The sequence below is a fragment of the Drosophila tropicalis genome, unplaced genomic scaffold (assembly GCF_018151085.1).
Source record: "Drosophila tropicalis isolate 14030-0801.00 unplaced genomic scaffold, ASM1815108v1 contig_393, whole genome shotgun sequence".
In the NCBI taxonomy this organism is placed as follows: domain Eukaryota; kingdom Metazoa; phylum Arthropoda; class Insecta; order Diptera; family Drosophilidae; genus Drosophila; species Drosophila tropicalis.
The window spans coordinates 2,970,500-3,258,857 of NW_027172855.1; the positions used below are offsets into that span (position 1 = coordinate 2,970,500).

Sequence of the window (288,358 nt, forward strand, 5' to 3'; positions counted from 1 at the left end):
ATCCTCAATTTTATGTCCCAATATCAATGAATAGGTTTTGATGAACAAATTTCGTTACATATGAAAAAGGATTGTAAAATATATGAAAAGTTATGCTAAAATTTTCTGTTGGCAAATTGAAGTAAATATATATGTATATATGATGTAAATACATATGTGAAGCAGCCTTTTTAAACATATACATGTATGTACATTCAAGTCAGTATGAATGCATATTCTTTCATCCTCTATACAAATATCTTTCAGCTAATCGCTGGACTAAAAATTGTTCGCATTGCTAAATGAAAAGCAAATAAATACTAAAGCTTTATAAGAGCCGAGTTGGCCTAGTGTGGAATGTCCCATAAATCTGCTTAAATAAATTGCGCATACGCACTGTGTATATATGTTTATATATATACTTATGTATGTGTGTGCTGCCCGCAGAAGAACTAAATAAATATTTGTTGTAGCTGCTGCATTTTTGGGTTAAGTTGGGCTACAGTTGAGAACTTGCCTTGACATTTTTCACTAAACAAGTGAAGAAGCGGACGAGAAAGAGAATGAAAAGAGTGAAAGTGAAAGAGATAGCGACAAAAAGGGAGCATGCAAGTCATTCAACTCAATTTTATTTATTGTACAACTGCTATGTGCTTTGTTTGCTCTGCTGAGACAGCAAACGGCAGTAACAATAAAAAAAAACCAAACATGTACATATATATTAAAACCAAGGACCAGGACACATTCATCCATTTGATTAATAACAAACACTAAGCATACAAACATGACAAATAACAACAACTGCATATGGATGGTAAACTGAAAATGTGAAAAAAGACAACAACTATGACATAATGGCCTTTTATTCTTTTAAACCTACAAATAGTTGAACAAAGTTTTCGAAATTCATAGAAGAAGATAAGAACTGATGCTTTGCTGCAAGCTCTAAGCTGGAAATCGAAATGACTTTAACCTTTTTTATCGCTGGCTTTTTAACCCAATTTCGGGTACAAAATCACATTTTATGCATCTCCTTGTTTTTTAATTTCTTGAAATCTTCTTATTTATTTCTGTTTTAAAGTTGTGTCTTAAGTCCATTCGACAAACTAAGAGCAAAAAGTGTTCATATTTTTTAGGTTATTGTTTTAGCTCAAATATTCTTAATGTGGTCAGTCAAAACCTTTGTCTCGAATACATATTTCAGCAGTTAATTAGAGTTCACAATCAAATTGGCTTACATCTGTTTCAGATTAAGTTTTAAATATAAATTGAAAATATTGTCGTGTCATAAAATGCAGAAATGGCATTTCATTCAGCAAAAGTTTTGATACAATAATATTATATATATAAGATAAGAGCTAATAAAACAAATTTCAATTTTAGATTTTCATTTTTCTTAAGTGGCGATTCTCTCTCTCTAGTGACTTCCAGAAAAGAATAACTTAACATTTTATTTGTTATTTAAATATGAAAAATTCAAATTAAATTCGCCTTCAACGGGATAGGCGAATAAATGTAAAACAAATATCTGTGTTTTCGTACACTTTCTTGCAGTTGCTTTTAATGGGTTACCTTGGTTATGGAATTTAAATTTGAAATTTAATTGAAGTTTCTTTGTTGTTGCATTTTGCGTTGTAAAAAGTTAAATTAATTAATGACCTCGTTCACACTCGAATTGCGATTGCGCCGTGCACAATTTTAGCTTTACACATTCTCAGTCTATCTCTCTCTCTCACTCTCCCTATCTCTTTCTGTTCTTTTCTTTACTTTGCTTACAATTAGCAGCATCGATTGTTTAATGGCAGTTGATTGTAATAAGCCAAATTAGTTGCTGTGAGCAAAAAGTAAAGGAGACAGAAAGAACCGGTTATCGAGAGAGAGAGAAAGAGCCAGAGCGATACATAGGTAGGTAGTGAGGCAGAATGAGGGAAATTTGAATTCAAAATGCGAAATAAGTTCATTAGCTGAAAACGATGTTATAGAAGTGCCGTCCCCTGGTGGTCACACGTAGGTGTCAGTGTGTGTGCAGGATGAAATAAAGGATACTCCATATGGAATATACAATGTTTGGAAGGCTAGATGACTGTCGGCATCTTTAATTGGTCTTAATGCAACTTTTATGCTTATAAAATAGTTTTCTGTTTCAATGCCGGTTGAAACATTGTCATGGAAAAAGGGTTAAGTACAATTTAACAGGATTTTCCATTTCAATTGACCTGTTTTGCTCTATAACCTATTACAAGGCATAGTCATGCATTAAGACAATTACAATCTTTGTCGTTGAATTACTTGAATAGGACTTATATTATTGTGGGTGCTTCTCAAAGTTACTGAATATGTTTAGTTAGAATGTACCAAGTAAAGAAAAATTTAACTACTGTAAACTCTCTACTTTTTAAAGTAATTAATCCCTTGGGATTGATTTTATATTTCCGGATTTTATTTATTTTCAAATTAAGTGCACATGCGGTCTTATTCACTATATTCAAGAGAGTGTGCCCGTACCTCGCCTTAGCGTATTATACCCTTTTAGTGTGCCCAAATTCGGTTATCGGGGAAATTCACTGAGACGAGGAGCGGGCTTATTGAAAATATTCCTAATGTTTACACTACAAATGGGTCCCTTAAGGTCTAACATAAATAATTATGAAGTTTTGTGAGTTTTATGGTTTCTATGGTTTTTAAAAAAAAAAACTTCAAGCGTTTTTAGTTGAAATTCTGATAAAGCGAGGAAAAAACAGCGAACGGAAAAAATATGTATATTAAGTCAAGACAAGACAAGCGAGACATGATTTGGAAATATTAATTAGATGATCTGAAAAGCAAAAATCGGTAACAAATTCAATTAAATAAGGTGACTTTAACAGTAGGATGAAGGAAAGAATTCGACAGCATGTGTTTCAGACGTGAATAAATTTTGTTGCCTACTCTTTGGGGCTAATTTAGACATCCTTAAACAGCTTTAAAAAACTTATTTATGAAATTATCAATTCATACAAATCTTTTAACACCTAATCTATGAAATGGGTAAATCTTTACTTAGTTCTCCATATGGGAAACAAACATACTTAAGCCAAATTTACATATACACAATTCACAAGGGACTAATTCTATATATTTCTAATACTAGTCTTACTTTGAATAAATTCCTAAATTTTAAGCCCAAATCTGTGGCAAGCTGTGCCTTTCATTCAACTGCATCGACTTGTTGAAAATTTGATTTGTGAATTAGTTTGAAACGAATTTCGGACTCTATAAACTTTTACTTTGCAAAAGGAGTAACTTTTTTCTTCTCTTTCATGCCTCAACACTTTTTTCAAACAGGTCAAAGCTCTCGATATGGATATGGTGGGACCTTTTAGTTTAAAATTTATTGTTTCAATCGAACTCAACGACATATGCAACATTCCAGCCAACAGAACGAACACAAAAAAGAGATATAGTAATAGAAATTGAATTTCTATAAAACTTTCGACAGCATGCAAAAGACAAAGTTTGTCAAGGGCCACACACATACCCATATGAGGGTGCCACGCCCACTCCCATGTATATGCATATGTACATATATGCCCACCTTTCGACAGCAGCTGCTCGATGAGAGTGATATAGAAATGGAGTCAGTCAGCAAAAAGAGAGACAAAGAGGGGAAGAGTTGGCCAAAGAGTTAAGTAGCCAATCACCATGTCCTCTTCTGTCTTCACCTCATCCTTATGGACGTCGTCCTCGACATCTTTCGTTCCAGTCACTCAGCTCTTCTTCGTTTTTTTCTCGTCTTTTTTTTTTTTTGGCTTCTCTCATTGCTCCATAGAGAACGCTGTCAACACTTGGACTTCCGTCTACGGCTTCTATACTTTGCTACTGCTGATGCTGCTTTTGTGCTGTCAGCAAAATGTCACAGTATAGAGAATAGTTGGCCCACACCTCAATGCCACCTTTCAAATACTCCAGTATCCCCCTACTATCAACTACTAACCCTTCTCCTCTTACTTGGTCAGAGCATTATTTGCTTTTATTTTTGCAAGTCAATAGCTTTGGCTTTTAAATTTATCGACTGACGTTTGATGCGCTTCATTTAACTTGGAAACATTTTTCAACTCCCCAATTCAAACCAGCTCCGCATGCACCACATCTAACCCAACCCAACTGCAGTTATCCCCCTATCCACTGCATTTTCATTTTTTCTCTTTTCCCCATTTTTTTTTTTTTTTGGAGTGGAAAATTCGCTTCCTATTTTGAGTCTATGGCATGTTTAGTGTATGTGTGCTTTGTGTGTGTGTGACAGAAGTTAAGTGTCATTAAATTCTGCCGCATAGTTTCTATCAACTGAGATTCGTTTGGCAAATTTGCTATATTATATAAGACTTCAATGAATATAGTCAGTATAATTATCTCTTTTGGCTTTTAAAAATTTTGTATACTCTACGTTTTTTCTCTTGGTTGACGATTCCAGCTTAAGAAAAATGCTCCTTATATTCCATTTATTTTATTTAGGGATAAACGGAAACCTTTGAATTTTTATGTTATGTTATAGAGGAGGAAAGGATACTTCGAATTTTAAATTATTATTCAAGAACTAAAGCTGATGCGAACAAAGTTAGTGTTGTTAGGTTAGTTTGTCTATTTGCCAAATGTTACTTGTTCCACTTGAAACAAAGTTGCCATTCAAGATATCTATACTAAATTCTGAATTGGGTCTAGGCTACGTTTTGTAGAAAATTGTAGAAACTCAATTGGTTCCACTTGATGCTGGTGGTGTGTAGAAGTAGTTGTAGCAGTAGCAGTAGTAGTAGTAGTTGTTGTTGGTTACGGAAGGGCAATGGTGGAATCTGTCGGGTCCAGTCCGTAGTCATCCATTTGGTTAGAGGGCAGAGCACTTCAAAAATAGAGAGCTAGAGGGTAAAAAATTGTAACAACAATAAGCAAAATGCACTGAACTGCAAAACATACAACTTCACGGCTATTTTCTCTCTAGTTAGCTGCCATACATATATTTGTATACATACATATATGTATGTGTATAGACAAACCTATTTATTCTTTTTCCCTTAACATTTGTGCTTTGTCCAGTTGCATTGAATTGTAGCAAGGGGGCGTGGCTGCAACTCTCACTTAACCAACTAAATGGCTTTATATGTGTAGATAGTGCTATAAAAATGTACAAAAAATATACACAGAGCAATTGTAGTTTCTAGAAATCGATATATATATAAGGGGAAGGAGCTTGTGGAAATATAACTACACATTAGTTTCAGTCTCAAACTATTCTCTTCTCTCATTATGAGAGTGTAGACAAACTTCCACTTGTCAAGGAAAATTGCATATAAATTGCACTCATTGAAAAGAATTTACATAAAAATATTTTCCCGTTACAAAAAATTCATATTTCACAATTTCCTTTTGCCCCATCCTCTCTCACTCCGCTTTACTCCATTCACTATTTTTATACACCTGTCAGCAAATGAACAACAACAGCTTTTCAAATGACTTGGACAGGTACGCGCGTAGGTTTGGGTAGAGTATGAAAAGTTAGGGCACAACGTGACTTACGTTCTTTTTATTTTTCGGTTGGCATTTTTGATGAGCTGCAAGTTGCACGACTTCGAGTCGACTCACTAGGCTTGAGTGAAGTCCTGTTCTTCAGGACTTTATTAAAATTATATATTTGCATGTTTGCTGCAATTTGAAAGTCCCACGAAAGGCACAAGCAAACAAAAAACCAAACTCGGCAATTGCGTATGAATTTATAAATATGAAACGCAATTCCTGTCAACTAACTAGAAAGTAGAAACTAACATAATATAGATACGAAATGAGCAACAAAATTGTTAATATTTAAATTAAAAAAAAAATCAAATAGGATATTTTTCAAATAAGAAAAATTACTAAAATAAATGAAACAATAAACTTCTGTCATTTAAATTCAAAATGCTTTGACAGAGCTCAAACAAAAATGGTTTTAATTAGACAAGAGGAATGGAAAATTGTCGCTAATTATAAAGAAATGTGAGTTATCTTAATGATAATTTACACATAATCAAAATATAATCAGATACAAATTATAATTTACATTTCGAAATCAATTAACAATTATAATATCATGTTATCGTTTAGTTCTCTGTGTAAATTAACCCAATTTCCTAAACCTTTCACCCATTCGACTTTCAACGAGTCAGGTCATGTCTAGGAAGTTTTTGCTTCTTCTTTTTTCGGCTCTTGTGCCAACTGTCACACATCACGCCCAAATAAGCCGAGCATAAAATGCCAGCATTGATAGTCAGACAGACACAGGTAGCAGGCCAAGTGCAGATACTTTAGATACTGAGAGCTATAAATGCTGCACAGTATGACGACCAGGAACATAGATGCATACATCAAAAGTGTGTGTGTGTGTATCTGGGTGTTTGTGGTAAATTAAATTGAAAGGCAGGAAATGTGAGCATAATATTTGCGCCTTGTTAGTTTGTCACCGCTTCGCTGATTTTGAATGATGACGATAAGAGAGAAATGGAGGATGAGGGATACACACATAAGTACCATGTACCTATGTATGTATGTTTGTGTGCGAGGGGAAAATGTTTCACATTTAATGACATTTAACAGGCGAGGCTCATAATTAAAATTCTAAATCATTATACATGTGTTTATATGGGAATAAGTGAAAAAAGCAAACAGAATTTGCTCCAATTTTTTTTTGTTTTGACTCCCTCTCTCTCACTCTCTCTCTCTCTGAATTCGAAGCAGCCTCCCTGTTCGAACCAGTCATGGCTGTTCCCGCAAATGCCAGAATCACGCTTAAGCTCACGATTTATGTGAGATTCTTTAAGCGAAATCCAAGTCAATTAGTTTCCTAATTCGTTTTACGAAAAGGAATTTATCGATTTTATCTGCAGACGTGCAGAAAGTAGTTAAGAGCAGTTTCTTTGCCTTCTTCTCTTTCTCCTCCTCCGACTTTCCTTCTCATCGCTTTTTTCTCTTCATAGAGCTTCTCCTTACTTTCACTATATTTGTTTGTGTAAGTGTTGATAATGATGCTCAATGCGTATGTGTGTGGATTTTATATGTGTGTGTTTTATGCTTCTCTGTGGGAGCGTAAGCAATAAACAAGCCGCATTGTTCATACGCCATGTGAACCAGAGAAAAAAGCAAAACCAGAATTATATACATATACATATACATAGAAACGTATATTTGTTTGTATACATTTATAGCAGTGGCAAATTAAATTAGATTTCCAATTGTTTTACTATTCAATTTAAATGCTCAACTAACCAAATCAAATTAACCAAGCAACTGTGGAAAATACTTTTCAATGAGCAAGAACATTAAACTACTAAACATTTTCATTTAATAAAAAACTATGGGGCCTTAAATCAACCATATAATAAAGATGCATATATGAAAGTGTCAAAATATATCTAACAGTCAGAGGCAAACATATCGAGTCAAATTATATATTAAGATAACCACAATTTTGTTTTGTCACCTGTAATATTTTTGGTTATTTCCCGGATTTCAAAATTTTTATTAAGCTTTAAAAATATAATCCTTATAGCAGCCTTGTTTTGGACCACTCATTTCATTTCAGTTCAAGCATCAGTTATATACAACTTTAGTTTAGAGTTCATGGAGTTATTTGCTTTATGCATCCAAGCGTAAAATCTTTATCAGGCAGGAAAACTTTTTCAATAGCTCATTTTGGTTTATGCTCTGTGTTCAATATTTTATCTAAGGAAATGGGATGACAGATTTCGTAAGAATGAAGTTTAGTTTAACTTTGCTGAAAGATGCCAGATTGAATTTGATTTTGTTTTTTGCCCAAAAACTTTATTGAAATTTCTAAGTCCTAAGTTATTTCCAGGATCTCAAGAAGGCAGTCATGGGGCTGCAATCTGGCTATTGCAATTCCTTGCTCTTCTTAATTATTCACTCACCAGAGTGAGTTACATGGACGGACTCTTTCCATCAAATGACATCATACCCTGAACCTTCTCTCAATAAAATATAATAATTATAAAAACAAGAAATCTTTTTGCATTTTTTATCTTTCGAATACTGTGAAAAATTTGTATAAAAACTGGATTATTTTTGATGGACTTTTTGCCTGGTGTTAAGTTTTGTTTTTTATACCCTTGCAAAAAGGGTATATTAATTTTGGTCAGAAGTGTGCAACGCATAGAACGAAGCATCTCCGACCATACAAAGTATATATATTCTTGATCAGCACGACGAGACGAGTTCAACTAGCCATGTCCACGTCCGTCCGTCCGTCCGTCCGTCTAGATCAACGCAAACTCCTCCTAGACCGTAAGAGCTACAGAGCTGAAATTTTGCACGTAGGCTTGTATATACTGCAGGCGTTGTATATCTCGGATTCAGCCGGATCGGACCACTATATCATATAGCTCCCATACAAACGGCCAAGTCACGAACAGTGACTTTCTCAATAACTTCGTTATTTTCTGAGCTATTGTCGTGAAACTTAATATTAGAGAGTTTACTACGCCTATAAGCGACTATGCCAAATTTGATCAAGATCAGGTGACTATATCATATAGCTCCCATAGGAACGATTGGTCGAAAACAGTGACTTTTGTAAATAACTTCGTTACTTTTAACGCGATTGCTTTCAAATTAAACATTTCTTAATTTAATATATCTGTTAATGACTGTGCCGAATTTGATAAAGATCGGGTGACCATATCATATAGCTCCCATAGGAACGATCGGTGGGAAACAGTGACTTTGATCAATATCTTCGTTATTTCCTATGATTGTAGGCCTTTCTTTCTCAAGCTTAAGCCTTTTTAGATAAAACGTTCTTCCACATTGATGGCTAATAGGTAAGGATAGAGTTACCGAAAAAGTTGCAAGGGTATACAAACTTTGACGCGGTCGAAGTTAGCCCCGGCCCTCGTTTTTTTTAAGTCAGCTTTGGAGTTACAGTTTCAAAAAAAGGTTACTGTACATATTCATAAATACTGTGTATTGTAAAAACAAAAGCATACAACTAATTTATAATAAAATTAAAGTACCATTGTAATTATTATTGCCTCTATGTTCTATTCTAGTTGTGGAAATTTGTGTATAAAGTCCATTTATCATCATTGAAAAGATAAAAAATTTTTACAATATTTAAAATGGAATTTTCAGGCATTTGGCCATACATATGTACATACATTTTAGAGACCGAGGGAGGGAAGCAATAAGGGGGGTGAAAACTGGGAAAACATAAACAAAAGAGGCACAATGGAAATAATTTGCATAATTTCATTGCATAAATATTTCGACGGGGGCGGCATATAATGAGTCTAGACATTTGTTTCAATTTATGAAATTGTTATTTTATGCAATATGTTTGTGATTAGTTCACTTTTGCATAAATATGCATACATTTGGCACAACATAAAGAGAGAGAAATATGGATATAGATGTAGTCACGAGAAGAGACAGAGACAAAAAATAGATGCGGCGACATAAAGTTCACAGAAATGAAATGAAATAAAATGCAAAAACTTGAAGCAAATTACTTGATAGTAGGGAAAACCGAGAAAGGAAAAGGCGGAACTCGCCTCTCACAAACATTAAAAACTAATCAAACTTTTAAATACACTTCAACCGCAGTAGAGGCTTAAGTTGTACGAGATGGAGGCGTGGTGCAACAAAAAAAAAAAAAAAAAAAACCGCCTCTAACAATTCGACAGGCGTCTTAAGAAGCGTCGACTTTGATTTGTTACCCCACAGAATCTGGCGCTGTCTCTGTCTCTGACTCTGACTCTCAGTCTCTCTCAACTCTCGTCTCGACTTTGGCCGGACTTTTGCCTTGTTGTCAACGTCAACAGAAATTGATTGCTCACCAAAGAAGCTCAGAGAACTGCCCGACCACCCGACCCTCTCTGGCCCCTTAAAAAACACCCCCGCCTTTAGAGAAAACCCAAATGGGGTTTGCCTCTGTGGCATTTTCATTTCATTCAGTTGAGTTTACTTTGCGCACAAAAACTTTTTGCTGTGCTTTGCCCTCTCCAGCTATCTCTGTTGCCCTTCTCCTCCCCACCGTTCCCCGTTTTCTTTTCTCTGGTGAATTATCCTTAGCCAGCGGACCAAGGAAGAAGCAAGCCTACATCGGAACTTCCCATCTCAAGGCATCGACCCCCACCCGACTACTGCATCCGCCAAACTCGATGAAACTTTGACACAGTTTAGGAGCCAAAAGTTTAATGGAATTTGTCTATGCCTCTTGCCTCTTCGCCAATATAAATAAAACAGCATTCAACTTGTTTTTAAAGCAATTAAAAATTCTTTAAAACGGCCACAGAATTGAGTTCTTGCAACTGATCGACATGAAAAATATGCCAACAAGCCACTGCGAGGCATTCCAGGAAACGGACGGTCTTTGGCGGTGGAAGTGGCAAGGAAGTGCAATCCCCTTTGGTGAAAATGTAAACACAAGTGAAGTAATAGCTAAAGTTTTTAATTTTAAAATGATTTATATTTTATATTTACTTGGTTAACTTTAGTTGAACGTGGAAGCCGCAAGTTTGTGGCAAGAGGCAGGGTGGTCGGCATGAAGGAGGAAATCAACTTTGACGCTTCGAAGTTTCCATATACATAAGTACTTGCTGGTGTCTTGGCAAATTTCTTTTAGTTATTAAAGCCATATTGCAACCCAATAACAAAAAACAAAGAGTATGTAATTTTTAGCCCCATGATATAGTTTTTCATCAAAGCATATGTGCTACAACGATCATATTATCGAATAACTCAGACTAAAATGAAAGAACCAAAACATTGAAAGAGCTAAATAGTTCAATAAAAATCATCATCATTTTTAGAGTTAAAAAAACAATCTGCCAAAGTTTGTTAAAAAGTGAAAGTGAACTCTCTCTCTTTCCAAATAAATAAAATTACATGATATCACTCCATAATTTATTAATTGAACATGTCAGAGGAGAAGGCGATGAAAAGAAATTTACACTTTTGATATATATTTCAATAATTTTTGTTGTTTTCCAAAATTTTTAAAGAAAACAGAATTAGGCCAGGGTGGCATCGATTTTTTTAATAATTAAACAGTAAAAGTGATAACATTTCGTACGTGACGTTTTTTCAATTTTTTACCCTTTTTATAGAAACTACAACCAATTTAATGGCCAAAATGCTTTTCATTTCAATGTTAGATTTAATATTAAACATTATTTATCATAAAGATATGCAATATTAAATAAAAAATCTAAATGCTTTAATATTAAACATTATTTATCATAAAGATATGCAATATTAAATAACAAATCTAAATGCTTTTAATTTTTGTTTCATAATGATTCGGAAGAAATTTAAACAATTTATTCCATAATTAATTATGTCAGAATTTTCGTTGAAATTACATTCGTATTCGCTTCAGGGTTCATGTTATTATTTTGTCAAGATGTATTAACAATTATTATTTGAATTAGTTGCCCAAATTGTAAGATTAGTTGTCATAACATTGTAAAGATTGTTAATTCTTATGCACTTTTCCTTGCTAACAGTGCGAATAAAAACAAAATGTCTTCACAAATGTAATTCAGGTTGAACTCCTCTTTATGACTTTTCCTTATCATTAAAACAATTAGAACAGCCTTGAGGCTAGACCTCCTTCTTTGGGGGGTAGTGGCCAGACGAGCCTTCCTTGTTCTAATCTTAGATGTAATTTGCAGACGAAATAAAATGACACGCCAAGTTACGCCATGCAAGCAAAAAGTTATGGTTACATATGATTGAAGTTATTCAAATATCAAAATTAGGGTATACGGGTACTTTTGGTTGAGAAAATATTTTCAAATCAATCACGAATTTGAATGCTACTTAAAGTTTTTGTATTTAAAAGATGATGTAATTTTTTAATCGGTTGGTTGCCTTTCCATTATTACAAACTTTGTATACTTAATTAATTCATTCAAATCAAAAGAATGTGTTTGATTCTTTTAGAACAACTTAAATATATATTTTTAACTTTCTAACTAAAGCTTGAGATGTTTTCTTCAAACACATTTTAAAGTATTTCTACGGGATATTCTTTTGGTCGATTTAGGAAGCAGTGGAGTACAGGTTACGCTTTTGTTGCCTTTTTGTACTCTAATGCCATGCTTTATGATTATTGTTATTACACTCATGTGTAAGTATTTTCATTTTACTTGAAAGAGTGCCACCGCCACCGAGTTGCAAGCAATTTTTCAATTTTTTATGTATGCCAAAAGTCATAAATAAAATACAAAAATAACAAAAAAAAAAAAAACACAGCAAAATGAGGAAATGGAAAAGCCAGAGAAGAAAGAGGCGAGGTAAGGGTAATCAAAAAAAGTGCGTGCTAACTAAATTGTTATTGCTTTCAAATGTCACGTATCATTATCATAATTTTTTCGCTTGACATTTTTAAGTAGCTGCCATAAATGTTTATAACTTTTGCACACACACAGACAGACCCACACACACACACACACATACACACAGAAGTGGGTGGAAAGTGAGCGTTCTATTAACCCTGCCTTTGCCTTGGCATTGGCCTTGGGGCGGCCTCTTTATATTATTGGACCCCAGGGAGAGAAATGCGAACAACTCACAGAAAGCCCCCAAACCACTCAATCTACATGGACACCTCGGCATTCATATTCATAATTTATGAGTGCATTTTCGCTTTCTTTTTTATGAATGGAACGAAGGATAGGTACTGAGGTAGTGAAAGACCTTGTCGCTTTTTGTTAACTTGCAATTATGATTAAAACATTTTTAATAACAATCTGTTGACAGCCCGTGAGAGATGTGATACATTCACACACACTCACAGACAGGCACAACGAGAGTGGAACGATAATGTATTTCAACATTAATTTTAAAGATGCTCAAGACGCTCAACTCGGCAAATGTTGAGTTACCAGGATTTCAGAATATTCTTAGAGATGCATAATTTTTAGTGACAAATTATACTATACTTTAAGAGCTTCCAAGATCCCACTCATTTACGTTATGAGTGAGATATGAATCCGCAATGTCTTTGATTTTGAACCTTTCCTTTCTACGCAATCCTGTGAATACTTTTCACTTAATTGTATATTGGTATTTCGATCATGTTTATTGTATAAACAAAACAAAATTGGACACTAGGAAAAGCTTTGAGGTTTCATTTGACTTAAAATTAAGCTTAACTCCAGATCAAAGAACCTTTTTCATAAGATAATGGTGCGCTAAATTTGTGTGCATAGTCCAATGTTTCAGATCCGGTCTGGTTTAAGAGATATCGCACCAGTACAAATTCTCAAATGCGCTTTCTAGTCGTACTCTGGGATTTTTTAGAATCAATCGAAGCTAAAAAGTACAAGAAAGAATAACAACACCAGAAAGATAATTATCTCATCCAACAAAGACATTTTCCAGACTCTCCAAGTTTGGGTTCGCATTTTATAATATCGAGTATTATAAATCTTTTGAATTTTCAACCAAAAATTGCCCATCAAAAGTTTCTGCAAATTACTTTGTGTCATAAAATTAACCTTTTATAAAATTAACAAACAAAACAAAAAAAAAAATATAGAAAAATCACAACAAAAATAATGGGTAACTGTTCAGAGTGAACGAGAAAACAAACATAAACACAGTAGCTGCAGCAGAAGCAGCAGCACAACAAAAACCAGCAACAACAAAGCACACATCCTGTGTGTCAACTGAATAATTCGTTGCATGCACAAAAGGCATGCACTCACATCCGGTTTCCTGTCATTCTTTTTGCCCCATGCCGAGAGCAGAGAGAGAGAAAGAGAGAGATAGTTGGTGGTGGTTTTTGGAGAGGTGACTGGCCCGCCTGCAATTTATGTTGCTGCTGCTGCTGTTGTTGTTGCTGCTGTCTTTATGGTGTGTTTGGTATTTGTTGCAACTTTTGTTTTGAATTCCTGCGGCCTTGTCACACGGCTCCATGAGCTTGCAGTTAAATTTATGTTTTAACTCACATACACGCACACATTCACAACTCTTAACGAACAATGTGAAACAAAAACAACAGCAACAACAAAAGAACCAAGCATAAAAAAATAGTGTTGCCTACTCCAAGGGTTGCGGAAGGATTTGAGAATGGAATGGTATAGAAGGGTCACTCCCAGCCACGTCGCGTGGGATGGCTGATGGAATGCGCGTCGCCTCTTGTAAAGCAGCGTATAATCCACTGATTGCTCCCAAGGTTCAGCTTTCAACAATGAAGGACAACAACATGAAGGGAGGCAACCAACACAGGCAGAATTGGCTGCCGGAGCAGTCGGATCAACGGATATGTTGCTCAGTTCGCCATTGCATACAGTATCCTACTCCTAAGGCAGAGTATTGCAATATTACTATTCGATTCGACTGAAACTTGGTTCCGAAAGCAAAAAGAATCGATCTCTTATAGAATTTTAAGGATCAAACATTCTTTATATTATATAGAACTTCTGCTTGTTGTAAGTTGTTATGAAACAGGATTCATAATGTTAACCTATCATAATATAGGCATAATAAAGCAGCTTATGATTCATGCAAAAATCTTTAAATACATTTAAAGATTCCTACTGATTGTTAACACTCTAAACTGAGTAAAGTAAATAAACGATTTAAAATTATCTGATAATATCATATTGTAAGAGTATGCCCGATGCTATCATTGTAGTGTTACGTGAATCTCCTTCTTATGCAGACTGCAACCTGGGAGGCTTTTTGCATCCGCTGGCACTTGCCACTTGGCACCTGTACCTGATTTCAGTCACAGAACTCACCCTCTCTTCTCCCATTCATCTAACCATTTCGTATGTGTACACATTGAGTTGTCCCCAGCCTGCATTAATTTTGCATATGAATACGCTGTTTCTATGGACAACCACTGGATTTGTTGTCATAGTTGTTGTTGGTGTTGTTTTTGTAGCTGACCTTCTCTAACCCCCCAAAAACTCTTCCATCAACTCATCACCTCTTACCATTGCCGTGTACATGGTGTCATGTTTATTGCATGCAATAAATTTTCAAAAAACCATTGCAAAGGACCAGCCTCCCGGTGGACAGTTGCTGATTCCCTAATGCAAAAGACCAGAGGCAAAAGAAAAACATTGAGCGAAGAGACACAGGACAGAAAAGCGGCTAAAAATAGTTTGGAATGTGGGATAAAATCCAAGGTGTATAAGCTCAATTTTCGCATTAATTTTGTTTGAAGCTTGAGCTTCGGTCAATTAGCTGTTTTGCTGTCGGCTCATTAGCAACACGAGAACCTGGCAGAATCTGGTGCCATATCAGACACATCAAGCACACAGAGCATACAAAACTTTCACTTCTGCTCTACCAATCCAAAAAAAAGAGAATTTGAAAAGGACATTAGAAAGACTCCTAACCCAAGGCAGTTGCACATCAGTTTGTATATAGATATGAGTAAACTTAATTGAGAAGAGCCTACAAATTTACGGTTTTCTCAAAAATTTTTGACTTGTATTTTTCAAATTTTTTGAAAATGAGACTTTTTACCAATTTCTAACGCCGTTGTTGTATTGGTTTCCGCCGCCAGGTAAATGTGCTCCACCAAATCCTCCTTGATGTCCTCCGTTGTATCCACCAGGGCCGCCTCCGTAACCTCCCTGATTTCCGTGACCGTGTCCTCCTTGGCCTCCATATTCACCACCATATCCTCCATTACCACCGTATCCATGACCACCGCCAAATCCTCCTTGACCACCACCATAGCCTCCTGGGCCACCAAATCCTCCTTGACCACCATGTTCTCCTTGATGACCGTGGTGGTGATGACGCTCATGCGGGAATGCTGCCGCCAGGGCAATGAAGGCAACCAGAACAATCTAAATTAAATGAAATCAATGTACACTCTACTCAATAGGCACTGTCTGTCCACACTCACCAAGAATTTCATTTTGTCGTTTTTAGTTTGTAACTAAGGAATCAGACAACAATCCACGTCTTTTATACCCCACCAAAACGCACAAAACACTTGGCATAATCTAAGTAAGGGTTACTCAAGGTCAGACATATTCAAATCGTGTTTTGTTTTGTTTGAATATTTTTTTGTTTTTTGGGAAATTTGTAGTTGGTCATTTTGCAATTGATAAGCCAACGACAAATGTAACAAATGTTTTTAGAATATATTTTCGACATGTTTTTGGGACTTGTCTTATCTCTTGTACCAGGAAATAAAACCGAAATATTTGAACAAATAAATATTGTCCAAAAAGTAAATACCGAATATATTATATAACCACCTATCGTATTCAGAATAAGTTGTTTGTTAAAATTATTTCAAATCAAAAAATAATTAAATCCAAATTGATCTTGATGAAGTAAAATTTCTTTATTAACTTTTAAATGAGTTGGAAACAAAATTAGTAGTTATATTAATTAATGAAGAAACATTTTAGACTATTTTAAAAATATATTTTTTAGTGCATTTATTTATAATATATCAAAGCCCCTTGTAGTTTTTGCAGTAAAATTTTATTTCAGTCACGGAGAAAAATCCGGAGTCTTGCAAAAACGAAAGAAAGTTAAAACGGAAATTTATTTGTGTGGGTAAATAAGAGAACTGCAAATGCTTAAGTGGCATTTTCAAGTTTCCACACACACACACACTCTCACACACGCAAATATTTATACACACAATTCCTCCTCTGCATACCCTGCACTTAAAATGGGTATATTAAAGATGGTATTTCGGTATCGGCGAGTCAAAATTCAATAAATTTAGGAATTGTTCTTTTAAAATTGTAAAGGAATTTTTTTTTCATTATATAGTTTACAACATAAATTTAAATTATATGATGTTTTTAATAATAGAGGTAAAATTTGTAAAGGGTATCTTAAAGTCGACTCGATTGTCTTGAGGTATTATCAACACCTTGCAACGATGGGTCAAAAATGCAGCCAAGTGCAAAAGGCCAATTCGAACTGCATCTCCTTTGGTTTTCTTGTATCTGGATACTTCCGGTTCGTCACTCTTCCGCCACTTACACACACACAGAGAGAGTGAGAGAGGGACGCCCACTAATGGGGCGTGGCGTAGAAACAATGTGCAGTCATTGAGCGCAAATGTGCCAAATAATGACTTGCAGGAGAGAGTGCAATTTATATGATAAGCAACAAAAATAAATTGCAAGCAATTCATTTTACTTAAATGCTGCCAGCAACAATTCCAGGCGAATGCCTCGTTGCCATCGTTATATTCCATTCAAGCAGGTGTGTGTGCGTGTGTTCGTGTGGGTAACTCCTCTCAAGTTGTATATCATTTTAATTTTCATGCTACGCCAGCAACTCTACAGCCGATATATGTACCTTTTGTGCCCTCTAATGAGGCCAGCAGCAAATGGAAAGCAGCATAAAATTCACAATTGATGTGTAGAAAATTTGATAAGCAGAGCTCAAAAGAAATAATAATGACTGTGGAATCACTAAATACATTAGACTCCGTACCAAACATAGAGCTATATTTTCTGCGGATATGGGAGTGCTTAAATACTGTTATGAATTACACTTCCAAAAAAGTGTTTGGTTAACACTTTTTATAATTATTTTTCATAGCCAGAACTAGTTCATCTCGGACACACTTAGTAGTGTCATAAAGCCACTGGATTGGATTCAATGTTAAACTATCGCTAAACTGTGTATAATCGATAATTCCATGTTTGGCCACGATAGTTTTTATTATACCCTTACAAAAAGGGGTTATTAATTTTGGTCAGAAGTTTGCAGCGCATAGAAGGAAGCATATCCAACCATATAAACTATATACATATATTTTTGATCAACACCGCGAGACGAGTTCAAATAGCCATGTCCGTCCGTCTGTTGCACACTTCTGACCATAATTCATATGTCCTTTTTGTGAGGGTATAAAAGGGTTGCACATCCCCAGAAAAAGTTTTTTTCTTTTCCCTTTTTTTTTGTAAATTCCTTACAAAATATCTGTCAAAAACATTTTGAGAATAATTTTATGGGGGCAGTTCAGAGAGGTTATCGCAAACCTATCGATAATCATAGCTACTAAGCAAATACTTTTAGCCTCTAAGTTTATTTTAACGAAATTTTTCACTAGCATAATTATTTAAACATAAAGTTTATGCTGCATTTCATTTGCAGATAAAATTCTGAACTCAAAAATGAATTTTCATATATTTTTGGTGGAGCATTTTTAAATTTTCCGAACATCAGCGTACAACGAGAAACGAAAGGGTGCAATTGCAATTAAGTTGTCCGATTATTGGGTCAGATAGCAGTGACATTTAAGTATTGCGTTTTGCTGAAGGAATGGGGGAATTCATTTGGTGATAGGGAAGGGCCAGGGGAAGTTACATCCACCCAAAAAGGGCCACAACTTAATGGAAAGAGTAAGAGTACACATACTCTAGAAGTACATATGTACTTGACCCAAACACAGACGTTTGCTATCAGCTTAAAGCGGACAGTGAAACTAAAAAATAAGAAAAGAAAACCAATTAACAAAATTTAAATCAAATAAATTTCAAATGAGTTTTTGTCGACTTTTTAAACACACTGAAAAATTATTTTTTTCCAATGGAATGGAAAATTTATTTTCCACTAGAAACTAAAATAAGTCTAACAATATTTACTTAAATATAAATTATTTTATTGATAAATTTTGTTGTATTAAAAGTGTTTTAAATTTCTTATAACTCAAATGATTGTCATTCAATATTTGTAAAAGGAGTTCGTAATAATATTACATATTTTTCAATGCCTATTTATTGTCAATATGCCCAATTGATTGTAGATTAATAATAAACTAAATATTTTGATTGTTCGACATTGAGTTTTTTTTTTTTTCAAATATTCCTTGATAACGAGTGTTTTGTTTTCGCCTATATAAGTCGAGCGCGTGTATCATAGCTGAGTCAGAAATTCGAAAAACTGATTATAATGAATATCAAGAGCTGTGTAAGTGTTTGAAAAACAAACAAAACCATCATCAGGAGGTGAATCCCACAGATTCACTTTTTTATTTTTGTTTACTTGGCATTTTTAATCTTTCCTATTTTCTCTGTTTGTCTCCTCTCATAGTTGCTTTTCCTTGCTTTTTTGCTTGCCGGTACAGTGGGACAAGCAAAGCCCACCACTCCACTCCCACCATGCTCACCATGGTGTGCCGGTCAACCCCCACCACCTCCCGGATACGTCAACTAGATGCCTTCCCCTCAAAATACTCGACCATACTACAATATATTCTGTAATTATTTCATGCCATTTGCTAAAACAATTAAACTCACATAATGTATACAAATAATTTTCGCTTTTGGCATTTTCTGTCAAGGGGAAATTCCAACTGTGGGGCGAACTTTACTAATTAGTTTGCTTCCATATACATATGCTCAAAGAGCCAAGAAAATTTTATGACCACAAAGTTAACCCCAGTAAGAAGAAGGAGCGAAAAATGTGTCAGTTGAAAGCAAATTTGATTTTAATAATATTAGATATTAATTACTTAATAGCTAAAAAAAAAAAAACATGGAGATCAACTTAATTTACTCTCTATATATACAGAAATGAAAACTAGCAGGAATATAAGAGTAAGTCTTGCAGTTAGCAATCGAAACTAGAGCACGTTTGCCATATTTTGGACCTTGATCGGGGCTTGGCTGATAAGAGAAGAACAATCTACGATTTTGTCCCCCGGAGACTTACAACAACCTTCTAATAGGAATTTTAGAATTTGTTTATTTCAAATTGATAGTATTTATGAGATTTTTTTATTTGTTTTTCTAAATGCTTTCATTATGTTTTGTATGGGGATTGCGTTTCAAGTATTAATTCTAGTGATGTCCATGATGACCATGGCTCTTATGATGACCATGATTTCCATGGCTTCCATGATAACCATGATTGCCCTTGTAGCTTTGATGATGACCGGAATAGCTACCACCATGTCCATGGTGTCCATGTTGCTGTCTACCATAGCCGTTGGCTCTTCCTTGAGCAGCTCCACTGGTCAAGGCAAGAATAGATGCCATCAAGACGAATAGAACAAACTGTAATAAATTAAGAAATATTTTAAAAGTTTCTTCTTTACTTTATTTTTTTTTTTTTTTTTTTTTTGTAATTTTTTCTCTCAACATACCAAGACCTTCATTTCGTTGAATGGTTTTTCATATATGAACTTCGATTCCATAAGACTCAGCATATTTATAGCCGAAGAAAGACGAAAAGAGAAAAGCATACACACCTACACCGAAAAATGTAACAAAGAACGAAAATGTTCGCTGATAGCGTTCCATCAGGGGCAAAGGTTAGGCCACAGGCCCTTATAAGTAATGGTGGTGCGGCTTATCGCAAAAAGTACAGGCAAGCAATAAATTCTAGGCACTAATGCATCGAATGTTAAATACATACATACCTCTATGTGCATGCAATGATGTCTAATAAATGGTTTTTCCAATTACATATTCCAAGACATATGGTAAATGGACTTTTTGGTGGGTTTTCAAATTATTTCCTGCACTCTAAACTCAAAGTAAAAGATCTTTATTAATATTACTCCCAAAAGGACAGATTAGGCCACAAGAACTATATCGTTCTGCTTGGCATGGGTAGAGAAGATTTGAAATAGAAAAGATTAAATGTTTCTAAATCAAAAACACGTAATGATTTGACACAAATCTATTTTATCTATGTTTTGGTCGACCTGTTTTAAATTGTAAATAAAGAGGGCAACTATTTTGTTTAATTTGTATTTATTTAAATGTTCTAGTAGCGTCCACCATGACCGTGTCCGCCCTGACCGTGTCCGCCCTGACCGTGTCCGCTCTGACCGTGTCCGCCCTGGCCGAATCCTTGCTGACCGTGTCCACCCTGGCCGAATCCTTGCTGGCCGTGTCCACCCTGGCCGAATCCTTGCTGGCCGTGTCCACCCTGGCCAAATCCTTGCTGGCCATGTCCGCCCTGGCCAAGTCCTTGCTGGCCATGTCCGCCCTGGCCATAGCCGGCAGCCATTGCAATGGCAATTACAGCGAAGAATACAGCAATCTGAAATAATTTTTTAAATAACAATCGCAAAATATTAATAAATACAACTTACGAATAATTTCATGTTGATTGTAATGATTTTTTTTGAATGCAGAACGAGTTCTAACTGATCGCTGAGAGATGATGGGCTTTTTATAGCAAAATCGTACTTGACTCGAATTTAATAAACAATATTTTATTTCTTACTTATCTCTCAACTGTTTAGCTCAAGCTTAATTTATTTGTCGTAGTCCAATTCATTTGAATGAAATGACAAAAAACAAAAATTAATTTTTTTGATTAATCATTCTTAACCTTCAACTTGAACTGGAACTGTTCACTTTTGTTACTCTATTTTGTTTTTATTTCACTAAATATAACTAAGCGATAAGGCAAAATGAAAATTAATTTCATATAAACAAATTTTGTATAGCATATTTTTTGGCTGATCTTCCTAACTTTAACAGTAGTGGCCAAACGATTTGTCCCTAGTCTAATATACAAGTTTGTTGATCAACGTTGAAATGTCCTGTCATCCATAACTATAAATTAAATCTAAATGAGGGTGAAGGGTGACTGATTCGTAATAATCATTATATTGGGTCGACCTTATTTGATTGAGTCTTCTCATAATCCTAGATGACTAAGAAAAAATTGCTTCTTTCCCCCTCAAAGGTTTTAAGGATAAGCGAATTCTTAAAGGGATTATTACATACATTGGGGGGAAACAATAACCATTTCACAGACCTAGTTTAAATGAATCTACACAAATCGGTTGGTTTTTCAATCAATTTTTAGTGCCGACTAAACAATCCGTTCTTTTAGGTCAACAACTGTGTTCATTGCTTTCTCATTACTAAGTAAGGCACACACAAGTGATTACTTCTTAAGCGAATTTCTGACTGGGACTTATTTCTTTGAACTTTCGAATTGTTTACTTACTACTGATAAGATCTCAACGAGAAGCCAAATCTATTGCTTTATGCATGACGCCTCATTTAAAATTTCAGCTACTGCAAATAAAAGGCGCTGCAGATTGGTGTACAAAGATGTATTCGATTAGACATATTAGCAGTTTAGTTTGTAGAAGCTCAATGCAAAAGAACAAGCAAAACTTATTTGATTTTGAAATCATTTCCGTAGGATAAAACAAAAACAAGTAATCTAAATGACAACGTTGAATTTCAATTGTAAAGTTTTTAATGTAATGTAAAGTATGGAAATGTCAATGTTTCGGCTGCTACAATTCAGATGCTAGTTCATTAAAGTCTCCAAAAGGATTACATGAACAAATATATAAGCTTATCTCTGCCGTGCGGTTGAAATTGTTCTAGGCCCATTATGTTCATTTTGCTCTGTCCGCGGAGCAAGATTTCAACCCACAATTATTCTATGCGATAAACTGGCATATGCTTTAGTATAAGTACATTTGACGTACATACATAAATGTCTATGTAAATAAAGATCAGTAATCGACACACATGTCTTGCTCTGATGAAACACATAGCCATTGGTCAAACATGGAATAAACAATACGAAAATTTGACTAATCTTGCGCGTGATTTTTGAGTGCGTGGGGCAATTTAGAAGTGAAGGAATATTTCGAAAGATGATTACAATTTGTTGATAGCCACCCGCCTTTTGTCTGGCCTTTTGACTGGGGGTTAACCCAAAATGTCTGTGACGAAATGTAAGTCAAATCTCTGATAATTTATGGGTATAAAAGCGGTGTTCTGTTCCTCAAATTTTATGAGTCTGATTTTTTTTGTCAAGCAGTATAAGTCGGAATAGAAAATTTTTATTAAAAATGAAACTATTCGTAAGTTATCGCAAGATTTGCAAGGATAATGCAAACAAAAAATGGTTTTTATTGTCAAGATTTAATTACTAATTAATTTTTAATTTTTATATTAGATTGTTCTTGTTGCGCTATTCGCCATGGCCTTTGCTAACCCACAATGGGGCTTTGGCGACCCGACAACAACAACAACAACAACAAGAAGGAGGATTTGGTGGTTTCGGAGGACAACAACAACAAGAAGGAGGATTTGGTGGTTTCGGAGGACAACAACAACAAGAAGGAGGATTTGGTGGTTTCGGAGGACAACAACAACAACAAGATGGAGGATTTGGTGGTTTCGAACAACAACAACAAGGTGGTTTCGGAGGGGGCCAACAACAACAAGGTGGTTTCGGAGGGGGTTGGTAAAAAGTTGCCGAAAATAAAGAAAAATTAAATCTATTTATCGTCATAATTTTTTTATTAAATTATACTCTATCGATATTCAATCCACAAATCTGTCTTTACAAGCTTTCCAAAAGTTTTTTAGAACCTTTGGACACCAACACCGAACTTTTTACATTTAAGTATGCTTTAAAAGGTGTGGAGAAAAAAAAAACGAAATACATATATTCCATTCATACATAAAAATATTTCAAAAATTAAAATAATCTCGAATGAATAATCGATAAAGGATTCCATAAGCCAAACAGAAATATTTAAACAATATTTTCTAAAAGGAAATATACCAAAATACCGTTCTTAGTGGGTATCACAGTATCTCATAACAAAACTTTAAACTTTCGTTATTCCTGTCCATTTTTCATTTTCCAACTCCAAGATATGTCCATATATTCAGCTTATGCATTTAAAAACTCAAAGCGTTTAGAATGAATGTACAGTAAACCCATATTTAGATGTTAAGTATCTAAACATAATTTTTTCATTTTGCTGAAATATTCTTAAAATTTTTCATGGTCATAATCCATTTGTTAATCCTCTAAGATGAATTCTTAAAACTCATTTATTCAGGTACCACAATAGTGGGTAACTCAGGTAATAGTAATGAACACTTTTATTAACAACATCTGTCAGGAGCTACTTAAAGAATTGGTTTAGTTAACTACCTAAAACAGGTAAGCGAATGTTGGCTCATGCAGACATCATAGATCTTTGTGAGTATATAAGAACATGATTGGCTTTGAAATCCTCAGCAGTTGCCAAAATCAAGTGATCGATTGAAGACCGAGCAAGAAACAGATAACCAACAAACACAATATGAAATTGATGGTAAGTAAAAGAGAAATTTTAGAGTTTCAAAATTATTTTAAATATTTTGTTTTTATTAGATAATTTTCTTTGCGGTCTTTGCCATGACGCTTGCCAAGCCACAGTGGGGATTTGGAGGCTATGGCGGTGGATTTGGTCAGCAGCAACAGCAACAGGAAATGGGAGGAGGATTTGGCGGAGGATTTGACCAAATGCAACAGCAGCAGCAAGAATTTAGTGGTGGCTATGGCGGTGGCTTTGGCGGTCAACAACAGCAGCAACAGGAAGGATTCGGCGGTGGATTTGGTGGTGGCTTTGGCGGCGGTTATGGATGGTAGAGCATCTTCCTCCATTATTATAATGAACATTTTCAAAATCTCTGCCTTAGCTGATTAAATCTTAAACAATTGCAATCTAGAATAAAAGAAAATTTCTAAATTAATTAAACGTAGTTTCGTTGTACAAATAATTTAATGCGTAAATCTCAGTCAGAGATTGATGAAGACGCTTGTAGCGAAATTCCTTCATTTTGACTTGTCTAATTCCATGGCCATAATGTTAGTGGTAAATTGTGTAAGCTCATTGCTTGTAAGTGTGTGTGTGTGTTGGAACGGAACGACAATCTCATCGAAATAATTTCCACACAGCTGATGCGTTTGCATAAATCTTTTGATGCCAAGAAAGGAAACTCAACTGAGTTGAGTGAGCTAATTAAAATCGTTTTGCCACTTAAAATGTAAAAAAAAATGCTCAACAGCTTTGTGGCGGATTTACCCAATCTATGGTCTTCTATTTTGGCAACGAAATGGTAGGGAATCGTTGTTAATGTATTGCGATTTGTTTGTATCCTTTGTCTTGTTTGCGCCAGTGTCTAACGAACAACTCGGATGAGTGCAAAATATTTAACTATACAAATGAATTTTTGGCGCGTTAGTGAAAATTTAAAGCAGCTGAAATAGAAACCCAATTAAAATATGCAGTTAATTTAGAGTTTCAAACTCAACTAGATGCTGGTTAGTTAACACTGCGAGACCTTAACTGATCTTATAATAAGTTAAACTGTTGACCAGCCTTATTAAAACCGCGATAGCTAAAGGAAGCCAGTGTGCGATTAATTTCGGCTAAAAGTATGCTCTACCTATTTACATATGTGAATTCATACACACACATACACACACAAAGAGATAAAGCACTCACTGTCTTGGCTATAGAAAGCTTGAATTGTGTTTTAGAGAATTCTATAAAAGCATAGTGAGTCGGAGAAAAGAAAATTAGTAACTTAAAAACACTTTAAAAGGGCACACCACAATAAATAATTAAAATGAAGACTCTGGTAATTTAAAAATAAATAAGAAAAAAGTGTCCTCATTAATTAATACTAATATAAATGATAATACGACATGTGAATATATATTTTATACCGTTTGTAACAATGGTTTAATTTATAGATCATCTCCGTGGCCTTAATTGTGCTGGTAGCGGCTCGACCCCAGCCAAGCGGCAGCAATGAACAAGAAGCCAACAAAAGTAATGAGATCGGAAATGGTCTCCACAGTCAAAGCCAGTATCCTGGCCATGGTCCCAGCCAGGGACCCAGCCAATATCCCAGCCAATATCCCAGCCAATATCCTAGCCAATATCCTAGCCAATATCCTGGTCAATATCCCGGCCAACTACCCATCTATCCACCAATGAATGCCATCTACTATGGACCAGCTTACTATCCAACTCAACCAGCCAGGCATGGAATAGCCGCAGATGGCGAGGTCGATTGGATGAAGAGAATTGGTGCCGGCTTTAGTGGAGGACTTCAGACATTAGGTATGGGTCTTGCTTTCGATACCAAGGGCGGAGTAACTAGTGAGGGAAAGGTGGGAGGTAAAGTTGGATTTCAGAAATATTAAAGATTAATACGAGTTGGAGTGTAGGATTATAATGGATTTTAATAATTAAAGACAGAAAAGTGTTCCTCGAGAGGTACTTAAACAAGAACTAATAAAATTTGAAATATTTTACTCTTTCAAGAGACGATTCTCAGACTTTGTTATAATTTCTGATTACTTTGAATTTGACATTGAATTTCGTGACGAATGCAATGATAAGGCTTCCACACTAAGCGTTGATAAGAAACTGGGAATTTTTATAACAAATATAATATAATTATTACCTTCTAAAGTTCAACTTTTGCTCAAAATAATTGACAGTTCTTGAGCCGACTATTTACTACCCTCTCTAATTTTTCAATACAAGTACAATGCTTTGAGTCCCCCTTATAAAATGGTAAATAAAATACACTTTAAGTGGATTTTCACAATATAATTTATACGAATTTTGTCTCAAAAAAATTAACTTGAACCAAATATTAAAAAAAAAATAATTCTTTGGGTTTGACCATATAAGAATAAAACGCGTAACAAAGTCGGTCTGCGTGAGAGAGAATTATGCGAAATCCTTCTCTTTTTAATCGATATCCTCCTCCTTATTCTCATAGCGCTCATGGTGAGTAAATTTGTTTGCTTTTTCGTCTTTACTCTCGTCGATGGCGACACCTTCGATTTCTCGGACTTGATTGATTTTGGAAACCTTCCAGATTCTAGTCCAGGGCAAGGACATCAACGACATGGCCTTAGAAGGTGAATCATCCTGTTTATCCATATTGAAGGATGTCATTAAAGATTGCATTTTCGAGGGATCTTCGCCATAGAGTGACTCCTTAGTGTGAAATGGCTTCAACTCATCAGATCCCATCATAGAGAGCAATATATGCTCGGCAAATAGACCATGCTGTTGCTTTTGACTATTCATCTCATCGGAGTGTTGATTACGTTCTTTTTCTTTATTGATCCATTGGGTTAGCAAATAACGATCAGCATCAGGGCGACAAGGCGCTTCCGATGGAGTCTCTAAGATGGGTAATGCAAGTGCTGGAACAATTGGTCGCTCATCGCGATTGACTGGTCGATGAGCACTATAAGTTCGAGCCTCTAGGGCGGCGGCTATTGCCGAAAAATCGGTATTCATAAATTCCTCTTCAGTCATTTCCACAGTGGGAAGTAAGTCCGGACGATTACGGCTCAGTTCGTGAAGCTGTTGGACAATATTGGATTCAGAGTTAAAACGTCCGCGGCGACGTCTGCTGCGACTGCTCTGGTCATGCATATTCAAGAGATCCATGTCGGGTTCATGTCGCTGACGCTGTCGCTGCGGCTGTGGCTGTGGTTGTTGATATGGCTGCGACTGCTCCAGCTGCTCCTGATGATGATGATGATGTTCTTGTTGCCTGCGATGACGTCTCGAAGATCTTGCTATGGCCAAACGCAAAGGTGGAGTATTTGGATCCAATATATTTGCATGTTCTATGTGATTCAAGACAAGATGACGTGCTAGATTCCGTATGGCCACCAATTCGATGGATGGCAAGCCACAACATAAAGGGCACACCACATACTCGTTAGACGAACGATGCGTGGTGATAACGTGCTCGATCAATTGCTTTGCCGTGTGGCCCAAAACCCCGCAATATGGACAAGTATAGCAATTTGGCAAATGTATTAACTCCAGCAAATCTCCATTGATCATCACCTCGGGCTGCACTTCCCCATTCTCCATAATCAATTGCATCGGATGGTGTGCTCTATGATCCCGCGTTTCAATTTGCTGATCATAACAATCCCCACAGAGATCGTAATCCGAGCAGCGCAAACACTTAAAGCGCCTGCCATGGAAGTGCAGTCTTTGACAGCCATCACAACAGATATTCCGATGACCCGTTCCTGTAGTTGGCATTTCTCCCGATTTTCTTTGGTCTATCTTTTTTGTGTTAGTTAGTTAGTTGGTTAGTTATTACGTTTGGACTGAATAAAGTGTAGGAGGAGGACGAAATAACTTAGCACTAAACACAGGTCGAGAATACTAAGCAAAATGTTTTGAATTTGTATAAAAACAAAGGAAAAAATCCCACTACAACATAGATATAACTACTGACAGAATTTAAAAAGTGACAATAAACATAGTTTTCAAAATAAAAACAAAAAAAACTCTGTTACTTTCTAGACACTACTACTACTTTCTTTCTAACTCCGCGGCTTGAGGTGTATCTTGTATTTTGTTTTTTGCGCAAAAATTCATTAAAAATATTTTACAAAAAATTATATTTCATTGACTATAGTGAAAGAGTTTTTTTTATTTTTTCCAAATTTGTTCTTGCCGACATGCTGGGCTGATGTACTCGTTATCCTTTCTCGTTGTTCCCATATCATCATGTTTCTGTATGTGGGGCCATACACTTCGCCAAGGACCCACTCCAGTCGCACTGAATGAAATAGCAGCTCCTGTGTTAACTTGGGTGCTGGTAATTATTTTATGGAGTCAGGCGGACGGGTGGTAGTTTAAGTTGCTTCTTTGGCTTGGTCTGTGCGTGGCGAACTTATGTTTACCAAGTGCGAAAGTGGAAACGTGCTGCAAGCACCAAAAGGAATTTCTCTCTATTCTTTCCATTTGCCATGTTCTGTACGTTCTATAATAGGATTTGAATACAATAGCATTGTAATGAAATGTGCAGCAAACGATGGTCCGAGGACGTTGAAGTTTAGTGTTTGTGGTTTTCGATGACTCTGGGTCTGGATTCCAGGACTAGGACTAGGTACTAGTCCTCTACCCTATTGCCAAGAACAAGCCAAACAGCTGTTCTCGTTTTTATTTTTGTGTCTGGGCCGTGTAATTTGAGTTGGTAATTAAAAGTTAAGCAAAACGGCGAATGCTAAAAGGTAAAAGGTAGAACATACCAAACGAAGCTAGGTACATTAAATGACCGGAGCTTAACTCAATGTATGGTCGTTTGTATGTATTTCTGGCAGCTTAATCAATTCACGAGCTTTAGCAAAAGTCGTCTTAACTCTTGATTTTCTAACAATTTTTCAAGGAATGCTCATAACGGTATCAGTGGTAAATCTATCAATTGATTAGTAATCCAGAGGCCTTGTGGCTTGAGCTGCTGGACGAACAGCAATAAAACAATCAAGCTGTAAAGAAATAAATATTTTTTTTAAGTTTTGCGCCATTTATGGTCATCAAAGTTTATAATGTATTAGTTATTGAATCTGTTATGAAAAAGATTGAAAAAATGAATCAGAAACCGTTTGAGAAGATTTGGCTGGAAATAGGCATTTGAAAGGTCTGAACTAAGAACATCTTTGTGGAATATTATAATGACTGCTGCTTCATTACATTTGGATAACTTATTGGAAAATTTAGGTTTTTACAGGACTGTCGTGGTCTTAGAGTGAATCCAAAAGCAGAGCGGGGAAAATGGCATTCGTAAGTAACTACATATTTGTAAAAAAAAAAAACAAAATACCACAAAATTGTCCTCTATAGTCAGGTGATGGCGTTTATTTGTACCCTTCTTACCCTGGTACAAAATACACCTTATCCTTTTGTAGAATATGCATAACTCACACCAAACTTTCTCACCAAAACAAAAATAAAATTTAAACAAAACAAAATTAATTCCTTTGTATAAAGAGCAAAATTTATTTGCAAAGTCGAGATCGATTTGCCAATTTTGGGTTTTAGAGCAACAATTAGAATTAAAGTATAAACAAAATTTTGATATGTGCAAATGAAAATCAAGCAAAGCAAATTGTTGGCCAATCGCTTTTTGTTAGTTGCCTGTCTTTTATCACAGGTTGTACATGTTAAGGGGACGTGTGGTACATTAAGAAAGTGAAATGCTAGCCGACAGCTGGCAGACAGTTTTAAAACGTTTGACAAATAATTCATTTGCAAATGATTTGTCACATTTATTGCTGCTTTCAAAAAGGAATGTCTGTAAACGAGAAATAACAAATTGTTAGCATTCCGTTGTACATATATCAATTAATAAGAATCAATGTCATGGCAGAAATGTGGTTTTAGTTATACAATCAAAGGGCTTCAAACCGGAACTAAGTCTTAGACTGAAATGAGATAGGAAAAAGGAGCCAGTTTGTATCCTTAAACCAATTAATTGGCCTTGGCTTATAGTAATTCCATGTCTAAATCATAAAATGTTTGCTTAAGCCAATATACTCTGTTGCAAAAGAATAACAAAACATAAAGTCTGCATTTGGTTATTGCATTTGACTAATACCAAATGCCTCAGCAACTCATCATCAGGGCAAGGCAAAGAAAAGATATAAACTGAGCACACACACACACAGAGAGAGACACACACACATACATTACACAGACAAACATCAGTCTGCAAGATAATATCAAAAAGTTTCCTTTCAGATGCTTTTACTTGTCTTTCTTTCCTTATTTTTATGCCTTTTCCCTTAGCATATGCTTGTTTATGGCCTCTGCCAGTTTTTCCTCTCATACATTTTATTTTGTAAAGTTTATTTTTCTTACTTATTATTATTATTATTCTTTTGCCTTGTGTGTGGGTGTGTGTATGTGTGTGTGTTTGTATTTTTTGTGTGAATGTGTGGGTACTTATTTTTTCGTAATTAATTTCGTGCCTGGAAACATCTGCAGTTGGATTTTTACTGCATGCCAAATTACGCATACGCCCAGTGTAACACTGACTTGATGGGCTTTGGTTGTGTTAAAGTTCCCTGATTCTGCTGTTGCTGCTCCTTGTTTGGCATTGTAGCAAAATGCCAATTTGTTTAACAACAATTTAATGCTGTAAATAAATATTTGCTAGCTCTAGACAAGCCGCCATACAAACATCGACAGCCCAGACAGACATAGAAACCCTCAAGCATTGAGCAAAGAGTTTCAAAAGGGGATAGGGGGAGAGAGAGAGAGAGTGTGTTGTGCCTGGCACACAATTGACACAACAAATTCTTACAAATTTCATAGGCAAAAACGACTAAAAGGCAAAATGCACACGGCAAATGTAAGTTTGCAATGTGTAAGTGCGCAATGCGAATGGCTCCTCAACTTCCCAATGGCAACTCCAGGCAGCAACCATGACGATGAAAACCAAGTTTCACATGAGCAAGTTTCTGGTACTCTGCATATGAATGCCTCGGTAATATGCAATTGCCAAGGAACTGCTCTTAAAGCAGTTTCTCAGCTATATATTTGAAAGTTTTTAGCGATATAACTTCAAATGAACTGCAGATAATATGCAAGTTATAGCTAGTTTTGCTTCACTTAAGGAACTTTATCTTAAATCTCTGACTTTACAGTTTACACGCCAAAGAAACCTAAAATTATATATATGGAATAAGTAATGGAAATTTTTAGAAACTATTTTTCATTTTCTGAACCTTAAATGTGAGGTTCCAATTCAAGAAGGACTAGTCCCAACCCTTATTCATAAGAAACTTAAATCGAATTGAATTGAATTTGAAACACAATTATTTTTCTGAATATACCAATCCCATCAGTGACGGATCTAAATATACATATATAGGAAAAATAGGTAGTTTCAGGTAACTAAAAAGAATTTAAGATGCTTCATTACAAAACATACGAATGCTGTCTTTTAAAATTTAAGTTCCATGAATATTTTATTGAGTAACCATTTTTATAATGCATCGTGCATCATAGTTCCTCTTTCTAAAAAAAAAAATCTCTATTAATCTCTAGCACCTTCAGTAGGAATGATACTGAAGACTTCACACACATTAACAAATATTTTATTTAAAGCTCATTAAATAGTCTTTGGAGCTGAACCTCAACTTTTTGGTGAACACCTGCCTAACTCCAATTCAAATTTCTCTAGCAATTGCATTTGCCTATGGTGTGGCAGTGCCTCAAAGCGCGTTTTACACAAAGTAAACAACATGTGGTAAGAAGCTGGCAAAGCTCTTACCTTCTGATGCACTATCCTCTAGAGTTTGGCATCTTCCTTTTGCCAGCTGCTTAAGAAGCAAACTTTGTGGCGAAATTTTCAGCGCTTTTTTCTCCCTCAGTTTGAGGTCTGGGTCTGTGTCTAGCATTTAAGTTTTATGTTTGTGTGGCATAATCTGACGTCGAGACGATCAAAAATCACACGGAAATTTGTCAAACAGCTCTCACTAATCCACTCACATATTTCACACTTCCAATTTCCGTGAGGAAGCTTCAAACTTTTCTGTTGTTGTTATGCCATGTTGCACATGTCGTTTTCCATTTCAATTGTGTCACTTACATGTTGCGTTTCCCCAAAAGAAAAGAAAGTTGCACAATTCGTCAATGATTGGAGGCGAGCGCCCAGGCAATTTCACATTGGGCACGTATGCAAACTGTCGCCTGCAATTTTATCAGGCCGGGCCAAAAGCAGCAGGCGATACCAGAAACCAAGAGGGTCGTACTGAGATATACCTCAAACAAAAAACCCCCAAAAAAAAATACTAACAACCATGTAGAAACAGAAAACTGGTTTGTAAACTGACAAAATCAGCTACGTTTTGCTACTCCAGGCAAAATAGGAAGAAGGTGTGCTAGAATCTGAGGGATGAGGCACAATTTCCGTTGCAATAACAGCAAAAAAAAAAAAAAAAGAATCCCAAATCTATGCCTAACTACAAAGTAAGCAAAAATCAGCAATTTTTTTGTTTGCCAACAGATTGAACTGTTCCTCAGGCGAGTCGAAAAGAATTTTTAGCAATTTTCTCCTTGTCGAGTGATAATAGGAAAGAAATTTTGAGGATTTCGCATGACATTGCTAAAACTTGGCTTAAAAACTTTAATTTTTAACAGCCAATCGATCGATTAAAGTAGTCCAAAAGCAAAACGAATCAAAAACAAAAAACTAGACAAAAGGTGAATAAGAACGAGTTAAAAATTAAGATTTTTAATTTGTTTGAAATGTGACTTTTATGTCTAAAAACTAGTGATGAAAGTTAACTTTGTTTTATTTTATATTTTTAGTATTAAAAATTTAATTTTTTAGCTTATATTAAACAACCTACGATTAGAATAACTGGAATTAACTTATTATTAATTTGGAAACTCTTAAGTCAAAGATACAATACTTAATTTAATCAAAGAAAATTATTTTTAAATCAGCTAACAGTTTGTAACATATATAGCATACATTTTGGGGCCAATAATAACATTTGAGTATAATAAAACGTGTTCTTGTTCCTGTCCAATTTTTAACACATCAAAGAAAAAGTTCAATTAAATTAAGTAATTTAAATTCGTTATAGAATTAGCTAGTCCAAATAAAACAAAACTAAACAGATGTGAGTTTTCTTTTCGACAAGTTGTAAAATTATTCTCTTAATATGTTAATTAATTAAAAAGCTTAGTAATTTGTTTACTTCTGCTTCACATCGTGGGTATTTAATTCATTTTAATTGTTTATTGAAACAGCTTAATTCCTTGTATCTATGTAAATATTCTGGAATGTGTAAAAATTTTCATTCAAAATTCCTCAAAAGCAACAATTTCCCCATCTAAGTTTACGCAAAAAAAATGTCAAGAAAAAAAACGAACAAGGAAAAAAAAGTAGCCTTATAGAAAAATATGTATCACACGTTAGAAACGAGGTTTTTAGCAGCATTTGTGTGGCATTTAATTAAATGCATTTTTTATTTTTAACACATTTTATTTTTTTTGTTTTTGTGTTCCTTTTCTTTCCCGCTCTCTCAAATGTCACATAAAATATGCAGCCAAAACGAAACCAAAACGAAAAACAAAGAAAATTTAGAAGAAAAAAAATACCGAGAGAGCCAGTAGCGACAGTGCAAAAAGGTGTTAATGGTGACTATGAAATTCCATTTGCATACACGTAGAAAAAAATTTAAATACCATAAGCATGCTACATACAAAAAAACAAAACGAAAAGAAGTGAAAAGTGATAAATTTTAATGTAATTTTTTTTATTGTACTTTGTTGGCCCCGTTGCCAAGTAATGGTAATTAGGCGTGGAAAAATCCATTAGCTAGGGCACTGGGCAACCGAAATGGGGATTGCTAAACAGACGGCTAGTGCAATTAGAGCATAAGTGTATAACCAATCATCCGGTATGTTTTAGTGGGGCATTTAGTGACGCCTTACCAAACACCTTATGACAATGACTTCGAAAAAAATATGGACCAACAAACATAGGATATAGGAATAAACAGCCAGAAAAAAGACAATATTATAATCGAGCTTTTGTATATGCTCAACACTATAATCATCGATAATACGCCTTTTTGAACTGCGACCAAATGATATGTTTGCCAAGGCAATGGTAATTGATAGTTTACATAGAAAAACGCATGAACGTTCAAAACGATTCAAGGCATTGGGATTTGTGCTTGTCAACCAAGGTCCCACAATTGGTTTCACCATATACCAATTAATAAATATTTCTTGCAGACGATAACAAAAACGCTGACACCATGCAAACGGTGGTTCCCGCATACGGCCATGAGTGTAATAGGGCGAACGTAGAAAATTTGTAGTTCCGCCCTCTATCCAACGATTGACAACGAAAAATTGTTGCACATGCCGCTCCAGATCGACTATGGTCACCGAACGGCAATACCATGAGGGATAGCGGCCGTTGCGATCTATTCCGAATGCCAAACGAGTGGGTATAACTATGGGACCACGATCTAACGTTAGTTTAATTGTAGAATTACGTGTCAGTCGTGGACTCATTGGATCCTGCTGTATGTGATATGTCACCTGATCGCGTCCCACCGACTTGAAATATAGAATTACATTCGATGTGGTGCCAGCAAAAGTTTGACCGCCCGTTACAACCATAACGAGCAACTCTTCATTAAGTGTCAATTGTAGATTTTCCGTGATAACTTTTTCCTTCTGCACATTACATCGCAACATGCTGTGCCGTTGATAAGCTGATATGCCCCTCATGTAGGTAGCCAGGACTAAAAATAGTGTCACAAATAATATTAGAAATATCAAAAGCATATACCAATTGGGCTCTAGAATGGGCATCACTATAACATCTAGATGCCTTTGCGCAGCGATGGGAAATATGCGCGTCGATAGAGGTCCCAAAATATCGCAGGTACACTTTATCAACGTATCATCGAATTCGGTTAAACAATAATCTGTACTCCAGCCAGGATTAAGAGTCCTATTTTTCCAATAACTACATCGGTAAGTTTCCAATAGAATTGAATAGTTCAAGGGTATTAAACGTCTTTCTAATACACGTTTCTTTGTTTTCGATTGCTTGTCATAATGCCATCCGCTTTTAGTCTTTGTTAACGTACGATAATTAATACCACTAATCACGGACACAAAGGCCTGAGCTTGTTTTTTACAAAAATTCAACATCCATATACGTCTACCATTCATTTGAGGAGTTATTTCGCAAGCTTTTCGACGGATTTCTTTAAATTTTGGCTTATAATGCAAATTTAAAGCGATTTTCATTTTATCTGAGCAATTGATTATACGCACAGACAACAAGTTCCTCTTTTGCAAAGTGACTTTATAGTAATGTATATGAGAATCACTTGTCATACTGCCATTGATCATCCAATCAAAAAAATCGGAATCCTTGCTAACTTCGGATGTATTCATCGAAAAGACCAAAGGATTTTGGATCAAAAATTCCTCGCCGGATGGTACAAGTTTTGCCGGACTGAAAGCGTGTACGATAAGAACATGTGACACCGATGAAAAGGTCTCCGGATACCACCAATACATATTGTGATTCGTAGTTTGGGAAATGATTTGAAAGAGCAAAGTATTATGCTGTAAAGTATATTTGAGCTCATTCAAAAGATTCCTGGATAATGTAATTTGTTGTTCGGCAATCTCTATGGTTAGATCGGCAACACTTGAGTCTACCCCGGTTACATTTACCTGAAAAGATTATGTCGGATTTAGTGTCTCAATTTCTTGTATTTCAAAAATGCTTACCTGATAGGAAATGCCACCTTTATGTACACTGTATGTATCATCGTGCGGAAAGTGTCTTTTACTGGCCAAGAAACCCAAATAGTAAACACATTTATATAGATACCAAGTGCATTTTAGCCAATAATTGATACGCAATGCAGTTAATTGATCATATGGCAATGTATCTTCATGTATTCGCTTGTTAGTGAAGCAATGTTCTTCAACACGACACATGGCACGCGGATGCCGTTCCGAAGCAGTACTCAATACGGACAAGAAAAAGACATACATGGCGGTCATTGAACTATAACCATCTTGATGCAACCAATCTAAATCCACAATGGTTATCCTAAAAACTTCGCTTAGTTTGGCAAATACCGTGGCCATGAGAGCGGCTCCACGATAATTTACTGGTGTTAGATGGCTCAACATATTCATGGCCAATACAGTCAACTGCTCCAGCTGCACGCTGGTTATCAACTCCTCATTGACCAGGTAGGAATAGACCAATGTACCATCATACGATGACCGTATTTGCTTCGTAGATACCAGAGATCGCACAAATGCCCGATTCCATTGGCCCTGCGATAACATATCAGGCACATGGATCAAAAGACCCCTTAATTGGCGATCAGTCATTAACCTCTCATTGCCTCTAAACATACTGATGGGTAGGACATTCAAAGGTTGCACATGAACATCCACATGAAATTCATTGCACATATCCAGGGCATCACATATCGAGATATATAGAGCGTTGGTGGCAGGCAAAGGCAGTTGATACCGCTCATAGGGTACATTTGAATCAATCACTCCCATATCAATCATATATCTATACAGCAGAGGTGGATAATCCGTCTGATAGCCCCTGCAATCGATTGTAAAGATTGTTTTTGCTTCAACACCTATTTCTGGAAAAATCGTACACTGTCCGTCCTTTGGCCCAGTATTCTGTTTTAAAATTCGCTCTGTTTCACTCACCAAGCCATTTGGTTGAAACATTTTCAAGTTAATGGCCAAATAATCCACATCATGGAACACCACCAAATGATTTAGTTTTGATAACAGCTTGTGCTCTTCTCCTCCAATAGACACCCACCATTCAAATCGTGGCATAAATCCCCGACAATCGTAACACATTGCCTTTAAATTAATACTATTATTCCGGGCAAACAGTCCCAACTCACAATTGCGACAGCAATGAATGTGAGGAGTAAAAGTTTCATAATCAACACCTCGAACCGACTGTTGCGTTGTGTTTCGGACACTTCCATCCAAGGCGGATGTCATGGTTAGCTTGTAGTCATATTGCGATCCAATTTGTAATTTTCTGGCTGGAATGGTTAGAATGGCATCTATGAGGAAAGAAAATGAGATTTGATAAGCATTTTCAATTTTCGTATTGATTAAAATTTGTAAGAAATGTAGAATTTCCCTTTACAATTAATTATCGTCTGTCTATATCATATTATAACACAAAGGCATATTTTTAGAGAATCGCTATACACATTTTATTATAGGTATATTTGTATTAACGTACTCACTGTTTGACATTTTATGATGGCAAAATGGATTTTTGGGATCATCGACACTCTCACAATCCCATTCCAATTGTCCAGCTATTCCTGAATTTTCAGGTTTAGAAAGATCTCTACTTAATGAACCATTCAGCACAATTTCACCATGAACATTAACCAAGCGTTTCTTGTTGCCCACAATAATTGGTTCAACCAAAGGTGGAAGATAACGCAGATAGCACTGTAAAATTAGATGGATTTACATAAAGAGACAATTTAAATGATCAACTAACTAACTCACACGAGCACCAATAAGTGAACCAAGTATATGAGTGTGAACCTGAAGCACTAAATCTCGATTGGTCTTTGTGTGATGAATGAAATGCAATTTATATGGCAACAGTTTCAATACAAGATTCTTTGTTTTACTCACACGACCTAGCAGATCTGTAAGATAAGTAAGTAATTGCCTAAACAAGTAATTAGTAAAAACTCACTTTTGTTTGTTATATCATAGATACTCCAATTGACAAAAGGATAGCCAAGATCCGTGCATTTTGAAGTGACTTCAGCCATAAAGGCCAGATGACTGCGAGGTGCGATTTCCACTGGTCTCTCGGGATCCCCGCAAAAGCGTAAACTCATTTTGGGTTCACAGGTCATGGTACGAGTTAAGCGTACTAGCACTTCACCATCACATTTGGGTGCCAACAATTGATCTCTATGTTGAGAACATGTCAACATGACAGTAACCACACGAGTTTTTGTATTAAAATATGTAGCATAGGTCTGATAGAAATAACATTTTGTATACGGAACACTTGGCACTCTTATGCCATTTCTACGCAATAGAGAATCCAATTTTTGTGTATATCGCCAACCATTTGCTTTAACATTGGGATTAGTCACTTTAACATCTATCAGATAATCTCTCGTATTAACAGTGATATTTAGAATGAAAGAATTATTACCCAAATGGGGCATGGTTAGAAAAATCAGAGAACGTTGACCATATGTTGCATACGGATTAAAAAACATATGAATTTGTAGAGGATACTCTTCTTCTATGTCTTCGTTAAACCAAGTAGAAATATTTCTCTTACTTAAACGTTGAGTTTTTCGTTTGGTTCTATAGTGATATCTTCGGCTATTCAGCATTTGAAATTTACTTGAGTAATAGGTATCCTCATTGATGTGTTTCGTTGTTTGATTCGGATAATTTTCAGCATAGATGGGATTACATAAATCTGCCTCGTTCTCTTTATATTCAGTATTTACATTTCTTCGGGTTCTGAGTAGCGTTGACTTTAATGGCAAACATTCCATAGTTAACATTGCGTTTGTCATCATGAGGTAAGCGAGTAATTGCATAACTTAAATACTCTCCTCTGATATTATATTGGATAATTTCCATCTCAGTTTTTTTTTTTGTCGACCTCTTTTTTCAATTACTTATTTTTTTGACTCAAGAAGCAATGATAAACTGGTGATTGCGGTTGACAGGCAACATGACATTTTACCGCACAACATTTTTTTCACATGTCTTTTTCTGATTTTTTTTTTTTTTTTCCAACCCCTGTCTACCACCTTACATAATTGTTTTAAATTAATTGCAATTTGTTTGTGTATATGTGTGTGTGTGTGTGCAAAAAGCATTAAGTGCACTTCAAATATTCGAAAAAAGCACAGCTGGTAATTTATTGACCGCAAGACAACAACAAACATGGCACAAAAGGCGACAGAACAAGAGCAACTTCAATTCCATTTTCATATAAATCAAATGAAATTAACTCAAATGCCATACGAAGAGCGTACAACGAGTGAGTGAGGGTAAATGAAGGTGGTGATACATTTTTATATACCACAAAACAATCATGGTTTATTTACTCTAAACTCTTGGACATCTAGTTAGGTGTAGGGATTGCATGCATTTCCTCACCATGACGACAATTTCTTAAATTGTTTGAACAAATGAGTAGAAGATATAAAAAAAAAAAAAAAAAAAACAAAAAAACGGTGGAAAACCATTTACAGACGAGTGCACGTCCTGCCAAAAGAATGAAAAAGAACTTGAAATCTTCTTCCAAGTATACCGAAGTTGACATACCCTTCTCATATAAATGAAAACATTTTGGTGCCTAACTCTCAATATATTGGCCTGATCTAGTAAGAACTCTTTGACCAACGATCTAGTAAGAACTCCTTGACCAACGATTCTATTTGATCTTTTAAGCCAGTTGTCATTATTCCTTCGTAAAGGAAGTATGCCCGAAACTTAGACAACAAAAAGAAAATGAGGAAAAGCAGAAAGTAAAAGAAAAGCAAAATCAGAAATAAAGAAAAAAAAAGTAGCATAACATTTTACGATTTAGCATGTGTGGACCGACTAAGAGACTAAGAACGTATCCTAGGGACCAGCGTCAAGTTCAGCACTTTGGCGCTCTTCAAGTGCTTTTCATTTTCCGAGCACGTCGCCGCATCATAAAACAAAAAACGCATGAAGCGCAACGAAGGGGCGGGTAGTCTAAGAGGGGGGCAGGCACAACCGTTTCGCACGTTTAGCATATATATTTTCACACTTGCAATCATACTTTAAGCAAAAAATACAAAAATAAAGAATGAGAAGAACAAAAAACTCCTCTCGAAAATTAAGAATAAGGTTCAAGCACACACACTACTTAGAGATGGCAACACATTTTGGAAAAGACTCTCTTGAAAATGAAAAGAAACTCGTGATATACTATGTATCAATGAAATTTGTATGCTGCCTACGATTAAAAATCTTATAAATTAGTAGATTTATTGACTTCAAGTCGGCTAAACCCCAGTTTTGATTCACTTCAAGAAAAGTCGAAATCTAAAAACTTGTGAGTAAAACTGATGATATATTTAAAAAACCTGAAAACTCTATCCTGAAAAGTGTAACATTAAAGATTTAAGTACACCGATGAATAAAAATCTACAGGACGATACGTTTTGAAATTTTGTATTTCTTTAGTATACAGTAATTAACTAATTCCGGTTTCGAGTGAGATTTGATTGATATACCTACTAATATTATTTGTTAGCTGGAAATCCTCGGAAAAATACGCAAATCCATTTATGAAGCTTTCTCACATCTTAGAAAACAAGCTCAGACAGACATCGATTTGATGTATAATCTGCCTCCATATTTTGACTTGATACGCAAGGACTTTTTTTAACTCCCTCTAAAGAGGAGTGTAATAGTGTATTAATCATTAGAATTATAAATAGCAGCCCTCGTACCAACTTATCTGGTTGTGCTGATGAAAAATATATACATACTTGAATATATATCCTTCTAAGGGTTACTTACAAGGCTTCTAAGACCTTTCGTGCATCATTTTTGTCATCTATTTCTACAACAACTACAAATTTGTTGAGATAAGTCATTTCTGTTACCTATTCTAAAAATTCTTCGTTTCAAAAAATCGAATCCAATCCATTTATTAAAATCGTGTCACGCCAGTTGCTGTTGTCTCTAAAAACTCTAAAAATGCCATTCAAAAGGAAGAGAGAGAAAGATACACATGACACGATGATAACAAGTGGGAGGAAAACATGGGTGGCCAGGCCGTGCCATGGTCTCTATATCTTTCAGTTTCACTCACAGCCAAAAGTCAGGTCATAAAAGTGCGTCGGGATTGTCGCCAAACTTTTGCTTTCTTTGCACAACTTTTTGCCTCACTCTATGTCGTTTTTTGTCTTCATCTTTTTTTGGTTTTTTGTATTTTTTTTTTTCTTTGATAATAATTTCTCTATGTAGGATTTTACTTTGTTGCTGCGGCCAAAAGGAATTTATCTTTTATCTTTGCTCGGTGTGCGCGTCTGCGGCTTTCGCTGTGACTTTAATTAAAAAGTCATAGACCCCTTTTTGGAAACGAGGTGGCAGGTGGTTGGGAGGTAGAGGTGGAGGGGTACACATCACATCATCGTTATAAGTAATTACAGAAAAGTGACAAAATTTCATAAATAATTTCAACATATAAATGAATATTAATGTTGTCAGACAGAATGTCTCGTAGTCAGTTTAATAGATGTCAGAGTCTGTCTGACATTATTAACTCAATCGACTTAACACTTTTAGTTGGATTTTTGGTTTTTTTTGTTATTTTTGGATGACATTAAAAGGATTTTTGGCGCGACACTAATGACAGATAATGTTTTCGTATATAAAATATTCCAAAATGTGAAATAGTTTGAGCATAAAGTTCAAAAGTTCAAAGCGCTTTTGCTCATGATGATGATGACGATAATGATCATCAAAATGATGATGATTGTGCGGAGGAAGCATCGAATGCTTAATGGATTTGAAAGCAGCGTGAAACCATTTTGCCCCTTCCTTGGCAAGACCAACCCAAACCCTTTTTTCATACCCATCCATCACTTGGCACATTGAAAACTTTCAGCTGACGCTTCTAAGAGAATAGCTTGGAATTGGGTTTTGGTATAAAGGAGGGGGTGGGCTGGATGATGAGAATGGTGTTGAGGTTTGAATTGGGGTTTTGGCTTGATTCGGTGGTTACATCTGTTTTGGCAATGCTAGCAACTTTGCATGCGGTTTGTCTTCTGGTCAAATGCAACTTCTCTTGCCCTTTTGCCTCAACTAATGAATTGCAGTTTGCCTGCAATTGCTGCACTTGATTTGCGGTACGACTTAATGGTTAACAATTATCTGGTGACAGTTTTAAAGGGCCGTTGGCAAAAACCTTCCTCAAATTGGACCGTTGGACTAATTTGAAATTTGTGTCAGAGTTTGCGAACAACATGTTACAGTGACCCAAGAAAACTGGCAGAATGAATTTCCCCCTTCTGTGAGTGGGTCATGAAATAGTGATTGACATTTGATATTTACATTCTAATTGCTAGTGAAATATTAATGCAAATGTACTTCCTTACACAAACTTGTTTAATTTATTTTTTCGACTCCAAGTAGTTAATTTTTTTAAATACTTATTTTGTATGTAGATTAAAAGTTATTCTACCGGCTCAAAAATTCCATAGTACACTTAGAAAATTATAAGATTTTGATAATATTTTAAATGGTCGATTGCTTCCTTTAGAATCACGATCTAGATTAGCCACTGCTTAAGTAAAAGCTTATAAGTAGCAAGCCTTAGTTCTACCGTTTAGTATTAATGTTTTGTTTATAACCAGTATGATTAACTTGTAGAAGTTAAGTGATCACAAACTGATTCATGAGACATGGCATCATGTAGATAAAAAGATTCTGATCTCCTTTTTGGAATGGCAATAGGAATTTGATCCGTAACACAATCCAATCTAAAACCTGATCCAGTTACTTTTCTGAATGTAAGCCAGAATTAATGGGTTTAAAGGAAGTTTAAACATTTAGAAAAGAATTTCATTGTTTGGTTAAATCAATGTAAGCCCAAATACTTTCTTCAATTAGTCATTAACCGATTATAAAAGAAACATTTATTCACTCCATTTGCAATTGAGTCACATTATTTCCTGCACAAAAAGAAAATATTAAATTTGCAAGTTAAACAATTTAATGCACAAGCAATGCATTTTATTTGTTTATTGTTTCCATAATAAATATGCCCAAAGCATGCTCTAGCCGGTCCCAAAATGAATTTACGACTCTCTGTGAGACACTGCAAACTCAATAAAAAAGAATATGACTGTAAATTGTGAATTCTATGTAGCAAGCAGATCGCATGCATAAAACCATCGCCAACGGAAAATGACTAGGTAAGAGTTGCCCCAAAACACTCGAAAGCCCTCGCCCTCCCCCTTACTCCTACACTCACTTTCTGACTCACTCACTCATTCGTACAGTGGGTCTCTGGCTCTGTCACACCAATGGTATGCACCGCTCCTTGAGGACAAGAAGGACATTTCTAGTGGGAATCACGTAACGAAGTGCATTGTTAAAATATAATAAAATCGCAATTTTGCGTTCATGTTGCAATGTGGCGTCATATCCTTTTTCCTTTAATTTTTCACGAATTCGCCATTTCGTAGTTCCGAAACCGAATCCCAGTTTTTCTGCGGATAGTGGTAAGAAGTGAATCAGAGAGTGGAATGGATGGATGGATGGATGGGGTTGGGGGGTATACCAACAAGAACATTGCTGCTGCCTGCGTTTTCTATGCACACTCCATAGATTTTAATGCAATTTTCCAAGGGGTTTTTATATGTTTTTATTTCGCTGGCTGTTGTCATTGTCGCCAGCTGCCAAAGTCTTTGTTCTTGCCGAGAAAGAGTTGGGGGAGAAGCAGCATGGAGTCTATGGCAGGGGAAGATGTGAGAGTGTTGAGTCCATCCTGTTGGTTGGTTTGGTTTGGTTTTGGCTGTTTGGACAATGTATCCGTTGGCCAGTATAGTTTCTCAGTCGCGCCATATTTCTGCACTCAATTGTCCTTCAGCGCAGTGTTTGCGGTCTTTTCCCCACAACATCATCCCATCCACTCAATTTCTCTATCGTTTTCGCCTTTGCTCATTCTCACTCGCTCTCTCTCTCTCACACTCTCTCTCACTCTTTTTCTCTTTCGTTCTGTGTCTATTTCCTTAGTTGTAAAATATAATGCCTTTGTTTGTTCGCGCAATAAAAAATGATTACTTTAATTTCCGTGCCACATAAAAAAGGAGCCCTGTCTAAACATGAGAAATCGCTGTCATTTGCGTTTGCCCTTTGCTTTTGTTAGCCCTTTTTCTATGACTTAGAGTTTTAGCCTAGATTGGACCAGAATTCGGCCTCGTAGGTATTCCCTTAAAGTATCGACTAATTGAATTAGTTAAAATTTTAGACAAAAGAAAAATATTTAATCATCAATCATTGGCCTCGTCTTAGACTGCTCAATTTATCAATTAAACTTAATTGAAATTTTATTATCATTAACCTTTTCGTTACCCTATAACAAATTGCAAGGTACTTGCAAGATTATAATTGATATCTTATATATTGACAATGTTGGATAAAATTAGAATAAGGATTTGATACATTTCAAAGCTTTTTATCTATCAAAGTAGCTACAATTTTTCATGAAAACTTACAAGGCGAACTTAAAACAAAATGTAAAAATTTCAATAGGACACACTAAATAACCACAAAGATATTCAATATATAGAATTATCGTATATTGTGAGGTATTGTCAAGTCGGTCCACTTTTCGCTAAAAAAAAAAAAAAAAACAACGTCAAACAAAAAAGAAACCTTTCTCTGGTTCAGCCATTAATTAGCAAACGCCTCGAAATTGCTCATTTCTTTAGATTTTTGGTCTAATTGCCCTTGTCAATGAAAATTTCTCTCCTTATTTATGTTAATTCTTTTCAATTTTTTTTTGGGTTTTATTTTTATTTTTCATTGAGCTTTGCGCTCAATTGCTTTTGTAATCAATCAAAGTCACATAGCATAAAAAGATATGGTTGAGATATTAGACGAGGTTCAAAGGCAAAACGAATAAAGAAGAAACCAACCACTAACAACTCCAAAACCAAGTATAGCTTCTCGTGTGTGTGTGTGTGTGTGTATGTTCGAAGCTTCTGGTGTTTGACGTGACACTTGAGCGACACTTGAAAGTCTTGATAATTGATATTGTGTGGCAATGAAGGCGGTTATGGGCGTGTCAGTTGGACGGGTGCAGGATAACATATCCTTGCATTGACGATTGCAAGTAAAATTGCATGCAAAATTGCATGCTCTATATATCCACATAGATTCTTTTTATCTAACAGATAAGAATTTTATATATAAAATCTGAGTTCTGGTATTCAATTCGATAAATAGGTTACTTAAATCTTGGAATTTAAAAATTTTACAAGTTCGCGCAAATAAGTAGGCTATATAAAAAGTGTATTTTTTGGGTTATGGTATGTTGGCATGTCGAAAAGCTTCCATTTCTTAAATATTGTAGGAATTTGTTTTATTTAATATATATATTTATAGTATTTTAGATTATTTTAACGTAAAACTATTTATTTGATTATTTTAATTAAGTTTAGTTAGAAAGTAGTTGTCTTTACTGCTTTGCGTCGTTTCGTCTTTTGTCTTTATTGTGCAACCGCTCTCGCTCGTAACTTCGGTTCGACTGCCACGTCTTTCACTCAGTTCGTCCCGCTTAAAAAAGTTGCAGATCAGGAAAACCTATAATCAACTTTAACTTTACTCTAGCCCTGGCTTTGGGGTCAACACAAAATTTGAATATTTGTATGTTATTTTTGGGGACGTTTGGCCCCTAATTGTGCCTAATAGATGATATTTTACTTTTCGTGGATCATTAGTTTTTGGGTAGTTCGACTTTATTAGCCTTCGGTTTGAATAATTCTAAAATTTGATTTAGGCTCCCGTTTTGGTCTTGTCTTGCTATATATATACTCTGACGTTTACATTCCATTGAACGAAAACAGGCCAATACGAATTTGAATTTAGCCGTTCAAATCAATTTTTTTCTTAATTTTAAAACTTTTAGTTAGTTTTGTTAGCTTTTTGCATCAAATTCAAACAAAATTGTCATAATACAAAAATATAACATTCAAAATTGTGATGGAAATATTTTATATGTGTACAAGGAAAATTACGGATTGGTTAGGATGGATTATTTCAACTTGTCGAATCTTACTATTGTTTAGTTGTATCAATTGTGGTAGTAAGTAGTACTCACTTAATTAATACATGTCAGTATTCCTTTTTCTTGTCTATGACCTTTTTGTTTGATTGTTAAATCTATATTTGTCTTAACCTTTTGGCATTATATTTTGCTCTTTTGTAATTCTTTTTGTTTTTGCAGTCTGTTTTGTGTCAAACCGCATTGGGCTTGGGGTTGGGGTTTTGGCAGAAACTCAAGTTCGAGAATGAGAACCCATGTCTCCAAAGGGTCTCAGCACAGTTTCGCGTTGAGCTGCTAAGCGAAAAGTTTATGCACCAAATTGTTTTCACCTGCTGTCCCAAATTTATAACGCCTGAGCCTTTATTTTTATTTGTATAATCCTTTCGGTTATGCCCTTGTCATACCCATTCTCCCGACCCCCTCTTACCCATCTCCATAACACCATCTTTGCACCGTAACCCGTAGCCCGCAACTTTTGCACATGACAGAAACCAGAATTGGTATTTCCACCATGGCACATGGATTAAGTGAAAGACAAAAACCGTAGGCGAATTGCAAAAATTTTCCCCTCTGCACAGTGGGTCAGTTTTTTCCTTTTACTTATTTTTATGGCCTCATCTTTAACTTTGCATAATGTTTTCGGTTTTTCTTTCTTTTTCTTTTTTGGGGGAAAATTTTTATGCGAACATGACTCTCACACTCTCGACCGTCTCGGCATAATGGCCAGCGCACTTGTTGTTTAATGTGTCCGCAAGCTATGAGTTTGCGATCCTTCTTGATGAGTCGGCACAGCGAAAATTTTTCAATGGCTTCCGCTCATTAAACGACCAGAAATTATATTAAATTTACTGCATAAAAAAGTTGTAAATATTTTTATGCCTGCATTAATATGCAACGCCAACCACTGTGGCCAATGGCATGAAATGCCATCTAGCTACCTCCTACTGAATGCTGGATGCTGGCGGTTGCGGGAGTTCTGGCTGTCGCTGCTAATACCACCGCTAATAAAATCTTACTGCCGCAGCACCGTCAGATCCATGAAACACAGCTGTGTGCAGTCATTTTTACTGCTGCAGTGGCCAGGCCCACAATTTTGTTGGTCATAGAAATGAAGACGATGGCAAAAGGTCAACTCGAATAGCACTGTCTTAGTCCTTACATAAGCGCTGCGAACTACAGTTCAAAAAGAGGACCAAAACTCAACTTTACACAAAGCTTAATTTATTTTTTTTACAATTTTATTTAGCTTTGTAATAGTAATTCCACCAAGAGTTAGAAGTAACTGAAAAAGAATTGATTTACAAGAGTAATAAATGATCTTTTTAGATATCAATTATGAGCATCTATTGACTCTACTACTCTTTCCATGACATTTACTTAACCTTGTTTTTCCCACTACATTTTTGGAAATGCTATTGTAATGGTTGTCTGTAAAGGATAAAAATGTAATAAAACTGTTTATTTTAATTTATTTATTTAAACTAACCATAACCTTATAGTTAAGGAAATTTACAGGGCTCTGGACATCACTTTTATCAGTAATATCAGCAGCGACAAACAACTTTAATTTAAAAGAGAAAAAATAATTAACTTCCTTTTGGTACTTCCGATAAAATAAATCAATATATGCAGATTCAAAACTCACAACAGAAATATCGGTTGGTAAATGGTTATACTAATATTGCTCTTCTCTCAAATATATTCCCAAATAGTTTATAGCAAGTTTATGTATTCGTTGGAAAGCATTAACTTCTCTCGACTATTATTCTTGAGGGCTCCACGAAATGTGAGCATGGCTTGAAATACAAGAGTAATGATGAAAATTTGCACAGCCTTGCTAACTAAGGCAGTAAGAAATTTCTGCCATAAACGACCTATAATAGCTTCTATAATATTTATCAAAAGGCGTAGAGCAAGTATGCTTGCATGAATTATAATCCAGGGTTTCATATATGATGGAGAGACCTTTGAGATGATATTAATGGAATATGTCTGATTTTTTCATTAACTTTGAAACTTACATATATCACTGCATAGAGCAGCAAACCCCAACAATAAGTGGCGGTAAAACGAGCTATGACCGCCAGACGTATCAGAACATATTGAGGTAGAGCATGGAACTTACTATTATACCAAGAGCCTGATGTTTTTGTGCTGTTTATATATATTTGGTATAAAAATGCACAAATACTTTGTAACTAGAATTAAAGAGATATATAAATAGATGGTTTATAATAATACAACTCGGCATTACCGTTCCATAGAGACTGAAAACCAACAATACCCAATAGTATACGGGATAGCAGGTTTCCTTACAGTTCATGCAATTGATCGCTTTTCGTCTGATCGATCGCCAACGTGAAGATTCCATAAAATTAAAGTAATCATCTTGTTTTCTACACGAATCAGCCACTATATCAAACGAATCGCCGAGCATACAAAATAGCTGTTCAAATGGTATTAAACGTACCATAATCAATGTTTTTGTTGTGTTTCTCTTTTTTCCTCAAATGAAGCCAATATTAGTAAAATGAAAATTTTGCATCAGTATGAACTGACTGTTAATTGAAATCTGAATGGAAATAGGAACAAAAATCTTATGAATTTTTGAAGTGTAAATCAAATGTGAACTGCTAAGCAGATGTTATAAGATTGAAGATAGATAATAAATGGCTTAAGATTTTGAGGTATTTTTAAGTTTTCTTTTCATTATCTACAAATAGATTTAATATGTTAATTATACAAACTATCTATCTCTTTCACTGCAAATCGAATTCAGGGCTACCTAAAGATAATGCGCTGTTTTGAAGTGTAAATCAAAGAGACTATAAGTTGAAAGTGAATTGCTAAGCAGATGTTTTAAGATTGAAGATAGATAATAAATGGCTTAAGATTTCGAGGTATTTCCAAGTTTTCTTTTCATTATCTACAATTTGATTTAATATGTTAATTAAACAAACTATCAATATCTTCAACTGAAAATCATATTCAGGGCAAACAATTTTGATTTTTCTTACTAGTTGTTTCTTTAAAAAAGTATTATGTATATACCTTGTACCAACCACATCTTAGCATATGATGGTAAAAACATTTTGAAATTCTCTTGGAAAGAGTTTAGCCGAAATCATTTCAGTTCAGGCTTCAGTACTGCCAAGGGTCAGCAGATTGAACCTGCCACTCCAGACTAGACACGGATTTATGCCATGTATCCTACATTTAAACGACCGTAGATCAGTCCGTTTGGTCCAGCCTACAGCCAGCTGATTCATAAACGATCCAATCATTCTTTGGGAAACTTTATCAACAATCTGAGTATCGCGGTTGGATTCCAAACTTTCTCACTATAGATACATACATATAGGCTAGGATTTTAACTATTAAACCAGGCAACCTAAAGATAATGCGCTGTTAGGCCAAAAAAGAGATTCAAATTTTGACAGAAAACTATTTGGTTTTTGCTGTAGCTGTTTGGACTTGATCTGAACATTCTATGCAACCAAATTACCAAATTACTCATATGAAGTATCCATGTTTTAACAGTGAAGGATAAAGAGTATTGTCGAGTCTCTCATACTTGTGTAAATAAATTTATAGCGTTGCTGTTTCAGTCCAAACGATACAACTATTTATCCAACCAATGGGATAGCCAATGTTTAACTTCTTTTTAATACTTCGACCTTTACGCTTATAAGATATACCACACAGTCCAGTCTTAACTGATGCAAAATCGGAACGATCTGAGGGCATTTCCATAGAAAAGGGAATAGTTCAGAAAATGGAAAGGCCAAATGGTTAGTCCTCGGTTCTGAAGGTCATTAGCAGGCAAGCATAAAAATAAAAAGTCCTTACTTTATGAATTTGTTCTGCTATTGCTTAGAGGCATCTGGCTAATATGTACCATATACTTACACGTACTATCGTTTCTATCATCAACAGCCATCATCATGTTGTCTCTGGGTTCTGTTGATATGTCATTTAATTTAAATACAAATTAAAAGATTATGATGCCACACCGATGTTGTCGTTAAAGCGTTTAGCATTTTACATTTAATGCAACTTTATGACAGACACTTGCCCAGGGGCCGAAGATTGACCCACTCGCCCTCACACACACACATTTTCTACCATAATTTGCCACGCCTTTTCAAGTGCCTGTGTCACATTTTTACCTGGAATTCGTTTTCTTTCTGTTTTCTTTGGTTTTTCCTTTCACTAATTTGCCCGCAATTTACATAAAGTTCTTAGCCAAAGTAATTTTTGCTTTTCTCCTTTTTTTTTTTTTTGCTCTTTGCATATATTTGGAGGGTAAACTTTGCGCAGTTTTCTTTGTTGGGTTGGGCGGTGGAGGGTTTTTTTTTTTTGCTACCTAACTTGATTAAATTAGAGAGAGCGAGTAAGGGGCAACTTAATGATAGGCAGCTGCATTTTAGTGCCTGTCCGGTAGAATATTAGTTAAGTCCCTTCATTTCATGCTGTGGGTAGTTGTTTTTAACCATTGTGACAGTTGTATGACTTGGCATTTATAGTTTTTGAGTTGTAATTTTAGAGATTTATTTATGCATGAAATGCAAACAAAATCTGAATAATTACCAACAAAAGCCCAACTGACTGGCAGCCGCCTAGCTAGCTGACTGGCTGACTGACTGACAGGCCAAACAAAAGGCTAGAGACTCTTCCCTCAGAATCAAACAAATAAACCAAAATCAACCAACCAATTCCCCTCGACTCCCATTCGGATGTAAGGAAGAGCGGGAGCTGTCAGAGAATATCTCATATATAATCATTTTACCATACAGATAAATACAACTGTAAAATTGTATACATATATTAGATAGTATGTATGTACATACAAATGCCAAAACAAGACATCTCCCTTCTCATCTTGTCAGACATTCTCGAATAACAATGTAGTAAAAATAATATGCAAAGATGGTTTCAGTGTAACATGATGGACGGATTGGAAGTACAATCAACAAAGACAAACCCAAAACGCATTATCCTTTAAAATGTCTGCAAGGTTTGAAAACAAAATATTGCACAATAAATTAAGCAATTTGATATCATATACTAAATATGAATATGTAAGTCTGGCAAATATTTTATTCATCTCTTTTAATGATGGAGTTGAAAGCATTGTTAGACTTTTGAATGCCATTCGCTTGATTATTGTTAAACATCTATGGCTTATAAGCATTTATAATAACATATTTGATAATCGGAATTGCATTCTTTTAACACATGCTTAAATCATTCTTTGGAATGTTGCAGTCGGGAAAGTCGTTAATGAGAGAAGAGAAGAGAGAGAGAAAGATGTGACAGATATACCAACTTAGTTAACCAGAAACTTGATTCAGAATCATGATCTTCTTTTGGCTATAGGTGGGAACTGATCTATCGATAATTTGGGATAATCGATATTTACAGATCGTCAATAAATAACTTAAGCTGTTAGTCATTCAAATGACTTTAACCGCTTTCAGCATGAACATCTTTGGAAGCCTTATCCAGTATCTTTCCTATGAAATAAAAATGGAAGTTAAGAGAATAATTCTTTCTTTTTTTAAACCAATAAGAAGACATTAGGCATTTAAAATTTAAATTTAAATATAAATTTCGAGTCTGAAAAAATTGGCTTGAGTTAAATGGCAAATCTAGGGAAATTTTGACCTTTAATGTATTAATAGACTGGATATGTATTTATATCCTAAGCTTTGAAACTTAAAAACTATCTACAAATAATGTTTTTTCCAAGATCCAAAGAACATCCTAAAACATCCAGCTATAAAGTAAATGTGGGTGTCGATTTTCCCATAATTTTGGTAAGGGAAAAGCAAGCAAATCTTTGAATGAAAATTATTTGGCTACTTGCAAGACCAATTCGTAAATATATTTCTCTTTTTATTCGAGTTCATGGCCATGGCCAATTGTAATGGGAAAAGTTGATGCCGAAAATCGCTGAACTCTAATGAGTTGCTATCGCTAATATCACAGAGAGTAAGAGATAGTGGGATTGGGATTTGATAGCACCCTTCTACAATTCCCATCAAAGTCGTTAAGCAGCAAACCCTTTTGGCTTCTTTCCACGCATTTTGGTTTGTCTTCTAATGACTTCATCTCTCTGTGTATACCGTGGTTGAGAGACAATTTCACATCGGCCTTATAGCCATTGTGGTGGTGTTTGACACAACACAAACAACAACAACTACAACAATACCAACAACCACTGAATGAGAGACAGGAGAGGGAGCGAGAAACACTCGTAACTACAAACAACTTTTTAATTGCAATTAAATACGTAACAAGTTTTTAGTTGTAAGTGCGAGGACCCAAACTTGGCTTTGGCTTAGGATTTGGATTTAGCTTTCAAGTGAGTTTTCGCAGTGGCCATTGTTGGTTCATGCTGCTGCTGCTGCTGCTGCTGTTATTATTGTTGGATTTCTCTTATCTTTACCCAGCTATCTGAGGAATATATGAAATAGTCATTGTGTGTTTGAGTGCGTGGTGTGTGTGTGTGTGTGTGGGTGTATTGCAAAATTGAGTTGTTCGCTTTGGGGTTTTAATTGTTAATTGTTTGCTCAACGGGCAACGTTTTGATGTCGCTGATGACAGTCGAATGATGCAGGAGTTGGCAACGAAGTTGGTGGGTGGAGTGAACTCTCGGGGATTATTCAAGCATCGTTGATAGCAAAAGACATAGCAATAAAGGGGGAACGACTAAAAAGATACATTTTAAATTGTAACATCATTGGGATTAGATTTCCCTTCCGCTTTCATTTCAAAAAGAAAAGTTAAACAGATGGTGGCTTTTTATTTAAGCTGGTTAACTGAAGCAAATACATGAGATTAGGTTGCTTCAATATTATCTTAAAATTATATTATTGCAAGAATTTCAAAATATATTTAGCTAATAAATACATAATAGTCAGTTTCAGATATGTATAAATTTAAGCAAATTCTCTTCCTTTTTCGATCTATATTGCATCTATTAAGAAATTAGTCTCAACAAAAACTGAAGGTAAGATAAGGTAACATGATAAAATGTTAAAAATGTGAAGTTGTCATCAATAAAAAGAAGGCCGGCATTTTACTTTCACTCGAGGTCGGCACGACCTCTTTCTCTAAAGACCAAATCTTATTTAAGTCGTTTAAATTTCAAATAAATTGCATTCAGCTGGTTGAACAAGAAAAACCAATAGACCACATCTGAAATTTTGTTTTTCTCCAAGTTCACGAATTATTTTAATTTTTTTTTTTAATAAAAGCTTGAAAAGTTTTTAGTGCTAATGAATAAACCATAAAGAAAAGTCCATTACTTAAAAAAATATCCAAAGTTAAATCTTCTACTATAATTATTGACAATTTAGTTCTGCTTACACGAGTGGAACTTTTTAACCGACAAAATATGAAATGACTCTAATATATCCAGTTCCCATATTAACATTAATTTTCAAATATTCTTTCAACATAAATTGCTAATGAATTTTGTTTGTTTTGAATTGTTGCAATCGTTTCATACTTGCACATTTGATAGAACAAACTTTGATGCAGATTTATCATCATCTTAAATTATCCAAGTTCCAGTGTTAATTACCAAGGTTAATTACTTAATTTTGCTTAATATATGTACATAAGTATGTCTGTAAACGATTTTTTTATGGCAACACTCAAGAGCAACATACATTATCCCAAACGAACGTGTACATAGAGACAAAGGGAACATTCATTTCTTTATTTCCTGGAGTATTACATTTTTTACGACTAGATTTATGGTCATGAGTTAGTTTACTTGCAAACCCAATTTTCCATCATGCGACTCATCTGAAGAACCCAAAGCCCTCTTGCTGCTGTTGTTGTCCGCCAAAGCCACCGCCTTGCTGTTCTTGTTGTTGTCCCTCAAAGAACTCCACGCTGCCGCCAAAAGGACCACGAAAGATAACGCCTTCCTCCTGTTGCTGCTGCTGTTGGCCACCACCATTTTGTTGTTGTTGCTGTTGGAATCCACCTTCTAGTTCACGAACGACTCCACCAAATAGTCCAAATTGAGCCATTGCCAGGGACAATGAGGCCACAAAAATAACTACAATTGTCTATACAACGAAAAGAAATAAGTAAGGCCAAATAATTTCACAAGTCTCTTTTAAATTACCAGAAATTTCATTTTGCGAACTGCTCGACACGAGTTGAAATCTTTAACTATTTGGCTTTCAGATTGTTGTCTTGGCTATTTATTCGAATTTCATTTGAATACTCAAAACTGGTTGCTCACACCTTTTGCCAGCGGCGCCAGTGACTTCCCCCTCTGATGGGGGATTTTGTTTTTTAAATTTAGTCTCTGCTAATGATTTTGTCGCTCTTTGTCACGCCCCCTTTTGCTACTGCTAATCAAAATAAGAAAATAATACATCATATTAATTGAATTTTTTCCATGAGTCATGAGTGAGCCTAGGTAATGTTTGTCCAAGTAAATCACAATTAATGCAATTGTTTATTTATTTGATTTTTGCGAATTTGTAGTTGCTAGAGAACTTCCGCAAAATTGTTGACCGGGCACGTGCTTGAAAGCTTCGTTGACCTCTAAAACCATTTACATACATATTAATATGGTAGATGTTTTGTTTTCTGAGCTCTTAGATTCGATTTCTGTTGAAAAATATGTTCAAACCAGTTTTCAAAGAATATGGGGAAAACTGTTAATTGATTAACATAATAGAATATATTGCAGAAAGAAGAATTATTTTGAATTGGAAAACCAAAAAGTAAACACATATGTAGATAACCGGATTAAGTTTAATAATTTCTTACAAAAAGCGAAATATTCTTAGTCTTTTTACAGAAGTTTGCTTTGCAAAATTGTGATATTATTAGAGGCAAATAATTCGTCCACCTTCTTCTTTTTTAACACTTTTTTAACTTAAATGTTGCTAAGAATAGAATTCTAAAAATAACAAATAAATATCAAGAACTTTCGGTTTTGCGTCTTTACTAAGAAGCGGTAACCAAACTAATTTTTTAAGTATTTCTTTAATTGTAATAGAAAATTAAATCTAATAACTATGTGTAGCGAAAAGGCTTTCAGGCTAGTTACAAAATATTATGTCGAATTTATTTTTTTAAAAAAATAGCACAAAAATCATATCAACTACCAAATAAACCATTAAGAAAAATTCTTTATTTGCAGAACTAAAAAAGTGTGAACTTTTTATACCCTTGCAAAAAGGGTATATTAATTTTGGTCAGAAGTGTGCAACGCATAGAACAAAGCATCTCCAACCATACAAAGTATATATATTCTTGATCAGCACGACGAGACGAGTTCAACTAGCCATGTCCGTCCGTCTGGATCAACGCAAACTCCTCCTAGACCGTAAGAGCTAAAATTTTGCACGTATATTGTATATACTGCAGGGGTTGTATATCTCGGATTCAGCCGGATCGGACCACTATATCATATAGCTCCCATACAAACCCCAAAGTCACGAACAGTGACTTTTCTCAATAACTTCGTTATTTTCTGTGCCATTTTCGTGAAACTTAATATTAGAAAGTTTATTACGCTTATAAACGACTGTGCCAAATTTGATCAAGATCGGATGACTATATCATATAGCTCCCATAGGAACGATCGTTCGAAAACTGTGATTTTTGTAAATAACTTCGTTACTTTTAACGCGATTGCTTTCAAATTAAACATTTGTTAGTTTAGTATATCTGTTAATGACTGTGCCGAATTTGATAAAGATCAGCTGACTACATCAATAGCTCCCATAGGAACGATCGGTGGAAAACAGTGACTTTGATCAATATCTTCGGTATTTCCTATGATTGTAGGCGATTCTTTCGCAAACATAAACCTATTTGGATAAAACGTTCTTCCACATTGATGGCTAATAGGTAAGGAAAGAGTTAAAAGTTAGCCCCGGCCCTCTGGTTTTTTTAGTCTTTGTTTTGAACCAGAGTTCGTCAGCTATTATTTAATCCTTACTCTTTTGTATTTCCCAAAACCTAGAAATTCCAAAGACTTACAGGCAATATTTTATAGATTGGTATTTAAATTTCTTCAGACATTTTTTGAATTCGTTGTCAACTGTCTGTTTTTGTGTCGGTTGGTCCCAATTCTCAAAACGAATATAAGCCGTTTGAAATTGGAATTGAGGGCATTAACAAACTGTATAATAATTTCAATTTAAAAGTGTTAACATTTATTAATTAAATGTTAAATTCAGACTTTACTTAATATTTAGTAGGACTTAAATCAATATTGAGCATTTTTTTGAATAGTTTTTTATCCATAGTATTCCTGTTGCTGTTGTTGCTCGAAGCCACCAAAGCCGCCAAAACCACCGCCAAATTGTTGTTGTTGTTGTTCCCCAAAGCCACCAAAGCCGCCAAATCCTCCCTGTTGTTGTTGTTGTTGTTGCTCACCGAAGCCACCACCAAATCCACCAAAGCCAAATTGGGCTGAAGCCAAGGCAAACAGGGCAACGAATACAACCAACTGAGGATCACATATAGAAAAGGATACTCGATTAATCCCTGATAGTAATCCGTGACGAAAGTTTTTAACTTACCAGGAATTTCATTTTGAAAGATGTTAACGATTTCGAGACACTCAAGCTACTGAGCCCTTCTATCGGATGCTGCTGTATTTATACAAATAACCGATTTTGGGGGTTCTTTACCTTTTGGCTAAACTAGTCTGCCCCAGACATGGCTGCAGACACAGGGGCTTCCCAAGCGATATATCGTCACTGAAATTTCAAAACCAGTTTGCCAATGTTTTGATATTGATTTCTTTTCTCTTGTTTTTGCGTTTGAACAGGCGCTTGGTGCGTGATAACGACTGGACAGATGTTATATCTAAAGTACAGAATAAACATCAACATGTGGCTAATCAAGACTCGAATGTTTTAATTAAATATTTATGTTAATAATAAATAAACATATAAATCTATGCATTGGCTTAACCTATTTCATAATTATTGCAAATTTAAGAGATATTTTTAAAGTTTTAAATGGGCGATTTCATAACCCAATACGTCACTTAATGGAATAAACCCAAAACCAAGAAGTTAACCATTGAAAACAATTGAGATTTCATTTTTTTTGTTTTTTTTTTTGTTATTATTAAAACCGGTTTTGTCCTGGTCAGCATTGATTGTGCTTCTTTAAAGCTATTTCACCATATCCAAAAGTTATCTTTATATTTGATACTTGTTTTTCATATTATCTAATATTATTCCAGTTTAACCTGGCTTTCTTTAAGTTAGTCAAACAGTCTGATGACGATTCTATCTTTCTTTATGACAGTGTTAATTAACTGATACACTTATGTATACATGAACTGTGGTAACCTTTCATCTTCTCTAGTATTTGTAGCCTTTGAATTCAAAAATTTGTTCATTGATTTCTAAAATGAATGCAAAATTATTTGCTTTTATAACTGTTTCTGTCATTAATTAGCATATTTTATTTAAAATATCTTTAAAATAAGAGCCTTAATCTTATCCAGGATAAAATTTATGACGCAAAATATAATGTTTTTCTTGAAATTGAATTAGTTTTCGTCCTGCTTGAATTTAAACATACTTTAGGGTCTTAATTTTAGTTTTAATTTTCAACTAGTTTTAGTCTTGAGAAAAATTTGAAAAAACTTGAAACTTTAAAATGAAGTAAAATTTTAATTTTAGTTTTTCCTTTAAGAAGTAAGTTTTATTTATATATAAATGATCTCTTACAACTGTGTATGACTATAATATGTTGCCTTTTGAGATTTCTAATCATTGCTATATGATTTTTGTATTCTTCGATATCTAAAAACATATATTAGCATTTATTCAAATATAAATGTATATTGATTTCCTCATTTGACACGTCTTTGATTTGATTATCTCATAGTCAGGGAAAAAAGGGCATGTAAATGAATTCAAATGAAACGTTTCGGATTTAGTATAAGTTGTTTACGTTTTATAAACAGAAATACGATTGGCATAATCAAAATCAAAAACCCTCTAAACACATATGTATAAACTTTTGTGGGTTCAAGGGGGTGTGTGTGTGTGTGTTAGTGTCAATACATATGTATATAAGATTGAGAGGGCGATCTAAGCCAAACAAATTGAAAGGGGGACTCACCTGTAGTTGGCGCTTTTATTTTTTTTTTTTTTTTTGCGACTTTCTCTCTCGCTCTTGGAAAATGTCAAGTTTTTTTTTGTAATGCCATTCAACTGAAATTGCATTCTTGAGGGAATCGAGCTTTATATATTTTCTTTTAAATTGACTTAAGTGCTCAGAGCGACTTAAATTGTTTCACTGTTTGAATTTTTGGACATGGCTCTTTTGAAGACTTTTTAACTTTTAGCTAAAAGAAGAAATCCACAACTTGAAACGTAATAACAGACTGGGCATTGGCCACAGAAAAAATGCCAGCAATTTGAACAGCTTGAGTAAAATGCCTAATAGTACTTTACTTCCAACAAATTGTAGAGTCAAAGCCAGAGGGGGTATGAGGTGGAGAAAACGAAACACCAAAAATTTTTTTCTATCGTCGCGTGCCATAAAATTCAACACTTTTCGATTCTTTGATGGTTGGGCATCACGACATCCTGCATTCAAGTGTAGGAAGCCATGCATTCAAATTTGTTCAAATTCATTTCAATTACCGTCAATTTTCAATAATTTTGCTTAAATTATATTCCATTTGACTTATGCTTTAAAAGTCTTAAAGAAAAACACAACAAAATCACAAAAAGTTCAAACTTTTATAGTGAGGTTAGAAAGTTGAAAGTATATTTTTGATTTTCATATGGGAATTATAAAATCAAAATAAATGATTAATCAATTATATGTTATCGGAAGAAGAAACCTTCCTGCTGTTGTTGTTGCTGTTCGAAACCGCCACCGAAACCTCCACCAAAGCCCTCTTGTTGTTGCTGTTGTTGCTGCTCAAAGCCGCCACCAAAGCCACCAAAACCGCCTCCACCGAATCCCTCTTGTTGCTGCTGCTGTTGCTGATCACCGCCAAAGCCACCAAAACCAAACTGGGCTGAAGCCAAGGTGATCCAAGCCAAAAGGACAATCAACTAACCGAAAAACAAAAATTTTTAAATTAAGAATTACTCGAAACTTTGGCAACTAAAATAAAATAATACCAAAAACTTCATCATAGATTCGTATTTCAATCTGTGCGTTGTTAAATCGCGATGAGAACTATGTTCGGGTGATTTTAGAAGCAGCATATTTATATCATTTGAAAATTGAAATCTTCACAAACGTTTGTACCAGATAATCGTTTTCCCAATGCAATTGAAACCTGTTTTCTGTGATTTTTTTTAACCAACTTGTTTACGCAATCAACCATTTCAAGTGTAGATTATATTTGCTAATTAATAGCTACTATATTCCACAAGTCATAGAACATCTATTGAAAGAATCATCTAAACAAAAAATGACAAAAATATAAACTGCAAATCGTGTAAAGCACTTATAACTTAGAATTCTAAGAATTTTGGATCAGATAGGATGTCATTACACCGCTGGGCTGATCGTTAGAAAATTTGTTGGAAAATAGACGCAAGGAAACTTTGTATGTATCTTTGTATGTGAGTAACATATGACAATTAAAAAATTAAATGTCCTTTTCTGAAAGCCTTGGCACAGCCATTCATTGGCACAAGAAAGTTTTACACTTTTCGTTTGTAATTTACTGAAAATTAGAAAGTAAATGTATTCTCTTTGATAAGATCTTGGGGAAAAGATAATAAATTTCACATAAGCTTTTATAGTCAAATTGACTTAACCTTTTGATACCAGGACTCCTACACATACACGGAACACAGAGTCATCCCACAGCCAACTGACACACCTCAAACTTTTCTCATTATATAAGCATACACAGAAACGCACAACTTCCTTCCTACGTTTCCTTTGCTGCTTTCCAGCCAACACTCATTCTGGTGATGGTGGCGGCCCACAATGCCTCTGGAACGCATCGGCGCGCTACCCAATGACTTCCGTCATCATCATCACCACCACCGACACCGACACACTCGACGTGTAAATTTGCATTTGCTTCTAATTACGAGAAAAGGAAGGTATGTATGTATGAACAAAATGGCAATGAAGATGGCGATAATGATGATGACGATGATGGCCTAGGCCAAGATGCCCGCATCTGCATCTCTGCAACATCTGGAAAAGCACTTGCGGCAATTGCAATTTAGAATTTCAATTATATTTATACATACACCCACATATAGTTTTTTTTTTCTCCAGTTTTTTTTTATGCCATATGAGGGTACCGAAACACTTGAAACTACAAATCAAGTGCCACGCACGCAAATTTCCTTTAATTAAAACTAAACTTTTAAGAGTTCATAGCCAGTTTCTTGAGTCGCACTTGTGCATCTGCATTTTGCAATTGCCGCAGCCAAGGCGAGATCTCATCTTCGTTTCCGAGAATGCTGGCAAACAACAACAAAATGAAATACTTTACTAAAAATTTCTAATGCACAAAAACTTTGCCCTCAAGTGTATGAATGTGTACAAAATACAATTAGAAATGTATAAGAGGTTTGAGAAATTTAGCTAAAAAGATTAACAAGATAAATCGATTGCTATATGAAGTTGAACTAAAGTTGCAGAAAGCACAATCAAAATCATTTCGTTTAGTCTTGTTATCATATTCAATAATGTTTTAGACTTGGCTAAGAGAAATTATAAATAAGTCACTAACTAATCCAGACAGGACAATTTTAATTTTAGGTAATATAAAACTCTTTTCTCAGAAGTGGGACATTTTAAGGCGCAATCTATCACTTAGCTGGGGTAGTAATTCCTTTCCCAATTAGCACTAAAAAAGCTGTCCATTATTGAGATACTTTGATACTTTTTTAAAAATGTTTGTTTATATTAAAAAATATATCAAATTTTATAATTGAACATCTTAAGCCCCACGAACTTATTACTACTTGTCACTTTGGGCCCAAAGGATAAGTATATAAGTGATATAAATCAGAACCCTGCTTTAATGCTTTAGAAATCCAGTAACTCATATTTTATTTTTAAAAATATTAATATTACAGAAGAAGAATGTGAAATGGGAAGGCTTAAGATGTTTTTCTGTTAATAAATGTTATTATTTTATTGAATGTATGCTCAACTAAAGTTGTTAATATGTTTCGAATCAGATTTATCTAATTGTAAGTAAGGCCCTATCATGCTGTAAGGCAACACCTCAATTACGTATACGCAATGTCGATGGTAAGGGCCAAAATAGTCCAAATTGTTTTCACTTTTTTAACTAGTTGTTCCCGTCATGCTACACCTATGTAAATAGGATTTTCCTAAATTTTTTCAGCTGTTATATGTTGAAGTTTAAGTTTAGTTCTTATTTCATTTTATCCGCTCACTTCCTATAAAGGGTCGCAATATTTCCAGTTAAGACATTTTAACTAAGACCTTTATCAATAAATAATTGGATAATAAGTTTTAAACTAGCAAATACCACATTAAATTCAAAAACTAAAATATCTAGCCAACATCAGTTAATAGTATGGAAAAATATTCTTCGTTTTCATTCGCGAAGTCGGCTGTCGGAAGTGCACTTGAAAAAACTTTCAGTGGAAAAGTTTCTTGGCCCGAGCTAATATTAAAACATATTTGCACAAAAATATGCAGGATGCAAAAGTTGCATAGGAAAAACGACGGGAAATATACGAAGGGGGTGAATATGCATATGGATATTGATGGAGGTAGTGGAGGGCGTTCGTTGAATCTGGCCTGGCATGGAACAAGAGATGGCAGTCAATTGCTCATCGAGTTGGCTCAAAAACAAAAAATGGTAAGAGCTTCAAGAATACTAAGCCAAAGACAGGAAAACAGCGACGCAAAGTTTAGACCTAAGAGCAGACTTGGATTTTGTTATATTTCTTTTTCTCTACCTAACGCCTTTTTCTTACCTCTTTCGTTTCAATTTTTTAGTTGGTTTAGTTTCAAGTTTTAGTTTACGTGATACCGTGGATTTCAAGCTGTGAGCACTTCCCCATCTAGTTCATACATATATATTAGGTATATGTACACTCATACGATAAGTTTGCTTGCGGCTTAAGCATGTGAAATTCATAAGGGCGGCATACAGGATGGAAAGCTACGACCACCCAGCCATCCACCCATTCCGCACAATGCTCTTGCAAAAAGCTAAAATACTGCTTGGCTAATGCATTTACCCACCTAATAACCCCACGAAATGAAATGAAGAAGGAGAGGTTTCGAGGAAAAGTTACTAGCTAAAAAGTTTAAAATTAAATGTAGCGGGATTTCCTACTCAGCTCAGCACGAGGGAAGTAAAGAGTTGAGTGAAAATTTTTGATTTGTTGTTTTTAGTAAAAACTCTTAGGTGAGAGGTTTATTAGAATGAAGTTGACATTAAGTTGCCTAACGCAAGCGAAAGTTATCGGCACACACACATACATACACAAATTTTGTAGATATTTCCATAGGTATACATATATTTAACTATTAGAATATTTTCAACTAAGAAAGGTTAAAATATTACCACTTACAACTGTTGGGGTTAGACTAACAAACTGACGAAATGTATTGCATTTCTCTTTCAAACTTCAGCTTCAGATAAAAAGGTTTAAGATGTATTCAAAAATATTTCTATCTTTTCTTATATTGTTTGGATATCCTACTAGTTCCAATGTAACTAGGAAAAATTCAGTTTTTGTGATTCTGGATCTCTTAATGGATTAAGTGGTGAGTTATATAAATTAGCTTAACAACGGAACTTTCCTTATTAGCTATAACTATTGAATCGACAAATGTATTTACCACACTTTTGGCCGATCCTTTGACTGTAACCAGGCTACTTTCACACACCATTGTTATCCTTTAATTATTGTTATCCTTGTCCAGACGATCACTTGCATTGTATTCTGACTTTGCGCCCCTCGAGCGATTGAATGAAGTACCCCTTGCTGGATTGACTGGGAGATTACAACATCCGACAACATTCGTGTAAAAAAGGCGACCACGACCTATCCTATTTTCTAAAGGGAAAATTGTTTTTCAATTATTGGTTCACAAAAGTTAAGCCTAATCAACCTTCTTAGCAACTAGATGAGCTGTGGTTATGATAAATATTACTTCTATTAGAGATTTGCTTTTAATTTCTATTAGACAGTAATTTTCTTTGATATAGTTTCTAATGCTTCATTTGGTATTCATATTTACTTTGACCATAAATGACATATATACACATAAACAAGAAGAGTACTTATGTATATGGCAAATGTCTGCCTCATTCCATTGGCCAGCATTCTTTATGCACTTCATTCACGCCAAATTAATTACCACAAAGCTATTAATCAACAAAAGGCGAGATAAACGGCAGATAAAATACGCGTGGGCGACAGAGTGGAGTGGCATGGGAATGGATAGATGGGAGTGGAGTGTATTCAAGTGGAGGAGTAAGCCAACCAAACAAAAAACTCAAACCCAAACCAAAACCCCAATCCCGGAAAGTTAATTTAGTGTATTAAAAGTAGCCACACAGCAATAAGTTGTAATGGGCACATTGTGATAGAAATCAGTTTTTTCGGTGGACTTGGGCAAGAAATGGAGTAGAGTGAAGTGGAGCGGGGTGGGACTATAGTCTATGCTCGACTCCTTCAAGCGTGAAATGTTCGAAATGAAAATGGAATTACCATTACGAATCCTTTTCCATTTCGACTTTTAACTGATGGGCAACAAGTTGGAAACAAATGAATTAGATAGCAAAGGACAGAGAAAAAGTAATTAAAATCATTCAAAAGAGTTGTCCTTCTTGGACAACGTGGGTACTGAGACCTGATGCTGCTGGAATGGTTGCTAGAGGAAAGTTTTCCATATTTCAACTTGGCCGAGATTTTGCAACATTATTTCATTCATGGCCTTTTGGGTGTTGTTGTCAACGCTGGCTTATAAACGACATCACACTCGAGCGAATTAATAGGTATCCCACCCCAGACAAACCTACTATCCCCCTCTCACACTTTGCCGACACTTCAGTCATAGCTAACATCTCCCTTGATATCTCATTAGATGATTTTCTTCTATCACTTTTGATGATGGGCTCCAAGTGGCGCCAAAGACAACCGCAAGTAAATGAGTTTTGATATTGACATGAATTATGCGCCTCACTTGGCCCCACAAATAGGGGCGCAACGCCCACGTGTTTGATATGACTGAAAGACTGAACGACTGTGACTGACTACGTTTCAATGAATGAGTTTTGTGTGCTTCGTAAATTAAGTTCTCAATTTTAATGGGCATTTTTGTAAGGCCAAAACTTGTGGTTTCCTTTCATAGAGCAGAAGGAGGAGTAAACGTTTTAAGCTCATCTGTTTGATGCTCTAATGAATATGCAGATCAATATGATAAAAAGGAATATGAATAATATTTATACGTATTTTAAACCTTTGTAATATATCAAGGTATGTCCATTGATAAGTTAAGGAAATATTTAAAGCATAAAACATGAGATTGGAGTTTTTTCTAAAATGAAAATGTAAAGACGTATGTATATATAGGCCGTGGCGGATCCATCTCATAGTTTTAATATCATTTTGTCGGTCATTTTGGAGGAGAAGTGGTAAGTTTTACCAGCTTCAGAGATAGAATTTCACTTTTAGGAGACGAAATTTCTCTCATTCAATGGGCCGCAGATTATATTTTATAGATTACGAGATTAAAAACCATGTAAATGACTTTCTTTACTTCTTAAAAATTAGTTTAATGTTTCAGGAATCATTTCCTAAGTTAGAATACTGGATTTAAATAGGTAAATTGTCTACAAACGATTTACTTTTACAGAAAATGTAATCTTTTAAGCCAGTATTACCTTTATAGGTATATTCTTTTAAATTTTTTTGAAACACTTTCATATTTATTTATTAATTGAAGCTGAACATAAAGATACCTTCATTAATTATATAATTAAAATATTCAAGTATTGTGTGGTTAAAGAAATTTTTTTTTTAAAATAGCCTTTAAAGAATTGTCTTTTGTCGACCTCAAAGATTACCAAGCAATTTCATTCAATACAATTTTAAAATTAAATTCGTTAGGGCAATTTTTAAGAGTTTTCTTCATTATCTACATGAGTTTTACACACTTGAAAGCTTTATGAAGTCGAAAAGCTTTCTAATAGCTTAGCCATCTGTTGTCAGGAGGCTAAACTATTTCAAAAGAAAAATGAACACTAGCTAAGCAGCGCCACTGAGCACAATGCTATACCCTTACTATAGATATATTGACTTGATCAAGATGTTTGAAATGAAGAAGGAACCATTAATAAAGTCATTGGCTCCTCATTAACTAGTAATAAATTAAACAATCTACAAAAATTAAGAAGGTAATAATCTTCACTATTGTTAATGTTTTGTGCAAAACTTTAACATTTTTATTTAGTTCATTTAATTTCAATTTAAATTCACTTCTTTGTACCAATTTTTTATGTATGCAAGTAATCAGTTTCACATACATATTTGAAAATATTCATAATGGATTCTGTAACGTTCTACTTCAACATACAAATTTTCCTATAAAAATTGTACCAACTATCTTTTTAGGTAGCTTAAAAAATTTTCTTTAGAACTTAATTCTTAAAGTACTAAATTCTTAAAAGTAGAATAGTTAAATGATTTAAAGATATCCAGATGAATTCAAAAAAGAAATAAGCCAACAAATACATATATTTCCAAATTGCACAATATTCCATCATTAATGTTTGTAAAAATACTATTGAAAAATGATATTCAGTTCAAATAAGGACAAAAAAGGATACTTTAAGGATTCAAGGTTTACAGAACAGATTAGCAATAAGCACATAGTTGGAATCGCCTTTAAATTCACCACATTATCAATTACATAAAAGTTTTTTTTTCATTCTAATCTTAATGTCGGAATCAACATAAGAAATAAAATAAAATATATCAGCTATATATACAAGATATTATACATACTATGAATATCAGTTGGGAATTGTATAAATTTGTTTTTGTCAGCCAATAATATCGATACTCTTGCTGCATTTCCATTTGACTAACATTTGCAAGTTAAAGAAAAACCACAAAATGTTGTCTTAGTTTACTCCTTCTCTCTCTCTCTCTCACCCTCTCTACATTTCGCTCTTAGTGAATGTATGCAAATTCCATGGTCAAGTGATCAAGTGGTTCACTATGCCAGGTTCCTACAATACCCATGCCGATGCCATTGATGATGATGATGATGATGTTGATGACGATGGGAGAGCCTAACTAACTATGTTCATGCACCTGCCCCCTACATTTCACCCAGTGCCGTGTGCTGTTTCTGTCCACTGCGGGAAAATCGTTTGCATGACTGAAGCTATAGGTAATTGAAGTGCTCCAATTTAGCTCTTCCTCTTCGATGAATCTATATTCGATTTCGAGGATCGGACACGTACTCACGCACCCCATCAACTGGTCATGCAAATCGTCGCCGTTGCGCCTCTTGACTCTCAGCTCACCAGCTCCGACTCCAACTCAAACACCATCTCCATCTATGGCTCTGTCTCTGACTCTAACTTTGCTCCTGCTTCAATTTGCAGCCAAGCATGATCCGATGATGATGGCTTTGATGATGATCTTCGCTTGGCTACCAATTGAAGTTTTTCTTGGGCGCCACTTGCTGCTGGTGCTGGTGCCGCAGCCGCTGCCGCTGCTGGGCGTCGCAACGCGTTGGTCTTGGGCAACTTTCGCGGGAATCTTATTTTTTTCTGTTATTTTCTTCTGTTTTGGTTTTTTTTTTATTTTGTGACCTTAATCGATTGTCATTTAGTTAAAGATTTTTCCACTTGGCCAATCGAAGGTTCTCTCTCACTCCCAACTTGAAAATGCATTTCTTTCGACTTTCGACTAGAAAAGCTGCCAAGTCATTGCTAAAGCCCCCTAAGATCAACACGATGACGTTGGAGAATAATGTCTCAGAAATGCAGAAATGATTGATGTCGCCCTTTTTCTATATTTCCCCCCTTAAAACCCTTCACTTACCCAAGAAATTCCTTGTCAATTGGGTCAAATATTGAGGAAAAAGTTCTTTCTTGTTGCAACTTAAAAGAAAATGTGTCAAGTTTAGGCGCCTGCGGCTTTATTTAAACTATTCTCTAAACATACCTACTACTACAATTTTTTTTTTTCGCATGCAAATTAAAATTAATACGACGTAGTAACTTAGGCAACCAGTTTTATATCTTTTTTTTATATTTTGCAGTTTTTCCTGACAGAAAACGCATACGATAAGATGGGACGACCATCCAGCAGATCAGCATCATTTACACTTGTTCTGAACTCAAGATTTGGTGGTGTTTAGTTAGTTGGTTCCAGGCGAGGGATTAACTTCCATTTGGTGGTTTTAATATGAAGTCTCGATCGGAAAACTGGGACATGAACATGGTCCATTTTCCGCTGTCGTTTGGTGTCACTTTGGGGAGAGACCAACACGTTGTGATGGACATTAAGAAATGGGTCGTGGGAATAGATTTATTAATTAATAATTTAAAGTTCATAATAATAATGAAAAAATCTTTTTTTTAAATAATTAAATTTATATGATAAGCAATAGTAATAATTATTAAATATTTATTTTCCGCTTAAGAAGACAAATTAATATTGAAGATCATAACAACAAATTGAAATTCTTAATTTCTACCTCTTGTCTATGAATCAGTAATGAGGTTATTCTATACAGATAATTTTTGTAATCTATTATCATTTACTGCTTCAAAATGAAATGGCGAATGATTTAGTTAGAGCGCTTGTCCAGCATTTTAAAGACTTGAGCGCTGAACTTGCTCTGTGCCTGTGTGATTAGACTAGTTTCGTTTTTCTATTTTAATTTTTATGTTGTGTTTAAATATTTTTCTCGTGCCACACCTATGGGGGAATATGAATCTGGTAAGCATCAGCAGCAGCACAGAATGCTCTTGTGCACTTGTTCCTAGTTGAGGTAAAAGCAGCTGGAAGCCAAATTTAACGATGACATAAATACTAAAGATAACGTACATACATACATACATACAGTAGAGAGTTTGAATCTAGGCAAGGCAATGTTTGGGTTAAGCCAAGATATTTTATAAGAATCCACACATGTTGCTACAATTTTTCCTGTAGGCTCATTATTTTGCAAAAATGTCTACTTTCGATGGGATCAGATGGCAAATTACTATAATGGCTATATGCAACCAAAAACCGTTAAAGCTTAATAACATTTTAAATAATCTCAATAGGCTCTAATACAAGGCAAAAGATTCAATTACTTTATTAATTGGCCGTTTATTATGCCTAATTGGTAATTGGAGAAATAAATTTTAACATCTTTTTGAAAGGTTTTTTAAGTGCCTACAATTTGAGTAAAACGATTGCCATCCATGGCTTAAAGGGGGGAAAAAGTAGTCTAAACTAAAAGTAATGTAAGGCTAAAATGATGTGGCCATAAAAGTGTTTTATTATCACCATTCGAACCGTAACAAAAGTGCAACAGAAAACAGATACTGCATATAGAAATCTTTCCTGAATAGGTTTAAAGACTTGAATAATAATCATAAACTTTATATTTCATTTAAAGTTTATATTTATTTTCATCAATAAAAATAAAGAAAAAAAAACCCTTTTAAGTAGCTTCTTACCGCACAGAAATATTAAAAATTAAATCACATTTTTTATATAGTTAAGTAAATCGATTAATTTTTAATTAGAGTACCAGCCTGATTCTACCTTTTTTATAAATAAATGTTGATTCGACTTTAATTTTAATTGTTTTATAGTATTCTAAAACTTTTTTTAAGATCTTCACATACATAGCCAAGTTTTAATAGGGACCACAACCTGGCCTTGTTTAGTAAGTAAGCTCTTAGGCTATAAGATCAAATACTTTATAATAATTAACTTTTATAATTAAAACGAAAATGTAAGACGAAATGTAAGACTTAAGACTTTTGAAAGTTTTCCATTGAATTATCTTAATATGGTAAACTCATTATGACCACTTTTAATGTTCTTCTTATAGTCTCTCTATGCTCCGCCTGATTGCCCTCGTATGCATATGCTCGTATAACTTGAATTTATTTTTATTGCAGAAATAAAACTCAATTTCAATTTAGTTTGCTCCCTGCACCGATCCTATAGTTTGTACACCTTCTCACTTCTTGGGTCAATTGGTTGTCATAAATCTTCATAGAACTTTGTTGACTGGCGGCGACAATGCGAAAAATTGAAAACGAAATGATATGAGAAGATATATTTTTTTCTTTCATTACAATTTGTATGAATTTCAAATTATAGAAATGGCAATAAATCAAATTCTCGTTAACCGTATGAGACGGGCAAATTTGCTAAACAAAAAAATAAATTGTTTTTCCTTTTTAAATTAGAAACGAGGAGCAAGGCGAATGAAAACCAAACGAAAATGAATCTCAGTTTATTGTAATGAAATTTAAAAATGCAATTTTTCTCAGAATTCTCAATTGTCAGATGATAAAGTACAAATCTGACAGACTGGTTAGCTCTTTGGTTGGCTGATTAATGCAGTCGAACAAGATAATGACAACGCAAAACAATCCACCCAAAAGCCACCCCAGTGGATACCCATCCACTTGCCCACGCTGTGGCAAGTTCCCGTTTGCCACAGCCGGTTGCATGCAACCGTTGATTAAAACGGACAAACTCCAAACTTAATTCTAAGGCATTTTCACTGAAAATTGTTAAATATAATTTCCACAGAAAATTCTTTTTGCCATCTTGCAATTACTTATACGTTTCTCCTTTTCTCTTTCTCTCTCTCTCTCTGTCAGTTTTTTTTCTTTTTCCGTTTGTTGTTGTTGTTGCATCCAACTATATGCACTTCATGCGCGACTTCATTTAACTGTGGTTTGCATGATTATTGCTCCAGTTACCACCGCAGCCGATAAGAAAAAAAACTTTTTTTTCAAGTCGACCGAGTTCTTCTTTTTGCTCTTGTTGAACAAACTGCCATAACTTAACTAATAACTAATTATATACTAGTACCAGTAACTCATGAGATGCATGTGTAGTACAAACTAAGTTTAAATGTGTTTTTTTTTATTTTGCCATAAATTTGACAGTTCTAAACTGTTTTCACTTTGATAGGTCTCAAACTAATTAGCTGAAATCAGGTCACGAGCTGTGACAAATGCAGTATTGTAAAATACCCTAACATTAAAAATATTTCTAGAAAAGAACTCAATATTCCAGCCCTCTTGCCGCTTCCAGTTCTTTTATGCTCATTATCACATTAAACAACACTGAAAATGTAAGTGAAATTTCGCATGAATTTTCACAGTAAACAACACTGAAAGAGTTCAGTTCAGGTTTTTATAATCAAGTAGGCTGGGTAATTCTGTTAAATGTAACTACATAAATTTATCAACTCAATTTCATCAGTTGGTAAAAGTTACTTCGAGAACACACACAGTTCCTACTCTCGGAAAAATGTGAAAAATAAAAAAAAATGCTGTGCTTATTCCAATTGATTTTTTTTCCATAATTTTACAGTGTTGTATATAAAATAATTTTAAGGTACTTAAAAATAAAAAGGTAAAACTTCTTGTAATGCAACTGTACATTTCTTATATTTTTCAGAGACGTTTCCTTTTTAGATGGTATTCTTGGATTTTTACTTCATTTTCCTTTGGTCAAACTTTTGAACCAATTCCCTTAAGGTAACTTGTTCATACCATCAATAAAAATGCTTTTGTTTTAGTCTTTTAGTCTTTTTAGACCGAGACGTTTTCGATTTCGCTGTGCTTTTGGGTGAAACATATTCCATATTCTACGATTTCTCAACCTGCACTCAGTGCTCAAACTGTTTTCCTTAATCTTCAACCGAACTTTATATTATGGAAATCAATTATTTTCATCATGACTCAACTTTAGAAATGTGAGTTAACAAGTAACTACGTAAGTTTGAATACTTTTTTACAAAGGATGTGCTTTCAGATCTGAATGGATGTCCTTACTCGTCATACAGGCAACTGTTGAGTCAACATCACGGGCAGAAGGACCATGAAACGGATATATCAATTGTATTTTCCTTAATTTTATATATTTCTTTTAAAATTGAAGCTTTTCTGAAAAAAAGTTTGTCAAGAGACCTTCGACGATTTGGTCCAATTGTTGCGGTGTATTATGGAAATCAATTATTTTCTTCATGACTCAACTTTAGAAATGTGAGTTAACAAGTAACTACGTAAGTTTGAATACTTTTTTACAAAGGATGCGCTTTTCAGATCTGAATGGATCTCCTTACTCGGCATACAGGCAACTGTTGAGCCAACATCACGGGCAGAAGGACCATGAAACGGATATATCAATTGTATTTTCCTTAATTTTATATATTTCTTTTAAAATTGAAGCTTTGCTAAAAAAGGTTTGTCAAGAGACCTTCGACAATTTGGTCCAATTGTTGCGGTGTATTATGGAAATCAATTATTTTCTTCATGACTCAACTTTAGAAATGTGAGTTAACAAGTAACTACGTAAGTTTGAATACTTTTTTACAAAGGATGCGCTTTTCAGATCTGAATGGATCTCCTTACTCGGCATACAGGCAACTGTTGAGTCAACATCACGGGCAGAAGGACCATGAAACGGATATATCAATTGTATTTTCCTTAATTTTATATATTTCTTTGAAAATTGAAGCTTTGCTAAAAAAAAGTTTGTCAAGAGACTTCCACTATCCTGCTGGCAATGTCAGACCTTCTAAGATTTGTACCAATTGTTGCGGTGTATTATGGAAATCAATTATTTTCTTCATGACTCAACTTTAGAAATGTGAGTTAACAAGTAACTACGTAAGTTTGAATACTTTTTTCCAAAGGATGCGCTTTTCAGATCTGAATGGATCTCCTTACTCGGCATACAGGCAACTGTTGAGTCAACATCACGGGCAGAAGGACCATGAAACGGATATATCAATTGTATTTTCCTTAATTTTATATATTTCTTTGAAAATTGAAGCTTTGCTAAAAAAAAGTTTGTCAAGAGACGTCCACTATCCTGCTGGCAATGTCGGACCTTCTAAGATTTGTACCAATTGTTGCGGTGTATTATGGAAATCAATTATTTTCTTCATGACTCAACTTTAGAAATGTGAGTTAACAAGTAACTACGTAAGTTTGAATACTTTTTTCCAAAGGATGCGCTTTTCAGATCTGAATGGATCTCCTTACTCGGCATACAGGCAGCTGTTGAGTCAACATCACGGGCAGAAGGACCATGAAACGGATATATCAATTGTATTTTCCTTAATTTTATATATTTCTTTTAAAATTGAAGCTTTGCTAAAAAAGGTTTGTCAAGAGACCTTCGACAATTTGGTCCAATTGTTGCGGTGTATTATGGAAATCAATTATTTTCTTCATGACTCAACTTTAGAAATGTGAGTTAACAAGTAACTACGTAAGTTTGAATACTTTTTTCCAAAGGATGCGCTTTTCAGATCTGAATGGATCTCCTTACTCGGCATACAGGCAGCTGTTGAGTCAACATCACGGGCAGAAGGACCATGAAACGGATATATCAATTGTATTTTCCTTAATTTTATATATTTCTTTTAAAATTGAAGCTTTGCTAAAAAAGGTTTGTCAAGAGACCTTCGACAATTTGGTCCAATTGTTGCGGTGTATTATGGAAATCAATTATTTTCTTCATGACTCAACTTTAGAAATGTGAGTTAACAAGTAACTACGTAAGTTTGAATACTTTTTTCCAAAGGATGCGCTTTTCAGATCTGAATGAATGTCCTTACTCGGCATACAGGCAACTGTTGAGCCAACATCACGGGCAGAAGGACCATGAAACGGATATATCAATTGTATTTTCCTTAATTTTATATATTTCTTTTAAAATTGAAGCTTTGCTAAAAAAGGTTTGTCAAGAGACCTTCGACAATTTGGTCCAATTGTTGCGGTGTATTATGGAAATCAATTATTTTCTTCATGACTCAACTTTAGAAATGTGAGTTAACAAGTAACTACGTAAGTTTGAATACTTTTTTCCAAAGGATGCGCTTTTCAGATCTGAATGGATCTCCTTACTCGGCATACAGGCAACTGTTGAGTCAACATCACGGGCAGAAGGACCATGAAACGGATATATCAATTGTATTTTCCTTAATTTTATATATTTCTTTGAAAATTGAAGCTTTGCTAAAAAAAAGTTTGTCAAGAGACGTCCACTATCCTGCTGGCAATGTCAGACCTTCTAAGATTTGTACCAATTGTTGCGGTGTATTATGGAATTCAATTATTTTCTTCATGACTCAACTTTAGAAATGTGAGTTAACAAGTAACTACGTAAGTTTGAATACTTTTTTACAAAGGATGTGCTTTTCAGATCCGAATGAATGTCCTTACTCGGCATACAGGCAGCTGTTGAGTCAACATCACGGGCAGAAGGACCATGAAACGGATATATCAATTGTATTTTCCTTAATTTTATATATTTCTTTTAAAATTGAAGCTTTGCTAAAAAAAAGTTTGTCAAGAGACGTCCACTATCCTGCTGGCTCTGTCAGACCTTCGACGATTTGGTCCAATTGTTGCGGTGTATTATGGAATTCAATTATTTTCTTCATGACTCAACTTTAGAAATGTGAGGTAACAAGTAACTACGTAAGTTTGAATACTTTTTTACAAAGGATGCGCTTTTCAGATCTGAATAAATCTCCTTACTCGGCATACAGGCAACTGTTGAGTCAACATCACGGGCAGAAGGACCATGAAACGGATATATCAATTGTATTTTCCTTAATTTTATATATTTCTTTGAAAATTGAAGCTTTGCTAAAAAAAAGTTTGTCAAGAGACGTCCACTATCCTGCTGGCAATGTCAGACCTTCTAAGATTTGTACCAATTGTTGCGGTGTATTATGGAAATCAATTATTTTCTTCATGACTCAACTTTAGAAATGTGAGTTAACAAGTAACTACGTAAGTTTGAATACTTTTTTCCAAAGGATGCGCTTTTCAGATCTGAATGGATCTCCTTATTCGGCATACAGGCAACTGTTGAGTCAACATCACGGGCAGAAGGACCATGAAACGGATATATCAATTGTATTTTCCTTAATTTTATATATTTCTTTGAAAATTGAAGCTTTGCTAAAAAAGGTTTGTCAAGAGACCTTCGACAATTTGGTCCAATTGTTGCGGTGTATTATGGAAATCAATTATTTTCTTCATGACTCAACTTTAGAAATGTGAGTTAACAAGTAACTACGTAAGTTTGAATACTTTTTTACAAAGGATGTGCTTTTCAGATCCGAATGAATGTCCTTACTCGGCATACAGGCAACTGTTGAGCCAACATCACGGGCAGAAGGACCATGAAACGGATATATCAATTGTATTTTCCTTAATTTTATATATTTCTTTTAAAATTGAAGCTTTGCTAAAAAAAGGTTTGTCAAGAGACCTTCGACAATTTGGTCCAATTGTTGCGGTGTATTATGGAAATCAATTATTTTCTTCATGACTCAACTTTAGAAATGTGAGTTAACAAGTAACTACGTAAGTTTGAATACTTTTTTCCAAAGGATGCGCTTTTCAGATCTGAATGGATCTCCTTACTCGGCATACAGGCAACTGTTGAGTCAACATCACGGGCAGAAGGACCATGAAACGGATATATCAATTGTATTTTCCTTAATTTTATATATTTCTTTGAAAATTGAAGCTTTGCTAAAAAAAGTTTGTCAAGAGACGTCCACTATCCTGCTGGCAATGTCAGACCTTCTAAGATTTGTACCAATTGTTGCGGTGTATTATGGAATTCAATTATTTTCTTCATGACTCAACTTTAGAAATGTGAGTTAACAAGTAACTACGTAAGTTTGAATACTTTTTTACAAAGGATGTGCTTTTCAGATCCGAATGAATGTCCTTACTCGGCATACAGGCAGCTGTTGAGTCAACATCACGGGCAGAAGGACCATGAAACGGATATATCAATTGTATTTTCCTTAATTTTATATATTTCTTTTAAAATTGAAGCTTTGCTAAAAAAAAGTTTGTCAAGAGACGTCCACTATCCTGCTGGCTCTGTCAGACCTTCGACGATTTGGTCCAATTGTTGCGGTGTATTATGGAATTCAATTATTTTCTTCATGACTCAACTTTAGAAATGTGAGGTAACAAGTAACTACGTAAGTTTGAATACTTTTTTTACAAAGGATGCGCTTTTCAGATCTGAATGGATCTCCTTACTCGGCATACAGGCAACTGTTGAGTCAACATCACGGGCAGAAGGACCATGAAACGGATATATCAATTGTATTTTCCTTAATTTTATATATTTCTTTGAAAATTGAAGCTTTGCTAAAAAAAAGTTTGTCAAGAGACGTCCACTATCCTGCTGGCAATGTCAGACCTTCTAAGATTTGTACCAATTGTTGCGGTGTATTATGGAAATCAATTATTTTCTTCATGACTCAACTTTAGAAATGTGAGTTAACAAGTAACTACGTAAGTTTGAATACTTTTTTCCAAAGGATGCGCTTTTCAGATCTGAATGGATCTCCTTATTCGGCATACAGGCAACTGTTGAGTCAACATCACGGGCAGAAGGACCATGAAACGGATATATCAATTGTATTTTCCTTAATTTTATATATTTCTTTGAAAATTGAAGCTTTGCTAAAAAAAAGTTTGTCAAGAGACGTCCACTATCCTGCTGGCAATGTCAGACCTTCTAAGATTTGTACCAATTGTTGCGGTGTATTATGGAATTCAATTATTTTCTTCATGACTCAACTTTAGAAATGTGAGTTAACAAGTAACTACGTAAGTTTGAATACTTTTTTACAAAGGATGCGCTTTTCAGATCTGAATTTATGTCCTTACTCGGCATACAGGCAGCTGTTGAGTCAACATCACGGGCAGAAGGACCATGAAACGGATATATCAATTGTATTTTCCTTAATTTTATATATTTCTTTGAAAATTGAAGCTTTGCTAAAAATAAGTTTGTCAAGAGACGTCCACTATCCTGCTGGCAATGTCAGACCTTCTAAGATTTGTACCAATTGTTGCGGTGTATTATGGAAATCAATTATTTTCTTCATGACTCAACTTTAGAAATGTGAGTTAACAAGTAACTACGTAAGTTTGAATACTTTTTTACAAAGGATGTGCTTTTCAGATCCGAATGAATGTCCTTACTCGGCATACAGGCAACTGTTGAGCCAACATCACGGGCAGAAGGACCATGAAACGGATATATCAATTGTATTTTCCTTAATTTTATATATTTCTTTTAAAATTGAAGCTTTGCTAAAAAAGGTTTGTCAAGAGACCTTCGACAATTTGGTCCAATTGTTGCGGTGTATTATGGAAATCAATTATTTTCTTCATGACTCAACTTTAGAAATGTGAGTTAACAAGTAACTACGTAAGTTTGAATACTTTTTTCCAAAGGATGCGCTTTTCAGATCTGAATGGATCTCCTTACTCGGCATACAGGCAACTGTTGAGTCAACATCACGGGCAGAAGGACCATGAAACGGATATATCAATTGTATTTTCCTTAATTTTATATATTTCTTTGAAAATTGAAGCTTTGCTAAAAAAAGTTTGTCAAGAGACGTCCACTATCCTGCTGGCAATGTCAGACCTTCTAAGATTTGTACCAATTGTTGCGGTGTATTATGGAATTCAATTATTTTCTTCATGACTCAACTTTAGAAATGTGAGTTAACAAGTAACTACGTAAGTTTGAATACTTTTTTACAAAGGATGTGCTTTTCAGATCCGAATGAATGTCCTTACTCGGCATACAGGCAGCTGTTGAGTCAACATCACGGGCAGAAGGACCATGAAACGGATATATCAATTGTATTTTCCTTAATTTTATATATTTCTTTTAAAATTGAAGCTTTGCTAAAAAAAAGTTTGTCAAGAGACGTCCACTATCCTGCTGGCTCTGTCAGACCTTCGACGATTTGGTCCAATTGTTGCGGTGTATTATGGAATTCAATTATTTTCTTCATGACTCAACTTTAGAAATGTGAGGTAACAAGTAACTACGTAAGTTTGAATACTTTTTTACAAAGGATGCGCTTTTCAGATCTGAATGGATCTCCTTACTCGGCATACAGGCAACTGTTGAGTCAACATCACGGGCAGAAGGACCATGAAACGGATATATCATTGTATTTTCCTTAATTTTATATATTTCTTTGAAAATTGAAGCTTTGCTAAAAAAAAGTTTGTCAAGAGACGTCCACTATCCTGCTGGCAATGTCAGACCTTCTAAGATTTGTACCAATTGTTGCGGTGTATTATGGAAATCAATTATTTTCTTCATGACTCAACTTTAGAAATGTGAGTTAACAAGTAACTACGTAAGTTTGAATACTTTTTTCCAAAGGATGCGCTTTTCAGATCTGAATGGATCTCCTTACTCGGCATACAGGCAACTGTTGAGTCAACATCACGGGCAGAAGGACCATGAAACGGATATATCAATTGTATTTTCCTTAATTTTATATATTTCTTTGAAAATTGAAGCTTTGCTAAAAAAAGTTTGTCAAGAGACGTCCACTATCCTGCTGGCAATGTCAGACCTTCTAAGATTTGTACCAATTGTTGCGGTGTATTATGGAAATCAATTATTTTCTTCATGACTCAACTTTAGAAATGTGAGTTAACAAGTAACTACGTAAGTTTGAATACTTTTTTCCAAAGGATGCGCTTTTCAGATCTGAATGGATCTCCTTACTCGGCATACAGGCAACTGTTGAGTCAACATCACGGGCAGAAGGACCATGAAACGGATATATCAATTGTATTTTCCTTAATTTTATATATTTCTTTGAAAATTGAAGCTTTGCTAAAAAAAAGTTTGTCAAGAGACTTCCACTATCCTGCTGGCAATGTCAGACCTTCTAAGATTTGTACCAATTGTTGCGGTGTATTATGGAAATCAATTATTTTCTTCATGACTCAACTTTAGAAATGTGAGTTAACAAGTAACTACGTAAGTTTGAATACTTTTTTCCAAAGGATGCGCTTTTCAGATCTGAATGGATCTCCTTATTCGGCATACAGGCAACTGTTGAGTCAACATCACGGGCAGAAGGACCATGAAACGGATATATCAATTGTATTTTCCTTAATTTTATATATTTCTTTGAAAATTGAAGCTTTGCTAAAAAAAAGTTTGTCAAGAGACGTCCACTATCCTGCTGGCAATGTCAGACCTTCTAAGATTTGTACCAATTGTTGCGGTGTATTATGGAAATCAATTATTTTCTTCATGACTCAACTTTAGAAATGTGAGTTAACAAGTAACTACGTAAGTTTGAATACTTTTTTCCAAAGGATGCGCTTTTCAGATCTGAATGGATCTCCTTACTCGGCATACAGGCAACTGTTGAGTCAACATCACGGGCAGAAGGACCATGAAACGGATATATCAATTGTATTTTCCTTAATTTTATATATTTCTTTGAAAATTGAAGCTTTGCTAAAAAAAGTTTGTCAAGAGACTTCCACTATCCTGCTGGCAATGTCAGACCTTCTAAGATTTGTACCAATTGTTGCGGTGTATTATGGAAATCAATTATTTTCTTCATGACTCAACTTTAGAAATGTGAGTTAACAAGTAACTACGTAAGTTTGAATACTTTTTTCCAAAGGATGCGCTTTTCAGATCTGAATGGATCTCCTTACTCGGCATACAGGCAACTGTTGAGTCAACATCACGGGCAGAAGGACCATGAAACGGATATATCAATTGTATTTTCCTTAATTTTATATATTTCTTTTAAAATTGAAGCTTTGCTAAAAAAAAGTTTGTCAAGAGACGTCCACTATCCTGCTGGCTATGTCAGACCTTTAACGATTTGGTCCAATTGTTGCGGTGTACGTTTTAGTTTCCTTTGTAGTGGCAAGTCATGGAGGCGATGTCTGTCTTTGCATTTGTCACTAATTGTAATTCCTTTCTTTTCCAAATGTGTAAATAAATAATTTAATTAAATTTTTTTGTTTTGTTTGCGAAATCATGGACTCGTTGCTTCTATAAGGAAATCAATTAAATATCTGACTTAATTACAATCTGCAAGGAATACCAAAGGACAATAGGATTTCAATTCGCTTTCTCACTCCTAATCCATCCTTCATAATGGATTTTAGAAAATGCAGCTAATAACAATAAAACAAATTAACATTTTGAAGCAAAATTTCAATTTTTTTTTTTTAATTTCGTTAACAAAAATTGTCCAAAAAACAATTTGTTTGTTTGCGCAAAAACCTTATCCAGCAATTAAAGTTAATGACAGCGATGTTTTAATGTGAGTCACTGTTTGAGTTAAAGCGTTTCCCAGCATTAGGAAAAATTGTTGTTAAAAATGAAAGTAATTGTTGACCAATGCATTTGGACAAAACGAATTTACAACATTTTTTTTTGCTTTGCTTTGCTTCTTTATCAAATGGATGATTGGATTGGCTGTTGCAATGGTCAGTGCATTTCTTCACTTCATTTTTTTTCTCGTTGTCGAGACAGAGACTACTCAAAATGAAAATTAATTAAACACATAAATAACATGAAAGTGGCTTGATCAACTGTGACACATTGCTCAAAAAGCGACAACAAAAAATCCTTAAGCGGGGCTTAATGAGTCGACTTCTTAATACCCTAGATGAAATAGAAAAACTCGAGCTCAAAACTGAACTAGTGTTTAGACCTTTTCGTTTATAGCCAGACAGAGTTAAGCTCTCATTTTAAGAGTCTTCGGGAAACTATTTAATCCATTCACACCAAAGACTGTGATCAGTTTTAGAGTTAAAAATCACAGACAGGGCACAGCCGGGCAAGGGAAATGAAGCTAATCCATTTACGAAACAAAATTTGGTTTTAGCCAATTCTTTTCACCAGCTTTGCCTACTTGTTCGTGGTTATCGATAGACACATATATTATTGAAGTATCGAAGAAAAATCATCACTAACTCGATTGTTAAACGAATGTGGTGTACAATTTTTTAAGCATTTAAACATTTTATCGATAATTTCTGCTAATTTCTGCAAGTCAGCAGGTTTGAGATGAAAGTTGCAATGTCCAAATAATACTTTTCAACTCATGTCAAATATTGGCGAAATGACAATTGACTTGCACTGCATATTGATGACAATAACATAGCCCCTCCCCAGAAATCTAGGGTATCAAGAGAAGAAAAACGTCAACAAATTGGAGCGGGACCAAGCCCACAAACAACAACTTACAAGACCAAAAAAGAAGAGAAAAAAAAACCCAAAGAGAGAAAAAAACAAATGCAATTAAAAAAATCGAAATGGAAAAACAATAAAATAACAGAAAAATGTGCAACGGGCGGCGACGTTCCAAAACAGAAACAAAATGCATGTAAAAGCGGGACAAAACAGACAAAAAACAAGAGAGAGGGAGCCAATGGAGAGAGTGAGAGGGGGACGAACAAATATTTTACAACACTTTCGCTCGTTAGAAGCGGGCGGTAAAGCTGCATCATCGACAGTGCTGCACGAAAGTCTCTGGTCTCTTGACTTGGTCTTTGTCGTTCGTCTCCATCTCCATCCCCATCCCAATCTTCTCGTATATGCACTCATTGGCGCTTTAATTGCCCGGTGAAAATGTGCACCAGCGGCAGCAATAATGCGCTTTTGCCTCGCTCTACTCTAATTACCCTCGAGATGGAGTCGATGATGTTACCACTGTCGCTGCTGCTGATGTTTGCCTGATCCCTTTTGATTGGGAAAGATGCCGCCATCTCCACCACCGCCGCAGCGTGCGCAGTGATGAACAAGTGAAATTTTCAAGTGAAATTAATCAAACATTTGTTTTCGGCTTAAGGTTGCAATTAGTTTTTATGAAGAAGATTACTTTGAAAAAAGAAGAAGAAACTCTTTAATTTACAATCTCTGTTATTAGAGAATTCACATCTTTAGTCATAAAGCATATGTATATACAATAGACACCTACAATTAAATCTCTACTTGATGTGGTTTTTGTTTTTTTAGTTGTTCGAACAATGGAAGTAAATTGCAAGATGAATGTTTTCAATGTACATATTATGACAAACATATCTTTCAACATATGAAATCCATGAATATGACAATCGTTATCAACAAAATTAACATTAAATCATCTTCATTTTTAAACAGTTTAAATCTTAAGTCTTTAAGTCTTATTCCTTTTCTATATTGAACGGTTTGTTAAACTGATTTCGTAGAAGCCTTTGAGTAAGAATGAGATCTCCTTTTCTCCCCAATGAAGCAATAATTGAAAAAGTATCCAAGGATAACGGAAAGATTAAGGATTAATGAATAATTTTTATACCCACATACATATGTATCTATATTCCAACAATTATGTGTGCATACAGAATCACTTATCTTAAGTTATTAAGTATAAATCTAAAAAATCAAAAGATTTTTTGCCCTACATAAGTAAAGGAGTTATTCTTGCTATGATCTATTAGTTTGGTAACATTTATTATGTCATAAAAAGATAATTCCTATAAAAACTGAACGGCTTACATGATACCTAAACTCTAACCTAATGAAACATCAGCAATAAGTAGATTTTATAAAAGTAAATTGAACTGGGATCAACTATTTATGTATTGAGAGACTGACCTCACAAAATAACCTTTAAAAAAAACTTCGTTTAAGTCAAAGAAAATTCGAAATATTAAAGTAAACTACGACTAAGTGGTAGGTATAATAAATACAAAAGGATACTTTAGTATCCCATATCAGAGAAAACTGGTCTTAATTCAAAGTAATTCTCGAAATAATCAAATAACAATCAAAAGATTTAGCACATCATTAGCTTCTGTAATTCAATAGATTAGCACATCAATAGTTTCAGCTAATCTATACAAATTGATAGATATATTTATACTTTTTTTATAATGAGTAAAGATATAATATTTACCACATTGTTCAAAATATCTTTAGCAGCATTTGGTTCATTGCACTTTACAATGTTCATATTGATTTCGATTATTTGATATTCATATTTAAACACCTCAACCCACAGTCTGCCATTGCCACTGCCATTCCCCTCCTGCTTGGATCGCAGCGACACCATTAAGAACTATAAATATCCAACAATATTCACATAAAAATTATTCACATAAACAAATAGAAATCTCTGCAATAGACAAGCCAAAGTCTTGTCTTATGGACTGCATAGAATTAAAAACCAATGAAGAAAAAATAAAAGGAAAAATTTGAATGCACGTGTGTTAATCATAAATTTTAAACATGTTTCAAATGCAGCCCGACAGACGACTCCGACTCCGAGACCGACACCGACACCGACACCGACACCAACTCCGAGTCCGTCCCCCATACCATCCAACTTGGTCTCTGTCAACGGCGTCGGCGTCCAAAAAAGCAAACGCAGGCAGGCAATAATAAACGCATGAAAATATGCCCGGGGCGTGCGCCAAGCGATTTCACCTTATAGATATACATATGTATGTACTTATATACATACATACATATACATATATATTAATGTGTCTGATGATGAGAGGAGAAGAAGTTAGAGGGCGGTCGTAGGCAGGAGGCATGTATGAATCGGGGGCTGGCCACAACCATGTCGACTTGTCACTTTTTTTGCATAAACGCACCCAATTTTCAATGCGTACAAGCTGCAAAAGACTATGTTTTTTTTTGGCCACATGCCAGTGCGTAGACGGGCCGAGATACATAGAGAGGGATAGAGAAAGAAACATGAAGATAGTTAGAGAGATAGAGAGAAAGAGAGAGAGAGAGAGAGAGAGAGAGAGTAAGAGACAGAGCTGCAGAGCCGCTCCCCAAAAGCCTGAACCGTGGGCGCAGTCATCCAAGAGTCTATTAACATAGAGGCAAAAAAAATACAAAAAAAAAAAAAGAGTGCCTCACTTTTTTGCTGTTATCTTTTCGTTTTTCGTTTTGTTTCTACCTTAATGCTCTTGTAATAGGCCTACAAATTGCCATTGTTGGCCGAGGTCTTTGAGCCTGGCTTGTAGTCGAATCGCCAAAGTTCGTGCTGTGAATTGGCAATTTGATGCCAACAGTGGCAGCTAACCAAGAAGTCTTTCGAAATTGATCGATGAGATAGAGATGATGGCAATGGCGATGAATCTGAAGCTTAAATCAAGATATTGTCAATTCGATGGATATAAGAAACGTTACAATTGAATTTATATACCCAAATATATAATTTGATTCGTTTACACAATCAATTTATAGATTGTTCTTTTATTTATTGTGTTACCGAACTGCACTAAAAAAATGAAGAAGAACCGAAAACAATCATTTAAAGTAAGCTAACAAATAAAGAGAAATACCAGAAGAGAAATGAAATAGCCTTTTCTTACTTTAATTTAGTCTACCAGCTAAAAAATTAACAGCTCACAACTTTTTTGGAGCTACTAACAAATTAAACAAAAAATTAAATTCGAATTAAGACATCTGATAGCTATATAAAACTGGAGCCCTGTGACAGCCGAGATATCTGTTCTCGGTGTTTACTTAGATGGACTAATAAAATTATTTTGTTGCTACTTCATCCGTGTTGATTTGGAAAGTAATCTATCTTTCGAGTCATTGCTTGGTAATCAAGGCAGTTTGAATGTTGACTATAGCAAAAAGATAAACATATACAAAGGATTCTAGGTAAGAAAGCCCTTGAGGTAAATATTTAATGTGTATATTTTTCCCCTTTTGTTTAGGTGATTTCCGATTCCAGAAGGTTTTCGTCTTTAATCCAGTCAACAATGGTACAAAGGCGTTATCATTAATATCTAGAATCTGTGTCCGAACTTGGAGTTTCCCGGGTCTTTGTTTATATGTGGATGAGATGGCTACATCTCCATGGAGTATGGTATCGACTGGTACCCTTCTTTGGAAGTGGAAATAAGTTTGTTCTTTGGCATTTTGTCATAAACAAAATATAATAGATTACGTGGCTAGGTTGGCTTTGCTTCGGATGTCGAAATGTTGAAGAGAAGAGAATTAAAAGAGTTCTTACATTAAGTATTTTAAGATCAATAAACGAACGTTAAAGTTGGATGCCTATATTCCTCAAATAGAATATTTGGTCAATTGGATGGTTTATATCTTTTTAAGCCTTGCGGTACAAATTGAAATTAACATTTGCAGCTGAAATAATGGAAACGATATCGTTGATTTATATCGGTTTTCATCAACATGCCATTTGGATATCGCGCAGAAACAAAAGGATATTAGTATTCGTTGTCAATATTGAGACTTAAGCAATATTAACTAGTCCCAACTACTCTACTACTACTACTCTAGTAGTCTCTTGCAGTATCGTTGAAACTGTCTAAATGAATATTAATATAAATTTTCATTTCAATGGGAATCAAATTTCTACTAAAGAAAACCCCATGATGAACCATTGAAAATTAGAGATGGAAATCTAAGCTTATTCATAATAAAATTTTGAGATTATGTTTTAAAAAGAAAATAGGCATAGATTAACATATCATTATGGATGTTTATCAGCTTATCTCAGCCTCCCTAAAGATCGATAAATATCAAATTAGAATAACACATTCCCAGCCATCTAAGCTGTTTGGGTGCAGTTTACAACTTTATATGCTGATTTCAACGCATTTATGGAATATGAGTGGAGTGATGAAAACGTGTATGCATTTCAGGGTGTGACCATTTACGACCATTTGCTGACAAGTGTCGACAGCACAACAGCATAAAGCTAATCTACATACATAGACTTAAGATCAGATGGTGGAAGGAAAACCTTTAGTTGTTTGGTTGTCTCGAAGCGTGGCTAATTGAGGAAAGTGTTCCAACACATCAAATGTCCAAAACTCCAGACGTCATCACTATCCGAAAATTTCACCAAACACATGTCCATCAAGAAAGCCCCCCTCATAGAAAAGAAACCAATTTCTTTAGTTCACTTGGTGTTTTTGCAGTTGTCTGTTATGACAAGTTGCGGCCGTTTCGCTGTCAAAAGGAAATCACTGACGAAAATAAACTGAAGCTCATGCAAATATGGCGGGGGAAAACTTTAAAAAGATATAAAGAAAACAAAATATGGATTCCATATGTGTGCCAGCAACAATTCAAATTTTGATTAAATTATAGCAAAAGTTGGGGTCGAGTTTTTTTCTTCACTTTTCTTTTTCTTTTTTTTTCAATGAGGGGCTGGCATTTTTTGGCGTATGGCAGGCGGTCGGCCGGACTTCCACCAGAGGCACAAAACCAAAAAAAAAAAAAAAAAAAAAAAGAGTCAGCCACAAATGTCAGAGTCGGAGAGACAGAGGCTACTGCTACTTACTACAGTTTACTTCACTCCTACTCGTTCAATGTGCTTGCACAGTGGGCTGATGTAACTAAAACTGATACGAAACTAGCATTTTTTCAGATAAGGCACTAAGTTCTTTATCCTTCCTTATTCTGGAAACTATCATTCTTTTTGATCTATTACTTTGCTCATCTACTAGAACTTTCCTATCTTATTATAAGCAAATGATAGTTCGAAATTGGTGTTGAATAATTCACAAGAAGGCTATATTTGGCAATCAGTGTTGGTAAAAGTTAAGTGCTTCAACATATAAGGTGAAATATTTTTAAATAAATTTCAATATTTCTTCAAAAATCTTTAACCACTGTTGGGCAATGCGGAATTGCCTTCTGCATTTTGTGTATAATATTTGCCACCTCATTCAGTCAGTCAGGCATTCAGTCAGCCCGTCATTCATTTCATTCATTCATTTCGCACGTCTTCGACTAGAGAAGAGTGTTGCGGGAGAGAGAAAGAGAAAGACCATGCATTCATCATTATTCGTATATTCATATTCATGAAGTGTTCTGATTCGATTGTCGTGTGAAATTGGCCTGCCGTTTATTTGTTTGATCAACCTGGGACAAGTGAAATGGTCACGGTTTTGGTTTTGGCTTCGACTTCAATTTTCGATTTTGGCTCATTGTTGTTTTCTCTTGGCCATGGACATTTGTGGCACATTCAAGTCCATCAATCAATGCCAAAAGACCCGGGCGCAAGTTTTTCTTCTCAATGTGTTGCAGCTGCAAAAGCAATTAGAATAATTAAAATCAAATCGTGTATGCCGATACCTATATACATACATATGTACATATATTTCTCCATATATATGGTATGACTTTGCATTCAATCCAAGCCAGGACAAGGTCATTTTATGTGTTGTCTTTACAAGTTCGTGTTAATTAATGTCTAGGGTAAAGACTCGTAAAAGAATCTCAATGCCTCCTAACGCCAAAGTCGAAGAAGTACACTAAATAGTTAACTATGGATGTATGTATGTATGTGCATACATATAAAGATTTAGTAACTTTTGTTGTTTTATGTTACTGCTGCTTACTTTGAACTTGACGTTGTGCGGTGACTGTGGATTTCGGTTTTAGGTCTGCCGTTTGGGGTCTGAGGTTTGGGGGTCTCTTGGGTCTCAGTCTGATGGGGTTCAAGCAGCACGCGATTAAGTCGTAATTTGTAAAGCGTTTTAAAGTGATACTCTTGTCGACATGATGAGGTGTTTGTTTGGGTCAAGTTGATGACGATGACAATGATGATGGCGATAATGATAAACTTAATAATGATCATGATGATTATAGAGTTTCGAGTGGGGGGAAATAGAAGCAACGATTTTCCATCATTTGTTTTCGATTTCTTTGCTCTAAAAATGATTTCTATTTGTGGTTTTCCCATTGAGCGAGATTAACTAGAAACTTAAAGTGGAGAAAGTTTGTTTTTTCTTATCAACATCGATATATTCATAGAAACAAAAGGAATTTCAATGATAACTTCAGCCTTAGTTTGTGTTCCTTTTATTGTATCATCCTTCCTGATATAATTTTCCGTTTCGCCTTCATTTTTATTCCTTTTTGTTTTCTTTTATCTTAGTTCGTGCTCTCCATTTTCATTAGATCAATTTTATCCTTATTTTATTATCCTTTCTTTCTATACTTGAAGTTTTCTCCAAATTTATAGCATTCGTTCTTACTTAATCAACGACTTGATTTGTTGTCAGATCAACGGAATTTATGGTATTTGTCACAAAAACATATAGAAATGACACCCTCTTACAATTCTGAGCACAAGGCGTTTAAGTAATTCCCATAAACTATGAAGAAGGACCATCAAACAAGTGCACAAACATCTCTGGGGCCTTGAGGGTGTGTGACCAATGTTAACATTGGATCACGCTTTATTTTCCTTTCTGTTGCCCTGCTTTGCAGATCATTCAGGTTAATAAGTATCTCGTCTAGCCAAAATGCAAATCGTGCCTGAACTTGAGGCGCAGACAGCCAACGAGAAAAAAAACAAAAACGGCAACAAAGAAACAAGCAAAAAATTTTCCAGCGTGGGCTTGCCACATCGAACAGCGAAATTATCCACACTTTGCGCCCTTTTGACAGCCAAAAAGAGTCGAAATTTCGAAAAGCAAAAATCCCAACTCAATCTTATGGATAATTTCTAGTTTAGAGGCGAGGCCTAAATGCTGATACATATTAAATTCATTGCAGCTGCAAACACTTTCACTTCTCTATGCTAATTTTCTCATAGTCAGAAAGAGAAAAATATGGAAAATGATTTCGAAAATTTCATGATTTTCCAATGATCCTTTCATTGGCTAGGTGGATGGAGTACAATGACTTCTTGAGTTGATGCTTGGTGTATTCGATTTGATTTTTAGGGCTGGTTGATTAATTTATTTTTAATTTTAGTGCCAAGCTAAAAATGAAGAAGCCAATCAAAATGAATATTTATCTTGTTTAACGGAAATAGCTCAAAGCGTCGGCATTTCCATGGCTTAAATGTGCCTTCCATTCCATTCGGTGCACTGAGTTAGAAGGCATTAGAAATTCTATAAATATACAAATTCTTGGACAGACAGTGATTTATGTACAAACTCTGCCATCCCACTAATGCTAATCGAAACAGACACAAAAGAACATCCAAAAGCATAACCGAATATTATATGCTCTTGGCCAAAAGTAAAACTCTTAAATCAATTAGATAAAACAATTTCGTATTGCTTTAGATAAACTTATGTTTTAAAACTTTCAGTTGTTCAATTTCAAAATGTTTATTAGTTTTTGGAAGCAAATACAAAATTTTTATACATTTTTTAAATCTTAAATTTATAAAATTAATATATCAAACCTATTTGATTCTAGCAAACTTCACTACAAATGTATAGAACTTTTATAAAAGGGCATAAAAAATAACATAATAATAAAGATAAGTTATGAATGGATCAAATGAAGGCTTGTGAAGATTCATTTATGGTTGATTTATGATGAATAAAATTTTATGACATTTTTTTCGTTGGTTTTTTGTTTTTTTTGTTTTGTTAACTCTATTTCATGAGTGTTTTAAGCGATTCGATTTACTTTTCCTACGTCTAGATTGGCTTAGTTCGAATGCATGTGAATTAGATGACGGAAACCACCTGCAAACCATTTTCTTGCAGGCAAACGAAAAATGCCGCAAATCGACAACTGACAACGGCCTATGGCCAGCTGTATTACTTGGTCAGTGGAGGGAGGGGGTCTTAGCCACAATTGGCGGCAATTCGCCAACCTCACGCCAAGGCCCAGGGTGTGTGGAGAGTGTGGCATTATGTATGTATGTATAAGTTGCCGCCGCTGCGTCCATAGACCTTTTGTGAAAGTGAAATTTTTCTGTTTGGTTTCAGCCAAGTTTGTGTATGTGGCAACAGCGCCTGCCACTTTGTTTTCCTGCACTTTTTTTTAACTAGCCAGTTTTACGAACATTTTCATAAAACTGATACCCTTGCCATCTAGCAGAGAGTATGCCAAAGATTTGCATTAAATATATTTATATTTTAATTTTCACTAATACATAATATGATTATGAATTGAAATGGTATTTATAGCACGATTATAAGCAACTGAATGTAATTCGATTCATCGTTCAAATGATAAAATATTCTTGGCATATGCTTTACCTTGATTAAACAGGTGTTCATGTGCTCAGAAACTAATATATATATAAGTAATTTCTAGTATTTTAGTCACAAAGTCTATAGTTTGTAACAAAACTATTAATTTTTTTAACTTATTTTATAAAAGTAACTCAACATCTTTATATTAATAAGAAACTTCAATTTTTTAACATTCTTTAAAATTAAAAGTAATATGAAAAGTTTAAAGAACTCTTCGATCCTATCTTATTATATGTTTAGAGCCAATTTCTAAGTCTCAGTCTATAAAGTTTTCCGTTGTTAGAGTATTTAGCAGTACATATACCTTGAAGTAATTCACTTTTCCTTTTCATTGCTGGTTGCTTTTTTTTTTTTGTACCTTTTTCTTTGGCAGTTTTGATAATTGACTCTAAGCGCGTGAATAATAACAAACAACAACTGCAACAGCGACGTCAACAACGTCAGCAACGGCAACAACAGAGACCAACAAACAGGCACCCAGCTAGGAAATCGCGTTTCATTAACATGAAAAAAGAAAAACTGAAAACCGAAAACTGAAAATTGAAAATGGAAAGGGGAAAAGGAGGTGTTTTGGTCAGTAAAAAGTATGGTCAAGTTTTTGTGATGACGAAAGTGTCTATACTCTGTCTAAGACGCTGTCTATTCATTCATAACAAAAGAGGAAGAGATATGCTCAAGTATCTATCACATATTTTCAAAAGATAATAAGTTGAGAACATTTTAAAGCGTAAAAAAACTACAAAAAACAAAACAATTCAAAAGTTTTTAGATTTCAGTTAATAGATTTTCTTCCTTGATGCTTATATACCCATTTTATGATAAAGTGTATAAGAGGCGGACATTTGACGAGCGGCAACGTTGCGTATACTTGTTTCTCTATACAATTTATCCATTTAATATTTTATTTCTTATTTTTTTGTGTACATTTTTTGATATAATACTTTTTGGTTTCGGCTTGATTTTAGGTTGTTTTCGTTAGTTTTTTTTTTTTTTTTTGTTTATGTATTTTTGGGAAAGTAAGTCGAAGGAAAGAAAATCTTTTCGAGTTCGCGACAACAACATAATTTACCGTTAACTCTTCATCACCAACACAACGCAACTTGGCACGCAAAGTCAAAGTCGTTGTCGTTGGTGTTGTTGTCGTAGTCGTCGCCCAGTCTGGTCCAGAGATTTTCCTAGTTTTTCATTTTGTGTGTTTGGCCAAGTTTTTTTTGTTTCTTTGTGGTTTTGTACGTATTTTTGGTTATTTGGCGTGTCTTATGATTTATTTGACATGACAGCCAAATGAACAGAGATTTATTTTGCCAGCTAGCATTTTTAATGAATTTATTTTTTAGTCTTCCATTTTTTTTTTTTTTGTTTAATTTAAACTACAAAAAAAAAAAGGAAAAATAAAGTTATATACTTATATGAATATATGTATATCTCAAGTGCGGGGGATACAAGCGACATATAGACAAACAGATTCAGACACGCAATTGCCGCCCAGTTGCCCAGTTCGAATCAAGCTAGACGATGTCATGTGGGTTGATTGTGGTGCTGCTGGTGCTGGTGGTGCAGCTCCAATTTGTGCACCTGCTGGTACAAGTAATGCAACATATAGAAAAATCAATTATAAGTCGCTCAAGCAATTTTAAATCAAAATCCAATGGACATTTGTATGTGCATACAATACAAATATAAAGGAGTATAACAAAAATAGTTCTTTGGGGATTAACGAAAATTGTATGCTCTTTAGTTAGGATTATCAGCTAAGAGAAATTTGTGTAAAGAAAATTTACTTAAATTAGACAGATTTCAAAGAAATTTTCCCTAAGTATCGGCATTTGATAATTAAAGTGGCTTAAAAGGCTTATCAAGCATCTAAGAAAGATTACCCATGAGTAACATAGAAAAAAAAAAAAAGAAAATTTGTCCTTTTTCAATTAAGTTAAAAGTTTTTTTTACCTTTTTACATTCTTTAATAGACAAAAAAACACATTCTAATTAGATTAAGGGAGTTGAAATTTCGGACTTCAAAAATTTCACATATATATCACTTGCTTTACTTATAATTCCCAACTAGTTTGCGCATTGAAAGTTTGGTTTTGCTGTTACAATTTTATAGTTCTTTAGCCAAGGCTGCTGATGTTGGATCTTTTTGGTTTTTCGTATAGCTTTACAAACAATCTGCTCACCTGTTTAAGTGTTTAGAATTTTAAGGAACAGCTTTCTTTTGAATCGGGTATAATTGATTTCTTGGTTTTCAATCTGTAGCCAACAATACTTCAGAGTTACCTAACTGATGCCATAGGATTTCATACTGGCTGTGAAAATTTCAGAAAAGATTTTCTTAAACTTTCGTCAAAATTGAATGCTGATTTGTGGAGTTGATTAAAATATAGTCAATACTAAACAAGATCATCAAATATCGGTGTGCGCATACATAACTTGCATCATAATCACCTACCATACGAGATGATCAATTCTATATGCCCCAGGGTTTTATTTGATTATAATTTCAGTTTTTTTGTTGTTGTTTTTTTCATTATTTTTATTTGCAATGCGCATTTAGCAAGGGCAAGCAAATATTAATTTCACTTTTGACTGCACTTGACCCACTCTCTTTTTAACTTAATGCGAAGTGCGTCGTCGTCGTGGTCGTCGTCAGCATTTTCCTCATTCTCATATGCAAAAGTTTCTTCTGCAGTGGTTTTATTTTTGTTTTACTTTGTTTTTGTTTTTTTCTTTTTCTACCATCTTCTTCATTTATTTCGAAGATAAATCATATAATAAACAGAACACAGCAGGATATCGGGGGCCCCCGATATTCATGACTGGCTTGACGAAGACTTAGTTGAAGACTCCACTCTGTTTGCTGAGTCACGGATGCGAGGTGTATTTTTTGTTTTTTGGTTGTTGTTGTTGGTTTTGCATTAAACAAATTGAAAGCCACCATAAAATTGCACAAGAAATGGCAATGACAACAGCAACAACAAATCGATAAATGCAACGCTGTAAAACAAATTAAATTATGCTCTTGAGGATTACCCACAAGGCGAAACTGAAAGGTAAAGTAAAAGTCTAGGCCATAAAAATCCATTTGATATGCGTACTTAATTGAATTTTTATTGAGTTAACGTTAAGGAAAGAAAAAAAAACAACTGCATTTTGTCCACATTACCCCATGGGATAACTACATACATATATGTATATGCATATATTCCCCACTCACCAAAGTCCCCCCCCTCTTAGACCCATTTTCCATTAGACTCCACCAGAGCTTGCACAAAACCAGCTTCAATCTATGCATATGCAATTACCAATCTCTTGAGTTTTGGTCACCCATTTATGTACTCTTTGTGGTAAGGGTATAACTATAATTTTCCAGACGATTGCAATGTCTTAAAGTAGGTTGTTAGGTTCATATCAATCATTACTATATTGGTATAAATTCTTTAGACATCCCGTTTCATAGAGCCAACCTTATCAGCCTTTTCAAACGATGTTCACCAGAATGAAAACAAAAAGTCAGAATGTAAAAAGGAGTTAAAAGTTACTTCCCAATCAGTTACTTCAGAATCTTTTAACTATATAATAAACTTATAGAACTTAAACCATAGGACCTATAATGTTAACTCCATTATAAACTATATATTTTTTTTTTTTTACTTTTAAACCATCTTATTTATCGCTTTGATTTGAAATTCCGTCACATTGTATAACTTGCGAACATTTTATACTTTATAGAAGAAGAGGAAGAAATGTTGCAAATAGGAATTAGATAATGGATTTGAAATTAGAGTTAACCAGACATACAAATAATATTCAAAATACGTTTGTCAGATCAATATCTTACAATAATAATGCCAATTTTGAGTTTGCCTGTGATTTAATTCTTTAAAAGGAACCAGAATTTTTATTACTATATGTGTAATTGAACCTCACCCATCGCCTGCAAAACAAGGATTACGAAAATCACCCTAAAAAATAATGCAGAAATGCTTTAAACATAGATCAATCAATAATAATCAATAGAGTATTCAAACTTCGTTATGTATACAAAGACTCTTTGTTTTTACATAAGCAAAATGTGCAACATACACTCAAAAATTTGAATACAATTAGCAGTTATGATTTTTTTTTTTTTTTTTTTTGTTTTTGTATCCTATAAGCAAGACAACAATTTGTTGTTATTGTTGTTGTTAATGCTGTTATGAGGCAATGGCCTTTTGGACACGTGTGGGTCGATGGTTACCTTCATGTCTCGAAGAGTCATTTTCGATTGCAAAACAAGTGGCAAAAAGGGCAAGAAAAATGCATTTGGTTGCAACCAAATAGGTGACCAATTACCACAAAAAGGAGAGAAAATGATATGCTGGTCTCCCTCTCTCTCTCTGTCTCTTTCTCTCTCTTTTTATGAAGCTAACCAAAAGGAAATTCCCATCAAATGCAATTTGATGTCTTAAAATCGTGGCAATTGCAAACCAAACCCAAATTAAATTGAACTAAAAGTAAGTAGGATTTAACAATATTTCTTATAATTTGTAATCTGAGTGGGAGGGGTAGTTAGTTATCCTAGATCTTATTTACTCTTAGCCAAATTAGAATCTTTCCAGTAATGAAATACTTCAAATTAATCACTCGAAGGAGTCATAAGCAGCTCATGTAGAAAAGTTGTGGCTAGGGCACCTGATAATTTTTAGGCATATAAAAAAAAAATGTATTAAGCTTGATGTAACAAAATTCAAAACAAAGCTGTTACCATATGTTAATTCAATTTCAAGCCTTCATGAAAACTAGTTAATAGCCTGAGTTACCCCACTTAAATTTTATACCAAAAATTCATTCAAATTTTTTCTGGGCTAAATGAAGAAATTCCGAATGGAACCAAATAGCATTTTGAGGGTAAATTACCAAGAAAGGAGCAAAACAAATAAAATCGAAACAACAACAACAATATTTACAATAACAAAAAGTATCTAGGGAAATAGGTTTTTGGTGTATTGTTGTCTAGCCATTATGTTGAATTCATTTGTGTTCCGAGCGTGACTCGATTGACATTTGAATGAGAGTGCAAAATGTGCAAAACGAGTGGCGGCTACCAAGAGATCTTCCTCGCCCCTTCACCTCTCTTAATTCACATACCACAAAAAAGCAAAAAAAAAAAAAAAAACAACAAAATCAATATGCGGTAATGCATTTTTTTCTGCTATGCAGGTAAAAAAAAAAAAAACCAAAAAAGAAGTCATTATCATGAGACCAAAAAAAAAAGTCAACTGTTTTTTTTTTTTTTTTTTGGCAATTGCACAAGTCAAGTAGTTGGAGTTAATTACCAGCAAATGCCAGGCACAAAACTAATACTGGTAATGCAGAAGACCTGGTCAATGAACTGTCAAACGATGATGATTATGATGAGCCTGTTAGTGGTTTTTCCTCATTTGAGTGCTCTCTGTCTTATCAGCATATAGGGACAAGACAAGCAAACTTCATTAAGAGACGATGCGGTGCATTGTGGACTGAGTCAGTGTAAAAGATGAAATCGTAATTCGACTTCATTTAAAACGCATTAACACAAACAACATATGATGAAAGAACTGTGAAATATTTTTCCCATTTCAACGAAGTCTAAATACTCTAGGAAATAAATTGAATATTAAAATATTGCAAAAGTTTAACCTTTATAAAATATTTAACTAATTTTAGTTTTATCGATCATACATATCTTACACAATATAAGAAATTATCTTGAAGAATCCCTAGGGAAGACTCATCAAATAATTCTTAGATAATTTTGCCCAAGTGATGCTCAAAGATGTGTACTCAAGAAAGTCCTAAAAATCCTTTTCCTTAAAGAATCCTCATTGAAGTTTTCTCAAGGCAAGTATTAAGAAATATTTCGAGAATTGTTCTTAAGGAATCCTCAGATGAACTTTTCCCTTCATCAGACAGCAAAACACTTGTAAGGAATTCTCAGAGAAGTGTCCTCATTATAAAGATTTCGATATAAAACTTCTGGAAATCAATCTCAAGCAAAGGCTTAAACAATTTAAGACTAGAATATACAAAAACTCTGTAGACAATCTACATATTTGTAAGAATCGAAAAGTTTCATATATTCAAGAGGTATACATAGTTGTCAATGTGTTGCTTTGACACACATAGTAATATTTATAGATACATACATACATATAAGGAACGTAGTAAAGTGTTAATACCCTTTGGCCTTATGAAGTACTCATAAAACTTTTGTTCTCAAGTTGCCTACGGGGCCAGCGCCAGGCATTTGTCTTTGTGCCTTTTGTTGCGGTCCTACTTGGGAGCCCCACCCAAAAAAAAAAAAAAAAATAACCAACCAACCAGTCAAAATATTTGATCGAGTGTTGGCTTGGTCTCTCTGGCTTCTGATGTGGCAAAGTCCCCAATCTCCCTTTTGGCCGCTGCCAGGTGCCTTCCTCATTCTCATCCTCCAGTTGTCAGAACCTCGACAAGCGCAATTAATCAATTTTTGTTCTACTCTCATTTGGTGATGTTGTTGTTGTTGTTGTTGTTACTGCTGCTGTTGGTCTTCGCCACACACAAGGTGTCGGCTGAAAGGGTTGGGGCTTGGGTTAGGGTTTCGATCTCAGGTTCATCTTCAGCATCATCATCATCGTCTTCATCATCATCTAGCTCTGCATCTGACCCTTTTGTACATGTGTTCTGCCTCATTTGGGGCTTACTACGCACTTAAAAATTTGTTGTCCGAGGTTACTAATGAAGCGTGCAGTTAATTGTTATTGTTATTCTTGTAAACAAATTGTTTTTCTCGTCAGAAACCGGCCTTTGATTTTTCCACCCGTCATAAACATTTTTCATCTTGATTTTTGTTTTTGTTTCGAAAGTGGAAGTCAAAGAACTCATCAATCTGAAAAACCAAAAAAAAAAAAAAATCGAAGGGCATTAAATTCATTAATGAAATAAATCACGGAAAAGTTTTCAATTAAAATGAAATAGTTGGAAAATTTAGTTTCTTTTATATCCTTTTTGACTCTCTTAATTATGTCTTACCATTTACTATTTGGAAATTAACATATTTTTATTCCAAAAGGTTCAAACGCTTCCTTAACGAGTGTTAATTTCACTTATAATATAGAATCTCAATTAATATTCAACAAAACAAATTTAAAATAAATCTTAAAGACCCTTTTCTTTGAATCAAATGTATACATATGTAACCCAAATCCCCAAACAATCAATTGTTTATATTGCTTTGGAATTTGTTGGATATTCCATGTGCAATTTTATACCCTTAATAGTGGCTTTATTTGTTTATACCAATTTCTAACATTTTTTCTTACTAACTGCATTAAAAATTGTTCAATTCTTCGATTACAAAGTGATTATGTCGAAAAAGAAACTCAAGTTTGTCTTATTAGGTAAGAGATAATGACAAAGAAGTTTTTCTAGTTAATACATTTTATTTACATTTTACTTAACTCTAAAAGTTATTAAGTTACTTTTTAATACATTTTACTTAACTCTAAAAGTTATTAAGTTACTATTTAATACATTTTACTTAACTCTAAAAGATATATCAGTGTTAGTCTTACAATTAGTCAGTCATTAGTTGTTTTGATTGAAAAGGGAATAATTCAGATTCTTACTTTATTTAAAATAACAAACTTATAGTTTCGATTAAAGTAGTTTAAATCGCTTTGATGTACTTAAAACGTCAACTTTAATTTTCCAAGATACAATCCTGTAGGATTGTATGGCATAAATTTCCAATCAGAATGTATATTTTAAACGTTTTGAACAATAAGATTCTGATTGGGATAACATAACTCTGTATGAAGGCAAAAATACAAAAGGCTGCTTAGTTAAAAGGTGTTTCCGAAATCTAGAAAATTTATTAGCAATTTTTCTTTTAGTTTTTGAATTAGTTTTGAAATTTCTTGTAGGTTTTTTTTTTTTAAACAAATCATTTTGTACTTAAAAGTGCAATTCAAGTATGTATCTCGAATTGGGTCAGTAAAATTCTATGGTAAACTCGTAAATTTTGAATTCCTTTACTTGTTACCTTTCAAGAATTCATTTAATTAATATTTTCATTCTATTCTAGTATTTGGCGTATCTTTTGAATTTTACCCTTTTGTCTTCTTTTATATAATTTGTCCTCTAATAACTTTATATAAAGCTGGAATTTGTTTTCTTACTTCTTAAATTTCTATGCTCGTTATTTGAAATAATTTGGCGCTCTGTTATTTGATAGGTAATGATCATTAGAAGATAACATAATAATGATCATCGGTATGAGTTGTGGTTCGATGTTGCGTCGGGTGTTCCGATGTGCTTCGGGTTTTGACGGCGAAGAGAGCGCCCCGAGCGAATTGAAGAGAGCCACGGCGATGTGAGAAAAAACATATGGTTCGCCGCGGCTATTTTTAAAGCGAAGCGGCAAAATTTTAAGGCGAGATGGTGAAAAGTGAAGGCGAATAGTCCATATTTTACGGCTCGGGCGAATTCGGCATTTTGGTTGTTGTTGCATTTGAGTGAAGAAAGAGCGCGGCGAGCGAATTGATTTGAATTGAAGAGAGCCGCGGCGAACTGTTTGGGTGTTCGCCTCATCGGTTGCTTCTTTTGCTTTGTTTTTGTTTGTTTGTTTTTGCACGTCGATTTGAACGGACGGTTCGCGGTCGATTCACCTGAGACGCGGCGATTTGTTTTCACGAAACCATAAGAAACGAAGAAGAAGTAAAAGAAAGAAACACCGAAACAAAATACTTTAGCTTTTTGTTGTTGTTTTGAGAAGAATTCCAAGTGCAAAGCAAAATTGAATAATAATTTCTCAACGTATTTGTGCGTGAGTGTGCGTGTGTGTGTGTTTCTGTGTATGTGAATGTGTGTTAGCCTGTGTTTGGCCCCAAAAGAGAAAAAAATTAAATAATTGAAGCTGATAAAAGAGCAATCAGAGCCAAAGGAATACAGTTAAGAAGAAAAGCAAAAAATAAAGTGCGTGCGCGCGTGAGCGAGAGAGAGAGAGCGCCCTTTTTGCCGGCCGTAAATATGTGTGGGCGCTGACACGCCCCCTGGAAAGCCCTGCAACTAGAGAGAAATAACTACTAAAGAGGAAAAATCACAAATAAATATATTTTTTTGGCCATGTCTAAGCCAAGTTTAGGCGCGTGATTTATCACTCTCTTTCATCTTCCTCTATCTATCTTTCTATCTCTCTTTCTGCCTATCTCTATATATCTCTCTCTCTCTGTGTATTTGCCCCGGGAAAATTTGAAAATTTTGCAATTTTCCTTGTGTACAAGCAAAATAAATAATAATGTCAACCTCGACCATAACAACAACAACTACAGCAACAAATGTGTCAGCCGCTGCCGCTGCCACCGCTGCTGCAGTAGCCGCTGCCGCTGCGGCTGTTGCCGCCGCTGCACCTGGTGGACGTTCCGCCGATTGCCGTAAATTCTCACCAAATATTTTCAACAAGAGCAAATGCAGCCATTGCTTCCGTCAACGGGAGGAGCATTCAGCCGCCGCCTTGGAATGCAATAGGGTAAGTACTCCCCCACCGACCCACTTCCGCTCTAACCACCTCAAATTTAGGGCCATTTAGGGGGAAAATTTATGTTGATGTTTGCTGCCAGTTTCTACATTTTACTATATAGACTTTGATTCACATAAAATTAAAGTTTCTTATTCTCATATTGTGTGGGTGTAACTGAGTGTGTGTGTGTGTTGGAAGTGAAAAATGTTTTAATTAATCTTTAGAGGAAAACACTAAATTTTGTCTTTTATATATCGATCTAACAAAAACAATGAACTTCAACAGAAAAGTCATAAATTAATGAAATTGATGGGCCCAAAAATATCTAAAACGAAATTGATCGTTATTTGACATTTGTAGCATAAAATTGAAATTTTTCACTTCTTATGAAGTTCTTTTCGCCAAAATACTCAATGGTAAAATTTGTTTCGCAAAAGCTTTGATATAGAAAATAATTGACTGTAAATTTCAACTTACTCTAATTTTATAATATTATATCATTTCTTGTTGTATTTTATTGTAATCGCAAAGGAAGGACAAAGTTGTAATCCGTTTTGAAAGATTCCATTATTCCATAAATAAATTTTGAAATTAGTTTTGACCCATTTTTGGGCACGGAAGTAGCTTCGTTTAAATTATTTGTTTATCTTTATAAAAAAAAAATTGCTTGCGGTTTTTTTTTACAAATTGTTTGTTAATGTAAGTAAATCAGTTTTATATCGATTTTGAAATTTCTACTAAAATTTAAGTATTTCTTTTTTTCAATGCGATTCTAGCGGACAAATTTATTTAAAAAGGAAAGTTATTAAGTTATTTTCGATTCCAACAAATTTCAAGAAATATAAATAAAGTAGTTTTTTATCATTTATATGTAATCTCACCTAAATACTTAGACAATAATCAAACTTTGCGATTTTGGATAATACACATTTTTTTTAAACCAACTTTTTCCTTTTCATGTTCAGTATTTGCAAGGTCCAATAAATATCTTATGATAAAATGATGGAAGAAACTATTTTTTATCCAATATTTTATGATATTTAGAAAACACCAAAGTTAATATGTGATCATGACCAGCTAAATCCTTAATTCTTTTTCAATTCTTATAAAAACGAGGAAATTGGTGTTAAGATTTGGCAAGTTCAATAGGTAAAAACGATAAATAGTTGTGGATAAATTACACCTGATTTGAATGTTAGGATTTCTGCCACCACAAACCACTGTGCACCGTGTATAATTTTACTTTTTAAATAATTTATTGATTCGAATAGAATGGAAAACCTCTTTATTAGTAACTATAAAATTAAAAGCTATTGAGTTCGAAGTCAAAATTTAAATTTAACTGCACTTAGAGCTTTAGTTATGCTTGTTAAACTAAAAGTCAGTACACTTACTTTTCGTAACAATTAATATTGCAGTCGGTGCATAGGTAAAATAGATCACAAACAGAGAAAGGGAAAGAGAATTTTTATTATGCACCTTTCTCCTGCTTAAATTAAAAAACAATTATAAGGACTTACAAATTTTGATTACTACTAAATTGAATATGTATTTAATTTGGGAAAGTCTATTGTCTAAGTCCAAGTAAGAGGAGAAATTAAACTACAATCGTTTCACACATTTCAATGAAAGGATTTTAATTTGAAAATTGAATAGGTTTCAAGTAAATGGCAAAAAGACCAGAAATGAAAGGAAATTTTTATGTTTTTAGTCGGTCTTTTATATTCTTCTCGATCTATTTTATTATTTTTTTTTTTATTTACTATTGAGTTACTTTCCAGCTCCAGCTAAAAGAAAGATTTATTTGGCCTTCCCAAAAGAAACGATATATTTTAAGCATTTTATTTTCATTTGATAAGGTTTTATGAGTACTTAGGACTGTTTTTGTTAGATGATCCACATAAGCATTAACTCCTCCTACCCCTTCTTTTCTTTATTCTCACTTTCACTTGCAGTCCATTTTGTTTCTTATTACTTGATCCTGCTTTTACACTTGATCGTAAATTATGTTTTATGGTTCCTGCCCATATCCAGTGATTTGAATATCTTTAAGCTGATTTAATCTTGATTTCAACTTATCGTTAAATTGTGTCCATTTTTATTGTTATTATCATTTCATTTTGATATTAAACATAAACTGATTTACATACACGAAAGAAACTTGGCTAGAAAATTTCCTCAACTCACATTTTTCAGACTCTTTTCTTTTGAACATGTCTCGAAAAGTTTTTTATTACGACCATTTTATGTTTATTATAAATACAAATTCCAACATTAAAAGAAGAAGAAGAAGAAAAAACGCCTTGAAATAGATATAATAATAAAAGACCTGCCTTTTGGGTCTCTTTGGGTCTCTTTGTCGTAAAATTTTGTGTGTGTGTGTGTGTGTGTTGAATTTTGACCCCAAATGATTTTCACTTTTTTTGATGTTCTCAATCGGTTTTGATATGGAGAGGGTTTTGTTTTGTTATTTTAATTAGTCAATGGCATTTCGGTTGATTCTTAAAGACAAGAAGCGAGAAAGCGAGAGTTTTTCCAGAGATTTTGATTAAATGAAAGTTCTTTGATTGGACGACTATTAATCTCAAAATTGATTGAGGCGGCTTCATTATGAATGATTGATGTGCTAATGAGGAGAACTTCTTCTAGTTTTAACTTGTTGGTGCAAAAAAATATATATCTATGAGATACATTTGCATTTTGCCTCTCTTTCCCTCTCAGACAATAATTATTACATTTTTGTTTTTGTGTCATTTATTTTTAAACAGCCTGACCCTAATAATTTTTGGTTTTGTTTATACTCTCTCTCTCAATCTCTTTTCTAAAAATATGTATCTCAAATGCCTGCAAAAATTCATTTTAATTGATGTCGAAAATTTACATATACATACATACATATTTTTTTTTTTTTTCTAATTGAATGCTGCCCAAAGGCAAAGAATATTTCAAGTTTTTGCTGTTGAATCGTGACTGATCCAACAATATGACCCCCAGAAATTGACACACAAAGCGGCACAGAAGGCGCCGCAAAAGTTTTGCAAAGGAAGTCACAGACCTCCAAAAAAAATTGCCCTCGAGGCCAGTGAGCCAGCCGCCTCGACACTTGACAGCCGTGAAAAAATAATAAATTAAAAAACACTTGCGATTTGTATGCAAAACTCTCTGAACTACTTTATCTATTTTGTTGTTGTTGTTGTTAGCTTAGGTGTTTTTATTTTCCATGTGTGTTTCCTAATTTATAAATAACTTACAATATTGAATTACATGCGTGTTGGAGCAGAAATACAGAGTGGGAATGAGAGAAAGAGGGTGAGAGAGAGACAGAGGGGGGCAGGGAAAGAAGAAACAACAAACTACACACAACATCAACTTGTAGTTGAGTTAAGTGTGAAAGTCATTTGAGTCAACATCAAGTGGCTAGAACAACTGTGTCAATACGTCTACAAAGAGACAGCAAGTCTTTCGGGTGTGGAGCGGAGAGTGGAAGAAGACACCCAAAGACGTGGTGAAAGCCATACAAATAGAGTTTATACACCCCCAAAACCAAAATAGACAAATAGACCTACTAACAGAACTTTGTCTCTCTCTCTCTGTCTTTCTCAATAACAAGATTTCAATTTGTGATAAGTATAGAAAAATGATCAACAAGATTGATCACTACTTAATTTCAACATTTAAATCAATATGTTAGACTTTAATTAAGACGAAAGTGGAAAAGGAACAGGCTGAAAATAACTAAAACAAGCAAAAAAGTGCTTGAAATTTGCCTTAACTTGGAAAAGTATAGATGATTCTTACCAACTCTTCATGTTGGTCCTTTTAGGTGCTGCATTTTATTCATGTTAATATGTTAATTCTTATAGCAAAGACTTTGACGAATTAAACTCGAATCGAATTCATTAAGCTGCCATATCGATTAAATCCATTGCCTGACTCTTATCTACAATATTGTGGGACAAGGCATGGATAAGTTTATTTCAGAATCATGCCATGGAGTTTAAGCATGTTTCCAACATCCGGATAATGACAATGAACGGTTTGATCTGATCCTTGATGATACCATAAAGGGCCAAACAAGAATAGTAAAAATATTCAAAGTATTATCAGGAACACTTTACTCAGATGAAAGTTTAAAAGTTTCATACTTTACGCAAAAACATGAACTAAATTTATAATATCACAATTTGTTTTGGCTTCATTTAGTTGTAAGTTCAATTTAAACAGCGAACGACTAAGAGTTTGGTAGGATTTCCTAGTAAATATCCTGGTTATACGATTAAACAGGAAGCTATGAAATAATTTGGTCTTCTCTATGCCTCTTTCATTCTTATTTGGTGCTTGTTAGTTTGCCTGATTTCAGGCCACCGTGTTGTAGGTTCCTTTTTTGTAAAAATAGAACTCTAGTTCTTGGCTTCCGCTCCCTCACTTTGCTCTCACTGTGCGGCAATTAGAAGGCAAAAATGGGAAAGAAAAAAAAAAATGGGGAACATCTCGTCGCCTCTTCTGCGGTTACTCACCCAAAAGAGACCGAACCCCTCTTCATTGCCTGCTGCCTTTCCACTAAGCGTTTGTTCTAAATTTAGCAACACTTTTGCTTTTGCTTTGCTTTTGTGTTGTTTAACTTGTTGTTGGTTTTGGTTTTTTTTGTTGTTGCTGTCTGTTTTCTGTTTACCCCTCGTCTAGGGCATAATTGTTGCATTGTCTTTATGCATCTTGAAGGCTAATGAAGCCTGCAAATTGTGGCCCTAACACGGATCTCGGATTACTCCCATCGAGGCGGGAAACAGAAGAAGAACAGAAAACTGAGAGGACTAACCAACCCAGAGATGGGAATAGGAAGAGAAGGTGATGGGACCACCTTTGAAGTTGGCGATGTCAATGGCAATGAAAATTCTGAGAAAAAATTATGAATTCTACTTTCTGATTGCAATGACAATGACGATGATGATGAGCCAAGATGATGGCAAATGTTGACAGTTAGGTCAGGTCAAAAGGGCTTCTATTTCAAAAGATCTTTCAAGACGGCAAAAAAAAAAAAAACCAAAAAGGTCAACACACAAATAATCTCATCTTGTGGCAAAGGATGGCGCGTGACTGGGCACCCTACTAAGACTGAAGACGCCAAAACGAAGAATCTATGACAAACTTTGTAAGTAACTTCGACTATTTGTCTGGGCTGAAGTATTTATCCCAGAACAAATACAGTGGAACAAATACAAAAGGAACATTTAGTTTAGGATTACTAACACAAATTTTGCAGAAATTTGCTTCATTTGATCATAACTTTTCACATTCAATTTGGTTTGGTTGCCTTCTAAGAATAATTCTTGTAGATTAATGGATGGAACAAAATTATCCTTTAAAGCTTAAAAGTGTTCTCAATAAATAACAGATTAATAGAAAAATATTTAAAATTTATAAAAAATATGCATGAATGAATTTGCAATTACTTATCATTCTACATGTCAAAGGAATTTGTCTCGGAGTCGGAAGAAAGAATATGTCTGAAATTCGATTCTGATTATCTTATTGTTAGTCAAAAATGCTTAAATGAATTTATAAAAGAATTAACACTGAAACACTTTATCCTTTTTTATTTTTATTTTCTTAAATTGATTTGTTTTTTTTAATGTTTTTTTGCCACTGTTAAGGCAACATTGTTGCTGTTGTTGGTGTCATTCATGGCCTGGTTGACGATGCCCCCGTTGTTGTTGTTGTTGTGTATTTGGTCGTTCTTTCGGTTGGTTGGTAGGTTGCTTCGTTGTCTAGTTGTGTTCCCTATCCCACCAAAAAGATCTCAATTGGTCCCCGGGGTGTTATTGAGCTATTGGGCAGCATGCCAGAGTTAAGGCCAAAGCCAGAGACACAGACAGAGCTGGAACCCCAGACAGTTGTAGAGTCTCCACTGGAGACTCCACTTTGACTATCCCCCCGCCTCCTCTTCTATTGCCCTTTATAGTGTTGGGGCCTGGGCCACAAATTGCTGTTGTTGTTGTTGTTGTTGCTGTTGTTTGTCAGAGTAAGAAGTACATACACATAATAAATATTACTTTTGCACACCTATCCTGGTTCTGTTCTGTTGTTGCTGCTTCCATCATTCTCATCCTCCATCCCTGCGACGTGCTCAAGTGGCCAACACAACGTTGATTGATTGTTTGGCTTAGAAATTGTTGTTCTCTGTTGTGTGTAGTGGGCGTGGCTAAAGTTCCTTGTGTAGATATTTGCATTTTTCTAGGTTAATTAGTTGTCGCTCTTTGCGCAGGTCATTGAACTTTACCGAGTCACCTGTGTCATCATCGTACATCTGTACATATTTGCACCCTTTTGTCGATTTTGGGGTCATTTCCATCTTTATACACATGTATACTTCGTTCTATCTGAATCTGTGATAGGGTAAAAATGCATTGTTAAACACCAAGGTAACAGCTCATAAAAGTTTTCAGATACCAAGCATAAAGGTAAACAATTGTGCAAGTGTGAAAACAAAAGAAAACTAACTAAAGACTTGATAAATATGCCTACCAAAAGATAACCAAAGAGAAAAAGATAGAGAAAAACTCGTCGTCGTATCTCATAGATACACACACACGGTTGCAAAGTCTCGTCAGATACTTTTGCTATGTTTGTTTGTTGCGCATTCTAAGCGAAGCGTCGATGAGATAAGAAATTTTCTCTGATATTCCACACTTGACTTTTATTCGAGGTAATGGGCGAGAAAGGTAATAGAAAAAGCAGGCTAAGAATTGTCTTAAATGGTCGTCTCATGACATGGCCGAATTGAATTTAAATTGATATTGAATAATCAATCCTAAATAAGTTTCTTCTGTTTTCTTGATAAGCAAATGAATGAGCTTCAAATGACATTAAAGTTTTCTTTGCTCATGTTCTGTTCGATAAACTCTTTTAGATAATTTTCAAAAACTATCTGATAGTTTTTCATTATTTATTTTTATGGTTTTTCATGTAGAGTATTTTGTGGCTCCTGCGAGGAGAATATAAACAAAAATCTATCCCAAAACACTTCTCACTATTTCTCTGAAGCATATCAAATCTTAACTTGATTTTGATAGTAAGCAAATATACTTTTTGATAAAGGAAACCTCCACTGGTCTTACATTTAAGAAGAAAAGGGTAGCAAAATAACATTTTGTAGTTACATGTATAGATTTTCTACGATCAGAAAACTAATTCATAAAGATACTGTCCGTGGCATACTATGTATTATGAAGTAAAGTAAACAAGTCCGTGGTATAATAAGTTTTAAGATTTTATAATACAAGCACACCTAAAATTATACAAAAATTTTATTTTTCAATTAGTTTCTTTATCTATCAGCTTTCAATCTTATCTATCGTTTTAATCGGATCATTCGCCTTAAAACGGCTCAGATTGGAGTGAAAACTAATTTCTTTATTTTAAATCTTTAACCATGGAAAGAAAGTACAATTTTTATTCATGATTCTTGGGGAAAAAGTCTTTATTAATTGCTGTTCTTTTGTCTCCCATTATGTTCTTTTTTTTTTTTTTTTTGCTTGTTATTATAACCTTCTTTTGTTACTTTATAACTAAAGTTGTTATTATGTACTCTGTACTAATTAGTAATGATTGTTTTTCGTAGCTTTAATGCAGTGTTAATTTCACTTTTATTTCTGATCTGAACCTAGATTGACAACATCTCTTGTATAGTTGGTCATCTTATTCTTTTTGTTGCTAGAGTATATAATAAGTGGGATATTATCCATAGATTAGCGTATGCAATATTCGTTTAATACACTTTGTTTTGGCGCATTATTCGAGCCGTTGTCTTTTTTGTTTTGTTGTGCGCTTATCTCTAACTGTGTTGCAGTTGTTGTTGTAGTTTGCTCTTGTAGTCGTCTCATGTTGTATCTGGCGGCTATCTTTTGGCCTGGGCCTGCAATTAGCAAAAGAAGTCTCCGGTGCCTCTCTGCCTCACTTTTTGCATTTTTCTTTTGGCGTGTCACAATTATCAGCACGAACTTCTCTGTCACTCAAACATGGCCAAGACGAAACACGGGCAGACTCGACGAAGCGAAGACAATAGCCAGAAGAGAATTGGCCAGAGAGCGAGAGATACATCTATATACATATAGAAGATACTTCCCTTCATTCACTCTCTAACCTTATCGCGATACACAAACAACAAATCATCAATCATTCCGCAGCAGCAGCACGAGCAGCAGAGGCAGCAACAAAACCAAATCAACTTCTTAACGCCAACAGCTTCATCTGTTTTGCTGCTTCTGCTGCCACTATTACTAAGCTTTGGCTATTAGATTTCTTCAAGGCAAAGTCAAGAAGACGAAGACTAACAATGCGGCTAGATCAGCTCAGAGAAGACCTCAAATACGAATACAAACACAAATACCAACTGAAACTCGAAGTTTAGTTCATAAACTGCCAACGACATCTTCCGCTGGCTGAGCTTTGGCATCGGCAGGCACATCTTTTACCTGTATGTGTACCTGTACCCTTACTTATTCCATCTGCTTTGCTATGCCTTAATTAAGTTTGGTTTTATAGTTGATTTTTTCCATCTCTCTCGTTGGTTTTGTCCACCCTGGAGGCAGGCAGTGGGTTATGATTAGAAAAGTTTGCCTAAAATCTATCAATCGAAATGGGAAATATTTCCCTTATTGATTGTCATTCTATTCAGAAGGCTATCGATTACTTTTATATAAAAAATCGTTCTCTAATAACTTTCAATATTTTTCTAATAATTTGACCAGCTATCCTGCTAACGATTTCTCACTCTAAAGAACTTACAAACGGCTGCTATTTGCTCCACTGTGCATACACAGGAACCTTTACTAGCTCAAATTGAAAGCTAATTCAGCTCAGTAGCTAAAGCAGTTGCAGTCGCTGACTCCGTCCATCCGCCTCTTGGCAATGCCAAGCTATGGCAATCCAAGCCATTGCCAACATCCTCAAGCACTTGTTGCTTAACTGCAACGATTTTGCCACTTCATACATCAACCAACATCATCAAGAACGACAAACGCGGACAGCGGGACTGACTTGGGCCCAAGGGAGCCAAGTTGGAAACAAAAAAAAAAAGGGGAGATCAAATGGAATGAAGAGAAAAATCATTGTCTTTCTACCTTCCCCCTTCACAGAGAGCTCTCTGTGACATTTTGCTGCATAATTGAATTCTTATTCTTATTTCTAGCAACGTTGAGAGTTAAACTTCTTTAAATGCCGCTGCGAAAGAGCCAAGTTATGGCATCTTTACACCTGCCTTGCGCTGACTTGGCTTAAACCAACCAAGCAACCAACAATCAAAGAAACAAACAAACAAACATTAGATGGCCCAAGCGATTAAAATACTCAAGTAGAAAGAACATAAAAACTAGCTTGACTTTTATAATGTGTTGACTAGTTGCTAGAAGGGCATCTTGATTTCAAAGTGCTTTTAATAATTATGATTCTCACCTAGAGTGCAGAGAGAGAGAGAGAGAAAGTACAGATCTCTGTGTATATAGCAATTTAAACTTGTGGGGAGACACGGTTGTGAATTATTTAGCTAAATATTTATTGGTTCAAATTAAATTGAAAAAAAAAAAGAAACCGAAACGAAACGCCACTTCAGCTCCAACAATTAGCCATCAAATGTTAATTTCCTGTTTGAGTGAGAAATATTTTGAATATTGTTTTTTGTTGTTGAATTTTATAGACACTGCCAATTGTTAAACATATGATGATGACCTCGAAACATGTTTAACCACAAACTAAACTTAGGTGGAGAATGTAGCAAATTTCTTATCACCTGATTCCAGTGATTCGAAAAGTTTTAGTTAATGATCTTTCATTCCTACTGTAGATTGCAAAAAGGTTAAGTCGTATTTCTCAATGGTTTCAATTAGTTCCACTCACAGTTCAAATACTTTTTGAGAAGGATTGTTTTTTTTTTTTCGATACTTTAATTGCTTAGACAGACACGTGTCATTAGGAGAATTCTTTAAAGTTTAGAATCATTTTCATCTTGTTTAGCCAGCCAAATGTGTGTGTTGTTAAAATTTATGACTTTTGGGTTTCAGACGGGGCAAACCTTAAGCGATATGTAAATTTGTTCGTCAATACTTTTTATGCTTGTTGTTTGTGTTGTTGTTGCGGGTTCGGTCAAGGTGATCAAGCAAATCTTCAAGACTTTTTGTCTGTGCTGTATTCTCAGGTGAGACAGGTGAGGTAAGATTTTGTTTGACTTGCAGAGGAGGCGCGGTCGATCGGTCGGTGCCTAAGCTTTAACACTTTCAGGTAGAGAAGAAGAAGTTTTCAATTCTCTCCTTGTATCTCTCGGTCTCTCTCTCTCTGTCTCGGTCTCTATCTAACTATCTGACAGATAAATCATCTAAAAACTTTAAGCCGTTGCCTGTGGCCTGTTGTTGTTGCTTTGTGTTTTATTTTTTTGGCAGCTTAGAATTTAAAATGCGTAAAAATGTGTTTTTTTTCTTGGAAATGATTTGTTTGTTGTTGTTGTTGCTGTTGTTGTTGGTGTTCTTGGTTCGAAAACAATAGAGAACGAAGATTTCGTTTAACTGATTGTGGGACGGGACGACATTCCATTTGATTTTTTTAAAAAACACAAACAAAACCAACAAACAAACCAAAAACGAACGAAAAAAATCGTATACAAAATTTTGCCAATTACAAATCCAAAAATAGACAAAATGAACAAAATGAAAACTTTGCGAGCACAGACATAAATGACGATGAAGGCAATGCCTTTTTATTTATAACCAATAATTTAACAACAACAGCAACAACAACAACAACTACTACAACACATGCTAAATTATGTAGGTGGACATGATAATTTCGTTTTGCAGACACCCCAACTATAACCAGAGGGAAGTTTCCCCATCACTTCACCTCCTTCAACATCTCTTTCTCTCTCTCTCTCTCTTTTGCACTCCCTCTTAAGGAGTTTCAGGCCGCGCCCAAAAAATGAAAAAAAAAACCTATGAACAGCTTAAATTCTGATTTAAAACCAATTTTCTATACCCTTTTAAAATGAAGCTTAAGTTGAAATTTTGGTTCTTAAATATTGCCTCCGACTGAGATATTTGGCTCTGGAGAGTATTGAAACAGGATCGGAATCAGCAGACAGCAAAGACAGCCTTCATCATCCTACAATTTCGAAGCTCCAAGAGTTTAAGTTTCATGATCCAGACTCATAATGCTAAGGATTGATAATATATACCCTAATAAAGTTAGGGTAAACAAATGGCAAACACCGCCGCCGTTGCCCTCAAGCGTATTTCATTTAAATAAAATAAATTTGTTGTCTTGCTGGCCAAAAAAAAAAAAACTAAGAGAAAAAAAAAACTTGAGAAAAAAATACTCAGGCTGCAATTACTGTAAATTTGTAGCGGCTTTTGATGCAAATAGCTAAGAGGGGAGTCGGAGTCGGATTTGCTTTAGGTTGGTTTAGGGGCAAATTCAGGAATGCAGGCGGTAAATTGAGGCTGCCAACTGGGTGCAAAATGTGTTTCGACTGCAGCTCTGGCAGTGTTGTGAAATCCATTTCAAATGAGTGTAAATAAATTGATGCCCAACGAGTGGTAAATAGGAGATAGTAGACAGTTAATTTAAGTTAATCCGACCCAAACGAATCACAAAATCATTTCAAGACAGTTACCCGAAATAAAATCTTAGAATAGAATAGGAAATTTTTTAAGAAACATTTTAAACTCAAATTCGAACAGTTTAAATAGAAAAAACAATGTATATGGAAAGTCAAAGGAAATTTCGTGTATCTATTCTAATGAAACGTTTACTCTATTTGAATAATGAATGCAATCCAACTTACTTACTAATCCATTACTAATATCAAAGGTTTGATGAAGCATAAAACAAGAAAATTCAACTTCAAGATCAAATATTTAATAATTTTGAGAAATGCATAAACGTGATACAAAAATATCTACTTATCTCTTTTGGATATTTGTCTATTTATGACTTTTATAATTTCTGATAAGTATTTTGCAGACTTAACTCTTAACTGGGTTAGTTAAGTATCAAGTAAAGAATTCCCATGAAGTACTGATACGAATTATGTATTGCATTTTCTTTATTTAATAATCATTTCAATTCCGCATGCTGTGACGGGTGGGTGTAACGACCCCCGGTGACTTCCCCCATTTGACTTTGCTTCTCCCCCCTCTGGCCCCCGCCAAATTTTTCAGCTAAATGACAATGTTTATGTTTGTCTACGATTTGTTTGCCTCACCGAAAAGACAAACACAGTAAGTACGTGGGTGGTTGTTGTTGTTGTTGCTGCTGCTGCTGCTGTCGATTGCAGCGACAAAATAACTTGGTCTGGGCGAGCTTCATTCTCGCATTTCATATACACACTAGACACACACACACAGGGTGTATTAGTGTGTGTGTGTGTTACTCTGTGTTATGCGTGTTATGCAGCTCATGAAATATTTAGGTGTTTGCCATATTTGAGCACGTCTTGCATAATTTGTAGACTTACGTTTTGTTCGTTTGTCCTTTTTTAATACCCTGTAATCGTATGCTAAACAGGGAGTAGATATATGAAGGAAATCAGATTCGAATTCAAAGCATTATAATCTATCTGGTTTAAAAGTTAACTCAGATCTCTGAATATGGAAAGATTTGATCATTTTTGTCGGCCTGTTTAATAAAACAATGGATCACAAATAGAAAATTAGTAATTAAGTTACACGAATATAATGAATACATATTCTACTTTCTATAGAATACTTCTATTCTACATACATATATACGTATTCTACATCTTGTTAGATATATTACATATAGGAATAGCATTTCGAAATCGTAAAGATTACTTTTTGGTTTGGGCAGAAGAATAAAAAGGAATATACATATTTTTCTTAGCATTTGTAAGCAAAATAAATTTATAGCGATAATCCCATAAATCTATCAGTGCTTTATATTGGCTAGACAATGTAGGTCAATAGTTAAAGAATGCGACAACAGATTGAAGATGAGTTTCAAGATAATATGAAACACAAGCTTAGCCATAAAATACATATATTATCAATCCCCAGATGAAAGCCAAAGGTTTTAAATGTTTACAAAACCTGTATAAACCATGTTTGGCATGTCCTTTAAAGTCAATAAAAGTCCTTACCAAATTGGATTCAAATCTCTTAAAATCTTCAACTTCTTATAGGGTAAATTTAGTGCGGCTATGTGGCCCAAATACAACAATATTTTTCTTTAGCTTGTTTGTACTTTTTTTTTAATTAAAGATATTTTAGATATATTTCTTGTTTAACCATATTTGGACCTCCCAGCGCATAGAAGCTCAAGGGAGAGTGAGAGGTTGAAAATGAAGGAAAAGACATGAAAAGCAAACCACAGACAATGTTGACTTGCAAATTGTTGGCCCTAATTTGTGTTGTATTTGAGTTGGTGTTGTTTTTTTTTTTGTTGTTCGTTTCTTTGCTTTTTAGCCATTTATCATTCATGTTCGAGGGTCTCCATTAATAGGCAATTTTGTGTGGAAATTTTAATAAGCATCTTTTTGAAAGTGTTGGACCAAAAAAAAATAACGTTGAGCAAATATTTAGCCCAAAACGTTTTATGCACAATTATGAGTCACTTATTTTTGCTCTTTGAAGATAAGAACCGATGGTAAACTGATGATGAGTTTCTTTTAGTATATGGTGATTAGTCCGTTTTTTTTGCGTGTCTCTTTGTTTTTTTTTTTCTTCTACCTTCTGGCTGTTCGAACACGTACTACAAAACGTTTTCACAACTACCGATTACTAATTTATATGTTTTCCCTCTCTTTTCTTTTCGTTACAGGTACGTTTTGAAAGTAACACGATCTTTTAATCTAAAAACAAAGTAATAAACACTTAGTCGTAAGTGTTACCAACTGGTACGAAGTGAAATTTTCAATTGGAATTAATTATTTTCCCCTGGCTTTAAGATCTAAATGGCATTTCGATGAAATGACACTGAGTCAATGACTTTTATTAAGGGCTACAAAAAACTAGAAATTTAAACGGGAAGAAGAATGTCTCATCTGATATCTGGAGTAATGATAAGTTGTTAATTTCACTAACATTAGGAGAATAAACCCATTTTGAGGCAAACACCAAATATTGCTTAATACTTAGAAAAAACGAACTGAAGAATTATACCATCCATGATACCATGATAGACCTATTTCAAATAAGTTATCATCTATTGTTTATATCTGATGCTGCTCTGCATGTGTTAATACCAATCCCAATTTAGAAAGCATGAAACATACTTATATTAATCCACAATTAAAAGTAAACAATCCATGTTAAATTTATGTAAGTAAGTCTAATGCTAACTAAACTGAAAGAGTAATCTATCTTTTCTAAAGGTCAAATAGGGTTTTTGGTCCGGAATTTTCCTATCTCCATTTCCAAATCTCCTTTGAGAATCCAGAACTTTACACCTTCAAAACCCATTCTTGAAAAAAATTGAGTTTTATAGGTATCGTTGAGGTTTAGTTTGTTTTTAAATAATAGAGTAAACTCTAAACTGAGAAAAAGATGAGGAAAAACAACATTTTATATGGACTCCCCATGACTTTCCTTAATCATTTTGAGCCTGTTTTGTTGGTTAAATTATATAAAATTTTTATTATTTTGAACACAACACTTAACTTCTTTCAATATGCATTTTCTTCAACATTCAACTAATATCAACAGAAGAAGCTAAAGATTATTTATGAAGAGTTTTTTCCTTGTACGCTTTTATTTATAAATTTAAATTTCAACCTGATCTCAACATGTTTTTCTTCCTCATGACAATCCATTGATTTATTATTATTATTTTCTTTCAATTGGCTAATTTGTTTTTATATTTATGAAATGTTTAAAACATAAGCCAATAAATTTCCATATTTGTTTATTTTAGCAATAAAGCAAATTTAAAAACAACAAACTACAGTCATAAAAATTAATTAAAGTCATTCTTATTGTTACAAATTGATTTATTTATTTCTTTTTTCTTCCACATTTGTATTCCGTTTATGTGACAATAAAGAGAATTTACAAATTGCCATTTACTTTAATTAAACAACTTAAGACGAGAGCTTTAAATAAAATATAAAAAAACCCAAAAAAAAGTATGCGATGACCAAACTTGGAGTCATTCAAGTCTTGATGAACAGAATTTCACGTTCTTTTGCAAAATGTTTATATTTTCGCCGCGTTATCAGTTATTAACCCACTTCCGCAATAAGCCAAAAACCCAAAAAAAAAAAAAAAGAGAAATTAATTTTGCAAAGGCAAAAAAAAAAAACTTTAAAAAAAGCTGTGGTTAAATAGAAAAACAAAACAAAAAACAATTTACAGAACCTAGAAAAAATCTAATAAATCATCATAGCGAATTGGGCTAATGTTTCGCTTCATCAACGGTTTTGTTTGTGTGTGAAAGTTGGTTAGATTCTTCCTCATCATGATCATCATCATCATTATCATTATTATTATCTTCACACTTTTCACACAAATTAAGTAATTTTCATTTAATTAATCAAATTATTTTGCATTTAACATGAATTTCTCGCCATCAATAACAAGAAAAAATATAAAACCCCGATTGAGGTTGAACTCGCATCGAATTGTAAGAAAGACCAGAGGGCCGGGGCTAACTTCGACCGCGTCAAAGTTTGTATACCCTTGCAACTTTTTTGGTAACTCTTTCCTTACCTATTAGCCATCAATGTGGAAGAACGTTTTATCTAAAATGGCTTATATTTGCGAAAGAATGGCCTACAATCATAGGAAATAACGAAGATATAGATCAAAGTCACTGTTTTCCACCGATCGTTCCTATGGGAACTATATGATATAGTCACCCGATCTTTATCAAATTCGACACAGTCATTAACAGATATATTAAATTAAGAAATGTTTAATTTGAAAACAATCACGGTAAAAGTAACGAAGTTATTTACAAAAGTCACTGTTTTCGCCCGATCGTTCCTATGGGAGCTATATGATATAGTCACCCGATCTTGATCAAATTTGGCACAGCCATTAACAGATATACTAAACTAACAAATGTTTAATTTGAAAGCAATCGCGGTAAAAGTAACGAAGTTATTTACAAAAGTCACTGTTTTCGACCGATCGTTCCTATGGGAGCTATATGATATAGTCATCCGATCTTGATCAAATTTGGCACAGTCGTTTATAAGCGTAATAAACTCTCTAATATTAAGTTTCACGATAATAACATAGAAAATAACGAAGTTATTGAGAAAAGTCACTGTTCGTGACTTTGGGGTTTGTATGGGAGCTATATGATATAGTGGTCCGATCCGGCTGAATCCGAGATATACAACGCCTGCAGTATATACAAGCCTACGTGCAAAATTTCAGCTCTGTAGCTCTTACGGTCTAGGAGGAGTTTGCGTTGATCCAGACGGACGGACGGACGGACGGACATGGCTAGTTGAACTCGTCTCGTCGTGCTGATCAAGAATATATATACTTTGTATGGTCGGAGATGCTTCGTTCTATGCGTTGCACACTTCTGACCAAAATTAATATACCCTTTTTGCAAGGGTATAAAAATCAAATAGATTTTTGAGTTGGGCCCAGCCCAATGATTTTGACTTGATTGGGTACTCATATTCGATACAATTTCATTGCGTTTTCATTCATTTTCATTTGAGTTGACAAATGTGGCAGTCAACATGAGTTTATAGTGGCTCTAAGAGGCTGTGTGTGTGTTTGTGTGTGGCCTACTTTATGGCCATTCAATTCGTTTAGATTATGTCCCACTGGAAAGGGATGGGGAAAAAGTGTTCAACTACTAACAAGATGTAAAAATGTGTGGCACAGAGCAAACTGTGCGAGTCTTGAATGTAAATACCCTAACTTTTCGAACATTAATTGTTGTTAAATAGCTTAGGAGTGTTTAGAGAGTGTGTTATTATAATTATCAAACTTAGTTGTTTCTACATTTTTAATATATTAACTGCTTTGGTTTTGTTTACGTTTCTAAAATCTTATTCATTTTGTAATATCAATTATCTGTAGCTAGATCAGAAAGTAAAATTATATCCTTTACGATTTCATGGTTCTTAAACCCACAAAGATCGGTACGAAAATAATTGTAGCCCAGAAAGAAACTCAATCCAAAACCTTAAAAGCTTTTGTTTCACAAAAATTTTTGTTAATCCATTTTTGTTTTCACTATCAGCTTTAGAACTACCAATCAATAAATTTCTTAGACTTTTATACGTTTTTTTTTTGCTAATTTGTTTTAAAGAGCTTAAAATTTACATCAAACTTTAAAAAGTTGATCACAACATACAATTTTCTATGCCATTCTTATTAGACTAGCAGGATTCTTACCTGTTTACCCTTTAAGCTGAATATGTTTTAAGCTAAACAGAACTAGTTCTATTTTTATAAAATTAGCTTGGAAACTTCTAAATAGTAAATATAAAGATAAAGAAAGAATGATAGGATTGAGATATATTAGAAAACTATGTTGAAATTAGTTTTTAAATATTTGTAACAATTTTTAGTTTTTTTTTCTCGTTTAGTGTCAACATTGAATCCGTTTTACTAAGTTCAATACTAGTTAGATGATTCAATATTTTGAATATTATCTTTTAAGACTTTAATAAAAATTATATAATTATTTTTCATTTGATTTTGACACATTTTCGTAATTGATTCGCTCTTTATTATCGACAAAAAATTCACTTGAACTAAATAATCGTAATAATCGTTTGAAGTGTATTTTGAATTGGTTTTTTTTTTTTTTTGTTTTTTGTTTTTTTATATATGCATTTGGTAATTTGAACTTTTTAAAAATCAATTCTCATTGTTTTTCTGCCTTCGAATTGAAGTCGCAATCGTTTTCTGTTAGTGGTTGTTGTTGTTGTTGGTGATGGTGGAAACGACAGTGTTTGGTGAACCACTGTTGACAAGGTCTAGGTGCAGCCCGGCTGTCATTTAGATGGAGAGTTGGACAATTGATTTGAATATGATTTTTCGTTTTTTTTTTTTTGATTTGAATTTTTGTTGTTTGCTGTCATTTGAATTTCTTACACGCGCCAAGCGAAATGTCATTGAGTGCCTAACCAGAGAGTTAGCCCCCAACCACGAACAGAGATTGGTTCATGGCGTAATCTTTTTTCCACAAGCCACCGGAATAAATGTGTGGTAAATGTTGTGCAAAAGCAAGGTAATCGAATTCTGGGTGACTGTATTTCTCTGTCTCTCGGAATCTCTAAATTGTGTGTTTAGTGTGAGCACCAAAAGAAGAAGAAGAAGAAGAAGAAAAAGTGCTTCCGCACTTAAAATAGAAAGTACTTGGAGAAAAGAGATGAGGTAAATACCATGCGGTGAAAGAACAAACGCACTCAGTGAGCTACCAACTTCCGTTGACTCATTGTGGAAGACCTTTATCTCATGTTTACAATGTACTCAAACTCATACAACTTCTTTTCGTTCCCCCCTCCTTTGGCGCTCCTCAAACATATATCAATAACCAATCTTGAAATTAAAGGAAATAAAATGTTTATATGTAAGAGAAGAAAACAATTTGCACCGGCGCGTAAATTATTTTGATTTGAATTGTAAAGATTACAGAGAGTTGTGAGGAGGAGAACGAGAGGTAGGAAGGTGAAGCTTGGAGGGGAAAGCAGGTAATAGAGTGGGGCACGAGATTCCTTTACCCCAGGTACCGTTTCTTGGCGCCCTTTTTGTGGGCAATTTTCGCCAAAGTCTCTTCAGCAGCCGCAGCAGCATCTTCTTCATCATGATCATCATTGTTTTCCTCGTCTTCGTCTTGGTCGTGGTCGTCATCATGATCTTGGATCGGAATCGACATCCACATCCACAATGATGTCGATGCCGGTGCCAAGATGGTGTGAGTGAAGTAATCGCCAGTTTTGAGGCAAAGCCTCTTCTTGGCCTCAAATGTTTGTTCTCATGTTTTGTTCTCTCTCTGTCTTTCTCTCTTTCTCTGTCCCTGTCCCTGTCTCTGGGGTCTGGGGTATGGGATGGCTCTTCTTCAGGTTGTTGAACTTGCCTCACTGCGACTTGATTTCAATTTTTTTTTTTCTTCTTCATCTTCTTTCTTGTTGCTGTTGTTGTTCTTCCCTCAATCAGTTGGGTTCCCTCCGAGAGAGTTCCCTATTATAGAAAATTATATTATTATTATGTGTAGGTACTCCACTTTGGCTCTAGTTGATTCTTTCTTTATATTATTTTTACTGTTATTACATCTACATACATACATCAATTGTGTGTGGTGTGTTTGTGTCTGTGTTTTCTTATGCAAATTTCATAACTCTCAAAGAAAAAAAATATGAAGAAAACATCAGCTGGAAATCTGGTTCTTCTCCTTTGGGGCATATTTAAAATTATTGTTTCATGTTCGATCACCAAAAAACTGGAAGCAAAATGTTTTTTGGCAAATTCTTCAGAAATTGCTGTTGATAAAAACCAGAAGATCATTTTGTTGTTCTTTTAAATGAGTTTTTTTAGTTGTTTCAAAGAAACATTTAAGGAAGGGTTTTTTTCCATCATTTTATTCTTTGCACGCAAAGTGTGAAATTTTACAACAAAAAAGGTTAAAGAAATGTAAATTTGAAAAAAATTAAGATCTTCCTTGGAAGATCTTGATGTTCCAAGGTAAAAGTTCTACCGATTAACAGGTTAAGGTGGGTTCTTGATAAGAAGAATATTGACGATGGATTTTGCTAATAATTTGTAATTTGTTTCATTAGAAATTAATAAAAAATTTGTGTTCCATGATTTTGAACTGCAAAATTTGTTTCTATAACCAATTGAATAAACTTCGTTCTCAAAATTGATTGTTTTGAGGTTCATTTATATCAGCATAGCGATAGATAAGAGGAAAGGGGTGAGATATCCAGATAAACTTAAGAAAAAAGAAGCAGAATTGTAATATAATTAATCACAATGTTTTGACTAAATTAAAACCAACTTTTGATACCCTAAATCGATCAATTGGAAAGATAAACGATAACTTATGCTGTAGGAAAGTACTTTGCTTTTACTAAAGAAATTTCAAAATATTAAAATAAATATAGAGAGGTTAAAGCTTAGCTTATTATCATTTTGAACGTTTGGATTTTCTTCTGTCTTATTCGAAAATTGGTATCCTGATTTCCTCCCAAGTCTCTAAGTGATCAGTGGAACTCCCAATTAGAGGACTTTTTTATTACTGAAAACGTTCTTTTCTTCAAGCAGTTAATTGTTCTTAGAATGTTTAAAGCCAAGAGTGGTCAAAAATGTTATTGAAAAGATCCATCCTCAAGAATAGTTAAAAGAATTAAATAGAAACTACTTTTCCTAACTTTTGTAAGAATCCCTTAAAAATGTTTTTCAATTGTTTCGCCTAGTATCTTCTTTAGCTTATCAACTGTTCAATTAGCATTATGCCCCTCTACATAAGAACGACATCCATTAAAAGTGAACCATAAAAAAAAAGAAACCAAATTAATTCAATTGAAATTAAATAGACAGCGACCAGACCAGGCCATCTATATACATATGTACATATGTATCTCCTCTTCCAGATGTGCTCTGTGTGTGCTTTGTTTTGTGTTGTCTATAATTGAACGACATTCAGAGACATGTCTTATCAGCTGGAGAGCCCCTCCAGTTCGCCGTTGATGATGCTCTCGAATGACCTTTCCAGACATTAAAATAATTATCAACTGTTTTTCATGTTGTTGCTGTTCTTTTTTGTTTTTTTGTTGCCATAATAAACTAGAAATGCTTGAAATGCTGTTTGGCGTCGTTGTGCTGGGAGGGGGCGATTCTCTTTTTTTGTTTTTATTTTTTTTGGGTCAATAAAAAATGCTTTGCTAGTTGACCTTTTTTTGTTTGTTGCTGTTGTTTTTGGCTTGGGGAGGGCTTGAACCTGGCCAGAGCGGCGCTAACAGGTTTTCTGGTGTCTGAAACATGTGAAGCAATTAATTTTTTTTTTTTTTGTTTTGGTGGAGGAAAATGATTTTCTTTTGAAAACCTGTAGGGAAAAGTGTGCTTTACTTTTGAAGATATGCCGCTAAAGAGATGAAATTAAAGAATTAATCTCCTTAACCAGACAAAATTCATGGTAAGAGCCACATCCAAATGAAGAGTTTAGACCTAATTATGGAAAGATGGGATCTTTATCTACTTTTTGTTAATATCCTATTTTGGTTTCTTTCTTCATAGAATTACATTCTCAATTATAGTAAGTTGTTAAATTCTCTTGAGTTTTGATAACCTTTTGAGATGCTTATGATAATAAATTTTAAATATTCAAATCAAAAATAGTAAAAATGAGAAATAACTAACAAATGCTCAAAAATTCTCTAGTCTCCAATTAGTTTAATTAGTTATTAGGAGGACATTTTGTAAAAACAAATAAATGACATTTTTATGGCATAGATTTCTTTATGGAAACATAACATAAACCTTTTTGGACTTTTATGACCCCACAGTGATGTTAACCCTTTCCCCTTGTGGCCGAGTGCCATGCCAAAACTCTAATCAATACATCAAAATTTACAACAAGCTGCTGGCTTGATCTCTCCCTTCTCTCCTCCGCCTTCTTCTCTCGTTCATGACTAACTCGAGTTGACTCCAGCCAGCTGGTCACTGGTCAACCAATTGACACAACAAAACGACGAAACATTTCAACACAATTGAACGGAGGAGAAAAAAAAACACATACAAAAACAACACGCCAATCCAAACCCAAACCCAAACCCGAATCCAAAATCCATGGTTCCCACAGTGCGCCAAACACATGCCAGACAGAGGGGACAGACACTTATGACATTTTGCTTTTTAGCAATAAATAATTTATGCATTTTGCATTTTTTTTTTCTCTCCCCTCTCTCTCTCTCTATATGTCTCTCTTTTTATATATTTTATACAATAAAAAATTTTTAAAGAAAAAAAACCAAATTGTATGTATGAAAATTTTTCTGCAACGCGAAAGAAATTAACAGCAATTGACGGTTGCAATTTGATTTATTGGCTTTGTCTTGGGCAAAAAGAAAAACCTGGCAAATGTGTATCCCAGTGTGAGTGAGAAATGATTTATTGCCACGATTCGTAAAACGTGTCGAAATCTAAGAGAAAAACCATAGGGTGCAGGAAAGGGTGGGTAGGCAAAGGCCACCAACTAACCAACCGACAATTCGACCAACCTACCGACACGTGGTCCAAATGATGGTAGTAGCCACGGCAATTCAACAAACTCATTTCCCCCTCCCTCAGTACCCCATTTTTATTCTTTTACGAAAACGAAATAAAAACATTTAACTGTAAAACTCATTGAGAACGCACCGCACCGCATAGCATGGCTCAAACAGTTCGCCAAGCACTTCAATTCTCAATTCTCTCAGCGCCTCGACTCGACTTGACTGTGGCCCGTTTTGGCCGCTTTGACAGTTAGCCAGACAAAGTGGCAAAGAAAGCGTAAGAACTCTTCAATGGAACCAAAACGAAACCAAAGAAACACTAGATGAAACTAGACAAAAAGAACTTCAATTACAGTCCCAACTGTGCTTCTCCCTCTCTGTTTCTCTCTACTTCTCTGTCTTGTGTTTGCTTTTGTATTTGATTTTATTCTTTTTAGTGTTTCTTGCCTTTTGAGACGCAAAAAATATGGCAAAAATATTTTCACATTAAATTAAATTAAAATTCGAGACAGTTAAATTAAATTTTAGCCATCAGTATAACGGCGAGGAGATACACTACTTGACAAAAACGTGAATTCATGTAACTTTTTGTGCTGAAATAATCAACTTTCAGCTCTAGTAGTTCCTTTTAGATTTAGTCCTACTTTGATTCGAAGAGCTCCCTGACTTATCTACCCTAATACTAGTTGGGAGCGAAAACGTCAACAGTAAACTGAACTTCAAGGAAATTGAATCTCATTTAAAAATAATAATCATTATACGATTAACTAACAAGTAGATAAAGAAGAAATTGTTTAGTATGTCAAAATAGGAAAAGAAATAGCATTTGTATGACAGAATCTGAAAATCGGACACTAGAAAAACTGATGAAAAACTAACTTTTCATAGTTTCTGCCTTTCAAAAGAAGATATCTGACATCTATTAATCAGGTTTTGATTTTTTTGATATTTTGCTACAATATAAACATTTAGGAATCTGATTTGTTCAAAAGTTCTTATCCCTCAAGTCCTATACTTTCTTCTTAAAGAGATGAAAATCCTTCAAATCAGAATATCCAAAAATGAGCTCTCCTGTATTCTAAAAGTTCTTCTTGAATCTAGTTCATATTATTTATAACATCATCAATGGAGAAATGACCCATTGAAAGTTTATGATGATGATGACAACAAGCAAAATACACACACACACACAAATCTCACACACATACAAAGTAAAGTCGAATAAAGAAATTTAAAATGAACAAAAAGTCATTACAAATAAAAAGGCAGAGACGACGCAGCAGCAGACAACGCACTCGAGGCAAAGCCAATAACAATGCATTTGATTGAATAATGAAGCCAAAGTAATGGGCCAAAGCCAAACAAATCAACAAACAAACAAGCCCCGATTCCGACGCCGATTCCTATTCCAATTCGAATCGAATACCAATACCAATTTCAATTCCAATTGCGAGACAAAACGCATTTGAAAGCGCAGCGAAAAGGCGGCAAAAAAAAAAAGAAGGCAAAATGTTAAACAAATACAAAAAAAAAAAAAGGCAATACGAAGCAAACGAAACTGAAACGGAAAATAAAGTAGTTACAATTTCGAGGAAATTACATAACATTAGGGGCATTCAGTCAGGCAGGCAGGCACACTATGTGCTGGGCACAGCACAAAAAAGTCATCGTGCGATTTAATGAAGTGGAAAATAAACATAATCATATAATCTATGAACAAAATACTGGAAGTTTTAGTTGCCCCTTGAAGGCGTCGCCTAGCAAAGCGGAAAATGAAATTAACTCAAAAGATTTGCCGACAACAACAACCAACAGCAACGACGACGACAATTTTCCAACATTGCATAATTTTTCTTACCTTTTTGTTTTTAGTAATAGTGGTAGTAGTAGTGGTAGTTGGCTTTTGTTTTCCTTATTTGTCATTAAGTTGATTTTTCCCTTTGTTGTTTGTGCTATGTGGTCACTGCCCCCGCTTCAGTAGCCAACTGGAGTTCACTTCACCTTCCAGAGTTTTGCCATTTGCTCGCTCTGTTCGTTGTTCTGGCAAATTAGCTAACAAATTGCCAATGTTACACTTGTTAACTCGTTTCGATCTGCTGAATGAGAAAGTGAAAACTTAAACCCAAGTGCGTTTGTTTGTCTCAAGTTTTTGAATGCAAAATTAACTCAAGGTGTTGAAACCTAACATTTAACAGGCAAATTATCTGCCTACTGGTTTCATAGAGTCTCTTGCGTTGTTTTTTTTCCGGATTGCGTAAATAATTTATTTGTAGTTGAAATAACTAAGCATTAACTTTAATTAAACAAAGAATTTTAAGTGGCAAATATATAAGAAGCCAGTAAAAAATGAAATTTATAAATATTAGTTTAATGGAAACTTTTTTAATTGACTCTGTATTCGATGCTTTAAAAAGAAGGAACGAAATTTGTCGTCCTTTTCGTTCCTAGTTAAAAGTTGGCTTAATGAGTTTTCGATTCGTTTAACCATAATTCACAACTAGTTTAGGCATTGAAAAAAAAGATGCCCTAGACAGAAAGGCTTTAGACTTGTCTGAATTCAGAAGAAATTTAAGTGCCTAGCTTTTGTAGTACATAATTTTGGTTTGGTGTTAAGATCAAAGAATGTATTGTATGGGTTTATCCTAAAACTCTAGTGATAGGATTCGTCCTCAAGCTGTTAAAGCACTTATTTTCGAACAAGTTTTCCTTCACTTTTTCAATCATCTTTTGATGGAGGCTCGTTTTATGTTTCTGTATAATCTTTTCAATTTGAATATCAACTAAGCCGATTTCTGCTCCAATTTCCAAAAGTGAGTTCATGATCTTTTTGTGTTTGAAAAACGAAAGAAAGAAAAAACTGTGTCAGGGCGGGCATAATGAGTGCGTGGTTTGCTCTGCCCCCCGAAAAAAAAACAAGAGGAGAGAAAAAAAACCGCCCGTTGACTATTGACATAATTGCTCCACAGGCTTGAGAGATGTAGCCCTGACCCATTTTTGTTGGAGAGGAAGAACACCCACTGATTTTTCCATTTTGTGGTGGTGTTAACAATGCCGCTGCAATGCTTTTGAAGTTGATCTGTTTCTTCGGCTTTTACTTTTTTGATCCCGATCTCTAATAGGTTTACCTTTCTGGTAATTAGCTTTTCATACCTTTCGCCCCACGATCGAATGGACTGCACTTTCACATATGCACATACAATGCCAATGCAATGCAAATGGAATGAATTATTGTCTCACCTGCAATAATAAATAATCGTAAGTAGGCAGTTTGGAGAGTAAGACAGGTAAAACCAAATTGTACCGAAAAAACATTCACCATTGTGTTGAGCATAAAATTCCCATATTTGGTCAGGGTAAACGCCGTTAGACATGCAAATTGCTTCTTGTTTTGTATTTGTTTTGTATTTGTGCAAAAAAAATTTGGATACAATAAAATGCGTAATTATCCAAATACAACTTACTATACATATGAACATGTATTTTTGTTGTACTAGGGCCCATTTAGCCACCTCAAACCTCAGAAACCGCAATGAGCAAACATTTTGCAGTGATTCCATTAAATTATATGTGTACCCCTGATCTTTGTTGTATGTACCTACTTATCAATCATCCTCTCTGGCCCCCATGTGTTTGTAATTGCCAACCTCTAAAGTTTGATCCACACACATACATACAAACATACACAAAGATGGTTTATAATCGAGGTAGCAAATGGTATTTATTGCATTGCAAAAGGGGCGCTTATAATTATGGCAAAATAGCATGGAAACGGATAAAACGATTTAAAGACAGAAACGAATAGCTTATACTCTTCATTGACTTGTTTTAATCAATGCTAAATGGGTATGGATACGATTCTAATGCCACACTAATCCTGGCTTAATTAAGGAATGCTATTTGACGACTTTTTGATAATATTTTGCATTTGTTCATCAGATTATTAAATATCCAAATCAAGCGAATGCTTTGGGTAAAATCTCTTCTCTCAATATACATTCGATTTCCCTTGATTATGGCTTACATTTGCCTTTGGATCTGCACTCAAATTGAGATGATTACAATACACTTCCAGTCGATATAATTCGATACAATTTTCGAATGCTTCAATACACCTGACTGACAGACTGGACTGACCCAACTGACAAAAGCGAACGAAAAACCGGCTGATGACGAGTTTGAGCCCGGATGAGTGAGTCGCTGTGATCATTATCAGTGTTTGGGGGGAGATCGACAAGCATTTGTGGTGGGCTGAAGAGGAGACTGGGGAAGAGATCTGCGTATACAAAATTATAGCATTGAACAAATACGCAAAAAGCACAAAAATAATAATAATAACAATCAAAAGTTGAAAACCAAAAAAACAAAAAGCAGGTAAAGTGATGATCAGCGAACTGAATTTGATTTTTTTTCTCTCTCTCTCTCTGTCTGTCTGTCTTTTTTGCTTTCATTGTGGTTTATTTAAACTATAACTGTAACACATACACAGCCCACAAGAAAAAAAAAAAACTTCACATTGTTTATTATTTTTACACAAATTACTTAATTTTTCCACCTGAAATTGGAAAGAAAGACAGTTTAAGTTTGATTTTGATTTTGAAATTGAAATTGAAACAACTTTCACTTCACTTTTCTACACTGCGCGGTCTATGCTGCACGTTCCAACACAACAAAAAAGAAATATATATAACTGACAAAAACCAAAGAAAGAAGAAAATATAAAAAAAAAGGAAGGAAAAGTTCGAAAAATCGAAGAAACCTCGAAGCGAATTAATTAATTACGAATGCATAGAGTCCAACTAGCCAACATGGAACCAAACCAGCAGGTGAATGCCTATAAAAATCAAATTTAAATTAATTGAAATTTTATCTACGCCCAAAAGAAAAACCTGTAGCGATCGCACTAAAGACTTACCGCGTCTCAGGCCTAGCCATCGAGCCCAAACCCGAGCCCGAGCCCGAGCCCTCCGTCTCAACGTTGTAAAAATATTTTAATTAGAAATTATGCAAATGACGTTTTATGGCTAGAGCTTAGGTCGGTAGTTCGTATGTTGGTTTGTTCATTCGTTCATTTTGTTATTTAGTTAGTTAGTTAGCTAGCTTCGAGTTTCCGAGACTACGACAGTGTTACGCCACTCCACGCCCCCCCGAGTTCAGCCGACGAGGGCCTCAACCTCACTTGTCTGTTGGTTGACTGTTGTAAAGTGTAGAATTTATAGTTATTATTTTTACTAAATCTTTGAAATGTTTTTTAGCATTTTTCTTTTACAAATATGCAGGTCACACTAAATATAATGTTTTGTAAAATAAAATGCTTTTTTTATTAATTTTTTTAAATTCTCTATCTTTTTTCAGGTAAGTTACCAGTATTCAACCATAGACTAGAAAATGGTGGGAACTACATCAAGTATTGCACAGCTAAGTACTAGTTACATAAGTCAAGTGTGGTAAAGTTGGTTTGTCTTAAATAAGCAGCCACACTATTAAATCCAAGAATAGTGTGGCTGCATATTTTTACAATTGACAATTTTTTAAAACCTCACATTGTTATTTATAAGTTTTGTAAATTTCAGTTGTATTTTGTCATATTGAAGGGTATTAAGTGTATATTAAGTTTTTAGACAGTCAGTTTGATTGATATTGACATATTTTTCTTAAGAGTAAAACATCCGTTATGTACTCTAACTAGTTCTGTCGATTAAGAGTTTAATTAGCATCTTCAACAAGCCCATTCAAAACATAATTTAAATGCAGTACTGTCTTCTTTATTTTGATTCATGTTATGCAAACTTTTATATGTAATTAAAAGTAAAACTTAATTGAATCCGTCAGAATGTACACAAAAACAAATTTAATAGGTATTACGTTAGAGTAATCAAAGGTTAAGCAGAAGACGACATTAAACAGTTCATAAACTGTTTAAGCTACAAATTTTTTTATTTGTTTTTGTGTTGTGTAATTTTTAATTAATCACTAAATGACAAGCGTCATGTAAGGTTGTTTTTATCATTGCTTTTAATTACGCTCAATATTAACAAACTAGAATGTAGTTTAGTATACATTAGTTTCCAAATAGAAAGGTGAATTATAATGGAAGTAATTTTCATTAAAATTTAAACAAAATTGTAATAGCCTAAAAGCCTTTGAGCCTCCAGAAAGCGGACATTTTTTAAGGATTAAACATCAAAAAAGTCAAAGTCAATTTTGAATAAATAAGCCTAGTCCAAGTTTCATTAAAGACTTAATATAGAACAGAATTATAAACAGATAAACAGAAATAGACTTTAAAGATATTTTTTTATTTTTTTACGAATTGCACGCCCAACCCTCGTTAAAATAGGGCTCCCTTTGCTTGAACATTGCCTCAATTCAACTCTGTAGACAAGCTGTCTGAAATTTTTGTCATATTAGCCTGTTGAAAAGAGTTTGGGTTTTAGCGACGAGGCATGCCGGGAAATTGCCTTTGGAGTTCACATAATGCATACCTACACACACACACACACACACACACTTAACACACATATGTGCACCTGAATGATATCTAAGATACTAAAGATCAAGTTGCGCTGACGACGCGTCGTTGCCATGCATTATGTAACAAAAGCAGCGGCTGCAAAAAAAAAGCAGAAATATAAAATAAAATCACAACAACAATGCTAAAGCTCTTGACACACTGGTAAACAAAAATTTTCTCACATTAAGGAGTCTATGAGAAAAAGAGTCACACATTATCTGTATGGAAAAATCAATAAATCAAAGTTTCTGAACAAAAGCCTTCGCTGCGACTTGTCGTTTAGCGTTTTTGGCCTAATCTGTCAGCCAAAATCTAGCCACACAAAACAAAATTCACCGTATTTCGCCATGAAAAATCGCACAGAAGATATCATTGAATCGCAAGTGAAATGTCAAATATGCAAACCGTTTCGAAAATCCAAAACCAACCTGAAGCAGCAGCAAATGAGACAAGACAAGCAGAAGTAGAAAAAAAAGTGCATTTTGCCACTGTAAAATGCTTGTAAAATTTGATTGTTTCGTTTTTTTTTTCTTTTGTAGTTGCTGTTGCTGTTGTTTTGCTTTCCACCATTTACATTGTTTTTGAATTGTATAATAACAACAATTACAAGTAACAATTTAAAGTACAAGCAAAAACAAAAAAAAAAAGGTAGCAAAAAATTGCAGCCACCACAACAATTTCGCTCTGGAGGTTGTCGCTTGTTATTAGCCTCAACAACTAAATGTTCATACCCAGAGATTCGACCTCACTTGACTCTTTTTTCACATTGAAAACTGTTCAAAGTTGCTGCAACATCAGCAGCCACCGCACCACCACCAGCACCACAAGAAAAAAAACAACCAACTTAATAAATTTAAAAGAAAGCCCCACATGCAGCAAATATTTACAAAATGCTGGACGGCGATATTTTTTCTCCTTCTGCTTTTTATACCCTTGCCATGAGCCAAAGGGTCGATGCATTTTGGCCAAGCGGAGACTCAGGCATAAAACTCAACAAAAAATGAGACTTGGATGCTTCCAAACTTTGACCAATAGTTCAATTTTGTTTAAAAAACAAGTATAAACAAGTTAAAAACAATAAGGCCAAGCCAAGAATTTATAAAATTGAACTATATTCTAATTAATTATGTATTAACTAATTAGGTGTTTAGTAATGATCATTGTAATGAGGCTTCAGAACTAATTTCGGTTGTAATGAGTTCTAGGTTGGCAAACTATATGTAAATTGGATTATACATATGATAACATTATCTATCATTAGCTAGATATTTATAAATAAACTTAGGGTATAGAAAGTACGACTAGTATGAAACAGAAATTGCCTGATTGGTTGTGGCCCTCTCCTTTTTGTTGCAATTGGCTTATTGTGTAATCCAGATGAACTTTTGGCGATAACCAAATGCATCTGCAACCCACCAAAAGAAGGGGGAACCTGAAATATATTTAGTTTTTGCCCTCTTCATTCGAACACAGGGTTGTAATCAATGGGTGAGAGAGTAAGATTGTGGGTTGCCTTTTTTCCATGAAGGAAGATGTGCAGATTGCCTACATGTGTCTACATAAGCATGTGTGTGATCTTTGACACAACATTTTTTTGGCTTCTTTTTGGTTGAACATAAAAATTATATAACACACTTGAGTTATCCCAATCGGTTCCCAACATAATACCAAAATCCATTCAAGCAATTAGATTGCACAAACGATTGAAGATTTATATAGATAAAGTTTTTCATTTAAAGACTAAAAGTGAGAAAAATATGAAAAAATCTGCCAAAAAACTTTCAAGCAATCGAACCACCAAAATAAATTCCAATTACTCAATATCATTTGATTAATTCTCGTTTGAAATAGATCTTCTCTATTAACACTCAAAACAAATTGAATGGTGATTAAATTAATTGCATTGATTTTGGTGTAATTTACTAGAATTAATCCAAAATTGAAGTTGAAAAATTGAGCATCGAAAACATACAAAATAAACCTATTGGAAAATTGATGATGAGTCAAATTGTAATATATTGAAAATCAATTGAGAAATTAACAAATTAAGTTTCTAATTAATGAAGATTAATTTGAATTCAGTTCTTGCCTTTTTTTTTGGGGTTAATTAGCTGGCATCTGTTGGCATTTCACTTTACAGAATCTGTGCCAAGAAAAAACACAAAATTTACATTGATGTTAATTATTTTGGCAGTTGGCGGCAAAATGTTTATTTTTATGTTCCCCTTCCACACTTCATTGCCTCGAGTTTTGTTGTACTCGGAAATCAGTGCAAAATGCATATTAAAATGTCATTCTCTTGCCTGGCAGCAAATGATGACGACAACGACAACGACGCTGATGATGATGATGTGGACGACAGGTTCACAAAAAAAAAGGAATCTCAGACAAAGTTGCACAAAAAATATATAAATTTGCTTGTTATTGCAATGGCCAACTTCATTTTTTGCCAAATTGCCAAATTTGGCCATAAACGCAAAGAGGCAGGCGAACCTCAAGAGAAGAAATAAAGGAGAACAAATAAATAAACAAATGCAGTGCTGACTGGAAAACAAAACACAACAGAAATAACTGTTGGCGCAGCAAAAAAAAAAAATACAAAAATACAATAAAAGAAAAAAATTTTGTTTTTATTTTTATTTGATGCAAGATATCAAGTTTGAGTCGAGAAATATAAAAAAGAAACAAAAAATCCCTTGCCACCTCCAGCTTTAGCATTACAACTTTGTGGTTCTCCTTCTCCAGTTGCTCCTACTCAGTTGCCTGTTGTTGTTGTAGTTGTTGTTGTTGGAGCTGACAGTGGTCGAGCCAGTGGCCCATTGTCGAGTTGTCTGTCCAATTAACCCTTATGCCAAACGGGTCATATTCAGGCCAACAGAGCCTTTTCTGGTCTCTTCAATATCATAAACTTTCGTTTATTCGATTAGCATCTTAGTCTTAAAACTAACGAGGTTTCCTTTATACAATTTTACAGCATATGAAAGTGTCAAAAGTTGCGAATGAACTCAAACATTTCCAGTTGCCTTATATCGAAAGGTTCAGCAATATACAATAGAAACATCTTAAGTGTGTTCTGTTTGTTTTATTTTAAAGTCGCTTTCTAAATAAAATTTAAGTCTGTTAAGATTGTTGAAGCGTTCTTAACCTTTCTGCCCACTATGCAGAAACGAAAAACGTTAATAATGATGTCAAGCCAACTAAAAATTGAATATCTTATTGTTGGTAGAAGAGAACCAGATTTAGTCCATACTCTAATTGCTCCAAGGTTCACTGTTCAAAGTAGATTGTTATATTATTAAGAGTTTAATAAATATTGTTCAATTGGAATATTAATATTATTTGCCTAGCCTAGGGTTAACCCATTTTCTGTTACCCTGTTCTGGTATAGTTGTAGTCAAACACACCGACAATGTCGTAACTTGGCGCTAACTTAAGCAGCTATAAGAGGCTTCTATTTCTTCTCCTTCTATCTCCCTTCTACCAGCTCTCCGTTTCAATCCATGGCCAATGGCGGTTCCAGTTTCAAGTTGAGACTCTCATCAATTGACAGGCAACCGCTAGACTCTCGACATTGATATGATTAGTGATTTTTAATTTAACGCTTCGAGAGCAGACACAGAGCCAAATTCTAGACAGAAACAGAATACAGATTTCAGCATTTCCGCATATTTAAAAAGAGACAGAGAGAGACAGGGAGAAAGATATCTTCAACACCAACAAAAAAAGAAAGAAAAAAATTCAACCCAAGTCAGTTGCATCTTTAAGACGCCGCTGTTTCTTCTGCTCCTACGGACGATGGGGCCAACCTGAATCGCAATTTGTCAGCTTTTAGTAATAACTTTGGACATTTACCGTAAGCGACAGCCAACGATCGCGATAAGTTTGAACCTGTTGTTGCTGTTAAGAGGTAAAAGATAAACCAGCAGATAGCCCACAATCCATAAGATACGTTTTTCTCTCTTGTAGGTCCCTGAAGGGGAAAGAAAAGGGGAGCAGATGGTGAGGGAGGTAGCGACGTGGACTGCGCCTAATTGATTTTCACATGCAACGTGACGCCGCGACGTCTTTAGCACACTTTTTGCCTCATTTCTTCTTCGCTTTTTATGTGGCATAATTATTGTCATTCATAAATTGAAAGCCTCGTTATCTATAAAACGAGTGCAAATAATTTGCCAACCGAGATTTATCGTTCAACGGTTGTTTCGTCTTCACGGATTTTTGTTTTTGGCGTTTAGCTCTTTGACAAATTGCTTGAAGCATGAAATAACAAAACTAAACTCAAACCAAAAACTCCACCCAATGCGATATGTTTGATAATTGAATAAAATTGCAATTCATTTTGGCTTTTCGTGCAACAGAAATTTGCCAAGGTATGAATATTTTTTAGGGCCCAAAGGCAAAAACAACTTACACACCTAGCCAAGTAGATGGAATTTATAATAAAACAAGCGGGAAAATGGCTAAGAAAAAAAGTTGTGTAACCAGAAAGAGTTACTCCTTCGAATATTTCCATCCAAGTCTAAGCATAAATTGCATAATTCTAAAGATAAACAGATTTATGGGAATTAAATATGAGCCCATTAAATATTGGATAACATTTCAATACTGAATAAAGATATCTAGACATTTTGTTTTGGGTTAAAGCAATTTAACCATTCATTTATTCTTATTTGCTTTAAAAGTTCAAATAGGAAATGTCTCAGGAATCAAAAATTGTTTCGGTTTTTACTTTAAGTCTATCTATGTCTCAGTTTGTATTAGTATATAGTACAAGTATTACGGCTTAAGTAGGTCTGCACTAAACCACCAGCACCCTAATGAGTAATAGGTGACAATATTTTATCTCCTAACCTTCTTCTTAATAATAATAGCAATTCAGTTCATATACATTTTTTAATTTATTTTTTTAAGAACTTTCGATATCCAAAATTTTTTATTTTTTTTCCAAAATTTGTCTACTAGGATCTTACATTGTACTATTCTTTTTATTACTCCATTTTATTCATCTTCATTTGTAACAAAAATTGGCAAAAAAGTTAAGTAAACACAGAAATTCACATTAGAATAGTTGTAGGGTAAAAATAATAGAAAATAGTTTAAAAAGTTCAAAGAATAAATAACATTAATTAAGTAAAATGAAAAAAAATTTTAGAAATGAAAACAAATTCTTCTTATTTTTCGTCTTTTTTCCCTTTTTTTTATCTTGCAACATCCCAAGTCTTATATTGTTGTTGTTGTTGCAAGTGTTATGAAATTTTCACTTTATTGCGTCTAAGTAAAGTCTGGACAACACGCCCACCTTTTGGTTTTGGGGTTCCAGCCAGTTGTTGTTGGTTTTTGTTTTTGGCTTTTGTTTATTTCGTTGCAACTGTCAGTTTTAGCCGTCGTCTCCAAACGATTTTGACAACTAGCCAAAAACAAAAAGATGCCAAGCAACAAGACTGCCCTCCTCCAACTCCTCCTCCTTCTTCTTTTGTTTTCTACTCCATCACAAACAAATGCTGCTGCATCTCCCTTTCTTTAGTGGTGTGTGTGTGTGTGTGTTTCTTTGGTCTGTCCATCTGTCTGATCTGTCTGTCTGCCTGTCAAGACCAAGAGAAGACAGTTCGTCTGCAAAAAAGACGACGACGTCGTGGTCGTAGTAGACAGAGAAGGAGTAGAAAAGTGCATTATGGCAAATGCAGACACAGACGATGCGTCATCGGATTTTTTTCTGTATTGTCTTACCCTAACTTTTCGCTGCAATTGCGCTGATCGGGCACTTCACACTCACCATCAGTCAGACCAAGAGCGGGCTACCATGCATCAAGTTGATCATAAATTATTTGCTTGTTGTTCGCTTTATTTGTTGTTTTTTTTTTTTTCATTTTGGCTTAAGTATTATATTATTGTCCCCCGTCTGCGATTTTTATAATGTTGACCCCGCGGTTCAGTTGAAAACAACAGAAAAGCAACAAACAAAGAGCAAGAAAAAAAAAGGAAAATGAATTGCCATATGTCGCTTGGCAAACTTGAAATTTTTTTCACATTTTGTTGCCTTCAACTCCAAAAAAAAAAAAAAAAAAAACGCAGCAAACCTCCGCCCAGAGGGGCTCGATCTTGGTCGCCAAAACTCTGTTTGTCTGTCTGTCTGTCTGTCTGTGTGTGTGTTAAAGTTCAAATGTGGGGAACCCGCGTCACATGCGTCGATTGGGTCCCCATATCCCATATAGTTTATGTACGAGTATGTACTTATGTGCCATACTTCGTGTGGAGCTATCTCAATCTGTCTTATAGTTTCCAATGTGTGGTTAAGGGACGGACTTTTACTTTTGTTTGTCCAAATGTTATAAATTATATGGCACCGTTCATAAAATTGTTGGTCGGATGGGGGAATTAAGTGCATTTTTATTGCTCTTTGACTTGACTTCCAATATACTTACATATATGTATGCATATTTCATTCCCCGGCTTATTGTTGCAAATATTTTGCAGCAGTCTTTGTTTGCTGTGCGTCACTCAAATTGTTCTCCCTTTTCGTTGACCCAAAAAAGACTTAAAAAAAACATTATAGTTTGGTGAAGATTTTAAATGAAAAAACTAGAATTCAATCAAATATAGTTAGAATCGCTTATGGTGTAGTACGATTTCTTCGAATAAACTTCTATTATTGATTCTGAGCTGAAATTATTTTAGAAGGATTTCAGTTAAATGTTTCTAAATATTTACAGATTTCAAAAGTTTTACTTAAAAGTAGCTAGAAAAATTGAAAAGTAATAAAATACCAACTTCACTGAAATCAAGTACAAGTTTATCGATTAATTTAAAGACCGTAATGAAGAAATGATATGTTTAAAATAATTTGGAAAGAGACGAAATATAAAGAAAGAATGATATTTTAGCTAAGAACTATGAAGTTTCAGTAAATGTTCAATTTTATTCAAATTCAATAATAAATTATACAAAAAAGTATGAAATAAAAATCTTAAACTAGATTTTACCCAGTCTACATAATTAAAATTAAAGTGAACATCATAACATTTATCAAAGGGAAATTATAAAATTCAATGAAATTTTATTGCTTGTAAAGATCAACAGTTTTCCATAATAAAAACTTCACAAAGCGACACGAATTTCCAAGAAACTGCAATCAAATTGTGGCTGGGAGGGGGATTCCCCTTGATTTTTCAATGATATAATAAACATTTAACAATCTATAAAACAACAACAACTTCAATAAATTTGAATTCATAGAAAAAAGCTCTGTTGAAATTACAAAAGTATGTAAAACAAATACGAAATTGAGAACAATTCTGTATGAATAAATTTCAAAATTGCCTACATCAGTTTTTTTTTTATGGACTTTTTTCACCTGGAAAAGCTAGGTCATCAGATATAGGACAGATCAATGCACACACATGCGATACTATTAAATTATCCATATGGTGGGTGCCTCGCCCTTAAACGCCTCCACCTCCCCTTTCTCCCTCCTGTATGCCCTTCATTTTACAGTGGTTTTCACCAGAATTCTTCTTTGTTCAATGGAAACAATGCTTTGAACTGTTTACGACGAGTAAAAACTCGTAAAGTGGGGAATGTCTCTTTTTTTAAGGGGGAGGGGGAATGGGAGTAGGTGGAGGCGTGTTGTGTCGTGTGGACAAATGTTTTTTGTTTCGAATCCCAAAAAAAAAAAAAAACACTCACAAACACACAACCAACCAACTGGGTCAGAGTCACACCAAAAACAAAAATACATATACTGAAAAATAAATCCCAGAAAAACTTTCTCGTTTGTGGGCTAAAGCATTCCAGAGTCTCAAACTCTATGTGTGTGTTAGAGTGTGCGTTTTTGGCGAGTGAGCAGGAAGTTAAAAACCAGAGTTAAAATCAGAATCGTAGCTAAAACAGAGCCAAGATCAGTAAGAAAGAACTTTATCAAAAACAGAATTGCCTGCGTAGTAGTCGTCGTAGTGATCACGACTAACCGACAAACTAAGCAAACGGACGAAACGACTTGTCAATCAAACGATTGACTTTTGCACAAAATCCGCAGACAATCTCGATGCCTTGATCATCATGATGATGATCATGATGATGATACTATCTAAGCTAAAGGAGTCGCAACTAAAACAGTTCCAGAGTGCCATCATCATCATCTGGACTGTGGAGAGCCGAGCCTGATTGTGGCATTTCTCCACTACTACTCTTCTTGGCCTTAAGCGAAAAAAATTATTCCTTTGCCTAATTTGGTTTAAATGGAAATTCCGCACACCATATTGTACCCAAAGAGTGGAGGACGAGGGCGCGGACAAGTATCAAGAACTGAGAACAGAGGACTTTAAATGGACTCCAAATGCCAAAGCTGAAGAAGGCTGCCTACAAGAATGAGAATTGAGCAGGCGAAGACTTTCGTTCATTTCGTTTTGGCCAGTTCGTGTCTTGTTCTAAGTGAACTATTTTTGGTATGCCTGTGTCTCTCCTGAATTTAGGGCTGTGTCTTTGAAATGGATGCCAGAAAGAATGGTATTGGCATGTTCACTCTTACCCCTTCCCGGAGCACACACAATCCAATCAAAGCGAAATGATTTACCATCACGATAAAGAGATTAGAACCAAAACAAAACAAAACAAAAAAACCTAAAGTTGCCAATTCCAAAGTTTATTTTGGGATAGAAAATGAAAATCAATTTGATTTTCCTTATAGTGATTGTTGAAAAACGATATGGAAAGTGACTAACGAATACAATAAACTGCTTTCAGTTTTTTTCTTTTTAATGAGGTCGGGCTCCATGCATGAACATTTTCTCAAACTTAATAGAACTTGAGAACTTTGATTAAAAAAGGAAATTAAAGGAAAACCAGTTGTTTTCTTTGTTTAATTTTTAATTAAAAAATATTGAAAATTGAAATGATATCACCCTGTTCCACATATTGCTCGGCATTAATTCTTTTCACTTCTCACTTTCAATGGCTTTTGTTTTGTCTGTTCACAATGTTATCCTATTGTTCAGTTTTTGGCCTCATTTATGGCCCCCAAAAACAATTTACACTAGCAGCAATAGCAACAAAAGAGAGTGAAATAAAAATCAAAAAAAAAGAAAAATTTTTGTTTTTTTTAAATGTGCATTCCAAAAATGTCCGATAATAATTTTTCTCGCTTTTTGATTAATTTCCAAAGTGTGAAAATGGAAAGTGTGAAAGTTGCCGCCTGTTTGGCGACTAATTAGTTTTGATATATAGAACTTGAAATTCATCTAATTAACAGATTTTCACCTCTGTCGGTCGGTCTCCCCAGATGCCAAAATCGGCCAAAGAGATATCCATATATATACAATTAGTTGATTAGTAGGAGACCAAAGTCATAAATATATTTACGTCAAGTGTAAACTTGTTTAGTTACAGCTAAAAAGAAAAGTTGGAGAAAAAGACACAAAGTGAGAGAGGGAAATGGGATTTGGAAGTTGTAGGGCCTCTTGCCAAGACAAAAAGGCAGTTAAAATCGTTGGTTTTCCATGAAGTGTCAAAGAAAAATTTGAGAATGGTATCCATATAACTCTTAGAGATCCATGATTATATTCATCAACTTTGTATATACTAACATTTGGCATGTACCGAAAAATGTTCTTACAAAATATTCAAGTTTTGCTTGCCTACACTTTACATACCTAATTTGTCTTTTAAATTCGTTCCACGTCCATTTTGATTCACAGTTTGTATCTAGGTTTTTCTTGTTATCAAGCCCACTGTGGTTCATCCTCGCCCCCGAAAAAACCAAACCCATGGTAACCAACAATTCTAACGTGCAAGTTGTTTTTCTTTTCTTTTCAAATGCCACGCAAGAATATTTTTTTTTTTTTTGCCAAGACTTGATGAACAGGCAGCACCAGCAGCAGCAACTTTTCTGCTTACTGGCAATAGCAAAAACACAACAACAACTGCAACAGCAACAACTTTTGACCTAAATTTCAACTTAAATGCATTTTAAATTCATTGAATCGATCTACGGCAGCAGCAGCAGCAGCAATAGCAAAAAGCACTAGCTTTTAGATTTTTTCCTCTTCTCTCTTCCTTTACTCTTATACAATTTAAAATTGAAAACACAGAGAGAAAAAAAAATTAAACAGAAATTAATTACTAAAGTTCTATGAGTCGATTGGATGCCCTTACTCAATTGATAAGTTAGTTCAGATAGTTATAGAGATATCAGAGAGTTATTTTTATATCCATGATAAGGACACAGTGGAACGTCATCGGATTAGAAATACAACAAATTCATTCGCAATATTGTAAATCTTAAGCTTAAATCTTTAAGAAAATTGCGTTTATTTGCCCAATGAATGATTATAATGAAGTTTTGCTAAGATCAACGTCAACTTATAGATTAGATATGCAACAAACAAGTATATTCAGTTTAAAAGAGACATGAACTCAATGGAAAACGCATTCCAAAAGTTGGATTTTTAATTAAAATAATGCCTCAGATTGTCACTTTTATTAAAAATAATTAAAATATATCTTAATTATATCTTCATTTGCTAAATTTCTAATTTTTTTCTGAATCAAACCTGTTCCTTCTGATTTAAATTGAGGTCTTGAGTATAAAGATTTGAAAATTTGGAAAATTATTTGTATTATTTTTTTAAAACTAAGAGTTTTATTTCATCGTGACATTCTTAACTATATTTCTTTTATCTTTCAACATTGTTGCTTAATCATTATTTACTTAGAGTGTATACGACTAACTATAGTTCAAGAAAAACAAAAATTATACAACTGGCGACGTTGGTGTTTGACTTCAAAGTGGTTGTTGTTGCTATTGGTGTCTTGGTGTTGTTGGCAATGCCGTCACCAAAAACAATACAAAAGAAAACCATAGAGAGACCAAACGTCAGCAGCATCTCGTAGTAGTCGTAGTCGTCATAGTCATCAGAGACTGAGTTTTTGTTGCCTTGTTATTTAGTCGGGGGTTGCTGCTGCTGCTGCTTCTGCCTTCTATCAAAGTTGTTGCTGCTGTTGCTGTTGCTGTTGTTGTCGTCGTCGTTGCCGCTGCAGCTCACACAAATTGAGCAATTCCAGTCAACAACTCCTACTTCTAGTTGAAAAGTAGCCAAGTTGTTTTTACAATCTAAAGAGAAAAACATTTAATAGAAGAAAAAAAAAACAACAACATCAACGGCAACTAACCAGCCAGGTAAACAACAGCAGCAGCAGCAGCAACAACAACGACAGCAAACCATTAGGCAATATCAAATACGGTCATAAGTCTTGGTAGCAGGTTCTTTGCTCGGTTTGGTAATTTATACTTGAAAATTTTCTTCGTCTAGCAAGCGATAAGTAGCACGCTACTTGGCCAGCTAGCTGGCAGTGTGTAACCTACAATATTGGTAATACTTTTTTTTTTGGCACTGCAAGTGTTTTTACAAGTGTGGAACATTGGAAAGGAACACGATGATAAAGAAACAAAAATGGAAAAATCACAACTTTACACCATTTTAATGATGTAGAAATTGACTTATTTTATGATTTTTATATTGTTCCATTCCACAATTCTCTTAAGTTATTACTTAATATACATTGTTCTATGACTCTTGTATAATACCTTTATTGTCTTCTATTCTTGTTTGAAATTCTTTTTAAAAACGGTAGAACTTTGGATGGTCATAAATAGTCTTAAAAGTATTGACCCAAAACCATCTTGCACTTTATAGAAAAGAGGCCACTTATGTAAAATTTTCATACATAAATTGATCTATATTGAAATCCATTGGTAATATAAATATTTGTATTAGTAATATTCCAATTCCGTTATTCCATACCCATTTTTTATGGGTCTTTTAATATGGACCCTACCACTTCCAGTTATTTGTGGACTATGCACCTTTGTCTCTGACGTTGATGATGAATTTGAGTTGCTTTGACATTTGCCCAATTGTCGTTGGCATCTCCATGGCATTGCGCATTGCCATGACCATTGACAGTGCCAGTGGCGAACTGGTTTCTCATCAAAATCTTCATCATCATTGTGGTCGTCATCATCATCATCAGCATAAAAATAAATTTCAATATTGTACCATTTAACGGTTCTACTCGTTGAGGGTTCCCCTCGCCAAAACCCCCAAACACACAAGGAAGGTCTTTGGAACGACGGGACTGTGGAGACTCTACTCCTGCCTCCTGGGCTGTGCTATCTGGAGGCTCCTCCTGTCTTACACTCATCACACATTCTTTTTGGACTTTGGCTGGCATATCAAATACAGAAATCAACTGTCAATGCTGTATGTCAATGACGGAAGTCACATGCGAAAATTTGTTGTTCTGCTGCTCTTGTATGGTTCGTTCTATACGATTCTTCGATATTTTTCCTTCTCTTTTTTTGTTGTACCGTTGTCAGTGAAGTTTGAAATTGTTTTGGCGCGCGCAAACTTCATGCTAGCGGTACTTTGTCTCTAATCTTTATTGCCTTGAAGATTTGAAAATTAGTATGTGGTCGTAAATAACAGCGAAAGTATGAGACTATAAGGCGAAGCCTGCTCTGCTAAGACCCCCAAAACCCACGTTTTAAGTTTATACGATATTTTCCATCTCTCTGTCTCGCCCCATCTCTCTCTGTTTGCGTGTGTGTGCGTTTTCAGTTTACTTCTGTTGCATTTGACACCCAAATGTCTTGGGGTTTATGTAACTGGCTGTTGGGTTTATTGCTCTAGGTTTTAAAATGTCATTAAAAACCAAAGTCTAAAATGCAGCAATAGTTTCATTTCGCTTTATTTCATTTCACTTGTCCCACTGACATACTAACTGCCTTAACAAACAATGGTATGGCCAAAACTATAACACACAAACACACCTACTTAACTACCCCCATCTCGTATAGATATTAAAGTTCACAACTATAAAGGGAAGTATCTCAAAGATTCAAAGAACTTGAAATACTCTTCATCTGATTGAAATTCATAAAAGTAGTTGAAATGATTGAATTGTTTTTATATTTTATCTTAATAATAATTCCATGTCTTCTTAGACAACATTTTTGGTAGTCCATTTTCATAAAGTGCAAGAAGAAATTTTCCAATTTTGTTTGTGCAAAGGGAAAAACCAACTTTCTTTGTGTCCATAACTAAACTGTTGGCAAGTGTCTAAGTTGTTAGACATATCGGGAGTCATGTCCAACCTCATTACATGTGCCATATACCCCATTCGGAAAGACAATGCACAACCATAGCCAAGTACCTACTAACCATTACGAGAATAAAAGATGTGTCTCCTGGTTTATGTTGTTGTAGTCCGGCATGACCACATTATGTTAAAGAGCAGTTAAATAGCATGGCAAGTGAGCTTATGCTTCACTCTTCAGTTACTTTTTTTGTTTTTAGCTATTTTTCCCCTCATAGCCGCCCACTTTCGGGTTAATGTGTGTTAACGTGTTTACGTGCCTGGCACTTGTGAAATTATTTTAAGCAATTATGTGACAACGATCATCATCAACATCAGCATCGTTCACAGTGATCATTGCCATCATTATCATTATAGTGAAAATGGCAAAAAGGAAGTGCATATTTCTATCTTGCTTGCACTCACTTTGTTTGTCTCTCACTCTAACGCCGACGCCAGCTTTGGCCCAGTTTTTTGTCGATTCTTGTTAATTGAGCAACCATCAAACGGAGATTTTCTAGTGAATGAAATGTGAAACCATAAATAGAAACAAAACATGGTAACCATCTGGTCTTGGTTTTCATTCATAAAACTTATTATCAAAATGGTCTGAGAGGGGCATGCAGGCGGGGAGGGTGGGAGAAATTGACGGCTGAATGGAATACATATCAACTTTCAATGGGTTCGAGAGAGAGACTCTCCAATTTTGTAATTACAACAACAGACGCCAAATCCGGATCGGCCCCCAAAACCATATTTGTTAGACCTTTTTCGTCGTTTGTGTGTTGTGTGCACTTACCACAAATACAGTCATTTGTGCTAGTTTTTCAATGCACACACACACACACACAACTCATGGGGGGCGGTTGGTGGGGTAGGAAGTGGTGTAGAAAAAAACAACAAATAAACAAAAACAACTAATTTTCTTTAACATTTTTCGTCTGTTTTCTTTATCTATTTGCAGGTAAGCAGCACACACTCAACACAATCTGCGATAATGCCATTCATATTCCTAATCTATGTCGGTCAAAAAAAAAAAAAACATACCAAAAAAAAGTGAAGAAATGCGTAAGCTTTAGATATTAAAAAACTTATACTAAAAACAAAGATAAAACATGTATCTCAAAGTAAAGGAAAACATGTATCTCAAAGTATTCAAGCGAAGGTCATTTTGATAAAGGTTATGTAACAAAAGGGTATAAAAATGCAAATGTGTAAAAAAATTAAAGTTTTAAAGAACATTAATTAGTGACCAAAATCTGTAGTTTAAGAATGTAGATAAAATTTGCCTATGTCTTAAAAGTTAAAGTAATATTGGTGATTAAAAAAAAGAAACGGAGTAAAATAGATCAAATTCATTTCACAAAAATGAAAGCAAGAAGAACGTCATGTATAGTTCAGCTCCTTTGTAGTATTAATCAAGTTTTAGAGTGCTTTTATATTAGTTTTGATAACTTAGAAGAAAAACCACAAATAAATTTACTTGAATAGCTACGAACCAAGGTGAACTTTCCAAATGGACTATTTTACGAACTACCTAACAAATATCCTTTGAAAATATTTCTAAGAAATAACTATAGAATCATGGAACAAAATCAGGCAATGATAATAAGACATAAACGGCCTTTGTGTTGGTCTTGGAAAATGTTTTTGTACTTTAAACTTATCCTGTTTACTTCAGGTTTTCCTTGCTTGTAACAAATACGTGTTTGTATTGGAAAAGTATCCCTTTTCTTTCAGGTTTTGTTTAATATCCGAGCAACTGAAAGTGAAGGCAATGGTTTTCTATATTGTATTTCACTCCATAACTATGGTGCAAAATAAAGCATAAACCTGTTTGACAGTTTTTATGGCGGTAATTAGAAATCATTTATGAGCGTTTTGTATCTCCTGCAGAAGAAGAGTATTATAAAATAGACATAGGCATACAACCCAAAGTCTTTGTTAAAAGTCAATGTGTCTCTAGGGAGTTTGCTTTATGAAAAGAAGACCTTACATTTCAGAGATTTTTTTTCTTTTTGACTTAATTTCTATCAATAAATGTTATTTCTTTACTATCAACTTTCTATTGACCATTGAATTGCAATCGTAATCAATTGATGCTAATCCTAGAAAACGATCAATAAAAGTTGATGTCAAATGCAATGTTAGAGAACAGCTTTTTAAATCGCCTGAATAGAAGAAAAACTCGTAGCTAAACTTTATGATCACATAACTTAACATTTGCTTATCTAATCTGCCCAAGTGCAATCAAAACTAACCAAAAAGAGAGAGAGAAAGAAAGATGGAAATGTAGGCATGCAGCTGTGTGCCTGGCTGCCTTTATGCCATATTTCACTTTTCACCTTTTTTTTTTTTTTGTTGCTGTTGTTGTAGTTTTCTGTTATGTTTTTCCTCTATGAAAATGCGCCAAAATCGAACGCAAATTGCCAGTCCCAAACAGCCGCAACACATATATGAAAATTCCATTTAAATTGTATGGAGAGTAATATTTTTTCTTTTAGTTTTCATCTTAGCCGCCCCAAACACACAAACAACTTCTTCGATATTTCTTCGAGTGTGTGTTTGTCTACAATGTTAAATGTCAAACATTTCTAATTGGACAAAATCAAAAAAACTACCAACTAACTCTACAAAAGCAGCAGCCATAGCAGAGTTAAGGAAAATTTAAGATCTACTCGATCATGACGTGGCCCCATCAAGTTCACTTTCACTTAGTGTCAACAGAGAGCCTGACGATGACAATCATCGATCTTCATCGGCGCAATCGTTGTTTCTATCAATAAATGTTATTTCTTTACTATCAACTTTCTATTGACCATTGAATTGCAATCGTAATCATACATGGCCCCATCAAGTTCACTTTCACTTAGTGTCAACAGAGAGCCTGACGATGACAATCATCGATCTTCATCGGCGCAATCGTTGTTGTTGCCTCGTTGTTTCCCCCGTCCCATTCGTCCGATCTGTTGGCTGACTCCCCTTTAATCCATTCATCGATTGCCACGAAAATTTATGTGCAAAAAGCACAAAACTTGACTTGGGGCCTGTCGAAGGTTCGTTGCCATTTGACGGCGGCAACGGCAACAGCAGCGGCGATCGACCATCAGCGATTGTACCGCAAAACGCTTTTCCTCCTTTACTACACACACATACCACGTTTTGTATATACAGTGAAACCTCGATATAACGAATCTGAGGGGGATCGCAAAATTATTCGTTATATCTATTGATTCGCTATAGGTACTGAAATGTAAAACCTTAGTCCTTTCAAGGGACTTAACAAAAAATTCGTTATATTGGGTTTTTCGTTATAACGAAGTTCGTTATATCGAGGTTTCACTGTACTTACATTTTGTATTTTTTAAATTAAAAACGAAAGTAGCTGTGAGTAGAGTAGAGTCTGTATATATGTACGTCCAGCCAACCAACGAACCATCCATCTATCCATATGTCCATCGCACTGCGAAAATTTATGCAGTCGCGCAATTATTATTTTTACCTTTTTTTTTGGTTGTTGGTATTTTGTCTTCCTTTTGTGTGTTGTTATTGTTGTTATTATTTGAGTTTTCTCGCCTTATTAGAGCATAGATGTATGTATGTATGACTAACAATGATGTCAAGGTTGCTAAAGGGTTTTAACACCACTTTAAACCATTCTCCAACCTCCCACAATTTGTAATTCATGACTAATTTTATAGTTTTTAATTTTCCTGAGTATTTCTCGGTCGACCTTTTGCGAATGTTACTTCTTTGTTGTGTTGTTTGTTGTGGTCTTTGCTCCATCTTGTTAAGTTACTCAATTGTGATCAGAGAGTTGTTAACCTTTTTTTTCTGTCTTCGATCCCGACTTTCGCATAAGGTCCCCCGAAGCGTTGACATTTAATGATGAATTTGACACACAAGGGCACGACAACAAATCGACTCCTCTCCTTGGTCTGTCTTGGAGGCTTTCCGTCTATCCGTTGTCTGCCTTGAATTGGGTATTTTAGGTTTTTTTTGCGCTTTTTGACAGATGATTAATTTGAGTATAGCGAAAAGACAATCATCTGGGGTGGTCCTGCGGTGTTCCTTGTTTTTGCTTTAGTCGCTCATAAATAATGATAATTTTTGTATGATCGTTTACATGAGAAATGGTCACACTAGAGTTGGGTTCAAAAAATTGTAAATAAAACTTGATTTGATCCAAAAAAAAAAAACAAAACTGAAAGTCTCTTTCCATCTACAAACGATGAACAAAAGAGGAACCGCAAAACCAAATTACAACTCAAAATTACAACTTAAAATGCAACAATTAACGCAGAGTTTTTTTCTTTCATCTTTTTTTTTTCATTATTGTCGAAAAACCTCAAGATTACTTTCAGTACAACTAATTAAAATTTCACGTATACAATGAAAAAAAATAAAACCCTTTAGTCATCTTGAAGGCGGCCACACACAAAGGAGTTGAGGCCTGGTGAATGAAAATGCGTTTGCAATCGCTTACAATAGAAAAACTTGTCAGAAATTGATTTTCAAATGAAAAACGCACAGCGCCAAGACAATGATAAAAAAAATTTAAAAAAATAAGGGGCAGGGGAACTGAAGCAGAAAACAATGCTTGGTTTTTAAGACAACAACATTTCACTTTCAATGGAGTTTGGAGGCACGCCTGGGGGAACTTTTATTGGTAGCTTCATCATCTCTTGACTTCTGCGTGGAGTTTTTGCTTGGTTTTTGTTCGTTTTTTGCCTCTTCATTTGAAAGTCTTGGCAGCATTTGAAATCGATGTGTGTATGTCTGAACGTATGGTTGGAAAAATCGTGCACATGAATTTCAGTTAAGTAAAAGTAAAAATCACCTCGCCGGTTACTTTGGCTTCACATGTTGTCTCTGGAAGAGAGCCGCTGCCGCCACATGGCACCACCGCAGCACCGCACCGCCGCACCACATCGTATCGCATATGTTTGCATTTTATTTTTATTGCCGCACATGAGCTTGCAGCAAACTTTACTTCTTGTAGGTTTTTTTCTCCTTTATTTTTTGGCGATAGACATCGCACTTGTGTCGTGCAACGCGACTCCATCCGACAGCCCATCGGGTATTACAATTCATTTAGAAATGCATTTAAAAATACATAGAGTAAAATAAACTTTGGCGAACCACCGACGAGTGACTTGCAATGAAGTGGTGCGGGGCGAACGAGGCAAAGAAATGTGCAAAATGAAAGCGAAAAGAATTCGAAAATGAGATGGAAAGTTTTTTTGCTATACAAAGTTTGATCAAGCAATCAGTAGAGTGTGACCAGAGACATAAAACTAAACTATTCGATTAATTTGTGTAAAATTTTTGAGAGATTTCGGTCACTCCAATTGCTTTGAAACTAGTGAACTTTTAATTACCGGAAATACTTTTAAGGCAATCGGTTTTGACAATTTTTTCAACTTTTAATTCGGTACTAAAAAATAACTGCAATTAATATGATTTAAAATATTATTAAACTACTTTTGATTAAAAGATAAAAAAAACTAACCGTTAAAACAATTATAGAATTTTGTGTCTCTTGAAAGTATAAACAAATTTTAATTAGATAAATTGCATATATTTTTAAATACTTGTAATGCTTATTAATTTATTCTTTACTTAATTAGTCTGAAACCCAATCTTGTTTTTGTTCTTTTGAGACTCTTTATCACTGATTCGTTAAATACTAAAATAAATTTTACTTTACCTTTTAAACTAATGTCAATAAATGGGCATAACAAACATTAAAGAATGTAATGCATTATAAAACAACTAACTTTAGTTTGTCTCTATCATTTTAGTTTTTTTTTTTTTTCTTAGCTTCGTTTATTTGTGAGAGAGATTAATTTCTAGTAAACTAAACTAAAAAAAGAACTCGGTTCTCTTGGCATAATAGTAATTAATCAATGAAATGAGGTGACTACAAATCGTTAAGTCACACTAAAATACTTACTTTTAGCCTTTGTTTTGTTAGAGCTTTGTGGCTTTGATTGGTCATTCTCTGAGTGTTAAGGCATTGTAGGAGATTGTTTGTATATGGAGGCTTATTTATCGAAAACTTGATTGGTTAATCACCCTCTAAAGACATTGACAAATAGTTAATAGCTATCAACTGATTCAAACAGACTTATTTTCAGACATTCAGTTAGTCTTAATAGCTAAAACTAAAGCCAAGTTCGAAAAACTTTTCAATTACGTAACAAGAAACCTTTTAACTACGGCCTAAATAACCGTAGAAATGTAAATCATAATAACACGAAAACCTTCCTAAACAAATTCCTTAAGTACATATATGTATCTTAAAATTTTCGTAGCCAACTCAAACGAAAGAGTTAAAAAGTTTAAACACTTTTGGAATCTATTCAAACTAAGTTTCGGTGGGATAAGAATAGAAACTGTATTGAATCTATGATTCCAAATTTATGTTGTTTCAATCTATAATTATCATTCATTAGGTTGGTTACTATTGCTTTTTATTTACTTACGAACAGGTGATTCTCCCGCAGTTTGGGAGTCAGTCAATGAAAGTGAAAATGTGTTAAGCCCATAAAAAATAAATATTTTTCAGTATCTCTTCTCTTCATTCCAAGTATTACACAATGGTATTGGGTGCCCAACCCATCGAAGTCAATATTATGTTATGTTAATAACTCCTCTACAGATGATGATGATGATGATGATGAAGATCATTATGAAACAATAACAAGATTCCAAAACTTTCGTTGAATAAAAAAAGAAAGAAAAACAAAAAGTGGAAACCGTGCTGGGTGGAAAGACATGGAGAGGGGAGAGATTGGGAGGAGTAAACAAAATTCTTGGCATGCAACACAGAACTGGTCAATATTTCGATCGCTTGCGGCAGAGACAACCCGGACAGATACAAACAGACTCATTGTCAGACATGCAGTCTTTCTCCCCATCTCACTCTCTCTCTCTCTCTCTCTATCTGTCTCTGTTTGGCGCTGCATCATTGGATCCGCTCTGTTTTTTTGGTTTGTGTTTTTGTTTTTTTTCGTAAATGGAGCTTGAAGCGCGACCGCACCGCGGGCGACGAACTGAACTGAACTGCACTGAACTGAACCAGCAACCACAAAACGCCATTCGCGACATTCGCTTTCATTTACTCCCCTCCCGCTCTAGCCCCAGCTCCGCCCCCCCACCTTCTCTGCGCTGGTCAGTCACACTTGCATCTTTTCGTTCCGTGCCGTGCCATTGCCTGCGATGCACTTGCTGTTGTTGCCACACGCTGCTCACCTTTTCCGTCTCCTCTCGCTGTGCCATCCATTCCCGTCGCGTCTTCCACGCCGCTCTTTTGGTTTGTTGCACTTGCACTGCAGCGGTTCGCTTTCGATTTCTTTTGTACTTTCGATTTTCTATACCCTTGAAAAATAATAAAACGTTGTAAAGGTATCTTCAGCTGGCCAAAAGAGACGAAATATGTGTTTTTTAATTATTTTAAAGGTTAATAAAACAAAAAAGTATATAGAAAATAGATAAAGAAAGCTTAATATATTGAATTGTTACAACCTTTTCATTATTTTGGAAGGAATCTAATGAAGTTCTTTCCTTCTGTTCGTAAATTCTGACAATATTGTTTCATTATCTATAAACCATCTGATCAGTTAATCAAATTAAGATTCTTTGGGATTCTAAAGGAGTTTTACCTCATTTAAAGATTACAAAATCTTCTTAAAGTTTAATAGGAAGATTCCAGAGTATTAGCAACAGTTTTGTGACTTCTGGAAGTCTTTACTTTACTTGACCTACCTGATCACTTACCACCACTTAGTCATCTACATATAGATCTTATTTTTATTTCCTGCTAGATGTTGTCAAAAGGTATCCACAATTCGTGATTTTGTTAAATTTTACTTTTCATGGTGTCCCCGCTTCTTTTTTTCCTTCTGTTTACCCGCTGAGCTGATGCTGCGGCTGTTGCATCCACAACCTTCGTCGTTGCTTATAAATTACCAGAGGCAGATCGTTGTCTCTCTCTCTTGCTGCCTTTTACCCTTTCGATGCCCAATCGGTCTATGGATTGGGAACGACCTCGGAACAACAACAAAAATCTTCGACCATCCATCGCGCGACATTGCAGTCAGTCACTCACTCAACCTGTCTGTCTGTCTGTCTCTCTGTTTATGCTGTGTGAGACCAACCACTTTCTTCTTCTTGCTACCGCCACCCCTCATCTTGCGAAGGAGGGAGCTGGGATGAAACTTTAATAAGCGTGCGAAACTTATTAATCATATTTCATGTCTGTGCGTTTCCACTTACCAGATGTGTGGTATTTATGAATGAGGCAAAGATTAGCCTTCATATGGGCTTAATCGCCCGCCTAAAATCACAAAATACATCTACCATGGTCCATGGCCCTTCGTTTAAGCCGCGGACTGCCACTCAGACGGTGAGCGAAAAAGAGAGCCAAGGCACTTTCATTTTCGACGTCATGGTCAACGGAAGAAAGTTGTTCTCACACATTAATTATACGATTTTTGTGTATGTAGTTGTAGTTTTTCGATTTTCATATATGCTTTTTGCCACACACACACATGCGGTGTAAAATATATATACTCGTTTATATGTACACATATTTCAATTGTTGCACTCAATCATTTTGGACACATCTCCCCCTCCTTCTCTGTCTCTCTCTCTCACTCAATCTCAATATCTTTCCTGGCCTGGCCTGGCCCACTTATGCCAAAAGGTTACAATTTGATGGTTCAATTATTGGAATTGATAGCCTGCAATTTACATGAAGGGCCGCCGAAAGCAAGATCACAGTTATGCAAAAGGCAACTCTAAAAAAACAAAATAAAGACCACATCCTTCAACTTCGAAATGTTGGTATTTTTGGAAACTCCAATTTCGCGGGAATGGCACTGACTTAAATTCCATCTGCTTAACAATTTCTTGAGAATTGTTTTGGAAAACCTTCAATTAGCATTTTTTTTCAACCGGAATTCCAAAAAATTCCCCTTCTTGCTTATTGATAAACCACAGATATACATACATAAGAATAACAAAACGACAAAATATTTAATATTCCAACAACTTGTTGAGCTCTGCTGAAGCACATTCGAATGATAGTGGTCAAGTAAGTCGAAATGGTTATATAATGCAAATATCGATATGACGGAATAATATCACAGATGAATGCTGAAATATGTAGAATATTCATACTCATGGGAATTAATACTTAATCTTAAAAAAAAATTGGCATTCTAAATATCTTAATTTCAATTAAATAATTGAAGGTGCTTAGACACAAAAAGAAAGGGAATTAGAACTCGTTTTTATTTCTAATTTATTAATTTATTTTTGAATTTGAAGAAATCATTTTCTATAAGACTGTCAGAAATTTTAGTTGACTTTAACATCTGGATTAAATTTCAAATAAAAAGTATTATGAATTACAAAGAGGAAAATATAAATAAAATGGTTAAAAAAAGGTTATAGTATTTATAAATAAAGTAAGTAATTAATAAGTAATTGGGACTTATAGACTTGAAATGTTGTCGTAAGCAATATATATTTGTTTACGTGTCTATTTGGATATAAATTTAATTAAATTCTAGTCAAAGTTAGAAAAATGTCGCTTACAATTGTGATAGATATAATAATGATAATAATAATTATAAATAAGTAAATTTGATATTAAATTTAATTCAGTTTACAACTAAAGCATTGACTTGAGAGCAGATTGTAAGTAAAATGATAATTGATCTAAATATTAATAGGAAAATTGGGATTACTTGAATTTTTAATAGAAATTTAAAAACAAAGTCGTCAAACACAAGAAGATTTGGGAAAAAGACAAAAATATAAGTAAACTCAATTAAGTAGATTCATCTAAAAATAAAAGATAAACCAACATTTTGATAAACAAAACCATAAGTCTAATATTTAAGAATAAAACAAATAAATTTAAGCAAATAACAAAAATAGGCCCAAATCAAACCCCAGAAAATGTTACAACCGAAACATTATTCACATTCATTTTCATTTCCTGGCAATTGAGTAAACTTTGGTTAATCAATTTCGGTTTTTTGGTTGGAAATAGTTTTTGCGCTCTAGCAGAATGCTTCATCATTATATGTGATCGAACTTAGTTAGTTGTTTCGTCTAATTGAGGATGCGGGTTTTGTTATACTGGATAGCTAGCTAGCTTATTAAGCCGCTCAGATATTGCGTCTCAAGTGGCAACAACAGCAGCAGCAGCAGCAGCCCCGATGTTGGCTAAAACCAAACAGAAATTGAGTTAAAAGCCCAGGAGATTCAGCTGCAAACAACTTTCCACTCCAAACTAAAGACGGCGACAAGTTTTATTGTGTGTGTGTGTATGTGTGTTTATTTCTTTTTCCTACTTTGACTTTGACTTGGACATGGTCCACGTGTGCGTGTGTCTCCATCTCCATCTCTTTCTCTATCTCACTCTTTTAAATTGTTTATTTGTCAATCGGTTTTTAGCTTATTAGCCATCGCCACAGCTTTAAGAAGACGAAAACTAATAATAAAAGCAAGAAAGAGAGGAAAATACAACAACAGCAAATACAAATGCAAGGCAAAAAAAAAGTGAAATTTTCCTCTTGAAGACGGCGATTTATGAGCAAAGATCGTGGAAAACGTGACTTTTTGATTTGACATTTCACAGTATAAAGTCATAAGTATGCGAAGTCGTTATCAAATTAAATCGAAAACAAGTTGGTGGCAATTTAAATTCATTTGGCTGGTCTAAAGCAAAAGGCTCGGCTTTGGTCTAAGAGTCTTGGTTTTAGTCTCAGTTGCAGTCTCTCAGGCATTCATCTGGGATGTCTTGAATGTCATCTCGAATGTGGCTAAATGTCAAAATGCATCATCATCATCTTCTAATAATTGAGTCATTTTTTTTAATCATCTCTGTCTCTCTCTATAATTCTATTACTAACCGAATGCAATTCTCTATTCATATCTTGCACGCTTGCGCAATAGTCCATGTCTATGGCAGAACCAGTAAGTATATAAAAAAAAGCATCTATATTGAGGATAAGTATGAGTTATAAGTCGCATTCACACAGACACACTCACACACACACACACACAACTGATATACTCGTATGTATTTGTATCTATAGAAATTGTTTCTTCTGTCTGTCATACATAATTGCGTTTGCATGACTTCATTTCGAGTGTATTGGTGTCCATTAAGTAGCTAATGTCATAACTAGTTGTCTCATTTCAGACTCTGGACTTTTGTTTCTTTTCAACTTTTTTAAGAATTATTTAAAGACATTAACATTCCTTTGATTTCCAGAGGAATTGTACATATATGGGAAGCTCAACTCAAACGCTGCTTGAATTTGGTTTAGCTTTATCCAAAAGTTTTTATATTAACAACTGAGGATCTTTTTCATCTCATTATTTAAAAAAACCAACAGAATCTGTTGTTGAACAGGTTAAAGCTGAATCCAAGAATACCTAAAGACTGAATTCTAAATTCTGACTCAGTTTTGGACTATAGTCTGCTATTTGGTTTATGGACGATCCTGTGAAATTTAGTTGAAGTTTTTGGTCTCAATATGAACTAAGATTTTAAATATTTAATTTAACTTTCATTTAGCTCACAACTTGTTTCACTTTTCGAGGCTATAATCAATCTAAAATAATATTATTTATCAAAGTAAGACCATAACTGTTATAAGTTTTATTTATCAAATTGAATAGTTTTTAAAGTTACAACATCTCACTAACTAAAGCCAATCCAAGCACTTCGACTTAGGATCTAGAGCCATTATCCATTATAAATTATAGTACTATGATGTCTAGTTGAAAAGTTCGACTTAGTTTTGTTGGCTGCAATTAGGAATACATTAGGAATACATTTCATATATGCTTACAGTTGCTTTCTGTATTTGAGTTACGATTATTTCTAGATTGGATTCTGTTTATCAGATTTCGGTCTTTGTTTCAATTCAATTCAATTTGGGATTCAATTTTCCCAAAATGTGATAAAAGAAGTTTATGAAGTTAGGCAATCAGATCTAAAATCGTTTAATCATTTCCTATAACTCTTGTTGTGTTTCTTTTATGATCGCAATCTGGTTCATGCCGTTTAGACTTTTTTTATTTTTCAATTTTCAATTCTTTTGATTTGTTTTGTCATCAGCATGCATACTCATTTTTTATTCAGTCATTTTTTTTTTTTGTATTTTGCTGTCGCTGATCCGCTTCGATCTGCCCACATTATAGCAAAAGCACTTGGCTTCATTAGCCAACGGGTGGGACCCCTCCCAAGTGCTGCTGCTACGGCTACCACGCCCACTGTTGCCGCCACCGCCGCCTCACTCAAAATTCTGCACGCGGCCTTCTCCCTGCTTCATTTGTGTGTCAGCAGCGACATGCGCGATGCATAAATTTCCAGCATGTGCTATTTGTTGTTGTTGTTGTTAGTAATACACTAACTCGAAAAATAGGCACTATGAGTTTTAATTTAGTTTAAATTTTAGATGCAAAAGTTTAAGTTTATGAAATATCTTTGAATTGTTCCATTTGAAAATCTGTTCAAAACGATTTCATTGCATTTTTATTGTATATTATATCCTTTTAGTTCGAGTATTATCTGATATTATCTTTAGAGTTCTTATATTTTGCATAAAACTTTGATAAATGTTGTTATAATGTTTTTTAAATAACGTTTTAAAGTTTTAGTATTTGCCTGTTTATGAAAGGGACTTCTTATGCTAATCCAATAATTCCTAAGATAGTTTACATAAGAATTCCAAAATTATGAATCGAGAATCTATATTCTATATCCTTAGGTGTGTTTTTTCTATTATAAGTTTAGTTATCGATTATTTGTGATACAATGTATCTAATTGAAAATAACGAGTTAACGACTTCATTTTTAAGATTCTTATATCCTTTGTGAAGTTATTTGAATAAAATAAACAAAAACTTCCTTTTATTATTACATTAACCTATTTCATTAAATATCATGGCTTAATATCTTTTAATTTTCAAATAGTAGGATTTATAATAAAATTTTGTTAATAACTTGTGTACTATTTAAATAAACATAAATCGGCAACTTTTCGATTGATTAATTGTTATTTATTGTAGGGTAACCATTACCATTCACCCCTCAATTGGTTATTGGGTACTTCCACATTTTAAAAACCAAGCATAGAGAATGATTTTCGTTTAGGTAAGGTATAGGGACCTTCAGTTCTAGAGTGTTTTCGTTAGCAATTTGTAGAGCATCTAATGAGTGTTATGTTAACTTTAGATTTGACTTGATTAATTCAATCATTGTGGGGAGGTAGGTTTTGTTGGCCTATGAGTGTGACTGTCTGTCTGTATGGTAAGTCTTAAAACGAAAACAGTTCGCACAATTTGGAAGACAATTGTGACTCATTTAGTCACGATTTTTGTTGTTTTCGTTCCGTTACTGTTTCTGTTTCTGTGTTTGGGTTTCTGTTTGCTGAAATCACACAATGGCATTGATAATTTCTGTGTGCCTGAGTGTATGTACATACATATATCTATGTGTGAGGCAACAAAGTCCCATAAAGTCAGGCTTAAGCTGCATGGTGGATGGAGTATTACGAGTGGCCAGGGGCCAAGACACAGCACGAAAGAAACAGAAATAGCCCTTGGCTTCTTGAGGCTCATACAATTCTCATTAGACTCGGGTCCACACACACGTTGAGCACAGTTTAAATGTGACAAAAGTAGATCGCGTTCAGGTTGATCGTGTGGCAAGTTTTTAGAAGGTGCCAAGAAATACCAAACTACCTACAAAACGTTGGCCCATTGAAATTTATGTTAAAAACGTGTCCGAGTGACTAAAACCTGATGAAAGCCTGACAGCAATGCCTGGCTACTGTATAGTTGCAACTGCAACTGCAACTTGCAACAGTCTGTTAATCTTTTCTTACTCTCTATCTCTCTCTCACTCTAACACTTGCACTCTGTCTCTTTTCCCCGCATCTATCTCTGTCTTACTTTCTGTTTAGTTCAATTTGAATACAAACGTGCGATTTTTCACATAAATCAATGTTAATGGCGCATTTAAACGACCCGCCGCCACTGCCAACAACAACAACAACAACAAACAACAACAGCAACACCAACAATAAGAAAATCCACAAAAAAAAAATAAAAAAAAAAAAAAATAACACAAACGAGATAAATAAAATTAGCCAACGTAATTGCAAACGAGACAGCATAGTGCAACACGGGAGACTCTAAAACAGAGCAGCTGAATTTCAATTTTTTCGGGGGAGTAAATGGAGTCAGAGGAAAGCAAAAAAATATAGACGAAGCATTTGGAGTTGGCTTTTGCTTTTGCGGCATGTTGTTGTAGTTGAGCTTGGCTAGCAGCTCACCGGGAACTACCGTGTTACACATTTCGTTTTTGGCATTTGAATTTGAAGTTTCCATGGTGTCAGCTTACAAGACATGATCGGGGGTCGAATCCCAGTTGGCCCAGTTGGTTTGGGTGACAAAACTTTATTGTAAACGGCGGGCCTAATTGTTTGCTCTATGAAAACTCATAAAGTGTAGCAAAATACAAAGTGACAGAAATGTCTAAACACGATCATGATCATAATGGCCAAAATGTATACCTAACGAGAAACTACTAGGAATAGTTATTTCTATTCCCTTAAAGGAGATTCAATTGATAGTCTCAACCACAAAGAATTCAACAAAGGAATAACCAGACAAAGTACTTAGATATTGATTTTCTTAACTAGTCTTCTGATGAATATGACTCTAATGGAAGTTCCCAAAATTAATATTAATCATGACACAGTCTCAGAGCAGTTCTTTTGCAACAACCTGATGTAGAAACCACAGACTTAGAACCAAAATACATAAAAGGGTGTAAACTTGTATAATGAGGAATTAATCAGCACTAAAGTTATTAAGGATACAAATTTTGTTCTTTAGAAAGTCCTTAAAGTAAGTACTTGAAGTTAAGAACTGCCATTTCCAAATTGATTATTCACAGCCATTGCCAACTATTGACACAGATTTCATTTATTTTCTATAAATTTTTAATTTCTTTAATAAATTTGCATGTCGTTTTCATGCATTTGGAGTTGTTGATGTTAAACATTGGTTATTTAAAATCGTTCTGAAGAGTTCTAGTCAAAAGGGCCTTAAATGAGGTTAATCTATCCAATTAATATCACATTAGTTTAAGAACTTGGCTAGAAAATAATGTTTTTATTTTGGCTATAAAATGAATTAGTCTTAAAGCAGTTCAATTTTTGAAACGCTGTTGATGTTATATTTCGATGCTTTAGAGAATTTGTTTAAATAGAAATATAAAACGATTTGGTTTAGAAACATTCTCATTCTCGAATGCATTGCTCATTATGGCTAAACAACAAGTTTACTATTTTTATGTAAAATTTTACATTTTAAATTCAAACTGATTACTGATGACGGTCTATAAGGAATCTCTATCTCAGAGTGATTTAGTGATTTGTGAATTTCAATAAATTTAATCGCAGTTCAGTTGGGTTCAATTTGGTTGTTGCATTGTCTTGGAATCACCACCCACTCACCCACCCTCCCTACCCGAAACTATGGTGCGACTAACGACCAAATCCACTTTAAGTCAAACAAACTCAATTGTTGTGGTTGACTTTTCGAAGGTGTGCAAAAGGCCAACAATTCCCTGAACCAGCCCCAAATACACTCCCGCACTCCAGCACTCTCCGCATTTATTCCAATTATTGTTGTTGTTGTTTTTTTTTTTTTTTTTGCGGTTTGTTTTTTTTGTCTTGCTTGTACTTGTAATTTATTTTATTTGCTTTTACCCAAAAATAGAAGCAGAAAAAAGGCAAAAAAAATACCGCGCCGACAGTTAAATTGGCTCATGTCATTAACATTAGTCATGGCTTAGAGGGAATGGATAGCCGAAAAAAAAAAAAACAAAAAATCAACCGAAAGAGCCAAGCAAATTTGTGACACGTGCCCCATACCCACTCACACACACACATGCACAACCAATTTGGTTAAAACACTAGGAAAAATTCTGCGATAAGTAAACCGTGATAAAAACCAAACACAAAAGGGAGCTAAGAAATATTGACATTTTTAATTAAAAATACATTTAAATTTTTTGTTTATTATTTTTTTTATTTTTTTGCTGTGGCTGAGGCGATAAGCCAAATGTGATAACAATTTTGGTTTGCTTTCGGCAAAAGTTTTTTTTTTGTTATTAATGAATAGGCAAAGTATAGATATTAGTAATATTTACATAAGACTGTCATAAATCGGTTCGAATTATGCAATTTATTGCTTATTTTTTTGTCAATTAGCATGCAAACATTTCATCATATTTCGTTTCTTAGTTAACCAAATTAGCGCATCTCTTATTTCTCTGCATAATATTAATAATAATTTCTCTTGTGTCACTTTTTTCACAGGCATCGCGAAAGGTCTCCAAATGCGGATATTTGTTTGTGGCACCCGATTGGGACTTCAGTAATCCATTATATAGAACAAAGGTAAGCGGAAATTCATCGATATTTGGAGTCAATATAAAGTGAAAATTGATGAGTTGATAGTATTTTTTTTAAGTTGATCATTTATTTAATAAATTTCTTGGCAAATGTGATAGGTCGTGAAGTAAGCGAATTCCAAATGGTTTGTAATCAACCAAAATTTTACTTTGACCAAACTCGAATGGCTCAATGTTTATATTTATTTCTTAAACGTAATTGAGATTATATATTTTTAGATGTCTTAATGACAATTATTTGTGATAACTTCTCCCAGAAATCACTGAAAATTGTTGAGTCTTTATGATCTTTTTTGGCGTCACAAATAACTTTCGACCAAAAAACAAAACAGCATCTAAAAATCATCCAATAAAACTTGTTTTTTTTTAGTAAACGAAAGTAAAAAGGTTTAGGTTAGATACTATTATATTCAATATGTATTGTTTAACATTTAATGGTAAGCGTATTTAATAGTAAAAGCAACGGGTTTAGGTTAGTTTTCATTGTCAAACATTGCTAACAACTTTAATAACAATTTAATGTTATTTGGTATAGAAATCCTCACTAAGTTAGTATTACTCACATATTTGATTATAGTCAAATCGCAAATAATCCATCAACATTAATTAAAAGAGACAGTTTGAGCCTTTGACATATTAAAACGATTTTGTTTTGCTTTTGTTTTACTCTTAATGATTAAATACCTTGCCATGTTGCCATCAATCCATTAAATGCAATTTTATTCAAAAACACAAATTCGTATTTTTCGTAAATTTTTACATATATTTTCAAAGTGGACATAATTTCTTAACAAAAAAGACACTAAAGACAATTACTTTCGGGTTGTTATAGATCATAATATATAATAAAACTAATAGTAACTCCTACTGCAGACAGAAATTTCCAATTGATTCACTTGTTATTACAATAAACTGCTAAACTTGTTTAGGCGCCATTTTAAAATATTATTATATATTATAGTATTTAAGTCATCCAAAAAGTTCTACTTGATATTCGCAGACATTTCAACTTAATTTAATGTAATCAACAATTCCCTCCTCTCTTGTTTTACCAGTCTGTGCAATTCTTCTTAACTTAAACTTGATTGATTCCTACTAACTAGTTGAAATAAATGTTGCACAAGGTAGATAACCTTTTGCAAGGATACACAAATAATACATAAGTATAGATAAGCGAGATCAATTTAGTCATTACATTCAGCATATTCAGTGTTTGCAAATGAAATGGCCTGGAGCTTATACTAGTTTAGATTCTCTTCCCCAACTCTTATTTTCCAAGTCAACTAGTTCTGTTTGGTCATTTTAAGCCATTACACTTAGCGAACCAGTATGGGGAAGTAAGACAGAGACACACTACGAAAAAAAAAAAAAACGATAAAGGAGTCGGTTAAAGAAATCACACCTTGAATGCATTAAGGCTAACCAAATTTTCTATGGCCACTTTCTACCAAAAAGGAAAAAAACCCAAAAAAAAAAAAAAAAAACAGCCTATCGTACAAGTAAATCCCATAAAGCAAATTGGTCGTCATGTCTACCCCGAAGACAAAATACCAAAAAAAAAAAAAAATAATAAAAAAAAAAACCAAAAAAAACGCAAAACGACAAAAAACACTTGAGCAAATATTTGACAGCCTCTTTTCAGTTTTGTAGCAGCAGCCGATTTGTTGCTTGGCTGGCAAAGAAAGTGCCACTGAGGCCCGATAATAACGACGACGACGATGATGATGATGATGCTGATGATGATGGTGACGACGGTATGGCACCAGCACCAGCACCAACTCTAGCTGTAGCTCCAGCTCTAGCCCCATCCATTGGTAGTACTAGTTGAACCATGTCCAGGCAACGCCTCTTCCTTCACTCTCTCGTGGCGATTTGTATCTCGACCAATTAGCGAATGACGTAGAGACGTGGCGACAGCGCATCGTTAAAACCGCAGCTAGCATTCGCGCGACATATGCAAATGGCAACAAAACAGTTACCACTGTACCACTGTACATAAAGGGAGGAACGGAACGGAACGGAACGGAGAACGGAGAAAGACATTTAGTTTTGGAAGGAAGCAATCCGGGTACGGGCCAAAGAAATGGCTCCGACTGAAGTTTGAGCGACGTCCATAAGGGGGAAACAGCAATAGCAACGACGACGACGTCGACGATGATAATAATAAAAGTGTGCGCATGCTCACAGCGCACTTCCTTGTTAACAACATAAATTTACGTATGTTTTTTAATGGATGGACAGGTATTTAATTAACATTCGTTGCTTAGATGGTAGTTAGTTGTTGTTGTTGTTGTTGTTGTTGTGGACAGCAACTAACCACCATTAACCGGATGTGCTGTGCTAGCTAGCTGACTAAAAACAAAAGCAAAACCAACTAAAAAGAAATAATAATAATCGTAAATTGAGGGCGGGGCACAACAAAAAAACCAAAAAACAGTCAAGTAACGATATGTATGTACTTTTTTTTTTTTTATGTGAAAATTTTCTATTTTAATAGTCTTTCACATAAAAATAGAATTAACTATCAATTGCATACACTTGGCATACAATATTGCAGAAAGGTTCTTGGTGTTTATGTTTGAGGCTTTACACTCTTCGGAGACAATAAAACAAACAGTCACAGAGTCAATAAAAGATAACCCAAAGGAAATGAATGGCATTTCAACTGTCTTGGCACCACATAAAATAACAATAAATTAATAACAGTCAAGTTTTTGAGGATTACAATAATTTAATCTTGCTAAAGCTACGAATTATAAAGACAAATCTATTGATAGCTTAAGCATGCCATTCGCTTTCGTTTTTGAAAGGACTCAATGGTTCAGGAGAATACGAATAGATCCAATAAATATCCAATTGAGGTTAATTGGGTTGAACTTCTTAAAACTGAGGTTGCTCGACTGACAACATTTAGGGCCCTCTCGAACTGACAGATTTTCATAGACATTTGCCTTTAATTCAGCCATTTCATAGCTGCGTTGGTCACTTTGGCGGGCGAAAGTTATTGGTTATTGTTTAAAGACAACATGTACATATGAATTCGGCCTAAAAGTTATTAGATATCACTACTAGACCTCTTGCCACCTAGGTTCCCTATCCAATCCTGTATACGTCTCTGGTCTACATTAATATTGTCCTCTTTTCGTTATATAATTATTCTTATCCTTGAGTACTACAAATCGTTGAAATAACTGCAAGAGGATTGATTGTTTATTGGTTTCCTGATATTCTTTAGGACTTCTTCATAGATATACTATTCTTTGATCCAAAAATTTTAAATTTATATATATATAAAATTTTAAATTTATAGGCCTCATACCTCAGGTTGGATTAAACTTAATTGAAAGCGTTTTTCCTTGTCCTTTTTATTCTACACATTTTTGGATACTTAGTTGGTAGCAATTGAAAGATATTTGCATATTAAAACTGCTACTTGCAGCTTTGTTTAAGTGAATTGAGTTTGTGAATGGTACCCCTTCTGCTACCCCCTCGTGTTTTAGGCTTCATTAGAAAGTGGTAAGTCAGTCAGTCCATTAACTAACTCACACAATTCCCTTCCTAGCCGCCAGCAGCAAACAAATTTTGCTTTGGGCTTTGGGTTACCTAGTAAATAAAAGAAAAAAGTAATGCGGGATTTCTTTCGCTTCGTTTTTGGTCCCTTTTTTGTTTTTTGCCCCACACAACTTGAGCAATTATGTGCACTGGCAACTCAACACGTTCCCTCTGGGCTCCCTTCCGCCACCGCCTCGTCGTAGTCTTCCTTCCTTCTCATCATCATCATCAGCTAGCTGCAGGTGCAGCCAATTTGTTATTGTCTATTGAGCTCTCCCCATATATATAAATACCTACATATATCTTCTCGCTGTCCATTATTCTACTTCCTCTGTTTTTTGTGTCTTTCGTTTGGCAGTTATTAGGATTTCATTTGCTTTTTTCTACTGGCCATGCACCTGAATATAATTGAATGCTGCTGAACACTTTGCCCCTGAAGACTTCATGCCTCACGTGCCTTGGAGGTGTTTGTTAGCTCCATATTTCCATGATATTTGGGTTAAGTTTTGAATATGCAAATCTTTGTGGGTGGTTGGTGAATGGACAACAACAGCAAACGGGTTCACAAATCAATCAACTTAATCGATCTTAGCGTGAAAAAGTGTCAATTCTTGGAATATATAAATCAATAGTTTTGTAAAGATAAATTTCAGTCACTAATATATACAATATTCTCTCTCCTCAAACTTAGTCATAGCCAGCAGAAACCTTCCGCGAATACTAATGAGCTCTATTCTTGCCACTTAATTAATTGGCGATCACCACAAAGAAATTTCGAAGGGAATTATATTAAATGAAATAAATGGAAAACGACTTTGATTATGTAATTTATACTAAACGAAATTTATAACTATTTCGAAAACCGTTTAACAACTTAAAAATTTGTTTCGCTTTTAGTCCAAGTTAATATATATAAAACTTGCTCTTTAAAATGAACCAATCACAAATGGAAATTGGCTTACAGTCTCTGGTCCATAACCCTTAAGATAAATTGACAGTTAAGCGAAATATCCCCCGCAGAGAAAAGTTTTTGATTCTGCATGAAATCTGAATGTTGAAACCCTTTTTAGCATAATTTCTGATAATTTCCTTTGACAAGTTAAATGCTGCAATTTGGCAACGATAATTTATCATATAACTTAATATTGATTACGATTATGAAAGGGCATATATATATATATATATACCTACATATAAACGCTCATCAGAAAGAGGATAAAAGGTAGGGGAAACTGCTCTTCAGCAGCAGCAGCATTCGCGCTAGGAAACGGCAATAAACTTACGACTTGAAATTATGCAGATTTTTATCGCCTCGCCAACTTTTCTGCATACAAAGTGCATAATTTTCAAAAAGAAAAACCTGCTCAAAGACATAGGACAGACAGTCCGTTGGACAGACAAACACGTGGTTGAGCAGCAGCCGATAAGCCTGGACCAGAGGGAGGACTCACGGGAAACGAGATGACTTGGACATGGGTTTAACAAAGCGGGATGAAGGGAACGACAATGACGACTTTTGCGTGAGTTGGAATTGAGTTTTGCCTTGAATTGCTGTTGCCAGTTCAATGTACCTGCCCCAAAAACGGAAGTGTTTTCAAGCTAGGCTCCTTCAAGTTTTTAGCGTGCACTGGTTTCAACATCATCGCAACTTCCACTCCACTCCACTCGCCTCGACTTTGCCTCTGATAATGAAATTGATAATCATAATCATCGTCATCAGCTTGTGGCCACCATTCAGAAATGTTGTTGATTGACAAGTAGCAAAAGTCTAGAGGCCATTTTCTGCACCACAAAAACAAAGTGGGCCACAGTGGAATGAAAGATTTTGCATAATGGCGTTGAGTAGTTTACTCAAAAATTTATAAATAATTTGATAATAAATTAATTAACTAAGGCTTATTTGGAAATCCACCAGACAAATTAGTGAAAAAGCTTGAAAATCCAAGAAGATGCATTTGTATAGAGTTGGTTATTAATTATAAATTTCTTAATCAAAATATTAAATATATTTGTAACTATTTTTTATGAACTCTCGAAATTAATAATTTAAAACAACTTTTAACTGCTCAACTAAAATTAAGAGTCCTTAAACTTTCGAAACCAATAATTTTAATTGTAATTCCTTTTTTGGAGTTGATTAAAAACTCCTCAATTTTTTTTCCTTATTACAACAATAAAAGCAATACTTTCACTTGCCTAAAAAAGTAGATAGTAATTTGCTTTTTATGTATATTTTGTACCACTGTATGCCACAATAATTAAACCAGGAAGCGTTCCACAGGTCGTTTCCCCCCGTTTCTATGTTGAGTTGGTCTCCAATCTCCACCCTAAATGGCAGCCTGCAGCTGTGCTGAGATCTTGAAAAATATTTATTAAAAATTATGCACGCATTAGTTGGCCCTGGCTCTCCTTCGATAAAGCTGCCCCTCTGACTCCCCCCTGACTTGCCCACCTAGCAAACCGTTTCCATTAAGGAAGTGTTTTCGCGGTGGGCGAATTACACGAAATGTTGCATATTAATTTTCCTCTTCTCTTGACTCTCTAGCTAGCGGTAATAGCTACGATTTGCGGTATGGCTTAGTTTATGGTCTTTTGATAGCCACAGAATCCGCTATAAAAGATATTTGATGATAGCTTCCCGCCCAGCCACACCCCTGGCCACACTCCATTCCATTCCTCTATTCAATAAAGAGGGAACCAAATTGAGTTTTGGTTAGACACAACGCCTACAGTCCACACTCTGTTAGTTGTTTGTTGTTTCATAGTAATTTCCTCAACGAAATAAAAACTAATTACCAATCGTTTGGAAAATTAGAATATGAAATCGCCATCTATACTAAAAAACAAAAAAGCAAAAACAAACAAATTCATTAGTTGCAATAAACTTGAAGATGTGAAATGAAAACGGAAGAAGAATTCATTCAATAGACTCGTGGGCTTGAAGCTTAGAACATTAAAAAAAACAACAACAAAAAGAACAGAGTGTGGGTGGAAAATGTTTATAATCGTGAATAACGGATGCAATTAACCTGATACAAATGCGAGGGAGGTGTTGAAATTTATTAAAAAATAGATCAATACTGTCACGATATTAAAAAAAATTTCTCGAAATGTGCTAGGAAAATGATTTGTAAGACAAACATTAAAAAATCAATAAAACTTTCAAAAAGCAAATCCTATAATCGGATTTATAATTTCATTGATTTTTTTATGTCATTGATGACAAGACAAATAGGTTTATTGGCTCTTAATAAAGAGCGATCGAAAGTAAAAATCTGTTCTTAAATAAATCTGAGAATAGAAAGAGATTTGAAATGGGCAAATGTCGAAATATCGAAAAAATTTGTGGAAAAAACATATTTAAAAATAATAGTTAATTAAACAAAACCCACTTTACGATAAATTGAATATATATTAATTAATGTTTAGCAGAATACATTATGAATAATGTATTTTCTAAAAGAGCTTTAAATGCTTTTCAAATCCCACAAAACCTGTTTATATTTAATTATAATATTGGCTATAAAGCTAACTAATGTATCCATTGTTCATGATCGATTGCAGAAAAAAGGAAGAAAAAGTAAAACAAAACAACTTTAAAATAATGTATTCTTTTTTGAATTCCCGAATAGTAACATTTAATAACAATTATAACAACCATATAAGTTTATTGAGTCAGGTTAAGATCAAGAAATTTTGGATAAGATGTTTAGTTAGGATTGCTTGAACAAATACTTTAAATGCCGTTGGGTTGAATGTTAATTAATTTTATTGTTCCGAATTTAGGAATTGTATTTTGTTTTTTACACAAGTGTTAAAAATGCAGTTCGATTTTGTGTGTGTGTGTGTTGTGAGTTGGCTATTGAGCGAGTAGCGATTGTTAGCCACATACCAAACAAGTGGGTTAAGCACATGCAAATGCAAATTTGCACATTGATTACTTGCCAGCTTGAATGAATGAACGATGCGGAATGGAATGACTAACTGAATGAATGAAAAACTGACTGAAAAGACAGACAAACAGCTGCAAGTAAGCCCCCGCCACTAATAAATAGCAATTAGAATAACATGCCAATAAATCTCAGAGTCAAGCTTACTTCTTAGCCATAAACTGCCAATTGGAAGCGAAGCGATTGCCGTCACTGAATATGACCTTGGCTGGATTGTGTGTGAATCGTCTAACTCCACCTCCACCTTAGTCTTGGTCTGTTGTCAGTTTTATTCATTCATAAATATTGTATAAATACGAGTACAAAATGCAACACCTCTAAATTTAAATGCTAATTTTTATATATAATACATACATATTTGTATGTATGTATATCTCAACTCGATTCTTCTCTTTCATTCCGCGACTGTCTTGTTGAAGTCTGAAGAAGTGTTGCATTTGTAAATGTCATACGTGGGTTGGCCCCAACTAACTCTGGATCTTGGCTGTGGTCCTAAGTTGTATTAATTAATAGCTCGCTTTTGGTTTGCTTCAATCCTAGCTGTAAAATCTGAGGACCACCAACGCCAAGTTTGAGCTTCTCTTTTTTGTTTTCTTGCAAAAGCATCCTGTCACTCATTCAAAGTCTTATTCTTCCTCACATTGTTCATAGTCATATTTCAAAATGACAACGATGCGCATCCAGTTTTTTTTCTTCTTTTCTGTGTTTTTTGCTATCTGTCAATGGAGCAACCATTACATAAAACTGTGCGAGACTGTTAGACCCAGAGCTCAATGGAAGTCAGTTGGAAAAAAAAAAAACATCTATGTACGTCTAACGGACAATGACGTTGACTTCGAGATCACATATTAGGTTTCCACGCCGTCATTGTCATTGTGAGCACTTGGGTAAGAGAGAGAGCGAGGGAGATGAAAGATGGAATTGTGTTGCATTGACGAACTGTCTGAGGGTGAGACAGATAGATATAGACAATCGGGGTTATGTATGTCTATGTCCAACTGCGGTTACAGCCTCTATAATTAGTATGCCATCAACAAATACCCCGCAAAACAATAAACCTGAAAGATCCAGAATGAAACTCAGCATATAGACATTTCTTTCTATGCAAATCCAGCCATAGATAACTAAAACTTTATGGATAGAAAGCTATAACACACCTTTAAAAAAAAGGACTTTTTGTGTATCATGATATTCAAAGTAAAACCAACCAAAAGATTTGAAAAAATTTCTGGCATTTAGAAAGTGTATCACACAGAGAAGATTATATTTTAAGCAAATTCATAAATTTTATAAAAAATTTATTGATAATTTAAGGCTATTTTCTATTCATTTCGTAAATCTTGTTCGTTCTATTCGATTTGGTTTTTTCATTTAACATTATAGCCAAAAACTACTGTCAATTAAAATCAATGTTTATTGCATACAAAATTATAACTTTTTCATAATTTGCTTGATTTATCAATCACTTGTGCGTCATAAATTGCTAAACAATATTGATAAATCGCTTTTTAGTTTGGCAACTTTAGAGGCAGAGCTATAATTATTTTTTATATTAGTGATTTTCCCATTTGCCAATTAATCCAAATTGTCTATTATAGTTGAATTTAGTAACAATATTTTTTGTAAGGAAAAAAATAAGGAAGTTAATTGAACAGAGCGTTTCCTTATAACAAAATAATTTGCTAAAATTGGTAAACAAGAAAATTATTTTTTATGAGATATTTTGTTTGGAATATGAAATTCTAAATAGACATATTATAAATAAATTGATTCAATGTAGCATTAGTCAATTTATTTTCATACCAGCTGCAGTTTCTCCTAAGGACTTGGTCACTTTGGTATAGGGTACATTTTTTCAAAATAAGCTACTTACTTTATAAGAAACTCTTCTTTTAAACAGAAGATAATACCAATCTGGAAAAACTTATAAAATGTAGTTTTAAGTTAATTATCTTTCATCATCTCTGTGATATTGTTGCTAGAACAAAAGGAAACACAAAATATATATGGATTGAACAAAATGAAACAAAATACGAAGAGCTTTACGTGATTTTTAGCTATCAGTTAAAACTAAATTATCACTCTATTAGTAGAGAGTTCTGATCTTTAGTTTATCTTCTGCTTAAGAATTTTGACAATATATTTATTCAGAAATTTATGACACTGTTTTATTTAAAATATGCCACTAAAAAGATCGATAAGACTTATGTTTCAACTATTTTGTATAGGGGAAGATTAAAGAATTTTCTGGAAAAGGAAAGACCATATCAGGGGAATAGATCGCAATAAACACCGAAAAGGGTTTTGAGATAAATTTACAAAACAATTTACAAACAATTTTTAAAATGCATTCACTGACATATGACATATGTATTTCACTTTGTAATATTTATTTTCCAGGGTATTTTACCATCCATAATCTCACAACTTTTCATAATGTTATTACTTAACACACAGTCTCTCAAAGTGTTATAGATCTGGGAGTGTTATGATGAGATAAATAGAGAGAGAGAGAGAGACAGGGGGGAATATATCATATGTACATATTTCTTTTTTTGTTATTATGTTTAGTTTTGTGTTTCTGTTTTTGTTGCATTTTGTTTTTGTCATCTGGTTCGCCCATTGTCTCTCTCGGAAACTGAACAATATGGTGTGTGCGAATGGGTGTGTGTGAGTGTGTGCAATGTGCAGTATGTGCAACTCACATAGACCATAAAGTTTTTCATCATACACACAATAACGGTAACGGCTTTTCTTTCTCTCATTTTGAGATTTTTCGCAAAATTACCAGGGAGACATTTGATGTTTGATTTCCGCGTAATTACCTTTTGGTTTGTTGCTTTTGTGAAATTAGAGATTTTTCACACTAATTACATCCGAGAGAGATAGATGGAGAGATAGAGATAGAGAGGGAAAGAGAAACAAACGCCTACTGACTAGAGATGTGGCAATTGTTTGTGTTTTTTCTATTTTAGCATACATCGCATTAGTTGCAATTAATAAGCAGCCCCCTCCAACCCTTCTGTTGTGACAGAGAATGAACTATCCATAAAAAGTGAACGATTTCCGTTCGCGCCCGTCATTTGACACGTTTAAACGAAATGAAAATGATTGACGACTTGACTTGAATGCTCTGCTCTGGTCTGGTCTGTTGGACCACGGGAAGGCTAAGTTGTCTCTCTCTTTCTTTCTCTCTCTCCCTGTGTGTGTGTGTATTTCGCAATGGGCGCCTTCTCATTGCAAATTGCCAACTAAAGCCCACTGACAACTTAATAGGCAACTTTATTAACTTTTTATGACGACAAGCAAACGGGGCACAACAACACTTAAAGCAACAAGTGTGCTCTGGCTCTTTGAGAGGAAGTTGCATTCACTTTAACAAAAACAAAAAATCAATCGACGAATATTGAAAATGAGAGCTGCAAGCTGTTTGGTAAATGACTAAATCAATAATTGACTTCCTGCGGTCTCCACTTGTGGTCTCAGTCTCAGTCTCAGTCTTAGTGTCTTTGGCAATCTAATCGCATTGATCATTATGACATTGATTAGTTTTTAGTTTGTCAATTCTTAATACACTTTTATGATTAAATAATAATAACTAAACTAGTTCTAGGTGCTTAAGCTAATTTTTGTGCACAAATTGAAACCAGCTCATTGAACTAGTTTCCTAATTGCCCGGTTAACTAGTTTCCACTACATTTATTTTTTATTATCTCGACTGAGACGAACTAGTTCATGATTTTTTATAAGCCAAGTACGACTTTCAAAACTATAAAAGTCCAACGAAATTCGTAACGGGACATTGAAAATTCAACTCGAAGCTCTTAAAAATCAAATATAAAATATAGGTACATTCATTTTCCAGTAATTCATATTTTAAATCTAAATCAGCGAACAATCGTTAAAAAAAAACCATTAGAAAGTTATATATCAACTTCAAGGTTCTTAAAACTTGTATGTACTTTCAAAATTCATTTCAAGTTTCAGCTTTCGAAGGGTTTTTAATTTATCGATTTTGAATATAATCAAAATTTTTGAAAATTAATTGTAAAACTAGTTAGAATCAGTCTAGAAGTTTCTAAAACTTAAGATATTAAAGTAAACGGATTGTAGGAAAAGTCCTCCAATTAGAGGACAGACCATAGAATCAGGAAACTGGAATGTTTTTACTACTACTAATGACGCTAGTTACTACAATTTAGATTCATTTTAGCAACTAGAGAAATATATAGATATGGGAAAGTTCTTTTAATGGTGAATCCGTTGATTTTCTCTATATGGAATCCTTTTTGAATCTTAAACTAAATGACTGAATAAACTGTTCAATTATAGCCTTCTCGTTTCTTAGTTAGGGTACCAGTTATTCGATGGCAACTTCTCTAGTTTATGACTTTTTGTATTCTTTTTTATTTTTGATTAACCAAAAACAACAACAAGAAATTTCTCAATAGACATTTTACACTGTCTCGATGAGTTTGTTGACAAGCTAAAACTGAAAAAGACAACGCCCCCACAAAATGTCCAAACTATCTACTCATCTCCCGAAAAAAAACAAAATAACATGAAACAAAAAAGAAAATATCAAAGAAGTTAAATTCGGCTATGCCGAAGTTTATATACCCTTGCAGTCCTTGACAATAATAATTTCACATGTTCAAAATTTCTTTTCTGCAACTCAATTCATTAATATACAAACAAAACAATTTTACTCTTCATACTATGTACAATTTGTTCTTCTTCTTCCCTCATTCCCTAAGCAAAGCAACGCACGCATACACATACAGTTTATGTAGCGTTGCGTCTGTGTGTGTATGCATGTGCTCTGTTAACAGATGGTGACGTAGTAGGCAGCAAGCAGAGCTGCCGGCAGCGATTGAACCGATTTATATAGACTGTAACTTGTGTTCTATTTATCCGATCAGGGTCAAATTTTGGGATCTGAGATTTTATATCAAATTCTATTATATTGGTAAATTTCATGGGGATACTCCAATTTTTGCAAAAATTTTTGTTCCAGAGCTATATGATATAGTAGTCCGATCCCAAAGATTTTCATACTTTATCTCACCCGGGTAAAAAAAGCTCCCAAAAAAAATTTCATCCCGATAGCTCTTAAGATGGCTGAGTAAAACGCGTACGCACCGACGGACAGACGGACAGACGGACATGGCTATATCGACTTAGCTTCTCATGCTGATCAAGAATATATATACTTTATGGGGTCGGAAACGTCTCCTTCTGTGCGTTACAAACATCTGACCAATTTTATAATACCCTCTGCAAGGGTATAAAAAAATAACAACACAAGCTCAATTTATGAGGCAAAGTTGTGGGCATACATCATCATGTGTGTGAGTGTGTGTGTGTGTGTGTGTTGTCTGTGCGTTTGTCTAAAAGGGCGCTCCGTCTTATCGGCTGGATGCAAACGAGAAGCTGTCCGTATTATAAATGATGGGATGCCGCTGCCTTCGTCTTCTTCTATGAACGTCTGCTTGAAGATTTTCATGTGTCTTAGCTTAGCGCCACATGGCTCTGGCACACGGCAAAAGATCTAAGACACAAACACATAGGATCAGTCCAAACACAAAGAGTGGGGGCGGCAAAGAGAGAGAGAGAGAGTGAGAGGGAGGGAGGGATACCATATCCGTCTGTCTAAATGTTGGTAGTGAGCCCACGCAGCAGCAGCAAGTAGAGAGAAGTGAGACGGGTGAGATGGGAGTTAGAAGAAGCTAACCTGCTGCATCATTTTTCACTCGAAGATTGCATAATGATTGACAATTCATTATGGCCAAAAGGTTTTTGGGATACTTCACAGAGAAAGAGAGCTTAAAAGTCTGGCTTTTAATGGCTTGCAAGATTAGTTGGTCCCACCATAAGGAAGTGTTCTTTAGTTTCTATTTTTCTTCTCACCTCCCTAATATATATGTACATATGTAACATTAAGTCTATTGAAAGTAAATTATTAATGTATTTATTTTTTGATTGTTTCTTCTTTTCATTGCAGGTGAGTGAATATCCCCTAGAGAATAGATTTACTTGTTCGTGTATTTTTGTAAGTATCAAAGTAGAAATCTCGTCTCCAAGGTCAATTGTTTGTGTCTAATTGAAAAACAAAAGCACCTTCCCCACCCTTCCGCTCCCAAGCCAAAGGTGTGACCGCAAAATATCATGAACTTTCGAAAACAATAGAGTTGGCATCGAGTACCGAGTAGTAGTGAAACCATCGATTGCACAACTTTGTCGGCCATTTTTCGCACACCTGTTTCGTTGAGCTGACTTTGCTCTCAGCCAGCCTCTCTGCCTTAGCCTCTCAGTCTCAGCTTCAGCTTTAGCTTTGTCTAATTGAAGCAATTAGTTGGCCCATTATGGCGGTTTTTTTTTTTTTTTTTTCTATTTTTTGTCTTATACATTTTCAATTTTATGTATTTTTTTTCTTCGATTTTCGTTTTTTTTTTTTTACCAATTCAATTAGTTTGTATGCTGCGATGGGGGGGACTATCGTAATTAGCTGCGAATTGGGTTCGAGGAACGTCGACCAGCTGTCTCTAGGGGCTATGACAAGACACACAACAAACACACACACACACCATATAGAAACTACATAATACTTGACACAAAAGACAATTGACCTTCGTTAGCGAAAAGTTCATTTGCGTCAATTTATTATTGCATATTATTCGATACTTTGGACCATGATAGATGGATAGGAACTTGCGCAATTTTTCGGCTAAGCTCATGTTCAACGGGGTATTGATTAAAGTATTTGATTAATCATAATAATGTTAATTAAGGGAAATCCAAGAAGCTTCGGTGAAATAACTAAATATGTATTCTTGAAAAAAAATACCAAGGCAAGGCATCATGGTTGTCTGTTTGGATGATGTTTTATACTAATATTATTGGTTGACTTATTCAGTTGTGCCTCTGTACACTCTTATCATAAAGAACTAGTTCCTTTTCGATCTTTAAGTAAAATTATTCTATTTGCTTATCTGCAAATTCAAAAATCGTTTAAACCATTTCCTTAAATTTTATGTAGAACGGTCTTTAAGTAGTTCAGTATGTTGAAAAGTCCGTTACTATTGGTTCTTTTAAGAAATAAATGACTTTTAAGAACTAATTCGTTCTAATCACTAAAAGTCAATAATTACGTTATAATTGGCATGAAAGAACTAGATTTTTTATAAATAGAGCTTTTAGGCTTATTAGAAGGTTTTCTTTCTAATCCTTTAAGGTTTATTTACATCCTCGCCTCAGTCGCATTTCAATCAGGAACTTTTTCTTTCTTGTTCCAATAAACTAAATAACTAGAACATCTTTAGGTTTGTTAGCAGTTGTATTAAACTCCAAATTTAAAGAGCAAGAATTGTCAATATCAAAAGGCATGATTGTGTAGAACTACCTTTACGATGTGCCATTGATGAGCTTTAGTTTCTATACAATGCGGACTTATGAACCTTGCATACATAATTGGCATTTATGTATTCAAATGAAACTCTTGTAAAAATCATAAATCAAAATCTCTCAAGAAGAAGAAGACCTTCAACATTTTGCATAATGATCGACTCTATCTTGGCTTCATAATCGTGTGAACCTCTTCAAAGACATTGTCGATGCACAATGCGAATGCATAGGTATCCCCTTGTACCTACTACATATATATTTTTATTACGACCTTATCTTAACAAGTTGTTTTGGTGTTTCTCATTTTCGACCATGGCCACAAATCAATTGGTTGTGAAGCCTGTCAAGCCAACAAAATGTTTTTCATACAGAAGCCCTGAAAATTGCCTTACTTTTTCGAAGGGGGTGAAGTGGGGAATAACTGACAGATATGTGTATAAATATATGCTTTATATAAATTTCAATTTAGTGGCAAGTCATTTTTGCTGCAAAAATCTGTGTAATAAGTTCAATGAACGAAAATAACAACAAGAAAAGGAAAACAATCAACGTCAATCAAATGGGCAAGCGATTTACAATCCTCCCCTCGCTCTCTGCTCCATTCTGTCATATGCATTTTTATGAGTCTTGCAACAAAAATCGCCTTTAAGTTTGTTCACCCAAAAAAATAAAAAGAAATACGAGGAATGGGGCGCCATTTCCAAATAAATATATATATCGTTGTGTTGTTTCTTTTTCGTTTTTTGACTGCAACCTGCTTGGGTAATATCATATTTTAGCATTTTACGCTGCGGCAAGCAAAACTTGTTGAAAATTCCACTCACACACACACAGACACACATACAAAGCAGATACTGGCCAAAAAGCTCTAATAACTAATGGCCAAAAGCGGGATCGAAGCGGTGCCGTGAGGTGAGGCGAGGCGGGTTTGGTGTATGGTGGAGTTTGGAGCTGGCCGCAGTTGTCGGCTTTGGCGCAATTTGAGACTCGATTTCTTGCACCTAAGATTCAAGTCTCGGACTAACAGCATTTTCCATTGGGGGCAGACAACAGGAAGGAAGAGGCAGGGGGGATAGAGAGGAGAGCGACGCAACGACCTTAAAGCCTGTTGTTGTCCATGATGCGGCTGAGGCTGCTGCTAGTGTCCATGCTCCATTGTCTCTATGGATCTCTTCACCCGCCCTCTCCCGTCATGATCATCATCATCATCTTCATTTCCATAGTCATCTTCCACTGCAGCATCGTCCTCATCGTCATCATCATCCATGCAAAAATACCACATGCCAAATATCTACCGCAAAAGTCTCTTAAGCTATTTGTTGTTATTTCTACTTTGTGTGTCTTAGAGAAAAGAGTACGTAAGAGCAAGATCTCTAAGGTTTGTTTTTTGTTTTTGTTTCTTCTTTTCTTTTTTGTTTAGTTTTGTTTGCGTTATCTTGTAGCTGCTTGTTCTTATGTTTTGGCAAATCAAGGGGCACTGTGGTTAAAGATATAGTTCCATCAAGTTCAATCGAAAGTTTCAATCGGAAATGTTAATCAAAAAACAAATTTAAGTTCATTCGATAAACGGTTTCAACAATTTAAACATCACCAACGAAAAAAGAATTATTTAAAAGAATAATAATTAAAAGACTTTCAAATCTCATTACCTCTTTAAAACGTAATGTTTTTAGCCCCTTAACAAGTTATTGTCTTGCGCTTTTATTAAGTTCATCGAAAGAGTATTTACAGCTTAAAGACTAGATTTGGAAACAATTAAGTTGAAAATTTGATGAATTAATTTCGATGTTTTTCATATTTATTCAAAAGTGCACATAAGTAATAATTGAATAAGTTGAATACAACTAGTAAATATTCATAACTTTGAATGGCTATAGTTATAACTATCAAGTAAATTATACACTAGTTATCTAAACTAGTAATGAAATATAATTAAGGCAAAGTCAAATTTATTCTAAGCAAGATAGTTTCTTCTATATACAGAATTAAAGACATTTAACTTAATAAGACTATCAGTTGTATTTTTTAGCTGTTATAATTTAGTTGTGCATGTTGGTTTTTTAGTCTTAATACAATTATCAAAAATTGCTTAAAGTATTAAAAATATTTGGCTTAAGCAAAATTATTGAATAACTAAAGTGAGAGAAAGTAAATATACTTATTTTGAATAGTAATTGAAAAGTTAAATGTTTTAATGCAGTACTCAAGTACTTAAGTGCTCATTTGGGAAATGTAGGATTGCCAAATTTGATCTGATTTTCAAAAGTATTATCTCATTTTTAGCTCTAATTTAGTTAGTTCGATTACTTTAAAGTATTTTCCACTGTATGCAGAAATTACATGTATGTACATATGTAGGCTGGACAACATGTGTGTAATAGCATCATGTGGTTGTGGTATGTGGTCTAGTGTGGCATGATTGTTCTCATCTAGGAATGAGCAACAAAGTCTCGATGGGTGAAAGGCTCTCCTCCATTTGAGTTAAAGTCGAGTTTTGTTCTCTCTTCTCTTTGCATTGCTTCACATCTCTTCTTTTGTGTTGTTTCATCTACTGCTACTTTGGGGCATTTCGGGTGTGTGTGTGTAGATCTGCATGTGTGTGGCAGTTTCGGGAAGTTGTTCTGACATATCCTTGCCTTGGCAAAAAACGTAAAAAAAAAGAAGAACATCTGAAACCGACAAGCCAAACGCAACAAATCTTGCGCAGTTGCAACACACCTTGCCACACCTCCTTGTCCTCCTCCTCCTCCTTCTTCTCATGTTTCCCGCTGCTGTTGCAGAGGCATCTCCCTAAATGATGCAAGCCAGCAACAAAATGTTGCGAGAAATTGTTGCGGCAACTTTTACCTATACTTTGTGGGTAGCATGGCAATAGACGTTCTAAATGTTACGTTATATTATTGGATGCGGTTGTTGTTGCAGTTTCTGTTGCAGTCGCAGTTGCCGCAACTCTTTCGTACAGATGCGCATGCGCCTCGAATTAGGTCTCTTGGCTTTGGGGCGCTCCAGTAGCTTTTCTTTTGTCAGTTGTAGTTGTGGTTGCATTTATTGTGTAATCAGCAGATAACGGCATTTAATGGCTGAATGAGTTTTCTCCAGAGAGAAATAGAGAATGAGAGAAAAAAGAGAGAAAAGATTGGTAAACGCATTCGCCACGAGGCGCTTTCACGATCATTTCGCACAGCATTTGTCGATAACTTAATATAACCTGCTTCTTTTTTTTTTTTTTTTTTTTAAGGTAAGGAAATGGTTTTTATTTTTTCCAAACTACTCGAAGCGTGGCGCTAATCGATTTCCATTGCCTCAATGGCCCGGAATTTCCAATGTTTTTTGTTGGCCAAATCATTTCACAATACGAAAATTCGTCATGATTTTGATTGCTTTGGGTTCAGCTTGAGTAATTTCGATTTCATTTTAGATCTAACAAAATTTTAATAACTTTTTCAAATGCAATTCATTTTAGAGTTGCATATTTTTGTTTAAATTAAATATATATTTAGTAATTGGCTTGACCATTAAAATTATTTGTCATAATATTTAAATAAAATCAACTCAAGGCAGTTATACTACAACATTGTCCGGGTTATATGGCACCTGTTGAGAAATATATATATATATGGTTATGGTTAAATTTTGAACAATTTTCTTGTCACTTTATTGTTATTTAGAATAACAAAATTAGTTTCAATTATAGACGAGAATATTGTATTCTAGAAGAGAATACAGTTTAAATAAGCAACAAGAGAATGTTCAACAACAGAGACCAATCAAAGGTATTAAAAACCCGTTTTTGCCTATCCATTTGATCAAATTTAGATTATAAAACATGTAACAAAGAGCTGTAGGTAAAAATTTGCATATTTACCTTAAAGCATCTACGCCTTGATTATTAATATAGACAAATGAATTAGAATTCGATCAATAAACTTATTTTATTGATGAATCGTTGATAAGTCTGTCCAAGACTAAAGCTTAATTGATAACTTTATTAGAACTTATTTAAATATACAGATATGCCTAATGTGCACTCAGTTTCCATTTTGATAAAGATAATATAAAGATTTTGACAACATTCTCAATGTGATTAATAGTTGAGAGGTTTGAAAACAACTGACAAAGGAAACTTTTTAGCCCTGACGTAGAACAAAAACGATACCACGCCCTGGCTTAATGTCTTGTTTAATGATATTCCGTACATTTGGTTAACATTTGCGGCTATTCTTTAAAGGTTTTTGAATGAAAGAAGTCGTCTTTCTAACACTATTTAAACATTTGTCTTATCAAAGTTTTTAATCTCTGAGTTTCATAACAAATGTAGCCCCAAAAAGAAAACCAAGCTTAAGCCCCATTTGTATGCCCGACTTGTAAGGCTCTCTTGAACCTCGTAAAGATTATCTGCATACACACACACACACCAAATTGTACACTTTGCACACATGCCACAAGGCGGTCAAACAAGATTATGTAGCAACAAAAAAAAAAAAAAAAAAAAACAGAGCTAAAATAACAAGTGTTACTCAAGGCAGCAAATTAATAGTCAACATTTTTCTAAACTAATCACGACAAGTGCTTCGGGGTAGCTTGAACTGAACTGACTGACACAGAAAATAGCAGCACGGCGATTTTACAAGATATGCGAGAGTAAATGCCAAAATGCAGCTAGACATACTTGGACACTCTCTGAAAATGGTTGGTGATAGACTGGACAGTAGCTGCTGTGTGTGATCAGGGTCGAAACTGAATTTTTGTTTTTTTTTTTCTGTAAGAACCAAAAATGATTTTTTAGAACATACCTCTCCACCTTCTCCTTCTCAGGCCTAACCCACGCACTACGTAATATGTGCCCCAATGTCGGCTTCCACTTTGTATGTACATAATACAAAACAAAACCAAAGCGAGAAAAAAAATAGCAGCCAAACTACATACAAACTAGAGGTAGATTGAAAATAAAGAAGCGAAGCAATATTCCAAAAGAGCTGAGAAGAAAACGACCAACTAACAAACAGACAGGCAGACAAACAGACAGACAGACAGACTAACTGACTGACTGAGGGACCGGTCCGTTCCTAGGTGCATGTAACACAATCAGGAAGTAATTTTTATTCTATGTATACCCGTAGCATGTGTCGCCGTCATCGTCATCGTCGTCGTCGTCGTTCAGCTAGCGAGTGATCTGGCCAGTCAGTTGAGACAGTCACTCAGTGCAGACTGAGAGACAGACGGAGAGACAGAACCGGCAAGCTGCCTGCTAGACTCGGCAGACAGATCCTCTCGATCTCAAAAGCAGTTACCATAGTTTGAAACTCTGCGTGCTGCCAAGGGAATTGCATTTGGAGTTCTCCATCTCCATCTTCACAACCACCTCCGCCTCCACCTTCAACTCGATCATCTCCTTCTGCTCTGTCTTCAGCGTTTTTCCATTGTGTGATAAAAGTCTTTTGCTGGGCTGGGACCGAAAACAGAAGAAACTACTACCAAACTCGATACTTGATTGCCAAAGATGATGGGACGATGGGAATGATGAGGATGAGGATGATGTGAGCCAATCGTTGAATCAATCTTGGCCAGTAGTTCAACGTTTACTGTTATTAGTTGCTGAACATTGGCTATATTGTTTGTTCTTTGTTTCGCCATCGAACACATTATGCGGGGCACAAAAAGAAAATAATAAAGTACCATCCTATCTATGTACGTACAATGAAATAAGTTTACAATTTATACATTGCAAATGGATTACTATATGCGATTATCCTTTAAAGACACATTTAAAATTATCTTAAATGTCTTGAAATGGCAGGTTAAGAAAAAAGTTTATATATCTATTGAGTCTGTAACCCAATTGTTTTATATAGTTTTTCGTTTTTGTTTTATTCCACATTCCTATTCCTTTAAAGATAAGATAAAACTGGCAGTTATCCGAAACTTTATGAAATTTAGATTTATGAAATGAGAAACAAATTCAAAGAAATACATTTTTAGGAGTATCTTAAATTTACATAAAAATATTACATATTACATAAAACTGTTTTAAAAGATTATCCAAACTTACTTCTATCAATTGATAGGAAACATTGAGGTATAAAGTTGGTCATTGACTGAGATTTTTTTTTAGGAAACATTTCCCTAACTTTTCTCGTTCGATGTTTAACGATTTTCTTTTTAATTTCATTTAAAAGTTCAAATTATTTTTATATTTTTATCGATATTAACTATCTTTTATATAAAATCGTTGCACAAGCTCTCATTATCGCTCTCTGTCCCTCTCTCTATGTTCCCATAGAATTTTGCGTTTTGGTTTTGGTGAATTATCCAACGATCTCAACTTTTTGTTCTGTCGTCTGTTTTTGTTGTAGTTGCTCGTCCATGCAATTGCATAATAATCATAATCTGCTCGCTGTTGTGGCGTGCATCCGTCAGGTTAATTAGTAAAATACCTGATGACCAGGCACGTAGTGCCATTTAAACACAGCATTTTTTCCAATTAATCTTCCACCTACTGCCAGAGATGCGAGCTGCATTGCATTGCCTTGCATGTTCCAAGTGCCGAGCCAAAAAGGGGGTACAAAGCTTTAGTATTTAGCCGAAAAGGAGTAGCTAAACTTTAGTATAATATATGGCTTCTACATCTCATATACCCTTTCGATTTCCTCTTTCTCAAAGAAACTTTATGAATTATTCTCCAAATTATAACCACTGGGCAAAAACTCGTGCACTACTTCACTTCCTGCATTTTTCCTTTTGCTGGCCTCGTCTTCCTCCCCATTCACTGTACAAATTAATCAAGCGTGTGCCCGAAAACAAAAAAAAAAACAAAGACGACAACTAAAAAACTAAAGTTATAAATGAAAAATGCTGGACAATTGCATGGTTCGCTTACAGTGACTAATCGATTTTTGGAATTAAGTTGCGCGCCACATGGAAAGCAGCAAAAAATATGAGGAAAAAAAAGTTGGTATGCGGAAAAATGGTCACTTGGTCTCCTCCCACCACCTCCAACTCCATCTTCATCTCCTGCAGCATCACTGGGCCAGCCGTATCTTGGTTTTGGCCTTCTCTTGGACATTGGCTATAGATTTTTGTTGGTTGCTGCTTTTTTTTACGAGCTCTCTAAGGAGCGACAAGCGTCGAACGATAACGCACAGAATTTGGAAGTATGCCAAGGCGGTGGCGGCTGTTGAGACGTTCAGTCAGTCGGTCGGTCGGTCGTACTTTCGTTTGGTCTCTCACCCGGCAATGTGTCGGCAGATTTGTTTGTTTTCGCAATTCGTTCGTCTCCAAGTTGTGTACCCTCTCTAGATACTTAGGTAATTTGGGGTATATTTAAACCATTTAAAATTGAAAGAAGAAAATCCTTATTCGCTCTAGTCAAGTGAATTAATTTCCAAATATTATAATATCTTGTGCATAGATGTACTTTGGAGTAGATACTACAAGGAAACGTTAACCAATCAAAGGGTATTTCAATGGTCGAATATAATGCCTTTCGTATTTTATAGTTTTTTTGTGTGTCTGTGTGTGTGTTTGGGTGCCGCCTTGGCAATGCTGTTTGGAAATGTGCCAAAGTTCATTGCACGGCATTGCTACAATTCCATTTTGAATTCCCATTCTCGCATAGTTGGAAATTGTTTGCTGTTTGAGTGCATTTCCCTCCCTCTCTTGTCCAAATAGGGAAAATAATCTTATGCAGATGACACTTGCGAATTGGTTTTGATGGCAAATACAATGAAAACATAAAATTCCAATTCAATAAATCAATTCTCAAGTAAAAAGCAACGGTAAACCAAAGTATTTAGAAGGAACTTTGCAGATGAAATCGGTTTTCAATTTGTCATTCTTATAGGAACATAATTAGCATCCTATTAAATAAAAACTTTGATCTGTTTTAGAAGCAAAATGTTTTAATTATTTTTCATGATTTTTTAATGCAAAAATAGAGGCGTTTTACGTTATATATTAGCAAATTGCTTTGTGTATTAAAAGTAAAATATTTCAGGATTCATGAAAAATCAAAATAAATTAATTTCTTTTGCCTGCTTTCAAACTTGACTTTAACTTTTTAAATAAATGTCATAAATATCTAACAACAACCATTAAAATATAACTACTTATATAATGGAAATCGTAAAACATCTATTAGGAGTTGCCATCAACAAAAGATTGATTTTACCTCATATTTATAGTTTTTGATTTTAAGAAAGTTCTGTTAAAATTACAAGACTATATCTCTAATACTTTTTAATGACAGCCATTAAAAGAGCAACTCCTCTTAGATATTTATAAGCTGCTTACAATTAGTAAAATCTTTATCAGAAGTTTTCCTGAAATGACATTATCCCAAGTGTCTTCTTAACTGAAAAACCAATTACTTATTTGACTTATTATTGAAATTGCTTAAAAATTAATGAGTTGGCAATAAAAAGAGACGGCCTTTCTTAAAGACTAATAAAGAAATTGGCTTTTCAATTCAATAGAGTTTTTAAATTTGATAATAATAAAGAATTTATTGCATTAGAATAACCTTTTCTTTTGACGAGAAACTGATTTTTGGCATTATTATTATATTACTTTTCGCCGTGATTACAGTAAAGTGCTTTTTTTGTTTCAGTTGTGTCTTATAACTTATGAAATTAGCTGAAATTATTAGTTTAAGAATTAAATATAGCCCGTTTTAATTATGTGACAAATTCTATGAAAATTCTTGGGTAGGTAGTGATATTTCTTGTTAAAAATATCATTCAATGTGTTGACGTTACTAAAATTTTCACCAACTAAGATGACTTTTGTTTTACAAGATTTGTCCACCCTTTTCAACAATAAGCAAAAGCTATTCCACTGACCCACTGAATCGCCTCTAGCCCCCACACCCAACATACATAAATAGACAATAGTTGAAACAAGAAATTTTTAGTGCATACTTTTAGGCGCTGTCATTTTTTTTTTGTTTTCAATTATATGTATTTTGTTTTATTAATCATTCACACCCAAATCAAATGTTTCATTACGAAACCAGTTGCCTACTTTTTGCGACAAGCACACAGAATAGATAGAAACGAGAAATATTTGAGGAGGTAGTAAGGTCACTCGTCTCCTTCCTCTTCGTCGGCACTTTGCATATAGTGAACGAACTGATCGGCCATATGCCAATACCAATGCAATTTAACCAATTCCAGTCCACCCTTATCGGCTATCCAAATCTGACCATTTTCACCTCTTTCAATGGCATTAACAATATTTTGGCCACAAATTCGTGTCGATTGGCATGGGGCACGACGCAAGCGATCCGCAAATGATTGACCATAGGCCAGAAAGGCGTTCAGTTCACGATCGACAAATGTCTTGGTGGGACCACAACAAACGGCCATAACTGCCACACCATTTTGACTGTAGTACAGTGGATCCTAGCATCAAAATTAAATTGTTATAAACTCAGATCAAATAATATTTTTCATTCTTCTTACCGCGAGACTTCGTGTGAATCCAATTACACCAAATTTTGAAGCGCTATACGCACAGAAAACTGGCGATGGATCCAATCCAATCACTGAGGTCACATTCACAATTAGACCACCTTTGCCATCCATCTGTCTGTCCATATAGGGTAAAACGGTGGCACAAGTGTTCATCATTCCCGTTAGATTTGTATTTATTGTGGCATCAATATTTCGCTCATCGCACAATGTTGCCCCATTGATTAGGACATCGATGTAATCCATTTGAACGATGACCTCATCGAAATATTTTTTCATCTCCTCGCGGGCCATGGTCACATCGTAGGTCCAGAAAAAAATCTGTGTACTTGGATTAATCGATTGCAATTGAGCAATTGCCTGAGGATTCTCAACGCTGTGAAGTATGGCTAGTTTCTTGAAGTATTTGCAAAAAATGTTATTTTAGTTGTACAGATATTTCGCATTAAGCTTTAACCCTTTTTTCGTTAAAGATATTGTTCTTTGCCAAACCAAAAACTAATAAATAAATATTTAATTGTGAAATTCTTAACGCATCTATTGACCTAAGATAAGTATACGATAGTTGAAAATAGATAAGGAAAGAAGAGTAAACGAACTGTTTAACCACACAAACTTGGACCAAAAAAGAACAAAAGAAACACATTAACAGCTTTGAAAAGTTTTAGTAACTTTTTTTTGATTTGTTTGTAGATTTAGTCTGATAAGAAAAAATTAAATAATAAAACAAAAACAAACATAAAGTTAATTGTCCAAGCAAACTAAAAGAACAAACATGAAAAACTCATTAAATTAATGACTTTCCTCATCTGCCGTAGCATCAGACTAACTAGTTTTTGTGTTGATCAATAAAAGCGAAAATAGCCTTCATCTATATATATTGTAATTGTGCATCTTCTCATGCCACTTGATGGATTGATTCAATACTTACGGCTATGTTCTTGGTCATAAGAACTTTACAGGCCTCCAGAGCAATGCCACCGCAATCGGCCACATAGCAAATATGTTTTCCCATTAAATCGTACATAATTCTTTGGCTATTAAATTGAAACTAATATGCCAAAGTAATCATAGACCAAGAGATACCCCCAAGACCTAGTGGAATATATGTTGGTATTGGTATTATTATTGTGTATGTGTGTTTACCTTTTATCAGTTTTTCCTTTGTCCAAAAATTTAATTAATTTAAGTTTATCTTTCTTTGTTTTTTGGGTTAAAAATTTCTCATAAAATTTTATTAATATTATTATTTAATATTATAATTCAAAATAACAGAATGTGTGTATGTGCACATACATACTTTTGCGTGTGTTTGTATGCGTGTGTGCGATCGATTATCAAATCAGCCTTCAAAATATAACGAAAAACGAGAATTGGGTTTCTGCAATCGATTACCCTGTAAAACTAAAAACTGGAATTGTTTTTTGTTTGATTTGGCTTCAAACGGATTTAAATGCCCGAATCCCAGTGCTTGGTCCATTCGATGGGTTCCAAAGTGCCCAAATCCAATTTCCAGATGGCACCGTTCTTGTTCAATTCAATGGCCTTAACAAAGTTCTGGGCACAAGCCAAAGTTGTTTGCGTGGGATGCTCAAGCAATTTCTCAGCCACACGGGTCTCCACATCCAACCAGGAGTTGAACTTATGGACCAATGTGGTCTTGGTAATACCTGGATTCACGGTAAATGCAGTGACACCCGTTACGTTGGCCAATTTGGCAATGGATTGAGTGAAGCTCACAACAGCTGCTTTCGATGCAGAATAGACAGGGACCTGATAGATGGCATTGAAACCGGTCACGGAGCCAATGTTGCAGATGACACCGCCTGGACCACCCTTGCGCTTATCCCAGAAGTCCAAAATGGCTGTGGTGGTGTTGACCAAACCAGTGAAGTTCACAGCAATGGTACGCTCAATCTGATGATCATCCAAAATGCCAGCTCCGTTGATCAGAACATCGACAGTTTTCAATTGAGCGAAAATGGTCTTCAACAATTTGGTAGTCTCTGTCAAGGGTGCGGTAACATCGTAGGGATAGAAAGTAACTGTCACTTTGGGATTGATTGCCTTCAGTTCAGCAATGGCAGCAGGATTGTCAATACGATCCAGGATCACCAAGTTCTATTCAAATGGAAAACAAAGTCAGTTTTTTGGAAAACAAAAAACCAATAATTAAATTTAAACAAACCTTGAGATCCCGTTTGACCAATTCGCGACTGGTGTCCAGACCAATACCGCCCAGACCGGCCACAAAGATGATGTTCTTGTTGGTGAGAGCCATTGTATGTGTTACCTGTGTGAGATGGTTCAACTGTTTGTTAGTCTTTTCACAAAACACCAAACCTATTTATAGGGGAATTTCGCTGAAAAATAATCTACTCTGTTTTCTTATCTCGCACATACGAAGTGAGCACACTTCGTTTTTCGTAGATCGGTTTGTTTTTGTTTTGGTTTTTTTCCGGCAAACTTTGGCGGCTCTTCTCTTCTAAACTAATTTTAGAATCAGTGTGCGTCGTCGTCGTCATATGGAGATTATGATTATTTTGGCGCTCTGCCTTCATAATTATGTCGACATCGTCTAGTTTTTGAGTTCTTTTGGAAAATTACTACAAGCTCACGTAAGTTTTTTTGTCTACACGCGCCGGTTCGCTCACTCGCTCGCTCTCTCGTTCTCTCTCTCTATCAGTCGTCTAGGTCTCTATATATTCTTTATTGACGAAGGCACACGGCCTTGCTGTAAACTTGACTGTTAACTATGCCCTAACAGAGGCGTAAGACTATGGGGTAGGCGCGCCTTTTACGAAAAGTGGGCGCGTCTCATTGTCGGGCCTTCAAAAAACACACTTTTCTTGAAATTTCTCGATGGAAAACAAAGTTTTTTTTAAAAAATAGCTCTAATAATGGAAGAAAATTCTTTCTTAAACACATTGAGTTCGGAAAACTTAAGGATTGCATAAACTTTTTACTTAAGGCTTGCCAAATATTTTGCATTAGAACTGACCACTTGCACTTTACTTACTCTTTTTAAAAAAGCAAAAAAAAGATTTTAGAAATGAAATATGATTTCTATATTAGCCGGTCCGAACTGCTGCTGCACTGACTACACTGCACTGGGGCAATAATCGTAATCCTCGTCATGTGCAGCGCCTTAAATACTTTCCATCACTGGGGGCGGCTGCTGCAGTTGACGTCGACGTCGTCGTCGTCGTCGTCGACAAATGCCATAATTTGTAATAATGCAAATGATCTGCATAAAATGCACGGAGAAATTTAGTAACAATATACATATATAAAGAGAGAAAGAGACTGAGAGAGATCGACTGAGAAGTAATATGTAGATAGTGCCGGGTGGAGGGGAAAGAGGTTTAACCTTCATTGAAAGTCAAAGCAATAGGCAAACTAATGCAGAGAAACGAACTTACAATTGAACTTCGGCTTAATTTGCATAAACAAGTGGTTGGCTGAGACATCAGAGGTGAGGAGGGAGGAAAGACCAGAGAGAGGGCTGAATACCGATCGCCACGAGTGCAAAGAGCTTGTTTTTTTCTTCTTTCTATTAGGCATTTAACACGTTCCATGTACATATTTGTATGTGTGAGTTGAATGATGCTGGGAACGGACTGTGGGGTCTGTGGGGGCTGACACACGCCCCCTTAACGCAGCTCATTAGCAATGCATTTAGAAACTTATATACATATATAAAGACCGAGCCCATCTATCATACAAACAAATAGCGGTGGCTATCTCTATATAGGGAGAGAAACAACAAAAAGGAATATACCTATAAATAAATTGCAAATAATTAAACAGTTAAATGTTTAACCCATACGTTATGGTATTATTTTAACGGTTCGAGGCATGAAACCGTAACAAATTAACGTTTCGGTTATGGTCTTACATATTTACTATTGCCGTTTTGGTAGTTTTTTCATAGGATACAATGAAAACTTATCCCATTCTTATAATATCCTTAGGAAATTCTAAAGATTTTTAAGAGAATTTTTCTTGCAAATATGTGTTATAAATTTACATATAATGTAAAGTTTTTAACTAATCCCCTGAAGACTTCTAATAAACCAAAGCAATCAAGAATCTTTTCGTATTTAAAGTTTGAAAATTTATCAGTTCTTTTAAAATATTTAGTATTTGTAAAGGTTTTTATTATATTAAGGAACAGCAATGTATTCTCATTATTATTTCTCTTACTCAAAAATTGAAATCAACAAAAATTTTAAAAAATCTTTAAAACATATCAAGTTAAAAGTTTGAAGTAAATTTCAAAAATTTGTAAAGTTTTATAAAATTAATTTGATTTATGTCATTTATTTTGATTCTGTTTATTGAACACATTATTATTTTATTTATTGATGGGTTTTGTTTTAATATTTCCCATTTACATTTTGTTTATATATCACCTTTTTAAAATATTCGGTTTTTGTGGTCAATAAATCTTATGAATATAAACATAAAGTTATAAAGAATTCACAAATATAAGCCAAAGTTTTAATAAATTTACCACCACGTAAAGTTGATTAAATGATTTGTTTTCCCAATATTTTTTATTGTAGTTTTTTTTATGTTAAGTTTTAAACCTAACCTTAATTGAACACTTTAAATTGAAACGCCGATTAGATTACAACTATTGTTAATAAGAATATTGGAAATTTCCCCCACTCTATTGGAATGGGTAACAATGGGTTAAGGCACATGCAGTGCTCCGAGAGAAAGAGTGAAGCAATAAAGAGACAGAGAAAAGGAGAGAGAGAGAGAGAGAGAGAGAGAGATAAGTATGCGGAAGAAAAAAAAAGCGTGCTGCAATTTACATAAATAATATTTGAACTTGTTTATGGCACATATTTCTATATACTATATACCCACCCATATGCCTGTGAAATAGATGGCAAGTAGATTGGAATATTTTCGAATTTCTAGACATTACTTTTTGCTCCATATGGGCAATCTGTTAGGAAATCAAAATTAAATGATGCTTCAATTAGGAAACACATTCGAATTCCCAATATTTTGAGTGCCATTTAGCTCCCACCCCAAGTGTTTTAAGTGGTGTTTTCGGGGTTATCAGTTTGGAATATAATTAAAAATTAAATATATAGATAGAAAAATGATTTAATTTCTGGTCATGCGCCATGCACCTGATCATGACTGACCCAGTGAAAGCTGATTGCCACAACTGACCCACAGAAACAGTTTCGAAAAGATAATAAACTCCTTTTAGAAACACAAACCAAGCACCCCCTACCTGATAATAACTAAGGGGGTTCAATAAACAAATAATAATAATAATAAAAAACGGAATGAAAAAAAGTCATACGATTGTTAAGAGTCTGAGAGTATGTGTTATCAGGCAGACAGGCCTATTAGGTGGCCACACGAAACCCCCACCGATTACAGTGAGTACAGTGCGTTATCTGTGGTGATTTGGCCCCCTTGAGCACTATGCTGACATTTAACCCCGAAAGGCGAATGACGAATGACGCCAGCATACCTGTCAAAACCGATTCCCCCTAGTTTGGCACCTCCGACGACCCCACACCCGGCAAGTACCTCCAATGACCATTTAATGTGTGGGGCTTCTAAACGGCAATGCAACCTAAGCGGCTTTTCTCTATGTAGGTTGGTTGATGATGATGCTAGGGATGAGAGCATTGAGGGGTAAAAGGTAACTTATTTAGGCTACAGTACACACTTTATTTGTACGTAACATAATCTAATTTGTTTTACCATGTTGTTCAGTCCCATTTCAGTGTTTATCTGTTTAAGGAAATGACCAGAATATTTTCCATATACATACATATACAAACATATGTCTAAATTGGCGTAATGATAAAAGTTTTTTATTATTATTATTGTTGCTGTTGTTGTTAATAGATCATGTTTCCCTATTTGTGGTCATTTGCGCTTCAGTTCACAAAACCGCACAATTGTTTAGATAATAAAACAGACTCTGGTAAATTTTTATTGGTTGATTTATTATATTTACAAACATTTTATTGGGCTGCATGTCGTTAGTTTTGTTTCTTTCTTCTTTATATTCTTGCCTATTATTTCATAAAATATAATGGCCCAATTTATAATCAAATCACAGGTAAATAAATAATATAATTTTTATGATTCCTGACATTTCCCTGCCCGTGAATTTTAAACTATAAAAAACTCTATGAATCGTTACTTTGATTTGGCAAACAGAAATGTTTGGTTAGGTAAACAAAACGTGAGGGTATCAATCTAGCCACAGTCATGTAAAGAGTCTTGAAAATTTTGTTTTAATCCCAGACAGGGCCGGATTTCGAAAACCGGGTCGATATATTGTCGTGAATCTTGTAAATTGTATTTTAGCACTCACTGTGAAAATGAAACATCTTCATTCATACTCGATGTCTTAGAAAATATTAACTATAGAAGTTCCATTTAATCAAAGCAGTATTTGTTTTTAGTTTAAGCCACAATTAACCCTAGACAAATTGCATGCAAATCGATTTGGAATGTGCAAGTCAGAAACATTTTTTTGTTTACTACAAAATAATTTCTTATGGGTCGAAGTTTTTTATACGCTATTTGTAAAACAAATTTAGACAGTTCGAAAAATGAGAAAAATAAACATGTTTTTTTTAGAATTTTAAAGTAAAAGTATTGAGAGCTTAGTGGCCTATTTATTTCACCTTGAAATAGTGGTAGTAACTTCGTAATTTTAGATAAACGAGGGAGTTTACTCAGCGTCAAAAAATGTCAATATTAATTATGAGTTTTCCCACCCAGAACGACACAAATATAATGCACCAAAGATTATGCTTGATTTATTGCAGTGTAACTAAACTCTGATGCAATTTTATTTATGACTTTGAAACTTGCCAAAATGGGCAACTAAAAATTTATTATGAGTGTGGTCATAAAGTGTTCTGTGGCAAAGCCAAATAATACCAAGACAAGTTACTTTTGCAAAAGGCTTTTCTGTATATGGTTCAACTAATTTGAATACTAATGTCAAAAGGATGTAGAAAAATGATTTTTTGTTGCCCATAATCCATTTGCTGACGTATTAGCTTTTGATTAAAAGATCTGTGGGGCAATTGCGATTCCTTTTGCTTCATTCTGCCAACGAAATATTTATGGAAAGAGGGTCGAATAAGAAATAAGAACTAGAGCGTAAAGTGAAAAATAGACTCTTGATTATTCGTGTGCAAGTTGTGTTTTTATTTTTCGTATTTTTTTTATGGATAGCCAAGACACACCTAGTATTCTGTGGTCTGATCTGCTCTGGTTTAAGTCTGCCTCTTCTTTGGTAACATTTCAACGTCATCTTCTTCTTCGGACTGAAAGCTTGAGCTTAATTTGCTTTGACTTTTAGCAATTTGCATAAATATCCGAAGGAGAGTCGTTCCCTCTCTACTCTACGATTTGTTATGATTTTATGTATGCAACAATAATAACAATCAGAATCTGATTCGCATACATATGTACATATAGAGCAGAGATACAGATACACAATGAATCAGTGCGAAGGCGTTGCAAGGCTTTTCATAAGAATGACAACAGAGAGTAACAGCAACCGGCATATAAAAGGAATTATGATTTCTCACTGATGCGGAGGCGTTGTAAATAATTTACACAATTCGCAAATTGCAAATACGTATTGAGTTTGAGAAGTGAGTGGTTGGACACCTTCATCCTCCAAACCCTGGACCTTCCCATTTTTAAACTTTAGTTTAATGAAGAGCAAATAGTGTAGAGAGAGCTAAAGGGTTTTATATGTCAACAATGAATGAGTTAATGGGTGTGTTAGGTATACAGACAGATTAATGATTGATTGATCAAATTGTATAAAGAAATCAAGTGGTTTCAATAATATAGATGATCATGATCAAGACAAGGCCAAAACCTTGAAAATCGATTCTAATATACTAGAAAATTAACTTATCGACATTAGCTATGAAGATAGTTCAATTCAGGTTAAAAACCTCAGAAAACTTTAATTTTAACTAAAATATCTAATTGTAATACTGTTATTTTTATTAAGTCACTTGAGGCCATCCCTTCTGTATTTTTATACGAATTGTTTACTGGATTTTATAAACACACAAATTCTTATTATCTTTCAAAAAGTTCAATCAAAAATTTTGATATTAATTTAAAAATTTTTCCTTTATTCTATTTTCAGCGTTGGCAAAGACGATGGTTTGTTCTCTATGATGACGGCGAACTGACGTATTCTGTTGACGATTATGTAAGTAAATCAAACAATTGTGAGAAAACACACACAGAAAATAAACTAAAGATAGAAGCAAATAAATAATTTTGAAAAAAAAAAAAAACAAATAAAATAGAACAGAATTTGTGGCATTATTTGGTAAACAAACAAAGCTAATAGAAATTGATAGAAATATTCGAAAATTGTTTCACACGTATATTCATTTAATTATAGTTTATACTTTATTAAGTGGAAAGACCTTTTAGTTGAGAGAATTTCGTAAAAGATTTTTTAAACTTTACACATTTACAGATAAATCACATTGGCTATTCCAAGTTGATTGCAATTTAAGATCTAAACATGATCAAAGTTGATTTAAGTATTTTTAAATGAAAACAGAATCATTTGTTAAGACTGAAATGCTGAATATTATTTATTCTCCAAAATTATAAATGTGTTAATATGTTTTTAAACATTTTGTAAATAATTTTTCCAATTCATTCATTGTTTGAAAGTATCAAAATTATTATCTAATTAAAATAGAAACTTGTTTTTCGATGCACCGTAAATTTATTTAAACATCCCAAGAAATTAAAATTCAGCTTCTGCTTTTTACTTTTTTTTTTATCTGAAAAGAAGTCAACCAAGAAGATATGAAATCTTATCGGTTAAGGCCAGACAAAAGGTAGCATAACAAGTTCGCGAAACTTGAAGCGTTGGCGCGTGCGAACAAATTGATTAAACTAAAGCGACACAACAACTAAATAAATTTACTTTTTTTCCCCGATTTTATTAATAAATTTGTTTAAGATTATGCATGTTTTTTTGCGTCAGTGACGTCATTTTCTTTTTGTGTTTGAAATTGCTGAGAAATAAGAGAATTATTTCATTTGATAGCTTTTGCTGAATAAGTGGAAATAGGAGATTTATTGAAAACGTTAGAATAAAATTCCGTTCAGATGAATTGTAATCTTAAGACTTAATTAAAAGTTAGTTGAGGTTGAAGATATTAATTAGAATTTTGTACTCCCAAAATTCTTTAAACTCTAACTCTAAAATAACGCTCTAACAGTCATAAAAAGAATACATAAAATAGGAAAAATTTGCTCTTAACACAAACTGAATAATATTAAATATGCTCCTTGCATTTCATTTGGCACTTCTTGCAATTTACTAATTTCTTTCTTTTTTTTTTAATCTTCTCCTGTAGCCCGAAACGGTGCCGCAGGCCTGCATCGATATGACCAAAGTGATTGAGGTGACCAGCGCTGTAGAGGTAACTGGTCATCCCAATTCCATTGCCATAACCACTCCGGAAAGGGTTACCTTTGTCAAGGGCACCAGCCAAGAGGAATCGCAATGGTGGCTCAACATATTGGCAGCATTTCCCAAATCGAAGGGAAGACATAAGCGAAGTGCTACTTTGCCAGGTGGCCAAGTGGTTACCAGCCTGCGACAATCGAATAATAATAATACAGATTTATCAACCAAATTGGGCAATCGTCATAGTTCATATCACAAGGACACACTAACGTCGTCCCAATCGGCTGGAAATCTGTTGAGCAATTTGGAAGTGCCAACTGGGAGCTCAAACACTATTGTCACAACAACAACAAATCCGAGCCAAGATGATGAGGAAGACGATGGCGTCGAAACTGGCGAAGATGATGATGAAGATGATGAAGATGATGAGCATGCAGATGGAGAACAGCAGCAGGTTTCATCCAGCAGAAAAGCAAAAGATGCCACTCGTTTGGGTGGACAGGATGAGAATAATCGTAATGCTGGCAATGAGATCACAAATCGGGGTAAGTTAATTTTTAACAAAGGAATAAACGAAAGATGAAGCAGATGAAACAGTTGGGCACTAATCGTCGATAACTCGCTTAAATTGAGAACTATTCTTTTAGATGAGCAGTTATTTTGCTTTGACTTAAAAATGTTTTGTTCTTGAATACTTTTTTCTTCTAGAAGCCCCCTAATAAAATACTTTAGTTTAATAAGAAAAAAGCTTTCATTCATTCATTTCCTATGAGTTTAGCTGAGAGACAAACCCAACAGCTTTTCAGTGAACACAACGTAAGGCAATGGGAAAACCAAAAATTGATGAAAAACATTCATAAGAGAGAAAAATCTGTATTTTCGTATTAAGAATAAAAACCAAAGTTGATAAAGTAACTTTTACTTTTGCCTGACTGGCCAACCGCTACCCTCTTGCCAATTATTTAAACAATCTTTCATATTCTGCTCTGTATTTTGGTCTCTCATCTGACAGCCATATATTTTTAGCTGTTGTTGGTGGGTTTTTTTTTTTTTTTTTTGCTGCCGTTGCTCTGCTTGTATCGGCTGCTATAATTTTTATGATCATTTATGGCTTGCAGCAATCAAAATTATCAACCATGGCCCAGACACACACACAAACACACAAAGTTGAAGGATTGCACAAAAAGGGCCAGAAGATAGGGCAGTCATGTATAGAAGGGATCTTCACTAAGGGGAAGTGCGTGCAGCTAGTTAAAGCTACAGCCACGAAATTAACCTTGAATTCACACACACACACACACATATAGAGTAAGGGGGACAAAAGAGATGGAGTGAGATGGAGGGTATTCTCCACTACTTAACATCGTATAATGGTAGGCTTCATAAATTTTCTTTAGATCGCAGAGTATGGACACAGACACAGACAGCTACACAAAGTCACATGGCCCTTAGTCGGAGGCGCACTCTTTTGGCCACAGTTGGCCAACAGTCTGGGCCAAAGAATCGTCCGTTCAAAAGGCATCGCCTCACTGGCCGCGAAGTCTTCAATGGTTTGGTAATTGCAGTTACTGTGAATGTTCTCACATACATTGCTGCAGGATACTTGTTCATGGAAAAATGATATTCACGCTTAAATTATAGTGTGTCTACTACCCCTTCGACCCGTTTGTTTTCGTAGAGTAACAACAATGACGATGGCTATAGTGGCCATATAGAGAAAGAGAGAGAGCAAAGAAACTATAGAATGTAAAAACCCAAGAATTAGAAATCTTAACTATATGCGAGGGTCGTTTTAAAAAAGTTCAATCAATCAAAGAAGCTTACCATTGATGAAAACAAATCGTCTTATCTACATTTTGACAGGAAACTTCGATACTGAGGATCTTTGAAAAAGAATTAGTTCTAGGAACCTTCAAATATTTATATGCTTTATTAGCAAAAAAGCTGAGTTTTAAGTTAAGTCTTTGCATAAAATAGTACAAAGAAACTAATGACTGCTTAATCTACCCTCTTATGCTTTAATTTGATTGTTTTAAACTTTAAACCCCATTTAAAATCTCACCTTACAACTCACTTCATATCGAATTCAGTTTCAAGTCCGCTAGATCGGTTACCAAAAGACTGCAAGAGAAGGACTTTAGGGCATTTTCATGTTGTAGTGCTGACATAGACTAATTACATTCCATCTATAAGGAAAATTGTGCATAAAGCAAATGAGGCAATTCAACTGGGGGGCTCTCAGAAGTGACTCTTTCGCCAAGGAAGTGAGTGTGTTTGTGTGTGTGGAGTGAAAAGCCCCAGCCTAACGACAAAGATTAAAAAACTGTCTACACCTAATAGCCCGACGGGCAGTTAAGGCCATCGTCAGACAGGGGGCCAGCTTGAAATATATAGGTTTTTGCTTTTCTTCTTCTTGGTCTCTTGGTGTAATGGGCAAAGTTTCACAGCAAACTGAATAATTACACAGCAAATAAATCTCAAAACTGCTGGCAGAGAAAATGAATTGAAGATTTGACTTGGCTTGAGTGCAAAAATTTGCACAAAATGTGACGAAATGCAGTTAGTAAAACAACATTAAAATAAGAAGATAAATCATTTAATACTTTGTTGCTTAGACCATTGATAAAAGGGAAATAAACAATTTTATTTACTTATATACATACAGACTAGAAAAATGGCTATGGCTATCTTTTATTTGTTTTCAACTTTTAAGTAGATTATAAACTAGAATTATAATTCCGTTTGGGCATACTCCATATGAAAGCAGAAAGATGATGTATTGATAGACATCTAAACAACAACTAAATGATATCTAAATACTAAATTTATGATATTTTTTCCGAAACTCTATTTGATTAATCTCTGAACTTTATTTAAAACATCATGATGACAGTTCTTTTGAGTGACACTTAAGATCATATCTAGCAATTGAGTCATCTAAACTTATTGGTTCTTATTTAAAATAGTATTGTTTTATGTTTTTTATAATTTCATTTTAATTTTAAGATATTTTCCTTGTTTTTGTCTATTCTTCTCGATTGGCTGCAGAACCTTATCAATAATAGAAAAGAATTGGGTTATCGACATATTGATAGGTATATTTCTTACGAAGCAACGAATAATCAGGAATAAACTATTCAGTGAAATGAAAAGACAATTAGCAAATCCATTTAGAATTTAATTATATTTGAAGCTCAGAGGATTATCCAACTCGTTCCAATCATGGGGTCTTCTATATTCGTAGAGAGGAGTAAGGGGCATTGGGGTGGGTATATTGGTGGCTTGGACAACTTCTGGGCAAATGCAAAATGACAGCCGACTATATAAGTTTTGTATAGAGATGAGATGAAGGAGAAGGCGTCGTCGGCAGCTAACGATGCAAGTTGTACGATTTACGAGACTTTTGCAGACTAGCCAGATATAACCAGACTTTGCATCACCAGTATCTCGAGCAGCAAGAACAGCAGCAGCACCACCAATAACCAATCAATATTCATAAGTGTAACGACTTGCAAGCAAAATTTATGCAACATCGCTGGCTGGCTGGCTGGCTGGATGTCTGGTGTCCAAGTCTTTGCCTCTTTTCTCAAGCCAGTTAGAAATTATTCAAAGTCATCGTGTGAGGGGGCCCCAGGGCAGACAACAAGACACTGGGGAAGAGTGGTGGGAGGGGATAAGAGATACACACACTGATAGTTGTCCGACACAGAGGCAATTTTCGCTTTCATTCGCCCAAAACCGTCGTTCTTCTCCACCTCCCACTCTCTCTCTTTGGAGGGGCATAACAGCAAAAGGCAAATCAACTTGCAATTTGATTATTTATTATGGTTAAGGCGGAGCTTTTGGTTTCAATGATTGAGTGGATTGTTCTGAGCCAGCTTAATTGTACCAATAATTAATCAAATGTTGTTAATTAAAGAAATGAAAAAACGCTTCAATTCCAGCGACACAAAATGGGAAAAATAAAATTTTTTTTTGAAATCTTCCCCCTCTTCAGACATTTCCCAGCTTCTTGCATTTTGTTTTGCACATTGTTTCTTGACTACGTCCTTATGGAAGGCAAACTATAATTATACGGCTTGAACTACTATGCGGTGCATCGTTGTCTTCTCTTCATATATCAGAAAACACAGTTTTTATCAACTTAATTACACTTAGCACCTTATACCAAGGCAAGGGTTTATTTTCTTTAGTTGCCTCAGCTGTTGTTGGTCTGAAGTCTTTGTGATCAGAGGCATAGTCAGAGGCAGATTTGATCTTGAACTTGAAAGCGCGTAGTAAAAGCCACAATAAATATTAAATGGTGCAAAACACATCAAGGGCAACAGGGCAACAAAAAGCGAAACAAAGAACCAGATAAAAAATAAGAGCAAGACGATTTAAGAGGCTCGAATATGTGCAATGTATGTGTGTCTACAAATTTATTACGGTATTTATTACACGAATCCCTGATGACCTGTAAACAAAACAAGGCATTAAAAGGAAGTCACGGGGTTGGCCAATAAATTTCATAAAGCGAACCTCCAAAAAGCAAGCATCAACTGAAATCTTTACCAAAAAGTCATAAAAAGTATGAACGTAAAAATGGTTTAAAATAAGTAAGTGATCATCCAAAATTAAAGTTAGCTTTTTGAACTAAGAATCTACCAAAGTTGTTAAATGTAAAATAGAGCTTATAGCTTTAATTCTACAAATATATAGAATAACCGAAATTAAAGCAAGTAAAAATCATTTTTCTCTTACTCTCTGTTCACACGTACACGAATTAACGATACAATATAGCGACAAGCTTTAGCTCTGGAAATAACCGTTATAACCGAAACACATTTCTGAAAGTTATCCATAAAAGAAGAAAGACAAATAAGAAAAGCCTCTTTTTAACCCTTCTTCAGTTATTTTAAGGATATTTTAAATTGAAAAGAAGAAAACTTAATGTCATTTAAGTAGGCACAAAAATCGGCTTAGTTAATCTTCGATCACTAATTGTTTCAACAAAAAACCTAAAGCAAATCTAGTGACTTCTCAACTGATACTCCTTGCGTGTTGTTTGCAATACTTCACATCATTTTATAATAAACTTGGCCCGTCAGTTGTTGAGAGAGTTGAACTGATTTGTTCGTAATGTTGATGTTTTGCCGCCCATCTACACTATACTACATATGTATGTACATATATATAAATGAACGTATGTAGCTGCATTCGAGTATATATGGGTAATATCATAAGCATTATAAATTCCATTGCTGACATACTCAACGTACGAACTATTCGTAGAGTCAGTCAGTCAGGCAGTCGCTTGTCGTTTCATGATTTTTGAGGAGGCTCTCACAAGAGAAGCGGCGAACACCCCCCGTTCAGGCCGTAATCGACGATGCGTCGCCAGGGCCACTTTGGTCATCTTTTCTTTGGCAATCGACCGACAAGTCGACCAATTAAAGGCAAATCCCCCCTTTCCCCATATCAGACACAATTCCTTGACGCCAATCATTTAGCACAGTAACCTTGAACCTGCCCGGTGAGTCAGTCACTCTCTGTCAGAGGCGGACATCTACGTCTACGTTGTCTGGCGATGTCTTTTTTGGAATCGTGTTGATGGCGATGGTAGTAGTAGTAGTAGTAGAGTAGTAGGTTGATGATGATGATGACGCCGAGGGTTCACCAGTGTTCTCCTTTCGCTTTTTATTTTTTCCCTTTTCCCCTTTTTCAGGCCTTCCATTTTCTTATTTTTTGTTTTTTGTACTTAATAATCAAGATAAACGCCAACAGAAAGCGACCGAAAAGCTTTTGCCAACCTGCACCAACGAACCTGTTCGACTGACCGAATTGATGCTCGCACTCAGCAGTCAGAAGTCCCCATTGCCTTTATGCCAGGCTTTGGCTTTTGCGCTTGTGTTGTGCATCTCATAATCATAATAAACCTAAATGTGAGGAACTTGAAAAGTGAAGTCTAAATTTATATTTTGTAATCATATATTTTATGGGACAACTTCAAGTTTTGCCTTCGCTTGATGCCTTTCGTTTGGGTGTTAATAAAATTATGACCCTCTCATGGCTCGGTTACTCCTAACCACAGCGGTCAGTGGTGGCTCTTATCAACCGATCACCATCATTTCTCCTAGCTCTCTTTCGCCTCCATGTGTATTCTGCGAAAAAAGGATCCACTTACAACCCTTTTCTCTCCGTTTTAATAATTTTATTATATTTGCGCGCACATAACTTTGGTAGTCTCCTCTCGTGCCAGCATTGGTTTTATGGTTTTATGGCTAACATAAATATTGTTAGGGGTGTGTGTGTGTGTGCGTGTGCGTGTGCGTGTGTGTGTTTGCCACAAAGATCCAGTGTCTAAGTTAATTTCAGTCAATGGCATTGATATGGTTTGCTTATGTGGAAGATCAAAACTAAAATGAAATTACAAAAAATACATGCTCATATTTCACAGAATTTAATGAAGACGTTTTTTGCCAATAATGATGAAAGCAAACTAAGGCTAAACGTAAATGGCTGCATTGCAATGGCTGCCTTTTTGCGTTTATTTGGGATAAGGATGGCTAATTTATTACGCTTGAGGCGTAGTCATTTACGTGGGAATAAAACCCATTTTGTTTTAGAAACTCCTTCAATTATAAGGGAACTCATTAGTTCGCCTTCAGGTGATTGCAGGCAACGGCTATCATCGATAAAGCAAAGTTGAGTTGGGGTTAAATTAACTTGTCTTGGCTCGTAAAGAAAACTTTAGTTAATGACTTTAACGTTAAATTAGTTCTAATTTACAATCGGTTAGGACGGGAAAATAATATTTGAGGCACTGGTAAAGATAATTTAAGAGATGTTTGGTTCGTTAGTGCCCTATTTGATGATAATTTTTAAATTCAAGATAAATGTTTCTATAATCTCCCTATTCTTATTTATAAATTTCATTCTTGAATACAGTTTCCCAACCCACGACATGTCTGCTTATTGAAGATATTCGACGTGATGAAAAGACCATTAAAGATATTGCCAATACCATAACGAACCTAAGTCAACAGCAGAACAAACGTTGGTCGGCGGCTGTTAATAATGTCCTTAATAATCAGCATCATTATCATCAGTTTTCATCGGCATCGCGGGATGAGACCGATTTTCAAGTGACATCGACAAACAAATCAAATCAGAGTACGGGCAGCAGCGAGAGACCAAAGTCATTGCCATTGGCGGCCAATTCAACGCCAGCAATTGTATCCGCCATAGTCAAGAAGATACCCACTGTTATGGTATCCCAACAACAGCAGCAGCAACAACAACAACAACAACAGCAGCAGCAGCAAGTAGAGGCTAAAAGCAAATGCACACCACGATTGCAGCTTCAATTGAAACCGGCCAAGCACTATCAACATGAACGTGGTGACCCCGACGGTGGTTGTAATCTAGATGAGATGTGTGCTAACTATATGGCCAAAACGGATGAATTGAGATCGGTTAGTAAGGTGGCCAGTAGCAAAGCTTCAACCCCAAGCAAATCATTGGGCAAAACAAATGCCGAGGAGTCGTTAAATGCGAAGAAGGGTTGGCTTATGAAGCAGGATAACCGAACCGGTGAATGGTCAAAGCATTGGTTCACACTTAGTGGAGCTGCTCTGTTCTATTACCGTGATCCGCTATGCGAAGAGCGAGGTGTTCTCGATGGCGTCTTGGATGTCAACAGCTTGACCAATGTGCTGGCCGAACCTAATGCCACAAAACAACACGCTTTTCAGCTAATAACCTGGGATAAGCAACGTCTACTATTGGCCAGTCTCTCGCCAAGTTCAAGGAACAGTTGGCTAGCTGTTCTGAGAAGTGCAGCTGGATTACCCCAACAGCTGGTGGAGACACCGACAGCTACAACAAAGCCAACAGATATTGAACAAGACTTCATTAAGGCTCAATTACAGCCGGCGGTGTCAAGTCCCGTGACACCCGGAACTCCAGCTGGACCGCACTTCTCCTCCGATGAGGAATATCGCACCGCATCCGAAGGTGGTCGCCGAGATAGCCTCGACTGGGGCTCGCCTCTGTCGCCATCGCCTCCGGTGCTGCGCAGCTGTCTGCGCAATCGCAGTCTGGCCAGCTTACACAAACGTAGTCGCAGCTCTCCGCCCAGTTCACGTCGCAGCACTGTGGATAGTGTGGCCAGCGATGAGCTACCACTATTGGTGGTTCCCGAAGAGCATCAACCAGATCGTGAACTGAAGCAGCAATGCGAAACGCTTCGAGCGGAGGCCACACTACGCGAGGCTCGCATGTCGGAGCTGTTGAGCACGTTGCAACGTACCGAACAACAGCTGACAGCTCGTCTGCAGGAGCAACAGCAACAGTTGAATGGGGAACTGGCCAATGCCAAGCAAAGTGCTGCCGAACTAATGCACAGTCTGAGCCTCCAACTCTCCGAGAGTCAGTGTAAAATCAAGCAGTTGGAGGATCGTCTAGCCCAAGGCATTGAGGAGAATGAGAGTTTGTATAAGAAGCTGAGAGAACTTCAGGCGGATAGCAATCAAGTGCCTAGTCTTAGTAATCTGCAACGTCATAAAATGAAGCGAATGGATTCGCTGAGTGATCTAACCACCATTAGCGACATTGATCCGTATTGTCTGCAAAGAGATTCGCTGGCCGAAGAGTACAATGAACTGCGTTCACGTTTCGAGAAGGCTGTCAATGAGATACGAGCTATGAAGCGAGAGTTGAAGCAATCTCAAAATCAATACGATGCCCTGGAATTGGCCCAAGCAGCCCTCCAACAGAAACTGGAACGCTCCAAACTCGAGGATGGAGCACAGCTTCAACTGATGGCGGCACGCATCCAAGATTTAACTCTTAAGTACAGTGGTTCAGAGCGTCAGGTGAGAGCTTTGAAACAAAAACTAGCCAAATCTGAGAGACGTCGCTCCCTCTCACTGAAGGGTAAAGAGCAGTTAGAGCTCAAACTCAGTGAACTTCAACGGGAGACCGTTGAGCGCAAATCGATGGAAAGCAGCAGCACCCCATGCACAGAGTCGTCAAGCAGCAGTGAGTCCAGTCAGAGTCCCATGAATGCCCACCTGCTGCAACGACTGCACAGTCTCGAGCATGTGCTCCTGGGCAGCAAAGAGCGACTCGAACAGAGTCTAACCCAATTGCAACAATTGCGAGCTGGTCAGCGTAGTCGACGATCCGTCTCTCCCATGAACGAACGCAAGGATGGTTTAAGGCAGCTGGAAAGAACTCTAGCCGAAACCTGTGTAATGGTTACCGAGCAAATGGAATTAAGTTGCCTTCAAGATGCCTGCCACAAGTGCTGTGAGCTAAGACAGCGTGTGGAAAAGTTATCCGCCTTGCAGCAGCAAACCGAAAGCGATCTTCAGCGTAGCGAACTGCTCCTGGAGCAAAGGGAAAGTGAGCTGGCCACGGCCTTGGAAAAATGTGCCACACAGGAACAGGAACAGGAGATGCTCCTGCTGCAGCGCACTGAGCTCAGCGAAGAGTTGCGTAAACAGCAAGAGCGCTGCAAGAGGCTAGAGAAACGACTGGAGCTTCTCGAGCGAGAGCATGGCAAGCAATTGGAATGCCTTAGGGAGGTCTATCACAACGAACACGCGAATGTGGCCGATGAGCAGAGCTTCCGTAAACGTTATCAATTGGAAATAGAACAATTGAGGGTAAGTTTCGAAACGCTTCAAAAAGTTAGTGTGGCTGAAACTGTTTTTTTTAATAGACGCTTTGCGAGAAGGGCCTAAGTGCTATGGAGACATCGCATCGCAGACTCATTTGCGAAATAGAGGAGAAACATCAATCGGAAATTGAGCGTCTATTGGCAGAGAAAGAAACCGCCTTAGCTGAAGAAACACAGGTAGGCATTATTACAAAGAACAAAAACTGTCCATGGACTGTTATTTAATTCATTTTCCTGCTTAGGCAACACTGGCGGCACTTGATGCCATGCGTAAGGCTCATCAGAGCGAAGTTCAGCGCGAGGTGGCACGTTTCAAACAGGAGTTTTTGCGTCAAGTTCAACGTGGTGAACATATCCGTGGTGATGGAAACAAGTTGAGAGAGTAAGTTCAAGTAAAATTTACTTCTTGCCTTAGTCTATATACCAGAAACTTCTTTCAGAGAGGAACTTGAAGAGCTGCGCTTGGAAATTCTTTCGTTTTCTGATAAATACACAATCAAGTGTGTGGAAAATGCTGCCCTTGAGGAGAAATTGGATTTGGCCAATGGCAAACTGAGACATTTTCAGCAAATGCAACAGCTTGAGCTAAGGTAATATAAACAAATCTTCTATTGAGACTCATCCCTTTTAAATAACCCAAAAATCCTATCAATTTTCACTCATTGTCTATCCTATAGAAATAAACAATTTCGTGCCCATTTGGCCTCAGATGATCCAAGCAATGATGTTCACTTTGTGCAGGGGCTAACAAACGATTCTCGTGATGATGCTGACTGTGAAGATAGCGAAGTAAGTTCAAAATATTCCTTCAATACGAATGCATTTAGAATGAAACAAAACTCACACACAAGTTAAAAAATGGAAATTTTTAAGATACGTAACTAACACTAATCATAAACATTTTCCAACACACCCGACCAACCAACCAAACCAACCAATAATATCGAAACCCCACCCCAGAATGTACCTGTACAGTGTGCACAACAAATAACGCCTGAAACAACAGCAGCTACAACAAGAGCAACAACCACATCCTGTACGAGAACAGCAAGTGACACTGTTAACGTAAACATTTCCAAACCGAGATCATCCGAGATAATGGAGCAAAACCTATTTGTGATACCCTCCCATATGCTAAATTGTAACCCAGTATCTGCTGCTGCTGCTGCTAACAATTCTGATTATCAACAAATTCAAATCGATATCGACAACATTGATGCAATCGGCTATGAGCCATGCTATAAAACTTTCGATATATTTGAGATCTATCAGAATCGTTTGAGTTTTCAAGGTAAACGAAATGCAACTATAACATTTCTAAAACTTTCTTTTTGGGGCAGTGCACCATATAATTTCAAAGCAGAAATCAGCAGCAATATGATTCGCCCTCTCTCTCTCTTTCTCTCTCACACACACTCTGTCTCTGTCTTTCGCTCACTCACTCGCTGTCTCTTGATTTTTCTCTATCTGTCATGCACACACATAAGATCATATCTCGCTCTTTGTGGTTATGGTGTTTGGTAAACATCTTTAAACATTAAAACTCACTTCTTAATTTTGGGGTTAGACTTTCATTTAGATTTTTATCAATTGAGACATCGAATAGCACACATTTTAAAAGATGTCCTATCTTACAATTAGCAGAATTTATAGTAAAAGCCAGAGCCGAAGTCGACAGATTTCAGTAAACTTAAATTTAGGGCCAATGCCCTCCATAGTTCCCAGGGCATTTTATTAGCCCAATCCAGCCTCTGTCTAATCATGCGAAAGTAGAATCTGTTTCTTCAAATGACATCAAAGGACTTTAGTTATTGGAGGATCCAAAGGGTATTTCTGAGGGTCTTTTTGAACATTTTTCAGCTCTCTTTACGGTTAACTTTTGTTTCTTTTAACCGGTATAAGTCGAATCAATTTTCATACTAACAAAATGCCTCAAACGAATTTTGGTTGATTTTTTGAAGTTGAATGACTGTTTCCAAAAAAAGTTTTTTAGATCCGTCTACGACTATACTAAAAATTCATAAAATTGACTAAACATATGGCCAATAAAATGATATTTTTGGAATTAAACAGGTTTACCTTATCAATCATATAGATATTGTAGTAACAGAGAGCACAAGAAATGGTTTTTTAAACGATTGTCCTTAAATTTCATGAAAAAAAAACAATGAGAGTGTATAAAAGGATATGTATTCTAAACAAACTACTAATACTATAATTTAAATTGTTGAGCTTTTATTTGAAACTATTATAGTTGTTCATTACTATAGTTTCTTCACGTCCATGATGTTAAAACTAACAATTATTTGTTTCACAAATATCATTAATGGCATTACTAAAAATTATGAATGGTTTTAAAACACACACACACACACATACATACACTAATTAAGAAAAAATTGCAAACAAAATATTAATTTAAAATTTTTTATGGTCGTTTTTTTTCGCTTTTTTGCATTGACCTTTCTTTAACAGGTTTAAAAGAGAACTCCACATTTGGGAAAAGTTTAAGAAAATCCACTGCACTGACATCACCAGCATCATCAGATATAACAACAAGAACAACAGCAACAGGAACATTAACAACAAATAAGCCCAGTCAAAAGCAATTGTTTAAAACGGCTGCCGTCATTAACATTCAACAGCAACAAATACCCGAAGAAAAAGCACAATGAACAAATGAAGTAACAAAAATAAAAAGGAAATGCAATAACCAAGCGACAAAACAAAAACCCGAACCAGTGGAACAACCAAAGAATAATTAGTGCTAATAATAAATAACCTAATTAAATAATTATAAATATATAACATAAATGAAAACAAAACAAAAAAAAAACGAAGAAAGAGAACCAAAACGGCACGAAAATTAATGTAAATAATGCGAATAACATTTATAACAGAAACAAAAAACAGAATTGGTCCAAGATCATAATGAAATCGATGATAATAATGATTATGATGATGATGTTGGTGATGTACAGTGATATGGAAAATAATGATGATGATTGTGATGTTGGTGACCTAAGGAGCCGTCTCCCCCAGGGAAATGAGATCCAGAGCACGGATATAAACGACTGTTCACCCCCCCTCCAAGGCATTTGTGGAGAGGACGTCGAGCAATGAATTCAAAATGAACAACTAACCCCCCAACAGCAAACAAAACCAACAATAACAACAACAGTTGTGGCGTCATCAACAACAACAACAACAACAAGTTCATGTATTTATCGGATATATTCATGCATACACATATATATACATACATCTTTATATAAACTATATCTTTCGTATTCTGTATGTTATTCTTTGTACGTTTATTCAATTTTTCTATGTCCACAAAATGTGTCATTTATTTATGTTTATGTAGTTTTTAGGTCTCGAAATTGTTTTCAATATACATATACATACATACATTAATACATATACATATAAAAAATATATATACAATACATATGAAGATCATTAAAAGCGATATTTGTTTTGTTAACCATTTCGTTTGGTCATTTAATCAAATATTTTTATCTAAATTAATTGAATTTTTAAACTAACTAAATAAGTGGGAAGAAAAAAAACCAAGAAAAATGAACACAAAGCCCAACAATTGTTAATATAATTTACCTTTAAGTCGTTATTTGTGCAACAACAAACAAAAAAGAAAACAATAAATATCTATAAATGTTTATTAAAATATATATTTGAAAACAACAAAAAGTTTCTTTCACTTGGGCTCGTCCGGGATTTGAACCCGGGACCTCCCGCACCCTAAGCGGAAATCATACCCCTAGACCAACGAGCCAGTTGCTGTTCGCTTGGCAGAGTTTTCATTTGGCTTATGGCCAAGCACAAACTGGTTTACTTATTTATAGCCAACTGGATTAAATTGAATGTATAATTAAAATTATGCAACTTACATAAAATGAAGACTATTTATTAACATAAGTTTGAACTATCGAAACATAAATTAGCATAGTAGAAAGGGAAACTTTTGAAGCCTATTTTTGGCCGGCTTCGATCACCTGGCTCGTTGGTCTAGGGGTATGATTTCCGCTTAGGGTGCGGGAGGTCCCGGGTTCAAATCCCGGACGAGCCCAAGTGAAGTTTCTTTTGCTTCCGGTTTTTATTTCATGACTATGAAACTTCTGAAAGGATTCAAAATTGAAGTTAATGATCAACAAAAGCTTTGGTATTTCTTGTTTTTTAGTTAAACTTTAATTAATAAATCAAAAATGATTGTAAGCCAAATTTCAACTGGCTCGTTGGTCTAGGGGGTATGATTTCCGCTTAGGGTGCGGGAGGTCCCGGGTTCAAATCCCGGACGAGCCCAAGTGGAGTTTCTTAATTTTTTCATAAAATTTTTTGATTTTCTTTTAAATTGATAACTAGAAAAACCACAAGGGCTTCAGGACGTTACATAAATGGCTCGTTGGTCTATGGGGTATGATTTCCGCTTCAACTGAATTTTAATTCTTATTACCCGCACCAAGTTTTATCTGCAGTATGATGGTAATGTGTGTGATTATAGCCGATAAGCAGAATAATAAAAACCGATTGGATATATCAAAAAGTCCCAATACTTGAACACGAAACTGTTTCAAGTGCAAACGTCCCAAGAACATTTCCATCTATAAACAAACATTGGTTTAGTGCATACAAATTGGTGAAAACAAGAGAATTCCACTCACATTCATTACCAATTCGCGGTGTTGCCAGATGAATTCAATTTCGAAACTCAGATTCCGTATAGCCCGAGAACTAGCAATTGCTTTATCAACGGCGAATGAAAGAATTACCACACCGATGATTTGAAACGTTACAAAACCGATTAACATCTTGTTCCATAAAAATGGATACAAAATTATCTTGCAAATCGGCTGAGTTATGGAATACATGGTATAAGATAACAGAGCAAAAATGGGAACCTCGATAATTTGGTGGAATTTAGTAGCTGCACTTTGAATATCCTCGTAAAGAGCTATACACTCGTCCAGTTGCTTTCCAGCCTTTGTTAAGTCAGGGCGGCTTGATCGCTCCAAGGATCTCATTTGTTCGGTAAACTCGTGGCGCACATAATTATTGAACTCGGAGTAAAGAACATTCACACTTAGGTAACCAATGAAACACATGTGCAACATCGATCTGCAGGCAAAGTTCATAAAGATGGTACACATTAAAAACACATTTTTGAACTTTCTAACTTTTTCCAGGAAATAAATGACATCTGAGAATGTTCCGTAGATTACGATTAAAGACAGGCCAAACAATAGAAACAGTTCGAATTCCCCGCCAAATCCCGAGTTACTTTGGTTCTGTATGGTTTGAAGTCTCGAAAAAAGTTTAAAAAAAGTATTCACAGTAGAGAGAAAATGTCTTTCATTGCATATCTGTTTCCATATGATGATTGTGGTGCAGATTATTGTAATGATTATCCGCATCGTACCAAACACCACATCAAAAAGGATTTCAGTATTACGTATAAGATCGATATAAGCATAAACGAAAGCACAAGTCAATAAAACTCTTGAACAGATGCCACACCATTTGAACCAGAAGCGTTCGTGGGCCACAAGTAAGCCATTCTGACGTCGTACACCAAATCCAACAAGTCCCAAGTAAGTTAGAAAGATCAGATACACCTTTAAAATTTTTTCAGAGAGCTTTGAGATGCTCACACGACTTAAGATGTCCAACATGACTGTATTACTGACAATGTCGATGAACGAAATTAAACTGGTTACCCTTAAGGTGCAAAAGGTTTCTTCATTTAGTTAATGGTTGTCACAAATTTAAGTTTCGATAATATCTGTGACATTAATTTGATGAAATTTTACATTTGTTGCAAATTAATTTACAGCAAAGAACTTTTACCCACTTATCCACCTGAGTAAAATTGATTTTAAATTGGATATGATATAATTTTTTCACACTATAAGAGAAGAAACCGATTGTTAAACCCCCAAGAGAAACCGATTAACCTTGAAGTAGGTTAATGAATACTTTTCTTTTAATACAATCAAATTTTTATTTTATAGTTAATTTTAAATAAAACGAATCGCTTTCCTGACAATTAGTTGTGAGTACAATATTTGATTACATTTAATAAGAGTTCTTCAAATAAAGAAAAATTGCTATATCAAAATGTTTACTTATTTATCCTCTCTCCCAGTTTCATTTGCAAGACGATGGTTACGTGAGTAATTATGGCAGATAAACAGATCAAAATAAATCGATTGGATATGTCGAAAAGTCCTAATATTTGAACTCGAAATTGTTTTAGATGCAAACGTCAAAAAAACAGTTCCATCTAATGGTTAAAAATTTGTCAAGCTGGGAAAAATTCAAAATATATAATTGTATACTCACTTTCATTGCCAATTCGCGGTGTTGCCAGATGAACTCGTTTTCAAAACTCAAGTTTCTTACTGATCGGGAGCTTACAATTGCCTGATCCACAGCGACAGAAAGAACAATGACATCTAGAATAAGCTTGACTAGAACACCCCATATGAATTTGTCCCACCAAAATGGTCTTAAAATGAGTTTGCAACTAATTAGAGCAATGACAGTCATACAACACGCCATTGCAATGAATAAGGGTAGCTCAAAAAGTCGATGAAATTTGTTGGCTGTGCTTTGAATATCCTCGTAAAGAGCTATACACTTGTCGTGGAGTTTACCCACTTTCCTGACCTTATTACTGCGTTTTGATTGCTCCAAGGACTTTAATTGATCGGTGAATTCGCATCGCACATAATTATTAAATTCGGTGTAAAGCACTTTAACGCTTAGATAACCGATAAAGCAGATGTGTGTAACGAAATTAGTTGCTATGTTCAGATAGATAAAACTTAAAAGGTACACACATTGGGTTATGTTAGTTTGCTTTACAACGAATGCAAAATTAATGCAAATCTCATAGGTCACGCAAAACGACAGGAGAATCAACAAAACTAATTCGAATTCACCTCCAAAAGCAGAATTTGCTCTATTTGAAAGGTTTCGAACTCTCCAAAATAGTTTCAAAAATCCATTGATCGTAGAAAGTATTTTATTTTCCTCCCAAATTTGTTTCCAAATGATCATAACCACGCAGATAAGAACGGATATCATTCGAAGGCAGTTAAGCGTAAGCTCTAAAGGGTTTACCATTCTGATGTAGACATATTGACCACAGCAGAAAATACAACAGAATAAAACTCTTGAAGAGATGCCACACCATTTTAGCCAGTTGCAGTCATAGGTCACAAGTAGACCATAGCCGACGCCATCCTTATGCTTTATACCGAAGCCAACAAGTCCCAAGTAAGTTAGAACGATAAAGTAGAACTTTAAGATTTTTGCAGAAATCTTTGAGATAGTTTCCGAACTTGAGATGTCCAACATGACTGACTTTCTTGATAAACGAAACTTTATTGGTTAGCAATAACCGCTAGAAACTGTTTCTGGCCATTGCAAACGGTTTGTTCATTTACTTAATGGTTCTTAACAATTTAAGTGTATTAAGGATTTTGACATTATCTTGACGTTATTGTGGGGGAAACCTTTCAATTTATAAAAAACAAAGTTCAAATTGCAAAAAAAAGAAGCAAAATAATGCACTTCACTTGGGCTCGTCCGGGATTTGAACCCGGGACCTCCCGCACCCTAAGCGGAAATCATACCCCTAGACCAACGAGCCAGTTGCCATACGTGTGGCCAAAACCTATTTTCAATGAACGAGCTTTACAATGCAACAGCAACGAATAATGCTAACATCGAACCGGTGAGTCGAACATCGAGCCGAAACTTCGAGCCTTCGAACATTTGTTTTGAAGTAAAGGTCGAAATATTGAGTACAAAAGGTCGAAAAACGAAAATTCAGATATGACTTGAAGTCGGTGAGCGGGGCAAAAAGAAGCCATTGATAATGCCCGAAAAGGATGCCAAGGAAGATAAAGTTCTGGAATTTAAACACAAACAACAGCAAAAGGTGTCTTGATCCTTGATGCCAAACCGAAAGATTTGTAGATAAAATACTGAAATGATCCATACTTTAATTAGATATCATTTAATAATCTTTATAGATATTGAATTCCTGATGCCAACAAAAACTCACAGATACGTGACCCTCCAAAGGTGATTCGAAGTTCAGTTATCCCAAGAGCAAATCAAATTAAAGTGGATAAACAGTTTTTGCTTTCCTCGAATCAACACAACAAAAAGAAAAAAAAACAAGAAATTAATACGCAACTAAACCGCGATGCTTAAGCCAATTTTCCTAAAGGAGTCCAATCAACTACAAATCAGTGGCTGATTCCTTTTATTGAAGGTAAATGGTGTAAGTTCATCCTTTTGTTACATTTAATTAGAATGTAAAACAGGTAACTTAGAATTATTAACTAATCAAAGTTTTAAAAACAAACGAAATTATCAAATTTTTCTCAATTTGATTTCGTTTTGCTTAAATATTATATTAAATAAAGAATAATGGATTCATGGGATGAAATTAAGACAATTCAACTTAAATTTGTAAAAGTTTGAAACCATTTTAGATTAATATTTTCGGTTACTTCTATGTCTTCTAAGCAGTTAGGTTACTTTAATATGTAGCTTCTTTAGCTACCTGCATTCGTCTGCTTTTGTTTGGCTTACCTGAATCCGTCACTGACCTAGATGAGATACTCTTGGTTCCATGCTGTCTGCTGCAGTCGATAGTCGGAAGAAAAAAGATGTACAATTCCATAAATGTCAACCTAACGTTCCCTTGGGGAACGTGCACAGAAGATTTAGATGGTCAGAGAAGAAAAGAACAGAACAGAACCAAATCGAACCCTTTGCTCTCCTAGTTGAAAATGCAGAAATTTATTTGCTGTTATGGACATTTTCCTGAGAACTTTGGGACGAGACTTGACTTCTTGACTTGGCCAGACTTGGCTGGACTTGACATCTTCTCCTCAGATTGCGGTGATGACTGACTGTGTGGGACAAGAACATCTTGTTTTGCGCATAATTAAAAGCTGTTTCCATTACGTAAGAAGATTCTCGATTTGTTTTTCTATGGACTTCACTTGAACTCAAAGATACAATTGCATCTGAAGGGAAATGGTAAATTGCTTTTAACTTTTCGATAAGCATTTAAGTGGCATTTTCTTTCCCCTTCCTGTATTTCACTTACACGGCATAATTGCTTTCGCTACTTGGGAAGCAAATTCGACAAAATGTTGACGAAACCAAATAACAAAAAAACAAAATGAAAACACAGAAACGCGAAACGTTGGCAAAATTAGTGAAAATTACAGGCCGCTGTTTAACTTTTCCATCACGATTTTCAACTTCATTGGCAAACAGCCGATCGATACGATATTTTCGGTGTTGTCTCAGCGTTTTATTCATCTGTCCCTGTCCCTGACCCTCTCGACAAACATTTTGTGGGCGCTTTTCTTTCAACTTGAAATTACTAAGCAATCCATTTTATTTGATTAGCTTTTTTTGTTTTTTCTCTCTTTTGGGGTTTTACTGTTTGCTTGTCGCTGAATTGGAAATTACTTAATTCGTTTGATTGAAAAAAAAAAAAAAAATACAAAGAAATTGATTGGAGAAGCAAGAAGGAAAGTAACCATTGGGGATCAAGTGGGGGTTAATGTTAAGGTAAAAATGCTTAGCAGGTGACTGACTGTAAGGAACACAAAGTGGCAGTGCAATGAACTTTCTGTAGGATCGTGCCGGTTATGCAAGAGATTCAGTTCAGAATGCAAATCAGTTCATTCAAATTGCTTCACTATAATCAAGTCTACGAATGAGATCACCTCAATTGGCCACAACAAGACATCATTACCATGTGGGCTTGCCAATATGCAATTACAAGCTAGTTGAGCGGCTAATTTACCACACAATCCAATTGATGTATTAGAATTCACATATGAGGAAAATCGATGAAGCAATCATTGATGGAAATGTTTTTAACTCATTAAAAAGTTCTCAAACTCAATTTAGTTATAATGAGTTCTTAGTCTTCCAATTGTGTTTATGAAAATTATAGTAGACAATTAAAAATGTCTGATTGAGGTCTATGTAGTTTAAAGCTTACGATTTCTTTTTAGGTTTAAGTTTGTTGAACTTTATGAATCTATAAATTTGGCATCAGAACTATCGTGATTTCCACTTGAATCCTCCTAGGTCGAAGGCAATATGGCATCAGTTTAAATTCGACATTGGGATACGTTCTGCTCACGTCTTTTCCTTTAACTAAGTGACTATGGAAAAAGCCATCCCTTTGGGTTAGACAGATTATGGCCTAATGGGGACAGAAAGTTTAACTTTTGGCTTACAATTAGATGGGTCTTTAGAGATTGAGAAGCCATTTGTTACACCTTTGATGTTGATCGTTTCTAGGCTATGGAAATATATTGTGACATTACGTTGTCTTCTTCTAGGATTATGAGACAATTAAATCAATCAACTACTATCATTAATATTTTGTAATGATATGATCCTATTAAATTTATAAGGTAACAACAAAATCTTTGACTGGACTCAGTTTGCTAAATGTCATACCGAAAAGGCACTTTTTTATTTAGGCCAAGTTGATATTCTGTTCGTTCATTTCATTTTTAAATGTTACATAAAATTTATTAATCTTATATGCCAGTTATCAGGCCGTATCTGTGATAAATTAAAAGTCATAAATTGTAATAAAATACCTCATATGAAACAGTAAATCTTTGAAAAAGGTTGAAATTCCTCTTTGGTGTTTTGTGATGCAGTTTGCAGCTTAACAAGCGCCAAAAACAAAATCACCGCAAATTAGAACAAACCCATCACGATCGATTACATTAAATAACGCCAAAGATGCCTTCTTTCTTCCTCCTCTGGTTGGATGCATCTTTTCGTTCTAACAAAACAGCGACAACATCAAAGGCTGGCTGAAAGGCACACGAGCGGGAGACAGAGCCACGACCCACTTGGCCAGCAGCTTCATTTAAGCATAATGTTCGAACTGGGACTGCGACTGGAAACTGGGATTGGGGTTCGGAACATTGGGGATCTCTTCTTTGGATATCTGTTATAACGGCCACGAAAATTGAACGAGCGCACTGTCTTTAAAAACAATGCCAATGTGGCAGAAACAGTCGCCTTTTGGTCGCCTTCTCTTCTCTTCTCGTCTCTTCAGGCCTTCGGTTCGAGTTTGTTGTTGAAAAGGGAAAATTGTTTCGTTTTCGCTTCTGCCATTTCGCGCTGACTCTTTTCTCCTCCTCCACCTCCACCTTATCCTCCTTGTCGAGCATCTCTCTCAAGGGGATATTATGTTTTGGTGGCTGTTAACATAAATTTATACTGCCTTTAAACTAATTGACGATGACAACTTCTGTGCAACTGTGCAACGGCAGCAGCAATACAAAATCTTCGTTGCTGGCATACTTTTCTAGTTGCTGCATTTTGTTGGGCTGGTCGCCAGAAAAGTTTTTTTTTTTTCTGTTTGTTATGTTTGTTTTCTTTAGGCCTTGGGATTTACGAGTGCCAGGCGAACAAATAAAAATGTGTGGAAACAACTTTTTTATACTCTGCCAACACACAGATAGTATCAATCATTTTCTAATAAGTTTGCGACAAATTTACAATAACAGGGGCTAATATTTTCCATGTTTTCGATACTTTAGAAAGTTTTTAAGATTTTGTGGAGTTCTTTTTATTCTAAAACGGCAGTTTTAAAATGTTTTTTAGGTTTATTTTAAACAACTAACAAGTTTTAACTAAAAGACAAAGTCAAAGATAACCCCCTTAATTTTTTGCAGTTTGCTTCCCGACTATACATAAAATGAAGTTGACCTAAGTTGGCTAGAAATTTTGCTTAGTGGGCTTTGCAATATATACTCTGCATTTTCTATAAAGACTGGAAGTTAAGCTAACTGATGGATTTTGCACAAACAATTGACAAGTCGACTTCAATTTCACATCATTTTGGCCATGACAGTGGAAATTTTCCATTTTCATAAACGTGTACGATCATTAATTGTCATTAGTGAAATTAAAAGCTGTCTGTCTCTTACAGCCAAAAGGAAGGAAAGTTTTTGTTCCCCTCAAGATCAAGATAACTGCGAATTGATGAAGGCGGTGGAAAAGTTGGCAAAGTGGAGAAGGAGAAACACTATTTGTGCTGTGTGGCATAAGAACAAATAAACAATTGGTAATTGTAATTCGGTTTTCAGTTAGCTAGGTAGAGAGAGAGACATGGAGACCTGGTGACATAGATATTTTGTCTTTTGTGTGGAAACCGAAAGTCACACAGCAAAACTGCAAAGCAAAGCAAATCCAAGCAAAACCAAAACTGAACTAAAGACTGCGATAATCATCTGGGGGATCCTTGGCTGGGCCTCTCTTTCTCTCTCTTTGCCAGCTGGTCGTGTGAAACATAAATGTGAGCCCAAAATTGATTTTTAAATGCTCCTGGGGACCCCGCGATGGCAACACAGACAAAATTGACCTAAGCTCAACCCTCTGGGAATTCGAATGGGAATAAATAGGAGGAGAATCTTTTCTTGCCTTAAAACGCAGCCAGTTTTTGTTGTTTTGGTAGCAAAATCTGTATTTCTTCCTATTTAAGGTTATAACAATTTGTTCGCCTCACGTTTCTTTATTTTTTTTTTTTTTTTGCTTTTCTCATCTCTCCTAGCACATATTTGGCTAGGATAAAAGAATGGTGTCCAAAAGAAATACAAATAGAAGCAAAAAAAAAGAAAGAGAGAGAAGCTGAAATCTTTCTCAGACGCCCACAAAGAAAGGTGAAGGCGTTGCCGATACAAATTCCCAGTTGGTTTGATAAGCAAAGGAAACCAACAAAAAAGGGAGAAAAAAAATACCACGGGTAAGAAACATTGCATAAACATTGGCCGGGACAGTGGGCCACCTAAATGAAAATGAACTGATCGTAAATTGTGCGGTAGTTGGGGCAAAAAAAAGGTCCTCAACTTTGGTTTTCGGCATCTTACCGGTTCGGCAATTGTAAGTGTGTGTGTGCGTGTGTGGGGGAAACTGTGAAGACATAAATTTGTACACTGATGCCGCTGATTTGGGATACTCGTATACTCTATCGATTACGTTTAATATTATCAATCTTGTCAACAAAGTTGTAACCCATTCTGATGAATATATGAATATGAGTTTCATCTGGTAAAAATCGAATAGTGATAAGTTATAAATCTCTCAAAATCAAATTTTACAAATCTGAGAAATCGATTTCTCTGGCAAGAGCATTCGATATTTAACAGATTTTCTTTACAATTTCTTTACTTTGCTTAACGGAGACACGCATCTTATTGGCAGAGAGTGCACACCCCAAGGGTATTGAAGATGCACAAGATCATCTGCATGATTATGAGCTTTTCATTGTGTGCCAAGTTTGGGAATGGAAATGACCAAAGAAACTTTAGGAGAAAATTGTTTCAATTTAGAATGATTTAACAATTAAATATGTGCTTATATATTAGCAAAAACTAAATCATACATTTCCATTTTTTTTGCTTTATCACATTGACTTAAAAACTATTTAAATTATCACTAAAGGTCACAAGATACAAACCACATAAACCAATTAAACTTTTAAATATATGTATGTATATTAATTGCTTTTAATGCATTTGTTCGGGATATCTATCTATCTACATACTCAGTGCCGGATTAGTACAGCAAAGACCCGCGATTATAGAACGTTATAAAATACTTTTTGATCATTGAAAGGTTTATTTATAGTTCCTTTATTTACCAAAATAAGTTAAAAACTAACTAGCTTTGAATTTTGAGAATCTGTAAATTTGTCAAACTTTAAACAATTTTTAAAAGTGATATCTCATTTGAATGCCTTTAACTTTAAATTGAAAATTAAAGTTATGAAGCTCCAATTTTGTTAATGTTTAGACTCTTAATTCACTTCTTTATTTTCATGTTATAATGATTATTTTTAATTATCTTTCAATCTCAAAAACTAAGTTTTTAGAAGACATCCATTTATATAGCTTACTTTTAGATCTTTTCGGTTAAAATAAAGAGCAGATTGACCAAATATTTGAGAAATAGTTTTTGATTAAAAGAGACCTTCCAGTTTGTATTGAAACCATGTGAACCTACTTAAATTTTTCGTCTAATCCGGCCCTGTACATACTTAAACCATGAAACACTCTTATTAGTACTTACTGAATGATTATCTGTTTCTCTTTCCTAAGAATAACGTAGTTTTGTCGCCCTTACTTGATTCCAAATGAGTTTAAAAATTTTAACATTTTATCATATTAATGTCAAGATAACGTCATAACCCTTAACATGGTAAAATGTATAGCAGCCATTAGCTAAATGGGTACCCTTTTACATTGGCAAGAAACATTTTTAACCAGTTAAGAGTAACCAATATAGTTCCGTTCATCAATATAGCCAGTCATAGAGTCATGTTGGACATCTTAATTCGCCAGAGCATCTCGAAGCTCTCCGAAAAAATCTTAAAGGCTTATTTTCTATTTTTAACTTACTTTGGATTTATTGGATTTGGTGTAAGACGAAAGGATGGCGTTGGCTATGGTTTACTTGTCACCTACGATCGCTTCTGGTTAAAATGGTGTGGCATCCTTTTAAGAGTGTTATTCAGCGGTGTTTTCATCTACATTTACCTGGGGTTTTCCAGTACAATGAAAAGCTCTTTGGAGCTGAAACTTAGATGGGTGCGAATGATTTCCATTCTAATCTGCGTGGCCATAACGATATGGAAACAAATTTGGAATGAAAATAAGATATTATCCACTGCTAATGGATTTCTGAAACTATTTTGGAAAATTCGAAATCGTTCGAATAAAAGTAAATACAGTTTTGGAGGTGAATTTGAATTAGTTTTGTTGCTCTTGATGTCAGCATGTCTGTCCTATGAAGTATTCACCAATATCGTATTTATTTTCTCCGAGCCCAAAATGATTAAATTTTGGATAAATATCTCTTCTATCTACTTAAACTCGGCATGCAACTCAATCTTGCATATCGGTTTAATTGGCTATCTAAGTGTTAATGTTCTTTACACCGATTTCAACAATTATATGCGCCACGAATTCACGGATCAATTGAGACACTTGGAACAGTCAACTAGCACTGATAAGGTGAAGAAGGCTAGTAAGCTCCTGGACAAGTGCATAGCTCTTTACGAAGACATTCAGAGTGCAGCCACTAAGTTCCATCAACTAATGGAAGTACCTATATTTCTCGTTCTGGCATATAGCATGTGTGCCATTACCCTAATTATTTGCAAAATCATTTTGCAACCATTTCTGTGGAATAAAGTCATAATGGGTTTTGTAGTGGTACAAACTCTCGATGTAATACTTCTTGCGTTCGCCGTGGATAAGGCAATTGATAGCTCTCGGGTTATACGAAATTTGAGTTTCGAAAATGCATTCATCTGGCAACATCGCGAATGTGTAATGAGGGTGAGTTCAGTTATGTCCTATGGATATTTTTAAGTATCATATTTTTTCTCTTCATTAGATGGAAATGTTCTTTGGCCGCTTGCACCTAAAACAATTTCGTGTTCAAGTACTCGGACTCTTTGACATATCGAAGCGATTTATTTTATTCTGTATATCTGCAATTATAACTTATATCACCATTATATTACAGATCAAGATTGGTGGAGTTCAAAATAATTAACAGAAAAGGCATATGCCAAATTAATATTCAACTTATATATAAGAATATAATTTGTGGAAAGATATGCCTTAATCAAATAGTTTAGTCACGAATTCTTTTTAAAATATCAAAATAAATATAAATGTGTGTAACATTAATAAGTTTTTGTTTTCATAGTCAGCCAAGGCAAGAAAGTTTCGTGTTCAAGTTCTTGGACTCTTTAATCACTCATATTATCATATATTAATTTGGTTTTAAGTACATAATACAGAATATATAAATGCATTCCTTCTCTTAGGTAATTTATTCTTCATTCAATATTCGGTCGGATCTCGATAATTTGTAACCCGATAAATCGGTCCCTTAAAAAAACTGTGGTAATAATTTAACCCGGTAAATCAAAAACCTCTGTAAATCGTAAAAAATTCCCTTTCCCTTCCCTTTCCCTTTCCACTTCGAATTATCGAGACTTGACTGTACTACAAAACTCTGAGCTGTGAATGCATTAACCCAAGTTGTTTAAAGGAACTCTTTAACAAATAACACAGATCAAGACATTCCCCTCAAGAGTGTTAAAAATGTAAACTTCTTTTCACCGAATCATTCAAAATTTTAATTTTTTTAGATTGATTTTAGTTAAAAACTAAGTTTTATTAGACTTTCTCGTAATTCTCTTAAATTAAAATATAGTTAATGAGTTAAAGAAATGACTGCCCTTGTAATTTAAATTCTAGTTACACTTTTGAACCAAGTTAGTTTTAAATCCTTTGGGTTATCTGGCAATTTATTCAACACTCGTTGTAGAAAGAGATCATTGATCTATAAAATACCGTTAGCGTTATAAGAATTGGTTACCATTATCCACGGTTAAGTATTTCTAGTAGATAATTAGCATAAAATTAAACTATCTGGCAGGTTCACTTCCGACTTAATTTGAAAATTATGCATACTGGCTAGCATTACAAATTTATTATACCCTAATTGAAGATTTCTAGCGAAGAAAACAATTCAAATTATTTAATTATCGATAGGGTCCTAAGGGGTCTCTGCTTAATATTATAAGGTTATAGTTTCTAAACAAATTTTTAATACATAATAATAAGCAGTTCTGTTCATTTCATAACTTCCTGACTTTAGTAATCTGTATAATCATTGATCAGTAGCCACCAGACTAGAACAAAGAAAACCCATTTAGATAAACATCAATCAGTCGATCACACAATCGATTCAGTGATCGAGAACTTATCTCTCCATTCTCTTTGAGAAGAAACCGCAAATCAAATGCCATAAACCGAAAAAAACCCGAACTCTAATAAGCAGCAGTTGGGGCCATAATATTTTTAATTGAATTTCGGGCCTTTTTCGCCTGACAGGCAAAAAAAAAAAAAACCGAAAATGTAAAAACCTAAAACCAAGTCGAAAAGTCGATAGATGGGTGTGGTCTGGGGCGGCTTTAGAAATTCTTCAAGCCAAACATAAATTAATATGCAGAGGCAGGCAGCAATAGGCGGAACAACAACTTCCAACTACCAACTGACAACTACAACTGCAACATGGTAGGCCAGGACAAGGCAAGGCCAGTTGCCAGTAGCCAGTAGCCAGGCCAATAACAACAACAACAACAACAGCAACAACAACAATATTGATGCGGCCAGAGAAACTTTGTGTTGTGTTTACTGCTACTGCTGCAAAATGTTGCTCATGTGGTTAACAACAACAGCAACAAGTTGCTTAGACAATTTTCTAATAAACAGCAAACAAGTGTATGTCTGTGTATTTGTGTCTACCTTTTCCTGGATTGGCCATACCCTTCAAATAAAAACAAAGTCTCTAAATGAAGTTAATCAATTCATTCAAAGGGTATAAACAATTTCAATTTCCACTTTCGTTTTAACATGCAGCAAACAGGCAGCAAAATCAACAAATTCAATTCGATTTCCTTATTGATGTTGGCGAATTCTATTTAAATTGTTGCAAGCAGCCACAGAGAATTCCGTTTTGGATCGTCTCTGCCAAGTTAATGGGCAGTTTGTTGCTGCTGTTATTAGAGATGTTGCTCCTGCTGCTGCCTGGGCGTCTAACCATTATTATATATTGGCCCCATGCTAGTCATTCGTTTGATTTTGCCTCTATTTTTTTGTTCCTCTTCTTGTTTTTTTGTTTTTGTTGAGTAGGCAGCAGCCTCTGCAATTTAATGCATCTTGCTGACTCTCTTGTGGGTTGCCAAGACATTGATCTAATAAATGTTGTTGCTGGGGAGTATTTCGGTCTTTTCTTCTGCAACTCAAATTGCCTTTTGCGTAGTCGTCGTCGTCGTCGTTGTCGTTGATCCACTAAACCAATAATGCTAGTGAAGTGACCCAGTTTAGTTTTTTTCTCCTTTTTTTTTTTGTTTTGTTACATTTTTTGTTGTTGCTGTTTGCTGTTGCTTGTTATGCGATTTTTGTGGTAATTATAGGAATAGATGGAAGAACAAAGCAACGAAGTTCATATCACAATTTGATGTGACGACTTATAGATACTCTTTCAACGACCATCAGTAGCTTTCCCATATATTTATGGTTTATAGTTGATATAGTTGATTGTCTGAGCAGATTTCTTTGTTTAAAGCTTGGCATCAGCTAATAGAGTACTTAAGGAAGTCTTGGGTTTTATAAAGAACTCTATAAAGCCGATTTGTTTGTGGGCTTAGATAGGGTATACAATTGGTTAAGCCTACACACAAGCAATTTGGCAAAAAGGAAAATGGAATATATGTTTTTTTTTTTTTAACAATAATTGGTTAACTTGCAAAGTAAGACAGACCACAAAAAACATGGCGGGGCAAGCAAGTGAAAAGGAATTTGAGAAAGCAATTGAATTTAATCCATCCTCTTTCAAGCCTAATGACACTCACTTAATCAAATGAAATACATTTCTCCCTCTCCTCCGCGACCAGAAATACAAATTTATTCTTACTAATTAAGGCAACAGTTAAATTAGCCCAGTCAAGCGGGGCGAGCAATTGACAAATTGTCATCTAATGGCAAGAAAAGCAAAAACTCGTCACATCTATCACTAGTATGCCTATTGCCGACTTGACTTCAGATCGTCTATGCATAAGTCTGTATGCAGTATGTGGAAGTGCCGTTAAATGGACACGTTTACTTCCATAAAACAAGTTCTGCATGTGCATTTTGCGTATGGCCAAAAGATGCTTCCTGTTTGATAAATTCGAAAATCAATTGAAAATGCCCGAAAGCCCCAATGCCCGATGCGCCATTGGTGGGGAGAGATTCGCAGAAAAGACAGCTGGAAGCTGTTTTCAGTCAGTATGGCCAAAAAGACTTGCCGCTGAGTGCTGCAGATGGGCGAAAAGCCAAAGACTTTTGGCCAAGCGTTGACAGGTGAACTTGACCATAGCAGCAAAATCTGTGATTCTTTCAATAAAAAGTGTGACTAAAGCTAGGAAGGTGAGTTTAAACTTTTAGAAATTTCCCAGTAAAGTTTAAAACTATGTAAGGTCTTTTAATATTTTAAAAATCATGAAATATTTTTATTCCATAGTGGATTTGGATATATGCAAAACTAATCCCATTTAATTTGACCACCAATAGATCAAGTCTTAAATTTTCTATTTAAGAGTTTTCTTAAAAGTTATCAAGATAAAAAAATTTTCAAAAATTTATCTTAGGATTGATTTCTAAATTACAAATATAATATATGTCATTAAGTGGCGGATCAAGGACTATGAAGTGATTGAAATGTTGCTCCCTAAAGTATGCAATAAGCAGTCCTCTTTTTAAACACCTTATGGAAGCACGTTGCATACTTAAAGGGGCCCCATCGATCTGCCATTGATCCAATTTGACTCTTCTTTCTGCTTTTTTAATTGCGAAACGAAAGAGAAACAACTCGTGCACTTGGAGTCGCGCTTAAGCTGAGATTTGTTTCGGCTCATCTCTAACATGGGCCATAACCTAGAATATTTATTTATTTTTTTATTGATATTTTCTAAACCAAACCCCCTCCCGCTCGTCATCTCGCCACCCCTCCTCAATTGCCATAACCCAATCGATGCAAATAAATCAATATGGAAAATGCTGTCGATGCAGCACAAGAGAAAAAAAAAATAAACCGAGTAAGAAGATGAAGGAAAAAGAGGCAGCAACGCATAAAATGCCGCCAAATAAATTTTGCAATTTATTTATTGCCCAGTCTACATCGTCGTGGTGCCCCCCTCTCCCCATTCACGTCTTTGTGCCCCATGCAACTGCCACTGCCAATGCTGCTGCCGCTGCTGTGCGGATTGGATGAAGTCGCTGTCCTGGTCAGGTTTTTGGCTATGGGCAACAACAACAACTGAAAAAAAAAAAACGTATTTTATTTCATTGGCAGCAAATTGGCAATAAGTGAAATTTGTTGGCCTCACTCGGCAGGTGTTTGGAGTTGGAGTTGTTTTTGTTGGTCATTGAAGGAAAAGGAAATTCGATTCGCACGCAGTTGGAACTCCACATCGCCCCCCAAAGCCGACCCTCCCTCGCACTTGGCAATTTTTTGCTTGTTTTTCATTATTTGAAAATTGGGTTAGGCCAAGTGTGAAAATGGGCGTATCGGTTCCTTTTTAGCAGCCACTAAAGACTCACTTAATATATCATCGTGGTGATTTTTAATTTAACTGATAACGTACCCCTCTTCACCCCCACCCCAAACACCTGACGCCTGACCCATTTCAGCTTATTCTTTCGGTCATAATTTATGATCATGCCCTTGCCCCTTTTGGTTCAACGTCTTCAATTTTACATAAATAAATCAGGCAAAGTGCAAATGAATTAGCATTTATATTCTTGCAAACGCATCATTAGCCAAAAAGTCTACAGGCCACACACACACACACACACACAGGTAACTGGCAGGCATCAAGTGTAATTTAACCGTTAACAAAAGCCCATTGTGAACTAACAATCCATTGTGTCAGTGTGTGGAAAGCCTTTTACTTACAACAAATGAAAGAAGTTTGCCAAGGTGAGCGTACAAGACGCAAATTGATTGAACACCGCCGCGAAGGAGTCTCAGAGTTTCAGTCTTCCAAAGAACTTGGTTAATGACCGCAAATTAACACTGGACCAAGGAGCAGACACACAGTATCTCTCTCTCTCTTTCTCTGTCTAAGACGAGTGTCATTAACTCAAGTGTTTGCCACAGAGATGTGAAGAGATTGCGGCAAGAGGAGTGAAAGAGCGAAGGAGGACTGAAGGCAATTCCCAGTTGATGGCAAAGAGAGTGGCTACTTACTTTGGTCCAGGCTTTTAGCATATCTTCTAATAGATCGCCAAGTTGGCATACTTAACTTACGTACTTGCATGCGTTTCAGATTTCCAACTACCCTCTGCCCGCCCTCAGGCAGGGAATCTTGGTCCATAAATCGGTAGTTAAACTAGACGAGAAGTTAGTTACTACACTCAGTCGGTTAAGAGTCCAAGATAAATATTTGTTATGCAAAATAAATTTTAATAGTTTTATTTATTGAAAAATATTAATATTTTACTAGAGTCTTTTAAGTGGAAATAAAAGTGGATAAATAAATTATTTTGTTTGTTGTTGTAAAAAAAATCAATTACAGTAGAATCCGGTTATAACAATGTTCAAGGGACCTACGATGTTCGTCGTTATATCCGGATATAAGTTTAAGTAAAGTTATATCATATAAGTTTGTATTGGGACCAACCAATCACTCATCAAACTTTAGTCGCTATTACCGGACGGGCGTTATAAGCGGAGTTCAAGAGACAATATATGATGATGTATAATATCACAATATTAAAGAAGACATTATTTAACCTCGAAACTAAAGTTTAAATACTCTATAAAATGATTAAATCAAAGCTTAATTAAATGATATTATTGCAATATTTTGTTTTACTGTGACATTGTTTCCTTTGCTTGAAAAGATAACTTAATAATTCGCATGACTATTTTAAAATTAAACAATATTCGGCTAAAATCTTGTAAAGCTTCAAATTTGCAATGACAAGAGTTTTTAGGAATTTTCAGAATTTTTTTAAAAAAATAAACTTAGCCTTGACTTTATTGTGGTAAATGAATGAATAATGAATTAATGATCCTGCTATATGGGTAATCCTACATTGCTTTTCAGTAATGTTCAAATTTTTGTTACAATTTTTTATTTTTAAGAATTATTTATTTATTTATTTAAGAGCTAACTTATTAATAGTTATAACGTGGCTATGGCAGCAGAGGCCTTCAGCTCTAGAGTTGTATGAGTTTATGTATGAGTTCTCTTAACTGTGTGTTGTATGTATTTACATATTTATGTACATATATACATGGGGTGATGAGAGTTTCTTAAGTTAAGTTAATAAATTTGTTGTTCTTAAGTATTTTAGAATGTTTGATATGTTTGAGGATGTGGGTTGTGCTAGGCATTGGAGAGGGTTGGTGTTTTTAAATATTGCTTGTCTTTGGGGTTTTAGGGTATTGCAGTTGGTGAGGATGTGCTCGATTGATATGATGTCGTTGCAAAAGGGGCATATACAGGGAGATTGATCGATGTAGTGTATGTGTGTTATTTTGGAGTGTCCGAGTCTAAGTCTGGTTATTATTATTTGGTCTCTTCTCGAGAGGGATAATGAATTTCTTTGAAAAATGTGATAGTTGTTAAGTTTGTGTGGGTTATTAGCTTGATACCAGGTTGATGTTTCGGTTATGTTGGATTGTAGTTTTGTGAGGTGCATGTTTTTTAAGTATTTTTGTATGTCTTGTACGTTAAGGTTTTCCTTTGTTATTAGAGGCTGTTTCGTTGCATTTTTAGCAGAATTATCTGCTAGCTCGTTCCCTGCTATTCCTACATGCCCGGGCACCCAGAGTAGTTTGAAGTAGTAAGAATTACTTTTAACTATATAAAGAGAATGACAATGCTTAATTTTTGCCAATTGTTTTATTTCACACAAATCAATGAAAAGTTTGTAAAAATGATCAAAAAAATTTAACTATAATAAGGATTGTCTATGGATCTAAGTTAATCTATTAATCAATCTACACGTTTTCTTTATATTGAAGTCTGCACAATAAAACTGAACACCTTTTTTTATCATAAAGTTCGTAGTTTGAACAATATTTTTCACTTTGAACCAGATCTTTCATATTGTAATATGCGATTTCTCACCTATAAACGCAACAATGATTGATTTGCAAATAAATAATTAAACCTTTTTCTTTTAATATTAATTATTGTATTGTAATCGAAGATAAGATTATAAGTACGTAGCTCTTCATTCTCCAAGAAATTCGAATTGGATTCATCGGTTCATTTTTAGTACGAGTTTTCAAAAATTATTCTACAAATGCGCTGAGGTGTATTTATTACATTTGAATTTAGCTTATTTCGATTAACCCAACTCGATAATGATTGCAAAGCTCATTTAAAAGCAGCTTTTTCGAACACTGTCAACTTAACAGCAACTTTTTCGAGCACTGTTAAATAACAGCAGATATTCACCAGAAAGCGTTGCATACTTTTGCGCGAATGTGGCAAGAATTCAAAATTTCAAATATTCATTACAACTAATTATAAATGATAATAATTAAAATGGCTTAATAAAGGCTAACAAAATGTACAAAAATAGTTAATAACAATGCACCAAATCGAAACTATAGAATGAAATTTACTTTATTATATAAGATTGCAGTAATAAACTTAAAATCAAGAAAAGAATTAAAGTGTAGGAAAATAGTTGTGAAGTCGTTTCTTTATTAATTAAGATTACCTTGAGTCCAAAAAGTGTGACTGAAGCATAATGCCAATTAAAAGATACTTTAAAAAATCGTTGAGTTTTTTAATGCAAATTGATTTATAACCGAATCACAAGAAGAACATTTTGGACAACTTTAGAACTATAGTAATTGGCTTAATAAATTTCACTTCACATAGTTCGCATTAAGTAGTTCGCATTAACATTAGACTATCAATTTTTTTAGTGTAATCTTTCTTTTGGTTTATAACTTCTTGTACATTTAATCTAAACCGACCATCTAGGGACAAGTTGACATGCAAATTAAAAAGCATATGCTTTGGCTCCTCTAATCACAAAGCACTTTCCATTCACTGACTCCGCTCACTCATCTCTTCACCCATCAGACATCATCCAACAGCCATCAGCCACAGCTAGAGCCACACACACTTGATGGGTGGCTTTTCTTCCGCCTGTCAGACGTCTGCGTCGTTTTCGCCTTGTCCGCCGCATCCTGGCAGTTGCCAGTTGCCAGAGGAGAGCCTGACGTTGACATTGATGTTGCCTGTTTGCTGATTGTTGATGTGAGTTGAGTGCCCCATCGTTTTATGTGCGTGATGGATTTTTGCAGCTTTGCGAGTTCCCCAAAAATTCAACTTCCAATTCGAACAGCTACAGATTCTCACTCAAGGCTCACCCGGCTCCCTGTCTCGCGGCTCCGCCCCCAAAAAAAGTGGGAGGCGACGCACCCCCACCAAAATGATTAATGACTTTTCAAGTGACTTGGCTACAAAAACCCAAGTCACAGTCACATAACGAGCTGGCTCAGCAAAGGATCAAAATGGCTCCTAAAAACCGAATTACACTGACAAAAAAATATTCGTAAGGAAATATAATTGCATTACATGAAAAAGTGAGCTGTGAATACAAGAATTGAAACTAGTTAGCACTCTTAAGTGTATCACGCAATGACTTTGGCTTTGTGGTTCATATTAGATGAATTGCAGGCGCAAGATGGGGGGTTTGGCTTACTGAGTCTCAGTTTTTACAGTGTATCAACTGACTTAGTGGGCGTCCCAGTTGAGAGCCACAAATTAGTCTCAGCAAACGAGGACGAAACATTTTGCCCCCTAATTTCCACTACTTGCCTCAAACTTACCTTTTTGCTCTCACTGACTGATGACTGATGTGATGCGTGTGTGTGTGTGGGGGTGTGTGTGTGGGGTCGTCATTGGAATTAATGATTTAAATGACTCGTGAGGAACAAGAGGGGCTGGGGTTGGGGGTTGTTTTAGGAGAATGTAGGCGGTAGGTTACCTGGGGGCCAAAGACTTGAGTCCAACTGTTGTCATGTCATTAACCAACACTCTCTTGTGCCATTTTCACCTGCAGCTGCAGTCATTTTTCAACACTGTGAAGGCATCGTTAATTGCAGGCAAACGTCAAAAGTCGTCTGTCAGCCAGAGCTGCACTAAAGCTGCTCCTCCTGTCCATGTCTCCATCTCTCCGTCTCTCTCTCTCTCTCTGCCCCAGTCATGTCAGGAGCTGTCAAGCTCAAAAAGTATACATCACTTTGGCGTCCCCCTTCCGAAACCATGATTCCTCCTCCACCTTTTGCGTCTTCTTCTCCACCGTTCTCGATGTGGGCATGGCTCGGTATGGTCATGGTCGATAGTTGGGATGGCTGTTGCTTTTGGTTGTTGCAAAAGATTGATGTGTGCTGTACGGCGGCGGCAGGCAAAACGGAAAATAAATGATGTTGGTGATTATTTTTCTTCATTGAGCGGCAGTCCTCATTCTCATCCTTGTGTTAGTCGTCCTCGTCGTCATTCTCGTTGTTTCAACAGCCATTTTGGCCATCAATCTCAGAGAAGCATCAGGCACAACGTAGCAACAGCAACATCAGCATCAGCATTCTGGCTCATTCATTTATTCAGTCATTCATTCATACGCAGCACATTTAGACAATCTATCAAGTAAGCATGCCTTAAATAGCACATCGGATGGAGAGACAAAGAGGGAGAGAGAGAGAGAAAGTGAAACATTAGGATTTCCAATGCAACTTTACTTATGATAACAAATAAATTCTCATAAATATTAAATCATAATTTATTAAAATATTTGAAATTTGATAAATTTAGTTACTAAACTCACAGCTCTAAGAGATAAACTTAATGTTCATAACAAAGTCTCTCTTTAGGTAATATAATGAATTATATTAATGACTTTATATAACACAGAAACCACATTTGTGAGTGAAGTCCTTAGATTGATCCTTTGGTTGGTGTTGCTTTGGCCACGATTATAAATGTTCTTCCAATAAGCTTTTTAATAAGTAAAAAATTCTGAAATTCTAAGTCAGGAACAAGAGAGAGGGTGGTCAGATCATATTTATAAGCTAATCCGCATAGCGAAGGGAGTAAATTAAAGTTTCTTAAAATATAAAGAATGCAAATCAAGCTATGAATATCAATAGCTGATCTCATTCTCTACTTGGAATAATACAAATTAAATTGAATTTTTCCAGATCGGTTGGACTGCTCACATTTATTTAGACTGATTGAATGATAGAGACGAAAGCTAATGACTCGTGTGACTAAAATTAGTCTAGTTTAAGGAGATAGATTTTCTTTTATAGAATTTCGCTTTCTCAGACAATCTCTTTATATAAAGACTAGCTCAAAATGTTTTCCTCAAGTTCTAAAAACGAACTAGTTCAACTTGATGTCAACTTCAATGCACTTTGCTTTGGTCCAGTCGCAGTCTGGTTGTTTGTGCTCTTTCCTTTTGCTGGCATTACCACAATAATGCCTTACTCTCAGCTTTAGCTCTCGATTCCATTGAGTTGAGGCGCAAAAAAAAGTGCAATATCATCAATTACTCGACAAATTTAGTGTCAGAAGACGGAGACGGAGGCAGAGGTCGGAAAAACGAAATGTCCGGATGCAAACAATAAAATACATTTTCCGGTTACTTGTCACCCACTTTTCCAATGGATCCCCTTCAACTCCTGCCTCTCCTCTCTCCCTGTTGCCGTCTTTTCTTTAGTGTCTCGAGAGTAAAATCCTTTTGCCGGTCTGCAAAAGAAGTTGACACATGCTGCTGCTGCTGCTGCTTTGCCAGCCAGTCACCAAGGACTTGGACTTGGGTTTTGGGTTCTATACTTTCTCCGCTCCTTCTTCGGGTAATTCTTCCTGGGCAACTCCTCAGCAATTGCCAACAAAGCATTTCAGTTTTGGGTGAGCTGCTGCCGCTCCTGTTACGCTTCCTCCACCGCACGATACTCCTTTTGCTTTTAGTTCCTGTTGTTGTTGTTGTCCAAAGTCATGTCGACAATAGCTTTAGCTTTGCTTTTGACACTTGGTAAATGGCGCCCGCCCGTTGAGCAACTGCAGCAAACTTGGTGGGTTGACTAGCTTCAGGAGTGGGAGTGGGCATGGGCGTTTTATGGGCGTTGTACTGGTGGCTAGTGGCTGGTGGTTAGGGTCACTTGTTTACCGCTCCACTTACGCGTCGCACTTGAAAACTACAGGACATTTTTCTTCTTCTCGATGTTGTCCGCCCACTGGCAGCAATCCTTGCCATCCTTTGCCTGTCCTTTTGCCTTTTAAATATAAATTGTGCCAAAGTGCAAAGTGCAGAGTGCGAAGTGCATGTTCTAGTCCATGGGAGTTGTTGGCAATCTAACTTCTCTCCCCCTACTTGGCTCTGTTCCTACTCTCGTTCAACTTCATTGCCTTTCATCGCCAAGTTTCCACATAATAATTTATCATGTGCGTGTCAGGGATGCTTGAAGAAAGATTTGCTTGTTTGCCCCTTCACTTGGTTTCTATCGCCTCTGCTTCATCCCCTGTCCCTCCCCCTCGTCTGTGTCCTGGTACTAGTCATGGCCCTGCCCCGGTGTTGCCAGTGGGCAAAGTGTCAACTAAGCATGCCAATCGATGACACACCGAGTGACAGTTGTTGTGCTAAACAATTTATGTGTGCAAATCGATTTAGAGGGGAGTACAATGAGATTTTCAGTTAATATAAATGATATTACTTCAACATTTGCAAATTTTTGATTTATGATGTGAACTTTGTGAAAACAATTACAATTCGAAGGCATTTGAATACTTTAGGTGGGATTTATATTTATGTTTATAATCAATTAAACCAAAAGTTTAAAGTCTGTTTATTTGTTCAATTTCCCAGCCTTCAACAAAAAGCTGAATAAGCAAGTATCTAAACCGACACAAAGAGTATATGAAGAAGCACCTAGCATTACCTAACCAAGTTTCAAAATTAGGTGAGCAGATAAATAACTTATATAATTTGTTATGTTTATAACAATCTTTAGAGTTGAGACAATCGGTGCTTAGGAATGAGAATGAACGGCATATGATCACATGTTTAAGCTAATTCTTAATCGATATTCGATCTAATCGGCAATTCCCTTTATCAACTTCAGGAATATGAATTATGAAACAATATGAGAAATTTGGCAGTGTTTTCATTTAGATTTTCTTAAGCAATTTCTACCTTATACGTTGAGACATTTTCTACCAGGACATCAGAGTCCTTGGTCTCGTTTCATTTCCCATCAATATATAAATTGTCTTTTGTGTGATTACTATTCAGTGTTAAAATAACGACTGACAATCTCATTTGTAGACGAATCAACTACAGACTAGTAAAAATACTAATTTCCAGATGGCATAAGTCAAACTGTCAACGCCAGACAGCAGAACAAGTTGCAAAAAGTGAAAAGTTAAGCAAAATGAAAAGGAAGGTCCTGGTCTCTGATGTCAGCCCTAACGCAATCCTTACACTTCCTTGTCCCATCTCTCCCCACATATGTATGTATGTGTGTATGTGAATGTACGAGTCTAGTGGAAAAATGTTTTGCTTTTGGCATTGTTTTCTAGCATTTTGTTCCAACAGAAGTGCAATTTGCACCCAAAAACAGCCTCAAAACAAGAACCAAAGACGACGAGTGTTGACAATGCCCTAACAACAAAAGCGAGCACATGACAAAAGCAACAGAAAACAAAAACAAAACCAAAAATAAAGAAAAAAATAAAAATCTCTTTTGTGTTTCGACAAAAAATAAGAAAAAAAAAAAAAAAAAAAACTTTTGAAAACTGGAAAGAAAAGTTCGTAGTTGAAGCTGGAGTATGTGGCATATGTGGAGCCATGAAGAGGACGAAAGAACCTTCTGCAAGCTGGAGTTGAGCGATAAAAAAAGAGAGAAGGAAAATACCCCACGGTAGGCGGATGGAGATGGAGAGACAGACAGACAGACAGTCAGACGACAACTCAGCTTGGATGGAAAAGAAAAGAAAACTGCAAAAAATTGCAGCAAATAACAGCAACAGCCTCCACCCACTGCTCCACCTTCCTTCTGCCACTAACCCGCTGGCTAACAGAAACTCGAACCAGTTGGCTTGGAACAAATGCGTACGTGACACTTTGGTGGCGCAGAGATATAAGAATGTCACATAACTCAACGTGATTAACGTCTTTTTGTCGGCGTTGTCGGTGTCGGTGTCGGTCTCTGGTCGGTCGGTGGCGATGGGAAGTGAACGGGAGTGCTGAGTTGGTGGTGGCGTCTATCCAACTCATTCTCCTTATGCTCCTGCTCCTTGCTGCTCCGTCTAGATGCAAAAATATTGCTGGCTATAAAACAAGTGGTTCCTGTTCTCTGCGGTTCTGTTGTAGATTTTTTCTCATTTATCCCATTTTTTTCGTGTTTCTTCTTCTATTTTTTTTTTTTTTTTTTGGGGTGTGCACTTGGCATTTAGCGCAATTTTCTATTATGGTATGACAACAAATTTTCTTTTTGTTTCGTTTTCTTTACTTTATTTTTGGTTGGCGTCGTTATTTATGATCTTGTGCAGGTTACATGAACTCAGTTCGTGTCGTAAAATATGATGTAGGTGACACATTAATTGAAGGATTTCCAAGATAAAGGAACTTTTGTTAGAACTTGTTCAGAAGGGAAACTAAACAAAGTCTAGTAGATATTTTAAAAGTAAGGTTGCTGCTTTATCTCTGTCTTTGCCTTGCCCTCAACAATAGAAATAAATTATAGCTATAACTATTGAAATATGAACTCTTAATTAAGTTGATGTATTGACTATTTCAAGTAGTGACGGAATGAAAAGTTGACGCCTTTCCAAGCCAATATCGTACATTGTAGAAAGATGTAATTAACGGGAGTCCAATAAATTTAAGGATGATATATTTCAAGGTCACTTCAGTTGAAGTTCTACACAGAAAGCAAATCTCTCTGTTTCCATAAAAGTGATTGGAAAAATAATAGTTCTTCTTTTGATCTATTTTGTACCTCAAAATAGACTAAAGTAGTCCGAAATTTTTAAAATACGAACGTAAAAAACTGTAAAAGTCATTTTAAAGTAAGATGAGCTAAAGATATTTCAAAGTTATGTCATTAAGATAAAATTCTCAACTAGTTTTAGCGTTAAACGTGACATAGTTGTTTATAGAAGTCTCCAGTTAATGATTTTAATCCTGCCAATTCTAAAAATTTATCAAATTATAATTTGAATGGTGACTAAAATATAATCTAAACACTTTATTTTCTATTTCTGCTATGAATTTTATTTTATTCAATGTAATTAAATTCTTTTACCCAACTAGGATCAAGGAAATCTTGTTGTTTCGATGCTCCTTTCTATGGGTTAGCCATTCATCTGGGCGCCATTTTAATGTACAACTATTGGGTGTCAAAGTGCATGCCAATGAAAAATAATAATGGAATCCTTTGGTCCTTAGCCTGCAGACACGATGCTCATTCATTCCGTTCAGAAGTCGTTACGACAAACGATGTACGAGCTAGCCAAAAGTCAAAGGGGACAATGGAACTAAAAAAGAATATTTTTAAACAAAATGCAATGGCGGAGTGCCACCTTCACCCTCCGTCACCATCCTTAGTCCAACCTCACAATCCCTTGCCGATATAACAGGCAAGACTTAGACACAAATCGAAATGCGAGAACTCGGAACAACGCTTGCTTTTGGCCAATTCACAATTTAACAAACTAATAAATATTTTCCTTTCGCCTTCCGGTGTTCTGGACCACAAGATTGCTGTGGGGTTGAGGGTTGTACCGGGGCGAGGCGGCCGGGGAAATGCTTGCTGAAAATAGAGCAATTCCTTTTGGTTGCTGCGAAACGAGACAGACAGAGATAGCCATAAACAGAATGAGAGAGACGAACGAGAGGAGGGAAATATAAATCAAAGGTTGTACTAAACTTTGGCCTGCTCGATGTCGTTGCCAGGATAACAACAAGAACGATGAGTATGCTGGGAGTGGGTTCAGCTCTCTCAGAGATGCAATTCGAACGTGAGTGAACTTTTGTAAAAAGTCACTAAAATTCATCATGGTTAGTTGAACCAAATGCAATGGTTTCGAATCTGCATCTAGTTAAAGTATCCATTTAATAGAAAATATAAAAAATGGAATATAAAACCAATAAAGTTAATTAATACGAAAGAATGAGAGGATTTAGTGAAACGAATTTAAAAGCCTTTCAAAATATTTTAGTATAAAGTTTATTAAACTTCTTGTATCTATAACAAGATTTAAACTTGGCGAATGTGTGATGGATTGTCAATAAGTTTTGTTCTAAAAATAAAGCCAATTTTGAAAGCGACTGTCCATATTTAGAAAATATAGGAGAAATCCTTTTTAATCAATAGATATATTTTCGGCTCACCGATTTTTCGTGATCGTGTCATCACTGGGAAACACGCTGAAACGGATTGCTCTGAGGTGCAGTGGGCAGGCAACTTTTGCCAGCTTGATAACTTGATAGGTGCAGGCTGCATTATTGTTGTTGTTCTTGCTGTGTTGGTCTTGCCAACAAGGACACTTTGGTGTTGGGCTTTTAAGAAGCACACAGAGAGTGAGAGAGATAGCAAGTGGATGGGAGGCACATCGGGATCCGCACATGGCTTGCAACTGCCAGGCTGTCGGATATGCACTGACATAAATTGCTTCAACTGACAACGGCAGGAGCAGGGTAAGTGGGTAAAAGCGAAGCGGTAAAACTGAAGAGATACTGCAGTGGCAGGACCTTGCCCCATGATTACTGCTTCAGCTTTAGCTTCGGCTTGGGCTTCGGCTGCAGCTTCTGCCTGATGCCTTCTGCCAGCTCCACTGTACAGGCAATAACTTTTCAGTGTCCGGGGTCCCGTCTGCTGCTTTGGGGTAAAATTAATATTAAAATGGAAGCATCGCCATCTCGTTTCCATTCCTCTCATCCTTTGCCCCATGCTCGTCCAATTGTCCGTTGAGGCACAAGCGACGCATTGCAATGCAAGGACCTTTGCCCGCTCGCTGGCTCTCTTCCTATCCCTCTCACTCTCTCTCGCTCACTCTCTGTCTTGCACTTTTCAGAAGAGGAAGGCTAACGCCAGTCAGTGCCAGGGCAAAGGACATTTCCAATTTATTTACGCTCAGAGGCACTTTGTCTGCTTTGCTTTTGCCAAGGCTCCTCTTTTTCCTCATTTCTCTGTTTCTTCTCTCTTCTCTCTTTTTTTATTTTGCTCCCCCCATCCCAACATTCTCCACACTGCATATGACAGTATTTGTGTTGCCTGTCAGAGAAACAGAGAGAGAGAGAGAGAGAACGAGAGGGAAAGGAGAGAAAAAGAAATTGAAAGGAGGTTTGGTTGCAAGTCGAGGTTAGGTCGTACCCATTCCATATAGTTTGCTTTTTATTTTTGACAGCAAAATGTTCCTTCTGGTTGTGTTAGCGTGAAAAGTGTTGAAAGGTGTGAAAATGAAAATTTACTACTTGCCGCCAAGATTTATGTCAGCCAATATTTTTCCCTCCATAATAGAGAGAAAGAGAAAGACCGTAAAGGGCTAAAACAGTAGCCATGACATGACCATGGAGTTCTCTGACAACTCATCCTGATGGAAATGGTAATAAACTGGAGTTTCAGTTTGCTTGAAACTTTGTCATTTTTACTCCTTAAGGACTTTAACTCCAACGATGATTTGTGAACCAAGAAAACTCAATGAGTCCTTATACTTTCAAAACGCCAATGAAAATGAGCAGTTTATTTTGGCAAAGAAAAGTTAAGTTAAGTGAGATAAGAGATCTTTATATTGGCATAGGAATACCACTCGATAATTTTATTCAAGTTATTTCAATATTTTGGGGTTTGAAAGTAAGTAACTCATTGTCCTTGTTCCTAGAACAAAGTATTAAATGTTTTAAAGACAAATGGAGTAACGTGGGTAATTCTGCCATCTAATTTGAGAACCTAAAAACCCTAATACAAACTAATCTAAACTAAAAATTACTATCAAGAGTCCCAAAGAGTCTTCTTATATTGTTCAACTCAAGCTTTACCTCAATTTATCTTTAAAAAATGACCCGCTTTTTGTTAAGATAATTTTGACAAATTGTTTTCATTATCAAGAGGGAAACAAAAAATATATGTAGAACCAAGGCAAATTGTCCCAAATGGCTTATTGTTAGAGAAAAAAAGTGCTCAAGGCGCATGAAAATCATAAAAATGAAAAGAACAAAAGTAAATTAATTACACATTTCAATCATTTTGAAATGTATCTCTTCCGAAAAAGAAAATTGTGCTCATCATTTGTCAGACAACATGCAGAGGGGAGCAATTCCGCCCACCTCTCCTCCTCACCACTCTGTTTGCGTGTCCATGGATCAAAAGGCGTCAATGGCGTCAGTGGAAGTGGGTAGAACTCATCAATTTCGGGCAAAAACAGGCGGCAGCCGAGCCCAATAATCGAAAATGGAAAAAAGAAGACACAGAAGAAAAAAAAGAAATGTAATTATGTATTATTTATTTTTTATTTATTGGACATTATTCACGGCACAAGAGAGTGCAGGGTGGGGCCCGCAATTTCAACTGATTTATCGTTGATAAATTTATGAAAATTTTTCTCTTTTTCGACCCTTTTGCCTCCTCTATGAGGGAAGTCCAAATGGCCAATGGCCAGCGGTAAGTGAAGAGAGAAATAACTGGCCATGGCTCTCGGGCTCTGGGTCTGGGACTGGCTCTGGCTCTGACTCTGGTAACTCATCAATATCATTAATCATAAAATTAAGTATCATTTATATTAATTTATTATTGTGCCACAGAAATTTCAACAGAGCGTTCATTATGGTTTCTGCCCATCGCCTCCCCTCGCCCATACTCTTCAATACCCCATCATCTCTTTACTGATTTATCATATAAAGCTCATTATCATGATTATATTTATCATGATGAGAATGACGATGACAACGATGTTCATAACGATGATGACGACGACGATGATGATGATGTTGTTGTTGTGCTTATTTCATCAGTTTCAGGTCTCTTACTCGATTTTACTGTCTCTGTCTCTGTCTCTGCCATTGCCTCTCTGGCCATCATTAATCAGCTGCTGCTCCCAAACATCGTTTCTCATTTCATTCAGCCTACCCCCCCCACCCTCTGCCATTCTTTGCCATGGATCGCCCCGATTGTGCCCTTCACTACGTTTGTCATTAGCTCTGTTTCATTTCGTTTCGTGCTCGAGCTCCAGCTCGGGGCAGTGTGTAATTAATTATTCTCCTTTTGTATTCTACCGACGAATTTTCAGTGCTTTATGAAAAATTATATATAAATTGGAAACACTTAATCATTTCGATTTACATTTTAATTAAAATATTATATATCAAAATGAGTCCCCAATGAAATCGACCAATCGAGCACCAGTGTCTAACTGCTCGCAAGGGCGTGATTGAATGTTGTTTTAAGTAAATTATAAATGGGCATATACTTAAATCAGATTTTTCCCGTCAAATTTATATAGATGAAAATCAGATATACAAATTTAAAAAGTTTTGGAGTGAAATTTGTTAGAGAAAGGCATATATTGAAGCATTTTGCCTATGTAATAACAAGGATTAAGTCCTTGAAACTAAGTTTAAGATTGCTAGAAAATCAATACCTGGCGGTTTGTTTTTTCAGCGTGGATTTTGAATTACTCGGAATTAAATCTTATATATTTCGCTGATTCAATTCAGTATGTAATGACAAAATTATGAAAAGTTGGCAAAAAGTACTTGGTTTTCTTTTAAGAACTAAAGTCTTTTTTATTGGTTCATTATAGCACAAACTTTCGACCAATCTTATTATGAATCAATTTAACAATTTTGGCACTCTTAAATGTTGTAAAACTTCAAACTTATCCTTTCAGTTGAATATTTAAATAATTGCCTGGTTTATTCTATAGATCTGAAACTGGATTACATAACAATGAAATTTGATTGATCTTGTTATAATGATTTTGTTTAGACAAACGTTTCCATTTAACATTTTGAACAGTTTTCTTGGTATTGCCATGAGAAATTGTTCTGTGAATTTAAGTTTAATGCTCTTGGCGATATTCTATAATGATCTTGTATACATTTAACGCAAATCCCATTATAAAGTCATCAGCCAAAGCTGCAAAACGAATTGCACATAATGACTTACAGATAGAAAGCAGAAAACAAACTTCAAAAATGAACAATAGAAAATGCGTTTTGGTTTGCTGTCACAAGGCACAATGATTGACATGTTGTGGCAACCGCAAAGCGTAAACGATATAAGTATGAGTGATGAAGCATCCAAATGGTGGCAAAGAGGGGGAGAGAGGAGTAGGTGGTGTTGATGGGGCAAGAGGTGTAGCTAAAGTCAAACGCTCACGCGCGCAACAAATTGGATTTATTTACGCCCCGTCAGCAAAGATCGATTCCGTTTCCAATTCCATATGATGATGATGATGATGATGTTGAACGATGATCATGCATGATGCATGAATGTTTTTTGAAATTGACTTAATTCACTGAAAGCAGGAACTAAAAAACTCTCAACTGAAATTGGAGCTGTACTCTGTCGTATTGGCAAAAACCGATTTGACAGTTTGAGTTCTACTTAGTTAGGAGTCGCAAGGAATACACTCACAATACATGCATACAGTTCCAGCTGCGCTCAAGTCAACCCTAATGACACTCAGTGCGATCGACAGCCCAGCATGGCTACTGAATTTCCAGAAGAGACTCCATTCAATATGTTCATACATTAATCATTAGTCCCAAAGAGACCAGAGAGACCCCAGATCCCACTTCCCACATGAGTTGCGACTCTCTCAGGCAGTTTTGTGTGTTGTTCACACATTTCAACTTGAATTAGTCGACAACGACGATTGGATTTTTCATGAATGAATTGAAAATGAAATCAACGCAACGGTTTCTGTTCAGCCACATGCGGTCGGTCGGTCGTTCAATCGATAATAAAGAAATCCTAAAAAGAAAGAGGCCGACAGTAAAAAGAAGGAGGAAAAAAAGTCAAGAAATGCACAAAACTTGGCATCAACAACCCAGACCCAATCGGCTCGTCATCATTATTATTTTGTAGCGTTTCATGTTGCGTTGCGAGAAATTGAAATCAGCATGAGGCGATTCCACAGAGTCGGCAAATATCTTTGTGTGTAATCGGTTATAAGCATAAGCCGCGGGGGTTTCTTTTCTCAGCCTACAAAAACGAAGAAGAAAAGAAAAAAATGCCTCACGTAACCCTTGGGCTCCTCGTATTGCAAGTGGTTTCATTTACCAACTTCACAGTCTTTCGACTGAAATATTACTTTCGAATAGTTATTTAATCAGGAAGAACTAATATTTCGTACTCTTTGTTACATTCATGCCCTCTCATGCATTCATATGGATATGTGGATATATGTATGTGTATAGAAGTCATAATTCTGTTTTGTGCCCCTCAAGCGGACACACACTTCTTCTGTGGATTATTCTCGGCCCAAACAATCATCAATCTAATTCAAAAACTTCTGCCTGTGGTCCCAGAAAGGACTTTCCTGTCATGTCCTTTCCTTTTGCTTTGTGCCAGAGTCTCTGCTCTCAGCTACAGTTTCCTACAGTGACAGTTGGACAGGCCGAGTGACAGATTTGACCAGAAAACAATTCGTGAGGCCTTATAGTACAAGAATAAACTTGGCCTAAAGCCTGAAAGGCCTCTGACAGTGTGTCTACACTTCACTTAACTTGCACACTCCTTCCCCGGACACCTTCCCCTAATCCCATTTCCCAGCTTCACTTTGTTGCTCTACTATCATATTCTACTCCTACATTTGGTGTTGTTGTTGCCTCTTGCCTCTTGGATTGCGTTTTGCATTTTATCCTCGTCAACAGGATTTTTCAGCATGAGTTGTTCGCACACACACACACACAGTAAGGCAGGCCTAGGAGACTGAGGACAAAAGAGGTCCAGAGTCATGTCATTTTCATGTGTCCGAATTATGTAGGCGGAGGTGACTCCCAAAATGAACGAATGCATAGCTTCAGCCACATATAATGTTTGGTTGCCAAGCATCTGTCACTCACTTGGTCAGTCACTCAGTCAGACTGACTGCCATTTATTTAGCCAGGAGTTTAAATAATTTGGATACTCTTTCAGTTGAGTGGAGAAAGAAAAATATATGGAGGCGACTTTCAAGTGTTTCAAGTGAAATTTTAGGGGAAAAGATTAATGATCAAACTAATTCAATATAATAATTTTAATTGTATGTTTTTAATTTCTATATTCGATAAATACTTTTTAATGATGAAATGATGAAGAAAAGATTTCCATGATGAAATCTATGAGATACTTTTCTAGATAAGACTTAATGAATTCTATCATACAAAACATTTATAGGGATTTTGAATGGAACTAACTACATATCTTACAAGTGGAACTTTACTTTTAGGCAGGACCTCTACCCTTTACACGATTTATTGGGAAAGTTTAGAATAGTGCGCAGAAATATTTCACACACCTTCAAATGACTGGGTATTCTACATAGTATCCAAAATTCATCTAAATCGATGATTCGCATACCTGAAGTTCCCCTTGTTAGAGAAAACTAATCGATCCTATTAGTCAAAAAGTTGCCGTTTGCTGATGAGAGGAACGAAATGCCTTCTTGATTCGTTTGAAATATTTTAACTCTGATGAAACTTGAAACTCTCAAATATTTGTTTCAAATACTTCTGATTTGGAATGTGTCGTGTATCTTTCTTTTCTGTTAACTGTGAGTAGGGCATTTGGAATTCACTCCCAGTGATGGAACTCTTTCTACTGGTCCATCTGCTAGCCTTTGGAATGCGGACATTTGGTTTGGATAGTCTTTCTTGCTGATGAAACTCATTCGAGTGCACTTGTCATGGGCAGGCATCATCATCCATTTATAGTAGTTGCTGCTCTTGTTGTCATTGTTGCGGTTGTGAATTTTCCATGTTCAAAGAAAAAATCTATTTTGAGCTGTCATCTCTCAATCTCTCTCTCTCTTTTTACGATTACAATGGGCCAAAAACTGTGATATAATTAATTTCCCTCCAACAATATATTTCACATATAGAAACCCCCTTCGAAAAAAAAAAAACAACAGGTTAACACCAATAATTAATTGCCTTGTAGCTGTGCCAATAAAATATTGATAAATGCCTCAAAGCCTACAAAAATTCAGCGAAAAATAAATAATAACGAAAAACATTTTCCATAAGCAATTTATGCGTTAATATTTACAAATAAATTAAGCGAACATTAAGGCAGTATGGTGAGCAAATAGGAGGGAGGCCAAGAGGTGAGGAAATGACATGTCTAGGCCATTTCGTGGGCCATTTATAAAACTCGCGAATCGTTTTTGGGAGAGCAAAAGGCAAATGCAAATAAAACAAAAAATTTGATTAATGAGCGTTTTTGAAAATTAAAGAACAACAGCAACAACATGGGCAAGGGTGAAATATGGCAAGGGAAGTTAACTGAGGAAGAGTGATTAAAGGAAAGATGTGCAGAGGCCACTTGTATGGTGGCAGGAGACTAAGTGCTGGTCATGACTCAAACTCTCAAAATGTTCGCTTCAAATATATTGAAGCTATAAGAATTGCAAATTTTTGACCAGGCAATACCTATTTATGGGAAAGGTATTAAGGGCTAGGGAGCTACTTTGGAAGAAGCTATGAAAAAATTCATAATAACAATATCATCAAAGTTCAAATTCGATACAATAGGAAAGTCACATGCACAGATAGTTGTAGTATTATAATGAACTCTCTTTTTAAGATAGATTTATAGAAAAAATGAAAAAGAGTGGCTAGTGGCTGATAGTTCAAGGCCCATTTTTAGCAAGTATAAACCAAAATCGAAATTAAATTATACATCGTGAGCTATCTGAAGAATATAGTGCAGTTTCTTTCCAAAGATGATTTTACGACCGTCTGGGAATAAATTGTAGTCAGTCAATCTGAATAATTTATTCCTGAAACTGAAAAAAAGGCCCGATATCAAAACTATATAGAGCTTATAATTAGCAAATATTGTGTTTAAGAAAACTTATTCCTTGGACAAAGTATTGAAATAATATTGTACTTATGTATGTATATTGTATTATAATTAGAATAGATAACAGAGTGTTGCCAATGGAAAGACAAATGTGAAAATGAAAAGACTTTATAATTCTTTGAAAAAATGAATCTTAATATATAGATTGAATATCTTTATGAGTATTTTAAACTTCATTCGTATGGGTTAATTTGTTGTACAAAAAATTCAGCTCTGTTGTTGTAGAAGTCTATATGAATCGCTACAGGGTATTTCCAGCTGCATTTCATTCAACTGAAATGTTGCTTTGTATTCCTCTTGTTGGTGCTTTGTTTTAACGGCTGTCATTCGCTTGGTATATTTTCCTTCCCTTTTTTTTTCTCGACATTTGTTAAATATTTGCGAGGGCATAACTCATTTTGTAATTTAAGTACTTGCACGAGTTGGTCGTTGCTTGCGAATCTCACGTACGCTCTCCGTCGACCCATTGCAATGGAGACGAGTCGAGCACAATCAGACGCACAGGAAGTGCTCCGAGGGCAGATGCAGGCAGGAGAGCTCAATGCGGCTAGTGCAGCAAGTGTTTCAGCTGCTGACGATGTTGATGCCGTTGTTGTTAGTGTTGTTGGTGTTGTTGTTGGTGTTGCTGTTGCTGCGGGGTTTTGCTTTTAGGAATTAAGCGTGTAAAATACGAGCGCATAAATCTATTTGCTACGCATATAAACAACCAAGCCAAAAAGGTGGGGAACGACACAAGACGTACGGACGGGTGGATGGACAAAATGGATGGATGGATGTATGTACTCCCGGCCCGAGAGCATTTGCGTGTGCAATCACGCCATTCGCCATTTGCCATTTGCCATTCGGGCAGAGAAATGTAATTAGGCCTGCCGCCATGTGGAACGCATTTCGGCCCCAAGGGTTAAAGGAGGAGGGCCACATAAAGAGCGAGAAGTTTCCTTCAGCTAGCTCTTCTCCTTTAGTCGAAACAGATGGCTTCTAGTTGACCGCACACACAGTTTGTGAAATTACCAAGTGTGTTAGTGTTTGTGTGTGTGCTGGTATTTGTGGACTGCAATTTAAGGCTAAATGATAACGGGTCACGAATGTTGGCTGCTAACTTGGTGGCTCTTGTCTCATCTCATTCCACATAATGACAATATTATACGCCAACTCGCCAGGTGAACGCCTCTAAAAAAAAACATTGAATTATGGAAACGCGCAAACACCGCAATGGTCATGAACCGCAAAGCAATTGCCTTTTCCAGTTCATTTGGGCCATAAACCAAAAACATTAAATGGTTATACTCGAAAACATTCCGAAAAAGAGGTTGAATGGAATAACAGATACCTAGTCTTGCCAAAGAAAAGGGAAATTGAATTGAAAATGAGTTAAATAAATTAAACTGTCACCAATTTCGAATCTAGAAGGATTCATTCCAAGACTTGAAACGATCCCTAAACTTTTGTAGAAGGACTAGAATTACTTTAAAAACACTCCATGGGTTATCTTATTGACATTGGTACATAAAATAGCAAAATCAAGACAAACTCTGAATCCTCTGTATCGTCTTAGAAAATAAAGAAAATTTAATTTTAATTGCTTTATTTTTTGTCCAATTTAATTTCTTATGTGACTCAAATAAAGTTTATCAAGAGTTTATCAAATAGCATTCAGATAATGATGCATAAATGTAGGTATAATAAGATAGTTTCCTTATAACATTCGATAGTTATAAACAATCTGCATAAATATTAAAAAATTATGTACAACAATTTTAAAAACTAACCGTTATAGGTATTCCAAGTCGATGAACTTGCGCCACTTTTAATATTTTCAGACTTTCTAATTTATGAGTGTAATAAAATATGCAAAATAAGAGATAAGCAACCAATTTAATCATTCGTTTTGTTGAAAAAACCAGGAAATTTTGAATGAGATACCGAAAAAAATCTGAATAAAACTGAAACAAATAATTGGAGTTTGCCTAGAAGTTATCTAATTGGATGGAATTGACCTCGAACCTGTTGTATAATACATCTCGCAAAATTTTGATAAGATCACTCAACAAAAGTACTTTAAAACATATATAATAATTTTACATATATTTCTATATCAAGGATATAGTCAAATAATTTAAAAATTGTAAGCCTACGGAGAGGATTATATCAACCAAAAGTGGACTGGCTATTCCTTTACTCTTATCAAAAAATAAAATCTAAATTATTGCCAATTATTAAATAATCTTCCAATTATAATTTGATTAACTATTTTATCCGTTATCATTTTTGAGGAATCTGATATCAGAAATTATAACCATCTGACCTGAATGTGCATTGTTATGCCCTTTAAACCCGAAAGGCAGAAGTGCCCAGTGAACTCACCGAAATGTGCAATGTAAGTAAAACGTTGCAACAATCAATCCAAAATAAAAGAGAGAGAGAAAAAAAATACGACAAAGAGTGCAAAAAGCAGAAGAAAAAAAACACAGACATAGAGTGAAGGAGATAAAGAATAATGACCACTTTGCCATCTCGTGGCAAATAACCATTCATCAAATTGTCCAAATTACAGACATTTCACAATGACGCGCGGGGAGATGGGGCTCTGTGCCGCCCCCTCACCCCTCTTCTCTGTTACCTCTTCCGATTTGGACTTTGCCGCCTGACAAGCCGCCTGAATGACGGCAACGACGACGCCCACGACGGCGGCAACGATGACTGCAATTCGTTTACACCAATTTTATGGTAACAAGCTTCTCTTACCTCTTTTTTTTTTTTTTGGTTTTTTGGTTTTTTGGCTAACTGGACATGCCCCATGGCAGCTGCTTGCAAATGAGTTGCAGTTGGAGTTAGCTTTTGCTTTTTGTTTTGTTGTTGTTCACCAAATTGCCAGCCGGCTGCATTTTTTGCATTTTCTTTGTAATGGAAAGTTGTTTGTTTGGGAGGCGGATGAGGATAGAGACTGAGAGAGAGAGAGAGAGAGAGAGAGGTAGGGGGCCTAAAACTATGCAACATCTGTGAGGGAAGTCTTTCACTTGCTGCTGACATTCAATTTCATGGCTGACCGCTAACAAACGGGCCACGGGAACCGGCAACTGCAATTTGGAGACATTAAGTTCTGACATTGAATAATCACCGCAAAATGCGTTGACGAGATACATACACCCTCTCTCTCCCTCTTTCTCCTTCCTCCTTTCTCTGCACAACGATGTTGTTGATAATGCTCATTCATAAAATCGCGTAAATTTCATCCAGCCTATCATAAATTTTAACTCACCCATCATCAAACCGAAGGTCTGCATATATGTATGTATGTAGATGAAATTTTCATAAGGGAAGCGTCATCAGTTTGAGCTGATTGTGTTGGGTTATGCCCAGGGATGGCAGACACATTTTCGTTGGAATGGGATGTGAGGGAAAGGGGACGTTATTTTGATTTATTTGATACAGACACGACAGTTAATTTGATATTTTGATTAACTGCTAGCAACAATATGCCATGTTTTTGGGGTCTTTCCTCTCTCTCTCTCTCTCTCTCTCTCTCTTTCTTTCATTCAAGGTGAGATCCAATCAGGGGTCAAGCGTCAGCTGTTGCTTTTATAATGTAAATCCCTTATATATACATATATTTGTTTGCTCTCACTTTCCTGCCGCATCTCATTCTGCCCTCGTTTTTCATGGATTCCACATAATTTTATAATTCTTATTCACTTTACGAAAATGCGAAAATAATTGCATTGCAGTTAATTTATTATGTCGCTGCCAAGACATGAATGAGTGTGAGATGTATTATACCCCTCTCTCAGCTGTGCATTCGACTCCCGGACGAGACTTGTTGAAGGAGCCCAGCGCAGTCATTGAGCCATTCGGTCACAGTGGGACAAAAAGTAGGCAATTCATACTCAAAAACTGTTAAAATTCCATTTAAAAAGTTATCAAGTTTATGCCATAAAGTTGAATAGATCTCTTGTTCTTTTAGACACCTATATCCTAACCTTTATCTGTTATGAGGCTAGAATTAAGAGTCTATTTGTAATATTAACAACACTCTGCTAACTTAAAACTGTGGACCTTCCGTTGAACTTTTAAGGTTTACTCTAGTTTAACTTTTTCTAACTACTTCAATTAGTTTATTAATTACGAAACCATTTACTTAGAAGATGATGTTACCTACATATGTTGAAAATGAAATAGTATTTTCTTATATATGTTGTGATATTTCCCAGATAAAATCAAATGATTATGCTTACTTTTCATAGGGAAAGATGGTTTTTGGTGAAAACAAATACATAAAAATTAATAATAATGTCAAAAATTAATGTTAAATTCTTAATAAACTATTTCAACAACTATTTGTAACGCCTAAAAACGGAACTATAAACTACTGCCTAATGATTCAGTTGTAGTGCTTTAATTTTGCATATACTCCTTGCTAACTTATACCCCACCCAAAAAACCAAACACTTTTTTTAGATTTATGAAGCAACTGAATATATAATAAAACTATATCCCACACAGCTTTTTTTACAACATATCTTAACATTTGCAAATCTATTTTGAAACCTCCTCCTGGTTAAAATGCTTAACTAGTCCGTGATGAGTTGCTTATGAACCTTCATTTTAATGGGTGATTCTTTTTTAGATCAAAATTTGTATGCGAATCGTTTATAAATCATTTGCGACTCTTTTTGGAATCATATTGATTCATATTCTTATCATTTAATCACTTATGTGGAGTGAGATAATTCATAATATTAATATGTCGAGACGATGTCAAATATTAGTTACTACATTTGCATTTCTTTTGTATAAAAGAAGCTTTTTAATAAAATAAAAACTAATTTAAAAAAAAATCTTCCTCTAATAATAAAAATTTAAAACATAATTAGACTAAATAATTTAAGTTAAAGCTGGACAAATCCAATCAAATTAAAGTTAACTTTGCTTCTTTATTCCAATTCTTAACTCGCTTTAAATTCGCATTGTTTTGAACCATAAAGTTTAGTTGCATACTTATAGGGGCGCGAAAAATCAATTGCAACGGATTTTAGGCACTAACTTCACTATAAATTCAAAACTTGCCATGTTGATAATTAATTATTGCCACATTTTTATCTATAGTTTTTACCACTGTGCCTCTGCCTGGTCTGATGTTGCGCCTGCTGCCACCGCACAACTGTTTATTGTGAAAATTGATTTATTATCGCGATGGCCGGGTTTCGTTTCGTTCGTTCGTTGTTGTTGTTGTTTTTTCCTCCTTATTGTATGTATTTTTATGATGCCTCCCCAAATGACTCTCATACAGGCAAGGCCAATTCGACGCCCCTTCTGGCCCCACGTCAACCGACTCATTGTGTCATATAAAATTGGAGTGGCTGCATGCAGCAGCGTCATCAACATTTATTCTCGTTGCTGTTGTTGCATATTTGCATCGATTAAAATAAGAATTTTACATGCGATTCGTGTTGTCGTCGCCTGGCTTTGTCTGTGCAGGGAGACCCCTTTTATTCCTTCTTTTTTCTGAGCACACACACGGCTTAATAAATTTATAAAAAGCAGCGCCAAAAGAGGGGAGCAGAAGGATGAGGATGTAGAGGGGGAGACGAACGGGGGAGGCGGGTTGCAATACTGCTTAAAAAATGCATGCATGCATGAATTTTAACGAATTGCTGATGAAAATGTCGCATCATAAATTATTTCATATTTAGGGCTATGTCTCCCCTCTCTCTACACACACACACACACACACACACCTCACAATGTATCTGGCATATCGAACTAGTAGAGAGCAACAGAGATAGATATGGAAAGCTCTTGGCCGATCCGCGTGAGATAAATTGCATTGGCCCACCGGGCCCAGCTCAACTCAACTCGACTCGACAATCGCCTTTTTCGCCTGTGTGTGCATGCATAAATTAAATTTATATTTTACTTTCGAGTTATGCGTCTGGGTAATTATTTTATCTTTTTGGCCCCTGGAAACACTCTCACACATGGGGGGATGGGGAAGCAATGGCAAGTGGCGTTGGCTAGTGGCTGTAGTGAGCCAAAGAGGCGGAGTCCCTCGACCTGCAGTTGAGCTACGTGGCCATGCATGGCATGTAAAGGTTAATTGGCATTTTCTTTTATACATTTTTGGCTTAATTGCCACTGAGTGCGACGGTTGCACCACCACCACCAACATGTGCCATGCACCCAAGTACCATGCAACATGCACCATGCACCGCAGGAACTGCAAGAGGCGGAGATAATCAAATTGAGGTTGTCAGCTTGATTGATTGATTGATTGACTGACTGAGTGCAGCCAAAGTGCACAAGGGTTGAATTTAAATGAAATTGTCAAAAACTTAGTCTTATCAACAACTCCGTCAAATCCTTTTGAGTCCTGTACCTTGCTCTGACATTGGTGGCTACGTCTCTTAGAATGAGGCCTAATGGTTTTTGAGTCTGACTATATAGTGGAAGTTGGCAAACCACTTTTAGGCATAAAACCAATATAATTTGATTAGTGACACGGCGAGGGCTTTCTCTTTGGCCAGCTCCCCTTGCTTTTAGCTCGGTCTACACTAAGCCTTTTGTTGATACATACATGAATCGGTAAAAGCTTTTTTTGGAACAAAGCAAATAACACCAAAAGTTAGCTAAAGTCATTAATTTCCTCAGCTTCAAAGATCCATTTCACTACAAATATGTTTGGGCTTGAAAGTCTAAAAAAAGATGCTTAGATACGCAAATACTTTCAAAAATATAACCAAATATAGAGTGGACTTATTTGGCCTGAAGCAAACAGACCAGCATGGATATAGGAACTCGGCTTTGTATGGCTTTATGCAGATCAGGAATATATGTAGGTATATGTCTGTAAACCCTCATCACTCACCTTATTGAAGTAAATGTTACCTTCTGCTTAATCTCATCAAAAGAAATGCAAATGTTAAACTAGTTTAATACACGAAAACAATTCAGAATTTGTCAGAAGAGTGAAACAGTGCTTACTAAAAGCGTATGCATCCTTCAGTGAGTAAGCAAACGTTCGATTCGAAGTCTCAAAAAGCTATGAAATTGAGAGTTTTATAAGACTAATTGAATTTACTGATTGATTTGAACTGACTTGATGAACATATGTGCTTTTGGCTCGCTTAGAATTCAGCCAAGGTATTAGCCTAGTTTTGAAAATTCATTAAAATTTGCATTTCCAACTTGTTTGGATAATTATTCTTGATATTGGTAACCCAGTTAAATTTACAACTTGACGTTAACAATAGATTTTATGATCTTTTACGCATGATAAAGTTTTTCTTGTTTAGTGAGATCCGTATAAATGCTTGCATAGTTACTCACTTACAGCCAACGACAGTCGCAAATGCACAACTTTAAAACCGATGACCGTGACCAACAAGAGAAAGACACAGAGAGATAAGGAGAGAAAGAGAGAGAGACTGTGATGAAGTGAGTTGGGGAGGGGAAAACTTAACTGCAACAACGGCAGGCGTCAACTATGGCGCGCCAGAATTGGCATTAATGAGCAGACAAGCAACAACAGCAACACACATCAACAGCAACAACATTGGCAGCAACAGGCCACTTAGCAGCAGCAGCAGCAGCAAGAGAAAGAGCACCCAAAGCAGTGCAGAAAATGCGTCGATCAAATTAACAATTTAATTTCTAAGAAAACTAATTAAAAATCACGCAGCGCGCCAAGCAGAAGACTTCAACTTGAAGGAGCGTTGAGCTGTCTAAGCAAAAGACTTGACTTGACTCGCTTCGTGTCCATGTCTGTGTCTGGGCTGAGTGCCTGCAACATGCGTCAAGCATTCGCAATTAGCGGAGCGCTGCAGCCATCAAGTTCAGGCCATTAAAACGCTGGCAAACAACAGCAACAATTCTGCAGCACACTTGATTTTCCAATCAGAACAGAGACTAGAAGAAGGCTGAAGGGAAGTTGTACGGCTGTGGATTCTCATTCCATTACCATTCTCTCTAGTAGTCAAAGTCAGCGTTTACTTTAGACCCCCGCTACTCACCCATAGCTCCCTGCCCCCTCATTTTCATTGTTGCTGTTGTTGCCAAGTTGGCTAGTCAGCAACGTCAGCAACATTTGTGGCAGCGGCTTTTGAACAATGTAACAACAACAGCTAGAATTATGTTAAGACATTCTACCCATAATTCAAACGACTAGCAAATTCTCTATAAAGAGACTACAAGCTAGATTATGGACCATAGTAATTGTTGAAAGACTAATTACTTAGGCTAAAACAAGTATTTATTAGGTCATCTATAAATGATTTGACCCAAGCTTAATATATTCCTTCTTAAAGTGTATTGATCGGATGCTAAGCGTAAACCTAAAATTAAGTTAAATTGATGATTGATGAGTTAAAGTAAGGATAAGAACCTCAAAACCTTTCAGTTTCTTAAAAAGCTTCTTATAGCTTTGAATTTTGTGCTTTCCACTTTCGATCAGTTGTGAAATGAATTATCTTTTTGCCTAATATTTTCATATTGATACCCAATGGCTTTTACTCGAATCGCAGCCAATTTCTGATTGAATTTTCTTTTGGGTTAGGGTAGAAAACATCAACAATGCTTAACGTGCAACTTGCAACGTTCAGTGTGCTTGCAACTTGCAACTTACAATTGCTGTCTGCCAGCGGCTGATGGATGGATTGCCTGTTTGACTGGCTTGGCCCGTAGCCTTGTCTCGACTCGACTTGTCTTGACGTTGCCTCGCCTTTCCGCGATGCCACACATGCTAAACTATCTACACCGCAGTTAGACTTCCCTCCGCCTGCCCTCCCTTACCACTGCACCACGCCCCTTATTTGTTCGCGCTCGTGTGCGCCTTGTCAAGAGAATGATAGGAAAAAAGAGAGAGATAGTGAGAGGGGGCACAGCAGAGTGGAGGGGGCCAACGAATGGAGATCGTTGCCGGTTCTGTGGTACGTCGTCAACGTTGACTGCTAATAGACGCTCACGCTCACGACTTTATGCCACACATCACTCCAACCACTGAAAGGAGCGGTGCTCAGAGTAGTCCGGAGGGGGGGACAGCTTGGGAGAAGGAGGTGGACCCTGTTGCTGATGTTGCATATAATTAATTTATTATGTTGTTGCCGCTTGCAGCCTTTGGCCATATTTTGCCCATGTTGCCATTCCTCTTGCCATGCCCCTTCCATGTTTATGACGCATTTATGGCTGCATTTATAATGTTTACCAAGTCAAGGAGTTGCCTTCTGCTTTCTGCCCCCTTTCGCCCCTCTTTGCCTCTTGTCCTGTCATGTTATTAGTTTTGCATTTGAAGCCGCAAAACAGGAAATTAACTCAAATCGAAGAAGAGGCCACATAAAGATGAAGACAAGCACGAAAGCGAAGAGACCAACAAATATGGGCAGCACCGTTTCGGATGATGATGAGTTGATTTTGCAGTTCTTTCCCCGATGGCTAAGTGGCCAATTTGTATATGATTAGAAGAACTTGCCTAAGACCCTAAAATAACAAAATTGACAAATGATGCCAATGGAATTGAGAAGATATTTTCAATCTTAATCCCACACTCCACTTAAAGGCAATTAATCATTTTCACAGCCAAAAAGATTCTAAATTCTCAGGATCGAATACACTTTAAATCTAATCCAATTAAAATTTGCACTGCTTCAGTTTTCAGATTAAATTAATTAACCTCTAAGTCTCGTAGAGGTTTTACAAATTTAACAACTAATTAAAAGACTACTAATTTTTTGAAAATTTTGGAAATGAAATGAAACTATTTACCCAAAATTATTGTCTTGATACAATAACAATATGTGCCTTGAAGCACTCTACAGTCTTAGCGGTTTAAAGAGGTAGTTAATACAAGATATAGCCAGGTTATTGACCAAATGAGGTGAATGGCATTAGCCCATTAGAAAAATAATATCTTTCATGGAACTTTTGAAAACTAAAAATAATTTACTCCTTCTTAATTTCTTAATCATACGATAACATAAGCTTGACTTGAGCCTTGAGCTTGAAATATTATATTGATTACAACACTTAAACTATGTATAAATATTATTTTCAAATATTTTCTTGCACTCAATTTAGCATTTATCGAATTGTTTATCCTAATACAATTAAGCTAGCTTAGAAGTTCACACAATATCATGGTGAAATTGTGCTCTTTGTTTGCAACAAGCGAAAGCTGTCAACCCCTTCACCCCCTTGTTTTACTGTTGCCACCCATCAGCCATCAACCATGAGCCAACGGCTATCAAACCATTTTACGCTGGCTGTCCTCGCCTTGCTGTGAAGTCAACAGGGGCCAGCCAACTGCAGTTTCAATCAATCAAAGGTGAGGCCAAAACGGATATGGACATGGCACTTCAACAAAGGGCCAGGCCGGGACGATTGTGCGGAGCAACACCTCGACGTCGCGACGTCTCATGTCGAATAAGGTGCGAGAAGGGCGTGTCAAAGCGAACACAAAGCAAACACAATTTCAACTTCAACTACAGGTGAAAGGCAATTTAATTGAGGTACCCTGGACCTTCAGCTCGAATTACCCCTCTGTGTGTGTATGTGTGTGTGTGTGGATTATTTTTAAGCAGGCCTTAGCAGAATTGTGATTTTTTTTTTTATTTTTGCACACTCAATTTATCATTTTAAAATGTGAAACGCACAAAAATGCAACCGCATTTGGTAGACATTAATCATACGACATGTTGACAGCTGTCAGCCCGATGGTCGTTGTTTGTTTTCATTGTTGCTGCTGCTGCTGCTGTTACTGTTGCTGATGTTGATTGCTGCTGAAATCACAAATTGCCAGCTCAGCTGCCGAGCAACATTTTAATCCACTTTCAAGTATCAAGACAAAAAGGGGGGCCAGACGTCTCTCTGATCTGTCTGTCTGGTTGATGAAGGCGAATAAATTGCTAGTGTCATGGATTTCATCAAGTCGGCATAAAATATGAATTTGTGTAGAAAATCCAAAGACAAAATCAAGATTGATTTGTCCATTCAATACAATAAAGTGAATACTTACATACTTTTGTTTTATGTAACTACCATTTCAAGATTTATTCACAGATAAATAGAATATTTCTCTGCGTTAACTTTATAAAGAAAATGTTTGCATGAAAATGAAACATTTTTGTTTCATCTTTGTAGAAAGGCAGCGGAAATTGTTCACCTTTTTGAAGTTTATACTGACTTCATTTACATAAAGGATTTCAAAAGTGACTTATCTAACATTTAAGAGTTATTTAAGTCCAAAATTATTTTCCTTATAAATTAAAAGATTTTTTTCACTTCAGTTCGAGTTAGAATATATTGTGTTTTAAAAGCTCAAAATAAAAACATTTTCAAATGTATTTCAATTCAAGAATGTTGAAAACTATTAATGACTTTTGAAAACCTAAACATAATAGTATCAATTTTTTTGATTTCCCAAATTTCTTTGAGTCAACTGCATCTCCGTGTCGTCTTCTTTGCCTACCATATCATTTCATCAATTTAGTCAGTTTCAGCATCAACTGAAAGTTGCTTCATCCACTTTTTGTTGAGATCATAATAAATCTTTGGCTGCCACACGACATCAATCCAACACAATGAAGAATAATGAGATTTTTTCTCGCTTTTTTTTTTTGGTTTTGGCAAAATGGTGATGAAATTTTTTTTTTTTTTTTTCGTTACTTGCCTACACATAAAATACATTTTGAGGAAAGTGCCAAAGTATATGATAAGCTCGTTAATCATCTAGACACACTCAGATACAGATACAAATAGTGTGTGTGTGTGTGTCAAATCGTACATTATGTGGGCAACAGCTGTCCAAGAGAAGGGGAGAGAAGGAGAGGCGTGTCAAGTCACAGTCAAGAACCGTTTCATCATTAATTAGCAGTCATTTAATATAGAATGCAACTTTCCCCCTCCTCTCTCTCTCTCTCTCTCTTGGTCATTAATCTCATTTGAAAAGCATACAAATTGAAGTTGAAAGACCTTCACTTCCTGTCCTGGAACAAATCTAATAAACTTTTTCCGCCATTTCCGCTGTGAACCGTTTTGTTATTATAAATTGTTCTAGAAATTTTTCTTAACATTTCTCAAAAAAACTGCAGAAGGAGACAAAAACAACATCATTATTATCGTCATCATTTATAAAGCTGGACAAAGGAATACTCTCGCTAGACTGTTTTGGCAAAATGTCCAATGAGTTATTTTGATTGATGTCTAGAGTGCCAAGCTGTTGTTGTTGATGTTGTTGTTATTGTTGTTGCAGTGCCCCCAACACATTGAAATTTTTATAAATTATAATTTTTCCATCGGCTGGCAAACATATTTTTCATGTCATGTCCATGTTCCCTCCATGCCAATTGATTGATGAAAATGCCAGAGTCGTAACGTGTACGAAAATCAACAGAGACCGAGACCGAGACACAGAGTGAGAGAAGAGAGAGAGAGAGAAACAAGCAAAGAAAATAATAATAATGATATATCTATGCAAATTATGGCACAGAAATTATTAGTTTCATGTCGTCGTTGCCTACCATAGATTTTATTTTTTTTTTTGAATTAATTTGCCAACCATTTATCATATAAATTGTGGAGGCGATGTCTGACAGACGTTCATTTCATTTCCATTCTCAGCTCTTAGTAGGTGTCAAAAACAATGAAAGTTATGATATTTTATTAGAGTATTTAAGAATACAAAGAAATCAGACATTTAAAGACTATCCAACAAAGTCCAAAGATTCGAAAGAGTCATTGCTAGCCGAAGTTCTGGCATCTTCTTCATTAGGTGATGATTCCTTAGGATTGAAAACTGAATCGGGAACGGCGCAGCCAAGGTAACTATTATTTTGTGAGCAATATTGTAACAATTGACGCCAGTTATCGTCCACTGACAGCAAAAAGGGATTGCCAAAAACGACCAAGAGTGAACGGGCCCGTGATATGGCCACATTCATGCGTTTATTGCAACGCACAAATCCCAGGCCAAGACGGGCGTCAAACTTAAGCATTGAGGTTGCTGAACGAACAGTAGAAACCAGAATAATATCGTTCTCTTGTCCTTGAAATTCTTCAACGGATCCAACTTTCGGCATATCGATTCCATTGTCCAAGAAAAGACTTCGAATTGTGAGCACTTGTTTTATGTATGGCGTAATTATACCTATTTGATCGGATTTAATACTGCGGCGGTAGAGCTCAAGGGTCATCATGAAGACTTCCGAAGCTTCGATCATATTATACCACGATGGTGAATCCTCATCTTGCATATTCTCACCCATGACGCCAATAAAGACAACACCATGGGAGTGAGGCATTGGGGAATCTGAATGAAAGATTCCCTGCACCTTTGCCAAAACTTTTTCTTGCGGCGAATCCGTTGCGGATACTTCCGAAATTAGCTCGTTATCGTAAAATATTTTACTATAAAAAGACATGATGGAGGGAAGCGAACGATAACCGTGTAGAAGTTTGGTCACCACACATGGATTATAACCGGAGGTGGTGGGAAACTGATTCAAATCCTTGGTATACGGCTCGAATTCCAGGACACGCTCCAAAAATGACTTACCGTATCCATTAATGGAGGCAAAACTATTCACAATTACCGGTTGCAGTTGATATGGGTCGCCTGATAGGATGACCTGAGACCGTTTACGCGATACAAGGGCTATTGGGGTAATGGTTTCGGGTTCAGTACACTGACCAGCCTCATCGATCAACACGTGGCTGAAGTGACCCTTTGGAAACTGCAACTGCAAGAGGCTGCCCATGGTGGTGCAAGTGCTGACCGTAACTCGTTGACGACCAATAAAATCCTTTTTGCATCGCAGCTTCATTCCAGATGCTGTCACTAACATGGGGTCTTCGCAAGTTCCCGCTGAGCTTAGGTCCAAAGTGCCGCAATAACTTATCAATTTCTTTGGTATCAAGTCCTTTTCAATTTGATTTTGAGACACCATACGTAAAATTTGATTCTCTGGCACAGCATTGCTATCGAGAATTCGTTGCAGAATCAAATCCGCAGCCATGTTGGATGGAGTGGCCACCAAGAGGCGAGCTTGAGGCAAGCAATTTAGAATTTGCAATATTGTCTCAATCATGGTAACAGTTTTTCCTGTGCCCGGTGGTCCAAATATTACGTAAGGCATATTATCCGATTCTCCTCGTAAGATATTGAAAACGGCTCGTTTTTGGATTTCATTCAACAAAGGATTGTACCAATTGATTTTGGTATCAAACAAGATCATTTCGTTATTCTCATTCATCTTTATGTCTAACTGAGGATATTTCCGTTTCTTCAATTTCCTGGGAAATAGAAAACTTTCACCCATTTTATCAATAATTTGACCGATGGCAAAATGCTGTTTTCTTAGCGCGTAGCGTGAGAAAAAGAATTCCAAACGATACTCTTCGTTAGCATAGTTGGCTTGGAAGTTTGAATGAAACTTAAGTAGTACACGATCGAACATAACTTTATGGATAACACCTTCGAATTTCATTTCCGACAACTTGTCAATCTTCCGAATGGCAACGGCATGGACTGAATCGCCCACAACAAGAGATGGACGACGTTCACCTAGTTTTTCAACACGCAAGGATAAAAAGTCCCCGTCACGCTGAAAACGTCCTCGTTCGATGTCAAAGTTTCGGAATGAATAGAAAGTCGTTATTTCATCGAAATATAGAAACAGACTGAATTTCTCTTTATAGTTATCGATTGTTAGCGGTTCATGGAGCTGCGGATATTCTCTTTCAACAGTTGCCCTCATATGATTACGCGGCTCCAAGGTGAAGTACATTTGGGATAGTTTCCTTGGTACTTCAAATTGTTCTAAACGAACCGATACGAATCGTATTCTCGGCCGTAAATACTCGCCGGGGATCACATTAAATTCATTGGCCCACACCTTATTGGCATACAATCGATTGCGTTGATTCGCTGACTTGCCGGGCACAAAGTGATAGTCAGCTGCCACCAGTAGGGACTTGGCATCGCTGGCCTCCTCCGCAGTTCGAGCTACAACAATGGTAAAACTTCGTGTCACTTTGAATTTATCAAAGGTCGCTTGGAAACGTTCCCTGAATTCACCATATGTTTGGGTATTTACTTCAAAGATCAATGCGATTGATTTGTTAGCCTCGATATCAACTGGGTTTTTAGGATAGATCAATGTAAACTGAGAATCGCTCTGTTCGAGCACTTTAACTGAAAGCAACTCAGCCTTGCGATTCAAATTATTTGTAACTTTCACTTCCACTGTAAATTTTTGCCAAATTTGTGTGAAAAAGGCACGATCTCCTTCAAAGACAATAGGAAGATCTCCATGAAGGCAATTACCATTTTGTGTGCGCTCTTTTTTGGAAGTAGCAAAAGTCTTTTCCAATATTTGCAAATTGATGGCACGATTGGTGAAGTTTAAATATTTACATTCAATCAAATCGACTAAGACATTATCATCCAAATGCAAAGTTAACGGAATATCCTCTCTAAGAACATAACTGGAATCCGAAAGGGCAACCCAGTCTTGGTAGACACGTGTCACTTTGCGTCTCAATTTTGGCTGAATATTAGATGGTGTTACCTTTACCACCTGCAGCTCTTCATGCTGATCGTTCCCATTGTTGTCACGTAACTCCACATTGCATTCCATTAAGACATAGTCATTGATTCTTGGCGAAAACGTACATTCAATTTTGTCCAGATCAATGCTAAAAGAATCAGTTTCGTTATCGACTTGAATAGTTTTCTCTTGTTGCTGTGTAACCAAACCGAGTATACAACGCGGAAATGTCTTAAGACGAATGGCCCTTTCGCATTTGAATGCTTCTATAGCATTTTTAACCTGCAAAAGTATAAATAGGTAAATTATTTATTCGTTCAAAATCTACCCAAATTGGTTCAGATATAATTTATGGCAAAGAAATGTCAACAAATAAATTTTTCTGTAGGACGAACTATATTTTTGTGTTGATTTCATTCCATTTTTAAGTGAATGATCGATCGAATGATTGTCCTTACAATAGGATACGAAATACTTGGTGAACTTCTGTGGTAAAAATATGTATGAACTTACCTGTTCCATTTCATTAACGTCAGTGGAAACCCTAAACCCAGTGTCAGGAACGAGCTCCAATTCATTATCATGTAAACTTTTGACAGAGTTGCTTTCGGCGGACTCGTCTAGATGTTCTTTACTAGAAGCTTCTTCCTCCTCATTGTTGGGCACATCATCAGGGATTTCTTCTGCCAAGAACTCCCTCTGATTAATCCCTTGAGTAAGATAACGAAAAAGGGATATCATCTAAAAAGCGTGATTTGAGACCAAATATGAAGTTTCAACCCGTCGTTTGGTTACTGCCTGGCCAATAATAAGTGGAAAATTTCGCTACTTTGCTTATATTGAAAAATGAAAAAGAAAAGTATTTACCTCTATTGTAGCGATTTTCTATTTTCGCTTTTAGTTAAAGCTAACACACTTGTATTTCAAAAAAGAAAAAAAGGAAAATTATACAGAATCTTTTAGATTACGTCCAACTAGAGGCACTCTCCGAACGAAAAAGGAAAAACTGAAATTGTCGAACAATAGTTGACTTGACATTGTTGACAGCTCAATAATCGATAGGCGATGTGGACAGGGTCTCCTAATGCACAAAAAACAATAAAAAAATAACTATCGATTAACTATCGCCAAGAAATAAAACAGCGCAATTAGAGTAAAAGGAAATAAGGAAACGTAAAAGACATATTTAAAATTATGAGATATATTAGAATTTTCCACCAAAAATGTATTCTATTTGCTCAGAAATAGAGACAAAGTATATGCAAAAAGATATGTTTTGATTTTTAATACTTATTTTCGGTAAATGTTTACTATTACTACTCGGGTCCAAAACGCGCTTAAACTACATAATTTTGGTATCAAACGAAAGAGAAAAATTGCACGAGCACAACCTCGGGTGCGCCTTGTCGATTTATTTCGTAGTTTTTGAGTAATTAACAAAATAAAATTAATATTTTTAGCGGGACTATAGCTAAAAGTAGCTTTTTCCGGCTAAAAAAGCTGTCAGATTTTGAGACAGTGTTGCCAGATGCCAAATTTCGAATACTCTATTACGCGGGCTTTTTGAATCTTTTGTTCGTACTATTTTCAACAAACGAAAATATTGTTGAGTTTACAATATTTCTTGATTTTATAGAACAAATATAGTTTAGAATACAATATTCGGCTGCCAGAGCAGCCAAATATTCCTCGACTTTAGAAATTAGATTAAAATATTTGGCTACCAGGGCAGTCAAACAGCGCGCCAAATAAAAAATAGCGTTTGACAACACTGAAATCTAGCTTTACCCGATTTTTCCACTTTTCAACACTGAAATCTCGAGTAGTAATAGTAAACATTTACCTTATTTTCTTATTTTTATTAGAAAAAACTTTTGGATTTTTGAATTTTACTAAATAAATATTTAGTTTTTAATTACAAAGTTAAAATAATCGTTAACATCGTTTCGTTATTTGTGGGCGCTTCGGTCATCGTTCTTCTTTTAGACTCTCCCTTGCCATACCGTCTTCTGTGCTTTCCTTGCCACCTCGTTGATCAGCTGCTTCCAGCGTTGCCATACTATCCCCACTTTTATTTGAATAATGACGAAATTGAACGACTATATGAAAGTTAAAATTTTATTTTTAAAAATTTTTTACCATTATTGACCCGTCCCCAATTCTTTCCATGTAGATAACATTCATTAAGCATAGCCATTCCCATTGCATCCGTATTGCCATATTGACATCGTTTCATTACCCCATAAGGCGGCCACTAAAATTGATTTTATGGAAACCCCAAAATGACATTCCTCAGAGTTAATCTTTGTGCATTTTCAACAACTTCATTTTGTGGTTTTGCACATTGCCACTCAGACAACAGCCAGGGCAATGGAATGGTTTAAGCCATTCCAAAAAGTGAAACAAAAACAGAGTTATGCACATTTACTTCAACTTTGCATATGTATGTACATGTGTGTATGTATGTATGTATTCCCATGGCTTGTGGCTAAAAGGGCAATAAAAACTATTTACAGTTCAATTTGCTATAATATTTGCAGCTCAAAACCGCAAACGACAAATATGCAGGGCAAAACGCTGCCACACCAAAAAGAAACCCCCTCACACCCCGACCAATCGAAGCGATACCAAAACCAGACCAAACCGCAGACAGACTTTTAGTTCAACTCCCACTTGGAAATCCTAGCTACATCCTATACCCATCTCGTTCAATTCCTTTGCCCATACAAACAGACACACACATCCAATATGTACGCAAATAGCTTTAACTTTTTAGAATGCGTTAGAGCACTCGAAAAGGAATCAAAGTTTACACACACACACAGACACTGTGACCTCAGTCATATGTGTGTGTGTTTGTGTGTGTGGGGGTATCTGGAAAATCTACAGACAATACTCGTAATCCAGTGTGTAGTATGGCAGAAAAAAGGGTTTATTATCCATTTCCATTTCCATTCCGGCCACTCGACACTTTCCGCACTAACAACTTGGTAAAGTTATGCAACCAATTTACATACAAAAACAACTCAATAAACGTGCGAAATGCTAACGATTTGTAAAAGTTGAGTATACCCCACCAAACCACTGCCATTTGGGTGGTGCACACACACACACACACACTAAGAGAGTCATTCATTGGTAGTCCTTCTATTGGTTTGGCCAGGCAATTTAGCAAAGTATTTCCTCGTCGCTTGCAAAAACGAGGCGGCAAAAAAACAACAAAAACAGAGAGAGGGAAAAAAAGAAAATACCAGCAGCAGAAGTAAAACGTTTGCCCACTTTTTGTTACACTTACACGAGACGCTTCTCTAGTCTCGTAAACTGTGGGCTTATTTTCATGACTCGAACCCACCAACCTCATGGCTGAGCGGAAATTGTGCATGAAAGCTGACTATTCCCTCCTCCTTACTCCTCTAAAGACCATGCTTTTCCTCTATGCATGTGCGGTATAGGAACCTAACTCGATTATTATAATATTCAACTATATAATCCAATGAGAAAGTTTGCTAATAAGCTGCTAGTTGAGTGCCGACACTTACCAGTAGTTCACAAGGATTTTGTTGGTTTTGTATGACGGTAGTTTTTGCATTGTTGTTGTGGTTGTTATTATTGCTGTATATATATTTAACGCTTTTCTAAGTCTATCATCAACAAAACGACTTTTCAATTGAGTTTCTATGAAAATTGTCCGCATTTGTGTGTGAGTAGAATATTTCTGTTTTGCTTAAAAGTAGTTTTACTTTTGGTACGTGACATTTAACAAAAGATGACAAATGAATCTCTTGTAAATACAAAAGATGGGGCACAAAACTTAATGGGTATCAAATTTAATCTCTTTCTTTTGGTTCTATGGATTTTGCTTTTTGTTTTTATCTATGACCAAACTATTTTATACTATGTAGAGTCTTATCCGTATACTTAATCAACATAATCCATCAATTTTATGTATAAAAATAACCAGTAGCCAGTGACTTCTTTTCAGACATCTAATATTAGTCTTAGTGGATCATTAATTTTGGGTCATATCAGACAAACCAATTCTTAAAAGATAAAAGCATAGATTAGTGCTTGTTTAGTATCAATTGAAACTTGAGAGTAATATAAAACATTTAACTGATATCGATAAAAATTTCTTTTTGTTCATTTCACATTTTCTCTGGAGACTATTTTCATAGTATCATGAAAAATTAGCGGATAAAATTCGATAAAAGAGAAAAAAACAGGGCTATAGGGAATGATTCGTAATTGTTTCTCATATATTGGACTTATTCCTATTCTAATGTTTGATGGGAGTATGGATCGAAATGTCTACATGAACATCATGAAGAAGGTTACGCTTTCCTATATCATATGGAATATGTCCAACGACCCAACAAATAGGAGCAAATTTCGAAAAAGTAGTTTTTAATTCGAAAGAATCGATGTAATGCCAGGGCCAGCTCAGTCGCTAAATTGGTAACCCATTGAAAATGTATGGGGTAACATTCAGAGAAGCGTTCCAAAGAAAAAACCGTCCAATACAGCTTAACATTGGGAAGTTGTTCAAAAAATATGGCAGCAGATCCCAGTTTAGGTTTGCAGGAATCGGTCCTAAGAACCAAAGGTGACATGAATTTGAAGTTTCAAATAATTTGGAAACGACAGATTTTAATATCTACATAGTTGTCACTGCTATTTTTATGAACAGCTCAAAATGCCATTTTCTTTACTATTTTGCTCATTTCTGAAAATGAAGGCTTTTTGTTCAGTCCAAAATGGTAGTAGTTTTATTCTATATACATATACATACATATATTGTTATTTTTATAAGTATAGGATATAGTTGTAAACTATCAACCTAACTATATTTTACAAGCACTGGCAGCTAAGGCCTTCGGCTTACAATTAGACGAAAACTACATCCATACACTAGCCTGGGATTCGAACCCGGGTCCTCGTTGTTCAGTTGCCCAAATAACTGCGTCACTTAGACAACTCATCTACCGAGGACTGCACATATACATATATTCTATACAAAGCTTAAGGGTACTGCTATTTTCGTGAAGGAAAGTGAATAAATAATAAATTAGAAAGACAAAATATGGTCAGTTGAAAATTATATTTCATTGTATTAGGTTATTGAAGAAATTACTTGATAATCAAATACATTTCAAACTGTTTTCTCATTAATAAGTTAATACAAAAATTAATGTAAGCTTATATTTAGTTTTCAGTTTAAATGTTAATTAATAAGTCAAATCAGAAATTTGCAATTGCTTCCTATTTTCAAACCCAACAAAATTCAAGTATTTCGATTACTTATGCGAAATATTTAACAATTTATTCCAAGCTAGCTGACAAATTTGAATAAAGGACTAAGCACTAAGGAACTAAGGACTTGTTTAACCCATATTTAATCTCACAATCATACTAATTAATAGAAAGAAACAATGAAAAAAAAGTGTTCCCTTTCCAATCTAAAATAGTTATTAAGTAAAATAGCTCACAATCTTTGTGTGATTAACTATAACAACAGAATGTATATCAGATCTACTTCAGAGGTCTAAACAACTGTTAACGAGAACGGTTATCTATCGAACTTGGCTAAATTCTCTATCCTTCTCCAATTTTTTTATCGGTCTTATGTGTGTAGTTTACTCTTAAAATATTATGACTACATTTAATACCCTTGGCAAAATGTTAAATTTCACTTATCTTCATTGGGGGAATCAACTGTCAACTCACTCCCCCGAAATGTGTTGTCTAATTGCCACTAATCACACACAGACAACAACAACAGACGACTTTCACTGAACACGACATGAAAAATGACTCCAATGCTGCAATGTGGTTGTTGAAACAAACAGAGAGAGAAAAAAAAGAAGAAAAACGACGACGCCAACGCCAGTCCGCTAACGGTATTTAATGACACATAAAGTCGTCAATCACTCAGCGAAATCTCGAAGACCAGCCAAGCCAAGCCAAGCCAAAAGCTAAAAGCAAGCAACAGTCTCACTTCTCCCGTCGAGAACTGAATGGAGAGATAGAGAGAGACAGAGAGAGAGAGAGACAAAGAGAAAGATAGAGTGGCAAGAGGGTTGCGGGGACAGAGAGATAGAGTAAGAGACAACAAAAATGCTGCCGGTAGCAACACAATTTGACAGCTCCCTGACAGTTTAAATTAATTGATTTATATGGAACAGGGCTTTTGGCTTGGTTAAAAACGAAAGAAAAAAGGGAGTGGCGCTTTCCTTAGCTCACCCGAAAAGAAACCACTCCACTGAGAGGTATACCAAGGCGAGGTTAGGAAAAATGAGGTGTGAGTCGAGAAGGAAGGAGAGGAGAAAACTCAATTCTACGCACTTTCAATTAACCAAATGGACATGGCACTTCGATGAGTTTATATAATCTCTGTTTACCATCGTGTCACTACTATATGTTTGCTCAAGTAGCGACCAGCGATTCAACTCGGCCTTAATTTATCATCAACTGTCGTCAAAGATCTTTGTCTAAGTGCCGTTTTTTTCCCCTTCTTTTTTATTTTGTTTCATAACTAGACAGTGTAATAACTTTGTCGATACGATATATTTAATTAGATGATGAATTGCCTTTTGGGTGCGATTATCTCTATTATTGGACATGGACGTAGTGCAAGTTACCTGCTCCCTTACAAGACTACTCTTGGGGGTTTCCCCCTTGTACAACCATGGTCCCCGTCTCAAGTATGTCGTTTATAAATCAAATCTAGCTGTCAAAGTCTCTCCAATTGACCCAGGCCTAGGTTCAGGCCATGGACGCTGACGCGCCAAGTTAACTGATGATGTCGCTCATGAAGAGAGATCGCCGACCAACTACCGACCGACTGCCGATCACCGATCGATTGATTGATCATAAGATCGCATTCATGGAGAACAACATGGCATTTCATTCACACTCAAGCTATTTACGGTTTGGAAATAAATGCGTCAAAAGTAACAAGATTGATGGAATGAATTTATATACTCGTGTGTGTGTGTGTGTGTGTAAGCCAAAAAAGGCGACGACTCTGTTATGATATGGTAAAATATTCCAAATACCATCAGAAACACGCGAGGGAGAGACGAGAAAACCACATGGTGATATAATATTGATTTGGCTCTGTCCAGTTCAGTGTGATGGATGAGCTGCTAATTATGGAGCCACTGTGACCCCTTGTGGCAGAGAAATACTTACGTTTATTTCAATTTTCAATCGGTCAAAATCAATAAACAAAAACTGCACTTCAGTCATTAGAAATGTTCGACTTTTGGTTACCCTTTCTGTTTCTGAACTGATCATTGCAAATGACAAGATTTTAAAGCTCAGCTCTTTTAAGCCATAAACCCGTTTCTTGTTTAGGACTTTTGATATGAAGGATTGACTATTCAAGTACTTCAGGGGTTTCATTTGCAATCGTATAAAAAAGAAACCCAAAGAAAAACAAAGAATTTTTGGCAATTTCATCTATGAATCATCATTATGATCATCACTCATTCGGTTCGTTCATTCCATCCCACCAAGAAAAAAGGCAAATTTCTCACTTGTCAATCTTCATGCAACATTTTAATTATGGTTTTTAATTTCACGCCCCATATGCTTTACTGTCAGGTGATTTCCCAACGAAAAACACATTTATAAAATTGGGAATAGAGCCAGAAAGACAGAAGAAAAATGCTTGTAGGTCTTTATTTCTGTATGTATGTATTTTGAATTTTCAGAAAATGAAATTAAGTGTTAATCTCATTTGATTTGTCATTTTCACATGACGTGATTCAATGCTCGACGCGGCCTTCTTTCAATTCAATGTTGTGATGTATGGGAAACAAATGTTCTTCTGACACATTTATTTGTTTAATGAGACGTTGAATAATTAGTTGGTTATGGCCACAAAAACAGAAACGCAAATGAAAACGGAAAGAAAAGCGAAAAGTGATTCCAAATGCTAAATGGTCAGAGCCAAAGGAGAGCCACCAACACAAACTCAAACACAATTCATAAATTATGATTGACGACTCAGTGCGGAATTGTGTGACCCGTAATATCCCACATCCAAGCAAATATTGTACACAATAATATATAATAGTTATACATAGCCCCCCGATATTCCCGCTCTTCTTGTTGGATATTTTTGTAATGCCTTTTTTTTCGTTTTTTGCCCTGGCCTCGGTCATTACGGATGACAGCACGCCTTCAAAATGATGAGTTTAGATTGATGGCCGCACATCAGTCAACGGCAAAAGGCAGGGTACAATATATTTAGAGAGATACAACTAGTTTGTGGTCATAGTGAATGGCGAATACCCTTTCTTTTTGATTTGTTTAAAAATAACTTACTAGGTCGGAGATGTGTTTAATGCAAAAATCGAACAAACAAAAGAACAACAACAGATTAAATAAGGAGGGGGGAAAATTGGCAAATTATATGAATAAGACACAAACAAAAGAGAGAGTAAAAGTATCTACTTTAATCTCTAGTAATCCATGTAATAAATACTAAATACTAAAAATTCAAAAGTTATAAATATAAAAAGATAAGACAATTACCAAAATGCAGTACAGCAGATGAATCAAGACAATCTTATTGGCAATTATTTTGAGTATAAGGTAAATAAAGTAAAAAAATTAATAAATTAACGTAAAAAGTTAAATTAAAAAAAAAAAAGATAAACGTCTGATTTGCATAAAATTGGAATAAAATTGATTTCATTTGAACATTTAATTTTGATAGCTCTAAGAGATGTTGCAGGACATCAAGCATCCATCAACTATTAATAGGATTTTGTAACTACTTTATTTTAGGGATAAATATTGCCTAATTCGATTTAATATTTATCTAGAATTTGTAATTCCTGAGAAAATGATTTATATGAAGCCAAAATATTAGTAATATTCTTGTGGTAATTGTTGGTTGATAAAGATAATGAAATAAATAAAAAGATTTAAGAGACATAGAAATAGGTAATTAAAAAAAATTTAAATACATAGCTTGGAAAGTATAACTAATTTATCTATCGATATACATACATACATAGGTTATATACATACATATCCCAGGTTAGAAACTGATTTCTGGCGGCCTCATAATGTCTTCTATGTACTCCGACTATAGTCGATTTCTTTGAGGGTAGAGTAGAGTATTCCCACAAAGATCTGATTGCAATTTTTTTTTTTTTGCTTTGTGCCCGTTGACATGTCACTAACCTTAAGATCATATGTACACAGATAGATAGGTGCCCTTTTTTGTTATAGAAAATTTTGATTTTTGCCATGGAGCCACACTCAACATGCTTCTCTTCCGCCTGTCCAAGACCAAGTCCAAGCGGACTGTCCGATGATTGATGCGTTTGGCATATGAAAAAACCCTTTTTTGGTCTACTCAGTTTTATTATTGTTGTTTTCACGAAACATATTTCAAGTGATGAATGTCATTTTTTTTGTTGTTTTTGTTTTGTGTGTGTTTGCCGCCAGAGTGGAAAAGTATTAATCATCCATGGGGAATGGTTTTCTCAGTTTGAACCTAGTGATAAATTAAGTTCGAGATGATTGGGAAATGTCTGTCGAGTAATTAGTAGAACGAGCGCAAAGAAACAAGATGAGTGTAGAGTAAAATGCAAGAAACCGAAATTAAATATGATAAAAGACCCCAAGACCCCCACACACACAGATATACACAGGAGAGTGGGAAAGGGAGTGCGAGAGAGAGAGAGAGAGAGAGATAGGGAGACTGTTTGGCATAATTAAGTATGACATGCAAAAGTATGAATTATCACTGAAATGTCAAAATGTCACAGCTGGCAGAGTTGCCAGAGACAAACAGACAGACTGACAGACAGACAGACAGACAGAGGCTGAGACAGAGATAGAGCTGAGAAGATGGAGACAAATGCAGTACAGTGAAGGCGAAGGCGGATGGTAGGAGTCATGGCGGGGCTAAGGGGAATGGCGGAAGGCATAAATAAGAGACGAGAGCAGACACAAACGAACGCCGCGTGTGGGATTAACTGACTTGAAAATTTATGATATGAAAAATTACTTTTGCTCAACAACCAACCAACACACACACACTCAACAAGAGAAAGACAGACATAAAAGAAAAAGAGAGAAAAGATGATACAATATTGCTTTAGTGATAATTTTTCGTATATGTATTGCAGATGTAAGTATGTACCATAAAATTTGTTGCTTTTATGTACAAATTTTCTAAAGTCTGTGTTGAAAAATTAATGTGCACAACTGTCATTGCAATGACAGAGATGATGCCTCATGAATGGGGGGCGTGAGGGTATACATACATACATACATATATATCTCCCTCATTCTCATAGCTTCCTTCAATATCACCCTCTCTCCTCTTTGCTCTAGCAATCTCTGTATCTCTATCTATCCGGCAGTTTCTGTCTGCTTCTTTCCTCTTTGTGTGCTCTAGTGTTGTGAAAGCTTATGATAAATGATTTTGAAATGTGACAAAATGCTTACGAGTGGGATTAACACTGAACACAGGCGGGAGACGAAAGACGAGACGAGACTACAAGGAGAGCCTGGCCCAAGGACTGTTTATTTATGCCCTCTAAGCATAAAAACGGAAAATGGGGTATATTAGTGTCATTAAAGAGTATATAAGAGGCAGAAAGGCCTTCGTGTGGGAAACAAACTTATGATGCTCCTAATTACCTTAAAACTCACAAAAGGAGTTTAAAAATGTCTTGCATACCTCTGCATTTTTATGCAGGGTATCTCTCCATCATTGCTTTGACTCTATGTAATTCCTTTTTATTGTTATTTTGCGTAAAAGAGTTATTTGCTTGATGTCTGCTAAAAATACAAGCAACGTAGAGACACGGGAAGATTTGGTTTTGTCGTTGTATAGGATTATAGTCATTTTCCCCAAATGAAGTTGTTGTCGCAGTGTTTTCATCCCATAAATATATCCAGAACGCACATAAAAATCACATAATCCTATTAATAAGAACTATACACGAAATTAGAAAACTCAGAGCAAGGATAATTGACCATTTATCAATTAAACTGAATAATATTTGTATTTATCACTTAATCGCTAGCCAAAAATCAGATTTACGCCTTATGCTTATGATTGGTTTAAGATGCTCCGATTATAAATAGATCATCTTCCAATAATTCGTGATTAATTTTAAATCGGTTTGTTTATGATTTGAATCTGATATATATTATTGAATTTATTTAAAACTTCATCTTAAGTTAATTCATAGAGTGAAATGACAGTCTACTTTATTCAACAACATTAGTTAATCTATGAAAATGGGAACTTTCCCTTGATTTTGTAGTCCAGATAATCCCATCATTGTATTATCCTTTCTGTGTTTGGTTAGCTTTAAAAAAAGTCAGTCAAATAAAGTAAACTGGACCATCCTTAAAATTTTACAGAGATCAAAAAAGTAATCCAACTTCAATCATTTTCAGAGGTCTGTGTGCGATCTTCAAGGTATTTTATAGTTTGAGTTTTTCTTGTGGATGAAAATCTGTTTTCATGAATCTCAGGATCCGCCACTGGTCTCGGTATTCATAGTTGTTCTAGTTCTAGTCGTCTACCCACTTTTCTTACCTGTCTGCACGACACTTCACTATGTCTTTTGGTCTAGAATGATCTCATTGTGTCGAAAGCATCAAGACTTGTTGTTGTTGTTGGTACTCCAATTGCCTCTGACCATAACTCTTTGCAACTTTTTCTGTTGGCATGTCAACCCGGCTTATCACATGCCACATTCAAGCAGGAAAAGAAGAAGAAGACGACTCACTGACAGCAACAACAACAATAACGATGCGCTCGTCGTGCAATTTATTGAGCACATCAATCAAAGTGTGGCAATTCCATTGTTGCTGTTGTTGCAATTCTCCACAAATAATTGCACATTGCACATGTCTGTCAATGGGTGTGGTCAGAGTGAATCTCGTCCAGCCTTCGTCACTCCATAGCAAGGCAAAAAAAAAAGAAGAATACGGCAACAAAAAAGGCCAATCATCGATCATGGTCATCATCATCATCATCATCTACATTGGGTAGACACACATCCTCATCGTACTCATTATTGATGAGCCGAAGCCGTTCTCTCTCCTCTTTCTTCAGTGATAATATCTTTTGCAACAAATTTTTGACAGCTTCGATGCGTCTGTTGCATGTCCAACAGTCTTCGTTTCAGTCTTCGACTCGGTCCCAGACCCATAACCAAAACTGCAAAACTCAAACCGAAACCCGGACCCCTCGTTGTGTGCCTGCTGCTGTTGCTGTTGCTTCTCTGTGGCCCTCTGGACCTGTCACATTTATCACAAATTCAATGAATAATAATTTTTGCACGCTGTGTGATGTGACGTGCTAATGTTATCTGATTGGAATCGCTGATGAAGAGCAGCAACAGGAGGCGCGGACTAGGAAAGGGAATAAAAAGGCAGCCGGGCAGCTTTTAAATATTAATTATGCTTTCAGAAAGGGTCCTTGGCATCAGTCTGCCATTTTGTATTATAAATTGCATTCACGATAAGCGGCGAATTATTGGGCCCCAAATCAGAGGAACCAGATTGACATTGCAACAGTGAGAAGTGCCAGACTACATGCATGAGAGAAAGAGAGAGAGAGAAAAAGAGAAAGAGATATTCACATCGATCGTCGTTTCCGGCTTGATTGATGGCACACTAAAAGCAAGTGAATGCATTCCATATATCACTCGATTTACTTGGCTTATCTCATTCACATAGGCCTAAAATCAATATTCATAAATCGAGTTTTAGTTTATTTACTCGTAACTAACTTTCTACTTTATGTTTATGTATTTCCCATCCCCTCTCGTGCACCCACTGGCGCCTACTGGTATTACACCTTGACAGTTTTATGACGGCTCATCGATCATAGATGTTTGAAAAACGTTCTAATCTAACATCAGCAAATGTTTGCACACGACATATGTACATGTATGTATGTATGAAGCTCCGGTAGTACTTCAGATTCAATAATGTTAATAAAAAACGAAAGTGAATATTCATAGATTAGTCACTGCCAATTGATTTCCAACTTCTGAAATTCTATAGTATTACTCTCTCTCTGTCTCTATCTTTTAGTTTTATGGTTTTGCTATAAATTTTAGTTGACAAATAAATCATTTTAATAAAAATAAAATGTAAAAAAGTCAGTTCAATTGTGGCTAAGTTATTTAGCATTTACACAAACTTTCTTTCGTTTTTGGATACGATAGGGACATTGTAAATTACGTTTAAGGAATCGCTATGCCTTGGCTTGGCTTTGCTTGAGTTAGGGTTAAACTTACTTCATTTCCCTTCTTATGCAGGATTGCAACTCTCTGTCCATATGCTCCTTGGCGAAGTCGTTTTAATTAGGGACTATGTGGGGAAAACTAAACCATCATTACGCTGACCCACTGATTAGGTTATTTGCTTATAATATATTATAAATCCAATCTGTCTGAGGTCAATTAAATTACTTTGTTTATCATCAGGAAGCTTACAAACTTTTACTGTACCACTGTACCACATCCTTAAAACTGTATTGTACTCCATCCAAAGGGTTTTGTTTCTTGTTTAGTAAGTGAAAAAACTATAAAAAAAAGGCATTTTTAATTCCGTTTTGACTTTTTCTGAACTATGTGATCAGGTCTTATTCTTAGCTGAGCAGCTGGTCCATTTCACAAATATTTTAATCCTAAGCTTTATTGACTCATTTTCACTCTCTTCCAACAGATCTCCTATAAACCATACAATTCTCTATCGATCTGGTTAATCTACTTATTACTAATCCCCGTGTATGAATCTTTTGTTTACCACAAATTCACATAGAGCCTCCAGCCACTGGACTATCCAGTCGGTCGAAGTCATAACTTATAATCGACCAAAGATTTAAGAATTATTAGACTAAAGAATTATAGCTCGAACATTTCCTATTCTGAATCGCTTACCTGAACTTTATTTATTAAATAAGAGATAGTTTCTTAAAAGGTTTTTGAAAAATTGTTTTACTTTTCGGTTTAATGCGACTCATATAAGGTCTCTATTTTATTACTTACTACTTGATAATAAAAGGCAAATGTCTTTCCGCTGTGCCAATTTTACGAGTTTCGAAACAAGATATATTTACTTCGAAGGATTAGATCCGAAGGATGTGAAAGCAATTGATAGCCCAATTTATTAAATTTCGCCATGGAGACTAGATAGAAACTAAAGGTTGTAATTTATAGAAATGGATTTCAATCTTATCACTTTCATGTCATATATCAGATGACTGTAGTGTGTGTGAGTGTATATGTAGGGCATCGGCATGACCGATGTCATTCTGTCCACCTCCAGTTGGTTTGGTTTGTTTTCTGTCGGTTTATTTTTTCAGCTGTGACAGATTTCACTTTTTGGTTTTTCAGTTCTCGCTTTTCTCTCGTTTTTTTTTTTTATTTTTTTGGTTGTTGTTGTGTTTTTTGTTTGTCAGGTTGCCATCGCCCTCTGTTGGCTGTTTTGGCAGTGACAAATCCTTTACCGTTATTTGCGCATGTTGACACTTTGACAGTCGGCGACACATGCGAATCTCTTCACGTACACGTACGCAACGACAAAAAGCCCCTATCATATTTCTTCTAGTGGATTCACTTTGTTGTTTCGTTTGCGGTTGTTGCGAGTTGTTTTTCCCCCATCCCCAACCCCTTGGTTCTGTCTTTTTGCTTTTTTTTGCGGCAAAAGCTTTTTAATAAAAATCCGCTGATTCATATGGAGAGGGCTATATATACACACATACATATATTGTGGTACATTTATTTCAATTTTTCCCCTTCGTAGTACTTACTTTTACAAATTTGTTTCCGGCTCAGCAAAACAACGTCAGTCTGTTGACAGCTGTCAGTTAAGTTTTGCCAAAATATTGACAGATATCATATGTCACATTGCAAATCAATGGGACAGCGACTATATATACATACATACATATATAGGTACACCATCACATTCTTTAGATGATTTTATTTTCTTCTGTTTTCCATTAGCATTATAAATTGGCAAACTGACAGCAAAGTTCAGGCAACAAAAACTTGAACATCCTTTTTGGCAATTAAGCGAACTGTCAACGGTCTTTTGTACACAACAAATTTTTGAAATTCTTCGCGCGAATTCTCAACATTTGATTTACTGTGTTGAAAGTAATTTGGCGCTCACTTTGCATTCCTCGTTCTCTGTTTCATACATCAGAAGGTACATCAATGATTTTGATTTTCTCTTAGCCAAATGGTTGCAACACTTTTCACGAGCTGTTGGCTACACAGAGAGAAACGTTCGATAAAGAATAGAAATGGGGGAACATCTACAAAGTTTTAATTCTCATGGCTTAATCTAATTTATGACACTGAATATCTATTTAGATCTTTATAGACTGGTTTCAAACACAATTCAGAACGAAACTTACCAGTTATGGAACTTTATATGTCTAAAGAAGTAAATATTTGAACATAATGCTAAAGACGTTTAAATCGGTTTTAGTTCTTAACATTTTAGATATATTATTCTCTTTTGTAATATAATTTGGCAAGGGCATACAAATTTCAGTATAGTTTTATTTCTTATTTTGCCATTCTGATCAATTGTTGTTTTTATTTGCCTTCATTCCGATTCGCCTTGGCTGTTTGTTGGCTGTCTTTCGTCTGACATGTTGGCATCTCTTTGTAATTGATTAGCCAGCGGGGTTATTCACTGACACTGCATGTCGAATTCAATGAGTAGACATCTCTGATGATCTACTCAGGCCGAGAGCGAGAGAGGGTGAAGATCAATTTGGGATGAGTAAGAAAACGTTTCTCTTGTGGATCGGGGGAGTGTGATTGATTGATGAGTGCATGCGACTAAATAGTGATCGCTTAAAACAATTGATCCAATCCAATCAATTGTTACTTTAAAGAAAAAAAGGAAAAACAAATTCGAGAAATAAAGTTCTGTAAATATTATCTGTATATAAGAGCATGAAGTAAATAATACATCAGTCGGAGTTTACCCAAGTGTTCGATAGCTTTTTTATATACTTACATATTATCAAACCTTTATTATCAAGATAATTTTCTAAATTCACCCTCTCGTCCTGACAATTTCTATAGATATTTAAGTTCCTATTAAAATATTTATATATATTTTTAATTCCATTGCAAAATCTTCATTTTCTAAAGTCATTTATAAAACACAAAGGCAATGCTGAAATCGATGCCTTTGGTCTTTATTCTAGAAAATTTTCGTATATTTCATCGAACAATTTGTTATAATTGAAAATTCATTTCTTAGTTGTTTTTTCTTTTGACCTTCTCAATATGGCTTTATCAATAGTGTTTAATAAAAGTTACCTTTAAAAATCGTTGCTAATATTAAGGGTTTATCATGGCAAATCTAAGTTTTTAAAAATTTTTTAAGTCGAATTATGCATTTTGTTTGAAATGTTTGGTTCTTTTCAATTGGCTTTAATAAATGGCAAATTTTCACAAACAGTTCAGTTTCCCTAGATACATACATTTTCATTTTTGTATTTTCCAATTATTTTACCGTTTAGTTTTTGTGTGTCAATAATAGATTGATAGATTGATAGCTACATTTGCTGAGTGCTCGTGTTGCATGATTCATGATGGCCCACTGGGGGCAACTCATTACATTAACAACACGCAAAACCGTTTACTCTTATCAATCTTATCAGTGCGTAGTGCTCACACTTACTTCATCAGAGAAAAAGAGAGGTGGAGAGAGAGAGTGAGGGAGAAAGGCAAAGAGAAAAGGGCATTGAAATTGTAATGACATTTAACATGCCGCATCCCGAGTGATGAAATTGATTTTCCAATTGCTGCCGTTTGACATGGAAGGCTACTGGCACGCAAAGCATTTTGTTCCCCCCCTCCCACTACTATTCGATATCGGTTTCGTGGCTATCTACCTATATATCTGTATACCTATATATTTTTCGGCTTTTCTGTTGGTTTCTTTTGGGTTGTTTTTGGGTTGTAATTTATGCGCTTGCTCGTTCATTTGACATGTCAAAAGTTGTGTCGCTTGATTGATGACTCCTGTCAACACATATTTTCTAATTTTTTTCTTTTCTGTCTCCCTTCTCCACAAAATGACTTTGCACTGTGTGTGTGTGTGTGTGTGGTTAGGCCGCAAAAAGGGTTTCTAATTTTTGTTTGTGTTTGCAGCGTTTTTAATTTTTTTTTGTTTGCCGCAATGTGAACATATTGCATATTTTGTTTAGACCAAACGACAGGAGATTGATGAGCTCTGCCTGATGCCTGTCACATGGTCGAATCGATGTAGGCCCCGACGCCTGATGCCTGACAGCAGTGCAAACAAATTGTGGCGACAGGAAGAGGTTTTTCGGGTGTGTGTGTGTGTGTAAGAGTTGTTCTTTTTCCTCTTCCTTTGCTGCAATATGAGGCGATAGGCCGTTGAAGTTACGAGGTTTACATTTGGAGTGCCTCTTGTTGTGTGTGTGTGTGTGAATTGATTGATAGCTTCGACTATGACAACCAATGTGGAGGAGAATACAACGATCCATGGTGTAGTTTGAAGGGTATTGCATTTCACTCGAGTGCCAAATTCGAGAGTTACTGAACTGCATAACTGAAAGCAGATTGATAAATTTTCCTTTTTTTCCTCGAATGAATGTATCTAAATCTATCAACAAAGATCTTTCTCATACAAATGTGAAGTGCATTTTGCTAGAACAATTGAAAAACCATTTGAGAAGTGGAAAATCTTTATGTGAAATATTTGATTAAAACAATTTGTGTTTTTTTTTTTCATTAGAATGTCTTGATGATCGCCAAATGGTAATCCTATATAAAATATTGTTTCAGTATCCATATTACTGATGTCATAATGGGCAATCAGCATGAAAACATGATCATCATGAGCCCAGCCCATGCCAATTTTATGGTTAATATTCTTACTGCGATTAAAACGAATTGTTACCAGGTAAAGCTAAGCCAGGCCAAGCCAATTCAAGCCATGCCAAGCCGGGCTTCAATTTGCCTGCAAACTTAATGATTTCATCTTTCATTGAATTCAAATTTGTTGCTCCCCCTCCCACCCTTCCCGACGAACCCCTATCTTCTTGGCGGCCTACACTTAAAAGTCGCTGTGATGAAGACTTGCAGCTGTGCAGTTGAGGCAACAATGTTCCATGTTGAATGTGGGCGTGCCAACAACATACGCCTCTTGAATTATTGTGGTTATTGTTGTTGTTGTTATTGTTGCTGTTGATAGCCGCTGCCCCTGCCGCAGCCGCCGTTGCTGTCGATATAACGAATTTATTATTTATTTCACCTGACAGCATAGGGAACAGACTCTATAAATTTCCCTAGCCACTCTCTGGACTCCACTCGACTCGACTCGACAGAGCGACGACTTGACTCATATTTATGGCCCCATCTTTCACTCACCTCTCCCTCTCTCTATCACTCTCTCTATCTCTTTTGGACACAATCTCTCTCTCTCCATCTACATATCTGGATGCTCATATGAAAATGAAATTATTGATAAGATATTTATATATTTTTCCTTTAGTTTCATTTTTTTTTTTTTGCTCTTTTTCAGTTTAATTTATTATTCGTTTTCGGTGTTGATTGAAATACCGCGCACTCGCCTTGCAACAGCTTCATTTGCCCATCGAAACGAATAGAAATAAAACTTTAACCCAATATCCTGCTTACGGTCATAATTTTTATGCTGCTTCCAGCAAAAAAAAGAAACAAAAACCCATTCAGAAATTTCCAACTTTTCTGCCCCACGAAACGTTCTATACCCTAGCTAATTGGCTGTTCCGAAAATCTATAGGAATGAAAAGAAAAATTTGTTTCAATTTGTTGTTTGTGTTTTTATCAATTATTGTGCTATCAAGGTTCTTAAGAATCTTGACAAGAGACAAGATCAAATGGATTCCTTTCTTAGTAGCTAATATACCCACCTTTGAAGGGTATTCGAATACATAATAAAAACAACCAGAAGAGAAAACTAACTACCTCGACCGCCTGGGCGCAGCTTATTGCAGAGTTGCAGTTGGACTCTCCAACTGTCTGGTTGTCTGGTGGTTCCAACATCTTTCGCCTTCTGCTCGTCGCGTATTTTATTATGAATTGCCTCTTAACGATGTTCCATTTTTCATGTGCGCATTCATAAACCTTCTTTTCCTTTTTCCCCTTTTTCCTTTTATAATATTCGACTCGTAGCGGATGGTTTGCATGTTGTGTGGAGGAACAAAAAGAAAATGATCGAAGTATCGATGCCCTTTTTCAACAAATTGAACAAAATTTATTGGCCACGTCATGTGATGTAATTTGTTAATTAATTAGTTAGTTTATTAACTAGTTAGTACATAGATTACTCAGAAAAAAGGAATCCATAAAACTTGATTGCACAGTTCAGGTAGGATTATCATTATTATATAGGATATCGAAAGTAAGATGGTTCTAATGTTGGGGATCGAAGAATTTATTGATGGACTTACGTTTTAAAATACTTTTGTCAACTGCTAAATTGTCATTAAAAAGAATTGTTAAAGAAAGGGAAACATTCGCAATAGTTGGTTATAAGAAGAATCTCACTCATAAAGCAGAGGATAATTGTTTGAAAAACTTAAAGAAGCTTAAAAATGACTCTAAACATATAAAAATTGTATGAATACGTGTTACACTGCGCGCCACTTGAATAGGGCACCTCTAAAGACGATTTTCTTTAGTTAATTTCTGCTAAGCCAAGCCAACTATTGTAACTGCTGTGCCGTAAAAAATAATTTTTGTAGAATTTCGGAATATTTTGCGATAAACCAACGAAGATCCTTGAGATTTTATACATCGACCTAGAGACAGCTTAGAAATTATATTCAAACAATTAACGCCAAATATCTTATAAGTATCCTAGCCAAATACATATATTTTGTCTTTTTAATCGCAAAGTTACGTTTTATTGTCTGCACAATTTCGAAATTTGTTTTTAACTTCCTTGTAAAGTTTAAAGTAAAGAAAAACTAAGAGCTAAGAAATAAATGAAATAAGTTATTGTAGTTTCCTTTAAAATATGGATATACCATCATATCAAATCAAGCGTTATTTTATGTATTTGTAAACCAGTTATTATTTGAATTTCAGTTTGAATTTCAAAGAAAAACTTCACAGTTTTCCAATTAGCTCTATTTAGTTCATGCTAATTATCAATAATACATTATAATATACGATACTTATTACAAAATTTCACGACAACTTCAATTAGCTAAATTGAAAAATTTGTTGCATAGTTTGAAAATCAAATCTCGAATCTCATAATCTTCATTTACTTTCAGTTTAAAAATGGAAGATAATCATTTAGATGGTCTATGGGGAGGTCTCTTTCACAGCATTGCAATTGCCATTTCTCTTATTCCGCCCATGGGTCATGCAGCCATTGCAACTGGGTCCCAGAGCCGAGAAGGGTTTCACATATTTATACCATACACCCATAGGGTGAAATGGTATATTAAAGTCGCCAAAATGTATGTAACAGGCAGAAGGAAGCTTCTCCGACCCTATAAAGTATATATATTCTTGATCAGGATGAATAGCCGAGTCGATCTAGCCATGTCCGTCTGTCCGTCCGTCCGTCCGTCCGTCCGTCCGTCCGTCCGTCCGTATGAACACGCAGATCTCGGAGACTATAAGAGCTAGAGCCACCAAATTTGGTATGTATACTCGTGTAGTATGCACATGTTCAGAGTTAATTGGAATTTCGGCCACGCCCCCTTACGCCCCCAGGAATCACATAAAACTGTTTTTCTTAAAAAGTATAACAGCTAGAGACATCAAATTTGGTTTATATACTCGTTTAGTTGGCGCGCAGAAACTAATTGTTTAAACTTTTTGCCACGCCCCCTTCCGCCCCCGGAATTTACATAAAACTGATTTTCTTAAAAACTATGACAGCTACCGACATCAAATTTGGTGTGCAGACTAGTTTAATAGACGCGCAGAAACTGGCTATTTAAAAATTTTGCCACGCCCACTTCCGCCCCCGCAAATCAAACAAAACTGATTTTATCAAAAACAAACAAAGCTAAAGTCACCAAATTTAGTATGTATACTGGCTTAGTATTCGCGCAGAGTATATATATTTTCATATTTTGCCACGCCCACTTCCGCCTTCACAATTAAGAAAAAATTTTCTCCTGTAGTTTTTTGACTATCGCATTCAAATTCGGCAGACTAATTAATCTTATCTATTTCTACAAAACTACCAAATTTTATTGAAATCGGACTAGAAACATGCAAAATATGCGTATGAACGTATTTTACTACGCGGTCCACAAGGCCAGAATTGGCCGTTGGCTAGTAGCGGCGCTAGAGTGCTCGTGTGTTCGTAGAGTGAGCGAGATAGCACATACTATGAAACATGTAAAAACAATTTAATAGACATACATATGTACATTTGGTTTTCGAAATTTAAAAAAATTTTTTCACCTGGTGTATGGTATACCCGAGTCGACGAGTCGACTTACTTGCTTCATTTTTGTTTAGTTTCTTATTTTTTCTTTCTTTTTTGGTGCAGTTTTCAGTTGGGCTCAGTTGGGCTCGGGGCTGTCAAAGGCACAGCGGGTAGTCGTAAAATCGCGGCAAGCACAATTGAAAAACGACAAGGGCAAAGAGGCAAATGTGTGTAGTGGAGTGTGGAGTGTGGAATGGAGTGGCATGGAGATTGGAATTGGAGTTGCAGGAGAGTTGAATGAGACTCATCTCGTGAGTGAAGGAGTGCGGCGGCAAACACTCCACACTTGTCAGCAGCGGCCTCCACTGATGCCAGTGTGTGTGTGTGTGTGTGTGTTTATATTTTGGGGTCGGGGTCGGTGGGATTTTGCCTACTCTTCTTCTACTCTGGCAGACTCACGCTTATGCTCACAAATCATAAATTGCCGCCTTAAAATTTATCTTCAATTTTCGAGACCCCATGTGGTGCTTAGCGAATGGTGTTTTGAAATTTATTGCTGCATTTGCAATAAATATTGTCAGTTGAGCCAGTGAGGGGGAGCGACAGAGAGAAAGAGAGAGAGAGAGTGGAGCGGAGAGATTGTGGCAAGGAGGCAGGGGCTATAGTTTAGCGGCATTTGCTTGCTTTTTGTATGATTGCCGCTGTAACGCCTCTGCCTACACTTTGTAACCCATCGCCATCCCCTTATCACCATTCCCCCTTATCCACCTCTCCATGTCGTCATCCTCCTTATTGTTTATTGTTTTCGTGCATATTAATGCACGCTGATTGCGGGGAGTGCGGCGGTTTTTGGTTTTTTTTTGTTGTGTGTCTACGGATCGGACGGGCGGGCAGTTAGCAGCTGCCGTTCTTGTCCTGTCCTCCCTGGTCTCTCATTCTCGCTCTCTCTCTCTCTATGTATATCTCTTTTGCACCATGATTGTTAATTTACAACGCGAGAAATTGATTGCCTGTCCGTCCCAAAGAGTGGTACTCAAAGAGATTAAGGGGCAGCTTTTCGGACCCTTATATAATACTTATTAATTGCGGTTTCTCTGGAACAATGAATTATTTATGCATTTTCAGTATCTCAGGTTTATTAACGAACTAGAATGTATCTCAACTTGAGGAGTTTAAAATCGTCAAGATTGATTGTTAAGATTAGTTGATCACAGAGACTAGTGATCTATCTGTTAAGAAGAGGCTCCTAAAGCAAGTGCAGTTCCAACTAATGAACCAGTTCACAGGCGAGCAAATTCAAGTCTATTGAAAAGCGAAAACGGTGGCTAATGAGAAACATAATCAAGTTGCCATATTGCCCAGATAGGTGCACGTTCATATATGTATGTACACATCTGTGAAGCGTTTATGTAGTTACATTCATTGTAGGAGGATGGGGGGTAAACCCCATGCCCAATAATAAATATCAACAGCCACAGAAATTTGCCTGAGGGCGACTCTTGCAAGAGCCGACAACAAAAGCGCACATAAATCAACGATCAAGACAATTGCGGTGTAATAATTTTAACTTCTTTAAGTCGGCAGCCAGCCTACACCACACTCCCAGCTTCAATATAAACTTGATGTTGGAGTTGTAGTCTCTGTTTCGGGCTCTCTGTCCTGGGTCAGCGATCCGATCCGGTTGTTGGAGCCATAAAAATAACAGCTTATCGGCGAAAAAGAATCGTGTCGAGGCACGCCCACCAACTCAAAAAGGCATTAAAATATGAAACAACAATTGCACTCGCCTTTTGGGTGAAATCGGCAGCAACAGCAGCCAGGAGGTGCATATAGGCAGACTCCAGGGCTGGAGTAGGTACGGTGAGTCGCAGACACGCCTCTTTTTTTCTTGGTTAGTAGGCGTCAGCCGTTGGCAGCGGCACGTTTTCCATCGTGAAATTCCAAAAAAAAAAAAATAAGTAACCCCACCCACCCAACAGCATCCCAGGCAATGAAATATACGATGAAAAAATACAACAAAAAAATAACTATTGTATATCCCACTTGGCCACAATTCGACATAGTCGAGGGCGGAGAGTTGGCTTACAACTTACTACCAAGAGATATCTCAATTTGAAGCTCATAAAAACCACAAGCAACTGGCACCGAAGAAAATGTAATCCAGTGGCGGCCACACAGGATTATAAAAGAGTGTTACAAAACCCCCCACCAATCGAAATTTTTGTGATAATCATGTTGGGAAATATTTTGGAATATAATTTACATTCCAAATACAATTATTTATCCTTCGATCAACTATACAAAGACTATTTTTCATTAACTAACTTAAGACTAAAGGAAGTTTTCTTTCCTTTCCTTTAAACTTAAATTTCTTAGTAGTCCATTATAATTTTGTCATATACTCAAATTATATAGGAATTGTTATAATTCTTCATAGACTTTTCACATATTATTCGCACATTAACAGTTACATATATACAAAAACCAGGAACTCCTCCTTCCCCGTTTCAACAACAATATTTTTTACCATTCTCATCTGCATAACAAAATTGACGTTTAAAGATAATGGCAAACGATTCACCCACTCTCCGACAATTGGCCTATCTGGATGAGCTTAAGATGCGGCTAGATGACTTACGTGATCGTCAAATGGCCTTCATTGCCCAAACGGCCAAAATTCTGGAAAGCATGAGTTCGTCTGGTTTACTAGACGACTCGGAAATGGATGTGCCAACAGCCGCAGTTGTCGTTGCTGCCGCTGCTGTTACCCCGAAAGACACAAACAGTGTGAAGAAGCAAGAGGAATCGCCCAATGGAAGTAAAATCAAAGAACTTGTTCAACGATTCGAGGATTTGCGTAAAACTTCGGAACAATTCACTGATCTACCAGTGCCCCAGGAACTAATTGGTGTCGATGTACGCAAACTACTCACGGGCTATGAGAAAATCATTGAGGATGGCAACGTGTTGCAACAATCGTGGTATTTACTTAGGAAATCTACAGAAAATTGTGCACGTCGCACCCGCAAAGAAGAATTTCCACCTTCCTCACACATTTATTCATCCTCGGAGTTGCATTTATATTCACATGACCAAGAGCAAAATTCAGAAAAGAGTATATCCAATAGAAATGCATCTCCCGTCGCCTTTGGCAAAGAGAAGGCGAAAAACAAAGAAATAATGTACAAAAATAGTGATGACATAACTGATTGGAGTCACAGTAAACAGAAATATGGTAAGACTTGAATTGAGGGTAGCTTCGATGGACGGGCAGAGACTCATTATCACTTTTTAGTTGTATTCAAATTCAAAGTTCAAATTGATCTTGCCTTATTTCTATTGTAAAGTTCAATTTGAACTGAAATATCTTAAATATTTCTTAGAGTTTTCTTTTGCAATCGGTATTTCACCTTTTTGAGTTTGTCAAATGCCGCCCATCGCCACCCTCAATTCAAATATAAGTACAGTCTCTCGTATAGCCTAAAACGAAGCTGATTTCTGATTTGTAGGTCGAACTGATCATGCTCGCTGGGGGCCGCTACTCCAATTGCTAATACGTCTCAATCCATTGCATCGCTGCCTGAGAGTCAAGAGTCGTGCCAGAGAGTGCCAGCTAAAAAATAGTCGAGAACAGAACAGAAATTTATAGTCAGATATAATTAAAAAAAAATAAAGTGAAACACTTAAGTACACATAAATCAATAGCCAAGCCAACACATCAGCATGTCAATATTTTGCCTAATTAATGTGGGTTGGTCCCGGAGTGTCAAGTGCAATGAGAGGGAACTCTCGACTCTCGATGTGTGGGTCCGCCCAAAGAGCCCAGAGAGGAGACCACCATCAGACATAGCCATCGGCGGTGTTCGTGGTCGGGAATCGGGAATCGGGAATCGGGGGATATATATGGCAGCAACTGTTGCGCTGACAGGCGCATTTTAGTCGCCCATGGCACATACCGAAAATAAATCTTGGCATATCGTGACAGCGACAGAATGAGCAGTGGATTGGTTTGTTGGAGAGAGCGCGGACCAGTCGGCGGGAAAAGGAAAAAAAGAAACAAAAAAGAAGACAAAATACTTTGCCCCACACGCAAAGCGAGAAGTAAACATTTAAATTTAAATTAAGTGGCTTGTTTTTTTTTTGCCTCATCGAATGCAACAGCTAATGAGACTGAAGAAGGTGGAGGAGGGGGAGAGCATCAATAGGGGAAAAGGACGGGATGGGGGAACTATCACAGCAGGAAGCTCACTAGTTAGGTTCAGCATGGAATTGATATATGTCTCATTTCTCTACCCACAATCGCTCTCTGTCCCAATCTATCTGTGTGTGTTTGTGTATAAAAAGATCTTTAAGGGAATCTGTTTTAGTCAAGATCTTTATTTAAGAAAAAGAAAATATTTAAAAATGCTTTTCCATAGATTTTCCCAAATCAATTAATATTGAGAAGTGAAAGTGGAAAAAAAAGACTCCAAGAAGTTGGAGAAAAGTTTCTATAACCTCATAAATATGGTTAAATGGTTAAAGCAGTCTTTAATTTAGATTTGGGCTTAGAATCCATGTCAGAATGTCGGGATTGTTATCCAAGGATATATGATTTTACATTTGGATTAGAATGTGTCAGCATTAAAACATGCCAAATTTCTCTTAAATATTGTCGGTTTGAAAAAAGTCGTTAATTTTCTCAACAGATTTCGTATAATAACAAAATTTATTATGTGCATTTGAATATGACGAAAGTAAAGATAAATGGCACGAAATAGCCACACCTCTTTATTGGCAAGCAGTTTATTGCACATTTGGCAATGATTTGTGGCATCCACAGCGGCATCGATGCAAAAAGCCAACTAAAATCCATAAGCAGCTTTATCTCTAACAGAGCTGACACAAGTGCCGAGATGGCTGATGCTAATCAGCAACCAGCCGCCGCATGCAACCGCCAAGAGACATCGTCGATGGCAACAACAACAGCAACGACGACAGCAACATGTGTCCGCAGCGCCACAGCTTTGAAATTGTTTTTTTCTTAGTTTTTTTTTTTTTTTTGTCTCTTTGCTGCTGTCACATCGTCTCGTTCCGTTGACGCTTGGCAACATTGTGACCCGCAAAATGTTTATAACGTTGTCCCCATTAGACCGCCTGCCAAGTTCTGAACAAAAAGCCAGCAGGTGGAAATGAGAAACACAACAACAAAACACCAAAGATGGCAAAGGCAGGCAACATTATTCGCATCACTCTAAAGTTGGCATGAAGTTAACCTTTTCATGCAAAGGAATCACAAATGTTGCAGATGTCTGAACTAATAAAAAAACATGAGAACATAAATTATATGTACGAGTATGTGTTCTCGATCAGCATATAAAGTGCTCCATTAACCACTTTGGCGGGCAAAGTTTATTGGCATTTGCTGAATGGCAATTGAATGATGCTTGAAGAGCATCCACATATGTATGTATGTAACTTGTTGCTAAAATAAGAAATACTATTTCGATTCGAGCCACATATAAATCAGGTGTCTATGAAAATGCAAATGCTTTACGCTTTAAAATTACAGATATATATATGTATATGTACGTAAGATTCTAATTGCACCAAAATCGAACGAAAAATGAATTGTCTTTTCTTAATATGCATTATCTTTCTGATTCTTTCTTATACAGTGGCGAGCACATGTGGATACATGTTTTGATACTGTGACTTTGAGTGGCTGTAGAACCCACAAAAATGCATTAATCGATTCCAAATTGTTAACAAAAATCCACTAATAATATATAAAACGAAAAACGAAGAATTTTATTCATTATCCCCTCCTTGGCTTGAATTATCCATAAAAAACTTAAAAATGAGCAAGTATCCACTTTTGCTCGTATAACAAAAACTTGTAATCCCACTTTTAATATGCCTGGGCACACTCTACACCGTGCGATAAAGTGCTTCATTCCGCTTGGACACGACTCCAAAGCTCGTTCATTGTACTGGCCGGATTATCGTAGCGCGACAGTTGCTTCTTTAGCAAAGCTCAGAATTTTCGTTCGGATTTAATTGCACACTGCATCTTCAGAAAACTTAGATTTTCGAGCCATTCTTTTACAATTTTGGCCTTGTGTTTGTCATGTAGATAAGATAGATTCTATTTCGATCTCATTGAGACCATTCAGTCGATCGGTCGAAAAGACTATCTTAGTAGGAAATATCTCATAATTTGTCTCATAGAATTATATTTAAAGAACTTTTTGAACTTATTGTTTTGTATTATAAAGATAGAGGCAAAATGTATTAAATAGAACTTTTAAAGGAAATCAAAGGTTTTAAAATTGATCTCAATACCATGACGTTTGACTTAGTGTTTACCTTCCTTTATATATTATATTAAACATAGTTTTTAGTTCTTACTGGGAAAGAGGCAATTCCTCTTTCATAAGATTTTTCCCTTGTTAAAAATAGCCATCATCATTATCGAATCAGGTAGGTCCATATACCTTATCAAACATAAAGATGAAAACAAATTTCGAAATAATAAAGTGTTAGGCATATTCCGGACCATGTCAAATCCTGGTCATACCCCAAATATTTTCTTGTATCGTCACGATATGCGAGAGTAATATTGAACTGTGAATAGAAATATGAAATATATTTCCATGCAATACTCCAATGAATGTTTCATTTCACAAAACTATATCCATGGATATATAAAAATTTGTAAGCTTTTGATCTTTTGCCGCCTTTTCTTCACAGTTTTATGACTTTTTATGATGCGCCACAAACGTTCGAAGTACAAATGAGAACGACAACATTTCATTTACATTGCATTTTGTATTTCGTTTATTTCAAATTGTTTATTTATTTCGCCTATTTTCGGTTTTAGTTTAGGAGTAGACCCACATTGCTCTCATATCTCTCTATCTATTTGTCGGTTGCCCACCCACACACACACTCGCACACTCGCACACACGCACACTCGCACACTTTATGATGGCTGAAATAGTGTGATAATTAGGTGAACAGACGGCTGCCAATGTACCGCGGCCAAACTTCAAAGGGAGCTACAAATAAAAAGAACAACACACCGTCCCATGTGGGCGTTGTGTGGAGATGCGGCGACCATGTAAAAAAAAAAAAACTCGGACATGTATGACGAATTCCTAGAATTATTTGCCATGTCAGTTTACAATTGTTAAACACATTTGATAGGCAGCCGCTTCAGGGAACGGTAACTCAGAATATAATGTGTAAACACTGATTACACGGAGTCTATGCAAACATTTGAGGATTTTCTTTATGTTATTTGTTGAGTTCCTTAAATCACTCGAAAAGACTCATGTAAATTTTTAGAAGAAAGACAAAAAATGTTGACATTTAATTGAGATTTATAAACTAAGAACTAGAAAAATTTTAAAAAGTTAGCACATGGAGTAACCAATCAACTTTAATACTTCCAACTAGTTAAAACATACCTGTATTATAATATATCGCTTTGATAGGTTAATCCACTTGATCAAAAGGAGGTTATAAAGAACAACTTATTATAGAAGTCATGGGTGAACAATATTTTTATTTTGGTTGTTTTCCAAGAGAGAAATAGTTTACTTGTGATAGTGTATTTAATTACAAGTCTTTGAAGAATAACTCCTTTGTCGATGATAAGTACATGCTTGAAATCTTAAGTCAAGAAACAAACTAATCTTTAATTTAACAACTAATTCTTTCTTCTCCTCTTAGGTCCTCTTCAGGATGAGATTAACACTTTACATTCTGAGATTGTGGAAAATTGAAAAGGGTTAACTATAATTACAGTTAACGTAAGCCAATTATATTTAAACATAAGATTAGGGTTAACCTATCGACTGATAATTTATTTGAAAAGTATATTCCGTTCGTTTTCTACGGTATTCTACAATATTACGGTATCCAAAGACTTAAGAAGATTATCCATCGTTTAGTTAACTCCAACTATCTACTATCTTACGTATTTTAAACAAGGATATAATTCGAGAAGCAACTAATTAAAATAAGATCATAAAATATTATCCTAGTGAGTTTCCCGTGCCCTTTTTTCAGAATATTGTAGTTACTTCGTCGTTTTCCCCTTTAATATTTGCAATTATAGTATGAAATCAGTTTTTAAAATCGATTTCTTTGCGATGGCAATAAAAATTACAATGATCAAATATTTTGCAGTACATTAGCCCATTCTTTAAGCCATTTCTCTCAACTGAACTAAACTCTACATTAATTTCAGAGAACGAAGCAAATTAGCAACCATTTACATTCGTTTCAATGTTTCCGCAATGTGATGGAAGGGTGTAGGTCGTAAAGGGAGGGGCAGTTCGGCAGAGGCGGGTCATAATGTCCGTTTTTCTAGAAATTTGTCCGGCGGGAAAAAGTAGGAAAAAATTCCAAGGAAAAACCACCGCAGCTGCACTTGCACATGCAAACTAATAAATTTCATTGATGTGTCTATTTTCGGTGGGCCTTCTGCTGACCTCCCCTCCCGACCCATATATCCCATCCCCTAACCGACGATTTAAAGTGCCTGCAACGGAAGCAATTTGTAGCTACAAGCTGTAATTTCTGTGCCGCCGCCTTACCCTCCCCCTGCCTTATCTCCACCCACAGACACACACACACACACAGACAGAGGAAAAACAAGCGAGCAGCAGACGTCGATAATTCTTGAGCAACGGCGCGAAAAGCGTGCAAATTTTCACTAGAACCCAGTTGGCTTTCTATAAAGCAATTGCTGCACATTTTATTTAACCCTTTTTATGGCCTCATTATGGCTGCAAAATGGGTGGGCACCCGTTAGGGGGCAGCAGTTTGGGGGGCAGGTTATAGGGGTTAAGACAATATATCTTCGACTCTGGAGGGTGCAAAATGTGTTGGCTTACAAAATGCGGAAATGAGGCTAGGAATCAAGCAAATAAATGTTTTATAAAATGTTCGCAACCAGACAAAGACACCCAGCCAGACACACTGAAAAAGAGACAGAGAGAAAGATAGATAAGTGGAAATGGCAGGAGGAAGAGAGGAAGAGACCAACAAAAATTTAAAGCCCTCACATCTTTTACCCTAGCCAAACCAATTCCTCAAGCCATTAAAACGAAATTTATTGTTCACAATGTTTTATGGTTTAGGAAATTTTTTCTTTATTTTTTTTTTTTTGTTTTTTGCACTACGAAATTAAGTTGCTCGGTAATTTGGTTTGGAAAAGCTTTCGAGATATAATGGTACAACACTTTTGTGTTTTATGAGGAGGCATTCTTTTAAAAAGTCTGATGACAATTGAAAGGAGTCACTTTCGCTAATGGAATTTAAGAATAGAAGAGTTACAAAAGTTATATAGAAAAAAGTCAGTAAAAACTAAAAATTTAATAATCATTTAATATATCTATTTCATTTTAAATGTTCAGAATTTTATATTCAATTGATATTTATATTAAATAATTTTGTCTAATCAACTTAAGAAATCATTTAGATACTTAGATACAAACATTGAATAGCTAATCTAGTTTAAGGCTTAATTTATTTTTAACTATATGTAACTATTTGTATAGATTATTTTACTTAGATTATAACTATCTAATTGACTAATCTATAATCTAATCTATATGTTTTCGTTAATATTCAATTCTTTTGAAAAATGTTTTCAAAAAGTAGCAAATGAAATGATAATAAAATTGTTTGGGATGTAGAAATTTTTGCATATTTCATTAAATTTATTTTGACCTTCCTTAAATGGAGCCCTCCCATATACCTCCAGGTTAAGCAACTGAAATGATTTTCCTATTTGTCTGACTATTTCACATCCCTAATTCATATAGACAAAGAAGATATATTTGGCTCCTGTTTGGGCCATTGCATTTTAATGGATTTAGTCTAAGCTTTTGCTGTGTTTTTGTTTGCAGGGTGTGGCAACATGTTGTGCGATAACTAAATATGAAAACCAAGGGGAAAACATTACTTTTACGGCAAAAACAAGAAGAACCCTTAACCACTTCCTGCCATATATAAGTTTATTTGCCAGGAATAAAAAGGGAAAGTTATCTACCTTTCTCTGTCTTTCTTTTCCAGTTTTTATGTTTCTTTCGTTCTCTGTCTGGGGTTTCTTTTCTCTCTCTCTCTCTCTCTCTCTCTCTCCGCGGAGAGGAAAAATTAATAGCAACTAAAACTTTCAGCTGGGGGCAATTGCAGCAGCCTCACTTACTCATTCATACAGTTTACGGCGTGGGGCCAAAACTTGAGGCCATAAATTTGCAGTGAACGAGTACGAGAGGGAACAACAACCGAAAAATGCAAGCCAAGGCTCTCTGCAACACACACACACATACACAGAGGGTAATGGGGGGGATGGGAGAGGAGGTGCTTCTCCTTTGGGGCTATATGCATGTATCTAGCGCACTTTCAGCGCGACGATAAATTTCCAAGCCAAAATGTGTAAATTATAAATACGAGCAATTATTTTAACTCTACTTAACAAATTACCATGCCATGGCATATGGGGCAAAAGGTATAAATTACCGACTTTTACGACTTGCGGAAATTGTATGGCGACGACACAAGCCGCTTATATGCCACACACACAGTAAATGTGTGTGTGTGTGTGTGTGAGTATGCCTGTTTAATTGTGTGTGTAGGTGATTATGCTTAATTGTGTGCATGTCAGGGCCAAAATGTAGAAGAAGGCAAGTACTGGCATCGTTCAAGGACTTTCTCCTCCATGTCGGTGTCCTCCCATTTCCTGATATCCTCTTTTCACTCCCGTTTCGTCTCTTCTCGTCTCGTCTCGTCTCTTGGTTGCGGTGTAAAACTTTTCGAATCAACTTTTAAGCATCGCAAATGACGTTGCGGCCATGTCTCTGGTTGTTGTTGTTGTTGTGGTTTTTGATGGGTCTAGGTGGCAAGAGGTGTAAGTATTACAAGCAAGTTTTTCGGATGGAGTTAACCCAACTTGATGACTTGATAACTTGTGTTTTTATTTTTGGCATGTAAAATTGTTTAAGGTTTTGTTGGTTTTGCCTTTGGTTTGGTCTGCTGCAGATTTCTGGTTAACGTCTGGAGAGTAGAAATACATTTTTCAATGCATTACTCATTCGAACCAAATTGCTTAACAAGTTCATTTAATCAAAATATATTTTTACTCCCTCAACCCATTCCTGCTGATGGTCTTTTTGGCGATATATTTCTGCATTTAAAATTCGCACTGGCATTAGGGCGAGGCGAGGGTCATTAATCATTTTTACCCGCAGTAGCAGCAACAGCAACAGCCCAAGCGATAGTCTTGATTCATCTCTTGATACTCTCTCTTGCTGAAAGGGTATAATCATTATAATCATAAGTAGATTCACAACTCTGTTGGTGTTTGTATTAGACCAAACCTTGAACCTAACTATCCTTATCAGAAATTTTGCTTAGTATTGAAGTTTAAGAATTGTGAGGAGTAGAATCTTTTCTATTCTCTTTGAAATCTAAAATCATCTCATTTCTGGTCTTAAAGCCTTACACAAAACCTTCACAATATCCCTTTTCTCAGGTGGGAGACCTTTGCTCAGGAGTGGATGGTCTATCTTTAGTCGAATATCAAAGGTATACTTAATTTTCAAGCTTTTCATAATAGTTTTAAACGATTTGGCTAAAAGAAAGTGTTCAAATGGGATGCTTAAGAAGAGTATTGAGATTTCGAGTTGTTTGACTTAACTCAAAACTCTGATTTTCATTTGTTCATATTTTCAAAGGGGCTTGACAATGAAGGCAAAGGAAAAAGAAAGAAAAAAAATGAAAACAAAATGAATATTTTCTTTACTTCTTACGCAACGTTGGACACAAGATTGATGTGACATTTGTGTTGGCTCTTGAGAAATATGGCAGCCTCCTTCATCCGCAACCCCCCTCCCGACGCTTCGCTCTTCGCCAAGCAATTGGCAATGAAAAATTCTAGCGCCAGCCAAAACGACATTTCAATTCGAAAAGTGCTCGACACTCTCCAGTACTAAGTCCCATCGCCCTTCCCCCTCCAATGACAGAGTGAGTGCAAGAAATATAGCGCCCGCAGCATATTTTGGATTTTGGGTTAACTCTCCTTGCGACTTTGTTGGCTTGGCTCTCAGCTCTTGGTTCTAAGTTTGCCTTTCTCGGCGTGGCATGCCATGGCATGGCATTCTGGCAGACATTCTGGCACGCCATCTATCATTTCAGCTCTAAGGGTTGTTGATGGCGTTCATAAATTATTTTTGCACGCGCTTCCACTATGCCACAATTTGGACTTGAGCTACGCCAAAACATTTTT

The 288,358-nt window shown here is 35.5% G+C and overlaps 13 protein-coding genes, 6 long non-coding RNA genes and 4 other non-coding genes across 26 annotated transcripts; 9 read left to right on the forward strand and 14 right to left on the reverse strand.

Moving 5' to 3' along the window:
- Window positions 1-15,421: 15,421 nt before the first annotated feature.
- On the reverse strand, window positions 15,422-15,897 carry LOC137573046 (uncharacterized). Its single transcript, XM_068284889.1, has 2 exons — window positions 15,875-15,897; window positions 15,422-15,815 (listed from the first exon to the last, which is right to left on the reverse strand). Exon 2 carries the CDS (start codon window positions 15,770-15,772, stop codon window positions 15,458-15,460), a length of 315 nt encoding a protein of 104 aa, XP_068140990.1. The 5' UTR covers window positions 15,773-15,815; window positions 15,875-15,897; the 3' UTR covers window positions 15,422-15,457.
- Window positions 15,898-18,878: 2,981 nt separating this feature from the next.
- LOC137573058 (uncharacterized) lies at window positions 18,879-19,264 on the forward strand. The gene is made up of 2 exons (XR_011031796.1): window positions 18,879-18,918; window positions 19,042-19,264. It is a non-coding gene; the product is annotated as an uncharacterized lncRNA (long non-coding RNA).
- Window positions 19,265-19,708: 444 nt separating this feature from the next.
- LOC137573053 (uncharacterized) lies at window positions 19,709-20,160 on the reverse strand. The gene is made up of 2 exons (XR_011031794.1): window positions 20,096-20,160; window positions 19,709-20,006 (listed from the first exon to the last, which is right to left on the reverse strand). It is a non-coding gene; the product is annotated as an uncharacterized lncRNA (long non-coding RNA).
- A 531-nt stretch (window positions 20,161-20,691) lies between these two features.
- Window positions 20,692-21,101, reverse strand: LOC137572921 (antifungal protein). Its single transcript, XM_068284774.1, has 2 exons — window positions 21,053-21,101; window positions 20,692-21,000 (listed from the first exon to the last, which is right to left on the reverse strand). Exons 1-2 carry the CDS (start codon window positions 21,062-21,064, stop codon window positions 20,722-20,724), a joined length of 291 nt encoding a protein of 96 aa, XP_068140875.1. The 5' UTR covers window positions 21,065-21,101; the 3' UTR covers window positions 20,692-20,721.
- A 1,635-nt stretch (window positions 21,102-22,736) lies between these two features.
- LOC137573051 (uncharacterized) lies at window positions 22,737-23,221 on the forward strand. Its single transcript, XR_011031791.1, has 2 exons — window positions 22,737-22,798; window positions 22,894-23,221. It is a non-coding gene; the product is annotated as an uncharacterized lncRNA (long non-coding RNA).
- Window positions 23,222-23,979: 758 nt separating this feature from the next.
- LOC137573055 (neuropeptide-like protein 31) lies at window positions 23,980-24,479 on the forward strand. Its single transcript, XM_068284894.1, has 2 exons — window positions 23,980-24,049; window positions 24,109-24,479. Exons 1-2 carry the CDS (start codon window positions 24,038-24,040, stop codon window positions 24,364-24,366), a joined length of 270 nt encoding a protein of 89 aa, XP_068140995.1. The 5' UTR covers window positions 23,980-24,037; the 3' UTR covers window positions 24,367-24,479.
- An 827-nt stretch (window positions 24,480-25,306) lies between these two features.
- On the forward strand, window positions 25,307-26,059 carry LOC137572692 (protein ALEX-like). The gene is made up of 2 exons (XM_068284461.1): window positions 25,307-25,361; window positions 25,477-26,059. The coding sequence occupies exons 1-2, from the start codon at window positions 25,350-25,352 to the stop codon at window positions 25,930-25,932; spliced, it is 468 nt and encodes a 155-aa protein (XP_068140562.1). The 5' UTR covers window positions 25,307-25,349; the 3' UTR covers window positions 25,933-26,059.
- A 270-nt stretch (window positions 26,060-26,329) lies between these two features.
- Window positions 26,330-28,005, reverse strand: LOC137572691 (E3 ubiquitin-protein ligase KCMF1-like). The gene has a single exon (XM_068284460.1). The coding sequence runs from the start codon at window positions 27,812-27,814 to the stop codon at window positions 26,489-26,491; it is 1,326 nt and encodes a 441-aa protein (XP_068140561.1). The 5' UTR covers window positions 27,815-28,005; the 3' UTR covers window positions 26,330-26,488.
- Window positions 28,006-34,020: 6,015 nt separating this feature from the next.
- LOC137572990 (uncharacterized) lies at window positions 34,021-38,478 on the reverse strand. Its single transcript, XM_068284851.1, has 7 exons — window positions 38,153-38,478; window positions 37,836-38,059; window positions 37,640-37,785; window positions 37,366-37,579; window positions 35,843-37,176; window positions 34,127-35,785; window positions 34,021-34,032 (listed from the first exon to the last, which is right to left on the reverse strand). Exons 1-7 carry the CDS (start codon window positions 38,374-38,376, stop codon window positions 34,021-34,023), a joined length of 3,813 nt encoding a protein of 1,270 aa, XP_068140952.1. The 5' UTR covers window positions 38,377-38,478.
- An 8,914-nt stretch (window positions 38,479-47,392) lies between these two features.
- On the reverse strand, window positions 47,393-48,494 carry LOC137573030 (uncharacterized). The gene is made up of 4 exons (XM_068284883.1): window positions 48,190-48,494; window positions 47,957-48,133; window positions 47,581-47,900; window positions 47,393-47,496 (listed from the first exon to the last, which is right to left on the reverse strand). The coding sequence occupies exons 1-3, from the start codon at window positions 48,406-48,408 to the stop codon at window positions 47,649-47,651; spliced, it is 648 nt and encodes a 215-aa protein (XP_068140984.1). The 5' UTR covers window positions 48,409-48,494; the 3' UTR covers window positions 47,393-47,496; window positions 47,581-47,648.
- A 5,139-nt stretch (window positions 48,495-53,633) lies between these two features.
- LOC137572912 (heterogeneous nuclear ribonucleoprotein A1) lies at window positions 53,634-54,127 on the reverse strand. The gene is made up of 2 exons (XM_068284766.1): window positions 54,082-54,127; window positions 53,634-54,022 (listed from the first exon to the last, which is right to left on the reverse strand). Exons 1-2 carry the CDS (start codon window positions 54,091-54,093, stop codon window positions 53,750-53,752), a joined length of 285 nt encoding a protein of 94 aa, XP_068140867.1. The 5' UTR covers window positions 54,094-54,127; the 3' UTR covers window positions 53,634-53,749.
- Window positions 54,128-56,111: 1,984 nt separating this feature from the next.
- Window positions 56,112-56,725, reverse strand: LOC137573060 (uncharacterized). The gene is made up of 2 exons (XR_011031798.1): window positions 56,504-56,725; window positions 56,112-56,430 (listed from the first exon to the last, which is right to left on the reverse strand). It is a non-coding gene; the product is annotated as an uncharacterized lncRNA (long non-coding RNA).
- A 1,966-nt stretch (window positions 56,726-58,691) lies between these two features.
- LOC137572920 (uncharacterized) lies at window positions 58,692-59,139 on the reverse strand. The gene is made up of 2 exons (XR_011031758.1): window positions 59,084-59,139; window positions 58,692-59,014 (listed from the first exon to the last, which is right to left on the reverse strand). It is a non-coding gene; the product is annotated as an uncharacterized lncRNA (long non-coding RNA).
- An 11,279-nt stretch (window positions 59,140-70,418) lies between these two features.
- LOC137572617 (uncharacterized) lies at window positions 70,419-70,843 on the forward strand. The gene is made up of 3 exons (XR_011031715.1): window positions 70,419-70,549; window positions 70,612-70,674; window positions 70,733-70,843. It is a non-coding gene; the product is annotated as an uncharacterized lncRNA (long non-coding RNA).
- A 26,774-nt stretch (window positions 70,844-97,617) lies between these two features.
- On the forward strand, window positions 97,618-204,038 carry osp (outspread). Of its 3 annotated transcripts, XM_068284521.1 has the most exons (12): window positions 97,618-98,506; window positions 151,300-151,320; window positions 156,750-156,830; window positions 189,391-189,456; window positions 190,631-191,228; window positions 197,614-200,336; window positions 200,393-200,527; window positions 200,593-200,732; window positions 200,791-200,940; window positions 201,028-201,139; window positions 201,311-201,641; window positions 202,826-204,038. In XM_068284521.1, the coding sequence occupies exons 1-12, from the start codon at window positions 98,276-98,278 to the stop codon at window positions 203,023-203,025; spliced, it is 4,788 nt and encodes a 1,595-aa protein (XP_068140622.1). In that variant the 5' UTR covers window positions 97,618-98,275; the 3' UTR covers window positions 203,026-204,038. The 3 variants fall into 3 exon arrangements, with proteins under 3 accessions (XP_068140622.1, XP_068140623.1, XP_068140624.1); XM_068284522.1 differs by lacking the exon at window positions 151,300-151,320; XM_068284523.1 differs by lacking the exon at window positions 201,311-201,641 and having other exon boundaries at window positions 202,826-202,969.
- Adhr (Adh-related) lies at window positions 180,828-182,244 on the reverse strand. Its single transcript, XM_068284807.1, has 3 exons — window positions 182,149-182,244; window positions 181,209-181,613; window positions 180,828-181,148 (listed from the first exon to the last, which is right to left on the reverse strand). The coding sequence occupies exons 1-3, from the start codon at window positions 182,242-182,244 to the stop codon at window positions 180,828-180,830; spliced, it is 822 nt and encodes a 273-aa protein (XP_068140908.1).
- On the reverse strand, window positions 182,450-184,390 carry Adh (Alcohol dehydrogenase). The gene is made up of 3 exons (XM_068284697.1): window positions 184,237-184,390; window positions 183,406-183,510; window positions 182,450-183,338 (listed from the first exon to the last, which is right to left on the reverse strand). The coding sequence occupies exons 2-3, from the start codon at window positions 183,496-183,498 to the stop codon at window positions 182,667-182,669; spliced, it is 765 nt and encodes a 254-aa protein (XP_068140798.1). The 5' UTR covers window positions 183,499-183,510; window positions 184,237-184,390; the 3' UTR covers window positions 182,450-182,666.
- A 36-nt stretch (window positions 204,039-204,074) lies between the features above and the next one.
- On the reverse strand, window positions 204,075-204,146 carry TRNAP-AGG (transfer RNA proline (anticodon AGG)). Its single transcript has one exon. It is a non-coding gene; the product is annotated as a tRNA-Pro (tRNA).
- Window positions 204,147-204,368: 222 nt separating this feature from the next.
- Window positions 204,369-204,440, forward strand: TRNAP-AGG (transfer RNA proline (anticodon AGG)). The gene has a single exon. It is a non-coding gene; the product is annotated as a tRNA-Pro (tRNA).
- A 160-nt stretch (window positions 204,441-204,600) lies between these two features.
- Window positions 204,601-204,673, forward strand: TRNAP-AGG (transfer RNA proline (anticodon AGG)). The gene has a single exon. It is a non-coding gene; the product is annotated as a tRNA-Pro (tRNA).
- Window positions 204,674-207,953: 3,280 nt separating this feature from the next.
- Window positions 207,954-208,025, reverse strand: TRNAP-AGG (transfer RNA proline (anticodon AGG)). Its single transcript has one exon. It is a non-coding gene; the product is annotated as a tRNA-Pro (tRNA).
- Window positions 208,026-251,723: 43,698 nt separating this feature from the next.
- LOC137572844 (probable RNA helicase armi) lies at window positions 251,724-255,583 on the reverse strand. Its single transcript, XM_068284689.1, has 3 exons — window positions 255,511-255,583; window positions 255,157-255,441; window positions 251,724-254,925 (listed from the first exon to the last, which is right to left on the reverse strand). Exons 2-3 carry the CDS (start codon window positions 255,382-255,384, stop codon window positions 251,800-251,802), a joined length of 3,354 nt encoding a protein of 1,117 aa, XP_068140790.1. The 5' UTR covers window positions 255,385-255,441; window positions 255,511-255,583; the 3' UTR covers window positions 251,724-251,799.
- Window positions 255,584-278,495: 22,912 nt separating this feature from the next.
- LOC137572895 (uncharacterized) lies at window positions 278,496-279,792 on the forward strand. 2 transcript variants are annotated; one of them, XM_068284749.1, is made up of 2 exons: window positions 278,496-279,313; window positions 279,570-279,792. In XM_068284749.1, the coding sequence occupies exons 1-2, from the start codon at window positions 278,644-278,646 to the stop codon at window positions 279,578-279,580; spliced, it is 681 nt and encodes a 226-aa protein (XP_068140850.1). In that variant the 5' UTR covers window positions 278,496-278,643; the 3' UTR covers window positions 279,581-279,792. The 2 variants fall into 2 exon arrangements, with proteins under 2 accessions (XP_068140850.1, XP_068140849.1); XM_068284748.1 differs by having other exon boundaries at window positions 278,497-279,313; window positions 279,588-279,792.
- Window positions 279,793-288,358: the final 8,566 nt, after the last annotated feature.

Excerpts from the sequence above, each read along its gene's own strand:
- LOC137573046 (XM_068284889.1), bottom strand. The coding sequence starts at position 15,772 with ATGAGCGTCATCACCACCACGGTCATCAAGGAGAACATGGTGGTCAAG.
- LOC137572691 (XM_068284460.1), bottom strand. The coding sequence starts at position 27,814 with ATGCCAACTACAGGAACGGGTCATCGGAATATCTGTTGTGATGGCTGT.
- LOC137572990 (XM_068284851.1), bottom strand. The coding sequence starts at position 38,376 with ATGTTTTTTAATCCGTATGCAACATATGGTCAACGTTCTCTGATTTTT. Across the intron at positions 38,060-38,152 it reads ATAAGAGTGCCAAGTGTTCC|AGATCAATTGTTGGCACCCA; the intron begins GTATACAAAATG and ends TTCTCAACATAG. Across the intron at positions 35,786-35,842 it reads AAGGTGGCATTTCCTATCAG|GTAAATGTAACCGGGGTAGA; the intron begins GTAAGCATTTTT and ends TAATCTTTTCAG.
- LOC137573030 (XM_068284883.1), bottom strand. The coding sequence starts at position 48,408 with ATGGTACGTTTAATACCATTTGAACAGCTATTTTGTATGCTCGGCGAT. Across the intron at positions 48,134-48,189 it reads TTTTCAGTCTCTATGGAACG|TTACAAAGTATTTGTGCATT; the intron begins GTAATGCCGAGT and ends CTTTAATTCTAG. Across the intron at positions 47,901-47,956 it reads TGCTCTATGCAGTGATATAT|GTCTCTCCATCATATATGAA; the intron begins GTAAGTTTCAAA and ends ATCATCTCAAAG.
- osp (XM_068284521.1), top strand. The coding sequence starts at position 98,276 with ATGTCAACCTCGACCATAACAACAACAACTACAGCAACAAATGTGTCA. Across the intron at positions 98,507-151,299 it reads CCGCCTTGGAATGCAATAGG|TCCATGTCTATGGCAGAACC; the intron begins GTAAGTACTCCC and ends CTTGCGCAATAG. Across the intron at positions 191,229-197,613 it reads CAATGAGATCACAAATCGGG|TTTCCCAACCCACGACATGT; the intron begins GTAAGTTAATTT and ends TCTTGAATACAG.
- Adhr (XM_068284807.1), bottom strand. The coding sequence starts at position 182,244 with ATGTACGATTTAATGGGAAAACATATTTGCTATGTGGCCGATTGCGGT. Across the intron at positions 181,614-182,148 it reads TTATGACCAAGAACATAGCC|AAACTAGCCATACTTCACAG; the intron begins GTAAGTATTGAA and ends AAATACTTCAAG. Across the intron at positions 181,149-181,208 it reads GATTCACACGAAGTCTCGCG|GATCCACTGTACTACAGTCA; the intron begins GTAAGAAGAATG and ends TTTTGATGCTAG.
- Adh (XM_068284697.1), bottom strand. The coding sequence starts at position 183,498 with ATGGCTCTCACCAACAAGAACATCATCTTTGTGGCCGGTCTGGGCGGT. Across the intron at positions 183,339-183,405 it reads TGGTCAAACGGGATCTCAAG|AACTTGGTGATCCTGGATCG; the intron begins GTTTGTTTAAAT and ends CCATTTGAATAG.
- LOC137572844 (XM_068284689.1), bottom strand. The coding sequence starts at position 255,384 with ATGATATCCCTTTTTCGTTATCTTACTCAAGGGATTAATCAGAGGGAG. Across the intron at positions 254,926-255,156 it reads ACGTTAATGAAATGGAACAG|GTTAAAAATGCTATAGAAGC; the intron begins GTAAGTTCATAC and ends ATACTTTTGCAG.
- LOC137572895 (XM_068284748.1), top strand. The coding sequence starts at position 278,644 with ATGGCAAACGATTCACCCACTCTCCGACAATTGGCCTATCTGGATGAG. Across the intron at positions 279,314-279,587 it reads TCACAGTAAACAGAAATATG|GTCGAACTGATCATGCTCGC; the intron begins GTAAGACTTGAA and ends TCTGATTTGTAG.